Source organism: Mobula hypostoma, chromosome 4, assembly GCF_963921235.1.
Source record: "Mobula hypostoma chromosome 4, sMobHyp1.1, whole genome shotgun sequence".
Classification (NCBI taxonomy): Eukaryota; Metazoa; Chordata; class Chondrichthyes; order Myliobatiformes; family Myliobatidae; genus Mobula; species Mobula hypostoma.
The window spans coordinates 110,736,345-111,024,702 of NC_086100.1; the positions used below are offsets into that span (position 1 = coordinate 110,736,345).

General features: G+C 41.9%; 1 pseudogene; it reads right to left on the minus strand.

The window, feature by feature from the left end:
- Positions 1–6,560: 6,560 nt before the first annotated feature.
- On the minus strand, positions 6,561–199,712 carry LOC134345976 (RNA-binding protein 25-like; annotated as a pseudogene).
- Between the last annotated feature and the right edge of the window lie 88,646 nt (positions 199,713–288,358).

Sequence of the window (288,358 nt, forward strand, 5' to 3'; positions counted from 1 at the left end):
TTCTGTGATAGCATTCTGGAGAAACATTGTATCATTTCTTAATGCATGCATTACTAAATGAAAATAAAAGAGGACTGCATGTCCTCATAATCTAATCTAAAAAAATATGAACTTCAATCAACGTTTCTCAAATATTTGTCTGATGCCCAGGAACCTTGGATTGGCTTTATTTCCTAAACATCCTGATACAGTAAGAAGGCTTGCTTGCCAAGCCATCTGGCCAGCAACTGAAAGTCGATCTTGGCAAGCAATTAAAGTTCCCTGACTTCATCGCATTATCATCCCTGAAGCCTGACGTGGTCGATCTGTCAGAAACCTCAAAGCAGGTGGTCGTGGTAGAACTGACAGTTTCTTGGGAGGACTGGATTGAGGAGATATTTAAATGTAAGAAAGCTGAATACCAGGAGCTGGTAGAGCAGTGCCTGAGACGGGGGTAGAGGGCACGATACGAGCCAACAGAAGTGGGTCATAGAGGTCTTTCTTGCTTCTCACTGTGCACAACCTACTCTCTCCTTGGCATTATGGGGGCTGCAAAGAAAAGAGTCCTCAGGACCGTCACAGAGGTAGCTGAGCGAGCCTCAGGAGGCTATTGATCAAGAGGTGTGACCCATGGACCAGTGCTGCTGGGCTGCAAGCTGGGGCCCGATCAGCCCCATCTGGGTGGCCTGAGTGAGAGTGTGTGATGTTGAAAGATCTGAAACACGTGATGGTCCCAGGTTACATCACTGAAGATGCGTCTCAGTGCATCATAGGATGCACCGGAAGCACGGTATCGCAAGATGTTTTTCGGCCTTTTTCATATGAGCGAGCTCTGAAGTGATGGGAAAAGTAGAGAAAGGTGAAGGAAATAAACCCTTTTTGTTGATTATTATATAATTAATGAAAACATTAAGGATTTTGTTCACACATTTTGATCTCTAAGAAAGTACTTAGCATGATTTTTATACTAGCACCACACATCAAAGTTGCTGGCGAACGCAGCAGGCCAGGCAATATCTATAGGAAGAAGTACAGTCGACGTTTCAGGCCGAGACCCTTCATCAGGACTAACTGAAGGAAGAGCTAGTAAGAGATTTGAAAGTGGGAGGGGGAGGGGGAGATCCAAAATGATAGGAGAAGACAGGAGGGGGAGGGATGGAGCCAAGAGCTGGACAGGTGATTGGCAAAAGGGATATGAGAGGATCATGGGACAGGAGGCCCAGGGAGAAAGAAAAGGGGGAGGGGGGAAAAACCCAGAGGATGGGCAAGGGGTATAGAGAGAGGGACAGACGGAGAAAAAGAATGTGTGTATATAAATAAATAACGGATGGGGTACAAGGGTCCAACATATTATTCTCCATAACTTCCACCACCTCCAATGGGATTCCACCACTAAGCACATCTTTCCCTCCCCCCCGCCACTTTCCGTAGGGATCGCTCCCTACGTGACTCCCTTGTCCATTCCACCCCCCCATCCCTCCCCACCGATCTCCCTCCTGGCACTTATCCTTGTAAGTGGAACAAGTGTTACACATGCCCTTACACTTCCTCCCTTACCACCATTCAGGGCCCCAGACGGTCCTTCCAGGTGAGGCGACACTTCACCTGTGAGTCGGCTGGGGTGATATATTGCGTCCGGTGCTCCCAATGTGGCCTTCTATATATTGGCGAGACCCGAAGCAGACTGGGAGATTGTTTCGCTGAACACCTATGCTCTGTCCGCCAGAGAAAGCAGGATCTCCCAGTGGCCACTCATTTTAATTCCACGTCCCATTCCCATTCTGATATGTCTATCCACAGCCTCCTCTACTGTAAAGATGAAGCCACACTCAGCTTGGAGGAACAACACCTTATATTCCATCTGGGTAGCCTGCAACTTGATGGCATGAACATTGACTTCTCAAACTTCCGCTAATGCCCCACCTCCCCCTCGTACCCCATCCGTTATTTATATACACACATTCTTTTTCTCCCTGGGCCTCCTGTCTCATGATCCTCTCATATCCCTTTTGCCAATCAACTGTCCAGCTCTTGGTTCCATCCCTCCCCCTCCTGTCTTCTCCTATCATTTTGGATCTCCCCCTCCCCCTCCCAGTTTCAAATCTCTTACTAGCTCTTCTTTCAGTTAGTCCTGACGAAGGGTCTCGGCCCGAAACGTCAACTGTACCTCTTCCTATAGATGCTGCCTGGCCTGCTGCGTTCACCAGCAACTTTGATGTGTGTTGCTTGAATTTCCAGCATCTGCAGAATTCCTCGTGTTTACGATTTTTATACTTTAGTGTTTCATGACAAAAATGTTCATTATTTTGTTTGCTTTTAAATATCTTGGGAAATATAAAAACAAGTAATATTCATAGTGAATATTTTGTAGTGTGGTGAGACATTCCTTCACGCAAAAACAAGCAAACAAGAAGGTAAATATTGAGATAGGAATTGGGGTGAAATCACAGGTAATTTACACCTTTATGCAGGCTTGGTGAATTAGTAGGTTGAATTACCAAAACTGCTGTAGGAGTGGTAATATGACTTGTTCTGCCCTGGAAATTACTCAGTGCTTTTAGCACTTAGTGAATGTAAATATTGGCTATGTTAGTTATTTCAACTTCTCTTTCCTTTGTTCTGCACATCTTTAGTTTATTTAAATTTTAGCCTTGCTCTTCTTTAGGGTATTGTATTTACTTCCCTTTTGTTTTTTTTAATTGAACATCCATTTAAAGAATATTTTCATGTGTTTCTTTCACATTTAGAACTTGATGCAGTTTACCTTCACATTTTATTTAAGCTGCAATACCCAATGGTATTAAAATGTGATTTGCATTTGCTGGTGAAATAAATTCCTTATGCTAAATAAAAAGCACATTAATGTGACACCAAATTTTAGTTGGGAGCCTGCCAATTAGCACATTATAACAGCATTATGGAGGCAGCCACTTTTGTATTTTCTTTTAATTTGTATTTGCAGAGAGAAACAGTTTCAACACTTTAAATCAAGTGTGTTGGAACTTTACTTACTCTAAAAGTGTTAGCAGGATGTGTGTGGTATTTAAATTTCAATGTAAATAACGTTATAGTCTTTTTTTTAAACAGAGACACCATTATTAATTGCTATGGCACATTTAGATTATGAAGACACGTGGTACTCTTTTATTGTCATTTAGTAATGCATGCATTAAGAAATGATACATTATTTCCTCCGGTGTGATATCACAAAACACAGGACAGACCAAGACTGAAAAAACTGACAAAACCACATAATTATAACATATAGTTACAAACAGTGCAACAATACCATAACTTGATGAAGAAGTCCATGAGCACAGTAAAATTCAAAGTCACTCAAATGTCCCACATCTCACGCAGACGGGAGAAGGAAGGAAAACGCTCCCTGCCATGCCGACCACAATCCGACTCCGAGTCATCTGAAAACTTAAAGCTCTGATCAGCTGTCCGACACTGACCACTGACTCTGTCCGAACGATTCAACCTCCTTCTCAGTTGCCAAAAGCAGGCAAGGCCGGGGATTTTGAGGCCTACCCTCCGAAAGATTCCCGACCACATAGTAACGACAGCAGTGAACGAGCGTTTCAGAAATTTCTCCAGATGTTCCTCTGTGCTTTCACATCCATTCTCCATCAAATCAGAATTGTCCATGGCCCCTATTTAATAGATACAATATCATTTTTCACTGGGGGGCTGCGCACACTCCCGCCTCATATTTGTTCGAACCATTACGAACGAACGAACGTGATGAACAAACCAATATTAATTAGCAGAAACAAGAGTATAAATATGAAAAGCAGAAACAAAATAAACAAGGAAATGTAAAGAGTTTAAACATTTCATCATGGAGACTTGTTTCCCTAGGTCATTGGGATGAAATACTTTCTATCAGCTGTGAGATTTTAATGTAAAATAAATTTAATAAGTCTTAACCTCACTTTCAGTGAGTTGGTCCTTAACCTTGAATGAGTTGATAACAAATCAGTATATTATTTTTTTCTCTACAATGAATATTTTGGTGATCTCTCACTTGGAAAAAAAACAAACAATTCTCATTAATCCACATGGGATGCTTTGTTGTGATTTAGGTATTCAATCTGTACAGAAATAGTTCTAGTCCTGTTCATAATTAACAAGACCTTGGTAGCCCTGGTAGCCCTGCCCGATGAATGGCTAAATTGACTGCTGGTTGTGAGACCTCTTTAGTTGTGGAAATTACAAATCGGATGGCCACTGACATTGCACAGAAACTCTGTCTGGTGACCTGAGTTCCAGTTGTTTTTGTGGGCAGTTGAGTGGAGGGGGCTGAATAGGAGAGACAAGCCTGGGATCAGAAATGCTGGAGATAGGCAATTTGGACAGCTGAGATGGGAGTGGTGGAGAGTGTGACAAAACGTACCATAAGATTAGATGTTAGCACATTTCCCTTAACTTCTAGGACATGTTGAGAAATCCACTGATGTGGCCAACCAAGAACTTCCACTGTGGATCAGTGCCATGGTTTTCGAGAACCCAGCTTCCATTCGAGTACAGTTAAACTTAAGTCTTGATTTGGTCCACTGAAATTAGCATCAGTTTAAAAAATTTTTGCAGGAGCCTTACACATTGTTGCACTCTGCACAGGAGTAGGGCTGGAGCTCCTGGGCTCGTGGATTCCCAAGACACCACTATCGCATTATAAACCTTAGGCCTCCAGCTGGTTAACTGCTGTTCTATGGCTGGTCATCACATGCTCCTGGCTCACCCCTCCCTTAGAACTTGGCTCCTCACACAGGCCCATGATCTGAATGGCTGGCCATTGGTGTATTATGCACTGGCAAATAATGATAACCTGGTAACTGATATCGATCTGGGTGTGCAATATTTGTCTTGGTGTCAAAAGAAGGATATAGTTGCTTGGAGGTAATGGACAGAAGTCCTCAAGGAGGGAATTTATCCTGTAAAAAGGGATTAGAAAGATTAACCGATGCTCACTTGTTTAGAAAATGAGAGTTTGGCTCATTGAAATATTTCTATTTTGTGATTTTATGAGAGGCTGATTCCTATGGCTGGGAAATATGGAATTAGGTTTAGTCACAGGTTGAGGTGGGCCATTTAAGACTGCAAAATGGAGAAGTGTCTTTACTCAGAGGTATGTAACTGTTTGGAATTCTATATCCCTGTGGGCTGTGTATGCTCACACACTGAATGGATTCAAGGCAGATTGAATCTTTTAGAAATGTGAATATTATGATTATATTGAAAAGTGGTTGAGGTATAGGATCAGCCATGATTCTCTTGGGTAAGGACAGATACATGATCTATTGCTGCTTTTATTTCCTATGGAATCCTTTTTTGTAATCTTCAAGACTATTCAGCCTTTTCTGTTCTTGGGAATAGAGGACTGGCCTGTTTTGTCTCTTCTGATTGTTACCACCAGGGGCTGAAGAAGATGGCGCCAATGAACACCGTGATCAAAAGTGACATCCTTCAGACAGTTCATGAAACAACTTCTTTCAAATATTATTCTGCTACTGTTGCAACCTGTGATTTACTGTACATTTTGATGATGTGGTTTTGGGCTGATTAATCAATCTGGTGCTTTGCTTTCTCTGAGGGAGTTTGGTGAGGTTTTGAGCAGAGTGATCAAGCTTGGAGATGGGGGGTAGGGCCATGATTAATTCCATTTCTTACTGATTAAAGCATTGAAGAACATTGAAATCAACAAGTTTGAGAGCAGAAAGTGAGTGGTTGTTCAACGTCATCTGCCTGCGTTTGACCGGTCTCCCTCTCACTGCTGCTGGAGGAAGATGCTTGCACCTGACTGGTCAGTCAGTCACACTCTCACTCACTCTCTCTCTCTCTCTCTCTCTCTCTCTCTCTCTCCCCACCTCTCTCTCTCTCCATCTCTCTCTCTCCTTCCATCTCTCTCCTTCCATCTCTCTCTTTCTCCATCTCTCTCTCTCTCTCACTCTCTCTCTCTCCACCTCTCTCTCCTTCCTCTCTCTCTTCCCCTCCCTCTCTCCCTCCTCTCTCTCTTCCCCTCCCTCTCTCCTTTCTCTCTCCCTCTCTCCCTCCTCTCTCTCTTCCCCTCCCTCTCTCCCTCCTCTCTCTCTTCCCCTCCCTCTCTCCTTTCTCTCTCCCTCTCCCTCTCTCTCTTCCCCTCCCTCTCTCCCTCCTCTCTCTCTTCCCCTCCCTCTCTCCTTTCTCTCTCTCTCTCTCCCCATCTCTCTCTCTCTCCATCTCTCTCTCCCTCCATCTCTCTCCTTCCATCTCTCTCTCTCTCCATCTCTCTCTCTCTCACTCTCTCTCTCCACCTCTCTCTCCTTCCTCTCTCTCTTCCCCTCCCTCTCTCCCTCCTCTCTCTCTTCCCCTCCCTCTCTCCTTTCTCTCTCCCTCTCTCCCTCCTCTCTCTCTTCCCCTCCCTCTCTCCCTCCTCTCTCTCTTCCCCTCCCTCTCTCCCTCCTCTCTCTCTTCCCCTCCCTCTCTCCCTCCTCTCTCTCTTCCCCTCCCTCTCTCCTTTCTCTCTCCCTCTCCCTCTCTCTCTTCCCCTCCCTCTCTCCCTCCTCTCTCTCTTCCCCTCCCTCTCTCCTTTCTCTCTCTCTCTCTCTCTCTCTCCCCATCTCTCTCTCTCTCTCTCTCCATCTCTCTCTCTCCCTTCATCTCTCTCCTTCCATCTCTCTCTCTCTCTCTCTCTCTCTCTCTCTCTCTCTCTCTCCATATCTCTATCTCACTCGATGGTGCACAATATTGGGTCTTCGGCCAGGTTTAATCGACGTGCTGTGTGGTTGGATTGTACAGTTCATCGTATATGTTTTTCTGGTTACTCCTTTTTAATTGCTATTTTGTGCAGATGTTATTGGAGCAAACTAGCTCTGTGGCCTGCAGTCAGTAAATGATACAGCGCTAAATAGAACTGCACTGAACTGAACATCCTCAGCTGTTACAATGACTCTGTGGTTTTGATGTTCTATATTCTGTGTGTTCCTGACTTGTTTTTTCACTATTTGTGCAATTCGTTCTTTTTTTGCACTTTGGCTGTTTGATGTTTTCTTTGAACGGATTCCATGGTGTTTCTTGGTTTTGTCAATGTCTGTGGGAAGGAGAATCTCAGGGTTGTAAATTACATACAAGCTTTGATAGTAAATGTACTTTGAATTATAATTCCTCAAAGCTGTGATCATCCTTAAAATCCAAAATGTAGCTGTTTTGTTATGTTTTTATACCATTTAATTCCAGTTCCCTGGCTTCCATCACCTCGTTTCACTGCTTGAGTTTGCACGGTTTGATCCGGAAGCCAAATGTTGACATTCTGATTTGGATTTTCTATGACTGTTGTGTAAATATTCAACGTGGGAGATATCCTGTTCAGACAAATAGCTAAGATAGACAATAATGCAAAGATTATTTAGTGATGTGTATATAATTATATATCATTGTGGACATTTATATCGAAACCATAAAGAATTTAGCTTTCTGCTGTATAATAATCTCTGGGTCAAAGGCAGTGATTGATGCATGTGCATAAAGAAACGACATTTCCAATATATTTTCCAGTATCTTTTGTCCTTATCCATAACTAACAACCTAAATTTTAAAATGGATTCACAGGGACTAATAAATAGGTCCAGCAGGTGTTAATCAATAGGATAAATGAACAATCAATGCGAAACTGTCACAAACACTCCAAAGGGCAATCATCTAGGAATGAAACTGATGTAATAACATGCGCGTGACATATCTTTTTCAAATGCTTGGAAAACAGCTCAGCTAGATGACAAGAATTCAGTGCACATATGCAAACATGAAGTTATTGACCACAGAATCCATTATTTTTCTTAAGAGATAATGTTTTGCACTGTCCTGTACCCTAGAGACATATGCCATTATTTCTAGATTTCTCAGAATTATCATGTTATTTGATTTCCATGGTATAATGGTAACTTTTTATGCTTTATTCCTTTTAATTATGGTGTTTCAAAATACAATATGTTTGAGGTTAGTTCATGCAGAAACTATTTTTTTTCATTTTGAACAACCAAATACATTTTTCATAATTGCATAATTCTAATATTATTGACAGTTAAAACATCCATTCAGCAATTGCTTTTTGATAGATTTGACAAGTTAAAAAAAGTGCATATATATTTTATTTACAACATAATTAACTATAGTGTGTGCACATAAATTTTGACAACTCTTAAAATCAAAATTTCGACAGTGCAATAAATGGGATTTTCTGTGTTGTTGACTATGTGTTTGTTGTACAGATGAATTCAGCAATACTAATCAATTGAAATACGATTATTGTAAATTCGGTACTGTCGATTACGAATGACTCATTTGCATGTTGAAACTACATGCTGCGGTACAAACAGATTACCCTGCTTTATAAAAATAGCTTAAAATAAATCTATGAATCAAAGGTTTGGAAGAATGCCCTTTTAAAAATAAGAACTCCAGAAGTATTTTCAGACACACTAAATCTATTTCAACCTAAACAAATAAAACTAGTTAATTGTAAGATAATTTGAACATAATAAATGCAAAGCATTTTGTTACAGATAAGTTGTGTATCTCAGAACACTGATATTTGTGACTCTAATCTCTTATTAGCAGTCATAAATCAGTGTGTTATTGATTTTTTTATAACTAGAACCAGCAAAACAGCATTATAAATTGAACAGCTCTTAAAAGCTCTGTGCACATTATTTGCCACACCCTAGTTTGCAGGACCAAGGATTTGTTTCCTAATTGATTCTGCTGCTATCTATCCCTTTAACACTGTGGCCCACAGCTGCACTTGCAACTTAACAAAAGGATTACTGTTACATTTTATTGTTCTTTTCTTGGGATAATTTATCTTCCTGCCTGGGAGACTGTATTCCTTGATAGAGTATTGGATTGAAAGCGAATGCTTTGTTAATTTTGAAGAGAAGCATTTTGTATAATCGTACTACGCCACAGTAATGGTTGGAAGTGTCACTCATTTAGGACCTGAATACATTACTGGAACACCTAGGATAATGCTTTTGTTGAATTATATCAAATAATTTAAGAAATGTTCTCAAATTTGTTGCAGTCATTTTTAAATCATTTTATTATATGTAGAAAATTCTTTAGCAGCAATGCAGCAGTACACACTTTTAGTAGATGAGATTGTAGAGACAGTGCAGAATAACAACTCATATTTGGTTGAGTTAGCAGAATATGTATATCATAAAATGTAAACTGGGTAATTAATCAATATCTTCTCTATAATAATATTGTTGTGTTAAGTACAAGACATAACTGGAGACTTTATTATCCTTTATTTATTTTCAACAGGTTTTGTAGATATTTCTAATGAATAATAGACCCAATGATAAATCATGTTACTTGAAATGAGATGGAATATTCACAGCATAATTTAGCTGGAAAGTGCTATTTTCCTTATGGTATGAAAAGCAATTATTAGATATTTTAATAACACAATATAAGAACATTTGAACCAGGAACTGAAGCTATGGACACAGAAGTACCGCAGATGCTGGAAATACACACAGAGTAATACACACAGTGGACTGGAGGAGTTCATCAGGTCAAGCAGCATCTATGGATGGGAATAAACTGTCAACGTTTTGGGCTGAGACTGTTCATCAGGACTGGAAAGGAAGGGGGAAGAAATCAGAATGAGAAGGTGGGGGGAGGGGAGGAAGAAGTACAAGGTGGCAGGTGATAGGTGAACCTGGGAGAGGAAAGGGGTTGAAGTAAAGAGCTGGAAGTAGATTGGTGAAAGAGATAAATGGCTGCAGAAGAGGGAATCTAATAGGAGATGATAGAAGACCATAGAAGAAAGGGAAGGGGGATGAGAACCAGAGGGAGGTGATGGTCAGGTAAGAAGAGATGAACAGGGAAACAAGAATGGGGAATGGTGAAGGAGAGAAGGAGTGGCAATTACTGGAAGTTTGAGAAATCGATGTTCATGCCATCAGGTTGGAGGCTACCCAGACAGGATATCAGGTGTTGCTCCTCCAAGCTGAGTGTGGTCTCATTGTGGCCATGGACTGACATATCGGAATGAGAATTGAAATGGGTGCCACTGGGAAATCCCGCTTTTTGTAGCTGACGGAGTGAAGGTGCTTGTATAAGTGCCAGGAAGGAGATCAGTGAGGAGGGGTGAATGGAAAAGAGAGTCGCATAGGGAGTGATAAATGTGGAAAGTGGAAAGTGGGGGGGGGTAGTGAAAGATTTGCTTAATGGTAGGATCCCATTTGAGATGGTGGAAGTTATGGAGCATTGTGTGCTGGATGCGGAGGCTTCTGGGGTGGTAGATGAGGACAAGAGGAACCCTATCCCTGATGAGATGGCAGGAGGATGGGGTGAGGGCAGAAGTGCGTGAAAAGGAAGAGATGCGGGTAAGGCCAGTGTTGATGGTGGAGGAAGGGAAGCCTTTTTCTTTGAAGAAGGAAGACATCTCAGTTGTTCTGGAATGAAAAGCCTCATCCTGAGAGTAGATGGGGCAGAGACAGAGGAATTGAGAGAAGGAACTGAAGGTAATTGTTCCCTTGAACCTACTGCACTTCTCAGTGTGATCATGTCTGCTGCAAATCTGGTATTAACACCACTTTCTCTCACCTTTACTCCTGGTAGTTCGAAGGCTTCTCAATCTCTACACTGAATATCTTTGTTGACCCATCTCTGTGGATGCTGGAATGTTGAAATTTGAAGAACCACAATCATCAATGGATGACTCCTTATTCTACCCTACACTCCACTGGCCACTTGATTTTGTATCATTCTCTTTAAACTCTAAAGAATGTTGTCATGAATATCCAAGGAGACCAGCAGTTTCTGAAATACCCCATCTGGCGCCAACAATCATTCCATGGGTCAAGGTCACTCAGTTCACATTTCTTCCCCATTTTGATATTTGATTTGAACCTCTTGACCATGTTTGCATGCTTTTATGCATTGAGTTGCTGCCCCATAATTGGCTGATTAGATATTTGCATTAACAAGCAGTTGTACCTAATAAAGTGGCTACTGAGTGAATGTCATGTAGTATTAGATACCCCACCAGGAGAAATATTCCTTCAGTCCATCTGCCAGTCCCCCTCAGAATATGATTTGATAGGATCACCCCCTTCCCCCCACCTCCCATTCTTGTGAGAGTAGGGCAGTCTTGCTCGTCCTAATCCTTTGTCCAGGAATCAGTTGTGTTTATTGAAAATGAAAGCTAAGCTATATTTTGTATTTCATATACAGTCTCAGTTTAATGTGTAAAATTTCTGTTCTTTTATACTCTATGCCCGTGCACTGGCTTCCTAATTATCTACAGTACCTGTTTGCTAACTTGGTTTTATTTATGAGGATCCTCAAATTTCTTTGTTCCACATCTTATGTTCACTTGGCTTATTCTTACTTCTTTCCATAGAGAACAATCTTAAAATATACACACAGCTTAGTAACTGCCCCTTCTTTATATCATCAGTATATTTGGCTTCAACCAGTCTCTTCAACCAGGTTATTAAGGTGGATTACAAATAGTGAAATATTTCTGTGCAAAATAAATTTCAGAATACACAAACAATATTAATTCACACTTAAATCATTCCCACTTGAAGAAGGTCAAGAAGCATTTGATGTAACAGATGGCATTCAGTGCTTCACAAAATAATGTTTAAACTTCAGCACTTTTATGTTGGATGACAGAACAATTCTACATTCTTATTTTCAGACTTGTATTTTGGAATTAGACAACTGCAGTCTTCTTAAAAATTACACACATCATCCAGATTGACTATTGAAAATTCACTATAAATCCTACCTTTGACCTGTCATCTACTGCACTAGCAGAATCCTCTTTTAATTAATATTTCTTTCCATCTTAATGCTTAATTTGTCCCTCATTTTGTTTTTTGGTCAACATTTTAAAAATAATTTTGTCTTAATCCTCATTTCTAATTCACAGGAATTCATCCAAGTCGTATTTGGTGTTGTAAATGTTTCTTCATTCATAATATTCCCTGATAAAATTTACTTCTCTTTTACATTACAAGTTCTTAGTGTGATAAAAACATGAGTTAGTAGGCACAGTCATTCAAATATACATGCCTTTAACAAGAAGGTAAGAACCCTGCACATGAAGCAGCTTGAAAAAAGCACTTTTGACTACATAGGCTGCTAACCCTTAAATTCTGAAAGTCTCAACTATCCATGAACATGAATCAGTTATTAAATTCAGCCCCCCTCCGTGTCCATTGCAACTAGACCATCAGTTAGTTCATAGGCTGCATACCTTTTCCATTTCGATGATCTTCCGAATGCTTCCTAAATGTGAGGGTACCTATCTCCACCACCTTAACAGGCGATGCATTTTAGATTGTGTCTGCCTTCTAAGTATTATTCCTCAGGTCCCCTCAAATCTTCTCACTTCTCACCTTCAATCTATTCTGTCACTGAAATAGGCAGAAGTCCCTCAGATTTGTTGCTTGCTGTTCCAATGAAAACAAGGCTAGCCTATTCAGTCTCTCTTTATAACTGAAACATTTCATAGTATCATAAAGAACTACAGCACAAAACAAAGTCTTTTGGGCCATCTAGTCTGTGCCAAACTATTCTGCTTTGTCCCATTTGACCCAACCCCCCCACCCAGACCATAGCCCTCCATTCCCCTTCCATCCATGTATCTATGCAAACTTCTCCTAAATGTTGCAATTGAACCTGCGTCTACCACTCCTGCTGGCAGCTCATTCCACACTCTCACCACCATATGGGTGAAGAATCTCCCCCTCATATTCACCTTATGTATTTCACCTTTCACCCTTAACCAATGATCTCCAGTTGTAGTCTTGCCCAATTTCAGTGGAAAAAAGCCTGCCTGCATTTACCCTATCTATATCCCTCATAATTTTGTATATCTCTATCAAATATTCTTGCATTATCCCATACACCAAGGCTTAAACTCCTAACTTATTCAGCCATTCCTGATAACTCAGATTCTCAAGTCCTGGTAACATCCTACTAAGTTTTTCTTCTGTACTCTTTCAATCTTATTGATATCTTTCCTATAGGTAGGTGACCAGAACTCCAAATTAGTCCTCTCCAATTTCTTATACAATTTCAATATATTATCCCACCTCCCGTATGCAGTACTTTGAAGTTCAATGTGCCAACCACCTTCTTTATGTCACTATCTAGTTTTGATGTCACTTTAAAGTCATTATGGATCTGAATTCCCAGATCCCTCTGCTCTACTATACTCCTCCCTGGTTTGTCCTCCCAAAGTGCAACACCTGACTCTTGACGGCATTAAATTCAATCTCCCATCTTCAGTCTGTTTTTCCATTGGGTCCAGATCCTGCTGCAAGTTTTGATAGCCTTCTTCACTACATCCCCAATCTTGGTATCCAGTTTACCACTTTGTCATCCAGATCACTGATATACTGCCTATGACAAGCGACAATGGACACAGCACCGATCCCTGTGGCACATGCCTCCATTCAGAAAGGCAACCATCTAATACCACTCTCCGGCTTCTCCTGCGTAGTCAATAACAAATCCAATTTCATCCCAGGCCACATCCCAGTGAGCTTGGTCTGCAACCTCTCCAGGGCTATTATTTTCTTCCTTTGCTGTGCTACCAAACAATGAACATGTTCTATCTGAGACCAAACCGTTGTTTTATAAAATTGTACTAAGCCCTCCTTGTTCTTAAACTCTGAGCTCCAGCTACTGAAAGCAAGTATGCCTTCTTTACCATTCTATCTATCACTTCTGCTATCTTTGGGGATCTTTAGATGTGTATACTAGGATCTATTGTTGCTCGGTACTTCCTAGAGTCCTGCCATTTATGGTATATGTCTTACTCTTACTTGACCATCCATAATGCATCATCACACATTTGTCAGGACTGCGTACTCTGTTCGCCTTACCAACTGATCAATATTGTCCTGTTTCTTAGAACTATCTTCCTCGCTATTAATAAATTCCATATTCCATATTATGGAAATTCCAAATTCCATATTATTTGCAAGTTTACCATTCATTAAAAAAAAAGGAACAGCCATGATTGAATGGAAGAGCAGACTTGATGGGTCAGACGTCCTAATTCTGCTCCTATGTCGTATGGTGTACTCCTCTAACATTCACATCCAAATTGGTAATATATGTTACAAACATTATGGGTTCCAATACCAATAGCTGTAGAGGACCACTGCTCACAAGGCTTCTAGTTACAAATGCACCCCTCCACTATCACCATCTGATTTCTATCACCAAGCCAGTTCTGGATGTATTTTATCACCCTGTCTTGTAACTTGTGGGCTTTGACCTCTTTTACCAGTCTCCCACTTAGGACCATACGAAAAGCTTTATCTGGGTCACTGGTGCTGTAAAGTGGTACACTACTAACTGCTACACTAACATGCTGTCCAAGGAAGGGAGGAGAGGAGAGAAAGTCTGGGGCGGGTGGGGATTTGATTATGTTTGTGCTTTACTGGGACAGCAAAGTATAGACAGAGTCCGTAGATGGGAGTCTGGTTTGCGTGATTTGCTGAGCTGTGTCCACAACACTGTGCAGGTTCTTGCAGTCACATACAGAGCAGTTGCCATGCAAAGCCCTTATGCATAGGATGCTTTCTATGGTTATCGATAAAATTAGTTAGGGTCGAAAGGGACAAGCCAATTTTTATTAGCTTCTGAGGAAGTAGAGGAGTTGATGAACGTTCTTGTCTGCGGTGTCCTAGGAACCTGAAGCTCTCAACTTTTGGCCTTAACACCATTGATGTAGACAGGAGCATGTGCACTGCCCTCCCTCCTAACTAGCTCTTTTGTTTTGCTGACATTGAGAGGAGGGTAGTTATTATGACACCATGTTACTAAGCTCTCTATCTCCTTCCTGTGCTCTGACACATTATTATTTGAGATACAACCCACTACAGTGGTATCATCTGCAAAGCTGTAGAATGATTTACAGCACAATCTAGCTATACAGTTGTCTACAGACAGAGAGTAGGGGTCTGAGAACACGTCATTCTGGAGCACCAGTGTTTAAAATAATTGCTTTGGGGATGTTCCTACCCACCCTTACTGATAGTGGTCTGTTGATCAGGGAGTTGAGTGTCCATGCAGGGGAAGATGTTGATTCCAGGGTCAAGATATTGTCGAGTTATTTGGAATTAAATTATTAAAGATGGAGCTATAGTTAATAAACAATAATCTAAAGTAGATATCTTTACTGTCCTGATACTCCAAAGATAAGTGTAGGGCCAAGAAATTGGCATCCACCGTAGACATGTTTCAGAGGTAAGGGAATTGCAATGGATTGCTGTTGTCTGGAAGGCTAGAGTTAATGCGTGCCATGACCAGCTTCTTGAAGCACTTCATGATGGTGAGTCTCAAAGCCACTGGGCAGTAGTTGTTAAACCACATTGTGTTCGCCATAAATATGGATTCATTATCAAGAGATCCTTCTGTTCATTCACAATTAATTGAGTAGGACCCAAGTGAGTAGAGATAATATCTGTGTGTGTGTGTGGGAAATCCCAAAATGACATCAGTTTCTCATGGACAGCAAGTAGATGGAATCATTTCACCACAAAGCTTGCACTTGGGTAACCCACTGATATTGTGACTGGCAGGAACTTGAGATTTGTGGTGGAAATCAGCTGTGGGCTCTTGAAATGATTGTGCAGGAGAGGAAGATGGATATTAATGTGGTTTTGGCAGCCTAAACCGCATGACTATGCCTAACTGATTGCAACAGAATGTTATCTGTCTCACCATTGACACACTTGAGAGGCATGTTAATCAGTAAAGTCTAAGTACAGTATGGTATCTCTGAAGACTCTGTGCAATAGGCTGTTCTTTGCCTTCTCCTCTGTAATCCTTTAGTGGCCATGTATTGGCATAACCTCCCCGTCAGTAAACACTGAGGCACTACTTGTAAGAGTAGCTTAGATGGTAAACACTGGAGGAGAAATAGCATTGGTTGTTAGTTGTTACACACTCGTGGTCCTGTTTCAATTAGCATAATTCCTCTTGGAAATTAGCACTGTGGTAATCTTAATCCAGGTTAAATCACTGTGCTTCATAGTTAGTCTCAGTTTCTATAGTTTGGTATTTCTGTTTTGTCCCTGCTTTCCTAGTTGAGCTTCATCTTCAAAGTGCTTCACCAGGTTAAGCTGACACCCAGTTGTTTCAAAGTTCAAAGTAAATTTATTAACGAAGTACATATATGTCACCATATACAACCCTGAGATTCATTTTCTTGCAGAAAATAAATCCATAATAGAATAATAACCATAATAGGATCAATGAAAGAGCACACCAACAAAAATGTGCAAAATGTACACCAATGTGCAAAAGACAACAAACTGTGCAAATACAAAAAGAAAAAGCTAATAATAAATAAATAAGCAATAAATATCAAGAATGTGAGATGAAAAGTTCCTGAAAATGAGTCCATAGTTTGTGGGAACAACTCAATGATGGAACAATTGAAATTGAGTGAAGTTATCCACTTTGGTTCAAGAGCCTGATGGTTGAAGGGTAATAACTGTTCCTGAACCTAGTGGTGTGAGCCCTGAGGCTCCTGTGCCTTCTTCCTGATGACAGCAGTGAGAGGAGAGCATGTCTTGGGTATTGGGCATCTTGATGATGGATGCTGTTTTCCTGCAACAATGCTTTGGGGAGATGTGCTCAATAATTGAGAGGGCTTTACCCGTGATGGACTAGGCCATATCCATTACTTTTTGTAGGATTGTCCATTTAAGGGTATTACTACACTTTGGCCACAATATTATTTCATACAGTACATACTTTATTTATTCTTGAGTACAGTTGTAACAGTATTTCATTGTATTTTCAAATACAGGTATAGCCTCCAGAAGCTCTTTAGTGACCATGTGCACTGCACTGGGAGATTTGTTGATAACTTGAAAGGTTAAAATTTAGATACAAAGGTGTTATGGGATAATATTCAATTTTACACTAATGTAAAGTGTATCATGAATTAACTGTTGGAATTAGTGGTATAAACAGCAGTTCAGATATTGGCATCACATTAAATTAAGCAGGCACCGGACATAAAATGGAGCTATGGGGCTACAGAATGTTTCACAAAGATTAACCTCTTAAGCTAGATGGATTATAAAGATGAGTATAATAATATTAACAAGCCTCAAATGAGATTATAGACATTTTTCCCTTTTTCACTAGAGTAATAGTTTTATGGAGCAAATGCCACCAGCAGCAGCAATTGTCATGTCAATCAACTTCTTTAAAAACTGGGTAAATTTATGGTGAAGAAAGGAACTAAAAATAAAAAATCAGTAATTCTAGGTATACATTACTGGATATTCTGAACATTAGCATCTCTCATGCCACCTGGTATATGAAAATATCATCTCTGAAATTTGTTCATGATTAAATAACAAAGGCTATATTGTTTGATTAATAATTTGTGGTTAATTCCTGCTTTAACCACTTCAAAGTTCAATTTAACAGCTTTATCTTCTGGGAAGATTTATGCATTTTGAGTGATTAAGGCTCATATATATTTCATTTTATAAAACATGAAGGAAAATTCCTAATGCATTAAAGGTAATTGACTTGTTTGTAGATTGTTTAATATATTTCAGTTCTATGTAGAACAATAATTTTTTTTGTTCTTTGAAGATATAGAGCTGAAAGTGCATCACAAAATAGATCCACCAATAAAAACAAAAACAACTCAAGAGAAGAAAGCTCTAGATGCCAGAAATCTGAAAATTAAAACAAAATTATGGAAAGGGAAGTTCAGACATCATGGAGAGAAATAGAGCTAATAAATCAAGTCACTGACCTTTCATCAGAACTGAATCAAAATTATATATCAAACCTAGTTGAGATTGCAGAGAAGAGTGAATGTGAAAAGAACAGGAAGAATAACTATAATAGGATAATGACTAAGTTGTGGTGCTGGCTGAAAGAGGTTGGTGAAGATAATTAATTGTAGATGATCTGCCTGGAGGAGCTGTAAACAGAAGGAAACATTTCTGGGTGTCTTAGGACTATCAGGAAATAGTCTCCTCTTTTTTTTGTTGAGATTTTTGTTCAGCATGTCACTTTTTCCAGACTTTGACTTCTACCAAATTAATTGAAGTACAGTGCAATATGCAAAACATATCCTCACTAGTTTGTGAAGCTTTTCTTTCATACACTGAGCACCCAGAATATACATGTTTCACTATTTGTGGTCACAGAAATGTTGTAACCTCATAATGCATCAGAAACATGTACCTTGACTAATTCCAGGCTTCTCGTGGCATTTCTCAGTTTGCTGCCTATTGTTGTATTAAGGGACCCATCATATCTGAGGGTCGAAGATTTCATCCACAATATAGCAGCAGGTGTGAGCACTACATTGCCTGTCTCCACAGTGTAGACAGTCATACAGACATCCCTTGAGACCTTCTGCCAGTAGTACCTCATGTTGCCTTGAAGACTTGCCACTGCCTTCTTGAACAAAGATCACCCCTCCTTTGTGCTCGACACCTTCATTCTGCCTGTTGCCCTGTTCTCTCACTCCTCCCCCTGCCCACCTAACCAACCCCATCACTGAGACTTTCATTCATTCAATAAGAACATTTCTGTATTTCTGGAAGGAGGAGGAACGTCGACTCAGACCATGAGAGGCCTGCGTCGGGCATTTTCATGCCTTACAAAGTGCAGATTGAAAGTCTGTGTGGGGCGCCACTCCTCGCACAGGCTAGAGCAATGTGTGATTAAGTGCCTTGCTCAAGGGCACAAACGTGTTGCCACAGCTGAGGGTCCAACTAGCGACCTTGAAATAACTAGACGAATGCCTTAACCACTTGGCCACGTGCCCAACATTTCTGGAAGAGTGGTGCTTAAATTATGGTATATCCTCTGAAAATGTGCATCCCTTTCCAATCCCAGATGGAAGATTGGAAATACTACACTGACGATGAAAGTCAGGTTCCGAGAATGTTACCCAGGGTAACCTAACCATGCTGTGTTGAAGTTCTTGATATTTAATTGGCTTTCATGGGAACTATTAAGGTACCAATGGTGAAGTTTTCTGATGAAAGGTCTCAGCCTGAAACATTGACTGTTTACTTTTTTTCATAGATGCTGCCTGGTCTGATGAGTTTCTCCAGCAATTTTCGTGCATTGCTTTGGATTTCCAGCAAATGCAAATTTCTCCTGTTTGTGAAGGTAACAATGATGACTGTTTTTTTAAGCAAAAAATACAATTCAATATGATAGTTGAGGCACTGGATCAAGCATGCATGGAGAATCATAAGGACAACAACAGGTGTTAGTCTCACAACCAGTGCTATTTAAAGAGATTATTGATACGTAGAGACCAACTGTGGACTGATTTCTGCCGTCCTTTCTGGACTTAAATTTTCTAAAGCCAACAGAGAGTGGTTCACCAGTTACTGAGTCTTGACCTCAATAGGCTTTTGCAATAACAGTTTGTTTCAATGGTGCTGTATTCACAACCTCTCCTGGTGGATTACGAGAATGACTGGAGAACAGAGAAAAAAACTACAGGAATTCTGCAGATGCTGGAAATTCAAGCAACATACATCAAAGTTGCTGGTCCTGACGAAGGGTCTCGGCCTGAAACGTCGACTGCGCCTCTTCCTATAGATGCTGCTTGGCCTGCTGCGTTCACCAGCAACTTTGATGTATGTTGCTTCAGAGAAAAAAACTGTCAGGTGTGAAAGGAGCTGAGGAATTCTCATAGGAAGCCATGCCCATTTGGTGAACAGTTTTCCAAAACGTAACTGAATGATTTTAACTGACATGTGGCTGTTGTGTTTTACTATTTATTGTTATGTTTATTATTTAGTGTTGCATTTGTTATGTTATGATTGATCTGCCCCTGAGAAATGCTGTCTCATTCTGCCCTGCAGAGCTGATGTATGGTTAGAATGACACTAAAGTTTTTTGAATCTTGAATCTTTGAATCAATATGTGGTACATGTGTTTAAAGACGGATGCTTTACTTATGATTTTAATGGTACATACTTTTGGCGTGTCAAGATCCTTAGGGCCAAATCAGATCACCCGAAAAGAATTTGAAAAATTGGTCAAACCCAAGTTTTCCATGTTGGATTGGCTGATGTTATGATCTAGATTAGGGGTTCCCACCCTAGGATCCGTGGACTCCTTGGTTAAAGGCTCATTGGTATAAAAATGGTTGGGAACCCCTGATTCAGAGTTCCTTTGGAATTCAAGAATGAGTCATAAAACTTGTGTTTACAACATTTTATTAGGTGTTCATAACAAAAAAAAACAACAGTAATGAATTTAATCTATTGTAAGGAAGGGAGAGAACAAAGCACAAAGAGCAAAAGTTGTGGTGATCTTATATTAAAAACTAGCTCAGACTAAACAGCTAAGGGACATTCCATTGATATGAAGTACTCTCTGAAGTTGTAAGGTTCAGTACTGTGACACAGCCTACCGAGCAATTTCTTGAAAAATACAGAATCACCTTTACTACAATTACTGAAAATTCACTATTACACAGATGATTATGAAAAAATATGAGCAAACACAGAGAAAGCTGAACTACAAGACAAATAATGATTTTAGACTCTCTTCCAATATCAGCAGCATTGGGATGTTTTACAGTTAGGAAGAAACTTCAAAACTGGAGCTGCACGACTCCAGATGGGACCACACCTACACTGTGAAACTTCAAAACTGGACCTGCATGACTCCAGATGGGACCGCAGCTAGAATTATAATTGCTGTCGCTGTGAAGCTTCAAAACTGGAGCTGCACAATTCCTGATGGGACCACCCCTATAATTATAACTGCAGACACTGCTACACAACAGTAACAGAGAGCTGTAAGCCATTAAAGGTATGTTCTCTTTGTAGCTATGTAGCAGAACATCGGTATCTTTCATGGAAGAGAGAGTAGCTGCAAGAAACAAGTTCTCTGATTTTCACAAAATTTACTAAGTTGTTCATAACATGTCAGGTGGAAGTTCTGCAGACCAGGAAGCCAAGGGATTTGCCAAGACCACCATTAAAGGAGCTTGGTATGATGTGACTTGAGTGGATTCCAGGAAGAAGTATCCCTGCAAATGGGGGAAGAAAATTTAGAAGCACATGTCTGCTGCCACATCAGGATGCTTAATGGCCAGCAAAGAGCTTTAAACCAGGACCTGCCAGACTCCTGATGGGATCACATCAATTGATACAATCCATGGTTTCTCTGCACCTCCCCAGAATTGCAGTGATTTTGGCAAAGCTAAGTATGATGATCATCCATTTCCCCAGAGCCAGCCAATCTAGACTGCACATGTGACTGACCAGGGAGCAGTACTAGGCAGGCCAATCCTTGTTAAAGGTTTCTTGTGTGTCTTCAAGGGCTTTAGTGTTGGTATAAGTATAACAGAAGCAGTGTTATAGCAATCAGAGTGAAGCTTTCCAGGGATACTGTGTTGCAGCACTCAGTCAGCAAGGCTGTCAAGTGGGAAAGGTACTTGGATGTAAAGGTTTGGAGACATATGTAAAAATATATAATGTACTATATGTATTATTTGAGTGATTCTCAACATGCTAGCTCAGTTCACGTGTATCCGCATTTAGAAAGAAGAACATAGAATAATACAGCACAGTACAGGCCCTTTGGCCCACAATGTTGTGCCGACCCTCAAACCCTGCCTCCCATATAACCCCCCACTTTAAATTCCTCCATATACCTGTCTAGTAGTCTCTTAAACTTCACTAGTGTATCTGCCTCCACCACTGACTCAGGCAGTGCATTCCACGCACCAACCACTCTCTGAGTAAAAAACCTTCCTCTAATATCCCCCTTGAACTTCCTACCCCTTACCTTAAAGCCATGTCCTCTTGTATTGAGCAGTGGTGCCCTGGGGAAGAGACACTGGCTATCCACTCTGTCTATTCCTCTTATTATTTTGTACACCTCTATCATGACACTTGTCATCCTCCTTCTCTCCAAAGAGTAAAGCCCTAGCTCCCTTAATCTCTGATCATAATGCATACTCTCTAAACCAGGCAGCATCCTGGTAAATCTCCTCTGTACCCTTTCGAATGCTTCCACATCCTTCCTATAGTGAGGCGACCAGAACTGGACACAGTACTCCAAGTGTGGCCTAACCAGAGTTTTATAGAGCTGCATCATTACATCGCGACTCTTAAACTCTATCCCTCGACTTATGAAAGCTAACACCCCATAAGCTTTCTTAATTACCCTATCCACCTGTGAGGCAACTTTCAGGGATCTGTGGACATGTACCCCAAGATCCCGCTGCTCCTCCACACTACCTAGTATCCTGCCATTTACTTTGTACTCTGCCTTGGAGTTTCTCCTTCTAAAGTGTACCACCTCACACTTCTCCGGGTTGAACTCCATCTGCCACTTCTCAGCCCACTTCTGCATGCTATCAATGTCTCCCTGCAATCTTTGACAATCCCCGACACTATCTACAACACCACCAACCTTTGTGTCATCTGCAAACTTGCCAACCCACCCTTCTACCCCCACATCCAGGTCGTTAATAAAAATAACGAAAAGTAGAGGACCCAGAACAGATCCCTGTGGGACACCACTAGTCACAATCCTCCAATCTGAATGTACTCCCTGCACCACGACCCTCTGCCTTCTGCAGGCAAGCCAATTCTGAATCCATCTGGCCAAACTTCCCTGGACCCCATGCCTTCTGACTTTCTGAATAAGCCTACCATGTGGAACCTTGTCAAATGCCTTACTAAAATCCACATGGATCACATCCACTGCACTACCCTCATCTATATGCCTGGTCACCTCCTCAAAGAACTCTATCAGGCTTGTTAGACACGATCTGCTCTTCACAAAGCCATGCTGACTGTCCCTGATCAGACCATGACTCTCTAAATGCCCAGAGATCCTATCTCTAAGAATCTTTTTCAACAGCTTTCCCACCACAGATGTAAGGCTCACTGGTCTATAATTACCCAGACTATCCCTACTACCTTTTTTGAACAAGGGGACAACATTCGCCTCCCTGCAATCCTCCGGTTCCATTCCCGTAGACAACGAGGACATAAAGATCCTAGCCAGAGGCTCAGCAATCTCTTCCCTCACCTCATGGAGCAGCCTGGGGAATATTCCGTCAGGCCCCGGGGACTTATCCGTCCTAATGTATTTTAACAACTCCGACACCTCCTTTCCCTTAATATCAACATGCTACAGAACATCAACCTCACTCATATTGTCCTCACCATCATCAAGTTCCCTCTCATTGGTGAATACCGAAGAGAAGTATTCATTGAGGACCTCGCTCACTTCCACAGCCTCCAGGCACGCCTTCCCACCTTTATTTCTAATCGGTCACTCCTTCACTCCTGTCATCTTTTTCTCTTCACATAATTGAAGAATGCCTTGGGGTTTTCCTTTACCTTACTCGCCAAGGCCTTCTCATGCCCCCTTCTTGCTCTTATCAGCCCCTTCTTATGCTCCTTTCTTGCTTCCCTGTATTCCTTAATAGACCCATCTGATCCCTGCTTCCTAAACCTCATGTATACTGCCTTCTTCCACCTGGCTAGATTTTCCACCTTACTTGTCACCCATGGTTCCTTCACCCTACCATTCTTTATCTTCCTCACCGGGACAAATTTATCCCTAACATCCTGCAAGAGATCCCTAAACATCGACCACATGTCCATAGTACATTTCCCTGCAAAAACATCATCCCAATTCACACCTGCAAGTTCTAGCCTTATAGCTTCATAATTTGCCCTTCCCCAATGAAAAATTTTCCTGTCCTCTCTGATTCTATCCTTTTCCATGATGATGCTAAAGGCCAGGGAGCAGTGGTCACTGTCCTCCAGATGCTCATCCACTGAGAGATCTGTGACCTGACCCGGTTCATTACCTAGTACTAGATATAGTATGGCATTCTCCTGGTCGGCCTGTCCACATACTGTGACAGGAATCCGTCCCGGACACACTGGTTCCCATCCCCCTTGCAAATTAGTTTAAACCCTCCTGAACCATGCCAGCGAACCTACCTGCAAGGATATTGCTCCCCCTCGAGTTCAGGTGCAACCCATCCAATCTGTACAGGTCCCACCTTCCCCAGAAGAGATCCCAATCATCCAAAAATCCAAAACCCTGCTCCCTGCACCAACTCCTCAGCCACGCATTCAACTGCCATCTCCTCCAATTCTTACCATCACTGTCACGTGGCACTGGCAACAATCCTGAGAACGCCACCCTTGAGGTCCTGTTCTTCAGCCTTCTGCCTAGTTCCTGAAACTCACACTTCAGGACCTCATCCCTCTTCCTGCCTATGTCATTGGTTCCAACATGTATCACGACTTCTGGTTGCTTTCCCTCTCATACCAGGATGTCCTGCACCTGGTCAGAGACATCCCGGACCCTGGCACCTGGGAGGCAACAAACCATGCTGGTGTCCTTCTCACATCCACAAAATCTCCTGTCTGCTCCCCTGACTATAGAGTCTCCAATGACGACAGCTCTCCTCTTCTCCGTCCCACCCTTCTGCACCACAGGGTCAGACTCAGTGCCCTGCCACCATGGCTCACACCTGGTCGCTCGTCCCCGCCAACAGTATCTAGGATGGTAAACTTATTATTCATGGGAATGGCTACAGGGGTGCTCTGCACTACCTGTCTGCTCACCTTCGCATTCCCCCCCTCTGACTGTCACCCAACGACCTGCTTCCGACAGCCTAGGTGTGACTACCTCCCTGTAGCTCTCATCTATGACTGCCTTATTCTCCCTTATGAGTCGAAGGTCATCCAGGTGCTGCTCCAGATTCCTTACATGGTCTTCCAGATCGCCCAGCCGTATGCATTTCTGGCAGATGTGACTCTGCGGGAGAGGGGCGTTCCCCCAAGACTGCCACATCTCACATGAGAGGCACATCACCATCTCAGGAGACATTGTAAAGACTAACTGGGAGCAAGCTCGTCCTCCGCCTCTTTTCGTCGAAGCCTCTCAAGTCAAAGCCTCAAAGCTCCACTCCTTCACTGGCCCACTCACTCACTGGCCGCTTTCCAGTAAACTCAGATCCTCCATTGTTCAGACTTGGTTCATGCTGGGGTGACTGCAGCATTGAAGGAGGAACCGTGATGCCTCACTTAGAAACATTCTTAAAGTCTCAGTTGTTAGGTCAGTGATCTTGAATAAGAAGTTGGCTTCCCTAAGACAATAGGTGATGTTTTCCCCTGAAGGGGTAAAATGTCACTGAATAGATAACATTCTGGCAAGGATTCAAAATGCCTTCTGTAGCAAAATCTCAAGGATCTTATTCTTAATTGGTTTTGCTCTGCCTCTGAGGCACAGAGTTCTGAGGAAAATAGGCTGGTGAGAATACTATATTGTGTTGTTCTAACAATATGGTCTCTCTCTCTCCCCCATCTCCCCCATCCCCCCCTCACCCCCTCTCCCCTCCTCTCCCTCTCCCTTCTCTCTCCCATTCCCACAATCCCCTTTTGATCCCATCCCTCCCCTCTCTATGTCCTATTCCTTCCCTCTCTACCCACATCACTTCCCTCTCTACACCCATCCATCCCCTCTTTACCCCCATCCCTCCCCTCTCTACTCCATCCCTCCCCTCTCTACTCCATCCCTCCCCTCTCTACCCCCTCCCTCCCTCCCTCTACCCCATCCTTCCCTCTCTCTACACCCATCCCTCCCTCTCTCTAGACCCATCCCTCCCCTCTCTAACCCCCTATGTCCCCCTATTCTTCTTCCTCCTTATGTCCCCCTCTTCTTCTTCCCCCTCCCCCCTCATTCTCTGACCCCTTATCTCCCCTTCCTCTCTTTCCCTGTCCCCCTCTTCCCTCTCCCCCTCTTCCCCCACACCCCTCCCTCTAGTACCCCTCTCCCTTGCACTGCTCCCCCTCGCACACCGCGTCTCCCTCTCATCCTCTTCCCTCTGCCACCCTTCTCTCTGCCAGCCTTCCCTCTGTCCCCCTCTTCCCCTCTTCCCTCTGTCCGTCCTTACCCCTGTGCCCCTGTTCCTCTGCCCCCTCTTCCCCCCTCTCGGCCTATGTCTCTGCCCTGCTCTGGTCATGTCTTTCTCTCTTTTCTCTCTGCTCTACTGAATTGTGAACTTTTCAGATCAGCTGGAAATGACTGACTGTGGCGTGTGCTCCGCATCCATCCATATGGCAAATCTGCCAAAAAATAAACCTTGTGCAAGTATTTCAAACATTAATGGGATGTGTGTAATGATCATTTTGAGACCTTTGCAATGTTTCCTGTTAGCATGTTATAAGTGTTAAGTTAGGTCGTTTACAAAAATATTATTTGAGGGAAATAAAGAAAAATTGAAAACCATTTAAATTATTTGATTGATTATGATTGATTTTTATTCTGAGGAGAAAATTTCCTTAGGATATTAAATTAATTCCTACCCTCTTGTTGAATCTGATGTCAGCCTACTGTAAGTTCAAAGTAAATTTTATTATCAAAGTCATCATTTACAACCCTGAAATTCATTTTTCTGTGGGCATAGTCGGCAAATCTATAGAATAATAACTATAACAGGATCAATGAAAGATCAACCAGAGTGCAGAAGACAACAAACTGTGCAAATGCAAATATAAATAAACAGCAATAAATAACGGGAACACCAACTAACAAGGTAAAGAGTCCCTAAAGTGAGATAATTCATTATGGGGCCATCTCAATGAATGAGCAAGTTAGTGTAGTTATCCTCTTTTGTTCAATAGCCTGATGGTTGAGAGGTGGTAACTGTTCTTGAACTTGGTGGTGTGAATCCTGAGGCTCTTGTACCTTCTACCTGATGGCAGCAGTGAGAAAAGAGCATGTGCTGGGTGGTGAGGATCTCTGATGATGGATGCTGCCTTCCTATGACAACATTTCAGGTAGATGTGCTCAATGGCTGGGAGGGCTTGTAGGTTTTTCCTTTCGAAGGCATTGGGGTTTCCTTACCGGGCTGTAATTCAGTCAGCCAGTGCACTCCCCACTACACATCTATAAAAGTTTGTCAAAGATTTGATGTCATGCTGAATCTCCGCAGACTGCTGAGGAAGTAGAGGCACTACCGTGCTTTCTTAGCATTTGCATTTATATACTAGGTCCAGTACAGGTCCTCTGTATAGTAACACCAAGGAATTTAAAGTTGCTAACCCTCTCTACTTCTGATCCTCCAATGAGGACTGGTTCATGAACCTCTGGTTTCCCTCTCCTGATGTCTCATCAGTTCCTTAGTCTTGCTGATATTGAGTAAGTGGTTGTTGTTATTACACCACCTAGCCAAATTTTCAGTCTATCTCCTGTACGCTGATTCATCACCACCTTTGATACGGCCCGCAACAGTTGTGTCATCAGCAAACTTGAATATGGTATTGGAGCTGTGCTTAGCCACACACTCACGGGTGTAAAGTGAGTCGAGCGGAGGGCTCAGCGCATACCACTGTGGTGCACCTGTGCTGATGGAGACCGTGGAAAAGATGTTTTTGTCAATCTGAACTGACTGGGGTTTACAAGTGAGGAAATCCAGAATCCAATTGCACAAAGAGGAATTGAGGTCATGGTCTTGGTTAGTTTTGAGGGGATGATGGTATTAAATGCTGAGCTGTAATGGATAAAGAGCATCCAGATGTGTGCATCTTTGCTGTCCAGATGTTCCAAGCTTTTGTGAAGAGCCAGAGCTGTGGACCTGTTGTCCAGGTGGGCAAATTGGAGCAGCTACATTGCCTGTCAGACAGGAGCTGATATGTTCCATCATCAACCTCTCTAAACACCTCATCATTGTGGATGTAAGTGCTACTGGGCGATGGTCAATGAGGCAGGTCACCTCGCTCTTGGGCACTGGTATAACTGAAGCCTGCCTGAAGCAGTTGGATACCACATACTGTGGATCGAGAGGTTACTGATATCAGTGAACACACCAGCCAGTTGGTCAGCACAGGTCTTTAGTACATGGCCAGGTACCCCGTCTGTTAGGGATGCTCTCCTTGGACTCACCCTCCTGAAGGCAGCCTGCACACCAGCATCAGATACTGAGATCTAAGGATCATCAGGAGATGAGGGGGTTCGCGATGGTTCCTCCATGGTCAAAGTGAACATACCTGAGCTTACTGGGAAGCAAAGCCTTGTTGTTCCCCGTGTTGCTTGATTTCACTTTGTAAGAGATTATAGCATTCAAGCCCTGCCACAGCTGTCTAGTACACCTACACAACACCCTGCGGCAGATTGCTGAAGCAGCTCTTGGAATATGGTGTCGGCCCCTTTCCCTAGCAAAAACCCTCTTGTTATACTGAGCTCACAAATTGCTACTTTAAAAGATACATTATGAAGTTTGTAATGTGAATGCTCTAATCATGTGGACTGATGTTCCAATCAGAACATTTTAGAATTTATGTTTCAGCATTTAGTTACACATCAATAGTGTGGGCCTGCAAGCACCACCTTGTGGGTATCTGTTGGCTGTAATGAACGAACTCCCCGTGAAACACTTCCCTCGATAACAACTACCATTAATTGCAGGCATCATGTTTCAGTTGCTCCCTGGTTGTTAGATGACTAAAGTTAACAAATCTAATACAATAAGCTTTTCTAGTTGCTGTAAATCAAAATTATGCCTTTGAAATTATTACCAGAGGGAACATGTTCTTAAAGAGCAGAATTAGAAAGGATACTCTCTGAACTGTAGCACATTCATTAATATTTTAAAGGTATCAAAAGGATCCATATTTCTCAGTGCAATTAAAACATACAATACTTTTTGTCTTTTCCTCAGTTTGATGATGTTTTGTTCTACCTTTAATATTTAAATGTGCTTTGATTTCTGTATGTTGCTTTTGTTTTGATCACCCATTAATTTTATTGATGCCTGTCAATAGTTCTTTAATATCAGACTTAATACTCTTTCCACTGCTTAGAACTAGCCCAGGGTATCAGTTTTATCTGACACATAGCCAGCATGGCATTCTACTCCCGTGTCATAGTGAGATGGTTAAGGTGCCGAGGAATCAATATTCCCAACATGCCCCACAAGAGTACAGGTTCAATAACCTGAAATAAATAATGCAGTAAGAGTAAGTTTATAGTTTGACCAGAGAGGAACAAATAATTGTACGTTGGTTGTGGTAATGCAGTCAAGCTTCATTAACCTGGCATGCCTAGGCATATGATGCTGCTCAATTAGACTATGGAATGTTATTCCTATTACTATTCCAATTCACTTTACTTCAATGTTATGCAATAGAATGATACCTCATTTATCAGGTAAGTTTAAGGGGAATGCAATAAACAGCTGAGTGTGGAAATCGAACCAAGTGAATTTAAAAGGCAAGTGGGAACTGGAGTCTGGAGAGTGCAAAGGACCACAGGGACTAGGGCTCTGTTGTATGAAAAGGAGGGCAGGGACTTGGGTATTGATATATGAAAGGGAAAGCAGGAACTGGGGCCCTGGTATGTTAAAGGAAGCATGGGAATCAGTATCTGGAGAGCCAGATGCCAAACCATCAGGATTCTGCATAGCTGTATAGTCGATTATTGGGATTATTGGGATTGTGCCTGATTTTAATTCATTTGATGTGCTAATGTTGCAGCTGACTTCAAGGGGTCCTGATTTTACAGTTTATTTCAATCTGTTGCTCTTAGTTCTGTAAGGAATCTTCTGGCTTCCTGGAAAAAAAAATGATGCTAAAGGTACTTTATACCATTTTGCTGTACTTGTTATCAGTCTCTCACTTGTTTTCACTAAAGACTGGGAGAATCTCTGCTGAAAACAAAGGCCAAAATATTAAGCAGATAATAGTCCAATAAGTAGTAATTTTTGTTAAAAGTACTGTACATTAGTGACATAGACTGGCCTCATTCTGATGCTGAATATGTTACTTGGGTGCTTAATGCCTCACAAATAATTTGCTTTTGTGCCTATCTGTTTTGCATTTGGAATCTTTGCTAAGAGTGCAATGTCTAATGAAAAATTGAGTTCTTTTTATCTTCTTTTGTAAATCATTTTACATGTTTTAGATTTTTGAAAATTGAAACAGAAGCTTTATTCAAAGTGATGTATTAAATGGATTCAGTATTTACATCATCAAAACAATTGTTAAATGAACACATTTGATCTAATCCTGTAATTTTCTCAATATTAAATTAATTATTTGGATTTCCAAACTTTGATGACTTACTGTAGGTCAGACGAATGAGATAATCTTGAAGTACACTGGTAACAGGGAAAACCTTGTTATGCACAATGTTACTGACTGATTTATGAACACTGTCATAGATTGTTTTTGTTGCTGCTACTCAGGTCATAGAAGGGAAAAAGAAAATTGAGAAAAGAGTGTGGTCTGCCTCAATGACACTAAAACTGAGATAATCCCTGTGTAAGAAGTAAGTAACTATGGTCTGCCTAATCCAGTCCCAGTGTGAAACTGTTGACATTTGTTCTTTTTTTCATCATTATGTGACTGGGCCTGTTTTGTGCTGGATTAAGCACAAATCTCCAATGCAGCACAGTTGGCATGTTAGTAGTAGTTTAACTTCATTAATAATGGATGAAGAGAATGAAATCTATGAAGTGGAAAAAAATTCTTGAATTTCTGTTAGCTAGTTCTTTGTTATCCAACACGGAACCTTTTAATCCTTCTAGGTAAAATTTTCACAAATATATATATATATATATATAAATTGGGCTGCTTCAAAATAGGGCCAAAAACCTCAAATTAATTTTATTGATTATCGATGCTAGTTATGTGCTGTGAAATAAAAATTGTATTGATTACAAATTCCTGCAATTTTCTTTATCTTACACCGTGTCGGAGCAACCCACTTTAACCAATATAGTTAGAAACACGGGAGTGGAGCTTGATAGGCCCAAAGTTGTGCACCTAGCTGCCTTCCATAACAGCGATCGATTGCAGGTCTCGTCTAATCTTTGGTGAGACCCTTGACTGTGGTCACTTATAAGTACTTTTGTGTTATTCACTCCTGTTTCATTTGTTCTGGCAAAGCAACAGCTGGGAAGACTTTTTTTTCAACAAAGATGAGTGTTGGATAATCCTGAAGGGATGTATGTCCTAATATCTTTTGTAATTATGTCACATTCAGCAATACTGGAATGATTCAAAGTGGAAGGACTAGCTTTGATCTTTTTTTTTAAACCTCTCCCTGAGGACTGATCATCCAAAAGATCTAATATGTATTTCTGTGCTGAGAATTAATGTATATTTCTTTACCATTGTTGGTGTTCTAAAGCATTCTCTAAGGAAGGTTTGAGCTGTAATTTGTTAACTGAAATAGCTTGTGAGAAATGAATTGTAATAACTTGGCATATATAGCAGATGTTTAATTGCTTTTGCTACCAATATCATATCTGTTTATGGTTCTAGTTAGAACAATTGAATTTGAATTACAGTCACCCCTTGTAATTTTATGTGAATTATTATATTTTGGCTGGAAATGGTAGATTCTTATTGTAGGTTATGTTATTTTGGCTTTTCCCAAAGTTGAAGTGTTCTTAGTGGCAATGTAGATGTCAGTTTAATTTCCAGTATACTAACTTCACATGACAGAATGAGATAAATATTTTGACAATGGAGCATTGTTTCTACAAACCCAGATTTTTTCTAAGCAAACACATAAATATTTGGCCTTGGGGATGTTTTGTTGTCCGTAATGAATTCGGATTTAATTCTGACTGTTTTCACAGCTGCTTCCTTATTAAATATAGCACTTGGTACCGTTAGCTCTGCTTTCTCTCGACCCTGCCAGTAGTGTGTGCAGGTCCCCAGGGTACAAGTCAGCACAGATTATGCTGGAGAGGGTAGTGTAACCACATCAGTGGGTGAGTGGAGAAAGGACACTGCTTTGTTCCCTCCCATTTGTTTCAAGGCTAATTCATCTGGTGTGTCAGTTGGTAAATTAGTTAAACAATTTGATGGCTTCCTTTGTAGATACCAGGTTGACGTTTAGCTTCATCACTGGGAATGAATCCTTCTCTCCATTACGCTGCTGGTGTTTAGGGCAGCAATGAAGGTTCTCCATCTCTGGAAGTGCTCAGGGCTTCTTTCACCGTGTCAGTAATTCCCTCTCGGTTTTCACTACTGTCAGTCATGCAAGTTCCAGGTGAAGACTCAGGAATACTGTTGCAATCAGATGTAGAAAGACTCTTCATTGCTGTTTCCAAAACTGTGTTGTTTTACCAGTCAGGGTTGTCAGTCCTGAGCTGAACCCCTGAACCTGGAGGACTGGTGGACTACTCTTAGTCTGGCCTCTACCCTTTGACCTGTTTGGCATGGGTGACCCTACCAAGAGCCAAAGCACAAGGCCCAGACTCCAGCCAACATAACTCTCCAGGTCATTGAGGCACACAAGCCTCCAAACCCAACAACAAGGCTGTGGTCCTCTTGGAGGACTGGGAATAAATATACTCCTAAAAACTTTAGTTCCAGCAATAGTTTTAATAATTATGAATAATATTAAACTTTACTGATGTAAGTAAAAAAAAATCTCCTTCAATAAATAACAGAAAATCAGCAGATGCTGGAAATCCAAGCAACACACACAAAATGTTAGAGGAACGCAGCAGGTCAGGCAGCAGCAATGGAAATTAATAGATAGTTGATGTTTTGGGCCGAGACCCTTCTTCAGGACTGAGAAAGAAGTGGGAAGATGCCGGAATAAAAAGGCGGGAGGGGAAGGAAGCTAGCTGGAAGGCGATAGGTAAAGCCAAGTGGGTGGGAAATGTCAAGGGCTGGAGAGGAAAGAATCTGATAGTAGACAAAAGTTTAGATAGCCCCTTGATATCTTCTCTTTTAGAAAGAAAAGTGTAACAAGTGCTTGCAAGTTAATTAAACTGATAAACTGCTAAAATATTCTTGCTTAGCTGCTAAACTAGATTTAGTTATGCAATAACACATTTTAGCATAGGTGGTGATGATCTTAAAAGGGGATGTGGCAAAAATGTTTTGAAATTGTTAATCTAAAACATACTTAGCAAATAGTGATAATGTGAATTTGTTTTCTGAGTCCATGAGGATTCCTACCACATGGACACTTGCAAAACTTCTGCTAAGTATGTTTATGATAGAAAAGACATCTACACATAAATCATGCATGTGTTCATTTGTTTCTCAGTGCGATGTTTCCAGTTTGTCAGTAACAGAAAAGAAATAGTTTCCCTGGAACTCATTAAGTAGAAACATTAATTCATAAATTATGATTTTGCACCACATTGTACAGGTATAAGGTTTTTCTTATGAATGGTATACAGACTCATTCCTGTCTTGAATTAGCACTATTCCATTACATGTACCCTGTGTTCCTACAAGGCAATATTTTATTGAGCGGCAGCTTTGTAAATCATATTGGTTGGAGAATTGGCTACTATGATAATTGAGAGTATTTGGCATTGCATTTAAGTTGAATTAAGTGTGAAGAGTACTTGCGTAAATCCAATATTTAGAATATTTCCAAAGTTTCACTTCATATGTGCTCCAATGCTAGAGAGGAGTCATAGTTAAGTACTGTTTACGATATATCTGTATTGATTCCTTTATATTCTGTGGATACTTCGAAAGAGAAGATTGCTTGTTGCTGTACGACTTTTCACTTGGTGGTCTGTTTGCAACTATACTTCATTCAACAGGGAATAAAAATATACAAACCATTTGTAGATTGGATTATTTTAATTTAGCATCATGATAGGTGCTTTAGCGTCAGGCTGAAGAGCCTGTCCTCAGCTGTATTGTTCTTTCTTCAACTGGTGTCGATGTTATTTATGAAAAATTGTGTTTGAGCACAATATGAAGACAGATATTTGTACCTATCATGACATTGCAATGTTCCAATTTATAGTATTAAAGTACTTTTGAAGTGCAGAAACTCTTCTTTGAATCATTGCAGTCATTGTGTGCACAGCAAGGCCTAACAAGCAGCATTGACCAGCTAATCAGTAATAGTTTTGTCATATCCATTCTGTTTGTCCTGTGGATCAGTTGACCAAATACAGGGGCAATGCTGGTGTAGGAGATTCAAGCTTTCGCAGTGTTACAAATGTAATCTCATAGAGCAAAAGCAATTTGCTGATCTGCACAGATGAGCTAACAGATTGAACCATCTAGAGCCAAATTGTACACCCAATGAACTTACTGCCTGCACAGGCAGTTTATATTTTCTGCTGGAGACAGTTTCATTTGTAGGACAAATAAAAACTGCATTTCTTACTCTCTAGAGCAACGGTGCCAGGTCATTTATGTTACAAGATTGTTACTGGCAGTGTTTGTACCATTACAGGAAACCCCATGGTGTAAAGGGGGCTTAGGAATAATCTCACCAATGGATTCGGATACTATACACTGTGTCTTTTTTCCCCAAACATTTGACGACTAAGATGCACATTCTGTAGGAATGCCAGTGATTCTTTTGTTGCCTACTATTGCTTGTTCTCTTCTACAACCTAATCATGGCACAGGACCCCACAGTCAATTGCCTCCTGATACAGAAGCTTTTGATATTTTTGTTATGTTTTGATTGTATTTCAGTAAACCTCCTATGCTCAGAAGTTGTATCAGAGGAAATTAAAGCGCTCCTGTTTTTTTTTGGGATGTTAGTACCGCACGGTGTGCATTTTTTTTGGGTGTGCACACACTCTTAAGTGAAATCCTGCCTATCAAAACTTGGACCCACTTCCTAGGATCATCCACCTAACAGCAATACTATTTTATTAATGTTTTTTGTGCATGTAATAAGGTCATCAACATGCATTTTGTTTGTTTAGAGACAGAAATTGTATCATAAGCAGAGATTTATTACCTATTTAATTTGTGCATACTTCAATAAGGACTGCATCAAGCTAAAACCATTGAAAATCCTTAGATTTAAAGGAACTGCTGGAATGACACCTTTGTTTTTAATTAATCAGTTAGTATTTCAGCTAAATTTTAGTTTGCAAATGTGGAATGCATTGCCAGACCAAGTGATGGAGTTGGATATATTTGCAATATTTAGATAGTCACTTAAATAGGCAAGACAATTAAGCTACGGGCATAGAAGGGATGGTGTGTAATGGAGGTAAAACAGATCAGTGTAGATGGATAACAAGTTTGGCATGCAAATGATGGCCAAAGGTCTTATTTCTGTGCTTCATAATTCGGTTTCCTTGAATGGTGGAAGTGGGATTACAGTTCCTGGCTTATTTATTGCCTTTTTATTGGCCTACCAATACTATTGCAGTTGATTGTGGTGTTTAACCCTTTCTGTCTGGTTGCTGTTGGTTGATAGTTAACGTACTGTGCCATTGAAACATTCTTCCTTTGCTCACTTCGTTTGTCTTATTTTCTGCTGTGTTACTTGTTTTTTTTACCGACATGACCTTAGCATGTGTGTTGTGTATTTAATATTTCAGCAGTATTTGAGTAATATTGTAAATATATTGTTTGTTTAAGCATTCTTGTTTGTTTAAATAATTCATTATGGGTTCTATGTAAAAATATGTGAAAAACATATGTCATATGCTGCCACGATATACAGGTGCATCTCACTAAAGTAAAACCAAAGAAAAGACCTGAGCTGACCTGACCATTCTCCTGAGCTTCCATCGTTTTCTTGCAAGTGGCAATGAGGAAGTTTTAAACGAACCTGAAATGACTACCTACCAGTTGAAGCACAGCAAGATGTTTGAGTTTTTAAAAAAAAGCGCAGTGAGAAATGGGCGAGTAAAGAAAAATGTGCAGCATGTGCTTCTTGGTGACTGGGCAGACACTGTTGAGTAAAAAAAAGGCAGAAATTGGACAAATTCACAGGTTCATAAACAGTGAGTATCTGTTGATAATAATCATAAATAAAAAAAGACAGAAGCGTCTGGCTACATCAGAAAGATTAACATGTTTGATTGCACAAGATATGACTGGGTATTGTATGCTGAGCAAATTGAGCAGTATTTTGAAGCAAATGAAATAGCCAATGAGAAGCAAGTGCTAATTTTGCACAGTGCATTGGGTTTAAAGGCATATACTTTGCCTAGAAGTTTAACTTCTCCAACCAAATCAGCCAAATGAATTTTGCTGATATCATGAAAGTAATGATGAGAGGAGAAGATGGCAGTGCAACGCAGCTGGCAGCGGCCACTCCGGTGGTGATGTCTGTTATTTGTCAAGTATGGTGCCATGCAAAATCCTGATTTGTTGGAGATGGACGTGAGAGCACGGAGGAGCATCTGGTGAAACTTCTGAAATGCCTGCTTCACTGCTGCTGCTACTGTGTGGTCCAGAATCTTCAGAGGAGAAGACCCTGAGTACTCGGATTTGCTTGTTGCTCGGCGGCCGGAGTGGGGTCGAAGTGCTCGGCAGAGGATGGTGCTCGGAGGGGCTGGTCGGAGGCTCAAAGTTTTCGGATGGACTCAGAGTCCGCTGTGGTTGGGTGCTTCCAATGTTGCTGCATCGGCAAGTCGGTGGCGCTTGGAGGTTCTGCCGCCTGCATGAGATGATGAGTCTATCGGGACTTTGAGACTTTTTTTTTACCGTGCCCATGGTCTGCTCTTTATCAAATTATAGTATTGCTTTGCACTGTTGTAACTATATGTTATACTTATGTGGTTTTGTCAGTTTTAGTCTTGGTTTGTCCTGTGTTTTCTTGTGATATCATTCTGGAGGAACGTTGTATCATTTTTTAATGCATGCATTAAAAAATGACAATAAACGAGGACTGAGTGTCCTCATAATCTAATCTAATGCAGGGAATATTTAGAACCAAAATAATTGTTGGATGCAGAATGTTTTAGGATTCATAAGTGGGATCAAAAGGAATTTCAGCATATGTGGCTGAATTGAAGAGATTGGCTGAGCATTGTCAGTTCAGTGACGGGTTCAATGATTCACTGAGAGATCATTTAGTTTGTAGAATCTTATGAGAAAACATTCAAAAATGACTCCTAATTGAAGGACAACTTATGATAAAAGAGCAGTTGTAAAGGCTGTATCAATAGAAACAGCAGACAGAGAAGCAATTGAGTTGCAGTCAGGAATGAAAGTGACTGAGAACAAAATGGCAACATCTAAACAGAAACTGGCCTGACTGAAAAAATTGTGTTTCCGTTGTGGCAAGGGCTCACGTACTCCAGACCAATGCAGATTCAAAGGCAAAACTTGCAGTAAATGCAACAAAGTAGCACACATACAAAGAGCATGGTGGGCAGAAAAAGTGGTCTAAATGGAAGAGAAAAAGAGAAAAAGTCAAGTTGCAGTTTCAAAAAGAGCACTAATCTGCATGCTGTTGAAAAATGAGAGAGAGAGAACAATGAGAGAGACACAGGGCTGGGTAGCCTTGAGATTTACAATGTGAAAGCTAACAATAGACAAGCAATATGGCCTACACCAGAACTGAACAACCTTAATTTAAATGGCTTGGCTGTTTCAGTCATTCCACAAAAAAATTTGAATGGCATTTCAAAGACTGAACTGCAACCTGCTAATAGCCAAGAAAGAACTTATACTGGAGAACAGGTAATTCCAGTGGGGGTGACATTCATAACAGTGAAATACAACAATCAAAAAGCCACTTTAGGCTTGTATGTGGAAAAAACAGAGTGCTGGCATTGTGAGGCGTGATTGGCTGAGACAGCTACAACTTGATTGGAGATCCATCCACCATTTGCGTGCCACATCTCCTGCAATAGTCAACCGAACGTGAATTAAGAAAAGTTCTGGACGATGCCAAGGCCACATTCAAGGATTGCACAAGGCTAACATTGTGTTAAATGAAAATGCCCCACCCAAGTTTTGCAAAGCCCATCTTGTTCCTTATTGCATTTGTGGTAAAGTAGCCAGTGAGCTAGATTGCATGAAGGCTGTATTAATTCTTTCCAAAGTTGAGTGGACCTGTTGTGCAATGCCAGTGGTCCCAGTAGCCAACAACAATGGGTTTGTCAGGAGCTATGGTGATTACAGCAACATCATCAACCAGTATTAAAAGTAGATCAATACCCTCTGCTCAGGATTGAGGTTACTTTTGCAAACTTTGCTAGAGAAAAACATATCAGCAAACTGGACTTAGCTGAGGTCTACTTACAGATGGAGATGGAAGAAGATTCCGAAGTGTTTCTCACTATAAACACTCATAAGGGGCTTTATTGCTATAATAGGTTTATTTTTGGAGATTATTTGCAACTGTGCTCTGACAGAAAGCTATGCACCAGGTATTGCAAAGCTGTCCAGGCACTGGGTGTTACCTGGATGACATCATTGTTACCAGTAAGGGTGACAAGGAACATCTCCAAATTCTTAAGACAGTGCTAAAAAGATCAGAAGATTTTGGGCTGCAACAAGTGTGAATGCTTTAAACCAACCATCACCGACTGTGGTCACACCATTGACGCACAAGATTTACACAAGAGTGCTGAGACAATTCAAGCAGTGGTGGAAGCCCCAAGGTCAAAGGACATGTCACAGTTGCAGTTTGTTTTAGGATTTTTCAATTACTCTAACAGGTTCCTGCCAAACCTGGCTACTGTGCTACATCCCTTGAACTTATTACCACAGATCAGGAAGAAATGGCAATGGACAAAGCAGTGTGTGATTGCTTTCCAAAAAGTAAAGGGAATGGTGATGTCTAACACTGTACCACTGTAATTATGAATGATCCACATCATCCAGTGAAGCTTGCCATTTGGGATGCCAACACATCCAGAAGAAAGTATGCACAGCAGTCAGAACCACTTCCTGCAGTCCCAGAGTCAACTCCTATGACCACAATGGAGGAGGTCCCAGAACCTGAGATGGCTTCACAGCCACAAGTCACACCTGCCAAGAAGAGTGTTGTGTCTGTGCACAACTACATATATATTAAAAGCACACATGCGCGCACCCAGGAGATGGCTTTAACTGGTGTATTCACCCTGCAACGAGACAGAGCAATACTCATGCATAGCCAACAGCACACGCGCAGATAACTGATCAATATGTAGTGCTAATGGTGGGTCATTGCTCTGAAAGAAATAGACATACTTTACACTTCCTCCTCCTTTAAATTAATGCAAAATAAAACTATATATGTACAAAACATTCAGTTTCCCTTTCATAACCCCATATTCCAAATAAACATGCTTTCACAATAACAGTCCATAACTAACTTCACAGTTCTAAAGATTCAGTCTATTGGGTGTCACTCTGTTTCTTTCAGGACAACGCCTCTGACCCTGTGGATGGCATCATGTTTGGCAGGTGTCTTGTCAACGACAATGTTCGCTGTTTCCTGTGTCATGTTGCTGTCTGGTGATTGTAATGTGTCCGTCTTGTTGGATACAGTTGACTCAGGTGTGTTCTTCAGTTGAGCATCCAGTATCTGATCCAGATGACACCTCCATGTCTGATCTCCAACATCCACTGTGTTCATCAGCACTCCAGTTCTTGTAGCTGTTCTACTGGATGTCCACTTGCCTTCTTAGTAATCACGCGCTAGGACTTCCTGTCCAATCTCGAAGCTCCTTGCTGAGTCACTTGGCAGCTGGTTGAACTGTTTATTCTGTACTTCCCCCCCCCCCCCCCCCAGAGGTCTGGTTTCAGGAGGTCTATGCGAGGTCTGAGGTTCTTGCTCATGAACAGCATTGCAGGTGTTTGATTCAGTTGTCGCATGGATGGAGTTCCAATACACTGAAAGGAAGTTGTCCACCTTGTGCTGTATAGAAATTTCCTACTTGTCCATCGCTTTAATGGACTTCTTTAAGGTTTGGATAAACATTTCAGCTAACCCATTCATTATTGGATGGAGAGGAGCTGACTTGAAAGGTCTGATACCATTTTTCTTCATTAACAGTTGGAATTCTTCTGACATGTATTGTGGTCCGTTGTCACTCACAATTTGTTCGGGTACCCATTTCTGGTGAAGAGCGGAGACGGTCTTTGCTGATGTAGTTGACTTCATTGGTCTGGCCACTTTATATGAGCATCCACAGCAATCAGAAACATGGAGTGCATGAATGGCCCAGCAAATTCAATATGTTTTCTTTGCCATGGTGATGACAACCACTACCACTGGCATAAACTTTTGTCTGTAGAAGTAGTGGTGAAACTTCTTTAGACCAAGGCCCTCTCGGTCGATGTGTGTGTTGTTGCGTTCTGCGCTTGTCAGTGATCTTGAAGTAAACGCAATCGGACTTTCAGATCCATCTTTCATAGTGTGTGACAAGATGGCTCCAAAGCCACAAGGGGATGCATCGCACACCAGTCTAATAGGCAGGGGAGGGAAGGAGAAGATGGCAGCATGACGCAGCACGCGCGGCCGCTCTGAAATGATATTGTATTTGTTAAGTAGGGGCCGTGCACAATCCTGATTTGATGGAGACAGACGTGAGAAGCACAGAGGACATCTGGAGAAACTTCTGAAATGCCTGCTTCGCTGCCGCTGCTACTGTTCGATCGAGAATCTCTGGAGGGGAAGGCCCCAAATTCTCGGCTTTGCCTATTGCTTGTTGCCAGGGCCGGGGTCGAAGCGCTTGGCAGAGATGGTGCTCGGTGCTCGGTGTCAGAGGGCTGATCGGAGGCTCTAAGTTTTCGGATGGACTCAAGAGTCGGCTGTGGCCAGGTACTTCCAGGGTGCTACATCGGCAAGTTTGCGGCGCTGGAAGCTCATGGCAGGGAGAGTTTCTCCCTTTTACCTTCTGTGTGAAATGATGGGACTTTCGAGAGACTTTGAGACTTTTTTTTACTGTGTCCATGGTCTGTTCTTCATCAAATTACAGTATTGCTTTGCACTGTTATAACTATATGTTATAATTATGTGGTTTTCGTCAGTTTTTTTTTAGTCTTGGTTTGTCTTGTGTTTCTGTGATATCATTCTGGAGGAACATTGTATCATTTCTTAATGCATGCATTACTAAATGACAATAAAAGAGGACTATGTGTCCTCATAATCTAATCTAATCTAATTAACGGTGAGCACTTCATCAGATGTTAGTAGTCTCTTTGTTTCACATCTTTCTGACCCACTTTGTTCCCGTCTGTAACAGTGTGTTCAATGGATGCAGCACTGTAGCAATGTTCGGGAGAAATTGGTGGTAGTAGTTTACAAGGCCCAAGTATGACCTGAGTTGTGACCTGTTTTCTGGTTTGGGTGCCAGTAGCGCTGCTTCAGTCTTCTCTTGTGACTTATGTAAGCCCTGCTTGTCAATGGCATGTCTACAACATGAGATTTCATTCTTGAAACCCTCAGATTTCTCTCTCTTTACACGCAGACCACACTCACTCAGCCTGGTAAGTACTTTACCAAGGTTCTGGAGGTGCTCTTCATCATTCTTGCCAGTCACAATGATTGTGTTCCTGGAATATCTTGGATCACCTGATCCATTGTACTTTGCCAAATTACTGGAGCTGGTGTGACGCCAAAGAGAAGACAATTGTACTGGAACAGTCCCTGGTAAGTGTTGATTGTGAGGAACTTCTTGCTTGACTCCTCAATCTACATTTGCAGATAGTCTTGTGACAAGTCAATCTTTGAAAATCTCTCCCCACCTGCCAAAGATGCAAAAATATCTTCTATTCATGGCAGGGGATACTACACAGTACACAGCACCAGGCTGATGCTCACTTTGAAATCTCCACATATGTGAACGGCTCCGGCCTTCCCTTTCATGATCACCGGGACAACGGGCCTGGGCCAATTGCTTGACTCAGCCTTGGACAGAACTCCAGGCACCTCCAAGCTCTGCAGTTCAGCATCCACTTTAGGATGTAGTGCGTAAGGCACTGGACGTGCTTTATGGAATCTTGGTGTTGCTGTTTCATCCAGTTCAATTCTGGCCTTCATGCCTTTGAGTTTCCCATTACCCTTCTCAAACACCTCCTCATTAGCATTAAGCAGCTGTGCCAGTCTCTGGTTAGTGCTTCCAATTGGGCTGCTGTTGCCTGTTGATGACACATTGAGAGCTTTGATTGAGTGCCAGTCTAGTTGAATTTTCCTCAACCATTCATGTTCGAAAAGTGCTGGCCCTCCACTTTTCAATACATAAAGCTCTACAGTTGTGTTTGGCCTCTATACGTCACACTTACTTCCAGTTTGCCTTTGGGAGACACATTTTTGCCTGAGTAGGTCTTTTGCATCACTGAGGTCTTCTCTAGTGGTATCTTAGAAAACAGTCTGTTGTAGTCAGCCTCTGGAATTATGGACAAAGCTGACCCTGTATCCGCTCTATTTTCAATATTACACCAGACACGTTTATTGTGACCCAGATGATTTTGTGAGCTGCTTCAGTTATGCTACGCAGATCTAGGCATGACAGTTCACCTTTGTCAGAACTATGTTGTCTGATTCTGTTTTATATTTGGTAGCTTTAGGGATTTACTTAATTTTGTGCTTGAGACTTTTTACTCAGTTGTGCCTTTTGTCTGCACATTCTCCTTATGTGACCTTGTCTCTGACACTTCCTGCACACTTTTGCCTTGAACCAACAGTCATTTGCATCATGGGAGGTTTGCCACATCAATAACATTTTTGGGCTTTTACACCATTCAGGGACATTTTGTGCATTTCATAGTCTAAGCTCCTTTTCCGTAGTTTTGCTGCATCCTTTGCTGCAGTCCTAACAATATTGCAATGGTCAATGCCCTTTCTAAGGTTCGGCCTCTTTCTGGCAGTAGCCTCTTTTGAGTGCCTTGACTATGCATGCCACATACGAGCCCGTACCTTAATGCATGAGAAAGTCCATCTCTAAAGTCACAGAAAGTCACAGCACTGGGAAAGTTTACACAGTTCTGCAATGTATTCAGAAATGCTTTCATCTTTTGACTGCTTCCTTTTTAAAAACTTCAGTCACTCAGTTATTGCAGTTGTTTAAGGCTCAAGTGATTTTGTAAAATTGTAACAATTTCATTGAACATCTTGCTGACTTTTCAGAGGTTACTAGACTGTCCTTGCATACATTGAGCTAAGAAGTGGAGGAACTTTCTTTCACTCCTCTGCATTTTTCACGTTACTATATAGTTCCACCTTCTTGATATACGACTCCCAGCCTTCACTAACACAGTCATATTTGTCAACTTGCCTGATTGAAACCATCGCCACGCTATTTTCACTTTAAATTCAGCACGTCTTTCACTGTTACTCATGGGTCTATTGGCTTTCTTATGCTATTTAACCCTTGCTGTTTTGTCCCGAAACTGTCGGTGCAGTTCGTGACATTTTCTGACATTCAGCTTCTTACTTGCTGCCAATTTGTTGTGTCTGTGAACAACTACATATTGATTAAGTAAAAGCATGCATGCAGGAGATAGCTTTAACTTGTGTGTTCACATTGCCATGAAACGGAGCGAAAAATTCGCATGTTTAGACAACATATCAATTTGCATGTGTAGACAACATATCAATGTGTATGTGCAAACAACAGATCAATACACAGTGCTAAAAGGGAGAAGGGGTCATTGCTTTAGAAGAAATAGATTCATACATTACACAGACAACTTGAAGGAAGATGTTATCCCACAATAGTAAGAAATTATTCACAGTGATTAAATCTTTAGGCCCAAATGGGACAATTTAAAATTTACTCTGCTGTGGATGTCTGTTGTATAGTTGTATTACTTTTTACTTTATACTTTATTGTCGCCAAACAGTTGATACTAGAGCGTACAATCATCACAGCGATATTTGATTCTGCTCTTCATGCTCCCTGGAGTACAAGTCGATAGTAAATATTAAAAATTTAAATTATAAATCATAAATAGAAAATAGAAAAGGGAAAGTAAGGTAGTGCAAAAAAACCGAGAGGCAGGTCCGGATGTATGGAGGGTACAGCCCAGATCCGGATCAGGATCCGTTCAGCAGTCTTATCACAGTTGGAAAGAAGCTGTTCCCAAATCTGGCCATATGAGTCTTCAAGCTCCTGAGCCTTCTCCCAGAGGGAAGAGGGATGAAAAGTGTGTTGGCTAGGTGGGTTGTGTCCTTGATTATCCTGACAGCACTGCTGTGACAGCGTGCGGTGTAAAGTAAGTCCAAGGATGGAAGATTGGTTTGTGTGATGTGCTGGGCTGTGTTCACGATCTTCTGCAGCTTCTTCTGGTCTTAGACAGGACAACTTCCATACCAGGTTGTAATGCACCCCAGAAGAATGCTTTCTACGGTGCATCTATAAAAATTAGTGAGGGTTTTAGGGGGCAGGCCAAATTTCCTTAGCTTCCTCAGGACGTAAAGGCACTGGTGGGCCTTCTTGGCAGTGGACTCTGCTTGATTGGACCAAGTCTGGTCATTTGTGATATTGACCCCGAGGAACTTAAAGCTTTTGACCTGTTCCATTTGCGCACTACCGATGTAAATGGGGTCGTGCGGTCCGCTACTCCTTTTGAAGTCAACAGCCAATTCCTGCGTCTTGCTAACATCGAGGGATAGGTTATTGTCTTCGCACCATGCCACCAGGTTCTTAATTTCCTCTCTGTACTCAAAGTCATCATTACCCGAGATACGGCCTACAATTGTGGTGTCATCAGCAAACTTATATATTGAGTTTGATGGAATCTTGGCTACACAATCATGGGTGTACAGTGAGTACAGCAGGGTGCTGAGTACACAGCCTTGTGGGGCACCGGTGCTCAGAGTGGTTGTAGAGGACAGCTTGTCCCCTATTTTTACAGCCTGGGTCCAGTCTGTGAGGAAGTTGAAGATCCAGCTGCAGATCTGAGTGCTAAGGCCCAGGTTCCGGAGCTTAGGAATCAGCTTATTTGGAATAATGGTATTAAGCGCAGAGCTGTAGTCAATGAAAAGGAGACTTACATATGTGTCTTTATTCTCCAGGTGCTCTAAGGAGGAATGTAGGGCCAGAGAGATGGCATCTGCTGTTGACCTGTTGCTCTGGTAGGCGAATTGCAAAGCATTGAGGTTGACCGGTAGGCTGTGGTTGATGTGTGCCATAACCAATCTCTCGAAGCACTTCATAGCAATTGATGTCAGAGCCGCAGGTTGATAGTCATTCAGGCATGCCACCTGGCTCTTCTTCAGCACTGGGATTATCGTAATTATTATAATTATTATATCACATACTTACATATATATATATATAAAAAATGTCCGTGCTAGTTGAGATACATTGTACGGTATATTGAGTTGGAGTTTATAGTTGACCAGGGAAGAGTATTTAGTATTTAATATTTCAGTAGTGTTTGAGTAATACTTTAATTTTCTTGTTTAAATACTTCATTAAGGGTTATATGTAAAAGTACCTAAGTGGCCGACTTCATCATGCTGGATGTTATACATGCCCATCTTGCTAAAATAAAAATGAAACTAAGACTCTCCTGGGCTTCCATTTTTTTCCTGCAATTAGTCATAATGTTTTGGAGTTACAAAGCATAATAATGTGCCTTTTTGCAAAAGTCCAAATCATGTAGAGAGATCTTGGAGATTAATTTCAGCTGTAATTTTCCCACTTGCACATTGTAAATTTGGCAGAAGAGTCATGGAAACTAAAGCAAAATTCTTTTCCAGAACTTGTATGGCTTATTGTTTTAAATGATAGCACACGATTGGAGTGCTCTGCAAGATTTTTTTCTTACATAAAAAAATTGCACACTGCAGATAGATTTGATTTAATCTTGTGGTCTTCATATTAGAAATAAAAATTAAATATCAGACCCATGTTTGGATCAAATTATACTGCAAAGTTAATGGTTAATAGGAAATATTTCCACTGGTTCATAAGCATATATATGGCTCCAAATCATTTTGACCCTGAGAAAAGTGGTTATAAAAAGTAAAAGTAAGCTCTTTTAAAATGTAATTGTGATTTGATTATTAGAGTTGATTATTAACTCTTCAGGAAATACAGGTTACTTACTAAATAATTCCATAATCCAGCTTTCAATTTGGAGCACAGCACACAGGGCAAGAACTGAATGACGATTGCCTCAGCCTTAAGTCCTAGATGTGGTGAAAGGCTGCCTTTCAGACCTTTTGTTGCAATTCAATGAAGAAACGGTGCCTATAAAAAGTATTCACCCACTGGGAAGTTTTCATGTTTTATTGTTTTACAACATCAAATCACAGGGGATTTAATTTTGCTTTTTCGACACTGATCAACAAAAAAGACTCTTTTATGTCAAAGTGAAAACAGATCTCTACAAAGAGATCTAAATTAATTACATATATAAAACATAAAATAAGTGATTGCATAAGTATTCACCCTCTTCAAGTCAGTATTTAGTCATGGAACTTTTGGCAGCAATTACAACCTTGAGTCTGTGTGGATAGGTCTGTATCAGCTTTGCACATCTGGATATTGCAATTTTTCCCAATTCTTTTTGCGAAACTGCTCCAGCTCTGTCAGATTGCATGGAGATCATGAGTGAACAGACCTTTTTAAGTCCAGCCACAAATTCTCAATTGGATTGAGGACTGGACTCTGACTTGGCCACTCCAGGACATTAACTTTGTAGTTTTTAAGCCATTCTTGTATACCTGACTTCTTTTAATATACAGTATTTCTGTTTCTTTTGCACATTTAAAAAATCTATTAAATATACGTATACTGTAATTGATTTACTTATTTATTATTATTATTTTTATTCTTTTTAATTTTTTTTCTTCTATGACAAATGTAGGTCCCCTACAGACAGAAACAGGTGAATTGATTATGGGGAGCAAGGACATGGCAGACCAATTGAATAATTACTTTGGTTCTGTCTTCACTAAGGAGGACATAAATAATCTTCCAGAAATAGTAGGGGACAGAGGGTCCAGTGAGATAGAGGTACTGAGTGAAATACATGTTAGTAGGGAAGTGGTGTTAGGTAAATTGAAGGGATTAAAGGCAGATAAATCCCCATGGCCAGATGGTCTGCATCCCAGAGTGCTTAAGGAAGTAGCCCAAGAAATAGTGGATGCATTAGTGATAATTTTTCAAAACTCCTTAGATTCTGGACTAGTTCCTGAGGATTGGAGGGTGGCTAATGTAACCCCACTTTTTAAAAAAGGAGGGAGAGAGAAACCGGGGAATTATAGACCGGTTAGCCTAACGTCGGTGGTGGGGAAACTGCTGGAGTCAGTTATCAAAGATGTGATAACAGCACATTTGGAAAGCGGTGAAATCATCGGACAAAGTCAGCATGGATTTGTGAAAGGAAAATCATGTCTGACGAATCTCATAGAATTTTTTAAGGATATAACTAGTAGAATGGATAGGGGAGAACCAGTGGATGTGGTGTATTTGGATTTTCAAAAGGCTTTTGACAAGGTCCCACACAGGAGATTAGTGTGCAAACTTAAAGCACACGGTATTGGGGGTAAGGTGTTGATGTGGATAGAAAATTGGTTAGCAGACAGGAAGCAAAGAGTTGGAATAAACGGGACCTTTTCAGAATGGTAGGCAGTGACTAGTGGGGTACCGCAAGGCTCAGTGCTGGGACCCCAGTTGTTTACAATATATATTAATGACTTGGATGAGGGAATTAAATGCAGCATCTCCAAGTTTGCGGATGACACGAAGCTGGGCGGCAGTGTTAGCTGTGAGGAGGATGCTAAGAGGATGTAGGGTGACTTGGATAGGTTGGGTGAGTGGGCAAATTCATGGCAGATGCAATTTAATGTGGATAAATGTGAAGTTATCCACTTTGGTGGCAAAAATAGGAAAACAGATTATTATCTGAATGGTGGCTGATTAGGAAAAGGGGAGGTGCAACGAGACCTGGGGTGTCATTATACACCAGTCATTGAAAGTGGGCATGCAGGTACAGCAGTCGGTGAAAAAGGCGAATGGTATGCTGGCATTTATAGCGAGAGCATTCCAGTACAGGAGCAGGGAGGTACTACTGCAGTTGTACAAGGCCTTAGTGAGACCACACCTGGAGTATTGTGTGAAGTTTTGGTCCCCTAATCTGAGGAAAGACATCCTTGCCATGGAGGGAGTACAAAGAAGGTTCACCAGATTGATTCCTGGGATGGCAGGACTTTCATATGAAGAAAGACTGGATGAACTAGGCTTGTACTCGTTGGAATTTAGAAGATTGAGGGGGGATCTGATTGAAACGTATAAAATCCTAAAGGGATTGGACAGGCTAGATGCAGGAAGATTGTTCCCGATGTTGGGGAAGTCCAGAACGATTAGGAAAAACTTCTTCACACAGAGAGTGGTGAATCTGCGGAATACTCTGCCACAAGAAACAGTTGAGGCCAGTTCATTGGCTATATTTAAGAGGGAGTTAGATATGGCCCTTGTGGCTACGGGGATCGGGGGTATGGAGGGAAGGCTGGTGTAGGGTTCTCAGTTGGATGATCAGCCATGATCATAATAAATGGCGGTGCAGGCTCGAAGGGCCGAATGGCCTACTCCTGCACCTATTTTCTAAGTTTCTATGTTTCTATATTATGTATTACAGTGAACTGCTGCTGCTAAGTTAACAAATTTCACGTCACATGCTGGTGATAATAAACCTGATTCTATTCTGATTCAATAGCCTTGGCTTTATGCTTGGGCTCATTGTCTTGCTGGAAAACAAATCTTCTCCCAAGTTGCAGTTCTCTTGCAGACTGCATCAGGTTTTCCCCCAGGATTTCCCTGTATTTTGCTGCATTCATTTTACCCTCTACCTTCACAAGCCTTCCAGGGCCTGCTGCAGTGAAGCATCCCCAGTGACTTGGAAATTTTTTTTTATCCATCTTCTGACTTGTACTTTTCACTAACCTATTTGCAGAGTTGCTTGGAATATTCTTTTGTCTTTATGGTGTAATTTTTGGCAGGATACTGACTCACCAGCAGTTGGACCTTCCAGATACAGGTGTATTTTTACTACAGTCAATTGAAATACCTTGACTGCACACAGGTCTCCAAAAACAGAACTCAATTTAATTAATTATGTGACATCTAAAACCAATTGGCTGTACCATTGATGATTTGGTGTGTCATATTATATCGGGGGGGGGGGGGTAAATCTTCTGCAATCAATTATTTTGTGTTTTATATTTGTAATTAATTTAGATCACTTTTTAGAGATCTGTTTTCACTTTGACGCAGAAAAGGCTTTTTCTGTTGATCAGTGTAAAAAAAAACAAATTAAATCCATTGTGATTCAATGTTATAAAACAATAAAACATAAAAACTTCCGGGTTGAGGGGGGGTGAATACTTTTTATAGACATTGTACCTGGATGGATTAGATTTAAGTAGCATTAGTTTACATTAGGTCACGTTGATCATAGCTAATTACAATCGAGATTCATTTGTTCAAGCTAAACTCACATCTTAATGGTATCCAGTTAGTTTTCCCACCTCAGCCCATTTGCCGCTGGAATCCTCAATAATGATTGAGTCATTTCTAGAACTGATATTCCAGTACAGTACTGGTTTGCTTTACTTACCAACACCCATCCTCAATATTCTCAAGTTCATTTGATATTCCATTGCCCATGTTCTGGCTTTTGCCAAATTCTGTTTACTCATCCCCATTTGCTAATTGTGCTCTGCTGGTTCCTGATTTCTGAATCTTTATGTTAAAGTCTATGAATATCTGTCAATAGCCATATTTCTGCCCACATTCCATCTCTCTAGTCTCATTGCCTCAGCTGTATCGTCATTCTCAGTTTCTCTAGTTCTATGTCACATGATTCCTTGGTTTCCTCAGCCTTATTATCAACAGCTGAGCCTTCAGCTGTCTCAGTTACAAACCCTAGAATTCCCTAAGTCTATTGAACATCAACTTAACAAGATAAGATGCTACATAACAAGATCAGAGCCCATGGAATTACGGGAAAGTTACATACGTGGATAGAGCGTTGGTTGATTGGCAGGAAACAGACAGTGGGAATAAAAGGATCCTATTCTGGTTGGCTGCCGGTTACCAGTGGTTTTCCACAGGGGTCCGTGTTGGGGCCGCTTCTTTCTACATTGTACATCAACGATTTGGATTATGGAATAGATGACTTTATGGCTAAGTTTGCTGACGATACAAAGATAGGTGGAGGGGCCGGTAGTGCTGAGGAAACAGAGAGTCTGCAGAGAGACTTGGATAGATTGGAAGAATGGGCAAAGAAGTGGCAAATGAAATACAATGTTGGAAAGTGTACGGTTATGCACTTTGGCAGAAGAAATAAACGGGCAGACTATTATTTAAATGGGGAAAGAATTCAAAGTTCTGAGATGCAGCGGGACTTGGGAGTCCTTGTACAGGATACCCTTAAGGTTAACCTCCAGGCTGAGTCAGTGGTGAAGAAGGCAAATGCAATGTTGGCATTCATTTCTAGAGGAATAGAGTATAGGAGCAGGGATGTGATGTTGAGGCTCTATAAGGCGCTGGTGAGACCTCACTTGGAGTACTGTAGGCAGTTTTGGTCTCCTTATTTAAGAAAGGATGTGCTGCCATTGGAGAGGGTACAGAGAAGATTCTCTAGAATGATTCCAGGAATGAGAGGGTTAACATATGAGGAACGTTTGTCCGCTCTTGGACTGTATTCCTTGGAGTTTAGAAGAATGAGGGGAGACCTCATAGAAACATTTCGAATGTTGAAAGGCACGGACAGAGTGGATGTGGCAAAGTTGTTTCCCATGATGGGGGAGTCTAGTACGAGAGGGCATGACTTAAGGATTGAAGGGCGCCCATTCAGAACAGAAATGCGAAGAAATTTTTTTAGCCAGAGGGTGGTGAATCTATGGAATTTGTTGCCACAGGCAGCAGTGGAAGCCAAGTCATTGGGTGTATTTAAGACAGAGATTGATAGGTATCTGAGTAGCCAGGGCATCAAAGGTTATGGTGAGAAGGCGGGGGAGTGGATCTAAATGGGAGAATGGATCAGCTCATGATAAAATGGCAGAGCAGACTCGATGGGCTGAATGGCCGACTTCTGCTCCTTTGTCTTATGGTCTTATATCCCTTATCACTGATGACTAAGCATTGGTCACCAGTCTAAATGTCTCCTTCTGTAGATTGTACCTTTCCTTTAAACATGTACATCTAATTCCTCTGAATGTAGAGGCCTGGAAGGCTTCAGTTTAGAAGGACAATATATGGATTTATTTATAAGGCGGCATTTGAAAGTTCGATGCCACATCATGCTCTTTAATTTAAATCAACTGTTCTTTGTATCTTGTTGCAACAAAATGCAAAAGCTCTTTGATACCTTCTAGTCCTTGTTCAGTGCTACAAATAATTGTTTGTCTATTATTGGTAGAAGTATCAAATATAGTTGGTGGGCATGCCAAAAATAATTATTTTGTTCCAGATATGTTTGGTTGTGCATATATAAACTATGAATAATATGCATTAATTGTGCTGTATAATTGTAGAAAACAATTACAAGGTTTGTCATGACTCTGATGTAAAAGCCTGGAAATATATCTTTTTTTTTTAGCTTGTATCCCAAATAACAGAGCTAAATTGTGTTGTCGCTGATAAAGTACATGCCATAGTAGTGATGTTATTTTATTACCCCAGGTATTAGGAAGAGTTGCAGATTTTCATAAACACCAGAAAGTCTGCTGAAAATCTAATACAACACTCACAGGCTGCTGGAGGAGGGGAGGAGGTCAGCAGGCCAGGCAGCATCTATTGAAATGAACAGACGTCGACGTTTTGGGCTGAGATCCCCCTTGCAGATTTTGCTGCCTTCTACTCCTTGTAGATTCTTCTGGCTGTTATAATAGGAATCTATACTTCAGCGTAACTGTATATGATATGAAATTTCTACTCGGTAACTGTAATATATTCTTCTGTGATGCTTAAGAGGTTAGTTGCTTCGCTTGGTTTATAACTTGGATATTGAATAATGATGCCAGAGGAACATTACAATATTGGATATGGTAGTGTACTTTTAAGACATTTAATATATTAGGGTTAAACTTGCAGCTGAATAATTGATAACCTAGATCCTCATCATCCCTGGGTGATAAGGCTAGGATGTTCCTTTTTGGAGAAAAATACATAATGATTTGTGTTGACAGAATTGTATCCTAATAACAAAGTTAAATTCAGCAGGAATAAAAATGGTAAGTACAAGCATTATCAGTCAACTTTTAAAACTATATATAATAATATGGACTAGTCCACTACTGTCCTTTTTGTTGCAAAATGAAATTGATTTCTGTAATGTCAATATTATCTGTAATTACAAAGGATAAAACCTTAGCTCTGAAGGGCAGTTTCTCCTTTGCAATTAACATGTAAATGGAACTTGCATTAAAATGTGCTTTCTCCCAAGTGGTGCTGTTCCCATTTGAAATTTGTTTCTGTTCTACACATTCTTAATGTTTATCAGCAACATATAAGTGTTCTAATATTATGACCCTTGTGATATCCTGCTTGAGAGCCTGATATCATATTAGAGATTACACAGCACACTTTTTTTTCAAAAAAATTAATAAAAAAGCCTTGACTGTATTTATAGCTAACTGAAAGTTAATTAATTCACAGATATCAGTAACAGATCTGTTTAGAAGATTCTAGGTGTACCATAATCGAACAGCACAGGGTCTTAGACTATAAATTTGAAAAGACATTGTACATGATAATACTTTCATGTATTTTTATGAGAATTTGTATTATGACATACAATTGCAAACAGAATGTGGGAATATTCCTAATGCCCTTGCAGTATAGTTAGACAAAACTAATACATCCCAAAATTAATTTACTTTTTTAGAATATTTGCTTTTTGTTTCAGTGGCTTGAGAAAGAGTCATGCAATTTATGTGGATGTGTTGTTGTCTTGTTCTTGGTCCCTTAGCTTCCGGTAGAGTATAAACCATTGATGACCTCCTGTCTCCATCGTCCAAAGTCAATGGTATGGTTGGAGTTCATTGATGTTTCTGTAATCCACTGTATCCACTGTACAGGGGACAGGGCCATACAGGATCAGCGGAGCCCTGTTGGCCAGCCTTGCCCATTTCCACCTCTCCCAACGGGGACGTAGGGTTGGACTTTGAGAGGTGAAGTATAATCGTGATAGATAGTAATTGATGAGATTTTAAATTGGTTCCTGAAATATGGGAGTCTTGTCAGATACAGTAATTCCTTTGTTTTTTTTTTGCTAGTTACATCTGTGATGAAATTGCCACAACCATTCTGCACCAAGCAGCAAGCTTATTTGAGAAATGATGCAAGGATTGGTTTGCACAAAGTGAGGGAGAACTGACTGTGTTGCAACAATTGTGCTCTGCTCAGCTTTATGAAGCATGCATTCTATCTGGAGATCTGACTCGCTGTCTAGACAGATAGCACACAAGACTGCAGATGCTAGAACCTGGAGCAAAAATAACCAAGCTGCTGGAGGAACTCCTCTGTGAAGATGCTGCTTGGCCTACCGTCTTCCTCTGGCAGTTTCTTTTCAGCACCATTTAACCATCCCTCCCCCACCAAAGAATAATGGAAGTTCCATTGATATGTGCAAGGCATTTTGTGTACTGTCAACATTTGATTGCAATAGCTACATGTCCTCTGTGCATGCTTATGTATGGGAGCTACTGATCTTGTGTGGTGATGTCAACTGTTCTGATAGCACTTGTACTGGCCAAATGATGGCGGTGAATAGCAAGCACGTATGCTGAAGCAAACCTTCATTGGAAAGTTATTGCCTGCTTTGTGATCATTTCAGTGGATCACAAATTTATTCAGGCCAGAAGCAGTAGGTCACTTAGCTGAAAGAAGGTCATAGTTGGGAGCTTAACGTCAAAGGATGTTCTTTGTATTGAAAGGACAGGCAAGAAGGCATAGGTGGCTGCATTGGTAAGAGATGGAATTACATCTTTAGAAAGAGGTAACACAGAGTCAGAGAATATTGAATCTTTGTGGGTGGAGTTAAGAAACTACAAGGGTACAAAAACCATATATGCCTCCAAATAATAGCCAAGATGTGGGATTGAGATTGCAAAGGACGCTGGAAAAGGCATGTAATAAGGGTAATATCACATTTATTTTGGGGGAATTCAACATGCAAGGGGATTGGGAAAATCAGGTTGGTGTCAGATTGCAAGAGAGGGAATTTGTTGAATGCCTATGAGATGGCTTTTTAGAGCAGCTTGTGCTCAAGCCTACTTAGATCGGGTGTTGTGTAATAACCCAGATTTTATTAGTCAGCTAAATGTAAAGGAACCCTTAGGAGGCAATGATCATAATATTATTGAATTTGCACTGCAATTTGAGAGGGAGAAGCATAAGTCATATGTATCAGTATTGTAATAGAGTAAAGGGAATTACAGAGGCATGAGAGAGGAGCTTGCCCAGGTGGATTAGAGGAGGATGCTGATGGGGATGATACCGGAACAGAGGTGGCTGAAGTTTCTGGGAATAGTTTACAAGGCACAGGATAGATATGTCCCACAGAAGAAGTTGTTCTCAAATGGCAGAGCTAAGCAACTGTGTCTGACAAAGGAAGTTAAGGATTTCATAAAAGCCAAGGAAAGGGCATATAAAGTAGCAAAAGTGAGTGGGAAATTGGATGATTGGGAAGCTCTTAAAATCCAACAAAAGGCAACTTATAAAGCTATAAGAGAAATGATGAAATATGAAGTAAAGTTTTTCAGTTATATAAAGAATAACAGGGAGGTGAGAGTGGATATTGGACAACTGGAAAATGATGCTGGTGACAATGGGAGACAAAGAAATGGCACATGAACTTAATGGGTACTTTGGATCAATCTTCACTGTGGAAGATACTAGCTGTATGCCAGAGATCCATGAGTGTCAGGGAGCAGGAGTGAGTGTCATTGCTATTACAAAGGAAAAAGTGCTTGGCAAACTCAAAGGTCTTAAGGTGAGTAAGTCATCTGGACTACATCCCAGAGCTTTAGAGAGGTTGCTGAAGAGATGACAGATGCATTGGTCATGATCTTTCAAGAATCACTTGATTCTGGCATGGTGACGGAGGACTGGAAAATTGCAAATATCACTCCAACCTCTAAGAAGGGAGGAAGACAAAAGTGAAGAAATTATAGGACAGTTAGCCTAACTTCAATGGTTGGGAAAGTTTTCGATTCCATTATTAAGGACGAGGTTTCGGGGTACTTGGAGACTAAGGAAAAACAAGTCAAAGTCAATGTGGCTTTTGTAAAACGAAATCTTGCCTGACAATCTGTTAGATTTCTTCAAGGAAGTAAAAAGCAGGCTAGACAAAGGAGAGGCAGTGGATGTCACTTACTTGGATTTTCAGAAGGTGCCTCACATGAGGCTGCTTAATAAGATAAAATCCTATGGTGTTACAGGGAATATACTGGCATGAATAGAGGAATGGCTGATCGGCAGGAGGTAGTGAGTGGGAATAAAGGGGCATTTTCTGGTTGACTGCCAGTGACTAGTGGTGTTCCTCAGGGGTCAGTATCGGGACCACTACTTTTTACTTTGTATGTCAATGATTTAGATAGTGGAATTGATGGCTTTGTGGCAAACTTTGCAGATGATACGAAGATAGGTGGAGGGGTAGGTAGTGCTGAGGAAGCAATGCGATTGCAGCAGGACTTAGTCAAATTGGAAGAGTAGGCAGATGGAATACAGTGATGGGAAATGTACAATAATGCATTTTGGTAAAAAGAATAATAGTGCAGACTATTATCTAAATGGGGAGAAAATTCAAACATCGGTAGTGCAAAGGGAGTCCTCGTGCAAGACTCCCAGAAGGTTACTTTACAGTTTGAGTCTGTGGTAAAGAAGGCAAATGCAATGTTGGCATTTATTTCAAGGGGAATAGAATATAAAAGCAAGGGATAATGCTGAAGCTTTATAAGACACAAATCAGGCCGCACTTGGAGTATTGTCAACAGTTTTTGGCCCCTTATCCCAGAAAGGATGTATTGTCATTGGAAAGAGTCCAGAGGAGGTTCACAAGAATGATTCTGGAAATGAAGGGTTAACATATGAGGAGTGTCTAGCATTTTTGGGCCTGTACTCCCTGGAATTAAGATGAATGAGGGGAGAATCTCATTGTAACCTACAGAATGTTGAAAGGACTAGATAGGGTGGATGTGGAGAGGATATTCCCTCTGTTGGGGGTATCCATAAGCAGAGGGCACAGCCTCAAAATTGAGAGGTGACCTTTTAGAACAGAACTAAGGAGGAATTGTTTTAGCCAAAGAGTGGTGAATCTGTGGAATGCTGTGCCACAGACTGTGGTGGAGGTCAAGTCCCTGGGTATATTCCAAGCAGAAGTTGATAGATTCCTGGTTGGTCAGAACATCAAGGAAAATGGTGAGAGGGCAAGTGTATGGGGTTGAATGGGATCCAGGATCAGCCATGATGAAATGGCAGAGTGTACTTGATGGGCTGAATGGCTTAGTTCTGTTCCTGTGTCTTATGATCTATGGTCTTAGGTTCAAGGCACTATCTTTTTCTAAGTTCTCTTAAATTATATTTCTTTATGATCATTACCCTTCTGATCCCTAGTCCTCTTGCCAAAGTTCTCAGGCAGCCCTAGTAAGTACTAACAATTATTGGCCCCATCGTTCATAGAATACCCACAAGATTCTCCTATCCATTGCTCCTTTATTTACTTTCTGCACAGTCCCCACCATCCACACTGTCAGGAGATCGCAGAAGAAACGTTATTTTCGGAGTTTAAAAACTTAGGCCTTGTGTATGATTAGATATCAGGCTAGGCAAATCTTGTTGCAAACTTGAGTGGGCCAACATACTGTTTAACTTAGATTTTCAGGTGTGAATCTGTTTCCAGGCCGCAGTCTCGGTAGCTCACTGGAAAAAAAAACAAACTCTCTGTTGAAGTATTGAACCTGATCATTGCCTTTCTGGTGGGAGTTACTGAAGAGCAAACAACAGCAGGGATCATAGCTGATTTTTCTCACTCTTCCAGCCTGTAGCTAATCCAGCAAGAAACTGAAATTGACCTTGGGGCTTGCTTTGATCTTCAGGACTACATTATTTGATGCATTTATCCAGTTAGAATAAGTATTGGGGAAACTTACTTAGGACATTAATAAATTATCACACTCACAGGGATTGGCTAAAATTATATTGCTGCTTCTGAAAGGCATAATTGGCTGATTCATAATGATGTTGTCACTGCTGTCAGCAGGAGATGTAACCAACATTGAGCTGTATATTTGTCACAGCATAGTGAAACCAAACAAAACCAATTTAGAAGCTCTAGTACAGTAACAACAACCACACAGTTGGAATGCAAACACTGATTAAAGGGAATTTTACTCCAGATGGATATTTTCCTCTGGGAAGAGTTAATTGCAGTGTAGAAAACAATTCTGCTTAACATTTATATTAACAAAAATGCATTCACTACTGAAGAATGTTAAATGAATTTATGTTGATGCTTTGCTTCATTTTGCTATAACAGTTCGGAAGAAGCTTTGATCAAATTTCTTGTTATAATTTTATTGAAGTAAGGTGCCAAGGATAGCCTTCAGATGCCATCTGTTGTAAAATGCTGACATTAGCCACTTCATGAAGTATAAAATGACTGCAACCTTTGGAGGACATACAACACGATGACTTAATGAGGATATAGCATTTTCTTGTAACTGTAACATCTCACTTTAATCAAATAAAATCAGCAGTATTGCAAAACTGTAATACAGTACTCCCTTCAGTCTTTTCTAAAATGTTTAACCTTTTCAAGCATGAGCAATTCCAAATGTGTCTTTTCATTCATCAGCTGATGCTAGCAGATGACTGACAGCTAAATCTGTTATAAATTAAGAATGATCAAACGACTCAGATTTGGCAGGCCCCGTTAAGGGGCATTTATTGTCTGCCTTTTTCCCCCTCTCCTCTGCACTAGGTTTGCATTTAATAACGTTGCAGAATGTATTTTATCTACTATTTTTACTAGATATTTTGTTACTTTGAAATGTTTTTACATGCTATGAAAACATTGCGGATGTATGATAGCAACACACTAGGTAAATATTAACTTATAATCAGGCCTGCATCTTTACTAAGAAGATGATGTAATAGGTCATTCCTTAAAAAGAACGTTTTTATATCATTTTCACTTCATAAATACATGAGTTAGAGATGGTGCCACAGATTGCAATAGATACTAACAGATACCAGTTCTGTTAATAGTTGGTGAATATTTAAGAACACAGACATGGAGAATATGCATTGGGGTTAATGGAAATTTCTTGTACTGTCTGCTTTTCATTTCCACTCACCCTGCTACATTTTTTTTTCTTTTTTAAAGGTGTAAATTCTTCGTTGTTGAATATCTGGTTTCCCAAATGTCTGCTAACTTTCTGGTACATTGCTCAAGTGGCCAATCTCCCTGTCTGAGTGATGTTGGCTATTTGACTGTGGAGGCCCTCGTGGTATCAGTTGATCCTTTACTCACCCAACTTTGGAATCCCAGTAGGGGTCACTAGTTAGCAATCAGAAGTAGGAATCATGGGAATTTTCCCTTTCTGAATTTGACATGGGTAGGAACTTAATCTGAGACTTACTGATCTATATGAGTCAATATTGCAATTTGTTCGAAAGAAATTGTTTCAGTTTATTTGTTCATGGAATGTAGGTATTGCTGGGCGGTGCACACCTCTATACTGTCCACCTGAATTGAGAAGCTTGTTTGATCATTCCATGGGATAGAAAAAATAATTTTGCTGTGGGGCTGGGGGATCATACATATGTTCAGAACAACTTATAGCCTTTATTGAAGACCATATGATATAGGAGCAGAATTAGGCCATTTGGCCCATCAAGTCATTTCATCATGGCTGGTCTATTTTCCTTCCAGCCCCAATCTCCTGCCTTCTCTCTGTTTCCCTTCATGCCCTGACTAATCAAGAATCTATCAACTTCTGCCTTAAATATACTTAATGACTTGACCTCCACAGATACCTGTCATAATGAATTCCACAGATTCGCCACTCTCTGGCTAAATAAATTCCCTCTCATATCCATTATAAAAGGACATCCCTCTATTCTAAGGCTGTGCCCTCTTCTCTTAGACTCCCACACTGTAGGAAACATCCTCTCCACATCCACGCTGTCGAGGCCTTTCAACATTCGATGAACCAATGTGTTTTGAACCAATGTGATTTTGAACCAATGTGTTTTTATTGATAATCTGGTAGTTTCATCTTAATTATTTTTGATGCAGATTTTATTCTAGATTTATTTAATTACAAGAATTTAAGTTCCTGTGCTATTTTCTTGTGATGTGAACTTGTGCAGTAGTATAGCACAGAAACAGGTCCTTCATGCTATCACCCTATTTTAACATAATCCCACATTCCCAACAACCCTTTCCAGGCTCTGCTACTTAGTTATACACTAAGGGCAATTTACAGTCACCTACTAATCCGAGCATTTGTGGATATGGGAGGAAATTGGAACAAATGATGGAAATCCGTGCGTTTGCCGGAAAACGTACAAATTCCTCACAGACAGCACCTGAAGCCAGGATTTACATAGTTAGCCTGAACTGTGGGGCAGCAACTTTGTTAGAATCACCAGTCTTCTGCCCACATAGATCCAGGCCATAGTACAGGCCTCCGGATTAAAAACTATGCTTTTTTTGAACTTCTAAATATCTCATTAAGATCAGTGATATTTATCGTCATTTACTAACTCCTAAGGACTCAGTCCTGTCATGTTTTTCTGTACCTTTCCATTAATATTTCCATTATATTCATAATGGAATTTGTCAATGTAACTTCCCTTTCACCTTCTTGCAGGTTTTGCATCTACCAGCTGCTTGGCCTGCACTGCAGAGGAACAGTGCTGTAATCGACACTGCAACCTAGTGTAGGGTTAGGGTCTAAATTGTTATTATTTGTTATTTTTCTTGTAATTTAACTTTATATTTGCTTATATATTTGCATAATCACCTGCATTGTCTAAAAATGTTGACTGGATTTTCAGTAAGTTGTAGTATACAGTACCTGGCTCTGTACTTCTGTGTGGCGAGGCAAAATTCAAATGCCATCTATAAATTTGCTGATGATACAACTGCTGTTGGCAGAATTTCAGATGGTGACAGGAGGGCATACAGGAGCAAGACATATCAGCAAGTTCAAGTCAAGTCAAGTCAAGTCGTTTTTTTTGTTGTCATTTTGACCATAAACTGCTGGTACAGTACACAGTAAAAATGAAACAACGTTCCTCCAGAACCATGGTGCTACATGAAACAACACAAAACTACACTAGACTAAGTGAGACAACACAAGGCTACACTAAACTATGTAAGACAACACAAAAACTACAGACCTACACAGGACTGCATAAAGTGCACGAAACAGTGCAGGGCAGTACAATAAATAATAAACAAGACAATAGGCACGGTAGAGGACAAATTACAATATAATAATAAATGATGTAGATGTCAGTCTAGACTCTGGATATTAAGGAGTCTGATGGCTTGGGGGCAATCAATAAGACCAAAGAACTGATTGTGGCCTTCAGACAGGATAAGGCGAGGGAATATGCTCCAGACTTCATAGAGGGATCAGAAGTGGAATGAGTAAGCAATTTCAAATTTCAGGATGTGAGTATCTCTGAGGATCTATCCTGGGCCGAACGTATCGATGAAGCTACAAAGAAAGCACAACAGTATCTATATTTCATTAGGAGTTTGAGGAAGTTTGGTCTGTCACCAAAGACAGATGTATTATGGAGAGCCTTTTAATTGATGGTCTGGTATGGAACTGGGGGTGGTGGGGCTATTGCACAGGACTGAAATAAGCTATAGAGAATTGTAAAGTTAGTCAGCTCCATCATGGGCACTAGCCTCCATGATATCCAGGACATCTTCAAGGAGTGATGCCTCAAAAAGGTGGCATCCTTCATTAAGGACCCCCATAGTCCAGGTCATGCCTTGTTCTCATTGCTACAATCAGGTAGGAGGTACAGAAGCCTGAAAGCACACACTCAGTGATTCAGGAACAGCTTCTTCTGCTCTGCCATCTGATCTCTGAATGGACATTAAGCCCATGAACACTACCTCACTAATTTTTTTTTCTCACTACTTATTATTATTGTTGTACTGCCACAGTAGAGTTAACAAATTTCATGACATATGCCGATGATATTAAACCTAATTCTGATTCTGTAGTTTCTTAGTAAGCCTGAGATGCCATGATAGTATAAATCAAGACTGTCCTTGTTCTTATCAGTACAAAATTCTCTTGTCTGTCCAGCTTGAACCAGTTTTCAGCATAAAGAGACGCCACAAAGCAGGTGCTTTGGTAGAGTGTGCTAGTTACAGTTAGAGTTGGTTACCTGCTGCTGTGTTACTTGTTCGTAGTGCTTTATTGTTATCTCTTTGTTACGAACATCCAAAAAAATTGGCTTTAACTGCATGATTTATGCCTCATTCTTGGCTTCCAAAGAATCTTCCAAATAATATTATTTCCAGATCCACACCAGGTTTCAGTACTGATAAGAACGGGACAAACTGTAACTGTATTAGATTAGATTAGATTATGAAGACACTCAGTCCTCATTTATTGTAATTTAGAAATGCATGCATTAAAAAATGATACAATGCTCCTCCAGAAAGATATCACAGAAACACAGGACAAACCAAGAATAAAACTGACAAAACCACATAATTATAACATATAGTTACAACAGTGCAAAGCAGTACCATAATTTGATAAAGAGCAGACCATAGGCACGGTAAAAAAAGTCTCAAGTCCCGATAGCCCCATCATCTCACACATACGGTAGAAGGGAGAAACTCTTCATCATGAACTCCAAGCGCTGCAAACTTGCCGATGCATTGGAAGCACCCGACCGCAGCCGACTGTCTGAAAACTTCGAGCCTCCGACACCGAGCACCGAGCACCATCTCTGCTGAGCGCTTCAACCCCGCCCCAGCTGCCGAGCAACAAGCAAAGCCGAGGACTCGGGACGTTCTCCTCCGGAGATTCTGGATCACACAGTAGCTGTGGCAGTGAAGCAGGCATTTCAGAAGTTTCACAGATGTTCCTCCGAGCTCTCATGTCTGTCTCCATCAAATCAGGACTGTGCACGGCACCCTACTTGACAAATAACAGATATCATTCACCAGAGTGGCCGTTGCGCGCTGCGTTGTGCTGCCATCTTCTCCTCCTATTCAGATGGTGATCAAAGGGCATACAGGAGTGAGATATACCAGCTCGTTAAGTGGTGTTGCAGCACAACCTTGCACTCAGTTTCAGCAAGACCAAAGAGTTGATTGTGGATTTCAGGAAGGGTAGGATGAGGGAACAGAAACTAATCCTCATAGAGGGATCAGAAGTGGAGAGAGTGAGCAATTTCAAGTTCGTAGGTGTGAATATCTCTTGAGAACCAAACCTGGATGCAACTTCTTGATACAGCTATAAAGAAGGCAAGGCAGCAGCTACAGTTTATTGGGAGTTTGAGGAGATTTGGTTTCTCTACTAAAACACTCACACTTCTACAAATGTACGATGCATTACCACCTGGTATGGTGGGGAAGCTACTGCACAAGATCGAAGAAGTTGCAGAAACTTGTAAAATTAGTCAGCTCCATCATGGGTACTGCATCTTCGAGGGGCGGTGCCTTAGTCCATCATTAAGGATCCCCAACACCCAGGACTTGGCTTCTTCACACTGTTACTGTCGGTAAGGAGGTAGAGAAGCCTGCAGGCACACACTCGGCAACTCAGGGACAGCTTCTTCCCCTCTGCCATCTGCTTTCTAAATGGGCATTGAACCCATGAACACTACGTCACTACTTTTTTTTACTTTTGTAATTTTTCACTACTTGTTTTCACAACTATTTAATAGACACATATATGCTTACTATGACTCAGTCTTTTTGTCTACATTTATTTATCATGTATTTCATTGTACTGCTACAGTAGAGTTAACAAATTTCACGACATATGCCAGTGATATTAAATCTGATTTTGATTCTGGTCCCTGAAACAAACAATAGAATTTCACCCTGAAACACTTTTCCTTTCCTGCCACAGACCTCTGAACTACACCTGCTGATTGTTCCTTACTCCAGATCCCAACATCTGTAGTATCTCGTGTGTCCATTATATATCCCTGCATTTGTGTCATTCTCCTACCAGCTAATACTTGAATTTTTGACTCTAAGGATCCAAACTAGATGAGGGCTTGAACTTAATTCACTCAGATCAAAATACAAATGGTTCATCAGACTATTGCTTTCCAGGGTCAAGAGCATGTCCAAAGAGGGTAAATTTACTTACTTTGTTTAGTTGGTTCCTATTCACCTGGTCAGTAGAGCAGCGTATGTGAAACGGCTTGCAGAAGTTGGGCAGGGGAGGAGGAGATAGATGGGTGCACCAGTTGCAGCCATTCAGTGTAAAAGAAAACTGATGGCCAAAGTGATTGGAAACCGGAATTTCAAGAGCATCTGAATTTTTTTTTAGCCCAAAGACTTTAAGATTACACCTGCACTTTAGCAGAGGAAAGATGTGTTTCATTTACATCATTAACTCTTACTGCTTGAGGAGGAGAGAGGAGAGTAGCGCGCTGCGCGTGTGCAGCCCTCCCGTGAAAAATGATATTATATCCATTAAATAGGGGCCGTGGACAATTCTGATTTGATGGAGATAGATGTGAAACCACAGAGGAACATCTGGAGAAATTTCTGAAACGCTGGTTCGCTGCTGTCTTTACTGCGCGGTCGGGAATCTTCCAGAGGGAAGGCCTCAAAATCCCCGGCTTTGCCTGCTGTTGGCGACCGAGATTGAGGTTGAATCGTTCAGACAGAGATGGCGCTCAGTACTCGGTGTCGGAGAGCTGAAGTTTTCGGATGACTCAGGTTTGGACTGTGGTTGGGCATGGCAGGGAGAGTTTTTCTTCCTTCTTCCGTCTGCATGAGATGTGGGACATTTGAGCGACTTTGAACTTTTTACTGTGCTGATGGACTTCTTCATCAAGTTATGGTATTGTTGCACTGTTGTAACTATATGTTATAATTATGTTAGTTTTTCAGTCTTGGTCTGTCCTGTGTTTCATGATATCACACTGGAGGAATTATTGTATCATTTCTTAATGCATGCATTACTAAATGACAATAAAAGAGGACTGCGTGTCTTCATAATCTAAAAAAATACATTATTGTGTTGTGGTGAACTGTACCTTTGACTGGCGGGTTGTAATCTGTATATTTAGGGGTCAGCTTTTTTGGATTACATTTTTGGTTTGTTAGTGTTTGGCAAAATATAGCATACCTGATTATTGAAAGAAAATAAGAAATGGCTTAACTTTTTGTCTCTAAAAATGTGCAGCTGAAATGAAATCTGCAATAATAATAAAACTTGCACATTCAAGGTTATATTACTTTATTAAAGTTTACCACCAGTATCGTGTCACCATGTCATGCTACTAACAAGCAAATGGGATTGGTTAAAATGTGCACATTTTGGAAGCACACAGAAATAATTTTTCTATTATTATATATTGCAATATATTGCTGCCACAAAGACGACAGATTGCATGACATATGATGTGATATTAAAACTGATTCTGATTCTGATCTTTAAGAAAAATAGTATTAGTGCAACTTCTACAAGATTGGCATTTATTGCTGGCACTAAGTTTTATAAATGGAAGAAAATCTAATTTTTCCAAAAAGACTTTCTGACTTGCATTTTTATTAGTTAAAACTAACAATAAAAGTACCTAATTATATTTTGTCTGCTACATTTCTTTCACACTTAATCACAGCCAAACATAAGGATGTTTTAAATAATGAAATTTAAGTGGACTGGAAGTATTTATTTATATTTGTCAGATTCTACATTAAAGGAAGCAGGAAGCATTCTGATTGAGTGAACTGGATTGTTTTCTTCAATTAGAAGGAAATGAACTACCAAATTTCTTAAGGCACACTAAGAAGTAACAAAATGTCCAAATTAAAAATAAATGTTCTGCTCATTCCAAATACATTCTTTTAAGCAAAATCCACTTCTGTAAAATAATAATATAAAGAAAAATGAAACATACATGTATTCTAAAATGCATAAAATTTTCCTATAACTATTGGAGAGACAGCTATTTATATATTTTTTTTCTGCAATGTAGCCTTCATCAGTGTTATGCTGCTTAAATTACTGGCACACCCCAATTTGCAGAGACCTGTTTCTGCCTCATTGTGACCTGTTGCAATGTGCTCCTCCTTTGCATTCTGAGACTGTCTGCTCAAGATCTAGTTTGAAGCTGTTTAAAACAAATACTTGCTTTTTATTACTAGCTTTATTGAAAACGTCAGCAAGTGCATTCAAAACTGTCATAAGCTGGGATCTAAGCTTGACCACTTATACATCATTGCTGTAGATCATTCAAAAAGAGGTGGATAGATATTAGATGGTTAAAATGATTGTGGTAGACTATTGACTTATGGACCACAGACTAGAAGAGAAGAATTCTGGAGAAGAGTTTTGTTGAAATTGCCCCTGATTCTGGCTTAAATTTGTGAACCCTTCTTGTTTGTGTGACCAAAGGGCAGAAGAGGAAGAATTCAAAGGAATTGGATTGGGTGAGGTTATGTTCTTGCTGAACATTTCTGGAATGCTACAACTCTGCACAATTCCCCAGCACTTCTGTGCTCTTTTTACTCCAGGTCTAAAGATGCCATCTGAAGGCACTGAACCTCTTGCACTCGTCAACATTCATGCAATCTGCTAAGTTGCTAGAGACTCTCACCAGTAGCCCTGATGCTGCTTTCCAAATGCCAATCACAATGATTCCAGTTTCTTTTCTGTACCCATCAATACTGAAAGGTCTGTTCGTAGTCAAATATTGTCCATATCCTCTAACTTCAATTGCTGTTTAATGCATCAGGAGAGGGTTCACTTAGATATATTCCTCGTGGAGCTACATGCGTTATACACAGTTTGAAGAATGTTGGGAAGAGCCGGTGCTGATCAGTTAGAGATACATGGACATACAAATATGCCACGTGTGCACATGCTCATGCACGGTAAGATTTTCTCTAAATTTCCAGCAGTGGGTATATAAAAAAAAATTAATCATATGATGCTGAATTTTTTTCAATCAAATAGCAGTTAGCTGTTAGACTCAGAGAAATAGCAGTACAATTTCTTAAGAATTTTAATTTTTGTAGAGCAGTTTTTGCAATGAATATTGTGAAAAAATTAGCTTTTGTGTGAAGAGAGAATTAATTTACTGCAGCCACAAATTATTATATATATTCAAGATCATAATGATATTAAGGCTTTCTTAGAGACCCACATGCAGAGAAGGTTAATTGAAATTTGCTATGATCTGTGGTTTAGTATTACTATCATTCACAGGCAAAATTCCAAAATTTCTGTTAGGTTGGGGTCAAACGGGGTTTCTCAATTACAACTGTTCTCCTTATTGTCCTGAGATTAACATGGTAAAACTGTTACTTTACATTATTTGTGAATGTGATGATTGCACTGAGGGCATACAATGGTGAAATTATGATATTCTTCTTAGGCAGTTTCTTGGGATCAAGAAAGGCTTGCTTTTGTTCTTGATTCTTTAGGTTCAGGGTTGGCTGATGAGGACTGAATGGGAACTGCTGACTTTCTCACAGACGAGGCAGGAGGTGGGTGTAGATAGGTGCGGTGATATACTTCTGCTGTTTCTGCAGGGCTTTTGTATGCTCCTGATGTTTGAGCTGAAGGTTCAACACTAAAGTGAACATCCCTTCTCAATTCTGAACTGTTGTGCATCAGCATCCTAGGAATCAACGAAGATGTTACCTTTCCTCAAAGTAGGATTAGGATTAGGACTTGATGGCAGATTTAAGACTGCGCCAACTAGCTGTCACTTTGAGCTCATCTGCAGAAACAGCTTAAATCCCTCTTTTCAATGTCTCTTTTTTTTTCTTCTTTTCAAGGTGGTTGGGGTTCTGTCAAGGTCCTGATCTGTGAGTGGCACTGAAACTGCGTTTTTTTAAACAGCAGATGTGTTCCCATTTTTGCAGCTCACCGGCCGACTGTTTTCCAATATTCTCCAGGCGCGGCCCTGTGGACGAACAATACGAGGCCGATATTGCTGACTGAGGCGTCGTGGGAGGTGGAACATCAGGATTTCGCTTCGGCGTATGTATGGATGGAGGTCCCTATAATCAAATGGTCGCACTCTCTCTCTCAATGGTGGGGAGAGTTTGCTACCGATTCTCGAGTCGGAGAATCGGAATACAAAGTAAAGTGGCAGTATTGTAACAATGACTGTCAGTCTCCCTTTTTGCTGTGAAAAGAGCTGATATCCTTTTGTCCCTTGTTAGTGAGAGAGAGAGCAAGCCTGTGGCTGTCAAACTGTCAGGTAAGTATTAGTTTTTGTTGACTGCAGATTATGGTCTCTCTTTGGGGGTTTTGTTGTTTCTTGGTGGGTGGTGGGCACTGAAGTTTTTTGCTGAAATGGACAGAGGGAGGGGTAGGTTGATGCTTGCTGTTGCATGAAGGAAGGGGAGTGGGAGACTTTGGACTTCTAATGTTCTTCTGTCATTCATCCTTTTGGGGTTCTTCTGTTTTTCATGGCTGTCTGCGAAGACATATATTTGAGAGAGAGGGAGAAAAGAAAAAAAAGAATGAGAATATTTCAGCTAAATGACCTTAATTAGAACTGGAAGAGTGAGAAAACAAGAGTGTTTCCAGTTGCAGAGAAGAAGGGTGGATGAAATAATGGGAATATCTATGACAGGGTGAAGATTTAGATTGTTCAGATAACATTGCTTTAGTACCAAAGGGTTCCCTTTGTTCTTCTCCCTCTGCTCTGTTTTTAAGCAGTAGTAACGCCAGTCTGAATTACTTTCTAAGTGCTGAATTGAATTGGCGTGTATCCATCTCCTGTTGATAGTTTCGTTCTATGTCTTAGTGCTCACTCTGAGGAAAGGTCTTTGATCTGAAACATTAATGTTTTTTTTTCCACAGATGCTGCCTGAGATACTGAGCTTCCTGTGTAGTCCTGGAATCTTTTCATCTCTTGAATGATAGGATACAGCACAGCGGAATTAAATTCATACCTTAGATTATATTACAATTGCACAAGAAACAATGGAAACTGCAAACAGTTGTTAAAATTATCTCAAGGAAAAAGGGGCATAAACTCCAATTTAGAAGAAACAGATGAGCAAACAGCTGAGACAACAGGGCAGTTAATACAAGTATCAGGCTGTCTAGGAAGACTGTGGAAGTGGATGAGTTTTGGTCAGTCAAAAGGGAATCTGGATCAATCGAAAATTGAGAAGTATTTTAATAGTTAAGTGGTGATATGGATTCAATCAGTTTGCTTCAGTAATTTCCCAGACATGAGTCAGTTGGTCAAAGTCTTGATTCAGAAAAAAATATTGATTCAAATCCCATTTCAGATAACTGCTTGCAAATCCAACGACGTTCCAGTGCAATGTAAAGGAGCACTGCACAACAAAGGCATTGTAGATAATGTTCTTCCATTATTCAAGCAGGGATTTGGGGATAATCCCTGTATCTCCAGTTAGTGATGGGGAATTGCTGGAGAGGGTCTCTTAAGATAGGGTTTTGGAAAACCTTGGCCTAATTAGGGACCATCAGCATGGCTTTGTGCGGGGCAAATCATGTCTTACCAACTTGATTGAGATTTTTTGAGGAGATGATGAAGGTGATTGATGATGGTAGAGCTGTGGATGCTGTCTGTATGGATTCTAGTAAGGCTTTTAACAAATTTCCTCATGGGAGGCTCATCCAGAGCTGAAGATGAATGGAATCCATGGTGAATTGGCTGATTCGATTCAAAATTGGCTTGACCATAGAAGACAGAGGGTAGTGATTGATGGGAGTTATTCTGGCTGGAAATCTGTGAGTATTGGTGTTCCACATGGATCTGTACAGAGACCGCTGCTGTTTGTGATATATAACCTGGATAAAAGAATAATTTTTTTTTACTTATTTAGAGATAACGCACGGTAATAGTGCTTGAAACTAAACAGTAGGGTGGTGAGTACAATAGTTTGGAAAAATGAAGATAAAGTAAAAAGGGAAGGGAATGTAGGAGGGGTGACAAGAGTTTCCAAAACAAAGAAAAAGACAAAGGTTAGAAAGGGATAAGAATTTAACTTCCAGTAACATGGAGGCAGAATTGAAAAGAATGATGAATAGAGGATTGAAGGTGTTATATTTGAATTCATTGAGTATGCAGACCAAGGTAGATGACCTTCTGGACAGTTAGAAATTAGGAGGCATGACTTTATGGGCATCTCTGAGTTGTGGCTGAAAGAAGATCACAGTTAAGAGCTGAACATCCAAGGATGCGATTCTGTCTTAAGAACAGTCAGGGGGACAGTAGGAGCTGGGTCCCTCTGTTGGCTAAATATGAAATCAAATCCTTATAGAAAGAATGGACGTGAGTTCTGAAGATGTAGAATCTTTTGCAGTAGCATTAAGAAACTGCAAGGGTAAGGAAACCTGTGTTGGCGCGTGGCCAAGTGGTTACGGCGTCAGTCTAGTGATCTGAAGGTCACTGATTTGAGCCTCAGCTGAGGTAGTGTGTGTCCTTGAGCAAGGCACTTAACCACACATTGCTCTGCGATGACACCGGTGCCAAGCTGTATTGGCCCTAGTGCCCTTCCCCTGGACAACATCGGTGGCATGGAGGGGGGAGACATGCAGCATGGGCAACTGCCAGTCTTCCATACAACCTTGCCCAGGCCTGTGCCCTGGAAACCTCCCAATGTGCAAATCCATGGTCTCACGAGACTAACAGATGCCTATTAAGGAAACCCTTCTGGGAGTTTTATACTGGCATCCAAGCAGTAGCCAGATGTGAGGTACAACGAGAGATAAAAAAGGCATGTAAAAAGGGCAATTAGGTTGGTGCTTGATCCTGGGAGAAGGAGTTTGTAGAATTTTCACAAGGTGGCTTTTTTTAAGAACAACTTGAGGTTGAACCCATGAGGAAAGGACAATTCTGGATTGGGTGTGGCATAATGAACCAGATTTGATGAGGGAGCTTAAGGTAAAGAAACCCTTAGGAGACAGTGATCATAATATGATGGAAATCACCCTTCAGTTTGAGGGGGAGAAGCTGAAATCAGATGCGTCAGTATTACAGTGGATTAAAGGGAATTACAGAGACATGAGAAAGGAGCTGGCCAAAGTTGATTAGAAGGCAATACCAGCAGGGATGACGGCAGAAAACCAATGGTTGAAGTTTATGGGAGCAATCTGGAAGGCTCACGATAGATTCATCCCAAAGAAGAAGTATTCTAAAGTGAGGATGAGGCAACTGAAGCTGACAAGGAAAGTCAAAGACAGCGTAAAAGCAAAAGCAAACTTTTGAAAACCAACAAAAGGCAATTAAAAAAGCAATAAGGAAAGAAATGATGACATATGGAGGTAAGATAATAATATAAAAGAGGATATCAGAAGTGTTTTCAGATATATTAAAAGTAAAAGAGAGGTGAGTGTGGATACAGACCACTGGACAATGGTGCTGGAGAGGTAGTAATGGCAGATGAACTCAGTAAGTATTTTACATTAGTCTTCAGCTGTATGCCAAGAATTAGAAAGTTTCAAGGGGCAGAGTAAGTGTAGTTATTATTACTATGTTTGGGAAGCTGAAAGGTCTTGATAGATAAGTCACCTGGACCAGATGGACTACACCTAAAGGTTCTGAACTTGTTGGATAAGGTGATTGTGGAGGATTTAGTAGTAATCTTTTAAGAAACACTACTAAGAAAGATTTCAGTGATTGGGAAGATGTTGGAGTCCATTATTAAGGATGAAATTTCAGTGTACATAGAGGCACATGATAAATAGGCCAATGTCAGCAAGGTTTCCTTAAGGGGAAATCTTGCCTGACAAATCTGTTAGAGTTCTTTGAGGAAATAACAGGCAGGATAGACAAAGGAGAGTTTGTGGATATTGTTTACTTGGATTTTCAGAAGGCCTTTAACAAAGTGCTGCATATGAGGCTGCTAAACAAGAGCCAATGGTATTGCAGAAAATATACTAGCATGGATAAAAGATTGGCTGGCTGGCAGGAAGCAAATAATGGGAAAAAGGGAGCCTTTTCTGGCTGATTGCTGGTGACTAGTGGTGTTCCACAGGGGTTGTGTTGGAACAGCTTCTTTTCATGTTATATGTCAATAATCTAGATGATAGAATTGATGGCTTTGTGACCAAGTTTGTGGACAATACAAAGGTAGATGGAGGAACAAGTGGTGTTGAGGAATACAGTGTAAGGAAGTGTATGGTCATGCACTTTAGTAGAAGGAATAAAGGCATAGAATATTTTCTAAATGAGCAAATTCACAAATTAGAGGTGCAAAGAGACATGGGAATCCTTGTGAAGGGTCTCCTAAGGGTTAACTTGCAGGCTGAGTCAGTAGTATGGAAGGTAAATGTAATGTTAACATTCATTTGAAGAGGACTAGAATACAAAGGTGCTGGAAAGTTTGTGAACCCTGTAGAATGTTCTCTATTTCAGCATAAGTATGACCTAAAATGGGATCCGATCTTCATTTAAGTCCCAAAATTAGATAAAGAGAACCCAATTAAATAAATAACACAAAAACATTATACTTGCTCATTTATTTATTGAGAAAAGATACAATATTACATGTATTTGTTGGAAAAAGTATGTGAACTTTTGCTTTCTGTAACTCATGTGACCCCCTTATACAGCAATAACTTCAACTAAATGTTTCCAGTAACTGTTGATCAGTCCTGCACATCGGCTTGGAGGAATTTTAAGCCATTCCTCCTTACAAAATTGCTTCAACTCTGGGATGTTGGCTGGTTTCCTTGCATGAACTGCTTGCCTTCCACAACATCTCTATAGGATTAAGGTCAGGACTTTGACTCAGCCATTCCAAAACACAATTTTAAAAAAACACTCTGTTGATTTACTTTTGTTTTTCAGATTATTGTCTTTTTGTATTATCCAACTTTTATTCAGCTTCAGGTGACGGACTGCTACCCTGACATTCTCTTGTAAAATATCTCTATACAATTTTGAATTCATTGTTTCCTCAACAATTGCAAGTTGTCCAGTCCCCGAGGAGCAAAGGTGCCCCAAACTATGATGCTCCTTCCAACACCATGCTTCACGGTTGGGTTGAGGTTTTGGTGTTGGTGTGCAGTACCCCCTTTCCTCCAAACATAACAATGTGCATTTCTGCCAAAAAGTTCAACTTTTGTCTCATCCGACCACAGAACATTGTCCCAGAAGCATTGTAGAACATCCAGGTGGTCTTTTGCAAACTTGAAACATGCAGCAATGTTGGTTTTTTGGAGAGCAGTGGTTTCCTCCGTGGTGTATTTCCATGAACACCATTCTTGTTCAGTATTTATCATATAGTGGAGACATGAACAGAGACTTTAGCAAGTTCTAGAGATTTCTGCAGGTCTTTTTTGCTGTTACTCTTGGGTTATTTTTCACCTCTTTCAACATTGCATGTTATGCTCTTGGTATGATCTTTGCAGGATGCCCACTCCTACCACTCCTAGGGACCGTAACAACACTACTGAGTTTCCTCCATTTGGAGACAATTTCTCTTACTGTGGATGGATGAACACTCAGGTCTTTAGAATTTATTTTGTAGCCTTTTCCAGCTTCATTTGTCTCATGATTCTTCCTTTAAGGTCCTCTGAGAGTTGTTGTGATTGAGGCACGGTGCACAGAAGCAGATCTTTCTTGAGAAGAGCAGGCTTCATCAATAACCTGACTTTGTGTGTCTTTTTTATAGTGCAGGGCACCTCTACAACCCTCACCTCAAATCTCATCTCATCTCATTGATTAGAACACCTGACTCCAAATAGTTTTTGTGGAAGGCATTACCCCAGAGGTTCACATACTTTTTCTCCAGCAAATATATGTAATATTGCATCAATTTTCTCAATTTAAAAATGAGCAAGTATAATGTGTTTGTGTTATTTATTTAATTGGGTTCTCTTTATCTGGTTTTAGGACATATGTGAAGATCTGATCACATTTTAAGTCATATTTATGCAGAAATAGAAAAAATTCTACAGGGTTCACAAACTTTCTAACACCACTGTGTTATTACAAGGATGTAATGCTGAGGCTTTATAAGGCATTCGTTAGACTGCATTGGAATCTAGTTTTGGGTGCCTTATCAAAGAAAGTATGTGTTGGAGAGGGTCCAGAGGATGTATATGAGAATTATCTCAGGAATGAAAGGGTTAATCTATAAAATTTGATTACTACCTCTTGGCCTGTGCTCACTGGAGCTTAGAAGAATGAGGGGGCATCTCATTGAAACCTATCAAATATTGAAAGACCTGTATAGAGTGGACATGGAGACGGTCTTTCCTTTAGTGGGGGAGTCTTGGACCAGAGGACACAGGCTCGGAATACAAGGAAATCCCTTTGGAACAGAGCTGAGGAGGTGAATCTGTGGAAATCATTACCACAGATAACTTCAGAGGCCAAACCATTGGGGTATATTTAAAGCAGAGGTTGATAAAGGTTTGTGATTAGTAAGAGTGTCAAAGGTTATGGGGGAATGCAGGAGGATGGGGTTGAGGAGATAATAAACCATCCGTTATAGACGGTGGAGTAGACTTGATGGGCAGAATGGTCAAATTCTGTTCCTATGGCTAATGCTGTTATGGTATCAAGCCCAATGAACCTATGCTGTCCAATTACACCCACGTGGCCCAATTAACCTACTAACCTGTAAGTCTTTGGAATGTGGGAGGAAACAAGAGCACCCGGAGAAAATCCACACAGTCACAGGGAGAACGTACAAAGTATTTGCAAACTCCTTATATACTTCATATGTGGTAGGTTAGTCAGTTTGCAGACAATACAGAGTTTGGTGGTGTTGTGGAGAGCATTAAAGACTGTGTGGATACAACAGGATATAGATCATTTGCGGATATAGCCAGAGAAATGGCAGATAGTTTAACCTAGGTAAATATGAGGTGTTGCTCTTTGGGAGATCAAATGTAGACCAAGTACACTTTGAATGCCATGGCCCATAACAGCGTTGATGTGCAGAGGGATTTTGGGGTACAAGTCAATAGTTCCCTGATTACACCAGTTGGTAGGTTGGTAAAGAAGGCATATAGTGTGCCTGCTTTCATTAGCTGAGGAATGAACTAATCCTCCAGCATAGTCATAGTCATAGTCATAGTCATAGTCATACTTTATTGATCCCGGGGGAAATTGGTTTTCATTACAGTTGCACCATAAATAATAAATAGTAATAGAAATAGTAATAATAATATTACTATTAGTAAATAGTAAATAGTAATAGTCATGGGAATAATAAATAGTAATAGAATAGTAACAGAAATGTAAATTATGCCAGTAAATTATGAAATAAGTCCAGGACCAGCCCATCGGCTCAGGGTGTCTGACCCTCCAAGGGAGGAGTTGTAAAGTTTGATGGCCACAGGCAGGAATGCCTTCCTATGACGCTCAGTGCTGCATCTCGGTGGAATGAGTCTCTGACTGAATGTACTCCTGTGCCTACCCAGTACATTATGTAGTGGATGGGAGACATTGTCCAAGATGGCATGCAACTTGGACAGCATCCTGTTTTCAAACACCACTGTCAGAGAGTCCAGTTCCATCCCCACAACATCACTGGCCTTACGAATGAGTTTGTTGATTCTGTTGGTGTCTGCTACCCTCAGCCTGCTGCCCCAGCACACAACAGCAAACATGATAGCACTGGCCATCACAGACTCGTAGAACATCCTCAGCATCGTCTGGCAGATGTTAAAGGACCTCAGTCTCCTCAGGAAATAGAGATGGCTCTGACCCTTCTTGTAGACAGCCTCAGTGTTCTTAGACCAGTCCAGTCTATTGTCAATTCGTATCCCCAGGTATTTGTAATCCTCCATCATGTCCACACTGACCCCCTGGATGGAAACAGGGGTCACCGGTACCTTAGCTCTCCTCAGGTCTACCACCAGCTCCTTAGTCTTTTTCACATTAAGCTGCAGATAATTCTGCTCACACCATGTGACAAAGTTTCCTACCATAGCCCTGTACTCAACCTCATCACCCTTGCTGATGCATCCAACTATGGCAGAGTCATCCGAAAACTTCTGAAGATGACAAGACTCTGTGCAGTAGTTGAAGTCCGAGGTGTAAATGGTGAAGAGAAAGGGAGACAAGACAGTCCTCTGTGGAGCCCCAGTGCTGCTGATCACTCTGTCGGACACACAGTGTTGCAAGCACACATACTGTGGTCTGCCAGTCAGGTAATCAAGAATCCATGATATCAGGGAAGCATCCAGCTGCATCGCTGTCAGCTTCTTCCCCAGCAGAGCAGGGCAGATGGTGTTGAACGCACTGGAGAAGTCAAAAACCATGACCCTCACAGTGCTCGCTGGCTTGTCCAGGTGGGCATAGACACGGTTCAGCAGGTAGACGATGGCATCCTCAACTCCTAGTCGGGGCTGGTAGGCGAACTGGAGGGGATCTAAGTGTGGCCTGACCATAGGCCGAAGCAGCTCCAGAACAAGTCTCTCCAGGGTCTTCATGATGTGGGAGGTCAATGCCACCGGTCTGTAGTCATTGAGGCCGCTGGGGCACGGCGTCTTCGGCACAGGAAGGAGGCAGGACGTCTTCCACAGTACAGGAACCCTCCAGAGCCTCAGGCTCAGGTTGAATACATGGCGAAGTACTCCACATAGCTGAGGGGCACAGGCTTTGAGCACCCTGGTACTGACACCATCCGGTCCTGCAGCCTTGCTTGGGTTGAGACGTTTCAGCTGTCTTCTCACCTGTTCAGCCATGAAGCCCACCGTGGTGGTTTCGTGTCGGGGAGGGGTATAGTCATGAGAGCAGGGTGGGGGACTGTGAGGAGGGGTAGGAGGGGAGAGTGGAATATGTGTTGGTTGGAGGTCAAAAACAGATGGCTCATGTGGGGGATGGGCAGGGGTCACAATGTCAAATCTGCTAAAGAACAGGTTAAGTTCGTTGGCCCTGTCCACATTGCCTTCAGCTCCTCTGTTGCTAGTTTGCCGAAACCCAGTGATGGTCCTTATCCCCCTCCAGACCTCTCTCATGTTGTTCTGCTGGAGTTTCCACTCAGGCTTCCTCCTGTACTTGTCTTTAGCCTCCCTGATCCTGGCTTTCAGATCTCTCTGTATTGCCCTCAGCTCCTCCCTATTTCCATCTCTAAATGCCCTCTTTTTAATGTTCAGGATGTCCTTAATGTCCTTTGTCACCCATGGCTTGTTATTTGAATAACAAAGGACAGTTCTTGTCGGAATATTGCAGTCCACACAGAAGTTGATGTAATCAGTGATGCACTCTGTGAGCCCATCAATATCCTCTCCATGTGACTCACAGAGTGCCTGCCAGTCTGTCACCTCAAAACAACCCCAGAGCGCCTCATAAGCCTCCTCCGACCATTTCCTCACTGTCCTCGAGGTTGCAGGTTTACTCTTCACCAGGGGCACGTAGCAGGGTTTTAGATGCACCAGGTTGTGATCTGACCTTCCCAGTGGGGGGAGGGGAGAGGAGCTGTATACATCCTTAACGTTAGCGTACATCAAATCCAGAGTCCTCTCCCCCCTGGTTGTACAGCTCACATACTGCGTGAAGTTGGGCAGTGTTCTAGCCATGGCAACATGGTTGAAGTCACCCGAGATGTTAATGAGGGCACTCGGGTGCTGGGTTTGTAATCTGGCTATGACGGTGTAAATGACGTTTCACGCCGACGTCGGGTTGGCAGAGGGAGGGATGTACACAACAACCACAATTGCATGCGAGATTTCCCTTGGCAAATAATATGGCCGGAGTCCAACAGCAAAAAGTTCAGTATCCAGGCTATAGACACATTCCTTGATCGTAATATGCCCAGGATTGCACCATCTGTTATTTACCAGAACCGCAAGCCCCCCTCCTTTACGCTTACCGCTGTCAGTGCAATTCCGGTCAGCTCGAACGGTCTGGAAGCCCTCTATGGAGACACTTTGATCGGGTATGTCCTCGTGCAGCCACGTCTCAGTGAAGCACATGACACTGCTCTCCCGAAATGTTCTCTGACTCCTGACAAGCGCAGTCAGTTCGTCCATTTTATTCCCCAGCGATCTCACATTTCCCATGATGAGAGAGGGGAGACACGGCTTATAACTTCTTTTTTCCATAAGCCTCCGTTGTCTCGACCCAGTCCTCTTCCCTCGCCTTTTTGATCCCCCTCTGCATCCTCTGTATGTTTTCCTCCAGATTTCAGCCGGGATGTCCGCTGCTCTGTTTGCTAAACCAGCAGGCATGGGCATGAGCGCAATCAATTGGTCCCTTGAATACACAATGCGGCCATCCTGCTGCCACGCTAACGAGACGTGTCCGAATGTAACTAATTCCAGCGCTAAAAAAACAAATAAAACTCTTTCCACCAGCATGTTAGAAAGGTTGCAGCTTCAATGTGTTACAGTGAGAAAAAAAAATTAGTATGTGAAGCTGCGTGGAGCAATACACACTAAATGCTGGAGGAACTCAGCAGTTCTTCAGCCTCTATCTAGGAAAACACACCAAATATTGGAAGAACTCAGTAGGTCAGGCAGCATCTATGGAAATGAATATTCAGTCAATGTTTCAGGCTGAGACTTATCTTCAGGCCTGGAAAAGATGAGGGAAGATGCCAGAATAAAAAGGTGGGGGGAACAGGAAGGAGAACAAGATAGAAGGTAATAGGTGAAGCCAGGTTGGTGGGAAACATAAAGGGCTGGAGAAGAAGGAATCTGATGGGAGAGGAGAGTGGACCATGGGAGAAAGGGAAGAAGGGAACACGAGGAGGAGGTGTTAGACAGGTGAAGTGAAAAAGTAAGAGGCCAGAGTGGGGAATACAGGAAGAGGGAAGGGTGAGAAAAATTACTGGAAGAAAAAATCGATGTTGATGGCATCAGGTTGGAGGCTAGCTAGACAAAATATGAGGCGTTGCTCCTCTACGTTAAGAGTGACCTCATTGTGGTAAAAGAGGAGGCCATGGACCAACATGTCGGAACAGGAATGGAGATAGAAATTAAAATGGTTGGTCACTGGGAAATTCCACTTTTGGTGGATGGAGTGGAGGTACGCAACAAAGCGTTTCCCCCAATTTACATGGGGTCTTACCAATGTACAGGTCACATCAGGAGCCATGGATACAATAGACAACCTCAACATATTTGGGGGTGAAGTTTTGCCTCACCTGGAAGGACTTGTTTGAGGCCCTGAATGGTGGTAAGGGAGGAGGTAAATGGGCAGGTGTAGCTTTCTGTCGCTTTCAGGGAGATGTGCTAGGAGCAAGATTGATGGGGAGGAACGAATGGACAAAGGTATCATGGAGGAGGTGATCCATATGGAAAGTGGAGAGTGGTGCGATGAGGGGGGGGTAAAGTAGAGATGTCCTCGGTGGTAGTATCCCAATGGAGATAGTGGAAGTTGCAGAGAATTATGTGTTGAATGTGGAGGCTGTGCTTTCTTCATAATTGCGCTTATATGCTAGACCCAGGACTAATCCTCTGAAGTGATAACACTGAGGAATTTAAAGTTGCTGACCCTCTCCACCTCTGGCCCCTTAACGAGGACTAGCTCATGGACTTCATGTTTCCTCCTCCTGAAGTCAAAACTCAGCTCCTTGGTTTCACTGACACGGAGTGAGAGGTTGTTGTTGTGGCACCCCTCAGCCAGGTTTTCAATCTCCCTCCTACATGCTGATTCGGCACCACCTTTGGTGTCATCAGCAAACTTAAATATGGCATTGGAGCTGTGCTTAGCCAGACAGTCATAGGTGTAAAATGAGGGGGCTAAGCACATAGCCTTGTGGTGTACCTGTGCTGATGGAGATAGTGGACGAGATGTTGTTACCAATCCCAATTGACTGGTGTCTGCAAGTGAGGAAATCAAGGATCCAGTTGCTCAAGGAGTGATTGATACCAAGGTCTTGAAGTTGCATAAGAAAATAAAATGATGGTCTTGAAATTCAGCTACAGATTGGCAAGTACGATATTGTGGCCATCTCTGAAACTTGGCTAAAGGATGGCTGCCATTGGGAGCTGAATATCCAAGGATATATAGTATATCAGAAAAATAGGATAGTAGGTAGAGGGGGTGGTGTGGCCCCGTGTATAAGAAATATTAAATCATTAGAAAGGGATGACATAGGATCGGAAGGTGTAGAGTCTCTATGGGTTGAGATAAGAAATGGCAAGGGTAATCGGACCCTAATGGCAGTTGTATACAGGCCTCCAAACAGCAGCCGGGATGTGGATTACAAAATACAGCAGGAGATAGAAGAGGCGTGTCAAAAGGGAAATGTCATAATAATCATTGGGGATTTTAACATGAAAGTGGATTGGGAAAACCAGGCCAGTACTGGACTTCAAGAGAGAGAATTTGTAGAATGTCTAAGGAATGGCTTTTTAGAACAGCTTGTTGTTGAGCCCACTAGGGGATTGGCTGTGCTGGATTGGGTGTTGTGCAATGATACGGAGGTGATAAGAGAGGTTAAGGTTAAGGAACCCTTAGAGAACAGTGATCACAATATGATTGAGTTCACTTTGAAATTTGAGAAGGAGAAACTAAATTCCAATGTGTCAGTATTTCAATGGAATAAAGGAAATTACAATGGCATGACAGGAGAACTGGCCAAGGTTGATTGGAAAGGGACACTAGCAGGAAGGACAGCAGAGCAGCAATGGCTGAAGTTTCTGTGAAAAATGAGGGAAGTGCAAGACAGATATATTCAAAATAGGAAGAAATTTTTGAATGGAAGAAGGACACTGCCATGGCTGACAAGTGAAGTCAGAGCCAATGTAAAAGCAAAAGAGAGGGCATACAAGGAAGCCAAAGCTAGTGGGAAGATAGAGGATTGGGAAGCTTTTAAACACTTTCAGAAGGAAACTAAGGAGCTCATTAGAAAGGAAAAGATAAATTATGAAAGGAAGCTGGTGACTAATATCAAAGAAGATACTAAAAGCTTTTTTAAAGTATATAAAGGGTAAAAGAGAGTTGAGGGTAGATTTAGGACCAATAGAAAATTATGCTGGAAATATTGTAATGAGAGATGCAGAGATGACAGAGGAACTGAATATGTATTTTGCATCAGTCTTCACAGTGGAAGACATCTACAGTAAATCAGACATTCAGGAGTCAGGGAAGTGAAGTACATGCAGTGAAAATTACGACTGAGAAGGTGCTCAGGAAGCTTAATGGTCTGAAGGTGGATTAATCTCCTGGATCTGATGGAATACACCCTTGGGTTCTGAAGGAAGTAGCTGGAGAGATTGCAGAGGCATTAACAATGATCTTTCAAGAATCAATAGATTCTGGCATTTTATCGATGAATGGAAAATTGCAAATGTTCGCTATTTAAGAGGGTGGGAGGCAGCAGATAGGAAAGTATAGACCTGTTAGCCTGACATCAGTGGTTGGGAAGTTCTTGGAATCGATTGTTAGGGAAGAGATTACAGAGTACCTGGAAGCACATGACAAGATAGGCCAAAACCAGCATGGTTTCCTGAAAGGAAAATCCTGCCTCACTAACCTACTGCAATTTTTTTGAGGAAATTACAAGCAGGGTAGATAAAGGAGATGCAGTAGATGTGGTGTACTTGGATTTTCAGAAGGCCTTTGACAAGGTGCTGCACATAAGGCTGCCTAGCAAGATAAGAGCCCATGGTATTACGGGGGAGTTACTAGCATTGGTGAAACATTGACTGACCGGCAGAAAACTGAGAGTGGGAATAAAGGGATCCTGTTCTGGCTGGCTGCTGGTTACTAGTGGAGTTCCATGGGTCGGTGTTGGGACCACTGCTTTTTACGATGTATGTCAGTGATTTGGACTATGGGATTAATGGATTTGTGGCTAAATTTGCCAATGATACGAAGATAGGTAGAGGAGCGGGCAGTGTTGAGGAAACAGACTGTGGAGAGACTTAGATAGTTTGGGGCAGTGGGCAAAGAAGTGGAAAATGAAGTACAGTGTTGGAAAGTGTATGGTCATGCAGTTTGGTGGAAAAACTAAATGGGCAGACTATTATTTAGATGGGGAGAGAATTCAAAATGCAGAGATGCAAAGGGACTTGGGAGCCCTTGTGCAAGATACCCTGAAGGTTAACCTCCAGGTTGAGTCAGTGGTGAAGAACGCGAATGCAATGTTGACACTAATTACTAGAGGTACAGAATATAAGGGCAAGGATGTGATGTTGAAGCTCTATAAGGCACTCGTGAGACCACACCTGGAGAATTGTGTGCAGTTTTGGGCTCCTTATTTTAGAAGGGAAATGCTGACATTGGAGAGGGTTCAGAGAAAATTCATGAGAATGATTCCAGGAATGAAAGGGTTACTGAATGAGGAACATCTGGCAGCTCTTGGGCTGTATTCCCTGGAGTTCAGAGGAACGAGGGGAGATCTCATTGAAACATTCCGAATGTTAAATGGCCTGAACAGATTAGATATGGCAACACACATCAAAGTTGCTGGTGAACGCAGCAGGCCAGGCAGCATCTCTAGGAAGTGGTACAGTCGACATTTCAGGCAGAGACCCTTCGTCCTGACGAAGGGTCTCGGCCTGAAACGTCGACTGTACCTCTTCCTAGAGATGCTGCCTGGCCTGTTGCGTTCACCAGCAACTTTGATGTGTGTTGCTTGAATTTCCAGCATCTGCAGAATTCCTGTTGTTTAGATATGGCAAAGTTATTTCCCATGGTAGGGGAGTCCAGGACAAGAGCGCATAACTTCAGGATTGAAGGATGTCTATTTAGAACACAGATGCAGAGAAATTACTTTAGTCAGAGTGTGGTAAATCTGTGGAATTTGTTGCCACGAGCAGCGATGGAGGCCAAGTCATTGGGTGTATTTAAAGCAGAGATAGATAGGTTCTTGATTAGCCAGGGCATCAAAGGGAATGGGAGAAGTCAGGGGAGTGGGGATGACTGGAAGAATCAGATCAACCCATGATTGAATGGCAGAGCAGACTCGATGGGCCAAATGGCCTACTTCTGTTTCTATACCGTATGGTCTTATTGATTAGTTTTGAGGGGAAGATGGTATTGAATGCTGAGCTGTAGTCGATAAAGAGCACCCTGACGTATGGATTTTTGCTGTCCAGATATTCCAGATTGAGCCAATTAAATGGCATCTGCTGTTGGTTTTAAGCCAGTAGGTATATTGGATTTGATCCAAGTCGCTTGTCAGGCAGGAATTGCTATGTTGCATCACCTACCTCTCAAAGCGGTTCATCACAGTGTATGTAAGTTCTACTGGACGATAGTCATTTGAGGCAGGTTACCTTGTTCTTCTTGGTGTGGCGCGTGGCCAAGTGGTTAGGGCATTGGGCTCAAGATCTGAAGGTCGTGGGTTTGAGTCTCGGCCAAGGCAGCGTGTTGTGTCTTTGAGCAAGGCACTTAACCACACACTGCTCCAGTCCACCCAGCTGAAAATGGGTACCGGCAAATGCTGGGAGTTAATCTCATGATAGACTGGTGTCCTACCCCGGGGGCGGGTAGTCTCGTACTCTCAGTCACTTCATGCCACAGAAACCGGCATAAGCACTGGCCTGATGGGCCACAAGGTTAGCTTTAAAAACCTTGTTCTTCTTAGACACTGGTATAACTGAAGCTTGCTCCAAACAGGTGGGTACCTCAGACTGCCAAAGCAAGAGGTTAAAGACCTTAGAGGTGAATGCTCCAGCCAGATGGTCAGTTCAGTCTTTAAACCTCAGCTGGGCACCCCATCTAGTCTGGGTGCTTTCCATGTGTTCACCTTCATGAAAGATACATTCACGTTGACCTCAGAGACTGAAGTATCAGGATCATTGGGTGCTGTGGAAGTTCGTGAAGGTTCCTCCATGTTTTATGGTCAAAGCAAGCATATAAGCATTGAGCTCATCTGGGAGCAAAGCCTTGTTAACTTCTATGTCACTTGATTTCAGTTTGTAAGAGGAGATAGCATTCAACTCCTACCATAGCTGTCGAGCATCCTTCATTGATTCAAGTTTAGTGTCAAATTGCCACTTTGCCCATGAGATGGTTTTCCGGAGAGCATACGTGGACCTCTTGTAACTTTCTTGGTCACCAGACTTGAATGCCTCTGATCTGGCCCTCAGCAGATAGTGGATCTCATGGTTCACGTAGGTTTTCTGTTTGGGGAAGACTCTGAATGATATTTCTGGGGACATACTTGTCTACAACCATTTTTATAAAGTCTGCCACAATCGTAGTTTATTCATTCAGATCTACAGATGAGTCCTTGAACACAGCCCAGTCTACTGATTTGGAGCAATCCCATAGCTGCTCTTCTAGCTCTTGTGACCACCTCTTTGTTGTCCTAATCCCTGGAGCCTTGCTCCTTAGTTTCTGCTTGTAAGCAGGTAGGTGAAGAACAGCCAAGTGATCAGATTTCTCAAAGTACGGTCTGGGCATGGAATGTTAGATATTCCTTATCTTAGCATAACAGAGGTCTAGGTGCTGCTACAGATTATATGCTGAGGGTTATTGGGCAGGGGTTTCTTCATACAAGTCTGATTGAGATCTCTGAGTATGATATGAAATGCGTTGCTGTGAACTGTTTCTCGTTAGGTGATGTCATCATGCAGTATCTCAAACACTTCATTATAGTCGGTTGTTAATATATAAACTGCGGCCAGGATCATGGAGGAGAACTCTCGTGGTAAATTTGATCATCAGCATTTGATCATTCGCTGTTCAAAGTCGGGGGAATTTGAGTAGGACAAAACGTCCACATTGGACCGTCACAGAGAGTTGTTCATGAACACTACATTCCATCTTTTGTCTTTTCCCAATCAGCAGTTCAGCAACACACATCAAAGTTGCTGGTGAACGCAGCAGGCCAGGCAGCATCTTTAGGAAGAGGTGCAGTCGACGTTTCAGGCCGAGACCCTTCGTCAGGACTAACTGAAGGAAGAGTGAGTAAGGGATTTGAAAGTTGGAGGGGGAGGGGGAGATGCAAAATGATAGGAGAAGACAGGAGGGGGAGGGATGGAGCCAAGAGCTGGACAGGTGATAGGCAAAAGGGATACGAGAGGATCATGGGACAGGAGGTCCGGGAAGAAAGACAAGTGGGGGGGACCCAGAGGATGGGCAAGGGGTATATTCAGAGGGACAGAGGGAGAAAAAGGAGAGTGAGAGAAAGAATGTGTGTATAAAAATAAGTAACAGATGGGGTATGAGGGGGAGGTGGGGCATTAGCGGAAGTTAGAGAAGTCGATATTCATGCCATCAGGTTGGAGGCTACCCAGATGGAATACAAGGTGTTGTTCCTCCAACCTGAGTGTGGCTTTATCTTTACAGTAGAGGAGGCCGTGGATAGACATGTCAGAATGGGAAGGACTAAATGGTGGTAAGGGAGGAAGTGTAAGGGCAGGTGTAGCGGAACAAGTGCTACACATGCCCCTACACTTCCTCCCTTACCACCATTCAGGGCCCCAAACAGTCCTTCCAGGTGAGGCAACACTTCACCTGTGAGTCAGCTGGGGTGATATACTGCGTCTGGTGCTCCCGATGTGGCCTTTTATATATTGGCGAGACCCGACGCAGACTGGGAGACCGCTTTGCTGAACATCTACGCTCTGTCCGCCAGAGAAAGCAGGATCTCCCAGTGGCCACACATTTTAATTCCACAGCCCATTCCCATTCTGACATGTCTATCCATGGCCTCCTCTACTGTAAAGATGAAGCCACACTCAGGTTGGAGGAACAACACCTTATATTCCGTCTGGGTAGCCTCCAACCTGATGGCATGAACATCGACTTCTCTAACTTCCGCTAATGCCCCACCTCCCCCTCGTACCCCATCTGTTACTTATTTTTATACACACATTCTTTCTCTTACTCTCCTTTTTCTCTCTCTGTCCCTCTGAATATACCCCTTGCCCATCCTCTGGGTCCCCCCCCTCCACTTGTCTTTCTTCCCGGACCTCCTGTCCCATGATCCTCTCGTATCACTTTTGCCTATCACCTGTCCAGCTCTTGGCTCCATCCCTCCCCCTCCTGTCTTCTCCTATCATTTTGGATCTTCCCCTCCCCCTCCAACTTTCAAATCCCTTACTCACTCTTCCTTCAGTTAGTCCTGACAAAGGGTCCTGGCCTGAAACGTCGACTGCACCTCTTCCTAGAGATGCTGCCTGGCCTGCTGCGTTCACCAGCAACTTTTATGTGTGTTGCTTGAATTTCCAGCATCTGTAGAATTCCTGTTGTCAGCAGTTCTGAAGCAGGTTGGGTCTGTTATCAAGAAAGAAGCAGAGAGCTTTGAGGCCTTTGGCGGGGGATGGAAGTGTACAGGATCTAGATGTCAACGGTTAAAATAAGGTGGTCAGGTCTGGGGCCCTGAAAGTTGTTGAACTGGTGAAGAGCATGTTAACAGGTATAGCAAATAGGACACACACATGGGTGGGAAGGAACTAAAAGCAGATGAACAAAAATGGGGCTGAGATACAAGGACATGAGTTTAGTAGGGCAGGATCAGGTGGAAACAATGAGCCCACTGGGATGGGTAGGTTTGTGGATCTTGGATAGGACGTTGAAGCAGGCAGTGCAGGGTTGGGGAACAGTGAAGCTGGAGGCTGTAGTAGGGAGACCTCCAGAGGTGATGAAGTCAGTCGTGGTGTGGGACACAAAGGTCTGATACTTCACCGTGGGGCTCTGGTTCAGGGGTAAGTAAGAGGAAGTGTCCGAGATATACTGTCTGGCTTCAGCATGGTAGAGTCAGACTACCAGACTAGAACAGCACTGCCCTTCTCTGTGGGTTTCATAGTGACGTTGGGATTAGTGCAAAGAGAATAGAAGGCAGTGCCTTCAGAGGGCTCAGTTTGGATTAGGTGAGGGGAATGGTGAAGCTGAAATGGTTGATGTCCTTTCAACAATTAGAGATGATATGATGTATTCTCTTCTGATAAGTCACTACAGACTGTGGAGAGAAACAGGTATACTATACTGACAGTGCTGCAAGTGCAAGTAAATACAAATTTGGGATTAAATGGGTCTGTACTTAACTGAAACAAATATCCATCTGAAATATAGTTGTTGAAATTGCGGATATCAATATAACATTACTTAGAACCTTGAAAAAGGAGGAAGCTGATTAAACAGTTGCAGAATTACAGACAGCAATTGGCATGCTTTCAAAGGACATTTTAAGTAGTCTGGAAATAAATAAGGGAACAAATATAGTCACAAATAAACCAAAGTATAATTATAATGAATAAATGCAAATAAATTTAAAAGAGAAAAAAAATCAGTACATTTAAGAGGGCAATATGCCAGCAGTGTTGTAGAGAATCAGATCTCTGGCAGGAATGACTGTCCTTTTTTGACTTAATCTATGAACAGAATAGACCCTTGCCCATTTGTGCCTCCCCACTAAACTCCCTCCCACCACTCATCCCCACAACTGGCCAAAGTGCAGCGCCTGCCCATTCACATTCCCTCCCCCCCCCCCACCCACTTCCATTCTCCCATTCAGTTCATCCAGGTGAGGCAATACTTCACCTGTGAATCTGCTGGGGTCACCTATTTTGTCTGGTGCTCCTCATGATGCGGTCTCCTCTACATTGGTGAAATCTGTCGTAAATTGAGGGACCGCTTCATCGAGCATCAAAGCGGAACTTGCCAGTAGCTAAACATTTTAATTCTGATACATAAACACAAGAAATTATACAGATGCTGGAAAACCTGAGCAACACACACAAAATGCTGGAGGAACTCAGCAGGTCAGGCAACATCTATGGAAATGGTCAAACAATCGATGCTTTAGGCTGAGACCCTTCTTCAGAAAGGAAAGGGGAAGACACCAGAATAAAAGTGTGAGGGGAGAGGAAGGAGGGCAAGCTAGGAGGTGATAGGTGAGTCCAGGTGGGTGGGAAATATAATGGGCTGGAGAAGAAGGCTTCTGATAGGAGAGGAGAGTGGGCCATAGGGGAGAGGGGCAGCAAGTGATAGGCAGGTGAGAAGAGATAAGAGGCCAAAGTGGGGAATAGAAAAAGAGAGGAGAGGGAGGTAATTGTTTTAATGGAAGGAGAAATTTATATTCATGCCATCCTATTAGATGGAATATAAGATGTTTCTCCTTCACCCTGGGGGTGGCCTCATCCATGGACTGACATGTCAGAATGGGAATTGGAATTAAAATGTTTGGCCACTGGGAAGTCCTGCTTTAGGCAGATGGAGTGGAGGACTCCAATGAAGTAGTCTTCCAATTTGTGACGACTTCACCAGTGTTGAGGCGAACCTCAGCAGATTCACAGGTTCAGGAATGTTTGGGACTCTGAATTGAAGTGAGGGAGGAGGTGAATGTGCAGGTGTAGCATTTAGGCTGCTTGTTGGGTTAAGTGTCAGGAGGGATCAATGCTCGCAGAAAGCAGAGAGTGGGGGGAGGTGGTACATAAAGATATGTTTAGTGTTAGAATCCCATTGAAGATGGCAGAAGTTGCAGAAGATGATGTAGTGGTGCAGAGGCTCACAGAATGATAGATGAGGACAAGAGGAACTCTATCACTTTTAAGGCTGCGGGAAGATGAAGTGAGCGTGAATGTCTGGGAAATGGAGGAGATGTGGGTGAGGGCAGCATCAATGGTGGAGGAAGGGAAACTCCGCTCTGTGAAGAAGAAGGGCCTCTCTGATATCCTGGAAAGGAAAGCCTCATCCTGGGAACAGATGCGGTGGAGACAAAGGAACTGAGAAAAGGGAATAGCATTTTTACAGCAGACAGAATGGGAAGCGGTATTGTCAAGATTATCGTGAGAATCAGTAAGTTTATAAAAGATACCGATCGACAGTTTATCTCCAGAGATGGAGACCGAGAGATCTAGACAGGGGAGGGAGGTGCCACAAATTGACCAAATGAATTTCAGGACAGGGTGAAGTTGGAGACAAAGTTGATTAAATTGATGAGCTCAGCATGGGTGTATGATGCAACATCAATGCAGTCATCAACGTAGCAGAGGAAGAGTTGGGGAGTATTACTGGGCAAGGCTTGGAACAGGGACTTTTCTATGCAGCCAGTGAAAAAGCAGGCTTAGCTTAGTGCTCTTGTGAGTGTCCATGGCTACCCCTCAAATCTGAAGAAAGTGGGAGGAGACAAAGGAGATATTGTTGAGGGTGAGACCACTTCTGCCAGAAGGAGGGGGGTGGTGGTGGATGGGAACTGGTTGGGTCTTTTATTGAGAAAGAAGTGGAGAGCTTTGGGTCCTTCTTGATAGGGGATAGAAGTGTATAGGGACTGGACTTCCCCCTCTCCTTTCCAGTCCTGAAGAATGGTCTTGGCTCAAAATGTCGACTCTTTGTTCATTTCCATGGATGCTGCCTGACCTGCTGAGTTCCGCCAGCATTTTGTGTGTGTTACTACATACCCTCTTAAGATTTCCCTCTCCCAAATTATTTTTGCAACTCCCAATCTATTGTTCAGTTCGAGGTAATTCTGTGTAGCTTTCAAGATCTAGTTAGTTCAAAATTAACATAGCAGGGAAGGATCTTTTGACAAGTCCTTAGATTATATAACTTTGACTTTATCCTGTAATTCTTTCTTTGTTCTCTCCATACTCCTTTGAATGGTCACACACCCCTTCAATTCTTTGCACTTAAAAATTTGCTTCGCTTGGAGATTAGTTTCCTTATCAGGCTATGATGCAACCAGTTAGGTATTCTCCATTGGGCATCTATAGAAGATTGTTAAAGAGTTTGGTGATACGCCGAATCTATGTAAACTTCTAAGAAAATTGAGATACTGTTGTGCCTTCCACATGATGGCCCTTACAAGCTGGTCCCAGGATAGTTCCTCTGATATATTAACGCAAAGGAATTTAAATCAACTGATCCTCTCCACCTCTGATCCCCTGACGAAACATTGACCTCCAGCTTCTTCCTCCTGTAGTCAATAATCATCTCTTTGGTTTGCTAACACTGAGGGGCTGTTGTTGTGGCATCGCTCAACCAGGTATTCAATACCCCTTCTATATGCTGATTTGACACCACCTTTGATTTGGCCAACAACAATGGTATCATCAGCAAACAAATACACCATTGGAGCTGTATGTACTCAGCCATACAACCATAGGTATAAAATGAGTAAAGCAGTGTGCTAAGAACACAGCCTTGTGGTATGCCTGTGCTGATGGTGATTGTGGAAGAGATGTTGTTGCTAATCTGCAACATTTGGGGTTTGTCAGTGAGGAAATCAAGAATCCAATTGGACAGGGAAGTATTGTGACACAAGTCTTGGAAATAAGTGATGAGTTTTGAGGGAATAATAGTGTTGAATGCTGAGCTGTAGTGAATGAAGAGCATTCTGATGTATGAATGTATCTTCAAGTGGATGGGTTACAGCAGTAGAAGCCCATGAATGTAGACAGATGCACCAAAAATGTTCAGCAACACAGGCCAACGTTTGGAGAAATTGGGGAAGATAGGGAAGCAACACACATAAAAGTTGCTGGTGAACGCAGCAGGCCAGGCAGCATCTCTAGGAAGAGGTACAGTCGAAGTTCCGGGTCGAGACCCTTCGTCAGGATTGGTAGTTGGGAAAATCCGGTTGCTGAGTAATGCAAAGCAATCTGTTAAAGTATTACAATTCAGAAGAAGGTTTGATTTTCAGTTGTTCAAAACCAGAAGAAAAATCTAAGGAATTGTATTTCTAATAAATGAAGTTAACAAATGATTTTTTAGTTAGTTTAGCAAAGCATATCAAAATAAAACATTAGCATAGCCATCAACAAACCTATGTATCTAAGCAAAGTGCTCTGTTTAAACGAAAACCCTTGAAAGTTATTGCACAGGAAATTTACAGTAAACGTATTTTAAGAGAAGCTGTAAACATGCAACCAGTTTTATTATGGGTAAGAAGTCAAGCTTAAAAGTGAATCTGATATAGGTAATTATTAATTTATGTTATGTTTTAAAATGAGAGTTAGACATATCTTTTTACATAGAGGATGGCTTCTAAAAACTTACTTCAGTGGAATACCTAGATCTGCAGGAAAATTGTCAAGATCTGCGCAACTCTTTAGAATGCAAATTCACTTCCATGTCAAAAGTTCTGGAAACACCAGTTTCTGTCTTTCAAGGAAAGGAGCTCCTTTTTTGAAGGAGTATAAAAAGACTCATTATAGATGAGACTCATTATACATTTGATTTCATAAACTCCAGAAACACAGAGAATGTATCTGAAGGCTGAAGTTTATCTCAATGTTCAGAATCAAAATGAGATGTTAATCTGAGAATTGTTTATGTTAGCCAAAAATAAGGAACTTGTATGTGTGGTTTAATGTATGCCAAAAAAGAACAGGGGCCACAGATGTAGGTAAATTGGGTTTTAAAAGAAACCAGTTAAGATCCTTGTATCTTCTTCAGATCTCTGAGGAAAGTAACTAAATTAATGTGCAAGAACAATCCAATGGGTACAAAATGTTAGGAATCCTCAGCAAGTTACATTGCAACTGAACAAAGTTGATGGTTTTTCAGATTTCCAGTGTCTGTAATGCTTTGATTTTTAATCCACGAATGCTCCATTTTGGTTTCAGAAGGCAGTCAGTAAATTTGTCTATGTGAGAGTTATAAAAGTGGAAAGTTTCAAAACTGAGATTGCTACATTTTTATGAGGGTATTAAAGGATATAAATCCCAGGTGGGTAAATGGAATAGAAAGACAGTTCAGCTGTGATCTAATTGAATGGTGAAACAGACACAAGAGCCTGAATGTCCTTTCTCCTGTCATTCTTCTGAACGTGATTAAGAGCTACAGGGAGCACAAATGTTTGAGTAGTGAAGAACCTGAATCACTGACAGCATCTGTCAAACAAGCAGAAGTGTGGCATCTACAAAACTTTGTCATTAGGTGGGAAATCAAGAGGTAGGCCGAGCTGATGGAGTTTCAGTCGAGTTTTGAAGCAGAGTACCAACGGCTCTTGCAGAAATTGAACCTATCTGAAATTTTCCCTATCTAGCATAATGCCCCTTTAACTTAAGCCTTCAATTTCTTGTATGGCTGATGAAACATACTTGTAATTGAGAAATGTCAGCCAGGAAATTAGATTCTATGTAGGAAGTTTCCCAAACTGAGAGCCTGCTTGAAATTGAGAAGCAATTACCCAGGAGCTGGAGAACGCCCAAGTCGAGCATTGCCTTTGGTGGTCCTTGTTTGTAATCATGAGGTAGAAAAGCTTCTTTACTGCATGTGCCATTGACAATTACTGTATGTAATTGAATTTAGACATAAAGTTTCATGCTTGTGGTGCACAGATTTCAGAGAGAAAGTAATTATATTACCTGTAACTGGAGATTCAGAATCATGCCTTCCTTCATTCCATATGTAATAAAAACTGAGGTAGGTATTGTCTATGTCCCTCATACAAGTAATGCTCACGTATTAATTCCTTATTAATTGGAGTTTGTTGCCAGGTTAATTTTCCTTTATTTATCATCTCCACAAGAAATAAACATTCTTTCACCTCATCCTTTTCATACATGTCCCGTGTATTTTAAAATTATATTTTATAAATAAATGTACCTCTGGTCTTCATGAAATTTGGTTACCAAAATGGAATAATGTTTCTAATATAATGTTATAATATATAATGGACCAGATTCACAGGAACATCAGATGAAAGCCATAAAGCTCTGTGTTTTGTGAAGACTGATTAAACTAACACATGTGGAAAACTGACATACTGTTCCTCTTGGTCAAAAGATTAAATTGTAATTCTGTATACATTTTAATCATTTCAGTATGTCCTTTGCTTTAAGATTTTGATTACCATAACTTAAATACGTTTATTTTCAGAGCTTTGACTTACAAGATTTCTGTAACTATAATTCAACAAAACATAATCTTCTAAAGCAACCACAGAAATGGGTGAGTTCTAAATTAAACTGAAGAAACTGAAATCGATCTGAATGCAACAGATTAATAGGAGTTTTTGCCACTGAGTTTGTTTTGGAAGTTCAATGGTATTCTCGCCCACTTACTAGGATGGAGGTTTGAAGTGCATGAATTTACAGAAATATTCATTTCTATTAAAATACGCACAATTAAATGCATATTGTGAAAAAATTGGTAATGCTACCTTCTAATACAATTTTGGTAGCAAAACAGTGCCTCAGATTTTCTTCTGTAATGGTAATTTTGCAATAATTGTGATGGTACAAGCATTTGTGTATCACTCTCATAGATAAAGCAGCAAGTCACTCTCACACAGATTCAATGTGTACAAGTTGTGCTTCTTCCTCCAAAAGTTCAGCATGAGAAACATTGAGTCCACATATGATCTTGTCATTTTTGAACCTTCGCCTTCTTGCCTGTTCACCCAGATTGTACTGCTGATTTTATGGAGGAGTGGAATAAGAGGACGACATTAATTATAGTGGCTTTCATTCTGGGGAGAACAGGCTTAAATTCATAATTTGGACAAGGACTGAACATTTTCAATACCTTATTGGGATAAGGTGGGAGAATGGATACAGAATTGAAAGTGTAAGTGTATGAAAGGCATACATCTGGAAATTCAGGTGGACAATGAAATTCATTTCCATTATGAGATTGAAAACTGACATTTCCTTGAATGAACTAGAATAATGACATGATTTCCATGTCAAGAGCATGCATGATGATGATATTCACCATGCAAACTGACCACATTGACCCAGGACTATTTGTCATTGGTCAGGCTTTAGCCATGCAGTTTTGGACTAGGAACCCTGCCAAGTAAGATGATTACTTCTTTAATCCTTAGACATTGATGGCATCCTATCCCCATTTTGGCTTTTCTGTTGGTGTCCTTATGAAATGAAATGTAAAACTTGAGCACCTTATTTTCTGACTTGGCTTAATGTTGCCTTTAAGATTCAGTAATGAATTCCACATTTTCGGATAATCAGTTTCGTATCTTAATATTTCCCACATTCAGTTTTTTCCCCTCCCCGTTTCTGGTGCTTCGGATTTCATTCAATTTCTCTTCCGGCCTACTTTTACCACTCTCATATGGGTGGTGGTAACGCCACTTATGTTATTCAGTCTTTCCTCGTTTACAGAGAACTTTTTTCCTTTCACCCACCAGTTATTCCTTCCCTTCTGGCAGCCGCCAAGTCTTCCCTGCAATTTAAAACTTATTTCATTTCTGACTTTCTACACTTCTGATTAAAGGTGAGCAATCTGAAACTTAACACTGCTCTTCTCCATAGATGCAATCTGACTTGTTTTCCTTTCAGATTCCCAGCATCTACTGTATTTTGCTTCTTGAAGAATAATGACATCTTACTGACTTGTGTGCATGGATCTTTAAAGAAAGAACAGGGTTAGGAAAATGATTAAAATAGCATAGGTGATTATTGGATTAATAAGCAGAGCAGGGTGGTTATGTGAAACTGCTAACAATTGCAATTATGAGGACACACTAGAAATTTCAAACGATTACAGAAGGGGTTTAAGAAAATAGCCCCAGAGATTGGGTCTTGAATTCAATACAAACTGGGGAAAGTGAGATTTGATGGCAGGATAACTAGGGTGGCTGATATACATCTCCAGTGACCTGATTCAATATTTATCTCCAGTGCTGTGTACATGAAGTTTGTATGTCCTTCCTGTGACTGCACGGGTTTCCTGGGTACTTTGTTTTCCTCCTACATCCTAAAGATTGTAGGCTAATTGTTCACTTTGACTTAATTAATATCAAAGTTGAGTTTATTGTCATATGCATATATAAGAGCATACACAGGTAATTATAAACTTACGTTACATCACCATCACAGGCACAAATGACCATAAGACTCTGAAGCAGAATTAGGCTATTCAACCCATTGAGTCTGCTCTGCTATTTCTTCTTGGCTGATCCATTTCCCCTCTCAACCCCAATCTCCTGCTCTTTCCCCATAATGTTTCATGCCCTGACTAATCAAGAACTTATTAACCTCCGCCTTATATACACCCAATGAATTGGCCTCCACAGCTACCCGTAGCAATGAAATCCACAGATCCACCACCCTCAGGCAAACAAATTCCCTCTCATCTCTGTTCTAAGTGGTCATCCCTCTATTCTGAGGCTGTGCCCTCTGGTCCTAGACTTCCCCGCTATAGGAAACATCCTTTCCACATCCATTCTATCTAGGTCTTTCAACATTCGATGGATATCAATGAGATCCTCCCTCATTCTTCTAAATTCCAGTGAGTACAGGCCCAGAGCCATCAAATTCTCCTCATACAATAACCCTTTCATTCCTGGAATCATTCTTGTTAACCTCCTCTGGACCCTCTCCAATGTCAGTACATCTTTTCTCAGATAAGGGGCCTGAAGCTACTCAGAATGCTTTATGTGCAGTTTGTCCAACGCCTTATAAGACCTCAGCATTATATTCTTGTTCTTATACTCTAGTCCTCTTGAAATGAATGTTAACATTGCATTTGCTTTCCTCACCACCATCTCAACCTCCAAATTAACCTTTAGGGAATCTTACATGAGGACTCACAAGTACCTTTGCACCTCGATCTTCGAATTTTCTGACCATTTAGGAGACAGTCTACACTTCTATTCCTTCTACCAAGTGTATGACTGTTTGCTACCTGACACTGTTTCGCTGACACTTTCCATGCCAGTGAGGGTCGGAATAGGATGAATTGGCAGGTGAATGAATGGCTGAGGAATTGGTACGGGGGAAGGGGTTCAGATTTATAGATCATTCGAATCTCTTCTGGGGAAGGTACGAACTGTTCAAAAGGGAAGGGCTACACCTGAACCTGAGGGGGGGTCCAATATACTTGCGGGCAGTTTGGTTCGAGTTGTTTGGGAGGGTTTAAACTAATTCGGCAAAGCGATGGGAACTGGAGTGATAGTGCTGAAGATGAGGTAGCTGGTTTACAAACAGAAGTAACGTGTAGTGAGGAGAGGCTGTTGATAGGGCAAAACTGCAGCCAACAAGATGAGTTGCAACATATAAGGCAGACAAAATCGACAAGGGTGAATACAGAGCTGGAGATGTTATATTTGAATGTGTGCAATATATGGAATAAGGTAGATGAACTTGCGGTGTAGTTGCCGATTGGCATGTATGATGATATAGCCAATATTTTTTGCTCTGTTATATGCCCTCTTTTTAGCTTTTATGTTGTCTTTGACTTTCCTTGTCAATCACGATTGCTTCATTCCTCCCTTTGCAATACTCGTTCTTCTTTGGGATGTAGCTATCGTGCACCTTCTGAATTGCTGTCAGAAACTCTAGCCATTGCTGCTATGCAGTTATCCCTGCTAATATTCTTTGGCCAGCTCCTCCCTCATGCCTGTATAATTCCCTTTACTCCAAAGTACTGATACATCTGACTTTAGCCTCTCTATCTCAAACTGCAGAATACATTGTATCATTATGATCATTGTCTCCTTAGGATGTTTCTTTACTTCAAGCTCCCTAATCAAATCTAATTTATTACTCGATACCCAATTCAGAATATTCCTTCTTCAAGTAGACACAACCGCAAGCTGCTCTAAAAAGCCATCCTGTCAGCATTCTATAAATTCTGTCTCTTGGGATCCAGCACCAACCTCATTTTTCCCATTTACCTACATATTGAAATCCCCCACTACTATTGTAACATTGCCCTTTTGACATGCCTTTTCTATTTGCCATTACAATTTGTACCCCACATCCTGGCTAATGTTCAGAGGCCTGTATAAAATTCCCACCAGGGTCTTTCTACCCTTGCACTCTCTTAACTCTACCCACAAGGATTCTACATCTTCCAATCCTATGTCACCTTTTCCTAAGTACTTGATTTCATTTTTTACCAATCGAGCCATGTCACTCAACTATATAGCTGCCTGTCCTTTTGATACAATATGTATCCTTGGATGTTAAGCTGCCAACTATAATCTTCTTTCCGCCACGACTCAGTGATGCCTACGACGTCATACCTGCCAATCTCTAACTGCACTACTGGATCATCTACCTTATTCTATATACTGCGTGTATATAACACCTTCAGTCCTCCGTTCATCACCCTTTTTGATATTGTCCCCATGTTACAATGCAACTCATCCCACTGACTGCGATTTTGCCCTGTCATCCGCCTGTCCTTCCTGACTGTCTCACTACACACTGCACCTGCTTGTAGACTAACTGCCCCATCCTCAACTGTATACCTCAGTTTCGCATCCCCCTGCCAAACTAGTTACACAGCTCTCACAAACGTGCCCGCTAGGATATTGGTCCCTCTCTAGTTCATGTGTAACCCGTCCTTTTTGTACAGATCATACCTTCTACAGAAGAGATCCGAATGATCCAGAAATCTGAGCCACTGCCCCCTGCATAAATTCCTCAGCATGCATTCATCTGCCAAATCATCGTATTCTTACCCTCACTACTGCATGGCCCAGATGGCAAACCTAAGATTACTACTTTGGAAGTCCAGCTTTTCAGCTGAAAGCCCAAAAACATTACTTTTTAAATCGCTGACTACATAGCATCATATGAAGCTTTATAGGTTCATTTTATTGTCAAAGTATGCATGTACCACAACTCTGATAATTGTCTTCTCCAGATAGCCATGAAATACAGAACAATGGGAATAATTGAAAGAGGAGACATCAAAACCCTCCCCCTGCATGAAGCATAAAAAGAAACAAAAATTATAAACCCCAGCGCCCTCCCTGCAAAAAAAACTAACAGATTGCCCACACAAAAAAATTGCATCTGGAACATCAAACCCCAACCCCTCCCTCACACAAAACCTAACAGATCACTGTCACAAAAAATGACAGCTAGAATATTAAGCTCTAAATCCCCAAGCTCCTCCCTCACACAAAAGTTAACAGATTGCCCACCTGGGAAATAGTTGCAAAGGAAAAACACAATATTTAAACATAAATTACCTGCAGATTATAATTTATTTTCAAAAATATCCACCTAATGCAAAGTAGTCATAGTGTTGCCAAGCTACAGTGATTAGGGTTTTGCTGAATGGTTCAAAAGCCAAATGGATGAAAGGATGTAGCTGTTCTTGAACCTGGTGCTGTGGGACCTCAGGCTGTTCTATCTCCTGCCTGACAGTGGCTGTATAAAGATGGCATGACCTGGTTGATGGGACCTCTGATGATAGATGGTGCCTTCTTGAGGCAGTGCCTCCTGTAGGTACTACCAAAGGTGTAACACACATAAAAGTTGCTGGTGAATGCAGCAGGCCAGGCAGCAACTCTAGGAAGAGGTGCAGTCGATGTTTCAGGCCGAGACCCTTCGTCAGGACTAACTGAAGGAAGAGTGAGTAAGGGATTTGAAAGTTGGAGGGGGAGGGGGAGATCCAAAATGATAGGAGAAGACAGGAGGGGGAGGGATGGAGCCAAGAGCTGGACAGGTGATTGGCAAAAGGGGATACGAGAGGCTCATGGGACAGGAGGTCTGGGAAGAAAGACAAGGGGGGGGGAACCCAGAGGATGGGCAAGGGGTATATTCAGAGGGACAGAGGGAGGGAAAGGAGAGTGAGAGAAAGAATGTGTGTATAAAAATAAGTAACAGTTGGGGTACAAGGGGGAGGTGGGGCATTAGTGGAAGTTAGAGAAGTTGATGTTCATGCCATCAGGTTGGAGGCTATCCAGACGGAATGTAAGGTGTTGTTCCTCCAACTTGAGTGTGGCTTCATCTTTACAGTAGAGGAGGCCATGGATAGACATGTCAGAATGGGAATGGGATGTGGAATTAAAATGTGTGGCCACTGGGAGATCCTGCTTTCTCTGGCGGACAGAGCGTAGGTGTTCAGCAAAGAGGTCTCCCAGTCTGCGTCGGGTCTCGCCAATATATAAAAGGCCACATCGGGAGCACCGGACGCAGTATATCACCCCAGCCGACTCACAGCTGAAGTGTTGCCTCACCTGGAAGGACTGTTTGGAGCCCTGAATGGTGGTAAGGGAGGAAGTGTAAGGGCATGTGTAGCATTTGTTCCACTTACACGGATAAGTGCCAGGAGGGAGATCAGTGGAGAGGGAAAGGAAGGACGAATGGACAAGGGAGTCGCGTAGGGAGCGATCCCTGCAGAATGCAGGGGGGGGGGAGGGAAAGATGAGCTTAGTGGTGGGATCCCGTTGGAGGTGGCGGAAGTTACGGAGAATAATATGTTGGACCCGGAGGCTGTATCCCATTCCCTCCTGTCTTCTCCTATCATTTTGGATCTCCCCCTCCCCCTCCAACTTTCAAATCCCTTACTCACTCTTCCTTCAGTTAGTCCTGACGAAGGGTCTCGGCCTGAAACGTCGATGGCACCTCTCCCTAGAGATACTGCCTGGCCTGCTGCGTTCACCAGCAACTTTTATGTGTGTTGCTTGAATTTCCAGCATCTGCAGAATTCCTGTTGTTTACTACCAAAGGTGTGGAGGGATACACCCGGACGTAATGTGCAGAGTCTACTATTCTCTGCAATTTTTCCCATGTGTCTTAAAGTTCTAGATTTTCCGTCCCAGTCCACTTTGCTCATGGCCTACTTAGCTATGGAGACACCTAGACAGGAATGCAGAGTAAGTATTTGAGTACGTTTGTTGCACCATTTTATTGTGAACAATGCCATGGTGTTCGTACATTACAGAACTTGGCAACAATGATCCCTTGCAAAGATCATTGCATGTTAATGGTTTCATGTGGCAACAAATTTCTTGCCAGGATGTCACATACATTCACCCTCAATATGCTTGGGTGACTAAGGATCCAAAAAATGCTGTGGACATCTTCATGGGTTAAGAGCAGGAAAAAACTCAGTAATCCTATTTTATTGATATCAATGAAAGGATTAGGCCCTTAAGAAAAAATCAAATAACTGAATTTGCTTGTCCTAAGGCAGATTAATAACTGGGTAAAAGTATGATTTCAGGATTGACATAAGTATATGTGGGCCATAACGTAATGAAACACTAACTGCCTCCAAGTTACCCCACGTGTAATATCTACTGGATAATTTAGAAAGTCACATTGTTCTATTTTGTGCTTTGCCCATTAATCATTTGAGACAACAGATGTTAAGAGATTGTGAAATGCTGGTGCATAGGGGAATTTACTGCGGGGGTAGGGAAGGTGACATTTATAAAATGGCATAAAAGGATATCTTTGAAATATGCCACATCAAAACAATAAAATGAATCTATAAATTTTCACCCAAATAAGCATTGATTTCTTTTCTTGAGTGTGCGTCTTACAACATAAATAATTCCATAGCAGAACAACTTAAAGCCAACTGTTGCCCATGTGGATATGTGATCTTAATACTGCAAGGAGGTATAATAAATAGAAAACTGTATCAACATCTTTTCAATAGGCTCCAACTACAGTCAGAAGTTGGACATATACAAAATTTGCAAGTATAGAATCTAGAGGGTTTTTATCGTTACAAATATAAGAAATGTTATGTCATCCATAGAGAGTTATTAAATTAAAATGTTCATTCCATAAACTAAGATCATGTGATGCTTTGGTGTAAAACAAATCTAATACATAATCTTATCAATATCTTTAGAGGAAAAGTAAACACTGGATGTCCCTTTTATTTCTGGATGGCAATAACTTGTTGACAAATGATAGAAATAGTGTTAAAAATAATTTTTAAACCTTTTGACCTGTGAGGTTTAAAAGAATTAAGCACAATTCTTGGTTTTAAGCCCCATGGTGACAAGGAAGATGTTAGTTTGCCAGTGAGATTGATTGGCAGTAGTGTTTGGAGTTCAGCTGCTAATGCTAACGGCCCTCTACAGATTTACGGTGAGTAAATATAGAAGACTATTTGTCACCCAGATTGATGGATTATTCATAAATGAGATAGTGCAATTCAGGTTCTGAATTGGAGGAGCAAAAGAATACAATGCTGCTCGGCTTGGAAGCAAACAGGTAGCATTCATAAGCAAATTACTAGAAACAACGCTGAACATTGTGAGGGTGACTTTAAAATTCATGCATGCCTCATTTTTATTCTGCTGAAATAAATTCATTGATCCTTTAATAAATATATGTAAAAGTGGATTTCTATTTATTTATTTATGTATTTTATTGAAATACAGTGCAGAATAGGCCCTTCCGGCTCTTTAAGAAACACCGCCCAGCAATCCCCTCATTTAATCCTATCCTAATCACAGGAAAAGTTACAAAGACCAGTTAACCGATTAACCTACCAACCAGTATGTCGTTGGACTGTGGGAGGAATCTGGAGCACCCTAAGGAAACCCATGTAGTCATGGGGAGAATGTACATACACCTTACAGGCTACGCTGGAATTGAACCCAGGTCACCCGGACTGTAAAGCGTTGTGCTAACCTACTACGCAAGCAGAATAAATGTACATCTGGAAGAGTTTCAGCAAGCCATACGTTTTGCATGTTACTACTCCTCTATTTATCCATTCTCCGTCATAAATGGAATTTTCAACTTGTTGAGTTTAAATCTTAATATGAGGTATTAATAGTTTTCTTAACCAGATGCAGATTCTTGGAATGTAATGTTGGATTAAATAGTATGTGAAGCTCTCTACAGGAAGGAAATAATGTTTCTTCTTTTTATGCCTTTTGTTTTTGCAATTGTAGATCAGAGATTTATTAAGTTCTGCAAAATCCAGAAGTTTTATATGTAATTGTTAACTCACTAAGTCTAGAAGTTTTATATATAGGTATTTATTTATCATGAGCATGGCCCTGAAATTCTGATTCTCACTTCTACTATGCCCTTGGAACAGATGAAAAAAGACTTTATGATGCTTTCAGGTAGTGGTATCGATCCATTATGTTAAAGTAAGGAGCCGACAGAGCTTCATAGTGTCGGTGTGAGTCTGAGATATCAAGTAAGTCGGCAGTAGGTAGTCCAAGCCGATTGAACAAAATGTTGGAGAGTTAGGGGAATACAAATATAAAATTCCTTGCTGCTAATACCATCAGCCTTCTGCAGATTTATGAGGAATAAATATAGAAGACTATTTGTCACCCAGGTTCATAACCATTCATTACTGCGATTGTGTAGTTCACATTCTGAGTTGAACATAAGAAATAGTACAGTGCAGTTGAGCTTGAAAGTAAACAGGCATCACTCCTGATCTAAGAAGTCTCCAGAACCAGTGAGTACTTGGGCTGAAGAAGCTGTTCAAATGCTGTATGGCTCAGGGATTCTGCATCTCGATAATTCTTTAAAGGGGTAATGAAAGTAGATGATCTGGCTGACGATGTGATGAGATACACAAGAAAAGGAACAAGCTTTTTGGGGTTGAGGCAAATATTTTCCAAGAACATGATGGTTTTATGTATTAGGTGACTATGCTCTGGGTGACATTTCCTTGTCTATACCCAAATTCCCACAAGGTCCTGTTTACCTATTACCTGAGTTCACTTTACAACATTGTTCCCTCATACATATGTTGTAAGGTTTTTAACTTTTGGGTCAACTCCATCCATAGTTCCATAACTTCCAATCTCTGTAACTTCTTCCCGACCTACAACCTTTTAAAGAACACTATGCTAGTTCAAATTGGTCTCAAATTGTCCATCCTCACCTCTTAAGAATAACCACTGAAGGCTGTGCTTTCAGCTATCTTGGCCCCAGCCTGCTCCATTGGGAACCAACAAAGAAAGTCAATGTGTTGAAATGGATACTATTCTTGATGAATTTTTTGAAACCATCCTCTTAAAGGGGTGTATAACCTCAGTAAAAGAGGAAGTATTACAGGATGTGATGTCTATGACAATGGTTAAAGATGAATGGACAAAGACATGAATGAAATATATGCCACATTGTTAAATTAAAGTGCAGGGGCCTTGACCACAGTTTTTCAGTCTAGCTTTAGGACTGGTTCCAGAAAGATTAGAAGATGCTAACATTGTTTGAAAAGGAAGCAAGAATGAACCAAGTATTTACAGGCTGGTTGGTTTACCCTTGGGTGGACAATTTATTGAAATGCATTCAAAGGGAGTGTATAAGCCATTGAAAGGGCCCATACATTAATCAATGTTAATTAAGATTGGGTTGTAAAGGGAAGGTTACGTCTGATAGATTTGATTGGATCTTGTCCGGGTAGTAAGGAGGGTCAATAAGGGCAGTGCTTTTGATGTAGTCTGTATGGATTTTAGCAAGGCTTTTGATGATGTCTTATGTGACAAGGTGGGTATTTTTTCTTTAGAGGCTGACTGAAGTTTTTTTTATTTGCACAGCAGAGGAAGAGCCATTCAGCCCTTCAGGCTTTTACTAGAAATTCTCTCCTTCAGTAAGTCAGCATTGCTTCAGACTTCTTGAATGAGTCAGTATAAATGTTCATTGTTTTAATGACCGTCTCCAAAGATCTAAATCTAATTATTTTTATGTGATGGATTTGAGTGCAAAATCTAAGAAACAGCTTCAACCCTTTCTTCTCTGTCGATAATTTGTTTTATTCGCGAAACGTCCCATCCAGATGTTTCTTTTTTGAGCCGCTGAAACTGATATTACAAGGTTTTGCAAAGAATGTTCAGACATTGCAACTACTCGAGTTCTCTCCCCAGTGTCACGCATTTCAGCAGTAAGGTGATTCCCTCACTCTCAGGGTGATGGCAAAGGTTTGCCTTGCATGTTTTATTTTAAACTTAGATGAAAAGATTAAAGAGGTTGAACGATTGCCCAATTTTATAGTAGATGTTGAAAGTAAATTCTTCAAGTTCTGTCAATCGTGGAAATCCACATTGTAATATCATCATGTAGTTCAAAGGAAATGTGAAGCACATGCAGAGTACTGTCCCAAAGGTACCATGGTGACAGTACACCTATTAATATTTACTTGCTGTACTGTCCCCATCAACAAGACTGCTTGCATTACAAGGCAGTCTTCCTAAACAAAATCAGCTTAACTTCTCTGCTATCTAATTTCTCTTCTCTCTTTTTCAGTTGCGATGAAGGGTCTCAGATTTGAAACATGAATTTTTCCAGTTCCATATATGCTGCCTAACTTAATGTTTATTTTACAGTATTTTAAGTCTTCAGGAAAGCTTTGGATTTTTCATCTGTTTGCAAGTGGTTAGGTTAGGGATTGTGATTCAAAGTACATTTATTATCAAAGTATGTATGTATATTTTATACAGCTTTGAGATCTGTCTCCTTACAGGCAGCCATGAAGCAAACAACCCCAACTGCTCCCCATTATAAACAAACGAAGAACGTCAAACATGCACTGTGCAGTGAAAGTAAACAAAACAGATCGTGTAAACAATAAGGCAAGCAAACAGCATTCAGAACTGAAGTTCACAACACCAGGCATCACTGCAGCCAACCCAGAAGGCCACAGAAGCCGACTCAGAAGGCCTCAGTCCAGCACACAAACTCCACGGAGCAGCGAGCCGAATTGCCCATCTCTTGCCTCTAACCCCTGCACCCCAACAATTTCAATCTGGCCCATATTATTCCATATTAAAATCTCTCCTATCACCATACTGTATTATTGAGGCAGCTCTCTGCCATCTGATAGTGTCATAGAATACTGCAGTACACGAAAAGGCCCTTCAGGCCATCAATCTGCACCCACACCATACCCTTTCCAACCATGCACCTATCCAAATTTCTATTAAATGCCAAATAGAACCCACATCCTCCACTTCTGCTGGTAGCATGTTTCACACTCTCACCACCCTCTAAGTGAAGAGGTTCTCTTTCATGTTCCCCTTAAACATTTCATCGTTCACCCTTAACCATGACCTTTATTTCTAATCTCACCCAGCCTCAGTGAAAAAAGTCTGCTTGTATTGAACCTATCTAGATCCCTTATAATGTTGTATAACTCTATCAAATCTCCCCTCGTTCTCCTACATTCTAGGGAATAATGTTTTGACCTATTCAACCTTTCCCTATAACTCAGGTCCTCAAGTCCTTGCAAAATCCTTGTAAATTTTCATTGCATTCTTCTTTCAATTTTATTGTCATCTTTCCTGTAGGTAGGTGATGAAAACTGCATACAACACTCCAGATTATATCTCATAATCATCTTATGCAACTTCAATATAGCATCCCATCTCCTGTACTCAATATTATGATTTATGAAAGCCAATGTACCAAAAGCTTTCGTTACAATCCTGTCTATCTGTGACACCTCTTTCAGGGAATTATGAATCTTTATTCCCAGATTCCTCTGTTTTACCACACTCCTCAGGTTCCTATCGCTCACCGTATAAGTCCTACCTCGGTTTGTTTTCCCAAAGTGCAACATCTCAGACTTGTCTGCATTAAATTCCATCTGCCATCGTTCAGCTCATTTTCTGGCTGGCCCAGATCCCACTAAAAGCTTTAATAGACTTCCTCACTGTCCACTGCATCCCCATTCTAGTTTACCACATCATCACCTAGATCATTGATATGTATGACAAACAACAACAGAACCAGCTCCGATTCCTGTAACACACCACTAGTCACAGACCTCCAGTCAGAGATGTAACCCTCTACTACCACTCGCTGGCTTCTCCTGTGAAGCTAATGTCTAATCCAATTTACTACCTCATCCTGAATGCCAAACAATTGAACCTTTTTGACCAACTTCCCACACGGGACCTTGTCAAAGGTTTTGCTAAAGTCCATGAGAACATAATCCACTGCCTTGCCTTCATCAACTTTCTTGGTGAGTTGCTTGAAAATCTCTATAAGAATGGTTGGACATGATCTACCATGCACAAAGCATTGTTGACTATCCCTAATCAGTTCCTATCTATCCAACTGCTAATATATTCGGTCTCTTAGAATACCTTCCAATAAGTTACCCACTACCGATGTCAGGCTCACCAGCCTATAATTTCCTTCCTTAAACAATGGAAAAAACATTAGTCATCCCCCAATCCTCCGGCACCTCACCTGTGGCTAAGTATGCTTTATATATCTCTGCTAGGATCCCTGCAAACTCTGCACTAGCCTCCACAAGACCCAAGGGAACACCTTGTCAGTCCCCATGGATTTCTCCTCCCTAATTTGCCTCAAGACAGCAATCACCTTCTCCTCTGTAATCTGTGTGCAGTCCACGACATCACTTCTGCTTTGCCTAACTACTATAGACTCTTAAGTCCATGTCCTGAGTAAATAGAAATCCATTTAAGATCTCCTTCATCATTTTAGCTCCATGCATAGTTTACCACTCTGATTCTCTAGAGGACCAATTTGTTATCGTTTTGCTCTTAATATATCTGTAGAGACACTTGGGATTCTCCTTCACCTTGTCTGCTAGAACAACCTCATGCCTTCTTTTAGCCCTCTTGATTTCCTTCTTAAGTGTCCTCTTGCATTTCCTATACTCCTCAGGTACCTCATTTGTTCCTATTTGCCTGAACCTACTAAGAACCTGCTTGTTTTTCTTAACCAGGGCCTCAATATCGCTCAAATTCAAGGTTCCCTAAACCTGTTATCCCTTGTCTTTTCTTCCAGGAAAATACGAACTTTGTACTCCCAAAATGTCACTTTGGTGGGCTGTTTTTTCTCGATGTGAAAGATCCCAGGGAAATATTTTGAAGTAAGGCACGGTATTTATTCCAACTTCTGCCCAAAATTAATCTCAAAAATAAAATCATGTTCTTATGACCTTATTGTTTTGCATATGACTGCAGCCTCTCTGAAAAAGTGATTGAAAACAGTGTTGCTGTACATTTAAAGCTTTTTTTAAAAGGGACAACATGCAAATATCTATGGAAAGACAGAAAAAAGGAGTGGAGGTTGTCCATTCAGCCTTTTGAGCAAGCTCCACCATTCATTACAGTCCTACCATATTGTCTCTCCCAAAACCAAATTAGTTGACTGAATGGAATTTGGTTCTTCCAAGGTAGGGGAGACCGAATCTTTGTCATCGAATGCAGTGTACCAAACTGAAAAATAATTGAAGCGAATCACTGCTTGACTTGAAGAACTCTGTGGGTCCCTCAGTGGTGGAAAGGGAAAAGATGAAAAAGGAGATTTTAAATTTTGTGCAGCTGCTTGGGCAGACTGTAGGTGAGAAGAGGAGTGATCTGACAGGTGAAAAGGCATCTTTGCAGGGAGAACAGCCCTTGCAGAATGGTGAACGAGGAGGTGTGGTAGTGGAATCATGCTAAAGGTGATGGAGATTACTGAGAACTCTGCATTGAATGTAATGGGTGGTGTAATGGACCACAGAGGCTGAGGATGTGATAACCCAAATTACTTTGCTTTCAGGCTGAGAGGAGAGAGTGAAAGCAGAGATATGAGAAATTAATCGAAGTAAGATAAAGCAAAAATGCTTGCGTGCTTTTTTTAGTTCCTCTAAGTTATTTATTGAGATACAGTGGGAAGAGGCTCTTCCAGCTCCCCAATATAATCCTGGCGTAATCACGGGACAATTTACAATGACCGGTACGCCTTTGGACTGTGGGAGGAAACCGGAGCACACGGAGGAAACTCACATGGCCACGGGGAGAACATTCAAACTACCTACAGGCAGCGGCAGGAATTGAACCTGGGTTGTCTGGACTTGTAAAGTGCTGTGCCAACCACTAATCTACTGTGCTGCCCTCGTAAACACAAAATACTCTGCAGATGCTGGGGTCAAAGCAACACACACAACACGCTGGAGGAACTCGGCAGCATCCGTGGAAATGATCAGTCAACATTTTGGGCCGGAACCCTTCATCAGGACTGAAGAGGGAAGGGGCAGAGGCCCTATAAAGAAGGTGGGGGGAGGGTGGGAAGGAGAAGGCTGGTAGGTTCCGGGTGAAAAACCAGTAAGGGGAAAGATAAAGGGGTGGGGGAGGGGAAGCAGGGAGGTGATAGGCAGGAAAGGTGAAGAAGGAATAGAGGAAAACACAATGGGTAGTAGAAGGAGGCGGAACCATGAGGGAGGTGATGGGCAGCTGGGGGGAGGGGGCAGAGTCAAATAGGGATGGGGAAAGGGAGGGGGAGGGAATTACCTGAAGTTGGAGAATTCTATGTTCATACCAAGGGGCTGGAGACTACCTAGATGGTATATGAGGTGTTGCTCCTCCAACCTGAGTTTAGCCTCATCATGGCAGTAGAGGAGGCCATGTTATGGACATATCCGAATGGGAATGTGAAGCAGAGTTGAAGTGGGTGGCAACCGGGAGATCCTGTCTGTTGTGGTGGATGGAGCGGAGGTGCTCGACGAAGCTGTCCCCCAGTCTGCGTCGGGTTTCACTGATGTAGAGGAGGCCGCACCAGGAGCACCGGATGCAATAGATGACCCCAACAGACTCACAAGTAAAGTGTTGTCTCACCTGGAAGGACTGTTTGGGGCCCTGAATGGTGGCAAGAGAGGAGGTGTAGGGACAGGTGTAGCACTTGCGCTTACAGGGATAAGTGCCAGGTGGGAGATCTTGGGGGAGGGATGTGTGGACCAGGGAGTCGTGGAGGGCCGATCCCTCTGGAAAGCAGAGAGGGGTGGAGAGGGAAAGATGTGCTTAGTGGTGGGGTCCTGTTGAAGGTGGCAGAAGTTGTGGAGGATAAATGTGCTGGATCCAGAGGCTGGTGGGGTGGTAGGTGAGGACAAGGGGAACTCTGTCCCTGTTGTGGTGGCGGGGGGATGGGGTGAGGGCCGAAGTGCAGGAAATGGAAGAGATGAGGGTGAGGGCATCATTGATGACGGCAGAAGGGAAACCATGATCCTTAAAGAAAGAAGACTTTTGAGATGTCCTGGAACCCTTGTAGTAGTGATCCCCTCCGGCCATTTGAAAGCCTGTTTCTGAAAGAGTAGACTACAGAGTGGACATGCCACTCATGAATAACTGAAGATACCTAATGAGGTAGCTGGACATGTGTTGTGCATTGTTAGATACTGCTCATGTCAGGGATCTTCACATTGACACAGGGAAATGGAATGAAAGTTATAGATTTCTAGCTGAAACCCCTTGATTTTTATTCATATTTTTCAAAAAATTTTGTTAGTATAACCCAAAAATATGGCTGTCTGCTTGTCTAGGCACACTGTAATTGAAAATTTTAAAATTTCTTCCATGGCCTTTTATCCTCTCTTATCAGATCTCCCTTCTCCAGCCCTGTATCTCTTTCACCAATCGATTTCCCAGCTCTTTACTTCATTCCGCCCGCCCCCTGGTTTCACCTATCACCTTGTGTTTCTCTCTCTCCTCCCCCACCTTTTAAATATATTCCTCATCTTTCTTTTCTCCAGTCCTGCTGAAGGGTCTCGGTCTAAAACATCGACTGTACTTATTTCCATAGATGCTGCCTGGCCTGCTGAGTTCCTCCAGCATTTTGTGCAGGATCTTACCATGCTCTTTTCATCGGCTTTTATGCTATGTGGTAAAGGAGGCGCAAATTGTAAACAGAAAAACCGAAAGTAATCTGACTCGTGTATAAACCAGGAGACACATTCTCCCAGAAACGTATAATAAACCACAGTTAACGCTGAATAATGCATTAGCAGCAATTTCTATGCTAATGCTTTTTACCCCAATCTAAAAGAGCACAATTTATTACATTTGTGACATTTTCTATTTCACACATTAACTAATGTTAAGGTTTTTGAGCAAGTGATAATTTTCTGCTGTTGATTCATACCCACTAAGAACTGGGGTGAAACTACCCAAATTCATTTTGCAGAAAGCCTTAACAGGTTACTGAAAGTCACCTTTCCTTTCTCAGGATAATTCAAACGAAAATGAAGGAAAATATGATAATTTATCATAATGCCATGTTCACTTTGGTCTTGCGTATACTGACTTATTCTAAGCAAAACATGGGATTATTATTCAGTTAGAGCTTTCACAACAGCACAGTGGGGATGTGTGTAGTGTTTAGGCGTAGGGGCAGGGAATGGGAATGGAGGTGACAAAGTGTTCTTGGAGGTTAGATAAAAACAGAGCCCAGAGAGGAATGTCCTTTGTGCGGGAGAACCACTCTAAAACCGTAGGGTTACAGCCAGGCATCTCCAGCATGAGGTTACCAGGGAGACCTCTGTAAGGAGGTAACATGACCAGAGCAGTTTATCAATGCCCATATTTTGGCCGTCAGTGGACTGAAGGAAAAGTGGATGAAATCTTCTCTTGAATAAGAAATTTAGATACATTTGAATGCTTACTTGGGACCCTGGCTCGTAAGTGGAGCATAGGCCATTGGTAACTTCCCGTCCCCATTGTCCTCTGAAACTGATGGTATGGTTAAAGTTCATCAGCACTTCTGCAATCCATCGCATCCACTGCATAGGGCTTCTCCAGAGCCCTGTTGGCCAGCCTTGGGGGCCGATGGGAACGTAGGGTTGGACTTTGAGAGGCAGATGTATTTCAGTAATAAATACATTTGATGCTGCTTCTCACATGCTCTGCCCATAGATTGCACTGAACCAATTTTGGCTCCTAGCATGGTAAACGGTTATTAAATTATAAAATGTTAAATAAAAGTCAGTATTGGCAGACAGTTTTGCTCTTGGTGAGCTGGAAGTGCATCGCGGATGCCAACCTTTGATCTGTCCTGGATCTACTTTATTCAGCAAGTTGATAGTGGCACACAACATGATGGATGGCGTGAGGACTCGATTTTATTTCTACAAGGGCTGCATGCTGGATACTGTCATGAACAAATATATCTGCAACAGACACATTGTGAAAATGAGGTGAAGTTGTTTTACTTCTCACCAAATGTCACAGATTCATCATTTAGCTATGCCAGTGGTGATAAGAACAAGCCACTCTTGTCGATGGCCTTTGAAATTCCCAGCTCAGCATAAGGTTTGTGACCGTGCTCTGTTACTGTGTTCTCCCAAGTGTTTGATCTGCATGGATGAGCTAGGCTGGGCATAATTCATGGGCTGGATGACATTAGGAGCTGGTTATTGGAAGGTGTGCTTTGCCTGTTTTCGATTTGGTGCCATGAGACCATATAGTCAGTGTTGAATGCTCCCAATACTAATCCTTCCTAACTGTAAGTTACCCCCCCCCCCACCAGCTGGTGAGGCAAGATGAATAGGCAGGAATCGTGATGGAGAAATCTCTGCAAGGTGTGATTCTGGGAGGATGAGCATTTCTGCTGCTTCAGTGGTACCTGGGACTGCTTTCCCAGTTTGATTACCAGTTCATGATGCAGTCAAGGAATACTTTTCAGTAACTTTTCTCGAATTGCTGGATTGCAGACTAAGCCTCTTAAGAAATCCTGTTTAAGCATTTTACTGTGCTTTTTCCTCAGTGTAGCTGGAGACCAGATTGCAATTGTTGAGGGAGGTTGGAATGCTATTCTTCTGATGTTTAAATACCTCCAATCTGGCCCTCTTGTTGATTTTGTAGTTTGTAAACTTTAAAGAATGAAAAAGTTGTTTTTTTCCCAATAATTGGCAAAGAGATCTGAGATATCGGCAGTGTTAATTGTGTTTTATCTTGATGGGCACTTGGACAGAGGCTTAACCTGGGTTCTGATTTTTTGGTCAGTTTTCAGAGCCTGGGAAACACTATTGCACAAATTAAATTTGAAGCCAACTTTAAAATATATTTAGGGATTTCTCCCAAGTATGCTCATTTTGACAGTGTCTACCTGCCTGGATCCAATCTTCAAATCCACTACTTGGATTTCAAAAAGGCAGAATTTCAACCCATCTCCACATCTCCTCTATTCCCACTTCTAATTCATTTTTCCTTTGAGGTGATATTTCCACTTTGGATTATTAGTCTGTAAGAGAACCCAGTTTCCACCAAGGATCTTGACTCATTGACACCTTTTAATATAGTTGTTGTGCCTTTATTCTATTGAAGGATTTAAGTTTGAATACAATTGGCAATTAAAAATTAAATCCATTTTCCATGTCTTTGATGTTGCCTGAGAATGTGATTACATGGCCGTTAGTGGTTCTGTAAGTAAGTATCTAGAGGCTCATACCATTGATCTAGTAGCACAAGAATGAATATCATCACAAAATTACCAGATTGTTGCAAAAGCCTGCCCAACGTCTGGAGAAGGGACGAGCTGTCTTTTCCATTTATAGAGTAAGCATAGACCCTCCAATGTGGTATACTTTCCATTTAAAGCTGGGTTTCCTCAACTTTTTTATGCCATGGACTATTAAGTGGGGGTGGCGGGGGGGAGAGGTGTCTTTCGACCCCAGGATGGGAACCTCTGATTTAAAGCAATTAGACATAAAACACAAGGATATAGAGAGAAAAATATAAAAACCTGGGTAATTCTTTATATTGAGAGGTTTGGAGATGAGCAGCAAGAATACTATTCCAAGGCACCCACCAGTTTGGGAGATGCTACTTAAATGACAGATGATAGATATTTTGGCATATGAATGAAATTGCAATCGAGTGTAGCGGATTCTCTGGAGTTTTCCCAAAATCCTTCATGTTTACATTTAGGAATGAGGAGAGCATTCCATCTCTTTCCTGAGTTGCATCTTGTTGAATTAAGATCAGAGAATTTACCAGAGAATCCTCATTTCTATGATCTGCTTCAGCTCAGTATTCTGATTGGCATAAATGCCATGGATATTAGTAGAGTCCTGGTAATAGAAATATCAAAGAGAAGCTGTTTAACTTCTCCCTGAACAGCTGTACTTCAGTCTTCACAATGGAGAGGAGATGGTGATGAAATGGCTTAGCCCAAGACTGGGCTGATGTCTTGCTCAGTTGATGACCAAATGCAGAGCAGACCTTGTAGCTATTTTCCAGAACATATTTTATCTGGGTACTGTGACGACATAAACAGAACAAGTAGGAGCAGGAGTAAACCATTCGGCCTTTTCTGTCTCCTCCACCAGTCAGTAAGACCCTCCTTGGTACTTTGCTGCAATAACCCCATATCATTAGATTCTCTTAAAACCCATAAATCTATCAATCTCTTCTTAAATACGTTCAACAAATGAGTATTTACAGCCCTCACAGTTAGAGAATCCAAAAATTTATTACCCACTGAGTGAGAAATTTCTTTCCATCTGAATTTTTTGACATTGTGATGTTTGGATTTAGGAAAGTAATTTCTTCTGATTTTCAAAATATCCCTGTACGCTTCAGCATTCATCCAGATATAAAACAGAATGAATTTTTCTTAAAGCAAAGTTTATTTGGATATTTTTGTTGACAATCTCATGGAAGGGGGTGCTAGGTCATATTTAGGGATACAGTACTATATTTATCGAAACTAAATGATTATTTTTGATGGTCTGGCTTGTCCATTTTATAACTAGTCTGAATGTTGACAAGGTTTTTCCACTTAACTAGACTTCAAAGTGAAAGTGTGACTTATTACTGATGAAACATAAGTTCCATTTGTTTAACAACACATCAGGGAATCATGAGATAGATTTTCAATAATTATTTTGCTGTTGAAATTAGCAACAGGTGTTGTGTAATATAAGCCTGAAATGCTTACATTTTTCAACCTAGTAATCTGTAATCCCACTGACATCACAAAGTATATAACAGTACAGCTTCTTTGTTCAGCCAGACTGTGGCACAATAATTAAGTCACAAAGAAAAGTTGTGGCTTTTTGCAGCCCCATTGGGTTCTCTGGAGTAAAAGCTGGACATGTAGCAATTTTGTAAATATTGGGGGATTGGCATCTTGCTATTACAAATTGAAGTTTTCCTCAAACATTTCCCTCATTTTGTTTAAATTGTAAGGAATTTGTGTTTGAAACTCAAAACTTTAAATCTTTGGTTTGCTTTTCTACTTCTCTTTTTCCTCAACTACCCACCACAATTCTGAACCCCAGCAACTGTTTCTCTCTAGAGGGCTACACGTGCCTCTTACACTGAGGTATATCTAAAAGACGTTACCATTTTTCACTGGCCGATTTGGATACTCAGGAGTTTCTGTGCGAAGTTTGTATGTATTTATTTAGTTATTGAGATACAGCATGGACTAAGCTCTTTGTGTCACATCACCCATCAACCCCCCACTTTAATTTGAGGCTAATCACAGGACACGTTACAATGACTAATTAACTGTCTTTGGACTGCGGTAGGAAACCCACGCGGTCACGGGGAGAACTTACAAACTCCTTGCAGGCAGCAGCAGGAATTGAACCCTGGTTGCCTGTACTGTAAAGTGTTCTGCTAGCCACTGCACTACTGTGCTACCATATCATAAGGAAGTAAGATTGATATATTACGCTCGTGCATGACTTGTAATGCTTACAGGTGTAACATAGAAACATAGAAAACCTACAGCACAATACAGGCCCTTCGGCTCACAAAGTTGTGCCGAACATTTCCCTACCTTAGAAATTACTAGGCTTACCTATAGCCCTCTATTTTTCTATGCTCCATGTACCTATCTGCTGTGTACATAAATCTATTGATGCTTCTGGACACACCTTCAGTATGTTCCTGGAATCATCGGGTGTTTCGGGTCTTTCAACATCATACAACCTCCTCCAGGTGACCCAGCCGGGGCTGATCAGACCCCAGCTTGTGTCCAGATGACTAGCTACTTATGACTCCATGGCTCCCCTCTTTTGAGCCACTAAAAGTCTCTTAAAAGACCCTATCATATCTGCCTCCACCACCGTTGTTGGCAGCCCAGTCCACGCACTCACCACTCTCTGAGTGAAAAACTTACCCCTGACATCTCCTCTGTACCTACTCCCCAGCACCTTAAACCTGTGTCCTCTTGTGGCAGCCATTTCATCCCTGGGAAAAAGCCTCTGACTATCCACACGATAGTAACGATCATAGGTACTATCCTCCATGACTTGTCTTTTTATCACTGCTCAGTAGGACTATACCTGATATCCTCTCCATGGCTGTCAAATTGAAAAAAAAGCACCTGTTTGTGGAAAATTATCATTTGTGTATACCATTTGCTATCTACTGTGAGAATAACTGATCTTCAATCATAGACCTTACTTTTTCTGCACAAATAAAATAATGCATTGTTCTGAGCTACGACGGAAGCCCTATAAACAAGAGAAAATCTGTAGATGCTGGAAGTCCGAGCAACATACACAAAATGTTGGAGGAACTTAGCAGGCCAGGCAGCATCTATGAAAAAGAGTCAAGTCGATGTTTTGAGCTGAGAGCCTTTGGCAGAGAAAGTCTATACATAGCATTGATTTAGCTGTGGAGTAAATCGTTTCAGGTAAATGGTGAAGGTGCTTTAAATGCTTTGACAAGATTCTCGAAATGTTAATGTTCATTAGCTCAATTTTGGTGATGAAATCAAACCAGGAAAGGGCAGGAAGATGTACAGTATGCCATTGAGATGTTTTCTGGGCAGTAGGTCTCTGCTTATAGAAAGATGGTGGCTGATATTTTCAGCTACCCTGCTGATTCAGGCACAACTTTGATGGATTTTCCTACATTGCATTGGTCATTGTAGTTGGATGATCTCCCAGCAAGTTTCTCAGTGTCAGGATGGAAATCCGAACGCAGGGAGAAGTAATCTGACCATGCTGCAAGTGGATCACCACCACGGCACCCAAAGAGGTCACAAAGAGCCAGAAGATAAATAGGCTACAGCTGGCTTGTACTCTAGCCAAGATCAATCTCTGCAAAGGTAAACTTAGTCTCTTCAGTCTATAAATGACTAACAGTTTACTTAGGCCACAACATCTGCCATTTCACTTAAAAGTGGGCCTGTGATCCAGTCGGGGGAGGGGATGGGGGCAGTCAGCAAGTACTAAAATATGCACAGGGGTAACTGAATATTGACACTTACATGTGCTGGATAGACGGTGGGTCGTAAACAGCTGTCTCAACTCTGATGGAAAGAGGGAAGTAGGTAAAGAGGCAGCATTAGGACTGTAATTCTATTACTGTCCCAAAGAATTAGGAATGGGGTATTGAAGTGAATGCCTGTTTAGATTGCAGAATGGTAGGTGCAGAAGGAGTTATTCTGTTTAAATATTGAGTTGAATTTTACGTAATGTGGTATCACGGTTTAAGTGGATGTGAATAAACATAACTAACAAAACATATTAATTATCCAGAATTGATGCAGTTAAGCATGAGTGCCAAGCAAAGCAGAAACATAATGTTATAATGAAGCAGGTTAAGACATTGGTGAGGCCCAATTTGGAGTATTGTGAACAAGAGAAAAATATGCAGGCGCTGGAAATCCAAGCGACACAGACAAAATGCTGGTGGAACTCAGCAGGCCAGACAGTGTCAATGGAAAAGAGTAAACAGTTGACGCTTCAGGCCGAGACCCGTCAGCAGGAGTATTGTGTACAGTTTTGGTCACCTATCTGCAGGAAAGATGTAAATAAGATTGAAAGAGTATAGAAAAAATTTACAAGGATGTTGCCAGGATGGAGGACCTGAGTTATAAAGAAAGATTGAATAGATTAGGACTTTATTTCTTGGAACGTAGAAGAATGAGAGAAGATTTGATAGAGGTATGCAAAATTATGAGAAGTATAGATAGGGTAAATACAAGCAGGCATCTTCTGCTGAGGTTATGTGGGACTGCCACTAGAGATCATGGGATATGGGTGAAAGATGAAAAGTTTAAGGGGAACGTGAGGGGAAACTTCTTGAGTCAGAGCGCCATAAGAGCGTAGAACGGGCTACCAGCGCAAGTAGTACATGTGAGCTCAATTTCAACATTTGGGGAAGTTTGGATTGGTACATGGATGGTAGGCTTATGGAGCAGGTCACTAGGAATAGGCAGTTTAAATGGTTCAGCATGGAATAGATGGGCTGAAGAGCCTGCTTCCATGGTGCACTTTCTATGACTCTATTCTTTTGCCTCCTCTGCTCTGATCAAGGGTCTTTGATCTGAAATGTTACCTCCTTTTCTCCCCACAGATTCAGCCAAACCTGTTGAGTATTTTCAGCATGTCCAGGTTTCACTTTAGAATTCTGCAGAAATCCGGCACCTCAATGACCAGTGGACAATTATAAAAGGTAAAAAGAATATGTAAAGGATGTAAAGAAGGGCTACTTTTGCCAGATAATTTCAACAGTGCTAAAACTTAATAGCGAAAAGGCGACAAGTATTTATTTAAAATCCTGCTTAATTTTTTAAAGTAGATGTTCAACACTCCTGTCCAAAGGAAATAGCCTTAATAAAATAATTAGACTGGGAACCACACCAGTTATAAGCCCCTAGCCTATGGGTTTGGTTTGGAAGTTGAAGCTTGAAACTGTTGTGAAAAAATGGCATGCTGTTGAATTCATAGAAAAGCCATCATTTATCATATTATACTTGCAGATAATGCATTAGTTGAATCTATTTGTGTTCCCTGTTGATGCACGAATACGTGTAAGTTGGGTATATATTCACCCAGGGCTGCTCTTTTAAAATAGAGCCTTAACAGATAGGAACATGGGTCAGTAATACTGCCAGAACACCACAACCTGGACTACTTAATACTTGATATCATCTGATGAAACTCTCAGGATTTTCACTCTGCTATGTAAAGACAATGTGGTGCTCATGAGAATGAGGATACTAAGATGATCTTTGTACCATTTTTTTTGCTTAACAGATCAACAAGAGTCAAGGGGACCATGAGTCACAGAGTTTGCTGCTTTATGTTGGGGGAGCAACATCGGTGCTGGTGATGTAAAAAGACTAAATAAACTCATCAAAAAGGCTGGATCTGTCCCTGGCTGCAACCTGGACTCTTGTGAGTTAGTGGTGGAGAGGAGGTCACTAAACTGTTATCCATTATGGACAATCTGGCACATCCTCCCCATGACCTACTGACTAAGCAGTGGAGCACCCTTTCGAATAGATTCATTCAGCTCCGCTGTCACAAGGATTGTTACAGAAAATCTTTCCTACCAAATGCAAAAAGCATATACAACAGTTCATCTCTGTGTGACAGAAGAACACACATCATAGTACAATAGTCTCTGTTTTATTATTTCATAAATTATTATTGCACATTGGTAAATTATTATTCTGTACTTTATTATTAGTTAAATCAGCACACTGCTGTCTGTTTTTAAATGTTGCTGCTGTGACGAAAGAATGTCCCTCTCAGGATCAATAAAGTACTAATTATTATTATTTATTATTAAACTCAACACAGCATTCACTGACATTATCAACACAGCAATATTAACCTGGGACAACTGGTTACTTTCTCCTTTGGTTAGCATAGCAAATAGAGAACCAGAGTAGTGGTGGAGGTTGAGGGGTGGAAGCAGCTGAAGGTAACATTTTGTCTTTCGTGCTGACATATAAGAGCATGTTATATATTTATGAAGGTCATTAAATATACTAGTGCACTAGTTGCAGGCAGTAGTTACAGTACTTGAGGGAATTGAAACAGTGTGGCCTTGTCAGAGTTATTGTAGTTTGTATAAGTGCTAGAGAGGCCAGATCAAAGAGCAAGTGATGCAATATTTTCAGGTTGTTCTTCTGTCTTCGTTGTGTTCTCACTAAGCACCTCATTTTCATGAGACTAACCCCTTTCTCGTAGAAATGAAGAGCTACAGTGAATGAGGGCAGAATGAAAGGTCTTCATCTTTTAAACTACACAGGTGCTCTATATCTGTCCATTGCTCTGCGTTTTCATCCAATTCTACTAATTTCTGCACTTCTCAATTTCTGATCCCTTGAACCACTTCAACTTCAGTTATTGATACCATTGGTGGTTGTACCTTTGATTTAGGGTATGTAGATTTTGAAAACTTCCTCTAAAACCATCCCTGTTCCTATTTTTCCCATCTCGGAGCTTTTTATCTGCGCCTTCAAGTTAACTTCTGATCATTTGGTCCAATATCTCACAATATGATTTTGTGTGATTACCTTTCTGTGAATAGATCAAAGTGTCATGGTCCGGATCGGGGTACCTTTAAATTTACCTTGTTTATGTTACGATCCGGACAGTTGATTCCTTGTTTTCCCGTGTCCCTCGGCTTTGGTGATTAAAGGCAATTAACACTCGGCTGAACCGGTAGTTTATAGTCTCCGGCTTTCAGCCGTTTGGCGCGGGAGCGTCTGCAAAGTCATCAAAGGTACGGTGTGCCGATGTCATCTGGCCGGAGCAAGCCTAGTCTCTGCCGAAGCGAGTGCCGGTAATTCGCCCTTCCTCACCAGAGCAACCCTGTCCAGTTACCTCGCCAAAGCGAGCCTGCAAAGTTTCCTCATCACGGTGGGTCCGTCAGTTAACCTGCCAAAGAGAATCAGGTGCCACTGTCTACTGTTCCTCGGCCGAGTCTAGAGCTCGCCACTACCCGGAGGTTCCAAGTACCACGTCCTGGCTCTGGCGGCATCCAAGTACCATGTCCAAGTCCTGGCTCCAGCGGCATCCAAGTACCACGTCCAAGTCCTGGCCCTAGCAGCATCCGGGTACCAAGTCAAGTCCTAGCTCTAGCGGCATCCGAGTACCAAGCCAAGTCCTGGCCCTGCTGGCATCCAGGTACCAAGTCGAGTCCTGGCTCTTTTGGCATCCGAGTACCAAGTCAAGGCCTGGCCCTGGTGGCATCTGAGTACCAAGTCAAGTCCTGGCCCTGGCGGCATCCGAGTACCAAATCAAGTCCTGGTCCTGGCGGCATCCGAGTACCTAGTCAAGTCCTGGCCCTGGTGGTCTGTGATTCCTGTCCTACCCCCCTGTCTGAATCCTTTCTCTGCCCCTCTCGCCTCTAGCCCTCGCCTGCACCTCGGTCTAGTTCTATCGCTGAAACTAGATAGGAACTGTGTTGTTCTTTGGTGTTTGTCTTGTCTTGTCCTCGCCTCCGTGGGGTAAGTCAGGCCGTTTTGCCGTTGCCCCGCCGAGGGTCATGAGTCCCGGCCCTATGTCCTGTACCTAAGGCGGGGTCCCATCTCTCTGTTCTGTGTGTGAGTCCCGGCCCTATGTCCTGTACCCAAGGAGGGGTCCCGGCTCTCTGTTCTGTGTGTGAGTCCCGGCCCTATGTCCTGTACCCAAGGAGGGGTCCCGACTCTGTGTTCTGTGTATGTGTCCATGGTTCCATGTATCTGCTCTCCCGAGACCGAGGCTCTGTTTTCCATGTTCCTCCTCTCCCTAGCCCATGTCATGTCCATGCCTGGTTCTGGGGTCCGAGCCCGGGGCAAGACCCAGGTACTGGGTCCCTGCCTAGTCTCTGGCTCGGAGTCCATACTCGGAGTCTTCATGTCTCCTCTAGTTCCGGGAGCCGATTCCGAGTCCCAGCCCAGACTCCTAGTCCCAGCCTAGTCGTAGTCCTGAGTCCTCGTCCAGTTCGCTATTCCTGCTCCTGCTTTGCTCTCCTGGTATCAAACAATAAACTAAATCTAATTAACCTCACAAGATGTGTCTTGCATCTGGGTCCACTCTTGCTCCCAATGCCCCCCCAGTGTGACACAAAGTGCAAAGTAAATGTTATTATCAAGGTATATATATGTCACCATGTATATCCAGCCCTGAGATTTATTTTCTTGTGGGCATACTCAGCAAACCTGTAGAATAGTAACTATAACAGGGTCAACAAAAGATCAACCAGGGTGCAGAAGACAACAAACTGTGTAAATACAAATATAAACAAGTAGCAATAAATAACAGGGACATGAGATAAAGAGTCCTTAAAGGTCCTTGGTTGTGGGAACATCGCAGTGCTGGGACAAGTGTGTGTAGTTACCCACTTTTATTCAAGAGCCTGATGGTTGAGGGGTAGTAGCTGTTCCTGAATCTGCTGATGCAGGTCCTGAGGCTATTGTACCTTTTACCTGATAGTAGCAGCAAAAAGAGAACACGACCTGGGCATTATCAAGCACTATTAAGTTGAAGGTTCTCTAAAAATGGATAATGTAGATTTGGGAATGGTTGATGTTGTGAACAATGTCCATCTGCAGCCAAAAGTAGATCAAGACATTAATAGTTAGTCAGGAGAGATTTCCGCTGGAGCAAAGTTATTGTTATTAGGAGTTAGAATTGAGGAAACTATGTTCACCAAAGATCATGTGCCCATTGCTTAACTATCCAGCATGTCATTAGCAAATACGGACCATGATGTTGAGAAACTGATTAATTGTGTTTATATGTACTTAGAGCAGTGTAAATTGTATTAAGGGTTTCTGTATTGAAGACTCACTTTCCCAGTAGTACTGTGACAAGAAGAAAAGGCTGATGCTGCTGCAACTTTGGGAACTGTTTTAAAGTTACAGACGCTACTTAACATAGGGATAGTCTACACACTTATGTTGACCAAATGTCCATAAGTCATTGGATCAGAATTGGGCAATTTGGCCCATCGGGTCTGCTCCGCCATTTGATCATGGCTGATCCATTTCCCTCGCAACCCCATTTTCAACCTTCCAAACCCGAACATCAAGAATCTATCAACCTTCACTTTAAATACATCCAATGTCCTGGCTTCCACAACCTGATGTGGCAACAACTTCCACAGATTCACCATCCTCTGGCTCAAAAAATTCCTCCTCATCTCCATTCTAAATGGACATCCCTCTATTCTGAGGTTGTGCCCTCTGATCCTAGACTCCCCTAGTACAGGAAACATCCTGTCCACATCCACTCTATCTAGGCCTTTCAACATTTGATAAGTTGAACAATAAATCTATTAAATTATATAGACAACAACGCACCGATAATGTTTCCTCACATGGTGACAAAACATTTGCTAGTAAATTGCCAAGAACAGAGAACAACTCAGCCTAACTATACTAATAATATTTTTGTTCAATAGAATAATAAATCTATGCTTGCCCTATAGTAACTGCCAGCTATTACTAATTTTTACTATTTGAAGTGGACAAGCTGATTAAATTGTCGTTTAGTTTGCTTTCTATCTCTTATCAGTGCCCCTTAGAGACCTCTCTGATGCAGCAGCAGAAACTGAAGGTGCTCTGTAGTGTTGACTGCTTTGTAGTCAAAAAACAACAAAGCATTTTGAATTATTGCTGTACACTGTGCCCTTTATCCTCCCCCTTTGTCAGCAAGACAAGCAAGCCAGTGGTGAGATTTTCCCATTTGCCACATCAGGACAAGAAAAGTTTCCCTTTGATTATCACTCAGCTTTCTGTAAATGGATGGGAGACAGAAGGAAATTAACAATATTATTCTATGAAGATATGAAGGTGGCTCCGAGGCAAAAGATCCTGTATTTCTCTCTCACATACAATTATTGCTGATTTTCTTTTTAACATCTTTTCAAATATGATTTTATTCATCCAAATAATACTGGAGGAAAGTGAGAAAGAGTGAAATGCCTAAAAATTAAGATACCAGAAATGAGCAGTTTCATAAAAACTATTGGCCTGAATAAAGTACCAACTCATTTGATCCGTACACAGTCAAGTCCGTGGCTGTAAGAGTCCTAAAGCCAGAAATAAAAGCCTTTAAATTCATAAAACAGGCGCTGAATTTTCTTACATTCCTTTTAAAGTCAACAGCAAACTATATAAGAATTGGAGGTTTTTAAGGGAAAATCATTACCTTTCTCAGATTGCTTAAGTGCATCATCCTTTTAAAGCTTTGTCTGTTTATTGCCCACTGACTAACAGAAAAGGTTGGAGTCTGATGGGGTGCTATAATCAAGATAATTCAGACCATGAATCAAGCCTCTCGCTTTAGGGTCTCTAGGTCAGCTACCTATTGACCACAAGCCTTTTCACTGCAAATCTTTCTTCCGAAATTAGGGCTTGATCTTCTCTTGACAGACTACAAGTTCAGTTAGTGCATCCCTTTGATCTGTTTCTTTACTCATAGTCACACCCCCTTGCTAAACAGCTTTTGGGGGGAGAACTTACTCACCTTTCTTCCTTATATTTATATAAAAATCATTTATTATGACCGCACAGCAAGCAGGACTGGAGGAATGGGATGGGGGAAGGGTTTACCATTTGTTACCTTTTTGTTGGTGAATATAGGTTCGAGGTTGGAGAACATCTGTTACAGTGAAGAAAGGAACCTGTAAAATCTTAAGGTTTTTTCTCCATCAGAAGGTCAATTAAGCCATCCGAGAAAAGTAATCATTTGTCCTTAAAAATGAAAATAAATGTAGTGCTGTCATTTAAATAAAGAATAATGTTTTCTATTTCAGATAGGAATTTGTCAGTTGGATCATTTCTAGGACACCTGAAGACTGAGTGACTGACAGTGTTGTATTGTTTAAATCTTACTCTATTGCAGCACAGACAACTTAAAGGGGGAAAACTTAAAATAATAATTGCTGAGCAGGACCTGGTGATTAAAACACATGAATTTGCAGTGACTGCTTTTCTTTAATTGCATATTTTGCTGCATAAACAGGAATGGTGATGATTTGTTTTTTACAGGGTCACAGTACAGAATGTTTGACATGAGGCCTGAAGCTGCCTGTGTTTATTTTTTTACATCACCTCTGTGACGTATCCACAGTCCAGGCCTGCCTCCTGGCAAGGGCCTATACTCAGAGCAAGCAAAGCAAGTTAACTGTTGTAACCCAGGAAGACTAGAAACAAAGATGTTCATTTGTAGGCCTGTAGGAACCATGTATTTATTTTCTGTCTTTTTGGTATTTTGTGACGTGCTTAGCTGTCATGTGGGTTGGGGTGTGGTAGAAGCAAACGAGTATTGTTACATATTCACACTTTGTCTTAGTTAGTTTATTTAGTTAGGAGAAGGATATATTTTTGTTGACTGCTAACTAGATCGCTAATGGAAGCCACTTATTATGCTAATAATTATGCTAACTTCAATTAGATACGCTAATTGGAATGCTATTAGACTGCTAACTATACCATTATATCACTAATATTGCTATTAGACTGCAAGTTAGACCACATGGAAGTTTGGCTGATCGCCAAGCTTGGCAAAGTGTTTGCAGACATTTCGGCTCCAATCGAGAAGACATCATTAGTGTACAGTTGAGAGTGTTGTCTCCTCAGAATGCTGGCTTATGTACTCCTCCGGGGTCTGAATGGATATTGATTAGACGTTGTGATCAGGTTCACTGGTTCAAAACACTGAACAGTTTAGCAGTAGAAGATTCTGATCGGCCTGCTTCGAGGGAGGTCCATTTGCAGTGCTCGCTTCGCCCTCCAGATCCCGAGATTACTGGTGATTCATTGATTGTTGGCGTCGTTGTTTCTCTTTTTTTCCATAAGGTTTCATGTACCAGATCTATGTTGATGTGTTTGTTGATGGATCCTTCTGTAGAGAATCACGCTTCGAGAAATTCTTGTTCTTTTCTTGTTCTTGCTTGAGTCAAGACTGTTTTCCAGTTGAAACAGTGTCCTTCTTTGTCTTCATGAGCTGACACTAGTGAGAGTGGGTCGTACCTTCTGCTCACTAGCTGATGCTCATGTAGCCTGGTCGATAGTTTTCTTCCTGTTTGACCAACGTTGTACTTGTCACAGTCACTAAACTGGATTTTGTAGATAACATTTGTTCTAACAGTCACGTTTTGTTGTCCTTTGAGTTTTGATAGGCTTCTCCTCAAAGTTGCAGCCGGTTTGTGAGCAACTGTGATGTTGTTTTGCTGAAACAGTCTTGCTGTCATTTCCAAGATGTTCTTTATGTACAGAAATACAATTTGTTTATTTGTCATTTGTGTAGTTTGTACATTTAGGTTTCTGACCTTGTGGCATCTTTGGATGAAGTTTCCTGAACATCCGTTCTGTTGAAAGGTCTTGAAGAGGCGATTTTCTTCTTCCAGTTGTGTATCTGTGGTGTTGCAATGGGACTCAGTCCTCTGGAATAAGGTCTTCATGCAGCCTTCTTTGTGACACTTTGGGTGATTGCTATTGAAGTTCAGAATTAGATCGGTGTGTGTTACTTTACTGTAGACTTATGTCTGTAATTGACCTACTGTAGTTCTCTTGATTAGAACATCCAAGAACGTGTGCTGGCTTTCCTTTTCAATTTCCATTGTGAAATTGATGTCATTAAAGATGTTATTTAGCAATTGATGTGTTCTTTGTTCATTGTTTTCCTTGATAATCACAACACCATAAACAGCGCATTGATGATGACTTCTCAATTGGAACTGAAATGTCTGCAACATTTTGCCAAGTTTGGTGATCAGCCAAACTTCCAAATAGCCAACCTGAGCTACCAATCTTCTGCAATATTTCAGTTAGACTATTATATTGCTTATTTACTTTTGTTAGTTTTTTACCACTACAAGATGGTTTGCCTTTGGTTTCATAATAAAAGATCGAACATACCTTTTTCATTATTTGAAAGTGCGTCATAGATTGTTGAATACCCTGGCTTACTCTCTCAGTGGCTTTGGCTTGTTTTCAAGTAATCCCTACAAGGTCATCACACACAAAATACTGGAGGAACTCAGTAGGCCAGCCAGCATCTATGGAAAAGAGTAAACAGTCGAAGTTTCCAGCCAAAGCCCTTCTTCAGTAATAGAAAAAAAAAGATGAGAAGTCAGAGCAAGAAGTTGGGGGGAGGGAGGGGAGGGGAGGAATATGCACAAGGTGGTAGATGATAGGTGAAATCTGGAGAGGGTGAGTGGTGAAGTAAAGAACTGTGAAGTGGTCTGGTGAGAGAGATAAAGGGAATCTGATAGGAGAGGCTAGAAGACCAAGGAAAGGGGGATGAGCACGAGAAAGGCAGGTAGGGAGATAAGGTAGGAGAGGGAAACAGGAATGTTGAAACGAGATGTTCATGCCATCAGGTTGGAGGCTACTTAAATGAAATATAAGGTGTTGCTCCTCCAACCCGATTGAAGCAGTGGAGGAGGCCAGGTACAGGTTTCCCCTGCCATCCGAAGGTAGAGCGTTCCTATGATATGGTTCGTAAGCCGGAATGTCGTAAAGCGAAGAAGCAATTACCATTTATTTATACGGGAAAATTTTGTGAGCGTTCGCAGACCCAAAAATAACCTACCAAACCACGCCAAATAACACATAAAACCTAAAATAACAGTAACATATAGTAAAAGCAGGAATGATATGATAAATACACAGCTTATATAAAAAAGAAATACTTTTCCACAATCATTGTCTGAACTGTTCTCCGTAGCGAAAATCTCACGCAAGCACCGTCGGCAAAAACACACGCAAGTGCTGTTGGCAGAAACACTCTCTCCAGTGACCTTTAAGCTTTGAAGCTGCCAAATCATACCAAATAACATGTAAAAATACACGGCCAATATAAAGTAGAGATAATGTATGTACAATGTAGTATCACTTACCGGAATTGGGACAACGCAGAGCTCACTAATGGTGGTGTGTTAGGCTGAGTCGGAGGTTGGAGTGGTGCAGTGGTCCCCACTCTCCGGGCAGCGAACCGATACCGATCCACGAAGCATGCAGGGGTCCGGCGGTAGCCGGGACGCACTCAGCACATCTTTAAGAAAAAAGCCGAATTAAACAAGCTAATTAATTAGGTGCCGCCTGGCATGTAATTGTCGGCCCAGATCAGAGGCGATTGCAGATTGCATCGCCTCTGATCTGGGCTGACAATTACGTGCCAGGTGGTACCTAATTAATTAGCATGTTTATTTCGGCTTTTTTCTTAAAGATGTACTGTGTCTCTCCCGGCTACCGCTGCATTCTCTGCGAATCGGTATCTGTCCGTGGCCTGGGTGTTGGGGTGGTGGGACACTGGGGTGTCAGCTCATTGTTGTCTGTTTCCATTAAAGCAGGCAGCTCATCTTCTCCTATGACTGCCCGCCTCGATGTCGAAGGTTGAGGTTCGTCGTCTGCTGTGGTTGATGTGGAAGGCTTGCTTGACTGCTGAATCTTGCGCATTTTTCTATCATACAGTTCTTTGCAAGCCCTCAAACCATCCTGCATATGCCCTAAACCTACGTACCCTTTCAAAATTAAAGTCGTACTTTATCATTACTCATTCGGTTTCGATTGTTATCCTTTCCTCTTCCAATTGCATCAGCTCTTCATCTGTCAGTTCTTGGTCATGAGATGCCAAAACCTCTTCAACATCACCTTCGTCAGCTTCCACAAGCCAAACTCACTTAGTCCTTACTTCGTTCACCACAATCAAAACGCTTAATTATGTCTAGTTTTACACTAAGTGTTACACCCTTATGAGCTCTTTCAGGCTTTTCTGATACCTTAGAACTCATCTTGCAAACAACTGCTCACAGGCACGTGTTTAAGCAATGCTGGCGAGAATGCTGTTCCAAATCCAGGGAATCAGCGCGCTGATTTTTTTTTTGCGCTGCTTTTTTCAGAACAGTGAAAACACCTTCTGTTAGCGAAAACAGGGTACTAATGTAGGTCTTTCATAACAGCGAGGTTTCGTGAAGCGAACGTTCGAAAAACAGGGGACACCTGTTCTGACATAAGACCATAAAACCATAAGACACAGGAGCAGAATTAGGTCACTCAGTCCATTGAGTCTGCTCTGCCATTACACCATGGCTGATCCCGGATTCCACTCTACCCCATGCACCTGCCGTCTCACCATATCTTTTGATGGCCTGATCGATCAGGAAAAGATCAACTTCTGCCTTAAACATACACGTGGACTTGGCCTCTACCGCAGTCTGGGTCAGAGCATTCCAGAGATTCACTACTCTCTGGCTAAAAAAATTCTTCCTTACCTGTTGTAAAGGGTCACCCCTCAATTCTGAGGCTGTGCCCTCTAGTTCTGGATACCCCCACCATAGGAAAGATCCTCTTCACATCCATCCTATCTAGTCCTTGCAACATTGGGTAGGTTTCATTGAGATTCCCCTGCATTCTTCTAAACTCCAGTCAGTACAGTCCCAAACCTGCTAAATGCTCCTCATAAGTTAACCTCTTCATTCCCAGAATCATCCTCGTGAACCTCCTCTACACTCTCTGCAATGACAACACATCTTTTCTGAGATATGGTGCCCAAAACTGTTGACAATACTCCAAGAGCAGCCTGACTAGTGTCTTATAAAGGCTCAGCATTATTTCCTTGCCTTTATATTCTATTCCCATTGAAATAAATGCGAAATCGCATTTGCCTTCTTTACCACAAACTCCGCCTGTAAATTAACCTTCTGGAGTTTTGCATGAGGACTCCTAAGTCTCTCTGCGTCTCTGATGCTTGAACCTTCTTCCTATTTAAATAATAGTCTACACTATAGTTCCTTTTACCAAAATACATTATCATATATTTCCCAACACTGTATTCCATCTGCCACTATTTTGCCCATTCTTCCAATTTGTCTAAGTCCTGCTGCAGTCGCATTGCTTCCTCAGCACTACCTACCACCCCCCGCCCCCATCCCCGCACCTCTCTTTGTATCATCCACAAACCTGCCACAATGCCATCAATTTGTTGAAATGGGGATGGGAAGTAGAACTGAAATGGGTGACCACTGGGAGATCTCACTTTTTCTGGGAGACAGAGCATGGGTGCTTTGCACAGCAGTCCTTCAATCTATGTCAGGTCTTATCGATATACAGGAGGCCATATCAGGTGCATCGGATTCTGTAGATGTCTCCAGTAGACTCTCAGGTGAAGTGCCATCTCACCTGGAAGGATTGTTTGGGTCCCTGAATGGTAGTTAACTACAAGGGCATATTGGCTTTTGACGAAAAGCAGCAATCTCTGGTGCCCAACCCTCTAGTGCATTTAATTAATGTGACACTTTTTAGTTGTTAACATGTTGATCAAACTCATCTTGAGGAAATAACTGCTCTTAATCATAAAATCACATGGAGTCAGCAAGATATTTTGAGATTGGTCATTCTCAATTTGGCTGTTTGCTCCAACAGTAAATTTCATTTTGCAAAGTAATGCAAAGTGATCATTGTGTCATTTTGATACTAAATTATGAATTTAAATTAGCTCATTATTGTCACACGTATTAAGATACATGAAATACTTGTCTTGCATTCTGTTTATATAGATCAAAACATTACCCAGTGCATTGAGGTAGAAAAAGTTAAAACAATAGCAGAATGCAAAATAAACGGAGAAAGAGCAGAGCAGGTAAACAATACTATTACAGGTAATGAGTCCATCTTATTGTATTAGAGAACCATTCAGTAGTCTTATAAGCGTGGTGTACAGATTGTCCTTGAGCCCAGTGATATGTGCTTTCAGACTTTTGCATCTTCTGTCGGTTGGGAGAGATGAGAAGAGAAAATGTCTGAGATAGGTGGGCCTTTGATTATACTGGCTGATATACTGAACCAGCATGAAGTATATAGGAGAGGCTAGTTCCTGTGATGCGCTGATCTGTGTCTGCAACTCTCTGCAATTTCTTACGATAATGTGCAGAGCAGTTGCCATACTAAGGCGTTATGTATCCAGTCTGAATGTTTTCTGTGGTACATTGATAAAAGTTGATAAAGGTTGCTTGCCTTGCTCTCTCTAATCTGCGCAGGTGCACAGCCATGTAGTAACTGAAATGCTTCCATGCACATAGCCTTTGTTGCCGTGCAGCTGGAATTTTCTTTTATATAATGTTAATATAATTTTGAATTCTATGTTAATATAATTCTGAAATACCTTGTAATTAATTGTGTTAATAAATATAATCCATACTTTTAACATACCATAAATTTCACTTTGAAATATTTTAGAGCTTCAATGTTTTTACAATGTAGTTAAATTGTAACAATAAACACAGAATGGAAGTTGGTAGTTCATTGTTAATAAACCACCAGCCCACTAAACATAACGCCATCTAGTCAAAACAGTTCTACTTTTGCTATTGTGCCTGTCAGTTGTTCTGACTGCCTGACTTCGTTTACTTGTGTTGTGAGCTGTGGCTCGTGTTGTTTGATGCGCATATCACAAAAAAAAGGAGCCGCACAGTTTTCAGGCTGTGTAAAAATTTCTTCCTCAGAGCAATGGTTGGACTGTGCAGCTATAAAAAAAACAATCGAGTTGATGCAACATGCCAAATTTCTTTAGTCTCCTGAGAATTTGTGAGCTTTCTTGATCGTGACATCAACTTGGTTAGACCTGGACAGGCTTTTGGTGATGATCACACCTAGGAACTTGAAGCTCTCAATCTTATCACTATTGAAATGGGCAGGAATATGTGCAACATTCCTCCCCTTTTCTGAAGTCAATGACCAACAATTTTATTCCATCTCCCATGTTTTCATCTTTCATTTTGCTTTTCCATGTCTCCTTAAACTACCTTTATACTACCCTTCCTACTCAAAAACTCACCTAGTTTAGTACCATTGGAAAATATGTAATTATAACATTTCTTCCAAGCTTTCCCTGGTAATGCTCCTCATCTCTTTCTGTGCTACATTGACAACTGCATTAATGCTGCTTCATGCATCCACACTGAGCTCACCAATTTCATCAGCTTTGCTTCCAATTTCCATCTTGTCCATTTATGTCATCTCTCTTCCCTTTCTCAATCTCTCCATCACTGGAGACAATCTGTCTACAGTTATCTTTTATAAACCCACTGACTCCCATGGCTATCTTGATTATACTTCTCCTATAAAATGCCATTTCCTTTTCTCAATTCTTCCATCTCCACCACATCTGTTCTCAGGATGACACTTTCCTTTCCAGGGTATCAGAGATGTCCACCTTCTTCAAAGAATGGGGTTTCCCTTCCTCCACCATTGATGCTGCTTTTGCCTGCTTCTCCTCCATTTCCCGTTCATCTGTACACCTCCTCTTCCTGCTGCCTTAACAGTGATAGGGTTCCTCCTGTCCCTACCTACCACCCAATGAGCCTCCACACCTCTGCAATTTCTGTCACTTTCAACAGAACCCTACCTCCAAATACACCTTTACCCCCTCCCCTGCCCAATCTCTGCCCTCTGTAGGGATCATTCCCTTCATGGTTCACTTGCCCAATCATCTCTCCCCACTAATTTATCCCTGTAAACGGCAAAAGTGCTACACCTGCCCACTCACCTCCTCCGTCACCTCCATTCAGGGCCTCAAACTGTCCTTGCAAGTGAGGCAACGCTTCACATATGAATCTGCTGGGGCGATCTACTATATCCAGAGCTCACAGTACTGCTTCCTCTACTTTAGTGAGACTTGATGTAGATTGGGAGACTACTTGACAAGCACTTCAGCTCCATCCACAAAAAGCTGAATTTCTCAGTGGCCAACTATTTCAGTTCCTCACCCCAGTCCCATTCTGATATGTCGGTCGATGGCCTCTTCCGCTACGATGAGGCTACCCTCAGCTTGAAGGAGTGACATCTCATATTCTGTTTTAGTTAGCCTTCAACCTGATGGCATGAACATTGAGTTCTTCAACTTCCAATCATTTTTTTCCTCTTTCCCTTCCCCTCTTCTTCATTTCACCACTCTGGCCTCTTACCTTTTCTCCTCAGCTGCCTATCACCTCCCCTCTGGTGCCTCTCCTCCTTCCCATAAGACCAGGAGACCATAAGATACAGGAGCAGAAGTAGGCCATTCGGCCCATTGAGTCTGCTCCGCCATTCAATCATGGCTGATCCACTTCATCCAGTCATCCCCACTCCCCTGCTTTCACCCCATACCCTTTCGTGCCCTGGCTAATCAAGAACCTATCTATCTCTGCCATGATACTCTCTCCTCTGCTATCAGCTTCCTTCACCAACTCTTTACCTTCTCCATTTATCACCTCCCAGCATCTTACTTCATCACCCTCCCCGACTCATCTACTTCACCTATCATCTTTCTAGCTTGTCTTCCCCCTTTCCCTCTCCCCACGTTCTTATTCAGGCTTCTTCCCTCTTCCTTTTCAGTCCTTATGAAGGGTTTCAGCCTGAAATGTTGACTGCTTATTCATTTCCATAGATGGTGCCTGACCTGCTGGGTTACTCTAGCATTTCGTGTGTGCTGATCTGGTCTTCTCAGCTAAATTGTTAACAGGCCTTGTGTAAAGATGACACTTGAGTATCATTTGCCACAATACCTCGATAGATACAGCTTACCAACGTAGAAGTGATCGGTTTATTCCCACAATTTGCTTTCAATCCAATAAGCATTTCCCAATCCACATCAATACATTATCCTTACTTCAATATGCTTCAATCTTACTGGTCAAACTCCTGTGCAGTACTCCACTGACTACTTCGGAAATTCAAGTACACCACCTGTTCCCTCTGTATCTTTTCTCCTCAGAGACCTCCAGCAGATTGGTCAAATGTGGCTTTCTTTTCACAGGTTAATGTTGGTTCTACTCAATCGTATCATCCTTTTCAAGGGTTCTATTACATTCTTTAGAGATTCCAGGAGTTTTCCCTTCACTGACATTATAAAGACGAGTAGTTGCCCATACTCCTTCTGCCCCGCATTTAAAATAGTGGGATCATATTTGTTACCTCTCAATCCACAGAAAGAATTGCATAATCAATAAAATTTTGACTGGCATCTAATTGTGAATGATCTACAATTTCCTCAGTCAACTTCAGAATTCCAAACCATCATATCTTCTAGTATTGTCACAAACTGAATCAAACTTAATATTGGCATCTTTACTGACCCCAGTTTGAATTTCCATCTGTCTTGTTCATAATAATGGCATTCTGCAAAATTACAAATATCCACTCAATCTTAGACCATTCGATGAAACATTTATATATGACTTACTGGCTTTTTGTTTTGTAACCCACTCTCTCCTTTGAACCCAAGAAATCTGCATTTTCTCTTCACCTTCCACGCATTCCATGCAGGTGGCATCCATTATTAAGGACCTCCAGCCCCAGGACATGCCCTTTTCTCACTGTTATCATCAGGTAGGAGGTACAGCAGCCTGAAGGCACACACTCAGCGATTCAGGAACAGCTTCTTCACCTCTGACATCCGATTCCTAAATGGACATTGAACCAGTGAACACTACCTCACTTTTTTCCATTATTCCTGTTTTGGCACTACTTTTAACAACTATTTATTATACATATATATTTACTGTAATTCATTTATTTTTACTTATATTTATCATATATTGTATTGAACTGCTGCCGCTAAGTTAACATATATCATGACATATGCCTTTGATATTAAACCTGATTCTGATTCTGATTCCTAATTCACTTATTCCATGCTTGGTCATTGTGCCATCAGTGATATAGAAAATATTACCCTTGTGAAATCCCCTCTGACTCATAACCTTCTGCTAGCATCCAGCTTTGTGAATGGGCTGCTGGTGGCCTCTCCCTAAAATCCCTTCTTTGCTATAGGCAGCTGTGGAGGCCAAGTCTTTATGTATACTTAAGGCAGAGGGATTCTTGATTAGTCAGGGCATGAAGGGATATGGGGAGAAGGCAGGAGATTAGGGCTGAGAGGAAAATTGGATCAGCCTTGTTGAAATGGCAGACCAGACTCAATGGGCCAAATGGCCTAATTATGGTCTTATGGCATAAATGATTTCATGTACGTTCTATTTCTGCAACACCAAAAGTGTGAAAAAAATTAGACTTGTAGAATGAAATTTCCAGGAGATTATATTTTATTTAGCAACACAATGCTAAAACTTGAATGTACAGGCCCTAACATTTTATAGCGCGTTTAGTAGGTCAGATTTGTGCCTCACATTGACTTCAGTTACAAGGCTTTCAGCAATTTAATTTTCATAGACTGTTTTGGAGTTAGAAGGCTGGGAACTGCTGCTATGCAACAGTAGCTCGTTGTATTCCCACATGAATAACAGGTTAAAATGCCTTACAGGAAGTAGTTACAGATAAATGGAATGTTGGAGAGGGCACAGGGTATGGAGATCGGAACGTCTTAGTTCATTTACTTATTTAGTGATACAGCATGAAGTGGGCACTCTGTACTGCCCTAGCAACCCCTGGCAAACCTAATTAGCCCCAACCTAATCACAGGACCAATTAACCTACATCATTGGACTGTGAGAGAAAAGCGGAGCATTTGGAGAAAAGAGGGGCGTCCAGTGGGGGGGAGGGGGATGTACAGAGACCCGTGGCAGAGCGGCGCTGGAATTGAACTCCAAAACACCCTGACGTGTAATAGCGTGGTGCCAACTGCTATGCTACAGTGGAACCGAATGATTGAGGATATATTTCTAGATCGGGATGATGTACAACGTAGAAGGGCTCCAGCAGATTGTGGGGCTGCAGTGATTATATATGTTGTTTGTGAGACCACATAAGACCATAAGACATAGGAGAACACGAGGCCATTTGGCCCATCGAGTCTGCTTGTCATTCAGTCATGGCTGATTTATTATCCCTCTCAACACCATTCTCCAGCTGTCTTCTCATTAGCATTGATATCTCTACTGATCAAGAAACTATCAGCCTCCACCTTAAATATACACAATGACTCGGCCCCCATAGCTGCCTGTGGCAATGAATTCCACAGATTCACCACCCTCTGGTGAAAGAATAGCTTAGCTCTGTTATCTTTATCTCTGTTCTAAAGCAATGTCCTTGTACTCTGAGGCTGTGCCCTCTGGTTCTTGAGTCCCCCCACTATGGGAAACATCCCCTCCACATCTACTCTATCTAGGCCTTTCAATATTTAGTAGGTTTTAATGAGATCATTTTTCTAAATTCCAGTGAGTACAGGGCCAGAGCCATCAAGTGTTCCTCACAAATGAACACTTTCATTCCCAAGAAAATTCTTGAGAACCTCCTCTGGACCCTCTCCAATGCCAGCAGAACTTTTCTTAGATAAAGGGTTCAAAACTGCTTACAATACTCCAAGTGTGGTCTGGTCAATATCTTATATATTCTAGTCCTCCCCAAACAAATGCTAATATTAAATTTGCTTTCCTTAGTACCAACTCAACCTGCAAATTAACCTTTTAGGATTCCTGCACTAATATTCCCAAGTCCCTTTGCGTCTCCGATTTCCCAATTTGCTCCCCTACTTTATAACATTTTATAGACTATTTTCATAAAATAGTCTACAGCTTTATCCCTTCTACTAAAGTACATAACCATACGCTTCCCTATACTGTATTCCATCTGTAATTTCTTTGCCAATTCTCCTAATCTGTCTAAGTCCTTTTGTGGACTCCCTGCTTCCTGAACCCTATCTGCCCCTCCACCCAATATCTTTGTATTGACAACAAACTTGGCTGAAAGCTATCAATTCCATTATCCAAATCTTTAACATGTAATGTGAGAGGAAACCAACCCCTGAGGAGCACCAATAGTCACTGGCAGCCCACTTTCTTCCTCCTCTATGTCTTCTGCCAGTCAGTCAATCTTCTGTGCTTAGTAGTATCTTTGCTGTAACACCTGGGGCTGTTCGCAGCCTCATGTGATGCACCTTGTCAAACGGCTTCTGAAAATCCAGGTAAAAAACATCCACTCACCCTCCTTTGTCTATCCTGCCTGCTATTTCCTCAAAGAATTCCAACAGATTTGTCAGGCAAGATTTCCACTTAAGAGGAAACCATGCTGATTTAGGCGTATTTTATCATATGCCTTCAAGTCCCCTGAAACCTGAAAGTCAGACTAACTGGCCTATTATTTCCTGTCTTTTGTCCCCCATTTCTTAAAGAGTGAAGTGATATTTACAATCCTTCAGTCCTTGAACAACTCCAGAATCTGATGATTAATGTAAGAGCACTGCTTATGCCTCCACAATCTCTTTAGCTCTCTTTCGGACCTCTGGGTGGGTGTAGTCTATCTGGTCCAGGTGACTTACCTACATTCGGTCGGACCTCTCACTTTCCCAAGCACCTTCTCCTTAAGAATAGCGTCTACACCACTGTTCCTTCTAAGCTGCATGTGTGCGTGGCCTCAGAGTAACCGAAATGCTCCCGCACACATGAACTTCGTTGCGGTGCAGCTATTCATTCTAAGTATTCATTGTATGCATATTATAAAAAAAATTCAAAGTACCACACAGTTTTCAGGCCATGTAAAAAAAAATCCTGTTTTGGGCAATGTTTGTTCTGCGCAGCTGTAAAAAAAAAGGTCAGAGAGAAGGTTGGTCTATACTTACTTCTATCCCATGACGTCCTTGAATTTTGAACAGACTGCTGATATCTTCCACAGTGAAGATTGACACAAAATACTTAATGTCTCCCTTTCCACCTTCGTTTTCCAGCAGTCCAATATCCACTCTTGCCCTTCTTTTCCACTTTGTATATCTGAAAAAAAATTGGTATACTCTGTTATGTTATTGGTTAAATTTCTGTCGTATTTAATTTTTCTCTCTCCTTATTGCTTTCCTTCTGTTGGTTTTTGAAAGCTTCCCAATCATTTAGCTACCAACTATAATACTGATACATCTGATTTTAGCTTCTCCCTTCCCGTATATCTGGAGTGCTGTGTACAGTTTTAGTTTCCATGTTTAATTAAGGATATTCCTGCAACAGAAGCATTTCAGAATTGTTTTGCTAGCTTCATTCTTGATATGAAGGGAATAGATTCTGAACATGGATGAGTAGGTGGAGACTACATTTCATAGGAGCTTAGAAAAATGAGAAGTAATCTTTTCTGAAACAGAAGACTTGTATGAAAATAGATGCTGGAATGATTCAAGATTCAAGATTGTTTAATGTAATTTCCTGTGCATAAGTGTAAAGGCAAACAAAATTATTGTTATCCTGGATAGCACAAAAACACAGAAATAACAGAATAATAATAAAAAACACAATAATAATAGAGATTCAAGATAGCTTATATACATAGATTGATTGTACAATCTAAAGTGTACAGTCTAAAGTGACTCGAGGCTGTATATAAGGTAATTGACAGGAAATAATAAAGTAGTGAAGTATATCTGCTTTCCTGCTGAAGGGTTTCGGCCCGAAATGTCAGCTGTACTTTTTTCCCCATAGATGCTGCCTGGCCTGCTGAGTTCCTTCAGCACTTTATGTCTGTTGCAGTAATAAAGTAGTCATGCAGTTAGGGAGTGGAGATATTGATCAGCCTTACTGTTTGGGAAACTAACTGGTTGTCCAAGTGTGGATGCTACCTAGCCTCCTCCCTGATGGGAGTGGGACAAACAATTTATGACCAGGGTATCCTCATGGGGTAATGTAGAACTAGAGGACATAGTTTTAAAACAAGGGTCGAGTTGAGCAGTCCTTTCTTCTCCCAGCAGTCACCGAACTTCAGAATCCTCTGTCTCAGTGAACTAATTGGGCTGAATTACTGAATATATTTAAAGCTAAAAGAGAAATATTTTTGGTCTACAGGGAAGTCAATAGTTATGGGAAACAAGCAATCAAGTGGGGTTGAGGCCAAAGATCAGACCAACCATGACTTTATTAAAAGGTAGAGCAGACCCGAGGGACCATATGATATTCCTCATTTTGCTTTGTATAAACCATGGATTTCTGTATTTAATCCGGTAATTTGCAGTCTAATGTATTGGACACTAATGATATGCTGATGAGTTCTCAATGCAAAGTCTGGGCTCTACCTTATTTTATCCCTTTCTTTTCCAATATTCTCTTCTTGCTGGATTACAACACATCTCTTACAGCGTTTTGTGTAAGCTACGCCTTCCTCCAGTCTATGCTCTTATCAGATCTGTGATGAACTAACTGAAACTTGTGAGTCATGCCATTTTTCTCTATTCTGAATGATTCCTCCTCTCAGTGCTAACTTAGTCTACCTTGAACTGACCTCTGGACATTGAAAATAAAGTAAGATTGGACAGTACAGAACAAGTGAGGGTCAGCTCAATCCTGCTCATTGCATGCTTTTTCTCTTATGGAAGTAAGACTGGAACTGCTGGCACTATCTGAATGACGACTTTAATTTGCTAAGCTATTCTGACAATGGGCTATGAAAAGCCTGGCTGATTATCACACACTCTCCTCACATTCAAAAGACAGATGCCACTAACAAGTCAGAATCAGAATCGGGTTTCTTACCACCAGCATGTGACGTGAAATTTGGTAACCTAGCAGCAGCAGTTCAATGCAATACATAATACAGAAGAAAAAATAGGTAAATCAATTACAGTATACATATATTGAATAGATTAAAAATTGTGCAAAAACAAAAATAATATATATTAAAAAGTGAGGTAGTGATCACAGGTTCAATGTCCATTTAGGAATCGTATGACAGAGGGGAAGAAGCTGTTCCTGAATCGCTGAGCGTGTGCCTTCAGGCTTCTGTACCTCCTACCCGATGGTAACAGTGCGAAAAGGGCATGCCCTGGGTGCTGGACGTCCTTAATAGTGGATGCTGCCTTTCTGTGACACACTCTCCTTGAAGATGTCCTGGGTACTTTGTAGGCTTGTACTAAGATGGGGCCAACTAAATTTACAACCCTCTGAAGCTTCTTTTGGTCCTGTGCAATAGCAGCCCCCCCCCCCCCACCTATACTAGACAGTGATACAGCCTGTCAGAATATTCTCCATGGTATATCTATAAAAGTTTTTGAGTGTTTTTGTTGACATACCAAATCTCTTCAAACTCCTAATGAATGAAGTATAGTCGCTATCTTGCCTTCTTTATAGCTGCATCAATATGTTGGGACAAGGTTAGATCCTCAGATATCTTGACACCTAGGAACTTGAAGCTGCTCACTCTCTCCACTTCTGATCCCTCTATGAGGATTGATATGTGTTTCTTCATCTTATCCTTCCTGAAGTTCCCCAAGTTCTTGTCTATCCTACAATAGCTAACTCAGCACACTGGATCAAGCTGCCTGTTTGAGTTGTGTGTTTTGCTAACATACACATAGCATATTTATTGATAGAGCCAATTAAATGTTTTAAACATTTTACATGAAAAAACTTCCTGTGAATGTCATATTTATTTTCTGTAATACTTTGTCATACTTTGATAGCAGCTCCAGCATCATTAAAAAAAGCACTGACTACTCACCATGGACAATTTTACATTAGGTCCATAAGCACAGGAAAGGCATTCCAAATTTGATTATTGTAGAGCAACACACACAACATGCTGGAGGAACTCAGCAGGTCAAGCAGCATCTATGGAAATGAATAAACAGTTGATGTTCTGGGCTGAGACCCTTCTTCAGGACTGAAAAAGAAGGGGGAAGATGCCAGAATAAAAAGGTGGGGGGAGGGGAAGGAGAATAGCATTTTATAGATGTCTGCCTTTTAGAACAAAGCAGTTCCAAAATGTAATTGTTTCATTAAATGTTTTTAGTGAAATAGAAGACTATATAAACATCTTTAATGTTCAGTTGTGCTAATGATGTAGAGATATGTTTGTACCATTATACCTTTTTGGAATGTGCTTGGTTACAGTGTTGGATGTCAATAGTAAGTTGTTAAAATCTAGTTTGAGATAAGAGTGTCAAATTGACATTTACAACTATTTGCTTTAACATGTTGCGTTATTTATTGTCTTAAATGAAATAGTATTCTGAGAATTGATTCTAATGGCTTTGCTAAACTGAAGTTTGCAAATTGCAATGTCTTCTTTTCTGTTTGCCCCGTTTATTGGTGTCAGCAGAATCCCTCTACAATATGTGTGCTCTTCATCTATCTCCATTGAAGCTTTGTGTCTGCAAATCAATGTGCCATAATAAAAAAAATCTTGGTAATTTATTGTCAACATAATCATAGTATTTAGCTTGGCCTTTGACTGCCAATAGTTTGTCAAATCAGTGAGCCATTGAAATTGCTGATCTTTAAAATAAGGCACAGTGCCAGTGGTACTGCTTCTTCTGTATCTAAAGGTAGTTTTCCAGAGTTTAATCCTGGGGCATATGGTAAGCAGATATGATCTGCAGAGGCATTCAGATCGGGCTTTAATGATAATACTATTAAATATCATTTGTGTCTCCAACAGTTATTTTCTCAAATCAAATACTTTGTAAATTCATTGTCAGTAGTTCCTTGCCAAAGTACATTTCATGAGGCAGTTATGTTTAATTAATATTTTCTGTATTAGCTACATATATCTTCTGGTCACCTTACTTCACAGCACAGGGGATATTTAATTAATTAATTGAAAATTACATCTTTTTTTCAAGCTGATCCAAGTAAACTAAACTGTGGAGTAGGCCCTTCCAGCCTTTGAGCCATGCTGCAAAACAACCCACTGATTTAACCCCAGCCTAATCACAGGACAATTTACAATGATCAGTTAACCTACCACCCAGTATGTCTTTGGACTGTGGGAGGAAACCGGAGCACCCGGAGGAAACCCATGCATTCACAAGGAGAAGGTACAAACTCCTTATGGGACGATATCACCGCCCATTAGCTTTACTGTTGAGACTGCCAGATTTAGTTTGACCCTTGCAGATCCAATTCCACCACCAATGCTGTGTAACAAATCACTAATATCACTTATCTGGCTGTGGGGTCCAGAAGCTAATGCCACAGTACCAGGGCACCCAGAGGAAACCCTGCAGTCACAGGGGGAATGTACAAACTCCTTAAAGGCAGCGTCAGTAATTGAACCTGGGTTGCCTGTACTGTAAAGTGTTGTGGTATACTACTGTGCACCTATCATTCAATCAATTTGTAAACTATTACCTTATCGTCACTGTATAAAATATGTAATGGAAATGATTAACACAAATGATGGCTGTGCTCACATGCTTATCCTTCATTTGTTTTCTTCATGACAACAAGTTAATTTTCAGTGTTGTAACTTTGAAAGTAATTTTAAAATCATATTGTGCTCTTGAAATTTTAGCGGCTCAAACCTACAGTCTTGCAAATCAAGGGAACCCAATTTTTAGGCTACAGATGCAAGAGTAAAACGGAATGTGAAGTGCATATAAAGCTATGAAAATCTGTGGAATTCTCTGCCCAATGAAGCAGCGGAGGCTACCTCAGTAAATATGTTTCAGACAAGGTTGGATAGATTTTTGCATAGTAGGGGAATTAAGGGTTCTGGGGAAAAGGCAGGTCGGTGGAGATGATCAGCCATGATCTTATTGAAGGGCAGAGCAGGCTCGACGGGTCAGATGGCCGAATCCTGCTCCCATTTCTTATGTTCTTATGTATGCACACAACTAACTTCCACCAGCAAACATATGCCCCAATTTCTTGGGAAGTAGGGGTGGGGGAGAGGGAATTTGTGGTAGATCCATACATAATTGACTGTATTTACATATGTAGAAGGTAGAAAGTGGGAACGAAATACATGACTGCACAAATGCTCACGTACAATCATGACTTGATCCAGAAAGTCTTTTTTTCCATTGGGATTAAGCTAAATTGAAGTAATTTTAGAATGTTCTTGGTTGCTTGAGTTTCTGTAAATGCTTTTATGTGCTTTGATTATATATTTTTTGAGTTAATACATTTTAAAAAAATGTTCTGTTTATAAAGTTCTGACTGAGAAATACCTGAAGACTTCGACTGCTGGCAAAGCCAAGGAGATGTGTTTTGCTGGCTATCGACGTTTTAAATTGCTCGACAGATTGGGCTTGTTTTGGTCACCATATGAAGTTTTTTATATTTTGGAAGATGCTTTACTGCATGGATCTTTCCCGCTAAATATTGGGCCATCTTACTACTTGCCCTAGCAGTTTTCAATCCACCCAAACCCACAGTCAATGTTGCCGATGTCAGGTCAGTCTTCTGGAGAGGCAACCCATGGAAAGCATAAACGGAAAAATTCCACTGATGCTGGCAGTCCAGAGTAACACACAAAATACTGGAGGAACTCAGCAAGTCAGTCCGCATCTATGGAGAGGAATAAAGAGTTGATGTCTCGGGCTGAGGCCCTTCATTGTTCCTGACGAAGGGTCTCTGACTGAAACATTGACTCTTTATTCTTCTCCATAAGTTCTGCCTGCCCTGCTGTACATTCCTCCAGCATTTAGTGTATGTTACCCTTGGAAAGCATCTGCCCCAGATGATATTTCTGCACATATTAGCTGGGAGGGAGGGCGGTGTGGCACTTGCAGACATTTTCAATCTCTTTCTATTTAAATCAGAGATTCCCACATGTTTTAAGAAGCCCATTATCATCTCAGTATCTAAGAAAAACAATGTAATTTGCCTTAACTACTGCCTGCTGGCTCTGGCATCTACCTGTGATGAAATTCTTCTAAAGGCATGTCATGGCGGGTCATGGTTTATTGACTGCAGCTCGACCTTCAATACTATAATTCCAAGCAAACTCATTACCACGTTCCTAGACCTGCAACTTCACACTTCCCTTTGCAATACGATCCTTGACTTCTTGGCAAGAAGGCTGTAATTGACAGTGTAAAGGATGCCAAGGTAGCGTAGTGGTTAGCACAAAGCTTTACAGCGTAGGTGACCCGGGTTCAATTCCCGCTGCTGCCTATAAAGAGTTTGTATGTTCTTCCCGTGACTGTGTGTGTCTCCTCTGGGTGCTCTGGTTTCCTCCCACTGTCAAAGATGTATCGGATGGTCATTACAAGTTGTCCTGTGATTAGGCTAGAATTGAATTGGGTGATTGCTGGACAACACGGCTCAAAGGGCAAGAAGGGCCTACTCCATGCTGTGTGTCATTAAGTAAGATTGGTAAGGATAGGCAGGAACACCTCTACCGTGATTATCCTCAACATAGGTGCCCCACAGGGCTGTGTCCTCAGTCCCCTGCTCTATTCACTATATACTCAGGACCTCATGACCAAAATCTGCCCTAGCTCCATCTACAAGTTTGTAGATAACACCACCATAGTAGGTCAGTAATGAGTTGGAGAATATGAAAGAGATGGAGAACCGAGTGACCTTGTGTTGCGATGACAAGCTTTCCTTCAATGTGAGCAAAACAAAAGAGCTGATCATGACTCCAGAAAGGAAGGTGTCACATACACTTCTGTTTACATCAACAGTGCTGAGGTTAACAGGATTGAGAGCTTCAAGATCCTAAGAGTGAACACCAGTGATAATCTGTCCTAGTCCAACTATGTAGATGCCATAGAGAAGAAAGTGCACCAGTGCCTCTACTTCCTCAGTATGCTCAAGTAATTGGACACATCCCATTTGACCATCACAAATTTTTATTGACATATCTAAGAGAACTTTCTATCTGGAAGAATCATGCTTGGTATGCTAACTACTGCGCCTGTGACTGCCGAGAGTTGTGGACACCTCTACACGTTGCGGACACTAACCTTGGCTCCATGATCTCTGTTTGCACATTTTGCTGCTTCAGTAAAGCAGCCAACATAGTGAAAGACCTGGCCCACCTGGACATTTTCTCTTCTCCCTCCATCCCATCGGGAAGAAGACACAAAGTCTGAAAACACATACCACCAGGATCAAGGAGAGCTTTTATCACACTTCTGTAAGCCTATTGAAGATGGACTCTTGATCTACCTCGTTGTGTCCTTGCACCTTATTGTCTGCTGGTACTGTACTTCCTCTGTAATCAGAGCTCTTTATTTTCCATTCCGTTACTGTTTCCTACTATCTCAATGCACAACATCAATTTATTTTTGTAATGAAATGATCTGCATGGCATGCAAATCAATGTTTTCCACTGCACCTTGGTACATGTACCAAAAATAAAGGAATTCCAATTCCACTTCCTGCCTTGAAACTATGCAAGATAATCAGAGGCATTAGATTAGTGATTAGTAGTTAACCAGCACCAAAACAGGCTCTTGGCCCAACGGGTCCATGCCAACCAAAATTCCCATCCAAGCTGGATGCACTTGCCTCACTTGGCCCATATTCCTCTGATTCTTTCCCATCCACGTGCCTGTCCAAGTACCCTTTAAATGTTGATAATGTATCTGCTTCAACCTCTTCCATTTCATGTACAGACCAGCCTGTGTGCAGAAGTTGTCCCCTGTTTCTGTTAGATCTCTCCCCTCTCACATTAAACCTATGGCCTTTAGTTCTTGATTCCTCAACCCTGGGATAGAGACTATGCCCCTCATTATTTTATACACTTCTGTAAAACCACCCATCATTCGCCTATGCTTCAACGAACACAGTCCCAATCTGCTCAACCTCTCTCATAACTTGTACTGCCCTCGCGACATAACATCCCAACTTTAATACTCAATGCCTGGATTGCTGCCAAACTATAAATTCTAAGCCATTAATGTAATTTAATATGCAAAACCATAGCTGCAAACTTAATACAATGTGCTCCACTCAATACCTTGCCTACCTGAACAAAATGTTAAAAGTAAGGGAGGGTACTAACGAACACTATTTGAAAGATTTGAGAACATCTTGCAGGTCTGTTGCATGATTATTTCTTTTATTCCATTAATGCTGGAATAGCTTATAATGCAGACTGGCTGTTCTTGAAGCAGATTTTTGACCATTTAAATCTTGCCCTCAAACCAGTTTCTCATAAGCTTTCCTTTGGGTGATTAAATATGACTGGAAGATCGTCGATGCAGAACAGCATGATATATTAGGAAGGGGGGAAAGGGTTAATTTTTTTTATTGTCACTAATTATTGATATGTGATACTTTCTCACTTGGCAGTAAGGTCATTAGTGACTTCTGAAGCCTCAAAACAGCGTATGAACAAATAGTCTGTGACCCCCAAGCTGACAGTGACTTAGTTTTCTAACCAAAGTTGTTCATTCCCTATGTACCTTCTCTTAAGCATGCATAAAATGGGCACAGTAAGATATTAGGGTCACAATAGAGTGTAACTGAAGAGACTCTGAATGGCCTTGGGAGATCACCCCCGGGACTAACAATTCTGAGATGGGCAGCAGTAGTCTGGACTGGCTGACAAAGGGCATTGGCTATGTGATTGCAGGACTGCAGTTAACCTGAGAGAGGAGAGAAGGACCATGGTCAAAGGAGCCATGTCACTTCAGTAGGCTGGTGCTTTGAGAGAGCTGACTTTGGAAGGCAGATTACAGTGCTCTTGAACAGCAGCACCCTTGTATTCAGAGATATAGCTGAAAGTAGTTGCTGACCTACTCAGACCATTGATGGAAGCCGTGACATTATCCATCAAGACTTGGGATTAAGTGAGCTGATGGAGTTGGCTATTTTGCAAGTAAAGGGCTCCACATTGTTGTTGGATTCTACCTTGCTCCAGACCAGTTGGTATGGGATTTGTGAAGCAGTTCATGTTTGGTTGTATATACCCATCAGGTTTCTTATGGAATCACTGAGTCCCTTCCTTTGAAACCCACCTCCAAATAGCTGGCATTGCAATATGTATTTACTACTTTTCTGGTTATGATGTACTTTTTTCCTAGTACCCTATCACTAGGTAGATCCCATTGGCTTGCTCGACTAGTATAAAATGGTGCTCCTTCACTATCTTCTTCTTCATCTTCCTCATGGGAAGGTACACATTTTTGGGTAACTGAATGGAAAAACACACTGATTGGACTGTTATGAAAGAAGAGGAGACCATAAGAGACATTCCCTTATATCTTTGTCAGTTTTTGAGGCAGGAGAGCTTACAAGATAAAGGGCAGTCAGAGTGTGGATTTGGCATACAGATTTCTTAGCAACTATCTCCTGACATTCCTTGGCCTCAGCGAAATCACTCAATTTGAAGTCCAGTACTGCCTTCTTTGAGGTTGTCAAGACATCGAAGGGCCTGGTTCCGTGGTGCAGAGCTAATGACATTCTAGATCACTGGTTTTCCTCAAGTTTCTAAGAAAGACTGCACTGGTATTCATTTTTTCCTTTTTACATTTTGAGCACCTATTGTTTAGTTTGGTAATTCTGTATTTTGTAAAAATATCAGCTTGTAAACATGCTATGGCATACCTGAATAAATTTTAGTTTTCTGGCAAGACCACAGGAAACAAGAATATCAGAGCAGGAGTTGGGTGTCAGGCACTCAAGGTGCTCTGCCATTCAGTAAGGGTTGGCATCTGCCACAATAATCCTCAATACTGGTGACCCACAAGGCTACGTCCTCAGCCCCCTGCTTTACTCCCCTTATACTTGTGACTGTACGGCTAGACGCTTCTCTAACTCCAGTTACAATTTTGCAGGTGTTACCACTGCAATGGGCCATATCACAAATAATGATGAGTCAGAGCACATGAAGACAATGGAGAGCCTAGTGGAATGGTGACATGACAAGAACCTTTCTCTCTATGTCAGCAAACCACCAGAGCTGTTGAATTCTGGAAGGGATTGATGCACAAGCTCCTGATGTCAGCAGTGCTGAATGTGAGGAGATAGAGAGCTTCAAATTCCCAGGAGCAGACATAACCAATAGTCTGTCCAGTCCAACCACGTGACACCGTAGCCAAGAAAGCTCAGCTTTGCTTTCTCAGGAGGCAAAGAATTTTAGCATGTCACCTTTGATCTCATTAACTTGCATCTTTGCCCCATAAAAAGCATCCTATCTAGATGTATCACAGGTTGGTGTGGCAACTGTTCTGCCTTGACTGCAAGAAACTGCAGATTTGTGGACGCTGCTCAGCACACATGGAAGCCAGCCAACACCCCCCCCCCCCCACACACACACACACACACACACACACACACACACCAACCAGCCCAATATCTTCTTGCAGCCTTGGTAAAGTAGCCAACATAATGAAACATCCCACCCATCCTGGGCATTCTCTCTTCTCCCTTCTCCCGTTGGACAGAAGATACAAACCACGTGGTTCATGGACAGCTTTTATCATGCTATTATATGACTGCTGAATGGTTCCTAGTATGATATGATGGACTTTTTGACCTCACATTCTACCTGTTTATGATCTTGCCTATCTGCACTGCAACTGTAACACTTTAAACACTAACACCCTGAAATTGTTTTATCCTGTACTACCTCAGCGCACTGTTGTAATGAATTAATCTGTAAGAGCAGATTGCAAGGCAAGTTTTCACTGAGCTGTAGAACACGTGACAATAATAATCCCATTTACTATTTGGTATACCTAATCTATATGTCCTCAAATTCTTTTCTGTGCCAACTCCTCATAATCTTCATTTCCTCAGTACTTCAGATATATATCTAAAAGCATATTTATTGATCGATTCTCCACTACCCTTGCTGGCAGAACATTCTGAAGATTCACTGCTATCTGAGAGAAGAAATTTCCCAACAACTCAATTTTAAATGACCAACGCTTCCATAGCTATGTCTCCTTATTCATATTTCTCCCACTAGTAACATTCACCATGCCAAACCTTGAAGGGTTTTATATGTTTGAATATAGTCATCCCTCATTCTAAATTACAGGGAATACTGACCCATGCAATCTAACCACTTGTGATGTGACAACCCTCTCATAAATTCTCCTTGGACTGCCAACAGTACTACGATATATTCATTTTAAATACGGAGAGAAAACTGTACAGTGTTCCTGTGTGTCCTCTGCAATGTCTTGTACACCTTAAATCTCCCTGTTCTGAAAAGCCAACCACTTTGCCATAAAGGCTAACAGCACTTGCCATATTAACTGCTTATTTGACCCACTTGAAAACTTACGGTTCATGCACTAGAACACCTAGACTCCTCTGACCTTCTTATTCATTTATGGTCTCCACAATTTAGATAAAAAATAAACATTCATTTAATTCATCTTACTAAAGTGCATGACCTTTAACTTCCCTGCAATTGTAGATTTTTCCAAATAAAATGGCAGAAGTGTTTGAAGTTTAAACAAAATTATAACAAACTCCTTTATTGAACATAAAGCAAGGTAAAAAACTTAACGTAGTTATGTCAACATGTCAGACCAGCCTCTTAAAGTGATCTCCAACTTAATGTCAGAGTTTGTGAATTAAGCATGTGTCCACCCATTACATTGTCCTACATATTAAACTGCATTTGCCACATTTTTGCCCAATTAATCAATCTACCCATATCCTGTTTTACAATCAATGTCCCATCATAATATGCCTTTCCACCTATTTTTGTATCATTGGCAAATTTGGACACCTGACATTTTACATTTATATCCTATATTTTACTGTTTAACTTCATGATCTCCAGATCATGAAGGTAAATAGTTAACAACTGAGGGCCAAGAACTGATCTTTGGAGTGCTCCAATAGCTACATCCCCTCACTACCCCCAGCCCAAAAGGGATTTATTTATTCCAATTCTTGGATTTCTATATGACATTCAGTTTTTAATCCATGCTAACACATCTCCTCTAGTACTTTGGGTTCTTAACTTATGCAGCAAACCCTTTTGTGGCAGCATGTCAAATACTTCCCGAAAGTAAATATGTTACGTTTACAGTTCCCACTCCATTGACTCTCCTTTTCACATCTTCAAAGAATTTATACAAATTTGTCAACAACTATTAACCTTGCATGAAGCCAAGGTTTGATTATATTTTGCTTCTCTGAATGATTATCTATTTACTTTTTTATTATTAACTCTAGTATCTTACCAACAGCAGATGTTCAATTAATGAGCCTGTCTTCTTTCTTGTAGGAGCCATGTGTCTGTTCTCTATCTGCATTGCTTTGTTTTCATTCTGGGTTGATTTTGCTGCTACGAGCTTTTTAAGTAAGGGAGTGACACTGGCTGCTTTCCAATTCCCTGGATTCTGACTGGAATTTAGTAAGTTTTGGAAAAAAAAAACCAATACGTCCATTATCTCTGCAGCCAGTTTTCATAAAACCCCTGCGTACAGGCCATTGGTCTGGTAATTTAAGCACTTTTACTTCTATGAGTTTCTTCTATATTTTATCGCTCGTGGTTGGGATTTTCACAATTTCATCCATGTTAGTTGAAAGTAGCCCACCTGTTATCTTAGAGATACTTACAGTGTCTGTGGTGAAAACTGATGCAAAAACTGATATGATGTATTTGCTATCTCAGTAATTTCAGGTTACTTCAACTGCCTTCTTCCTACTAAAATATACATAGAAACTCCTAATGTTTTGACTCGGTATTATACAAATGGTTTCTCTCAAAATCAACTTTCTTCCTCATGAGTTTTTTAGTTTTTCACTGCTGGATGCTTAAAAACTTCTCAGTTCTCTAGCCTAACAGCAGCATTTGCCATTTTGTAAGCCCCACTTTTCGATTCAACATTATTATTGACCTCCTTTGTTAAGCACCGATTTTGACTCGTGCTTGTGGAATCCATCTTTCTAATTGGGATAAATTCATGCTGGGCATTATGGGCCATCTATTCAAAAATCTGCTACTGAACTGTCTCTTGACATTTTTTTCTGTCCACCTTAGGCAACTCTACCTTCGTACTATCATAATTGCCTTCAGGAGACATTGGAAGACAGTGGTTTTGGTCCTGTGGTGTTCAAACCATGTCTGGGATCCTATATACTGTTGGTACCACCTCCTAGAGCACCTCGAACCACAAGATCTCTTATTAATCTTTTCTCATTACTCATGACCAAATCCAAATAGCCTAGCAATGGGTAGTTTCCAAAACAGACTGCTCTAAGAAGCAATCCTTGATGCACTCCACAAATTCTTCTTCCTTGAAACCTTGGACCGATTTATTTGACCACTCAGAATATGCAATAAAGTATTCCATAATGTTTGCACATTTGAACATGCCATTGATATTTTCCCATTCATACACTGCTCCAATTAGAGATCATATGTTGGAGACCCATGTCCTTAAATGGGGAAAGAATTCAAAGTTCTGAGATGCAATGGGACTTGGGAGTCCTCGTACAGGATACCCTTAAGGTTAACCTCCAGGTTGAGTCAGTGGTGAAGAAGGCGAATGCAATGTTGGCATTCATTTCTAGAGGAATAGAGTATAGCAGCAGGGATGTGATGTTGAGGCTCTATAAGGCGCTGGTGAGACCTCACTTGGAGTACTGTGGGCAGTTTTGGTCTCCTTATTTAAGAAAGGATGTGTTGACGTTGGAGAGGGTACAGAGAAGATTCACTAGAATGATTCCGGGAATGACAGGGTTAACATATGAGGAACGTTTGTCCACTCTTGGACTGTATTCTTTGGAGTTTAGAAGAATGAGGGGAGACCTCATAGAAACATTTCAAATGTTGAAAGGCATGGACAGAGTGGATGTGGCAAAGTTGTTTCCCATGATGGGGGAGTCTAGTACGAGAGAGCATGACTTAAGGATTGAAGGGTGCCCATTCAGAACAGAAATATGAAGAAATTTTTTTAGTCAGAGTGTGGTGAATCTATCGAATTTGTTGCCATGGGCAGCAGTGGAGGCCAAGTCATTGGGTGTATTTAAGGGAGAGATTGATAGGTATCTGAGTAGCCAGGGCATCAAAGGTTATGGTGAGAAGGCGGGGGAGTGGGACTAAATAGGAGAATGGATCAGCTCATGATAAAATGGCAGAGCAAACTCAATGGGCCGAATGGATGACTTCTGCTCCTTTGTCTTATGGTCTTCTTTCCCCTGCTATTCAACCCAACTACCCACTGACCCTATATCATCATTTAACATCACTTTGATGTATTCCTTGAGTAACAGTACTCCTCTTCCTTCTTTTCACTTGCTCTTTTGGAACATTGTAGAACCTGGAATATTGAGTTCCCAGTCCTGGCCACCCTGCACCCCCATGTCTGCAAAAGTTATTTGATCCTACTCATATTGTTGCTGTCAACTCTTATTACGAATGTTACATGCATTTAAATGCAGACTGTTTAAGTTTAATTTTTAAATAGTTTTTACTAACTCTGGATTTGCATTGTGCTGCATAGTTCATATTTTTTTGCCCTAGCCTGTCACACTTTGCTTGTAAATTTCTCCCTCACTCTCTTGTGCCACTGGGTAGTTTCCATAACATGCTGCTCTAAAAAGTAATCCCCGATGTACTCCACAAATTCTTCTTCCTTGAAACCCTGGACAGATTTATTTGTCCACTTAGAGACACAAATTTGTCCATTTGTCTCCCTGTTTATGTGTTTCACTGGGACAAGACACTGGTTCCAGCATTATTCTGGTAAAGCCATTCCCAACAGGTCAGCACTCTCCTTCCCCACTACTGATGCTATTGTCTCAAAAATCAGAACCTAGTTCTACCACTCCACACTTTGAGCCACACATTTACCTCTCTCATCCTATTTACCCATTGGCAATTTGTACTTGATTTGGATAATACTCCAGAGATTATCACCCTTGTAGTGCTGAGCTGCAATGTCCATTCATGTCCTGGCTCATACTTAGCTGTTGTTTTTAGGTTCATAGGTACGGCTTTGAGGACAATGCAGGGAGTTAAATTAGGGTAGGGTTAGGTTAGGTTAGGTGAAGGTTTAGGGACAGGGGTGAGAGGGACTTAGAGATCAGGGCTAGTACTGTAAATGAAGAGTCTTGGCTGGAGCTTAAGTCCAGATCAAAGGACTCTGTGGTTAAACGTCAGAGATCCCTGGTTGGAGATTAGCCCCAGGTTGGAGGTTCATACAAATGGCGAGTCCTGGCTTTGGGCAAGACTCCCCACACTTACACAGCTAAATGAGATCTTAGTTAGACTCCACTTGGAGTACTGTGTTCAGTTCTGGTCACCTCGCGACAGGAAGGATGTGGATGCTATAGAGAGAGTACGGAAGAGATTTACAAGGATGTTGCCTGGATTAAAGAGCATGCCTTATGAGAGTAAGTTGAATGAACTTGGCCATTTCTCCTAGAAGTGACAGAGAATGAGTAACGACCTGATAGAGGTGTATAAGATGATGAGAAGCATTGATGGTGTGGATAGCCAGAGGCTTTTTCCCAGGGCTGAAATGGCAAACATGAGGGGGCATAGTTTCAAGGTGCTTGGAAGTAGGTCCAAGGAGGATATCAGAGGTAAGTTTTTCACACAGAGAGCGGTGGGTGCGTGGAATGTACTGCCAGTGATGGTGGTAGAGGTGAATACAATAGGGTTTTTTTTTTAAAGAGACTCTTAGATAGGTACATGGAGCTTAGAAGTATAGAAGGCTATGTGGTAGGGAAATTCTAGGCAGTGTCTTGAGTAGGTTATAACATCGTGGGCCAAAGGGCCTGTAATGCGCTGTGTTCTATGTTCCCCAGGTTATTGGATTCCAGAAGTCAAGGCCTGAAGATTTAAGGTGCTTGGAAGTAGGTACAGAGGGGATGTCAGGGGTAAGTTTGTTTTTTTTAAAAAAACGCAGAGAGTGGTGAGTGTGTGGAATGGGCTGCCAGTGGCTGTGATGGAGGCAGATACAATAGGGTCTTTTTTTAAATTTTATTTTTATTGAAGGAATGACACAATACGGAATATATAATGAATTACATTTTCCTCCATTTTGCTTTAGTATCGTACCCCCAAAACAAGGGTCTTCTAAGAGGCTCCCGGACAGGTACATGGAGCTTAGAAAAATAGAGGGCTATGGGTAACCCCAGGTAATTTCTAAAGTAAGAACATGTTCGGTACAGTATTGTGGGTCAAAGGGCCTGTATTGAGCTGCAGGTTTTCTATGTTTCTAAGTTCCTAAGTTCAAACCCGGCGAAGTCCGGCAGGCAAAGCCCTAGGTTGAAGTTCAGAGCAGGATGACAGGAGTAGAAGCCTGAAGATTGAAGACCGAAGGTAGGGGCTAAAAATAGTGATGAGGGCCCAGGTGATCAGTGTCAGAGTTTTGAGTGAGTCTGGAATTTGGGGCTAGAAAGTTATCCCCATGATTGGCAAAGCTCTGGGGCGATGTCTAAAGTTGGAGGCTGATGTACGCGAGTGTGAGAGTCAAGGGACTAAGACTGGAGACCCAGTGGTGGTCTGTACTGAGTTGGCGGGTGGGAGGAATATTTTGCTGTTGTCATCTCGTTTTGTTTTGATGTTTTTGTCGCTGCTGCCTGTGTTCTGTTGAACATAATGGGCAGTTATGTTTGTGCTGGAATGTCTGGCAACATTTGTGGGTTGCCAACGCACATTCTTGGGTGTGTTAACACAAACAACATGTTTCACTGTATCCTCCAATGCAAGTACGACAAATGAATCTGAAACTGAATCTGCTTTTCAATTTTGCCTCCAGCTCTTCATTATCCCTCAGCATTATCCTTCCTAGTCCTACCTTTGTCATCAGTACATACAGGGACCATGACAAATCTACCCTTCCACTCAGGCTCTTCCTGTGCCCAATGGAGATGTCCTGAATCTAGCATTAGCCAGGTAACACAGCCTTCAGGACGATCTTTGCTACAGAGGATAGTGTCTATTCCCCTAACTATGGTTATCCTTAAGATTGCTCTGTGCTATATTACGCCATGATTTTCTATAACAGATCAAAATGGATGAGGGTGAAGTCAGGTGAAGGTATTGAAGAATTGGACACTTTGACTAATTGCTGGTAGTTGGTTGAAGGGGGTAAGTGAACAATATGAAACATCCAGTTGGTAGGATCTACTGTGCAAAGATTCACTGATTTTCTGGATAGTCGAACTTCATTCCATGCTGATTCAAAGTTCTTGGAGCAAATTCCTGTCACTGAACTGCTTCACAACTCATTCACACTGATTCCTGATTGGTTGTTATGTGGAATTAGTGATCTGCTGTTACACATCTTCCTTTGCACTGAGTGTTCTGTGCTGTGTGATACTTAAAGGGCAATATGGCATTTGAGCCTTGATCCTGTGACTTTGGCTGACAGGTATAGGTCTGATTCTGGCTGAGGGATGGTCATTGGAAGATCATGGAATCAGATCATAGATGAGTGGATGTAAGGCTGTCCATTAAGGTAGTGGGGCTGGTTGATAATTGGTGAGTTCAGCTTTTTTGGGATTGCCAACTCCTTTGGTGAAATGGGGGTCATATGTGCCAGTATTTGATCGCTGGCACCTCTTTGACTTGTGTCTTTCAAAATGCAGCTCCAAAACCTGCAGTACCATTCCAAAGCGTGTATAACCCAGTCCGTTACTTCAATAGATTTTTGTATGGGATGAGCTCGGTAAACATGAGGCAGTATAGAACCCATCATCACTGGTGGTCGAAATACTTATACAATATATATTTAGAACAGGAAAGCATTCCTTGTTATCCATCAGCCAGTGTTAAATCCACAATTTGAATTTACTGTTTAAGGGAATGATTTTCCAGCAAACAAAATGGAATTGTTACCTTTTTTATTACTCATGTGCCAGTAAAAGACAACAACCCACAGGTGTCTGATTTACATTTACATCTGAGTAACAGGCTCCCCCTCCCACCAGTTCCCTTTTATTTAAAACGGTTGCAGTCTGTGAAAATGAGGTCAGATAGAACTTGGCCTTGTCTCCTTTCATAATGAAAAATTTATGTTGCCAGGCTAAGAAAACCATAATCAAGTTGCAGAACCCTGTCCTCAGCATGCAAGAAATATTGCTATGCATATTGTATGAAGCTGGAAAAAAGTAGCTGTCTGTTCCACAGACCAGAATTAACATTTCTGGTTTGAAAGCTGATTCCTAAATCATTGGCCAAAATAAACAACTGCTCACAAGACCTTATAAATTATACCAACAAAAAATTGTGGAAAATCCCTTGGAAACATTAACACACTTTTAGAGGTTTCTTTGCCCCTCCAGGACATTCTTCCATAACCTGAGAGTGTTAAATCATTCCGGTGCATATTTCAGGCCCTCTATATCCAAATGGCTGGCCAGCACTCAGACTTCAAATGCAAGGGGTTGTGACTCTTTATTAGGCTCCTTGACCAGCATGTCTAATCATTACTCTGAACTGATTCTGAGACCTACAGACTCACTTTCAAAGACTCTTTACAACTCATGCCCTTAGTATTTTCTATTTGCAATTTATCTTTTGATTATTGGTAGTTTGTCAGTCTATATTAACGTAGAGTTTTTTCTAAATTCTATTGTATTTCATTTTTTTACCTGTAGAAATGAACCTCACTGTAGCATATGGTAACACATACATACTGAACTTTAGTAATAAATCTATTTTGAAAATTTGTAAGCAGACGCAGGAATATGGCATTTAACTTTTCATACCTGCTCTGGCATTCAGTAAGATGATAGCTGATTTTTTTTCTTAACCTCAGCTCCACTTTCCCACATCAACCCTATATCTCTCGATTTGCTTATTTTCTAAAAGTCTATCAGTCTTTACCGCAAGCACACTCTGGGAGGCTGAACTTCCACAGCCCTCTAGGGGTAGAAAATTCCAAAGATTCACTAGCCTCCAGGGGAACATATTTCATTTGCCTTCCATGTTGATTTTAATTTCCTTCCATGTTGAATTACTGATCTCTTGTTTTGAGACTGTGACCCTCGATTTTAATCAGCCCATCTAGAGGAGTCATCATGCTTGCAATTTCCCTCTAAAGCCCCTTTAGAATTTTCTAACATCCATTCTTTCAAACTCAAGGGGCTATACTTGCCTACTTACTGCCCATTACCCTGCTGCTGTTTAGGGCAATTAAGTTCCTCTATCTTTGTCTATCCCTGGCTATGTCCTTCCTTGTGCTCCAAGCATGGCTCAGCTCCTGAGTTGAATACAAATAAGAAGGGTTCTTCATTGCTGTTTCCATAACAATTTTTTTTGACTAGCCAGGGTTGTTAGCCCTGAGCTGAACCCCCAAACCTGGAGGACTAGTAGACCATTCTTAGTCTCGCCTCTACCATTTGACTGGTTTGGCATGGGTGACCCTACCAAGAGCCAAAGCACGAGGCCCTGACTCCACTCAACATAGATCTGCAGGTCACTGAGGCATGCAAGCTTCCAAACCCTATGACAAGGTTAATTATTTGATGAACCTGCATGCTGATCTTCATGTACAAGGGATATAAAGATCTCACTAAACACCAAGCTCTTAATTTCTCACCATTACAAATGTATTCTGCTTTCTTATTTCCTCCCAAAGTGCATGGCTTCAGAATTTCCACATTATATCCCATAGGCCACGTTCTCACCTATTCACTACCTGTCTATACTTTCTTGAAGCCTCTCTGGCTCCTCCCCATGCCCCAAGCAGCCACTTAGTTGTTTATCAGAAGTAAGCTTGGCTAAACTAAATTTGATCACCTGATTCAAACCACTGGTATGAATTGTGAACCAGTCATTACAGCACCCTGCTAACACTGGTCAACAAAGATATTGCTTCCTGAATACTTTTGGGTGCATCTTATGGAATTTGGGCTGCTGATCATGAAAACCACCATGAAATTTTCCTATCATGCTCCATTTTTTTTTGAAGTCGCCTATATTTGTTATTTCAATTCATAACTCCAGTCAGATTAACTGATTGCAAGATTAAGGAAGGCAGTTTTGTTGGTCTTCAAATCAAACAGGTCATCAATGACAGAAAATTTGAAGAACTTCTAGTGGGACTGGGGAAAATCACATAGAAGGCATTCAACTACAGAGCATTATGTGCAGCTGGTTGACAATGCGCTACAAACTCACAAAACCATGAAGTGCAAAATGTCACTGAAGATTCATTTTCTGCATTCCTATTTAGTCTTCTTCCCTGCAAATCTTGATGCTGTCAGTGATGAGCACAGTCACAAACACGAGGAAATCTGCAGATGCTGGCAGCAACTTTTATGAGCACAGTGAAAGGTTTCACTAGGATATTGCAGTCATGGAGAAACTGTATCAGGGCAACTGGAATCCATCAATGCTGGCTGATCGTTGTTGGACACTTAAGCAAAAAGCCTCAGACACTGAATATAAATAAAAGTCATCAACAAAACATTTTTAGCTTAGTTGAACTATTGCAAAGTGCCAGCACTGTTATGCAATTAAATGCATTATAGTCAATAAGAATTAATTTCTTGTTTCTCCAAATTCCTACGTGATACAAGTAGTCTGAAAATATATCTGTGTTCAGCTTCAAGTGGTCTATCATAAACAAAACAAATTATGAGAAAACAACACTTTAGAAAAAATTAGTTTGTTCAGTGTTATCACAATTTCTTAACCTGGAGTTCTGTGGCAATGTTGCATGGTTTCAAAGATGCTTTGAAAGCATCCTTGAATCTTTTTCTCTGAGTATCTATTCTTCTATTCTCGTCACAGAGCTCTGAATGGAGTTTCTGTTTCAGGTGCCTGGAGATGGAAATGTGTAAGATGTGGCACGTACAATGAAGGCATCAAAGTGTAAAGCTTTGGTGCTGGGGATGACGGCCGGGGTGGGGGGGGGGTGTCAGACATTGATTTGATATCTTCTCAGGGGACTTGGGGAAGTTTGTAAATTTTGGCAGTGAACTTCTGTGTATGTATTTGCAGCTTCACATGAAGGATATAAAGTATGCATGGAAGCCATCAATTTACTTGTAATTACTGATTAATAACACCCCAGCAAAACTGATTCGCAGTTTGAAACTTTAACTACAGGCAAGCTGATCAAAGCAGCAGGGTCAAGCATTTGCTCTTATGCTATTTAATGTGGTTTGACAGGGAATGACATTGACAAGAGCTCTTTGGGCTGAATAGCACTGAAAATCTTGGCACTGGTTTGGGTGAGTATGGAGGTCACAGTTGACTCTTGGTGTAATTATAGGAACTTTAGATGCAGATCTGCTGTATCTCCAACATAACCAGGAGCCAAAGTCAAGATCTGCCTCACTGCAAAGGAAGAGGGAGGGAAGATTCCTGGAAAGAACATCTTTAAACTCTGAGTCTTTCAGAAACCACACATGCCTCTAGCTGCCTGAGAACCAATGCATATAGAGAATGGCTTTCTAGGACAGTAAAGATTTCTTTGCCTACAGGGATGAAAGTCACTGTGAAGATCTCCAGACCATTCCAGACAATCAGCTGTCACTTTCTCCAGCTTGTAGCTTGTTGCATTCAGGATGCGAAGGATAAATTTCCATGCCCCTTGACAGAGGGTACTACAGCTTCGCAAATTTTCAGGGACTGATGGTTTACATCAAAAGGGCACTGTGGACTCTGCATGCAAGTCAGCAGCACCTCATGAAGGCCCTGACCAAACAGATTGTACACGGCCATCAGAGAAAAGGCCCCTCAGAAGAAATATCAAATATCAGAGAAAATTATATAACATGGTCATCCTAAAGCTGTACTCACTGTAGTCCAGCTAACACTCTCAAAGTCTGTACCCCCAACCTACTACCCCATTTCTTAGTTCTAATCCGGGATCTTGGTTGTGCTCGAGAGTGCATTTATAACAGGAACCACTCTACCAGAGCACACTTGAAACTACCACTTGGATCCTTGCAAGTTTCTGTTGCCCAAATCATTAGGCAGAGATACTGTATATGTTCCACATTTAGGTACACAGGGTTTTCTCTAATCAAACACGTAATCAATATGAATAAAATATGGTAATTGACACTAAAATTCACATCCTTGCAAAGCCTGTATGCTGGACAATCACACTGTAACTGAATGGGTTCTGACATGTGACTGCCCAATTTCATGTCACTGCAGGCTTTCATGCTGAAGTTAACCTTTGGATCTTTTCCCTTTTCTCTTGCATTTTATTGGTATGTGAAGGATAATTTGGTAGAACTTGTTCAAATCTTGAAATTCCACCATATTTAACCATAAGCAATTTTAGATTTGCTATGTTAATTGGAATGTTGTATTACAATTGATACATTGATGATTTAATGCAGTATCCTTCATACTGTTATTTTAAGAATAGAACATATTTTGATAAGCATAGGACCTCACCAACCTGATTGTTGAGTGCTAGTTGTGTAGAGATTTGCAGGATAAAATAAGATGCAGTTTTGCCAGAAGCAAAGAATTGGTGTTCCTCAGTGTGCAGAGTTCTTCATATGATGGATGGGCATGTCATAAGCCTGGATGCAGAGGAAAATGCATCACATTTGTGCGTTGTAAAGGTATTCCATAATCATCTTTCAAGGGAGTGAATTGAACAGGTTGATTCTGGTGTGCAAGATATGCCTCCTGTTTGAAACTGTAGGCAGGGTAAATCTAAAATTCAGCATGCATTAACCCTAGCCATTCGTTTCTTGCTTGATGCCAGAGAACTGGGTTTGATAGACAAATTGCATCATGAACCTTGGTGTCCTGTCAGTATGCATGCTTTTATGAACAGTTTCAAAGGAGAATAAAACCATACCTGTGTGAATCCTTGCAAAATCTGATCTTCTGATCTTTGTCTTAGAGGCCGACATCAGAATATCTTTCAAGAGCATGAACCTTGAAAGGTATCAGGCCCTGATGGCAATGAAAACCTGAACAGCAAACTGGCTGGTGTATTCGAGGACATCTTCAATCTCTCACTACTGCATTTGGAGGTTCCCACTGCTTTAAAAGGGCATCAATCATACCAGTGCTCAGGAAGAGCAGTGTAAGCTGCCTCAACGACTATCACATAGAAGTACTCATATCTACTGTGATTAAGCCATTTGAGAGATTGGTCATGGCTCAAATTAACTCCTGCCTAAATAAGAATGTGGACCACAACAGGTCTACAGCAGATGCGCTCTCCTTGGCTCTCCACTGGCCTTGTACCACCTGGGCAACAGCAATACCCATGTCAGGCTGCTGTTTATTTATTATGGTTTAGTGCTCAACACTATCATCCCCTCAGTGCTAATCTACAAGCTTCAAAACCTGGGTCTTTGTACCTCCCCTGCAACCTGACCCTTGATTTCCTCATTGGGAGACCACAGTAAGTGTGATCAGAAATTGAATATATTTTATACTTTATTGTCACCAAACAATTGATACTAGAGCGTACAATCATCACAGCGATATTTGATTCTGCTCTTCGTGCTCCCTGGAGTACAAATCGATAGTAAATATTAAGAATTTAAGTTATAAACCATAAATAGAAAATAGAAAAGGGAAAGTAAGGTATTGCAAAAAAAAACTGAGAGGCAGGTCTGGATATTTGGAGGATATGGCCCAGATCCAGGTCAGGATCCGTTCAGTAGTCTTATCACAGTTGGAAAGAAGCTGTTCCCAAATCTGGCCGTATGAGTTTTCAAGCTCCTGAGCCTTCTCCCAGAGGGAAAAGTGTCTGGGTGGGTCGTGTCCTTGATTATCCTGGCAGAATAATCTTCACCTTACTGAAAATCAACATAGACACACCTCAAGGATGCATGCTTAGGCCACTGCTCTGAACTCCCTACACCCATGGCTGTGTGGAGAAGCACAGCTCAAATGCCATCCATAAATATGTCAGTGATAATAAAAGTGAAATATAATGAAATATCATCTATAAAATTGCAATTCTTGTTCACAGAATGTGTTATAGTGACAAGGAAGTGTACATGAGTGAGATAGATTGGCTGGTTCTGTGGTGTTGCAACAACCTTGCACTCAATGTAAGTAGGACCAAGGAATTATTGGTGGACTTCAGGAAGGAGAAGTCAATGGAACACACACCAGTCCTCATCGAAGAGTCAGCAATGGAAAGGGTGAGCAGCTTCAAGTTCCTGGGTATCAACACCTCTGAAGATCTATTAGAAACCCCCTGATCCCTTTAGCCACAAGGGCCATATCTAACTCCCTCTTAAATATGGCCAATGAACTGGCCTCAACTGTTTCCTGTGGCAGAGAATTCCACAAATTCACCATTCTCTGTGGTGAACCCAACCTATTGATGCAATTATGAAGAAGGCACATCAGTGGCTACATTTCATTAGGAGGTTGAGAAAATTGGGACTATCAAACTTCTACAGTTGTACCATAGAAACATAGAAAACCTACAGCACAATATAGGCCCTTCGGCCCACAATGCTGTGCCAAACATTTACTTCCTTAAGAAATTACCTAGGGTTACCCATAGTCCTCTATTTTTCTAAGCTCCATGTACCCATTCAGGAGTCTCCTAAAGGACCCTATCATATCCATCTCCACTACCGTCGCCAGCAGCCTATTCTATGCACTCACCACGCTCTATGCAAAAACCTTACCCCTGACATCTCCTCTGTACCTACTTCCAAGCACCTTAAAACTGTGCCCTCTCGTGCTAGCTACTTCAGCCCTGGGAAAAAGCTTCTGACTATCAACGCCTCTCATCATCTTATACACTTCTATCAGGTCACCTCTCATCTTCCGCCACTCCAAGGAGAAAAGGCCAAGTTCACTCAACCTATTCTCATAAGGCATGCTCCCCAATCCAGGCAACATCCTTGTATTTCTCCTCTGCACCCTTTCTATGGTTTCCACGTCCTTCCTGTAGTGAGGTGATCAGAACTGTGCACAGTACTCCATGTGGGGTCTGATCAAGGTCCTATATCGCTGTAATATTACCTCTCACCTCTTAAACTCAATCCCACAGTTGATGAAAGCCAATGCACTATATGCCTTCTTAACCATGCAGTCAACCTGCACAGTAGCTTTGAGTGTCCTATGGACTCTGACCCCAAGATTCCTCTGATCCTCCACACTGCCAAGAGTCTTACCATTAATACCATATTCTGCCATCATATTTGACCTACCGAAATGAACCACCTCACACTTATCTGGGTCAAACTTCATCTGCCACTTCTCAGCCCAGTTTTACATCCTATTGATGTCCCGCAGTAACCTCTGACAGCCCTCCACACTATCCACAACACCTCCAACCTTTGTGTCATCAGCAGACTTACTAACCCATCCCTCCACTTTCTCATTCAGGTCATTTATATTAAAAAAAAATCACAAAGAGAAGGGGTCCCAGAACAGGTCCCTGAGGCACACCATTGGTCACTGACCTCCATGCAGAATATAACCCTCTACAACCACTCTTTGCCTTCTGTGGGCAAGCCAATTCTGGATCCACAAAGCAATGTCCCCTAGGATCCCATGCCTCCTTACTTTCTCAATAAGCCTTGCATGGGGTACCTCATCAAACGCCTTGCTGAAATTCATATACACTGCATCTACTGCTCTACCTTCATCAATGTGTTTAGTCACATCCTCAAAAAATTCAATGAGGCTCATAAGGCATGACCTGCCTTTGACAAAACCATGCTGATTATTCCTAATCATATTATGCCTCTCGAAATATTCATAAATTCTGCTTCTCAGGATCTTTTCCATCAACTTACCAACCACTGAAGTAAGACTGGTCCATAATTTCCTGGGCTATTTCTACACCCTTTCTTGAATAAGGGAACAAGATCCACAACCCTCTAATCCTCCAGAACCTCTCCAGTCCCCATTGATGATGCAAAGATCATCACCAAAGGCTCAGCAATTGTCTCCCTCGCCTCCCTCAGTAGCCTGGGGTATATCTTATCCGGTCCTGGTGACTTATCCACTTTGATGCTTTCCAAAAGCTCCAACGCATCCTCTTTCTTAATATCTACATGCTCAAGCTTTTCAGTCTGCTGTAAGTCATCTCTACAATTGCCAAGGTCCTTCTCCGTAGTGAATATTGAAGCAAAGTATTCATTAAGTATCTTTGCAATCTCCTCCGGTTTCATACACACTTTTCCACTATCACACTTGTTTGGTCCTATTCTCTCACGTGTTATCTTCTTACTCTTCACATACTTGCAGAATGTCTTGGGGTTTTCCTTAATCCTGCTCGCCAAGGCCTTCTCATGGCCCTTTCTGGCTCTCCGAATTTCATTCTTAAGCTCTCTCCTGCTAGCCTTATAATCTTCTATCTATTTACCTAGTTTTCTTGAACCTTTTGTACACTTTTCACTTCTTGAAGAGATTTTCAATAGCCTTTGTACACCACGGTTCCGGTATCCTACCATCCTTTCCCCGTCTCATTGGAAGGTACCTATGCAAATTTCCACGCAAATATCCCCTGAACATATGCCACATTTCTGCTGTTCATTTCCCTGAGAACATCTGTTCCTAATTTATGCTTCCAAGTTCATGCCCAGAGCTTCATATTTCCCCTTGCTCTAATTAAACGTTGCCCTAACTTGTCTGTTCCTATCCCTCTCCAATGCTATGGTAAAGGAGATAGTGATCACAATTCTATCTCCAAAACGCTCTCCCACAGAGAGACGTGACACCTGATCAGGTTCATTTCCCAATACCAGATCAAGCACAGCCTCTCCTCTTGTAGGCTTATCTATATATTGTGTCAGGAAACCTTCCTGAACACACCTAACAAACTCCACCCCATCTAAACCCCTTGCTCTCAGGAGAAGCCAATCAGTATTTGGGAAATTAAAATCTCCCACCACGACAACCCTGTTATTATTACACCTTTGCAGAATCTGTCTCCCTATCTGCTCCTCGATGTCCCTGTTACTATTGGGTGGTTTATAAAAACACCCAATAAAGTTATTGACCCTTTCTTGTTTCTAACATCCACCCACAGAGACTCAGTAGACAATCCTTCCATGTCTTCCTCCTTACCATGGAGAGCATTCTGACTGGTGCTGATAAAAGATGCAGAGGGTTTAAACACAGCCAGATCCATCGTGGGCACAAAGCTTACCACAATCGAGGACATCTTCAAAAGGCAATGCCTTCATCATGAAAAAGTCTTACCGTCCAGGATATGTCCTCTTCTGATACTACCACCAATGAGATGGTACAGGAGCCTGAAGATGTTTTTGAAGCCTTTTAGGAACAGGAGCTTCCCCTCCACTATTAGATTTCTGAACTGTCCATGAACACAACCTCACTATTTTTACAGCCATTCCCAGCATTGTTTGGGGTGGAGGACTGACGGTAGTGAACTGGGTGCCAGTCACATACCCTGGCTGATTCTCTTCCATTCAACTATTAGAGTTCACACGAGGAAATCTGCAGATGCTGGAAATTCAAGCAACACACATACAAGTTGCTGGTGAACGCTACAGGCCAGGCAGCATCTCCAGGAAGAGGTACAGTCGACATTTTGGGCCGATACCCTTCGTCAGGATTAACTGAAAGAAGAGCTAGTGAGAGATTAGAAAGTGGGAGGGGGAGGGGGAGATCCAAAATGATCGGAGAAGACAGGAGGAGGGGGGATGGAGCCAAGAGCTGGACAGGTGATTGGCAAAGGGGATACGAGAGGATCATGGGACAGGAGGACGAGAGAAAAAGAAAAAGGGGGAAGGGGGAAAACCCAGAGGATGTACAAGGGGTAAAGTGAGAGGGACAGGGGGAGAAAAAGGAGAGAGAGAAAAAGAATGTGTGTATATAAATAAATAAATAAATAATAGATGGGGTACATGGGGGAAGTGGGGCATTAGCAGAAGTTTGAGAAGTCAATGTTCCTGCCATCAGGTTGGAGGCTACCCAGACGGAATATAAGGTGTTGTTCCTCCAACCTGAGTGTGGCTTCATCTTTACAGTAGAGGAGGCCGTGGATAGACATGTCAGAATGGGAATGGGACGTAGAATTAAAATGTGTGGCCACAGGGAGATCCTGCTTTCTCTGGTGGACAGAGTGTAGGTGTTCAGCGAAATGATTTCCCAGTCTGAGTCGGGTCTCGCCAATATAGAGAAGGCCACATCGGGAGCACCGGACACAGTATATCAGGGGTCCCCAACTTTTTTTGCACTGCGGACTGGTTTAATATTGACAATAGTATTGCAGACCGGCTGACCTGGGGGGGGGGGGGGTGGAGGATTGCCAACAGACAAGAGTAGCAGTCAAATACGTTGTGTTTACCCCGGGAAAGACTACAATGACCATGAAGCCTTGCGCGGGCACCAGTGCGCATGTGTGCGCCTGCTGATCCCCCCCCCCCCCGCAAATCGTTTTTGGCGATTCTGTTCCCCCGGGGGGGGGGGGGTGTTAATCGCAACCGGAATATCGGTGATAAATGGCTAATACATTCAGTTTCGTTTCTAAAAGGGTTTATCTAACAAATTTAATATGAAACACACAGCACATATTTTCCTCGCATGAATACAGTGATAAGTCAATTTTCAGATTTTCAGGGAAGGACAGGGGAGCTTGAAGGAAGTGTTGAACGAACTTCCAGTAAAAGTGGCAGAAACAGGTTCGATATTATCATTTAAAGAAAAATTGGATAGGTATATGGACAGGAAAGGAATGGAGGGTTGTGGGCTGAGTGCAAGTCGGTGGCATTAGGTGAGAGAAGCGTTCGGCACGGACTAGAAGGGCAGATATGGTCTGTTTCCGTGCTGTAATTGTTATATGGTTATATAAGTCAATAGCATCATAACATTTTAAGTTTGGTTATTAAACACACAGCGCATATTTTCCCTGTATGAACATATAAAATCATTGCAACACACCAATATTGCTGAATCAGTGGGAGCCCTGGGCTTGTTTCCCTGCAACAAGACGGTCCCATTGAGGGGTGATGGGAGACAGTGATACTCGAAGGGGGTTCCTTATGATCAGTCTATTCCGCAATTTAGTTTTCATTGCATTCATTGCAGAAAACTCCGCTTCGCAGAAATATGTTGGAAGCAATATTTTCAGTGCTTTCGTGGGTATCTCAGGATACTTAGCCTTGACTCTGATCTGGAATGCCGGCAGAGATGTTATGTCAAACATACTTTTCAGCCCGCCGTCATTTGTAAGCTCGAGGAGTTGATCTCCTTCCCGTGCTGACATGGATGACGTGCGGATAATAACCTCGCATGCGTAATGGCTCAACGGTGGGCATGACAGGGAATGAGGAAAGGTGCAGCTGACTCATATCGCCAAATCATATCGTTTCCTCATGGCCTGGTAGCGCATGCTTTGTGGCCCGGTACCGGTCCGCAGCCCGGTGGTTGGGGACCGCTGCAGTACATCACCCCAGCTGACTCACAGGTGAAGTGTTACCTCACCTGGAGGGACTGTCTGGGGCCCTGAACGGTGGTAAGGGAGGAAGTGTAAGGGCATGTGTAGCACTTGTTCCGCTTACAAGGATAAGTGCCAGGGGGGAGATCGGTGGGGAGGGCTGGGGGGGGGGGAACGAATGGACAAGGGAGTCGCATAGGGAGTGATCCCTGCTGAAAGCGGGGCGGGGTGGGGTGGAAGGAAATATGTGCTGAGTGGTGGGATCCCGTTGGAGGTGCCGGAAGTTACGGAGAATAATATGTTGGACCCGGAGGCTGGTGGAGTGGTAGATGAGAACAAGGGAAACCCTATTCCTAGTGGGGTAGTGGGAGGATGGAGTGATAGTAGATGTGTGTGAACTGGGGGAGATAGGTTTGAGAGCAGAGTTGATGGTGGAGGAAGGGAAGCTCCTTTCTTTAAAAAAAAAGAGGACATCTCCCTCATCCTGGAATGAAAAGCCTCACCCTGAGAGATGTGGTGGAGACGGAGGAATTGCGAGAAGGGGATGGCATTCTTTTTCTCTCTCTCCTTTTCCTCCCTCTGTCCCTCTCACTATACTCCTTGCCCATCCTCTGGGTTTTTTCCCCCCTCCCCCTTTTCTTTCTCCCTAGGCCTCCTTTCCCATGATCCTTTCATATCCCTTCTGCCAATCACCTGTCCAGCTCTTGGCTCCATCCCTCCCCCTCCTGTCTTCTCCTATCATTTTGGATCTCCCCCTCCCACTTTCAAATCTCTTACTAGCTCTTTTTTCAGTCAGTCCTGACGAAGGGTATCAGCCCGAAACGTTGACTGTACCTCTTCCTAGAGATGGTGCCTGGCCTGCTGTGTTCACCAGCAACTGTTAGAGTAGTTTGGTTCAAGAGCAAAATTGAAAGCTCGATCTGCTTAGGCTTATAACATGTTCACTCATCACACACAGCTTTTAGCACATTCAGAAACATTGATATATTTGATATATTTTCACAAACAATCACTGCCTTATTTCAGCATGGTCATTAGTTTTGTAATAAAAACAAAAAGCAGTAGTTGGATTTGAACTGGGTCAATTGTTTATTCATGAAATAATCTGTTTGAAATGAACCAAACCCCAAATGTACAAACAATATTATGGCCTTTTTCCTTGACCAATTATTAATGGTGTGAAAAGTTTTAAAACAGTATTTTGGTACAGTTAGAATTTACTGTTAGTCTAATCTCATATTTGAGAAAGCTGATAAGAGGGAAGTTATAAAAGTGGTGAAAGATTGAAAACAGACTGGGCACCATTTTCAACAATACACATGGACAAAAGAGTCTTGTGGCAACATTTTTAAGAATGAACAGTACTGCAGGATGAATGCTGAACTATAAGAATAATAAAAAGGAAGGGAAATGCTCCAAGTTTGGGTAAGCAGAACTTTCAGTTTGCCTATTAACCAACCTGCTCTAGGAGTGCAATGGAAAAAAAATCAGTAAGGGTATATAACAGTCAGCCAATCCATCATTATCCACCTGAACTAATCTCTTCCACATGATGCAAAATCTTCCACTCGAACCAATACTGAAAATTGGCAGAGTAAGATAAATCCTACATTTACCTGATTTAAAAGTCTCCATTTGAAATGTTAAGACTATCTGGGGTGGAAATCAAGGTGGAGACAAAAGGCACTTCAGCAAAAATCACAGTATACTGTGACATATTCAAATATGGAATCATAAAGCTGTGATGGAGCAGGGAAATGAAAGGTGTTTTTTAAAAAATCATAAACCTAGCTGTAATTGAAGAGGTAGTCATCAGCACAAATGGAGATCATTGGTGTATTTCTAAAGAATCAAATATGATTACAGAAGACATTAACGACTGAAGTTAGTATGTTAATTTCCTCTTTCTTTTACAATTTCAACCATTATTTTAGCCATCATGACCTTTTGGAGAATGGGAGTGAGATTGGGTAGCCATGATCAGCTATGAGTGATAGGAACAAGAGGCAGGAACAGCAGCAATGTGGATATGTATCAGTTTGTGTCTCTGCTCAGAGTCCAGTGGAGACAGTTAGTATACCTTAATCTGAACCTTGTGGGCATGCATGTAGATTGAACCATGTTTTTGTAAGCAGAGAGAAGTGGAAAAGGAGACTCTGGCTTGCAAATTGTTAATTGTCAACATTGCAGGAAATGGCTAGGTGGTACAATAGGAATGCAGATCACTATCACAGCTGGCATTGCAGAAAACACTGCAGTCAGGCAGCATCTGGAGAGAGAAGAAGTAAACTACTCTTTCAGTCACAGTCTCTTCATCAGAATTGGGAAGGAGAAAAATAAAGTAACATTAAGTTGAAGAGTTGGCAAGGAAGGGATGAATAGAACAAGGAGAATATTTCCAATAGGATGAGGTCAGGATAATCCTATGGATAATCTGTAAACAAGGTTATCAAGGAAATGGATTTACTCTGGCAGTTAGACAGAGAAAATATGGTCCTTCTTAAAGCAACCAGAGTCTCATAGAAATTTCAGGCAGTAGCTGGAGAAATGGAACATCAACAAAGTAGCAAGACCTTGCTATTTAGAGTAGGTTATCAGATGTAGGTGTAAGTGTAAGGGTCAGGGTCAGGGTCACCCAAGACATAGCACAAAATGGATGTGGGATTTTCAGCCCCCCTGCAGAATATCGACAATTTCGAGAACTGGAAGCCATTTGGAGAATTATGAATCTCAGGGGAATGAGCTAATTCTTTCTTGAACCACAAGGAGTTTCAGTCCCTGGTGTTATGGCATAGACTGGCAATTCCTCCAGCAAGTATGTTCTTATTTACCAGGCAGCAGTCACAATGGTTATATCCGGTCATTATTGTGGTACTTGCTGTTCCGTTTGAAATTGTGAAATGTATCTCAAGCTGAGTACCATGTGTTGAGGGTTGAACTAGCTCTGACATTTGGGACTCTGGCTCTGTGGAGATCAGATAAAACAGTAGGTACGGTTAGTTTGGGCCAAAATCTGAGTAATCTGTGGGAGTAGATCTTTGTGAAGCTGCTCCCATATTCCACCACATCGTCAAATTACGATATGCCCTCTATAACAAGTGAAAACAGACGAAGGGTCACTGTTCAGTAGTCAGCGAGCACCAACTTAAGGTAATTGTGGAAAATATGAAGGGCACATGAGAAGTAATGATACATGTAGTGTTGCATTAAGTGTCAAACTTACCTGCCCACTGAAATCCACTCCCATGTGGGGGAGTGTTTAAGGAGCATTACAGCCCTTCCACTCGCTATTGATGATGTCACGATGCTGGCAAGGGATAAAACTAGCGTGTTCCCTGAGTCACCACAGGCTGGGGGTTGTGATCAATGCTGTGGAAACTGTAAGCAGTGGAGGTGTGCTGCAGCAAAGAGGGCCTGCGCACACATTTTAGATGAGTATTTGCCACTGTGGATAACTTGAATAGGTTAATGAATGTTTGGTGCCTGTCTCGTCCTGCCACTTTGAGCGCTTAATTTAGGTACAACGTTTGTATGTATTGTAACTGAGTACAACTTGAAGGGTTTACTGAATGCTTAGTGTCTGTCTTGTCCTGTAAATAAATAGTTACGTTACTTACTGGTAGTGAGTATCCTCTGTCCCCACTCACCGAACTTGTGAACCTGAGTTCCCACAATTGGTGCTGCGAGCAGGGTTCGGTGACTGAACAGAAGATGACTTTCTCTAAAAGGCAAAGTAAGAGAGATAAACCCCATACGAGGAGTGCTGACTCCCTGGGTGGAATGACAAAGGTGTGGGATTTGAGAGTCTTGCCAACTTTCTGGTGGGCCACAGAATGCCAGTAGACGGATCAGACAAGTTGGAGTCCTGTGGGATGAAAAAGGGATGCCACATCATGTCTGTACTTAACGAAATAGGGTTTCCTAAAAGGGAGGGGAGCCAGAAGGTTGCTTTCTTGGTGCTGGCAGACACAGTAAAAAGCAGCTTTATGAGACAATCTCACAGGAGCAGGAAGAGATGAGAAATGAAACAAAAGGGCTACACCAATGATGTGTTACTGGCTGGTTAGCCCAGCCAACACAGACTCCGGCTGGCGGATAAAAGAACAGAGATGGCCTGTCGGCTGGTCCAGGTGCAGCAGTCAGAGGTTGCCCACAGAGCTAACTGGTGATCGGCCCCCATTAAGGTCTGAGCCCTGATGTTGTGGGGAAGGTGACCTTGACATGTAGGTGGGAGATGGGGACATTTTGTTAGATGGCAAAGGATGGGGGAAAGAGGCTAGAAGGGACCCCCGTGGTTCCACTTTAAGTGAGCACCCTGCACCCTATGCGGCCGCACTGGTACAGGCCAGACTGATGGTTATGCAGACCCAGACCCCTAAGGTGGCCTCCAACCTCCATGGAAAAGGGTGAGGGAGAGCAACAGGCTGAGCTGGAGGATAGCATGAGGGGAGGTATTAAAGCATTGGGTCTCAGTGAGATGACTACCATCAGAAAGTTCTGTGCTAAGGAACTGGCGGAGTTGGGCAGCTGCTGGAGAACCTCCGCCCATGTGTTTGCTGAGGATCTGGCATGCGGTGATTGCTGGAGTGAGTTTATCCAACAGCCCCCTTGGGAGGGCTATCATCCCACCACCTGATGAATAATGCCTTAAAAATGCCACCTGCTTCACGTGACCCATGGTTGAAGTCACGCTTCGAATGGGGTTTGAAGCCCCAGGCTCTGGGGGTGTGCTGACTCTAGGCCAGTGCCCCTGCCTGAAGCGTCACGGGAGGACGCAGAACAACAGGAGCAGAGGGTTAGCTGCCGGGGTTGTGGGCCCGGTGAGCTGTGCCTTTCTGCTCACCCAGGAGAGTCGGGGTGCAGAGCTTGGAAAAAGAAATGCAACAGACTTTTAACATCGCAAGTCAGCAAGTTGTTTTGTTATGTCTCCCTTCTAGCTGTGAAATGTGGACAGAGGGGGAGGGCCCATGGTATGTCGAATTATTGGGTGAATATGTAGTTTTTGAGGTACTGCAAGTCTGTGTCTTTATTGATGCTTTGCTGCACACTCGAGTGCTCGGTGGGGGGGGCACCAATGCTTTTTTGCTTGTGGGGGGGAGGGGGGTGTTACTTTGCTGCTGCTTGTACATGGGAGGGGGGAGCTGGAGGGGGCTTTGGGGTTCTAACATTTCAACTGTCATTCATCCTTTGGGGCACTCCTCTGTTTTCTAGGATGTTCGCAAAGGAAAAGAATTCCAGGATATCTGTTGTATACATTTCTCTGACATTAAATGTACCTATTGAGTGGAACACAATGAAGGAATGGACCAGTGAGCTCTGATCATAGGGGCCTATCACCACAGAGATGACCCACTGGAGGGTCATTGATTAGCCTTCACCATGATAGGATACTTATTTAAAGCAGCAGCTCCTCATTTAAAGGAAGAGGTGCTGCCCTTATTGGCATCAATGTTAGGGAGTACAGTTGACATCGCCACAGGTTATTGGAGGGATTAGAGTACATGGGGCGCACAAGTTAGACAGGACAGCCGGTGGGGTCCCAGGAAGATCACTGAGGGGTTAGGGGGCTCACTTCTACCCATCCGGGACAGTGACCATCTGACCAGGGCAGCCTGGACCCATGACTGTCCTAGTGTTGGTAGATATCCTAACAAACAAGCTTGGGTTGTTTTACCTTTGGGGTGGCATGAGGGAAAGAGCTGGTGGGATTTGGCCAAGTGGGAGCCTTGGTGATGCTGCCCCCACCTTCCCCCAAGGTAGTTAACACAAAGGAATACAGGATCCTGGGAAACACCAAGGAGATCGGAGAAACTTTGGAGGCCCTGTTGCAGGAGACAGTCATCCCCCCTGCAATCTCCCCCTACCTGGGGAGGTGGTGCAGAAGTGGGATAGCACATAGACAATCAACTATACTGAATAAGTACACACCTCCTCTCACAGTGGCTGTCCCGTACGTAGTAATCCCAGTTGAGGATATTGGGAGTAGAGAGAGGAAGCATTGGCATGTGGTAGCTGATGGAGGACGTACTTCTTCTGCATCTTCCTCAGTCTGGAGTGTCAGGACCAGTTTACTTTTACATGGAAGGGAAGACAGTACACTTCTTACCACCTCCCACGAGAATATGTCCACTGACCCACCTTGTGCCTCAGCATGATTTCCTGAGATTTGCAGGGAACACTGTTGGACCCAAACGTCTCTATCACTCTACATTGATGATGTGCTGCTACAGGGACCTTCTCAGGCCATGGATAAGGTGCTCACCTCCCTGCAGGAACATAGTTGGTCCATACACCCTGACAAGGAACAGGGACCCAGCCAGAATATCATATTCCTGGGCAGCAGGAGATACCTGACAAGGCCAAGTGCAAAACTTCGGGTGCTGAAGTCCCAGCCTCCAAACAATGGAAGCAGAGCTTTGTGGGGCTCCTGTGGTATTTGTTTCAGCCTATCCGCCACCTGATGATGATACTACACCTCCTGTAAAGGGTCTCCCACCTTCCTGTTGGGTCCCAAGCAACAGGTGGCCTTTGAAACTGGCAAGCAGGTGGTAGATCAGGCTCTCCCCTTGGCCCCCTGGACAGAGTTGGGTGCTGTCTGAACTGCCAGTTCCATCTACCTCCAGGCTAGTCCACTACTGGGCTGTCTTAGTCACAGAATATCTCTCCACCTCTGAGTCAGTCGTGCTGCAACCACACCTTCCTATCGTTCAGTTGGTAAAGTCTGACCATATGACCAACAGAGAGAGTCGTGGCCAGCCGTGTTCCATAGTCAAGTGGAGGTGGCACCTTTCAGACCAAGCAGAGAAGAGTCCCGTTGGGGTGAGCTGCCTCCACGAGCAGGTCATAGCTCTCCATGATAATCACCACTACACCCGTGAAGAAGTTCCCACCATCAACCCCTCACCCATACCGTGGGGTAAACCCTACAGCGATCCAACAGCTAAATAGAAGCAGCAAGCCAGGTTTACCGATGGCTCAAATCGTTGGCAGATTGGTAAACAGTGGCAGAAGGGTGCTGCTCTCTACCTTGCATAAGGGAGGATCATTAACCAGGAGGGCAAGGTGGTGGGGGGTGGGGGAACCTAGCGAATTCCTGAGCTATTGGCTGCAACCCTGCCCCTCCAGGAAGTAGTAGGACCTGTGAGGATCTGCACTGACTCCTGAGCAGTGGCTAAGGTCATCACAGTTTGTTGCCTCATTAGCATGGGCAGAACTGGGAGGTGCACGGGTGACCCCTATGGAGGGCATCTGAAGTAGGCATACGGGGAGGGGGAGAGAAAGGAACAAGGAAGTGGGCAGAAGCCCCAGAGGTGTCATTGACATTTGTTGAGGCCAGGGCGGTGGCTGAGAGCTGCCCTACCTGCCAGAAGGTTAAATCCAGGGGGTGAACAGCAGGTCCCTCAGGAAGCATCTACAGGGACACGGAGGCAAGAAGATTATGTGGGGCCTTTGTCCCAAGAAATGATAAGTGCTCACAATGGTCCTGGTGGCATGCCGTGTGGCCATGTTGACCAGGAAAACAGGATGTTCCACATTCCCAAATACCCACAGTCAGCAGGGCTGAACAACAGTATGAATGGGTTGTTGAGACAGCAAATTAAGTTATTGACCCCCACCTTTCTGAGGTGGCTGACTGTACTGCAGCAGTCGGTGGACAACTTGAATTCCAGGGCAACCCAGGAAGGTCCCCCATGTCCCGGCATTTGGTAGTGATGGATACCAGCTCCATAGCATCTACACCCCAGGGAGAAGTTGGTGGTTTTTAGGGACAATGGGCTACTGTAGGACACTGGATGGTAACTGGTCAGTTGATAATTCTAGGTATTATAGTATTATGTTTTGTTTGTAGTCTGTGTGTGTTATACTATCCTGTGGGCCAAGTGTCAGGATGTTGTGTCTTTCAAGGGGTGGTATATTGCAGTAAGTGTCAAACCTACCCACTCATTGAAAGCTGCTTCCCCCGAGGATCAGCCCAGTTAAGGAGCACTACAGACCTTCCACTCACTACTGTTTAGCTGATGACATCACAGTGCCCATAGGATATAAATTTAGCATGCTGAGAACACGCACCCTTTGCTAATTGGGTTACCACGGGCTGGGAGTCATAACCAGTGCAATAGAAACAGTGGAAGAACAATGCAGTAAAAAGGGCCCAGATCCACACTTTATATACAGTGTCTATAAAAAGTATTCACCCCCACTGGAAGTTTTCATGTTTTATTATCTTACGATGGATTTAATTTGGGTTTTTGACACCGATCAACAGAAAAAAACTCTTTCATGAGAAAGCAAAAACAAATTTCTACCTATTGGTCTAAATTTATCACAATTATTAAACATAAAATAATTGATTGCATAATTACTCACCCTCTTCAGTTAGTATTTAGTAGAAGCACCTTTGGCATCAATTACAGCCTTGAGTCTGTGTCTAGGTGTCTATCAGCTTTGCACATCTGGACACTACAGTTTTCCCCCCTATTCTTCTTTACAAAATTGCTCAAGCTCAGTCAAACTACATGGGATCACTTTTCAAGCCCTGCCACAAATTCTCTATTTGATTGAGGTCTGGACTCTGACTTGGTCACTCAGGACATTAACTTTGTTGTTTTTAAGCCATTCTTGTGCACAATAGCTTTGGCTTTATGCTTGGGGGTCATTGTCTTGCTGGAAAACAAATCTTCTCCCTAGTCAGAGTTCTCTTGCAGATAGCATCAAGTTTCCCCCCAGGATTTCCCTGTATTTTGCTGCATTCATTTTACCCTCTACTTTCACAAGCCTTCCAGGGCCTGCTGCAGTGAAGCATCCCCACAGCATGATGCAGACACTACCATGCTTCACAGTAGGGCTGATGTATTTTTGATGATGTGTGGTGTTGGGGTTGGGCCAAATATAGCATTTAGTCTGATGATCAAAAAGCTCAGTTTTGGTTTCATCAGACCATAGAACCTAATTCCAGCTGATTTCAGAATCTCCCACATACCTTCTGGCATACTCAAGCCAAGATTTCATTTGAGTTTTTTTTCCAAGCAGTGGCTTTCTCTTTGCCACTCTCCTATAAAGCTATTATCAGTGAAGCACCCAGGCAACAGTTGTTGTATGTGCAGTCTGTCCCATCTCAGCAAATGAAGCTTGTAACTCCTCCGGGGTTGTCATCGGCCTCTGGTGGCCTCCCTCAGTAGACCCTTTCTTGCACAGTCACTCAGATTTAGAGGATGGCCTACTCCAGGCAGATTACAGCCATGCTATTTTCTTTCCAAGGGCTATTCAGTCTTGGAAATTTTCTTGTATCCATCTCCTGACTTGTGCTTTTCAATAACCTTTTCACAGAGTTGCTAGGAGTGTTCTTTTGTCTTCATGGTATAGTTTTTGCCAGGATACTGACTCACCAGCAGTTGAACCTTTCAGCCACAGGGGTGGTTTTACTACAATCATTGAAACACCTTGACTGCACACAGGTGATCTCCATTTAATTAATTATCTGACTTCTAAAACTAATTGGCTGCACCAATGATGATTTGGTGTGTTATATTCAAGGGGGTGAAGACTAATGCAATCAATTATTTTGTAGTTTATATTTGTAATTAAATTAGACCACTTTGTAGAAATCTGTTTTCACTTTGACACAAAAGAGTCTTTTTTCATTGATCCGTGTTAAAAAAAGCCAAATTAAATCCATTGCGATTCAATGTTACGAAACAATAAAACATGAACACTTCTGGGGGGGGGGCGCGCGGTGAATACTTTTTATAGGCTCTAGTGTTTCCCACTGTGTGTAATCTGAAGGGGTTGCTGAATGTTTAATATCTATAGTGTCCTGTTCTTTATTTGCTTACTGGTAGTGATTGTCTTCTGTCCTCTCTCACTGAACTCACAAACCTGATTTCACACAACATGTAACAAGTTGACAAGTCTGGATTGAAATAAATGTATGACTTTTGAAAGATGTTTAAGAAGGCAATTGAATATGTATTTGAAAAGGAGGAATTTGGAGTGGACGGTCCATCTACTGTAATTGAATTGCGGGTTCAAAAATCTGGCACACCAGGTGGCTTTCTGCTGTGCTGTGTAATTCAAAGAATCAGACATTCTGGTGGAAGCAAGTCCCAGAATTACACAGGCTAAGCATAGGTCTGCGATTTACTAAGTGGCAGTTACCTCCACCACCCTGAGATGGAAGCTCCACATCCTTGTCTTAAATGAGAAATCTGTTTTTTTGCCTCCTACGGAGTTGCAAGTTGGAGCTCAGTCCTGGTGGGATTCTCCAGGACGAAGTTGGGAATCCCTGATTCTACACAAGGATGAACTGTGTAGGAATGTGGATCCCTTTTGTTTCAAAGGGAATTCTTACCTGAATTGGTGTATTTTTAATCATTAATTTATCTTCATGTTTTTGCTGTTTTAATGAGATTTTTTAAAATTCTGTAGTATTGTTCCAATTTTTAATATTGTAACAGGTAGTGTATTGAATGGACCCAGGAAAACTTGGCCCGCGACTTTAAGCTGGGGAGGTTTACAGAGTTCAGAGTGTGTAACAACAGTTTGCCACACAGTCTGCAAGTATCTATGATGTAGAAAGATGGGTCGGAAAATAAGGTGTAAAGTGGTTAAAAAAGAAACGCAATTGGTTGTAAAGTGAGCAAAAATCTGGTAAATAGAATATAATGTGTGAAAAGAAAAATTAAAGAAGGAAGCGTACTATCAAAGTGGATAATAAGGGATTGCAGATCTCTGAGCTGTAGCGGTATCAGAGTGTCTGACTACCAAAAGGCTAGCTTGCACGCACAGCAGCTAATTAGGAAAACTAACAGATTGTTGCCATTTATTGCCAAGGCCCTGAATATAAGGGTTGGCCGTATGCTTCACTTATGTAGGGAAAACTAAATCTGGAGCACTGGGCCCTTTATTTGTCTCATTTTTAACAAAGTATGTGAATGCAAAAGAGGCAATTCAGAGAAGGCTTACTGAAATGTATTGATTGTCTATGAGAAAGGTTTGGACAGTGTAAGGTTTTATCCACTGGAGCTTATAAGTGTGAGAAGAAAGTTGTTTGAGAAAAGTTTCTGAGAGGGTTTGGATGTAGAGAAGACAGGTAGATTGGTACAGTAATTGGATTTATTATTGTCACACGCACCAAGGTGCAGTGAAGAACTTGTCTAGCATACTGTACTTGCAGATAAATTCATTACAACAGTGTATTGAGGTAGTACAAGGTAAAACAGTAAGAGATTGCAGAATCATGTGTTACAGTGCAGAAAAAGTGCAATGCAGGTGGATAGAAGGTGCAAGGTTACAAACAGGTAGATTGCGAGGTCAAGAGTCCATCTCGTCTTACTAGGAAGACCTTCAATAGTCTTAGTTCAGCAGAAGCTGTCGTTAAGCCTGGTGGTACTTACATTCAGGCTTTTGTATCTTCTGCCCGATGGGAGGTGGGAGACTAGAGAATGTCAGGGATAAGTGAGATCTTTGATCAAATGTAACACATATAAAATGCTGGAGGAACTAAGCAGGTTAGGACAGCATCTTTGGAAAGGAATAAAGAGTTGGCATTTCTGGCTGAGACCCTTCGTCAGGTCTGGAAGGTAAGGGATAAAAAGCTAGAATAAGATGATGGGTGGGGGGGGTAAGAATACCACCAAACACATCTTTACCTCTCCCCCCATTCACCACTTTCCTCAAGGATTGCTTCCTCAATGATTCCCTTGTACATTCATCCCTTCCCACTGATAAGCCTCCAGGTAGTTATCCTTGCAAGCAGAGCACGTGCTACACCTGCCCATTCACCTCCTCCCTCAGCTCCATTCAGGGCCCCAAACAGTCCTTCTATGAGAGGCATCACTTCACCTGTGAGTCATCTACTGCATCTGGTGCTCCTGATGCAGTATCCTCTGCATCGGTGAGACCCAATGTAGATTGGGGGACTGCTTTGTCCCCATCAGAATCAGAATTTTTAGATTACTTATATAATTAATTACATATTAAATTACTAAATAATTAAATTAAATAAATAGTATAAAAAGAGAACACTCCCCCCCGCCCCCAAAATGACTGAGGTCATGTACATGGGTTCATTATCCATTCAGAAATCTGATGGCAGAAGAGAAGAAGCTGTGCATAAAATGTTGAGTGTGTGTCTGCAATCTCCTTTTCCTCCTCTTTGATGGTGACAATGAAAAGAGGTCATGCCCTGGGTGATGGGTCCTTAATGATGGCTGCCACCCTTTTGAGGAAGTGACTTTTAAAGCTGTCCTCAATGTTGGTGAGGTTAATGGCCGTGATGGAGCTGGCTCAGCTTGCAGACTTTCTAGCAACACACATCAAAGTTGCTGGTGAACGCAGCAGGCCAAGCAGCATCTGTAGGAAGAGGTGCAGTTGACGTTTCAGGCCGAGACCCTTCGTCTGGTCCAGCTCTTGGCTCTATCCCTCCCCCTCCTGTCTTCTCCTATCATTTTGGATCTCCCCCTCCCCCTCTAACTTTCAAATCCCTTACTCACTCTTCCTTCAGTTAGTCCTGACGAAGGGTCTCGGCCTGAAACGTCGACTGCACCTCTTCCTACAGATGCTGCTTGGCCTGCTGCGTTCACCAGCAACTTTGATGTGTGTTGCTTGAATTTCCAGCATCTGCATAATTCCTGTTGTTTGCTTGCAGACTTTCTGTAGTTTCATTCTGCATGATCCTATGCAGTGGCCCCTCCATATCAGACCATTTAGACTGCTCTCCACAGTACATCTGTAGAAATTTGCTAGAATCTTTGGTAACATACTAAATCTGCTAAAACTCCTCATGAAATATAGCTGCTGTCATTCCTTAGAAACATAGAAACATAGAAAATAAGTGCAGGAGTGGGTCATTTGGCCCTTCGAGCCTGCACTGCCATTCAGTACGATCATGGCTGATCATTCAACTCAGAACCCTGCACTTGCCTTCTCTCCATACCCCCTGATCCCTTTAGCCACAAGGGCCATATCTAACTCCCTCTTAAATATAGCCAATGAACTGGCCTCAACTGTTTCTTGTGGCAGAGAATTACACAGATTCACCACTCTCTGTGTGAAGAAGTTTTTCCTCATTTCGGTTCTAAAAGGCTTCCCCTTTATCCTCATTCTGGACTTCCCCAACATCAGGAACAATCTTCCTGCATCTAGACTGTCCAATCCTTTTAGAATTTTATACGTTTCAGTAAGATCCCCCCTCAATCTTCTAAATTCCAGAGAGTATAAGCCTAGCCGATCCAGTCTTTCATCATATGCAAGTCCCACCATCCCAGGAATCAATCTGGTGAACCTTCTTTGTACTCCCTCTATGCCTTCTTTGTAATTGCATCAATATTTTGGGTCACTACATCTGCATCAACCAGGTTCTCCCTGTAGCCAACCACTTTAATTTCATTCCCCATTCCCATTCTGATATGTCAGTCCATGACCTTTTCTGCTGCCAGAATGAGGACACTCTTAAGTTAGCGGAGCAATACCTCATATTCTGTCTGGGTAGCATCCAACCTGTTGACATGAGCATTCATTTCGCTAACTTCCAGTAATTTCTCCCCACTCCCCATTCTCTCTTCTTCCATTCCCCATTTTGGCTCTCCTCTTCCCTCATCTTACCTGCCTATCACCACCCTCTGGACACTCTCCTCTTTCCCTTTCTTCCGTGGTCCACTCTCCTCTCCTATCAGATTCCTCTTTCTTCAGCCCTTTACCTTTTCCACCTATCACATCCCAGCTATTCACTTCATCCCCCATTCCCCACCCAGGTACCTTCCCCCCTCATCTGGCTTCACCTATCACCTTCTAGCTTGTACTTCTTCCCCTCCCGCACCTTTTTATTCTGGGTTCTTCCCTCTTTCTTCCAGTCCTGATGAAGGGTCTTAGACCGAAACATCAGACCTTTCCTTAGATGCTGCCTGACCTACTGAGTTCCTCCATCATTTGGTGTGTGGTATTCTGGATTTCCAGCAACTACAGAATGCCTTGTGTTCTTTGATTACTCTACTGAGGTAGCAGGAAGAGTAGACAGAGTCCATTGACGAGAGGCTGGTTCCAGTGACGTGCTGTACTGAATCCAGTTTGTGGCAGCTATGGGTAGAGCAGTTGCCATACTAAGCCATGATAGGACACTTCTTATGATGCATCAGTAAAAATTTGGTGAAAATCCAAAGGGTCATGCTAAATTTTTTAGCTTCCCGTGGAAGTAGAGGCATAGGTGAGCTCTCTTTGCTATGGCATCAATATGATTAGACCAGAACAGGCTCCTAGGAACTTGCATGCATACTACCCACCATTCCTGAAGTCAATGACCAACTCTTTCATTTTGCTGACATTGAGGGAAAGTTTGTTGTCATGACAGCGTGTTACTAGGCTCTGTTTCTCCTTCCTGTACTCTGAATCATAATTCATTGACATTCAGTCCACTATGGCAAAATTGAGGATGAAATTGGAATAGAATCTAGCATCACAGTTATGAGTACAGAGGGAGTAGAGTTTCCTCTCTTGTGAGATCATTTAAAATTGGTGGTTACTGTTAGAAACAAGAAGATACTTGTTAAGACAAGGATAAGCAACTTCTGTCACAGGGTGGTGAAAACAGAATCTTCAAATATTTTTAAGGTTGAGGCAGAAGGATTCTTGATAAGTAAGATAATGAAGGGTTACCATGGTTATGTAAGAATGTGAAGTTGAGAGTACAATCAGATCAGCTATAATCTTATTAAACGACAAATGTATTGGCAGGTTAAATATCCAAATCCTGTTGCTAACACTTATGTTCAGGTGTAAGTAGCTATTCACTCTGATGTAGTCCACTACGTGAGGCAATGATACTTGACACGTATAAAGGTTTTTGAAGGTGTAATTAGTCGGATAAACAAATGGGAATCTCTTGATGTAATATATCGGGATATTTAAAAGCACTTGTCAAAGAACCACACAAAATAGGGGGTTTATGTTTTAAAGTAAAATGTTAGCATGACAGATGATTTGTTGAAGAACTGAAACCATGGCTAAGGACTGAAGCTAGTTATCAGCTTTGCAGGCTGTGATTAGTGGGATGTCACCTTGTTCCTCACTAAAACCTCAAGTACAACACCCATTATTAATTTATTAAAGTGATCAAGTTTAATATATTCAGGCTTAGTTGACAACACATAGCTTTCTGAGGAAAACGATCCAAGAATTTTGTAAAGGAAGTCTAGATGTGCAGGAAAGGAGGTAGATGAAATATAATATGAAAAATGTGAGGTTTTTGATTGGAATGGGAAAAACAGAAAATCACATTTTTAAATGATTCAACTTTATTCTTTTTGTGAATTGTTTTGTCCTGCTGGAAAAGAAGTTAATGAACGATTGTGTGGTTCTTTTTATGTTGATGTGTGTAGTATTATCATACACATGAATTCAGAGAGACACCATAAATTGTTAGCAAAATTAAAAGGATATTGTCTGGAAGAAAGCAGCTTCATGTTGCAATAGGAAAGTATTTCAGTAAAACAGAACGTGAATTGCTTTGTGTGGACAGACAACTGATCTTGGGATCTTGGAATCTTCCCCCTTCCTTCTCAGTTCTGAAGAAGGGTCTCGGCCTGAAATGTCAATTCTTTATTCCTTTCCATAGAGGCTGCCTGACCTGCTGAGTTCCTCCAGCATTTTGTATGTGTGTTGATTTTGGAAAATTGTTAGGTTAGGTTATTGGACTCTGCATTTTGGAGAAAATTAATCTGCCACCTCATTGCAGCCCATCTGTCCAGTGATTGTCAGGCCCTTAGCTGCAGAACTACAACTTTCACCATTGCATTTCTGAACCACAGACAAAATCTTTTTCACTTTACGAAGCGCAAAGGCAATAACTAAGCATTGGGTTCAGTGAAAATCATATCCATTAAGGCATTAAGACTTGTACAGCATTGACAGTTTAATTGCCTTGGTTGAGAAAAAAAATGAGATGTGATCATCAAAATGTTACGGGCCCCTTCAGGCTTACATCCATAGCAAATGACCCCCTTCTCTCTGGTATTGCATCAGTCCTAAAAATCAGTCCCATTAAACCCAGGGCTGAAGGAGCGTCATGCTTCTGCATGTCAGTTGCAAAAACATTGGAGAGCTTATGCATTCCTTTCTATATTTAAGTTACAAAATGTTCGGCTGTGCAGGGTGGCCAGTATTATTGGTGTGTTTCCTTCACTTTTTATAGTCTTTACATTTGTTACTCGACTGGTATGGGTTTGACATTTTGTACATGAAACTGTCTGTATTGTACTAATAGTTTTTAACATTATAGAATCAGAAATAAAAAGAAAGACAAATATTATCTTTCCACTTTCTTCATCTTTTCTGACTACTGCAGTTAGGTGGCATAAGATATAATAGTTTCAATCTCAAGATAAGTAACCCATTTTTCTCACCATTATTAAAACATCATGACGTTGTTTCCATCATTATTAAACCCAGGTATCAAACATTGCATATGCAGTTAATCAGCTATATTACTCGTGGTGTTAAACAAATACTGCTTTGAAGTTTGATATGTGCCACAATTAAAAAACTGATCCTGTTAATGCTGACAAGGAGGGAATGATCAGAATGTTTTTTTTATACTGAATTTAGTAGATCAGACTGATTATTAAAAGCAATATTCATATGGAATGCTTCAGAAATATGATGATTGTGAATAGATTTTTGAGAGCAACTTTAAAACTAGCTCCATACAGATTTTAGATTTCATGCTACATATTTTGATAAATTTACAAGTATTTAACTATTTAAGAATTGATGGTAATCACTGACTGATATTGTTCTATTTTGTATCAAATTAAACCTCTGATAATAAAAGAAATATAGTGATATGAATTTTAATAACATTGAGTAAAGTGCTGTCATTTAATTCATGTACTTCACTGTTTTGGATAGCCTTTTATTACTAATTTTGTTTTATTCTTATGTATTTTCAATCAGATTAGCAATCTCCATGAATGATATAGAAGTATTAATTTTGCTATAACACTATAGTCAATTTTTGCAAACATTTATGTGAAGTTCTGATGTACAGTACGGGCCATATTTTGAAGCATGCTGTTGTATCTCACTGACTTCAAAGCCACTTTGCCGTGAAGTATCAGTTTCCACGTTTTGATGCAAGGTTCAAGAATGACTGAATGTTGCAGTAAACTATCACTGATTATAAAGGGAAGAAAATAATACTCAAGAATATTACTTACAATGAATATACTGAACTAACACTGGGAAATGTTTAGAACCTTTTATTGTCAGTAATGGTGACTACTAGTTAATATAATAAAAAAAGTGGGTAGACACCAAAGAATTTAAAAAGAATTCAAACCTATTAAGAAGGATGCGGATTAAAATCTGATGTTACAGAAGTTTAAACATTTTCTTTGCAGAAACGCAAAGGTCAATTTAAATATGCCTGGCATAAGTTTGAGGCAAAATATTGTTTGATGAAAATATAACACAGCTGTTTACTCTGTATAGCATTTATACATTACTGACGAGCAACCTATTTGGTAAGTCCCTTTTGGGTGTTTTTAATCAAGCACCACCTAGTCTACTGTTTATGGAATTATTTGGCTGTCTTTAATCTTGTTGTCTGACTAACAGCTAACCAGTTTGTAAATTTCTGGGCTTTAGTGAGCTGATATGAACTATTTACAAGTTGCAAAAATTGCACCTAATGTAGTGATGAATCAAGAGAGATCATTTGAACTGGTCACTTTTAAAACAATTTTGAAAGAATATTACTGATATACAGTATGATATCTAATATAAGCAAGAAATATATAAACTAACCAACTTACAAAAATAACTATTGGAGCTTTAATTATTCATACCAGTTTAAAGAGCACAATCAAAAATATCTGATACAATGCTCCAAGTTTTGTTTTAAAAATCTGATTATCTCCTTGTGTTGTAGACTGAGAAAAAAATAGCTCATTTAAAAGGATTTGTTCAGCTCTGAATATAGGAGCTTTATCTTTTGCTATTTAAAGAAATATTTTACTTACCAAATAATATAACTCCCTGAAAAGACAGCATTATATAGTATTTTGATTGTTGGCTTTTGATGCCAGTTTTGAAGAGATTTGCTTTGGGGAAATCAGACAGCTGGGAGAGTTCAGGGTTTGAAGGTTATAATCACAGCAGTTTCATAAGTGCTTTATTTCAGTTCTTTTCTGGCTGCACTGGGGACAGGTGCGGTCTGGTTCTGATTTCAATGGTCTTAATTTCTTATCTGACCTGGTAGTCAATCAAGGGCATGAGAGAATGTAATGCTAAGCATCTGACTTTTCTCATCTAGGAAAAGGCAGATCTGTCTGTCAGTCAAACCACTCCTGTACCAACCTCGCGCTGTGCAAAATGGATTTCTCTGTGTTAACCATCTTGTCCTTCCTTTCCAAGAAGTCTTCTGTTGGATTTCATTTGCAGAGCACAGAGGGCAATATATAGGGTAATTCCAGGGGCTTAGCGGTGGTGATCTTTTGTCAACTCTACTTGTGAATGAAATTAAACTTGGTATGAGTGGCCTCACTCCGGGCTCCTGCTACAGTGATCCTGGTGCACAGAATAGAGAATCACAAGCCTTACAAGCGTTTGTGAATGTTATTGAAAAGTGGGGGAAAATAAAAAATAGCCCCTCCTTTTCCTTGCATTAGAATTGCAAAACAATGCCTGTGGACCGGTTTCAAATTTTGGTAGTTTATTTGTATAAAATAAGAAGAGTGGATATTGTAGTTCAAGTTTTTAAACTTAAAATAATTTGTGGTTATTCTCTTCTTGCTTTCATTTCCTCAGACTTGTCTTTTTATAAGGAAGCAATGAACACTACATACACGGAATAAATTTCAAGTTGAGATTTTGTCAAACCTTTTTATTAATTAATCCATTAGGAGTGTTCTTGCTATGAAATAACATGAATTTTCCTGAAGTGAAACCCCTTCCTTGAAATGTTGTTATCCAGTTAATATTCTGCTGCTTCTACAGATAGTGTTTGAACTTTCAGCTTGAACTGTAATGGTTGATGCAGCCTAAGCCCTGATCTCCCTTTCACTCCCTAAAATGACAACCAGATAATTGCATAGAAATGTTAGATATTTACTTTTGATTTTATTTTTGCTTATGAACACACTGGTTTAAATTGAATGTTTTTAAGTTATCTAGTTTTACGTGGCGGTAAATACCTATGGATTTCAAGTGATGTTTTTTTAAGTGTGACACTGTAATCAGTGAATCACTTGAAATCTTTTTCTCTCTCATCTCTCTCTCTCTCTCTCTCTCCCTGTAATCGGTGAAACACTTGAAATTGCTGATTCAAATTGATATGAGCATTATCCTCCAAAATGGTTAAACAATTTTACATTTATAAATCAGTCTTCTGTCTTTAATTCAATTTATGCTGTTTAATTCTACCATTCTACCTTTAAAATTTGAAAGTTACTGCCTATGTTATTCTAGATCCAATTGTGTAAAATGTTCATACACGATTGAGCATATTTGTCAATGTTTTCATTGTCTAAATTTCATCTATTTCCATTATGTTAATCAATGATAAAGATAAATACTTAGTGTAACAAACTGGCCTCATTATTATTATTAAGCAAGTATATTTCAGCTCTAAAATAAAGATAATTATTTTTAATAAAACATATGGACAATCATTCAATTAAAATGTAATTGATCTGAAGTATTTCTGCAAGCTTTAAGTATTCTATACATTGTATAGAATAACTCTATTTGCTGTTTATATTTTAATCTGCTACTGAAATTGGCCTCAGCACAGGTATTTACTATATTAAATACTGCACTGATGCATACATATGTTGATGAACTCATACAGTGACCTCAGAGATAACATTAATCCCTCCATTGCTAATATACTAGAAGAAAAGATCAAATATCTGCAAGTACAATGCATTAGAAAATTGGAAATAAGAATGAATGATTTTATGACAGGACTAAACTATTTATAACTTCTCTGAGCAATTACAGTCACTCAAACAATACAGAAGATACTGTTATTTTTTAAAGAATTTGATTTTAATTGGAAGTTCTGTTTATTCTCTGTGAACAGGAAAGGGCAGTGAGATTTTCTGCCAGTACTTAGGACTGAGAAGTCGAGAAGACAGTTAACATTAATATGTTTTCTCCTTCCCCCCACACCCTGCTGCATCCCCTCCCACCTCCTTTTTCTCTTTCTTGTTCTCTCTCTCTCTCTCTCTCTCTTCCTGCAACAAGATAAAATGCTTTGTTCTTACAGGACAATTTATCTATTATCCAGACAGAGAGCATACAAAACATATTCAATTTCAGGGTTATTTAAATGACTGATAACCTTGGAATTTCAGTGTCAGACAGTCCTGGAACTTTGCCTTGTGGTCTTCTGATTTGGTTGGCAAGCATCTGTCACCTGGGCTACCGGGGATAATATATGTATTTAATTGTATCTGAAAACGAAAAGGAAGCATAAAAACAGATGCTTTGAGGCCCTTGATATCATATTGCTCCAGAAAGCCACAAATCATGTACTGCTGATGGAATGATAGAAAATAAGCTGGCAATGTTTTTTTTTATATTTATCACAACGTGACATCACTAATAAAGTAAAAGATGCATTATAAGGTAGAAACAATTCATTGTCCTTTTAAAGTCATAAAGTGTGACTAAGTTGAAGCGTGCTATGAAGGAGGATATTGCTCATGTTAGAAGTGAGTTTTGCATATTATGTACAAGAATTTAACTTCAACAATGGTGAAATCCAATATAAAATATGGAATCTATTTGCAGAACATTAGCAGTTTGAACTTAGATTTTTTATTTTTAGAAAACATTTGAATATTGCATGCAATTTACGTAACTTTGTTGTAGTTCACTAAGCTGGACTGAAATTAGTAACCAAGCATGGTGTTACTCTATTACAGGTAATCTGCTAATTTAAACTTTTTATTGTTTGAGTCTTTCTTTGCCCTATCACTGTCATTTTTCAGTCAAGAAATAACCCTTGCCAGTTGTCACCACCTGGGTATGGGGTTGTACGTTTGTTCAGGGTTGAGTTATGTTTAAATGTTGTGTCTCAAAGCCCTGTATACTCCTGCAGGTTTTTTTTTACCAAGAGTCTCCAGGTGCAGCCTTTGAAGTATTTAATCTAAAAGAACCTATTTGCTGGTCAACTCAACACAGGGACCTTAAAACTGACATGAAGGGAACAAAATGATTGTTGCATGTGAAGGAACATATGCCATCCAGAACACTACGGGCAATGGAGAACGTACATCAAAGGCTAAGTAGGTACTGGGTATTGTGTAGAGTTTCTGGTAGCTGCAAGGGAGTTGTTTCTCACCCTGTCATCAGCACCCTTGCACCCCACTGCAATAATCATATAAAAGAAGAATAACATTGTGGAGAGATGCACACGTGCATTTGCCAGGTAAAACTTTATACCTGCACTTGTCTCTCTAAATTAGATTTCAAAGTCAAAATCAAAATAAATATTTTTATCAAAGCATGTATATTTCACCATTTACTACCCCAAAATTCATTTTCTTGCAGGCATTTACAGGGAAATAAAGAAATGTAATAGAATTTATGAAAAACTACATAAACAAAGACCGACAAACAATGAATGTGAAAAAGAAGGGAAATTGCACAAACAAATAAGTGTAAAAATAAATAATACTAAGAAGGTGAGATGCACACTGTGTATTCCCCAGACGTCCCCAGTTAATCGGAGGTGTTTAGCGCTGGTGGCTAGCCAGACTCAGCACCTCATTAAGTTGAGGATAATGGCACCTGTTTGTGGAGTTAATGGTTGGGTCCTGGATTGGAGGGGTTCTCCAGAGAGATAATTGAGACATGGGGTAAACGTTGCGTTTCAGCTAGTGGGTGAAGGAATGGAAATTGTGGTAGGACTTCATTGAGCAGAGCCAGAGCTTCGAGTGCCACTTAAACCTAGTCATTCTGGGAGTGAACAATGACACATACTGCTTAGAGCAAAGCACACTAACTGCACTGTGCACTGCTTTTCAAATAATGACAGTTGCGTAAGAGTGTTCTTGATTTAAATGCCCAATTAAATTTCTTTGGCATTGTTATTTACCCTGAAATTGATTGCTTTTGCATTCCATGCTAGAAAAAAAGACTTCTTAATGCATAAAACTGATAGAAATAGTGATTCATATCTGTATTTCTAGGCTACAGTGTACTTCAGACAGATACAGCAAAGACTTAGAGATTAATTTCCATTTCTGGAGTCTCACATGGAAGCCTTGTGCCATGTCATTGGCAGACCCTCTTGATTCCCTCGGTCATGATGCATTGTTCTTCCTTCACCGCTCCCTTGGCTCTGGAATTCTGCTGCCAAGTTCCAGCTCCTCTCCAGCCTGTTACTCAGTTTGTCTGGATGCATGTCAGGCATTTCTCTGAAGTTATTTATTTCACTTGCTACCAGACATGAATATATTATTTCTACCTTAGAGTAAAACTAGAGGCCCTAATGTCTCATAAGAGCCCTACATACCAAGGAGATCTGGAATATAGTGTGGGGGGGGGGGTGTCTTCAACAATCCATCATAGTCATTCCCTTAATATTAATAGTAAATTAACAGTAACTCCAAAATTTACCTCTGCAAAATCCTTCTAATCCATTCACAGGATAGGTACACCAGCATTAGGCTGACTTTACAGGCCATCTCCAGAAACAGTAAGGCTCTGATATGCTCAATTACCTCTGGTAAGTGAGCCACATCTTCCACGTGTCTGATACAAGTCTACTGAAGCGAGTGCTCTGCTCTGTGCTTTGGCATAATAAAACATCTCCAGAAGAATGGATCCTGGCAACATCCCTGAAAAATCTAGCTTCCTCACCAGTTCATGAAAATCCATGGCTCTTATTTTTAAAAGTGGCAGAGAAACATCTGATTCGGCAAAACGCACTTCACACCTCTCCACTGAGAGCTCGCGTAGGCTAAGGTTGAACAGTGGGAAAAGTGCAATCATTCGGCAACACCAGCTCTTGTACCTCTTCCTTTCTCACCAGCCAGCCACACAAACATTCCTTCCTAGTGAAGCAGAAGTCCATTCATTTCTTCCAACTGGACCACTGCACTCAGTGCTCAATATGTATCCTCCTTCTCATTGGAGAACCCAAGTGCAGATTCAGTGATTACATTCAGAACACATTCATTCCATTCACAAAGGTGACTCCCAGCTTCCAGTCACCTACTATTTCCAAACTGATGTCCTATTAGTTGATTGAAAAGTATATAAAGGACACACCACAATGAACAGTGCACTGATGTCTCCTCGCATGGTGACAATACGTTTGCCAGTACATTGCCAAGATCAGAGACCAACTCCACCCAACCATCAACCACCCGAGCTACGCATCTTCAGAATTATTTCCAACCTATCATTTTAATTCTCTATTCTATCCCCTCCAAAATTGGCCACTGACCTTACTCTGATGCAGCTCAGCATAAACTGATGAACACAAAACCTCATCTCCCATCCAGACATGTTATCGGAAGGGGTGGGGGGTAGTTCCTTTGCAGACCTCTCTCCCAAAACGGGAAAGCTCGGGTAGGCTGCCACAAAGACCAGGTTCCTTGGTCCATTCTGGCCTGTGTGGAGTCTGCACGTTCACCATATGGATTTCTGCTGGGTGATCTTGGTTTTCTCCAACACCGCAAAGATATGCTCATAGTTTAAGGGGCTACTGTTAATGAAATTTTCAAAGAATCAGAAAGGAATTAAAGTACACGTGAGAGGTAGGTCTGGATGAAAGTAAAAGGATGATGTTGGATCAGAGAGTATAATTGTTATTTTCCTTGTAGTTTAAATTTCTTACGCTTGTTTGTATTTTTATATCCTTACCTATGTATATGTAACCTCTTAGTTGCAGTTGTGAGTATAACATTACTTGAATAGGGGCTATCTGATTAGTTAACTGACATCTATGGAAATTCAATGGATAGCAAACTGGTATAAAAGGAGCCACCTTGGTTAGTTCCCTCACCCCCCTCCCCCTCTTCCCCTCTCTCCCTCTTTCCCCTCCCTCTCCCTTCCCTCCATGCTTCATCTTTTTTGTTCTCATTTTGTTCTTGTAATGCTTAATAAATGATCATAAGCAACACGTTTTATGTCTCATTCTTGACGTCTGAAGAACCTCAGATCAAAAACATCAGTATCCACCCTGATTTCTCTGCTGGGAAATGGCATGGATGCAATGTTCAAATGGCCTCCGGTGTTATAACATGGAGATTGTGGCAGTCAGAACATTATTTAACAATTTCCAAACATTCAGTTTGTGCTACAACTGGTCAATTTTGATGTAATGTCATTCAGTTGTGACATTAACTTAGTTTTTCTCCCCTCAGAATTGCTCCTTAATCTGATGAGTGTCTCCATCATTCAGTTTTTTCTACATTTCCAGCAATGATTGTATTCTGGATCTCATGCTCCCCACATGTTGTTGTGTTTTTCTCTCTCTTGCTGTCCTTATTTCTGTTTTTCTATTTGCACTTATTGAAAAATATCAACCATGATATAATCTGCATTAATATCCCTCTCTGCCAAGGCACCTAACGCAACCGTGTCACCTGGACAACCAATACACTATCACAGATGCTTCCTTTGTTCTCCTCAGTCCTCCCCTTCCCTGTAACTTAACGCTCACTTCTTTTTCACTTTTCCAGTTCTGATGCAAAGACCTTGACCAGAAATGTACGTATGTATCTGTTTCTCTCTTCATTTACATGCTGTCTGATTTACTGAGTATCCCCAATAGTTTCTGCTTTTATTTGTAATAATGCAGTCAATCTACACACCCCAAGGGGAAGGCAATTGATCATACTTTCAGTTCCTCATAATGGAATAAAGCATCTTCATTATCAGTATCTTGCCTTGTAATTTTCAGTGTGACTCGGAGAAAAGCTGGAGCTGTATCCATGAGGTCTGATTTAAGAGGAACATACCTCTCAACCCTTTTTGAGCCAATTTGTAAATAAATGCTGTGAAATCCCAAAGAAATTTGGCTATGACTGGAAAAGCAAAAATTAAATGTCATAAATCAGGGTTTCAACAATGAAAGAAAATCACACAGAACTTTGATCAGTTTACAATATAAAATCTTCAAAATATTGTAGCGATGTGCTACACACAGCGCTAGAATAACCACACGGAGTCGGTGAGTTAGAGTTGCGATGAAAGAGATTTATTCAAACTTCGCGGCCTGCTTTAAAGCCTTCCCGATCCCGCCCTCCCTGGGCGGGACTGCTGTGAGGAATGCATACTCCCAGACCCTTTCTGCGCGCGGGATTTTCCCCCTGCTGGTGAAGATGGCCTGGCACCCTTTTTGGGGCCGGCCCTCTGCCTGCGCGCGCTGTTGTGAGCCGGTTCGTGTGTGCCAGAAAGTGGGTCGCCACATAACACCCCCGCCCCCCCAGAACCGGCGATACCTCCCCCAATGTCCACAGTCTGGATCGGCCTCTGTTTGGGAGGTCTGCCCCTGCGCCGCGGTGCCTGAGCCTGGACCGGTTGCGCCAAGTCCACATGGGCTGGTTTGAGTTGGTCCACCGTGAATACCTCCTCTCTCCCCCCAATGTCCAGCACGAACGTGGACCCGTTGTTCCTGATCACCTTAAACGGTCCCTCGTAGGGCTGCTGTAGCGGTGCCCGGTGTCCGCCCCGTCGTACAAAAAGAAACTTACAGTTCTGCAGGTCTTTGGGTACGCAGGTCGGGTTCTGTCCGTGCTGTGAAATGGGTATGGGGGCCAGGTTACCGAGCCTCTCTCATAGTCTGTCCAGGACTGCTGTGGGTTCTTCCTCTTTCCCCCTTGGGGCTGGTATGAACTCTCCTGGGATGACCAGGGGCGCGCCGTACACCAACTCGGCCGACGAGGTGTGTAGATCCTCCTTGGGCGCCGTGCGGATTCCGAGCAGGACCCAGGGAAGTTCGTCCACCCAGTTAGGCCCCTCCAGGTGGGCCATGAGAGCCGATTTCAGGTGACAGTGGAAACGCTCCACTAGTCCGTTCGACTGTGGGTGGTAGGCAGTTGTGTGGTGTAGCTGTGTTCCTAAAAGGCTGGCCATAGCCGACCACAGGCTGGAGGTGAACTGGGCGCCCCTGTCGGAGGTAATGTGGGCCGGTACCCCAAAGCGTGCTACCCAGGTTGCGATCAGTGCTCGGGCGCAGGATTCGGAGGTGGTGTCGCTGAGCGGGACTGCCTCTGGCCATCTGGTGAACCGGTCTATCATAGTTAGGAGGTACCGCGCTCCTCGTGACACTGGCAGGGGCCCCACGATATCCACATGGATGTGGTCGAACCTCCGGCGGGTGGGTTCGAACTGCTGCGGTGGAGCCTTGGTGTGCCGCTGCACCTTGGCCGTTTGGCACTGCATGCACGTTTTGGCCCATTCACTGACCTGCTTACGAAGTCCATGCCACACGAACCTGTTGGAGACCAGCCGGACGGTTGTCCTGATGGAGGGGTGCGCTAAGTTGTGAATGGACTCGAAAACCCGCCGGCGCCAGGCTGCTGGGACGACGGGGCGGGGTTGGCCGGTAGCTACGTCACATAGTAGGGTCCTCTCACCTGGGCCTACGGGGAGGTCTTGAAGCTGTAAACCGGAGACTGCAGTCCTGTAACTGGGGATCTCAGCGTCTGCCTGCTGTGCCTCTGCCAGCGCTGCATAGTCCACCCCCTGGGACAGGGCCGGTATGGTAGGTCTGGAAAGTGCGTCCGCCACGACGTTGTTCTTTCCAGAGACATGCCGGATGTCCGTCGTGTACTCGGAGACGTAGGACAGATGTCGCTGCTGGCGGGACGACCAGGGGTCGGACACCTTAGTGAACGCAAAGGTAAGCAGTTTGTGGTCTGTGAATGCGGTGAAGGGCCTACCTTCTAAGAAGTACCTGAAATGCCGGATTGCCAGGTATAGTGCCAATAGCTCCCGGTCGAAGGCATTGTATTTGAGTTCGGGTGGTCGTAGGTGTTTGCTGAAGAACGCCAGGGGTTGCCAGCGACCCTCGATGAGTTGTTCCAGCACTCCACCGACTGCTGTGTTGGATGCGTCCACCGTGAGGGCAGTAGGAACGTCCTTTCTGGGGTGCACTAGCATCACGGCGTTTGCCAAGGCTTCTTTGGTTTTAACAAAAGCGGTTGCGGCCTCTTCGTCCCAGGTAATGTCCTTGCCCTTACCCGACATTAGAGTGAACAAGGGGCGCATGGTTCGGGCTGCTGAGGGGAGGAAACGGTGGTAAAAATTCACCATACCCATGAATTCCTGCAAGCCTTTGAATGTGTTGGGTCGGGGGAAGTTGCGGACCGCGTCTACCTTGGCGGGCAGCGGGGTTGCCCCGTCTTTAGTAATCCTGTGGCCCAGGAAGTCGATGGTGTCGAGTCCGAACTGGCATTTGGCTGGATTGATTGTAAGGCCGAATTCGCTCAGGCGGGAGTAGAGCTGGCAGAGGTGGGACAGATGCTCCTGCCGACTACTGCTGGCTATGAGGATGTCGTCCAAATAGATGAATGCAAAGTCCAGGTCGCGACCCACTGCGTCCATTAGCCGCTGGAAAGTCTGTGCGGCATTCTTTAGACCAAACGGCATTCGGAGGAATTCGAAAAATCCGAACGGGGTGATAAGTGTTGTTTTGGGGATGTCGTCAAGATGTACAGGGATTTGATGGTATCCCCGGACGAGGTCTACCTTGGAAAAGATCCTTGCGCTGTGTAGGTTTGCTGCGAAGTCTTGAATGTGCGGCACAGGGTAGCGGTCTGGCGTTGTAGCCTCGTTCAGTCTGCGGTTGTCACCGCATGGTCTCCAGCCCCCCATTGCCTTGGGCACCATGTGAAGGGGGGAGGCCCATGGGCTGTCGGACCGTCGTATGATCCCTAATTCTTCCATCTTCTTGAACTCCTCCTTCGCCAGTCGGAGCTTGTCCAGGGGAAGCCTTCGAGCACGGGTGTGAAGGGGTGGTCCCTGGGTCGGGATGTGGTGCTGTACTCCGTGTCTGGGCATGGCTGCTGTGAACTGCGGTGTCAGTACTGATGGGAAATCCGCCAGGACCCTGGTGAATTCGTCGTCGGACAGCGTGATGGAGTCCAGGTGTGGGGCTGGCAACTGTGCTTCACCCAGGGAGAACGTTTGAAAAGTCTTGGCGTGGACTAATTGCTTCCCTTGCAGGTCGACCAGCAGGCTGTGGGCTCGTAGAAAATCTGCCCCCAGCAGCGGTTGGGCCATGGCGGCCAGTGTGAAGTCCCACGTGAACCGGCTGGAGCTGAACTGTAGCCGCACCGTGCGGGGGCCGTAGGTTCGTATTGTGCTGCCATTAGCGGCCCTCAGGGTGGGTCCCGGTTCTCTGTTGCGGGTGTCGTAACTCGTTGGAGGTAAGACGCTTATCTCCGCTCCGGTGTCGACCAAAAAGCGGCGTCCTGACTGCTTGTCCCAGACGTACAGGAGGCTGTCCTGATGGCCAGCCGCCGTAGCCATCAGCGGCGGCTGGCCCTGGCGTTTCCCGGGAATTTGCAGGGCGGTCTGCAGTGGTGGGCCTCTGTGCCCCACCGCTGGTGGTAGAAACACTATTGTTTGTAGGGCTCGCGGCTTGGTGATCTGTGCGACGGATGCCCATCTCTCTTTCCTGGCATTCCACAGCACATCTGCTCGGGCCGCCACCTCCCGGGGGTTGCTGAAATCTGCGTCGGACAGCAGCAGGCATATGTCCTCGGGCAGTTGCTCTAGGAACGCCTGCTCAAACATGAGGCAGGGTTTGTGCCCTTCAGCAAGGGCCAGCATCTCGTTCATTAATGCTGACGGCGGCCTGTCTCCCAAACCATCCAGGTGCATTAAGCGGTGTGCTCGTTCGCGCCGTGAGAGTCCGAAAGTCCTTATGAGCAGGGTTTTGAATGCTGTGTATTTACCGTCCTCCGGGGGCGACTGTATAAACTCCTCAACTTGTGCAGCTGTCTCCTGGTCGAGTGAGCTCAGCAGGTAGTAGTAGCGAGTGGACTCCGAGGTTATCTGCCGAATGTGGAATTGTGCTTCTGCTTGTTCGAACCATAATTGGGGTAGCAGCATCCAGAAGCTTGGCAGTTTTAACGAAACTGCATGAACAGATGCAGCGTCGGTCATCTCTGGTCCAAATATCGTTTGGGCCGTCGGGGTCACCAATTGTAGCGATGTGCTACACACAGCGCTAGAATAACCACACGGAGTCGGTGAGTTAGAGTTGCGATGAAAGAGATTTATTCAAACTTCGCGGCCCGCTTTAAAGCCTTCACGTTCCCGCCCTCTCTGGGCGGGAATACTGTGGGGAATGTATATTCCCAGACCCTTTCCACGCGGGATTTTCCCCCTGCTGGTGAAGATGGCCTGGCGCCCTTTTTGCTGCCGGCCCTCTGCCTGTGCGCGCTGTTGTGAGCCGGTTCGTGTGTGCCAGAAAGTGGGTCGCCACAGTATCATTATTTGTGTTTATTAGTAATGTTAAAATATTACTACAAAATTCCTTATAACCATGGTATTAGGATTTTGAACACGATGACATAATTTGGTGAGTAAAATATAATTGCTATCTATTGTGTAATTAAAAAAAAAAATCTCTGAGTGTGTCTAATTAAAAGAAAGACACAGGACCAGGAATGTGGGTCTAACTTTGTGTTTACTTTAAGCAAGGCATCCATGTATCACATGGTAGTATGATGATGTATGCAATTAATGTACTTTTATATATAACCCGTAATGAACAAGAACGCTTAATCAATCAATATATTTACAATAGTACAGAAATATTAAGTACACAACACTCCTCCCTGCCTTGCTAAAAACTCCAACTCAATAGAGAATGCATCTCAACTAGATATGCAGTGTACTATATATTACAGTTACTATACAGACATTCATTGCATAATCAATTTTTAAATTTTCCCATTCAGGTCTAAAGCCGCAGCTGGATCTTCAACTTCCTCACAGACTGGACCCAGGCTGTAAAAATAGGGGACAAGCTCTCCTCTACAATCACTCTGAGCACCGGTGCCCCACAAGGCTGTGTACTCAGCCCCCGGCTGTACTCACTGTACACCCATGATTGTGTAGCCAAGATTCCATCAAACTCAATATATACGTTTGCTGATGACACAACAATTGTAGGCCATATCTCGGGTAATGATGAGTTTGAGTACAGAGAGGAAATTAAGAACCTGGTGGCATGGTGCGAAGACAATAACCTATCCCTCAACATCAGCAAGACGAAGGAATTGGTTGTTGACTTCAGAAGGAGTAGTGGATCTCACGATCCAATTTACATCAGTGGTGCACAAGTGGAACAGGTCAAAAGCTTTAAGTTCCTCTGGGTCAATATCGCAAATAACCTGACTTGGTCCAACCAAGCAGATTTCACTGCCAAGAAGGCCCACCAGTGCCTTTACTTCCTGAGAAAGCTAAGGAAATTTGGCCTGTCCCCTAAAACCCTCACTAATTTTTATAGATGCACCGTAGAAAGCATTCCTCTAGGGTGCATCACAACCTGATATGGAAGGTGTCCTGTTCATGACCGGAAGAAGCTGCAGAAGATTGTGAACACAGCCCAGCACATCACACAAACCAATCTTCCGTCCTTACACTTCCTCCCTTACCACCATTCAGGGCCCCAAACAGTCCTTCCAGGTGAGGCATCACTTCACCTGTGAGTCGACTGGGGTGATATACTGCGTCCGGTGCTCCCGATGTGGCCTTTTATATATTGGTGAGACCCGACGCAGACTGGGAGACCGCTTTGCTGAACATCTACGCTCTGTCCGCCAGAGAAAGCAGGATCTCCCAGTGGCCACACATTTTAATTCCACATCCCATTCCCATTCTGACATGTCTATCCACGGCCTCCTCTACTGTAAAGATGAAGCCACACTCAGGTTGGAGGAACAACACCTTATATTCCGTCTGGGTAGCCTCCAACCTGATGGCATGAACATTGACTTCTCTAACTTCCGCTAGGCCCCACCTCCCCCTCGTACCCCATCTGTTACTCTTTTTAATGCACACATTCTTTCTCTCACTCTCCTTTTTCTCCCTCTGTCCCTCTGAATATACCTCTTGCCCATCCTCTGGGTCAACCCCCCCCCCCGTCTTTCTTCCCGGACCTCCTGTCCCATGATCCTCTCGTATCCCCTTCTGCCTATCACCTGTCCAGCTCTCGGCTCCATCCCTCCCCCTCCTGTCTTCTCCTATCATTTTGCATCTCCCCCTCCCCCTCCAGCTTTCAAATCCCTTACTCACTCTTCCTTCAGTTAGTCCTGACGAAGGGTCTCGGCCTGAAACGTCGACTGCGCCTCTTCCTATAGATGCTGCCTGGCCTGCTGCGTTCACCAGCAACTTTGATGTATGTTGCTTGAATTTCCAGCATCTGCAGAATTCCTGTTGCTTCCGTCCTTGGACTCACTTTACACCGCACGCTGTTGGAGCAGTGCTGCCAGGATAATCAAGGACACGACCCACCCAGCCAACACACTTTTCGTCCCTCTTCCCTCCGGGAGAAGGCTCAGGAGCTTTGAGACTCGTATGGCCAGATTTGGGAACAGCTTCTTTCCAACTGTGATAAGACTGCTGAACGGATCCTGATCTGGATCTGGGCTGTACCCTCCAAATATCCGGACCTGCCTCTTTTTTTTTTGCACTACCTTACTTTCACTTTTCTATTTTCTATTTATGATTTATAATTTAAGTTTTTAATATTTACTATTGATTTGTACTCCAGGGAGGGCGAAGCACAGAATCAAATATCGCTGTGATGGTTGTACGCTCTAGAATCAATTGTTTAGCGACAATAAAGTAAAGACTTAATCGCTGTGGAGGATTTCTTACTCTTGTGGGATAACATCTTTCCTGACGAGGGGGATCACTCTGTTTGGTTGGTGAGACTTGTGGCTGTGAAACAATCTCAGGTTCTGGAGTGTCTTCCATGGTGGTTGTAGGAGTTGACTATGAGATTTCAGGAAGTGGTTCTGACGGCTCTGGAAACCTTCTCTTGGCTTTTCTCTCTGATCTCTTTGTGCCTTGCTTCTTTTTGTCTTCTTGTCTTTCCCCTTCTTATCTTCCTTTTTCTTCTAGTTTCTTGTATGTCTGAATTTGATAATTTCTTGAGAAATTAAGTCTCGTTTATCCTCCTCCATTTTCATCACACTTACGTCATCCTCCTCTTTTGTTTCCTTCTTCTTTCTAGTTTGTGCACCTTGATCTTGCGAAGCTGCTTTTAGTTCATTATAGTATTCTCTCAAGACCATAAGAAACAATCCATCCTGACACATTTCAAATCATAGTTCAGTGCTTTAACCAAGTGTGTTTGAAGAAAACCCTGCTCAAATACCCTGTCTCAGCAGAGGTCCCAACACACTAAACCACTGTTATACTACGATAAAGAATGCCCACTGTTCCATGCCCAGACCGCATTTCAGTAAATCAGATCACTTGGCTGTCCTTCTCCTACCTGCATACAGGCAGAAGCTAAAGAGCAAAGCTCTGGAGAGTAGGACACCAAAGAGATAGTTGTGGAAGGCAGGGGAGTGGCTATGGAATTTCTTCGAGTCAGTGGACTGGGCCAGGTTCAAGGGCTCATCTGTGAATCTGAATGAATACACCATGTTTGTCACAGACTTTATTGAATCAATTATAAATGAGTGTGTCCCCACAAAATCATTCAGAGTCCTCTCCAACCAGAATCCCTGGAAGAACCCTGAGATCCACAATCTGCTGAGGCCAGATCAGAGGCAATTAAGTCTGGTGACCAAGAAAATTAGGAGGGTTCCAGGTATGATCCCTGGAAAGCCATCCCATGGGTGAAGTGGCAACTCCAGACAAAATTTGAATCAATGAAGGGTGCTCAACAGATGTGACATGACTTGAATACCATCACCTCTTATAAAGTTAAATCAAGTAACATAGGCAAACACCAGGGTTTCACTTCCAGATGAGTTAAATGCCTTCTATGCTTGCTTTGACTAAAAAACATAGAAAAACCATCAAGAAGTTCAACAGCCCCGATGATCCTCAGGAGGATTTCAGGAAAAGAAAACCATAGGTCCATGATCCAGTCATCAGAGGATCAGAGGTGGAACTGTGTGCAGTTTTTAATTCCTCAGTGTTATTATTTCGGAGAAACCTGCCCTGAGCCCAACAAGTAAGTGCAATTATGAAGAAAGCAAGGCAGCACCTCTACTTCCTTAGAAGTTTGTGAAGATTCTGTATGACATCTAAAACTTTGACTAACATCTATAGGTATACAGTGGATGGTGTATTGACTGGCTGCATCACAGCTTGGTATGGAAACACCAATGCTCTTGAATGGAAAATCCTACAAAAAATTGTGGATACGGGCCAATTCATCACTGGTAATGCCGTCTCCATTATTGAGCAGATCTACAAGAAGCACTATCTCAGGAAAGCAGCACCCAACATCAGGGACCCCTACCACCCAGGACATGCTCATCTTGCTGCTTTTATCAGGAAGAAGGTACAGAAGCCTCAGGAGCCATATCACCAAGTTCAGGAACAGTTATTACCCATCAACCATCAGGCTCTTAAACCAAAGGGAATAACCTCACCTCAACTTCACTCACCCCATCATTGAAATGTTCGTACAACATATGGACGCATTTTCATGGGCTCATCATCTCATGCTTTTGATATTTATTGTTTGTTTATTTATTTATTTGTTTGTTTGTTTGTATCTGCACAGTTTGTTGTCTTTTGCACACTGGTTAAGCACATATGCTGGTGAACTATTTCATTGATTCTATTATGGTTGTTATTTTATCATGGATTTACTGAGTATGCCCACAAGAAAATGAATTTCAGGGTTGTATATGGTGACATATGTGTACTTTGTCAATAAATTTACTTTGAACTTTGGGACCATGAGACATAAGAGCAGAGTTAGGCTGTGCAGCCCACCAAGCCTGCTCTGCCATTTCATCATGGCTGTTACATTTTCCTTTCAGCTCCTTTCTCCTGCCTTCTGCCTGTAACCTTTCATGCTCTGACTAGTCAAGGATCTAGCAACCTCTGCCTTAAATACACCCAATGACTTGGCTTCCTCTGCCATCTGTGGCAACGAGGTCCACAGATACACCAACCTCTGACTAAAGAATTCCCTCCTCATCTCCATTCTAAATGGACATCCCTGTATTCTGAGTCTGTGTTCTCTAACTCTAGATTTTCTCACCTTAGGAAACATCTTCTCCACATCCACTCTATCCAGTCCTTTCCATAAGTTTAACGAGATCCCCCCAATTCTTCTAAATTCCAGTGAGTATAGGCCCAGAGCCATCAATCGTTCTTTTAATTCCTGGAATCATTCTTGAGAACCTCCTCTGAAACCCCTCTAATGTCAGCACATCCTTTCTTAAATAAAGGGCCCAAAACTGCTCACAATCCTCGAAGTGAGCCCTCACCAGTGCTTTATAAAGCAATCAGCCTTACATCTTTGCTTTAATAATCTAGTCCTCTTAAAATGAATGCTAATATTGCACTTGCCTTCCTCACCGCTGACTCAACGTGCAAATTAACCTTTAGGGAATCTTGCACAAGGACTCCCAAGACACTTTGCACCTCAGATTTTTTGAATTTTCTCCCCGTTTAGAAAACAGTCTATTCTACCAAACTACATGACCATACACTTCCTGACACTGTATTCCATTTGCCACTTCTTTGCCCATTCTCCTATTCTGTCCAACTCTAGTGTTAGCAATCATATCAAGAGGACTAGAATATAAAAGGAAGGATTAGTGTCGAGGCTTTAAAAGGCACAATAGCCTCCCTGCTTCCTCAACACTAGATTTCCCTCCACCTATCTTTGTGTTGTACCTGCAAACTTGGCAACAAAGCCATCAATTCCGTCATCCAATTATTTGACATATTATTCCTTCCATTGCTCCTTTTATGATCTAATCTCCCCTCTTAGCTTCCTCATCCACAACATCATCTGATGAATCCTCTGTTTTTGTATCTCCATTAACTCCTTTCTTTTTGGCCTTCCATTCCTCCAACTAGGATATGGTCTTTGCATCTACTTTTACAAGCAGCTTTTTGTCTCCCACTTGAAGTTCATGCAATATCCTTAATGTACGTAGAGTAGGTTCTGCTTCTTTATACTCACGACAGCCAATTGCTGGTAACTTTCCTGCAGCTCCTTGAATTCTCTTCCAGCTTAAAATCAACCCATATTTCAAAATTAACTGCCCGATTAACATATCAGAAGTTTTCTTGGTTGCCTGCAAAAACTGTTGTATTTCATGCTTCCTCTGAAAAGCATGGTCCTTCCTTGGTTCAATATCTTTTCCAACCAGGTGTATAGGGATGGAAACAAAACCTGTATGCCCTCTGTTGCACTGCAGTTCATAGTGTAGAGTATGGAGACAGTTCTGGATTCATCTAGTACCTTACTTAATTTGCTTTCTGTTGGCTCTGTTGTAGGGGTATGTGTAAATGGTGGATGGATCTCCAATCAAGGTGTATTGTCTCAGCCTATCCTGCTTCCACAATGCTGGTCTTCTTGTTTTTACCACGTACAAGCCCAATGTGGTTTGTTGGTTGTTGTATTTCACTGTTACAAATGTCATTCCCACAGATGTCATCTTTTCTCCAGTATAAGTTCTTAGTTGGATATCTGCAGGCTTCCATTTAATATCTTTGAAATGCTGTTCAAACTCATTTTGCGGAATGACTGAAACAGCCGTGTCCATGTCTAATTCCATTCTAATTAATTTGCTGTTCACTTCTGGTGTAAGTCATGTTGCTCATCTCTGGTTAGTTTTCACATTGTAGATCTCAAGGCTACTCAACTCTGTGTCACTCTCATCATTATCAGACATTTCATCACCAGTGTGCAGATTAGTGCTCTATTTGGAACTGCAACTTGACTCTTTATGCTTTTCTTGACACTGTGCAGTCTATTTGTTTTTATCTGCTCAACTTAGTCTTTGTATGCTTCCTACTTTGTTGCATTTTCTGCAGGTTTGACCTTTAATTCTTTATTGATCTGGTGTATGTGAGCCCCAGCCACAACAATTACATACTCGATTGCATCTCTGTCTGTGGTTTCCATTGATACATCTATTTCAACTGCTCTTCTAAATGTAAGCTGTGCTTCATTTAGGAGCCATTTTTGAATGCTTTCTTGTAAAATTCTACAAACTAAACAATCTCTCAGTGCATCATTAAGCCCATTATTGAACTGACAATGCTCAGGTAAGCTGAAATGGACTCCACTTCCTATTCAGCCACATAAGCTGACATGGACTCCCCTTCCTTTGGAACTTGCTGATGAAACCTAAAGCATTCTGCAATCAACAATGGGATTTTGTTTTAAATATTCCTGCATTACTTCCACGACCTCAGCAAAGCACATTTTGGCTGGTTTGGTTGGAGCAGTTTAACTTTGAAGCAAACTGTATGCCTTTAAATCTAATGCACTCAGCAAAATTGGCACTTGCTTCTCATTGGCTATTCCATTTGCTTTAAAATCACTGCTCAATCCATGCAGTATACAACATTCAGTTATCTATTGTGTAATGGAATGCATATATTCTTCTGGTGCAGTGAGCCATTCCTGATATTTTTTAATGATTAATATCACCCGGTACTCATTGTTTATGAACCCATGAATTCTTTCATTTTCTGCCTCTTTTTAAACTTGATCAAGTCTTCCCTTCCAGAGAACACATGCTGTGCTGCTTTTTTAAAACTCAAATGTCTCGCTGCACTCCAACAGGTAGGTAGTCGATTCGGATTCATTTGAAAACTCCCTCATTGCCACTGTTATGTTTTGTAACTCCAAAACATTAAACTAATTAAAAGAAAGTCACGGGATGAGGAATGAGGGTCGAACTTCGTGTTTTCTTTAAGCGAGGTGTGCATATCACATGTCAGTGTCATGACATACGCAACCCACTTATTTGTTACACATAACCTGAAATGATATATTTAAGCACATAAAGAATGCTTAATCAAACAATATATTTAGAACATTACTCAACTAACACTGAAATATTAAATACACAGTAGGAAGAAGAGAGAGAGAGTTGGTGTGATAATGTTCACAATCAAAATTTGGAAAGTATAGTGAATCAAGGCAAGGGCTAGTCTTTAATTCAAGAAACCAAAACTAAATCCCAAACCTCAAAGAGGGCAGGTCACTTGTTCCCCTTTTGTGCATCTTTTGTGGTGCTCTCCCACACCCTTACCACAGAAAGATAGGCAGACGCATCCACAGGCTCTCTCTCTCTCTCTCTCTCTTTCACACTCTCTCTCTCTCTCTCTCTCTCTCTCTCTCTCACTCTCTCTCCATCTCTATCTCTGTCTCTATCTCCTGCACCCCTTTCTTCCATCCCCACTCTGAGATGTGAGCTATGTACTGCATCATTTCCTGTAACATTTTTACCTTATGGTCATAAGTCTAGGAAGTTTTAAAAAAACCCTGCCACAATCATGTTCAACCCTTAAGATGGGAAACAATGGAGTGAATCTCCAGTATTTCTCCTTGAGCCCTGCCTGCCATTCTATGGAAATTATAGAAACTGGTGGTACATTTGCTGGATGATTTTCTCACCCAGTTCATGTCGAAGGAGTGACATGAACTCTTTATTACACTCTGGGTTAAATCTGAGGCATTGAGATGTTTGCTTGCTGAAATGGCAAACCCCCTCCCCACATGCACAAAATAAAACAAATTGCATAAACAGCACCAACAAAATGAGCGAAAAACACCGAATATAAAACATGAAATCAAAAGTCCGGGCATATTCAATTCATCTCAGTGTTTGTTATCTCCAGGCTCCCCCAATTCCAAATCACCTGAAATAGCAAGAAAGAAAGAGTGGCCAGGAACCAGAAACACGTCATAACATGAACTACAGAGTCTAAGCCACAAACTGCATTGATTAAACCTTGCCCAAAATCCGAACTCCAGCACTATCCTCCGACAGCATCAAGGGAGAGAGACCATTTGAATGAAGGGGCAGTCCTTTGGGAGCAGTGAGCAAGAGGGAGAGAGAGACCGTCACACACACACTGTGCTGCTCATCGCACAAGGCCTTAACTCTGCTTTTCTTCCCGCATATGCTGCCTAACCTGCAGAGTTTTCTAATTTTATTTCAGATTTCCAGCATCTGCATTTCTTTTGTTGAGCTTTGTTTTCCTGGCTGGGCTTGATTTGCCATCCTATAGTTTTGAAAGGATGGCATTAGGCTTCTAAGCCTTTAGGTACAAATAGACCCATTATAGAATCTGTCAAAACTAACGAAGTAGTAAAAGGAAACCTTTGATGACAATTTTAAGGTGAATACCTATGGCTTTAATGATCCCTGTTCTGCCACCCAGGGTTGGATCACGTGAAGCCCGTAAATCACATCAATACCCTGCCCTTGCACTGTTTTGATTTTAAGACTAAGTGGTTCCTGTACAGATAATGGCAACAGAAAAATGACAGCAATGGTAGGCTGAGCAAGAAGAAAAATGTAACTTCTATTGGCTTAGTTCGGCCGATCGATGAAATGACTTAAGTATCCCACAAATATTCAGAATGCTAAAGCACAAATCACCTTCTTGTTAATTGGATGGATTTTCTATTTCAATGGTGGTGACTGCATCATTTTCCTGCAGATACAAGAATAACATAAAAAATGTACAATCAGAAAGTGATCTGAATTATTTAATTCATTGGACAGGGAATCCAGACCATGTTATAGGTACCGCAGTCTTTTATTTCTGTGGCATAGTTTATCCTTGAACCTCTTCATATGTTTAAAGTCATCACATGGATAATATTATTCATTTACATCCCATTTATATGTGCAGCAGCTGATACACTTTTCTCCCTTTTACCTTAGGCATCTGAGCCTCACGCTCTAAAAGCCAATGGCTTTTCAAGCCTCATAAATGCTTCCTTCATCTTAAGCATTTCTCTAATGAATATATAAAGCTCATACTCCCTTAAAAATAGCTTATCCCTTGGAAGCATTCGGTAAGCTATTATACTTAAGTTGTGACCTCCTCAAATTAAATCGGTTGTTAACAGAGGTTAAGTGCCTCATTTCCTGATGTTATTAAACTGTTCAGTTTGCATAATTCTATCTGACATTCAAATGAATGGTTTAATGTCCTATCAGTGACAAAATTGCATTAGTAAATGTAATTGATTATAAATTATTGTTTGAATGCCAAGCATGCAAAATTATCCACTTTTCCTAATTAACTTAAATGAAAAATGCCTGAATGAAATGAAATGAAGCTAAAATGGCTGTGTTAAGAGTGCAGGCCTTATATATATATACTATATGTATAAGACTATTGACACAAGTAAAATTCCAATCAAATTTTCTTAAACTGCTGCCTTATCTTCAACTTGCTATTTCATCTTAATATCATGCTTCATATTTTATTTGTAAGTCAACTAAGTTCTTACCTCTTGCATCATTACACAGCTTGCTTTCTAACAGATATTTAGCAAGTGCCTCATGGTTAAGAGGATTGGTAATGATTTAAGCCTTAGGTCTGTGAATCTACATTGGTGCCACTGAGTTTAAAGTTGTAGCTATTCCACTTTTTTCTAATGGTTCTACAATTTTCATCTTCTGTTAGAACTCTACAGAATCAGAATCAGGTTTAATCTCTCTGGTATGTCATAAAATTTGCTGTTATGTTGCAGTAGTACATTGCATACATAGTAATAAAAAGCATAAATTACAGTAAGAAGTATATATATTTTAAAATGTTAAATTCATTAAGTAATGCACTAAGAGAATAAAAAAAGTAGTGATTTGTGTTCATGGGTTCAATATCCATTCACAAATCTGTTGGCAGAGGGGAAGAAGGCTGTTCCTGAAATGTTGAGTTTGTGCCTCAGGCTTCTTTATTGTAGCAATGAGAAGAGGGTTCTTTGGTGATGGGGGTCCTTAATGATGGATGCTGTCTTTTCAAGGCACATTTCCTTGAAGATGTTCTGGATACTCTTGAGGCTAGTGCCCATGAGTTCTTTGGTGTTCTAATGCCACTCATTTCCACTTGGCTGCTAGTTTCCCTGCCTTTACCTCCTAGATCTTTTCCTTTCTGGTTTCATTGTTGGCTCCCTTGCTGCAAGTCCACATATCTTCCTACAATATTTTAACATGATTCATTTCCACTCCTTTTAGCACCTTCAGCTCCTAGGCGATTTGAATATCTGTCCAAATACCGTAGCACAAATTAACATTCCTTTCAATTCTTGCCAGTACCGCTAACCTGCGCATCCTCTTTTAGTCCATCACCTTCATGCTCTGTCTCAGCAGAAAGGAATTTAACTCTTCAGAGCAACTCAAAAACTATTGCTTTTATGCTAGTTATCAATGGAGACTGCTTTTACAGCCTTGGTGCAATATTGTTTAACCATTTCCCAAACCTACCATTCTCCCAAACAAGTCTTTTGTTGCTGTAGTGACATAGTTCACATAGTTCAGGCATTAATTCTGGATGCCAGTTGGTAATCCAAAGCACTACTAACCAATGTTGCCATGCCAAAGACCTTAGATGTACAGTAGACTGGTAGTTAAAGAACTTCTGCTTAACAAAGAATTCAAAGTAAGCTTACTATCAAAGTACATGTATAGTACGTTGGAGATTCATTTTCACGCAGAATTCACAGGGAAACAAAGAAGTACAACAGAATCGATGAGGAACTACACACAAGGACTGACAAACAATCAAAGTGCAAAAGAAGACAAACTGCAAAATAAATAAGTACATAAATAAGTAATACTAAGAACATGAGTTGTAATAGTCATTGAAAGTGAGTCTATAGATTGTAAAATCAGTTCAGAATTGAGGTGAGTGAAGCTATCCACAGTGGTCCAGGAGCCTGATGGTTGTCGGTAATAACTGGACCTGAATCTGGTGGTGTGGGATCTCAGCCTCCTTCCCAATGAGAGTTAGTGTAAAGAGAGCAAGGCCCAGATCGAGAGGGTCCTTGATGATGAATGCTGCTTTATTGTGGCAGTGCTCCCTGTAGATGTGCTCAATGATGTGAGGGCTTTTCCTGTGAGGGACTGGGCTGCATCCACCACTTATTGTAGACTTTTCCATTCTTGGGCATTGGTGTTTCTATACCAGACCATGAAGCAACCAATCAAGATGCTCTTTACTGTGTATCTCTAGAAGTTTGTCAAAGTTCTATGTGATATGCCAAGTCTATGCAAACATCTAAGAAAATATAGGTGCTGTGTACCTTCTTTGTGATGGCAATTGACTGCTCGTCCCAGGCGGGAGGAGAAGATGGCGGCACGATGCAGCGTGCAGCTCTCCGGTGAAATGATATCATATTTGTAAGTAGGATGCCGTGCACAATTCTGATTTGATGGAGACGGACGTGAGAAGCAGAGGAACATCTGGAGAAATTTCTGAAATGCCCGGTTCACTGCCACTGCTACTGTGCAATCAAGAATCTCCAGAGGGAAGGCCCCAAAATCCCTGGCTTTGCCTGCTGTTGGCAACCGAGGCTGGGGTCAAAGTGTTCAGCGGAGATGGTGCTCGGTACTCGGTGTCAGAGGGCTGATCGGAGCTCGAAGTTTTCGGACGACTCAGAGTCAGACTGTGGTCGGGCATGGCAGGGAGAGTTTTCTTCCTTCTCTCGTCTGCATGAGATGTGGGACTTTCGAGAGACTTTGAACTTTTTTACTGTGCCTATGGCCTGTTCTTCATCAAGTTATGGTATCGTTGCACTGTTGTAACTATGTTATAATTATTTCGTTTTTGTTAGTTTTTCAGTCTTGTGTTTCTGTGATAACACACCAGAGGAATATTGTATCATTTCTTAATGCATGCATTACTAAATGACAATAAAAGAGGACTGCAAGTCCTCATAATCTAAAAAAAGATCCTCTGATATGATAATGCAAGGAAATTTAAATTTACTGATCCTCTCCATCTCTGATTCCTTAATGTGGACTGGCTTAAGGACCTCTAGCTTCTTCCTCCTGTAGTCAATAGCCAGCTCTTTGGTTTTGCTGAAATGTGAGATGTTGCTGTGGCACCACCCAACCAGGTTTTCAATCTCCCTCTGATATGCTGATTCATCACCATTTTGACTTGGCCAATAAAGTGGTGTCTTCAGCAAAATAAAATATGGCATTGGAGCTGTACGTCACCACACAGTCATTTGGGTATAAAGTGAGTAGACCAGGGCATGCTCTTGGATAGGATGGAAGGCTTGAACAGGAACTATGGTAGGAGAAGTAGTTTAGGGTTAAAAAAAGCTGTGGGGAATCTTCTGAGGTTGGGAGTCAGGGCTCATGAAGGATTGAAAAGTGGTGAAAAGAGATGGATGGGAAATGGAGATTAAGATGGTTTGTACAAAATGTATGTTTATTATTGTATTCCTGTCTAATTATATGAAAGGTCAGATTTAGGTTACTGAGGGCAAAAATGAGCTAAAATTGAGATCAGAGGTAGAAAAGGTGACAATGAAGGAATTTAGAGTTCGGGACTGAAAGACAGTGGTTATAAAAATCCACATATAAGCAAATAACAATATTCTCCAAATGGTTGTCGGTTGCTGAATAGTTTATAAATTGACTGAAGGAGACTGTAGTAAGATTAATATAAATAAAATAATCCACATAAAAGTAAAGAAGGAGAGATCCAATGATCATGTCCAAATAAACTTGAATTCAGAATAATTCTGGCGATACCCTTAAAATTAAAGCAACATCAGCTTTGCATTTTTCAAAGCATTTCATTTTGAATTTGATATAATTGCCACCTTTGATCTGTTCAAAAGGACTGGTTTGACTTAGAATATTAAATTCAAGTCCAGTAACTTCTGTTTAGTTTTTGATTAAGTTTCAATAATGAAGGAGCAGGCACAAGTTAAAGTAGTCACCATTGAATTCACTCCTTTCAGGCACTTCAGAGATGCAAGAATGTATATACCTGATTGAGGCAGGAGTAACTTTCAGAGATGCTGTAATAAAGGAAGATTTACACTTATTTAGTGTTTTTCATTCTTTCAAGTCAACTTAAAGAGTATCGAGCTATATCAATAACTCATAATTGAAATAACTTAGGAAACAGTAATTTAGACAGTTGCAGTCGTGCCGAATGGACAGAGTTTACTGACTCTGAGTGAGGGGTAAACATGAACCAGGAAACCAGGCATAACTTGCCTGTTTTTCTTCAATTTGGTATCATGGGATCTGTTACTCCCATGTCGAGGCCAGCCAGAGGGTAAACTTGGTGCCTCCTCTGAGAGGAGATGCTTTCACTAGTGCAACATTGAAGTGTCAGCTTGGATTTCTGTGCTGAGGTCCCCGGGGTGGGAATTGAATCCATAACCTTCGGAGTCAGAAGTAAAAGTGCTAGCCACTGAGCTGCAGCTGGTAGGGTATAAAACACCAGCTGAATTTGTTAATATTTAAAGCAGTGTAAGTGCATAATAAATATCCCCCAACCTGGAACAAGCCTGATAAATCATAAATGTTTTATAAGTAACTGCCTTTATCATATCGCTTTGTTGCTGCAGCTTAATCCATTTATTATAGGTGAAACCTCTTTTTACCGGGCGTTTCCAGAAACACGGCTTGTTAGCCCCTCACTGACAGCCACTACACTCAGCGGTGAGTAAACCACCTTTACTAAACTCTGTATGTCTAGGGTCAGTATGACTTGGGTCCCACCAAAACTGGGAAATTGGGATGTCTTGCCCACCCAAACACCGATCTAGGTGAATACTGTGTAAATACTACCCCCCATGCATTTGGCCATCAGCAAGAAATAACAGATCGAACACTGCATACAATTATAAAGAAAGTATATTTACAAATGTCAGCTTCATCGAACAGCTAGTAGGAAAAAAAAATTAAAAAGACCCATTACAGATAACCCAGTCCAAATGTGCACATGCTGTAAGTTGGAGCTCATCTTGAAGCTGTCTTTAACTCATGTGCTGGACACTCGGTCTGCATGAAAGCCCATACCATCTTCCAAATGTTGCTCGAAATCCAATGCAAACAAGCAGGCTCCCCCAGGGGAGCATTAGTCCTTTCTCCTTGAAGTCGTTCATTTGCGCAATGCACCTTGTACAAGAGGGACAGCATCCTCAGCCATCTTCCCTCCTGTTATCCCCCAAAATGACCTGGACCCACACTAGTGTCCATCACAAAAACCTCTCTGCCCAGCATTCTCTAGAACCTTCTCTCAATTCCACCATCCTGACTGGCTGAAGTTGAGCAACAAAGCCCTATTCTTTAGCTCAAACCCAAGCAGACTGAAAGCAGAACAGACTGCTCCTACAGAACTGCTAAAATGAAATACCTACAGCATAGTAGTGAAAATCTCAACCAGGGCATTACATAGGGCAGAAAGTTTAACCTAAAATACTTACATGTAATTATATGATGAGAAGAAATTACTGTAAAGAGCAGTAAACAGTAAAAAAAACTAAATCAAATCAATATTTAGTGTGATGATCTTTTGCCTTTAAAACTGCATCAATTCTCTTAGGTACACTGTTGTGAAGTCTTACAAGAAAATTGACTAATAGGTTGTTCCAAGCATTTTGGAGAATTTATCATAGTTCTTCTGCAGAATTTGGTTGTCTTGCTTGCTTCTGTCTCTCCAGGTAATCCCAGACAGCCTTGATGTTGTTGAGATCAGGGCTCTGTGGAGGACATATCATCTGTTGCAGAACTCCTTGTTCTTCTTTTCGCTGAAGATAGTTCTTTATGACCTTGTCCGTGTGTTTGGGGTCATCGTCCTGCTGCAGAATGAAGTTGGGACCAATCATATGCAGCATCTCCAAGTTTGCGGATGACATGAAGCTGGGCGGCAGTGTTAGCAGTGAGGAGGATGCTAAGAGGATGCAGGGTGACTTGGATAGGTTGGGTGAGTGGGCAAACTCATGGCAGATGCAATTTAATGTGGATAAATGTGAAGTTATCCACTTTGGTGGCAAAAATAGGAAAACAGATTATTATCTGAATGGTGGCCGATTAGGAAAAGGGGAGGTGCAACGAGACCTGGGTGTCATTATACACCAGTCATTGAAAGTGGGCATGCAGGTACAGCAGGCAGTGAAAAAGGCGAATGGTATGCTGGCATTTATAGCGAGAGGATTCGAGTACAGGAGCAGGGAGGTACTACTGCAGTTGTACAAGGCCTTGGTGAGACCACACCTGGAGTATTGTGTGCAGTTTTGGTCCCCTAATCTGAGGAAAGACATCTTTGCCATAGAGGGAGTACAAAGAAGGTTCACCAGATTGATTCCTGGGATGGCAGGACTTTCATATGAAGAAAGACTGGATGAACTGGGCTTGTACTGGTTGGAATTTAGAAGATTGAGGGGGGATCTGATTGAAACGTATAAGATCCTAAAGGGATTGGACAGGCTAGATGCAGGAAGATTGTTCCCGATGTTGGGGAAGTCCAGAACGAGGGGTCACAGTCTGAGGATAGAGGGGAAGCCTTTTAGGACCGAGATTAGGAAAAACTTCTTCACACAGAGAGTGGTGAATCTGTGGAATTCTCTGCCACAGGAAACTGTTGAGGCCAGTTCATTGGCTATATTTAAGAGGGAGTTAGATATGGCCCTTGTGGCTACAGGGGTCAGGGGGTATGGAGGGAAGGCTGGGGCGGGGTTCTGAGTTGGATGATCAGCCATGATCATAATAAATGGCGGTGCAGGCTCGAAGGGCCGAATGGCCTACTCCTGCACCTATTTTCTATGTTTCTATGTTTCTATCATATGCCTCCCTGGTGGTATTGAGTGATGGATGAGAACCTGCTTGTACTTCCAGCATTGGGATTTCATTAATTCTGACCAATTCACCAAATTCATTTGCAGAAATTCAGCCCCAAACCTGAGGGGAACCTCCGGCATGCTTCGCCTTTGACTGCAGACACTCAACCATGCAGCACTCACAACACGCTGGAGGAACTCAGCAGGTCGGGCAGCATCTGTGGAAATGATCAGTCCACGTTTCAGGCCAGAACCCTTCCTCAAGACTGAAGAGAGAAGGGGCAGGAGCCCTATAAAGAAGGTGGGGGGAGGGTGGGAAGGAGAAGGCTGGTAGGTTCCAGGTGAAAAACCAGTAAGGGGAAAGATAAAGGGGTGGGAGAAGGGAGGCAGGGAGGTGATAGGCAGGAAAGGTGAAGAAGGAATAGGGGAAAACACAATGCGTAGTAGAAGGAGGCGGAACCATGAGGGAGGTGATAGGCAGCTGTGGGAGGGGGCAGAGTGAAATTGGGATAGGGGAAGGAAGGGGGAGGGAATTACCGGAAATTGGAGATTTCTATGTTCATACCAAGGGGCTGGAGACTACCTAGATGGTATATGAGGTGTTGCTCTGCCAACCTGAGTTTAGCCTCATCATGGCAGTAGAGGAGGCCATGTATGGACATATCTGAATGGGAATGGACGCTCATCATGTAGTGCTCTCTAGCTCTTCTACAGACATGGCTTTTTGGCAGCAACTCTTCAATGCAGACCATTTCTGACCTGGTAATTCTTGGCTCAAACAGGAGTAAGTTTGTCGTTAGAAGAGCTGGACAGTGTTACATAGATGAGTGCCTGCAACCAACGGTGAAGCACGGTGAAAGTTCCCTGCAGGTTTGGGATTACATTTCTGCAAATGGGTCCTACAGTGCAACACAAGCCCTTCGGCCCACAATGCTGTGCTATACCTGCTTCCAAGCACCTTAAATCTATGCTCTCTTATGCTAGCCAATTCAGCCCTGGGAAAAAAGCCTCTGACTATCCACATGATCAATGCCTCTCATCATCTTATACACCTCTATCAGGTCACCTCTCATCCTCCGTCATTCCAAGGAGGAAAAGGAATTGGTCAGAATGAATGGAATGCCCAATGCTGGAAGTACAAGCAGGTTCTCATCCATCACTCAGTACCACCAGGGAGGCGTCGGATTGGTCCCAACTGCATTCTGCAGCAGGACGATGACCCTAAACACATGGACAAGTACATAAAGAACTATCTTCAGCGAAGAGAAGAACAAGGAGTTCTGCAGCAGATGGTATGGCCTCCACAGGGCCTTGATCTCAACATCATCAAGGCTGTCTGGGATTACCTGAAGAGGCGAAACAAGTGAGACAGACAAAGTTTGCTGAAGAACTGTGGCAAGTTCTCCGAGATGCTTGGAACAGCCTACCAGCTGATTTTGTTATAACACTGCACAACAGTATACCTATACCAAAGAGAACTGAGACACTTTGAAGGGCAAAGGGTGGTCACACCAGATATTGATTTGATTTAGCTTTTTACTGATTACTGCTCTTCATAGTCATTTTTTTGATACTTAGGAACTTTTCATTTCATTATTTTTGAAAGCATCTTCACTCGACAGAATTTTTTTACATGTGCCTAAGACATTTCTGCCCAAGAAAATTAGTAGAAACTGGCTTGCCAGGTCATTTTGCTAATTCCCCACAGAGACATTAATCTCACAGAAGTAAGATTTTCACTGTTGTTTCCCCAAAATGATTTGATAAATATAGCATTCGTTTCTTTTTGATTACTGCTACTGTCATCTTACTTGACTGGCTTAAAGAATTACATTAAGTTTAAGGACAACACTGTGATAAATAACAGACTACACTGACTTAAAACAAACAGCCTATTCTTAGTCTAACAAAGAGAATACTATTTCTTTACAGGGACAAAGCACCTCTTTTGTCAGCAGCATTTAGGCTATATTTCAAAACCTTCAAAAGTTTACACAACAGTACCTTTTAACATATGCCAGCCAGAATACAAGTTCCATCTGGTTTCCTTGAAGAATTTAGTTTACATCGTGCAATGTAATTTTTTAACAGCAGTATAAAGATAATGTCATCCTGTAGTCAGTTTTATGGTATGTAATAATACTAAGCTTTCCTCTTGTAGGTCGGATGATTTTAATTCTTTCTGAAGTGGACAACAATTGCTACTAATACTTTAAATATTATGCAATGATTTGTGTTTTCAATCCAGTTCATATTTGAGGAGTTAACTCTTCTACAATTAAGCATTGGATAGTTGAAAGAGAGAACTACACCATCGCAGCGGGGCAGTGGCTTGAGTCTGTGACAGGTCATGAACTGTCATCTGAAGGAACATTAATGCTATAAATAATTGCTTCATAGAATTAAACTACAGAAGAGAAAATTCATAACTCTGGCCAACGGATACATTTAATTATTTTGTCCATTAGGTCAAGTGACCAGACACCAAAATGTTTAATTAAGATAAACAAGGATTCTGTGGGCTTCTCCTGATTTTCTGGTAGCCACAAGCTGTTGCATTGTATCTTTTGGGTCTTTCTGGACTGCTATCAAATTTACAGTAATTTAAGTCTAATATTGCTTATTCATCATTTTACAGTCCTTGATCTTATTTTTTTATCCTTAATCCAACATTAATATTGAAATTTACAAACAATGTTTAGATTAGCATGGAGTGAGAAGACAGAGTGCTTCCAGGTACACATATCATATCATCTAATAATAAAAAAATCAAGAATGTGCTCAAAACTTCTATAAAAATGCAGTATCACTACTATTTCCTGGGAATCCTTAGACCATGACCAGTCCAAATGGAGAGGGAGGTTCTGGAAAGACACTGAGACCATGACCCCAACTATCAGGAGCATACAGTAATGCAGGATAACCAGTGGAAAGAATGCATCTCCTCATAACCTACCCCTCTATCCTCTATCCGATCTGTGAATGAGTCTATGGCTCCCACATTATTGTCATTACTCTCCCCAGTATCCATAGGTACAGAGCAGAAACAAAATATCTTTGATCCTAAAGGACTGCCTCAAAAGAGTAAGAAAGCCAGCCACGAAAAGGAAAGGTTAGGAATTATATTAAGGAATAATTTTATGGTAGCATATGAGGGGTTGTACTGTATCTCATGTAGTGTCTAAACTCAGTGGCCACTTTATTAGTTACCTCCTGTACCTAATAAAGTGGTGACTGAGTGTACCTTTGTGGTCTTCTGCTGTTGTAGTCCATCCACTTCAAGGTTCAACATGTTGTGCCTTCAGAGATGGTCTTCTGCACACCACTGTGGTAAAACACGATTACCTGAGTTACTGTCTCCTTTATGTCACCTTGAACCAGTCTGGCCATTCTTCTCTGATCTCACTCATTAACAAGGCATTTTTGCCCACAAAACTGCTATTCACTGGATTTCTCTGTTTTTGTTTTTTTTTTGCATCATTCTCTATAAATTCTAGAGATTGATAAGTGTAAAAATCCCAGGAAATCAGCAATTTCAAAGATACTCACACTACCCTGTCTGGCACCAACAGGACCAATGATGCATCAAGAAGGCAGCGTCCACCACTAAGGACCCTCAGCATCTGGGACATGCCCTCTTGTCATTTCTCCAATCAGGGAGGAGGTACAGGAGCCTGAACACCCACACCTCCCCTCCACAATTAGATTTCTGGATGATTCCTAAAAATCTGACCTATCATTCCTTCTTTTTGCACTCTTTTTTTCACAAATTTATAGTAATTTTATGTCTTTACCTTGTACTCTCACCACAAAACAACAAATGTTATATCACTTCAGTCAGTGATATTCTGATTCTGGATCTAAGATGTCAGATCATGGTTGAAAAAAATCAATTGATTACGGTCTGCAGAGTCTTGGACGTATGTGACTCGTGTAGCACAGTGGTAACAAAAATCTACATGGAAATACATGAGATGTCTGCCATCTTGGACTGTAATGGTTCAAGAGGGATCCATATTGTCACCTTCTAGTCACAATTCCTAAAACCCAGTGATCATATTAATCAAGCAACACACATGAAAATTGCTGGTGAACACAGCAGGCCAGGCAGCATCTCTAGGAAGAAGTACAGTCCACGTTTTGGGCCGAGACCCTTCGTCAGGACTAACTGAAACAAGAACTAGTAAGAGATTTGAAAGTGGGAGGGGGAGGGGGAGATCCAAAATGATAGGAGAAGACAGGAGGGGGAGGGATGCAGCCAAGAGCTGGATAGTTGATTGGCAAAAGGGATAGGAGAGGATCATGGGACAGGAGGCCCAGGGAGAAAGAAAAGGGGGAGGGGGGGAAAAACCCCAGAGCATGGGCAAGGGGTATAGAGAGAGGGACAGAGGGAGAAAAAGGAGAGAGAAGAAAAGAATGTGTGTACATAAATAAATAATGGATGGCATATGAGGGGGAGGTGGGGCAGTAGCAGAAGTTTGAGAAGTCAATGTTCATGCCATCAGGTTGGAGGCTACCCAGACAGAATATAAGGTGTTGTTCCTCCAACCTGAGTGTGGCTTCATCTTTACAGTAGAGGAGGCCATGGATAGACATATCAGAATGGGAATGGGACATGGAATTTAAATGTGTGGCCACTGGGAGATCCTGCTTTCTCTGGCGGACAGAGCATAGGTGTTCAGCGAAACGGTCTCCCAGTCTGCGTTGGGTCTCGCCAATGTATAGAAGGCCACATCGGGAGCACTGAACGCAAATATATCACCCCAGCTGACTCACAGGTGAAGTGTTGCCTCACCTGGAAGGACTGTCTGGGGCCCTGAATGGTGGTAAGGGAGGAAGTATAAGGGCATGTGTAGCACTTGTTCTGCTTACAAGGATAAGTGCCAGGAAGGAGATCGGTGGGGAGGGATGGGGGTGAACGAATGGGCAAGGGAGTCACGTAGGGAGCAATTCCTGCGGAAAGCAGTGGGGGGAGGGAAAGATGTGCTTGGTGGTGGGATCCCGTTGGAGATGGCGGAAGTTACAGAGAATTATATGTTGGACCTGAAGGCTGGTGGGGTGGTAGGTGAGGACCAGGGGAACCCTAATCCTAGTGGGGTGGCGGGAGGATGGAGTGACAGCAGATGTACGTGAAATGGGAGAGATGCGTTTGAGAGCAGAATTGATGGTGGAGGAAGGGAAGCCCCTTTCCTTGTTTCACTTGTCCTTGTGAGTGGAACAAGTGCTACACATGCCCTTACACTTCCTCCCTCACCACCATTCAGGGCCCCAGACAGTCCTTCCAGGTGAGGCGACACTTCACCTGTGAGTTGGCTGGGGTGATATACGGCGTCCGGTGCTCCCGATGTGGCCTTCTATATATTGGTGAGACCCGATGCAGACTGGGAGATTGTTTCGCTGAACACCTACGCTCTGTCCGCCAGAGAAAGCAGGATCTCCCAGTGGCCACACATTTTAATTCCATGTCCCATTCCCATTATGATACGTCTATCCACGGCCTCCTCTACTGTAAAGGTGAAGCCAAACTCAGGTTGGAGGAACCACACCTTCTATTCCGTCTTGGTAGCCTCCAACCTGATGGCATGAACATTGACTTTTCGAACTTCTGCTAATGCCCCACCTCCCCCTTGTACCCTATCCGTTATTTATTTATGTACACACATTCTTTTACTCTCTGTCCTTTTTCTCCCTCTGTCCCTCTCTCTATACCCCTTGCCCGTCTTCTGGGCTTTTCCCCCCTCCCCCTTATCTTTCTCCCTGGGCCTCCTGTCCCATGCTGCTCTCATATCCCTTTTGCCAATCACCTGTCCAGCTCTTGGCTCCATCATTCCCCCTCCTGTCTTCTCCTATCATTTCAGATCTCCCCCTCCCCTTCCCACTTTCAAATCTCTTACTAGCTCTTATTTTGTTTAGTCCTGACGAAGGTTCTCAGCCCAAAATGTTGACTGTCCCTCTTCCTAGAGATGCTGCCTGGCCTACTGCGTTCACCAGCAACTTTTATGAGTGTTGCTTGAAATTCCAGCATCTGCAGATTTCCTCGTGTTTGCGATCATATTAATCAAGATGCTTTCAGAATAGAGCCAGCTGTTCAGTACTCAGCATCTATGTGGTGCAGTGGACCATAAGGATTGTTTTCCAACACAGTGTATGACTTCGTGGTCTATCAACCTCTCACTCTACAATATTTGAGATCCAAGTGGCCAGTTCTTGGTTCAATGAGTATAGAAAAACAGAACAGCACCCAATGTACCTAAAATGTACTCCAACCTGGTGGAGTTGCAATGCAGAATAAATAGCATGCTACAGATAGGATCGAGTAATCTTACAAGTCATTAATTGAAGCTCTACAGCTTATAGCATCTAGTTGAGAACAATGGTGGATGACTAACTCAGCAATTGAGAAGGAAGATCCAGAACCAATGGCAATATTTTGCATTCCACTTCTGAAGTTCAATTTCTTTCATATGTGTGATGCAAGTGTTATGTTTTGTAACTCTAAAACATTAAACTGATTGAAAGGAAATCAAGGCAGATAAGAGATAACTTGTGTATGTTAAGTCTTGCTTTAAAAGAGGAATGTGCGTATCACTTGTCGTGATGTCTGCAATTCATGTGTTTTCACATTTAACCCATAATGATTTTGCCGGCTGGTGGCGTAGTGGCATCAGCACCAGACTTCGGAGTGAAGGCTCCCGAGTTCGAACCCAGCTGGCTCCCCAGGCACACTTTCCATCCGTGCTGGGTTGAGCGTTGAGCTGGCAACTCGACCTCGTAAAAAAGAAATTGCCTGCTACAAAAACATCAACAGCAAAAAAGTTGATGGCCTATGCTCTCTCGTGAGTTTACAAGGCAATTTCCTTTTTCTTTTTCATAATGAACTAGAAGAGAAGATGGTGCTGGTGAACCACGATGAGATTCTGTGGGCTACATACAACACTTCTAAATATACTTTTTTAAAATATTACTCCAATGGCAATCCACAGCATGTAATTTCCCTCTAAGCAATGCACTTTTAAATCAACTTAATTAACTACAAATTTCAGATCTTCTTATGACTTGGTGGACTTAACTCTCAAACAAGCAGGTACGACATCTTTAAGTGGATGAAGGTTCAATGCCATGGCCATAAGTGAGGCAGGAGGGGCAGAGTCCAAGCCAGGCTGAAAGCAGAGGGGTGAGGCCCCCACTACCCAGCACCTTGTTAGCAAATGTGCAGTCACTGGAGAATAAAATTGAGGCCCTGAGGGCAAGATTGCTGTATCGGAGGGAAATGAGAGATTGTTGTGTTCGATGTGTAATCGAGCCATGGCTTACTCCCAGCTTGCCAGAAACTACAATCATACCCAAAGGCATCTTGATTCACAGGATGGAGCAAACCCTCCCCAATTACCAACAGCATATAACCTGTAGCATTGAAGGTCACTAGACCACTGTTATACTAAGAGAAGGAATGCCTGCCATTCCATGCCCAGACTGCATTTTGTTAAGTCTAATCACTTGACTGTCCTTCTCCTACCTGTATACAGGCAGAGGCTAAAGAGCAAAGCTCCAGAGATTAGCACAACAGAGAGATAGTCACAGGAGGCAAAGGTTTGGCTGTGGGATTGCTTTGAGACAGTGGTTCTATGGTTGTGATAACAGCACATTTGGAAAGCGGTGAAATGATCGGACAAAGTCAGCATGGATTTGTGAAAGGAAAATCATGTCTGACGAATCTCATAGAATTTTTTGAGGATGTAACTAGTAGAGTGGATAGGGGAGAACCAGTGGATGTGGTATATTTGGATTTTCAAAAGGCTTTTGACAAGGTCCCACACAGGAGATTAGTGTGCAAACTTAAAGCACACGGTATTGGGGGTAAGGTATTGGTGTGGGTGGAGAATTGGTTAGCAGACAGGAAGCAAAGAGTGGGAATAAACGGGACCTTTTCAGGATGGCAGGCGGTGACTAGTGGGGTACCGCAAGGCTCAGTGCTGGGACCCCAGTTGTTTACAATATATATTAATGACTTGGATGAGGGAATTAAATGCAGCATCTCCAAGTTTGCGGATGACACGAAGCTGGGTGGCAGTGTTAGCAGTGAGGAGGATGCTAAGAGGATGCAGGGTGACTTGGATAGGTTGGGTGAGTGGGCAAACTCATGGCAGATGCAATTTAATGTGGATAAATGTGAAGTTATCCACTTTGGTGGCAAAAATAGGAAAGCAGATTATTATCTGAATGGTGGCCGATTAGGAGAAGGGGAGGTGCAACGAGACCTGGGTGTCATTATACACCAGTCATTGAAAGTGGGCATGCAGGTACAGCAGGCGGTGAAAAAGGCGAACGGTATGCTGGCATTTATAGCGAGAGGATTCGAGTACAGGAGCAGGGAGGTACTACTGCAGTTGTACAAGGCCTTGGTGAGACCACACCTGGAGTATTGTGTGCAGTTTTGGTCCCCTAATCTGAGGAAAGATATCTTTGCCATAGAGGGAGTACAAAGAAGGTTCACCAGATTGATTCCTGGGATGGCAGGTCTTTCATATGAAGAAAGACTGGATGAACTGGGCTTGTACTCGTTGGAATTTAGAAGATTGAGGGGGGATCTGATTGAAACGTATAAGATCCTAAAGGGATTGGACAGGCTAGATGCGGGAAGATTGTTCCCGATGTTGGGGAGGTCTAGAACGAGGGGTCACAGTTTGAGGATAGAGGGGAAGCCTTTTAGGACCGAGGTTAGGAAAAACTTCTTCACACAGAGAGTGGTGAATCTGTGGAATTCTCTGCCACAGCAAACTGTTGAGGCCAGTTCATTAGCTATGTTTAAAAGGAAGTTAGATATGGCCCTTGTGGCTACAGGGGTCAGGGGGTATGGAGGGAAGGCTGGGTTCTGAGTTGGATGATCAGCCATGATCATAATAAATGGCGGTGCAGGCTCGAAGGGCCGAATGGCCTACTCCTGCACCTATTTTCTATGTTTCTATGTTTCTATCTGTGGATCTGAATGAATACACCATGGTAGTCATAGACGTTATTAAAACAGTTGTAGACAAGTGTGTCCTCACAAAATCATTCGGCGTCTTCCTCAACCAGAAGCCCTGGATAAGCCATAAGATCCAGACTGCTGAGGGCCAAAGAAGAGGCATTCATATCCGATAACCAAGAAAATTACAAAGGATCTAGGTATGACCTCCAGAAAGTCATCTCACGAGCAAAGTGGCAATCCTGGACTAAAACCAAATCAACGAAGGATGTTTGATAGTTGTGGCAGGGCTTGAATAATATCATCTCCTAGAAAGTAAAATGAAGTGACACAAGTTACAATAGGACTTCGCTTCCAGATGAGCTCAATGCCCTGTATGCTCGCTTTGACTATCAGAACATGAAGGAACCATCACGAACTCCCACAGCCGCTGATGATCCTGTGATTTCAGTCTCTGAGGCCAACATGTGAGCAGCCTTCAGGAGGGTGAACCCACGAAAAGCATCCTGCCCAGATGGGGCACCTAGCCAAGGACTAAAGATCTGAGCTGATCAACGTGCTGGAATGTCCACACTCGCTTAGTTGGTCTGAGGTACCCACCTGCTTCAAGCAGATTTCATTTATACTGATGCCTAAGAAGGGTGCAGGAACCTGCCTGAAGGACTAGTGTGCTACAGGGTTAACATCGACAGTGATGAAGCGATCTGAGAAGTTGCTGATGAAACATATCAAGCCCTAACTGAAAAGCAACTTAGATTCTGTGCAATTTGCAACAGGTCCACAGTAGATGCCATCTCAATGGGTCTTCACTCAACCCCCGAAACATCTGAACTGCAAAGATACATACATCAGGATGCAAACAACAGGAATTTTGCAGATGCTGGAAATTCAAGCAACACACATCAAAGTTGCTGGTGAAACCAGCGGGCCAGGCAGCATCTCTAGGAAGTGGTACAGTCGACATTTCGGGCCGAGATTCTTCGTCAGGACTAACTGAAGGAAGAGTGAGTAAGAGATTTAAAAGTGGGAGGGGGAGGGGGGATCCAAAATGATAGGAGAAGACAGGAGGGGGAGGGATGGAGCCAAGAGCTGGACAGGGAATTGGCAAAGGGGATATGAGAGGATCATGGGACAGGAGGTCTGGGAAGAAAGACAAAGGGGGGGAACCCAGAGGATGGGCAAGGGGTATAGTCAGTGGGACAGAGGGAGAAAAAGGAGAGTGAGAGAAAGAATGTGTGTATAAAAGTAAATAACGGATGGGGTACGAGGGGGAGGTGGGGCATTAGCGGAAGTTAGAGAAGTCGATGTTCATGCCATCAGGTTGGAGGCTACCCAGACGGAATATAAGGTGTTGTTCCTCCAACCTGAGTGTGGCTTCATCTTTACAGTAGAGGAGGCCGTGGATAGACATGTCAGAATGGGAATGGGATGTGGAATTAAAATGTGTGGCCACTGGGAGATCCTGCTTTCTCTGGCGGACAGAGCGTAGGTGTTCAGCAAAGCGGTCTCCCAGTCTGCGTCGGGTCTCGCCAATATATAGGAGGCCACATCGGGAGCACCGGACACAGTATATCACCCCAGCCAACTCACAGGTGAAGTGTTGCCTCACCTGGAAGGACTGTCTGGGGCCCTGGATGGTGGTAAGGGAGGAAGTGTAAGGGCATGTGTAGCACTTGTTCCGCTTACACGGATAAGTGCCAGGAGGGAAATCAGTGGAGAGGGATGGGGGGGACGAATGGACAAGGGAGTCGCGTAGGGAGTGATCCCTGCGGAAAGCAGAGAGAGTGGGGGAGGGAAAGATTTGCTTAGTGGTGGGATCCCGTTGGAGGTGGCAGAAGTTACGGAGAATAATATGTTGGACCCGGAGGCTGGTGGAATGGTAGGTGAGGACCAGGGGAACCCTATTCCTAGTGGGGTGGTGGGAGGATTCTCCTATCATTTTGGATCTCCCCCTCTCCTTCCCACTTTCAAAACGCTTACCAACTCTTCCTTCAGTTAGTCCTGACGAAGGGTCTCGGCCTGAAACGTCGACTGTACCTCTTCCTAGAGATGCTGCCTGGCCTGCTGCGTTCACCAGCAACTTTGATGTGTGTTGCATACATCAGGATGCTCTTTAGCAACCACAACTGAGCATTGAATACCATTGTCCCCTCAAAACTAATCAATAAGCTTCAAGATCTCAGCCTCAATGTATCACTGTGCAATTGGACTTTGATTTCCTCATTGCAAACCCCCATCAGTTCGGATTGGCAACAAGATCTCCTCTGCAATCTCTATCAGCACAGGTGTGCCACAGGGCTGTGTGCTTAGCCCCCTGCTCTACTCGCTTTACACTTATGACCATGTGGCTAAGCACAGCTTCATTGCCATATTGAAGTTTGCTGATGACACCACTGTCACATGCTGAATTCAAGTTGGGAATGAAGTAGCATATAGGAAGGAGGTTAAAAATCTGTCTACATGGTGCCACAGCAACAATCTCTTACTCAATGTCAGCAAGATCAAGGAGCTGATTATTGATCTTAAGAGGAGGAAACCAGTGGTCCATCAATCAGTCCTCATCAGAGGTGGAGAGAGTCAGCAACTTTAAATTTCTCGGTGGTGTCATTTTGGAGGACCTCTCATGGGCCCAGCACATAAATACAATCATGAAGGAAGCACAGCAGTATCTTTACATCCTTAGGAGTTTGCGGAGATTTGGCATGGCAGTCAAAACTTTGACAAACCTCTATAGATGTGTGGTGGTGAGTACATTGACCGGCTGCATCACAGTATGGAATGGAAACACCAATATCCTTGAACGGAAAGCCCTACAGAAAGTTGTGCATACGGCTTAGTTCATCATGGGTAAAGGCCTCCCCACCATTGAGCAAATCTACATGAAGCATTGTAGAAGGAAAGCAGTAACTATTGTCAGGGACCCCACATCCCAGGTCATGCTCTCTTAGACCGTAAGACAGAAGAGCAGAATTAGGCCATTTGACACATCGAGTCTGCTCCACCATTCAATCATGGCTGATCTTTCTTTCCTCTCCTCAGCAGCACTCCCTGGCTTTCTCCCCAAAACCTTAGACGTCATGTGTAATCAAGAAACTATTGAGCTCTGATTTAAATACACTCAATGACCTGACCTCCACAGCTGCCTGTAGGAATAAATTCCACCAATTCACCACTCTCTGGTGAAAGTAATTTCTCTGCATCTGTGTTTTAAATGGACCCCTCTCTATCCCAAGGCTGTGCCCTCCTGTCCTAGACTCGCTACCATGGGAGACATCCTTTCCATATCTACTCTGTCTATGCCTTTCAACATTGGAAAGGCTTTTCAATGAGATCCACCGCCCGCCAGCATCCTTCTAAATTCCAGCAAGTATAGACCCAGAGCTATCAAATGTTCTTCGTATGATAATCCTTTAATTCCCGGGATCATCCTTGTGAACCTCCTCAGGAATCCTCTCCAATGCCAGCACATCTTTTCTGAGATGAGGAGTCCGAAATTGTTCACAATACTCAAAGCGAGACCTTACCCGTGCCTTATAAAGCTTCAGCATCACATTTTTGCTCTTGTATTCTAGACCTCCTGAAATGAATACTAACATTGCATTTGCCTTCCTCACCACCAACTCTACCTGCAAGTTAACCTTTAGGGTGTTCTGCACAAGGACTCCCAAGTCCCTTTGAATCTTAGATTTTTGTATTTTCTCCTCATTTAGAAAATAGTCTGCACATTTATTTCTTCTACCAAAGTGTATGACCATGCATTTTCCAACGTTGTATTTCATTTGCCACTCTCTTACTCATTCTCCTAATCTGTCTAAGTCCTTCTGCAGCCTTCCTGTTTCCTCAATACTACCTGCTCCTCCACCAATCTTTCTATCAACTGAAAACATGGCAACAAAATTATCTATTCCATCATCTAAACCATTGATATACAACATAAAAAGCAAGGGTCCTGACACTGATTCTTGTGGAATACCCACTAGTCATAAGACTTAGGAGCAAAATTAGGCCATTTGACCAATGGCAACCAACAAGAAAAGGATCCTTTAATTCTCACACACCAATCACCGATGCTCTAACTATGCCAGAAACTTTCCTGTAATAGTATGGGCTCTTAACTTTTTAAGCAGCCTCATGTGTGGCACCTTGTCAAAGGCTTTCTGAAAGTCCAAATATACAATATCCACTGCATCGGAGGAGAAGATGGCGGCGCGACGCAGCTCGCAGCAGCCACCCCGGTGGCGATGTCTGATATTTTCAAGTAGGGTGCCATGCACAATCCTGATTTGATGGAGACAGACGTGAGAGCAAGGAGGAACATTGGGAGAAACTTCTGGAATGCCTGCTTCGCTGCTGCTACCACTGTGTGGTCTGGAATCACCGGAGGAGAAGGCCCCGAGTCCTTGACTTTGCTTGTTGCTCGGCAACCGGGGTGGGGTCGAAGCGCTCGGCAGAGGATGACGCTCGGGAGGCTGTATCGGAGGGGTTGGTCGGAGGCTCAAAGTTTTCAGACTGACTCAGAGTCGGCTGCAGTTGGGTGCTTCCAATGCATCGGCAAGTTGTCGGCGCTTGGAGGTTCATGGCAGGGAGAGTTCCTCCCTTCTGCTGCCTGCTATCGGGATTATCGGGAGTCGATCGGGACTTCGAGACTATTTTTTACCATGCCCATGGTCTGTTCTTTATCAAATTATGGTATTGCTTTGCACTGTTGTAACTATATGTTATAATTATGTGATTTTGTCAGTTTTAGTTTGGTTTGTCCTGTTTATTTTGTGATAGCACTCTGGAGGTGTCACAATGAGCATTGGGAGCATTGGGAGCAAGGGTGGACCCAAATGCAAGACACATCTTGTGAGGTTAATAAATTGAGTTTATTGTTTGATACCAGGAGAGCAAGGCAGGAGCAGGAATAGCGAACTGGACAAGGACTCAGGACTACGACTAGGCTGGGACAAGGGGTCTGGGCTGGGACTCGGAATCTGCTCCCAGAACTAGAGGCGACATGAAGACTCCGAATATGGACTCCGAGCCAGAGACTGGGCAAGGACCCAGTACCTGGGTCTTGCCTCGGGCTCGGACCCCAGAGCCAGGCATGGACATGACATGGGCTAGGGAGAGGAGGAACATGGAAAAACAGAGCCTCGGTCTCAGGACAGCAGGTACATGGAACCATGGACACATACACCGAACACAGAGTTGGGACCCCTCCTTGGGTACAGGACATAGGGCTGGGACTCATGACCCCCCGTGGGGCAATGGCAAGACGGCCTGACTTACCCCATGGAGGCGAAGACAGGACAAGACAAGACATAACCCCCCACGGGGCAACGGCAAGACGGCCAGACTTACCCCACGGAGGCGAGGACAAGACAAGACCAACACGAAAGAACACCAGACAGTACCTCTCTAGGTCCGGTGGTAGAACTAGACCGAGGTGCAGACAGGGGCTGCAGATGAGGTCTAGAGGTGAGAGGGGCAGAGAAGGGATTCAGACAGGGGCGATAGGACAGGAATCACAGACTGCCAGGGACAGGACTTGACTCGGAACGTGGATGCCGCCAGGGCCAGGACTCGATTTGGAACGTGGATGCCGCCAGGGACAGGACTTGACTTGGTACTTGAATGCCCCCGGAGCCAGGACTTGACTTGGAGCCTCCGGGTAGTGGCGAGCTCACGACTCGGCCCGGGAACAGTAGACAGCGGTTCTTGATTCCCTTCGGCGGGTTAACTGACGGACCCACCTCGGTGAGGAAACTTTGCAGGCTCGCTTTGGCGAGGTATCTTGACAGGAGTGCTCCAGTGAGGAAAGGCGAATTACCGGCACTCGCTTCGGGCGGAGACTAGGCTTGCTCCGGCCAGAGGACATTGGCACGCTGTTCCTTCAGTGACTTTGCAGACGCTCTCGCGCCGAACAGCTGAAAGCCGGAGACTATAAACTACTGGTTCAGCCGAGAGTAAATTGCCTCTAATCACCAAGGCTGAGGGACATGGGAAAACAGGGAACCAAAGGGAAACAGGAAGTCACCGGTCCAGATCGTAACATAAACAAAGTAAATTTAAAGAGACCCCGATCCAGACCATGACAGGAGGAACATTGTGTCACTTCTTAATGCATGCATTTCTAAATGACAATAAACAAGGACTGCATGTCCTCATAATCTAATCTAATCACCTTTATCTATCCTACTTGTAATCTCCTCAAAGAATTCCAACAGTTTTATAAGGCAAAATTTTCCCTTAAGGAAACCATGCTGACTTTATCCTATTTTGTCCTGTATCACCAAGCACTCCATAACCTCTTCTTAACAATTGACTCCAACATCTTCCCAACCACTGAGGTCAGGCTAACTGGTCTATAATTTCCTTTCTGCTGCCTTCCTCCTTTCTTAAAGAGTAGAGTGACATTTTCAATTTTCCAGTCCTTTGCTACCATGCCAGAGTCTAATGATTTTTATAGATAATAGGTGCAGGAGTAGGCCATTCGGCCATTCACTGTGATCATGGCTGATCATCCACAATCAGTATCCAGTTCCTGCCTTATCCCCATAACCTTTGATTCCGCTATCTTTAAGAGCTCTATCCATCTCTTTCTTGAAAGCATCCAGAGACTTGGCCTCCACAGCCTTCTGGGGCAGAGCATTCCATATATCCACTACTCTCTGGGTGAAAAAGTTTTTCCTCAACTCCATTCTAAATGGCCTTTCCCTTATTCTTAAACTGTGGCCTCTGGTTCTGGACTCACCCATCAGTGGGAACATGCTTCCTGCCTCCAGCGTGTCCAATCTGTTAATAATCTTATATGTTTCAATTAGATCCCCTCTCAGCCTTCTAAATTCCAGAGTATACAAGCCCAGTCGCTCCAATCTTTCAACATATGACAGTCCCGCCATCCCGGGAGTTAACCTTGTGAACCTATGCTGCACTCCCTCAATAGCAAGAATGTCCTTCCTCAAATTCGGAGACCAAAACTGCACACAGTACTCCAGGTGTGGTCTCACCAGGGCCCTGTACAGCTGCAGAAGGACCTCTTTGCTCTTATACTCAATTCTCCTTGTTATGAAGGCTAGCATGCCATTAGCTTTCTTCACTGCCTGTTGTACTTACATGCTTGCTTTCAGTGACTGATGTACAAGAACACCTAGATCTCGTTGTGCTTCCCCTTTTCCTAACTTGACTCCATTTAGATAATAATCTGCCTTCCCGTTCTTACCACCAAAGTGGATAACCTCACATTTATCGACATTAAACTGCATCTGCCTTGCATCTGCCCACTCACCCAGCCTGTCCAAGTCACCCTGCATTCTCATAACATGCTCCTCACATTTCACACTGCCACCCAGCTTTGTGTCATTGGCAAATTTGTTAATGTTACTTTTAATTCCCTCATCGAAATCATTAATATATATCGTAAGATTTTGAAAGATTATTACTAATGCCTCCACAATCTCCACTGCTACCTCTTTCAGAACCCTACAGTGCAGTTCATCTGGTCCTGGTGACTTGTGTACCCTTGGGTCTTTCAGCTTTTTGACACCTTCTCAAGGTTACTAATAGTAACTGCACTCACTTCTCTTCCCTCACACCCTGCAACATCTGGCACTCCGCTTATGTCTTTCAAAGTGAAGACTGATGCAAAATACTCAGTTAGTTCATCTGCCATCTCCTTGTCTCCTGTTATTATTTCTCTGGCTCATTGTCTAGTGGTCCTATATCCACTCTTATCCCTTTTTTACTTTTACGTACTTGAAGAAGCTTTTACTATCCACTTTGATATTGGTTGTTAGCTTGCTTTCATATTTCATCTTTTCCCTCCTAATAATTCTTTTAGTTGCTCTCTGTAGGGTATTAAAGCTTCCCAATCCTCTGCCTTCCCACTAATTTTTGCTTTGTTGTATGCCCTCTCTTTTGCTTTTACATTAGCTTTGACTTCCCTTGTCAGCCACAGTTGTACTATATTGCCATAGAGTATTTCTTCATTTTTGGAATACATTTATCCTGCACCTTCCTCATTTGTCTCAGAAACAGATGCCATTGCTGCCTTGCTGTCAACCCTTGCAACTTACTTTGGCCAACTCCTTTCTCACGCCACTGTAATTTCCTTCACTCCACTGAAATACTGCCATATCAGACTTTCCTTTCTCCCTATCAAATTTCAAGTTGAACTCAATCATATGCCTCCTAAGGTCTCTTTTACCTTAAGCTCCATAATCATCTCTGGTTTATTACATAACTCCTGATCCAGTATAAATGTTCCTCATGTAGGCTCAACAACAAACTGCTCTAGAAAGCCATCTCATAGGCATTCAACAAAGTCACTCCCTTGAGATCCGTTCCTAACCTAATTTTCCCAATCGACCTGCATGTTGAAATCTTCCATGACTATTACAACATTGCCCTTTTGACACGCCTTTTCTATTTCCTAATCTGTGGTCCACATCCCAGCTACTGTTGGGAGGCCTGTGTATAACTGTCATCAGGGTCCTTCTATCCTTGCAGTTTCTTAATTCAACTCACAAGGATTCAACATCTTCCGATCCCATGTCACACCTTTCTACTGATCTAATGCCATTCTTTACCTGCAGATCCATGCCATCCACTCTACCTACCTTCCTATCCCTCCGATACAACATGTAACTTTGAACATTTAGCTCCCAACTACAACCATCCTTCAGCCGCCATTCAGTGATGCTGATTCTTCTCACTGCTGCCTTCAAGAAGACGGTACTGGAGCCTCAGGAATCACCCCACCAGGTTCAGGAATGGGTATTATCCCTCAACCGTCAGGCTTTTGAACCGAAGGGGATAACTTCACTCAACTTCACTTGCCTCATCACTGAGATGTTCCCACAACCTGAGGACTCACTTTCAAGGACTCTTCATCTCATGTTCTCAATATTTATTGCTTATTTATTCATTATTATTACTCCTTTCTTTTTGTATTTTCTCAGTTTTGTTTGCACACTTGTTGCAGTCTTCTGTTGATTCTATTAGGGTTATTATTCTATCCTGGATTTACTGAGTATGCCCACAAGAAAATGTATCTCAGGGTTGTATATGATGACATACATGTACTGTGATAATAAATTTACTTTGAATTTTGAACTTTAATAAATTCTTTAAACAAACTAGAATGCTTAATCAAACAATATCTTTACAATATTACTCAACTACAACTCACTTATAGACAACAAAATATCTTTGCTGTATATTGTGTTTGCTCACTGGACAGGAATTTGGAAGTACTTGTTCTTTTATTATCATGGGGTAAAAATTCTGAAGTTCATGGCCAAGCAGTAATGTGTGAGTACCCTCGTGTCACAGACGGCCATGGTTGTAGTGGTCAGCTCGCTACTGTTCCCTCCCTGGCAGCTAGGAGAAGATCGCAAATTGGCCAGTTGTGCTCAACTGGCTGCCAACATCCTATCAGTGAATAAAAAAACAGGTACTGAAACCCCAACTAGATTACCATTAATCATTTCTCTGTTAATTCATTCCTTGCCACTAAATTGTACTGGGTAATTCTGCGTTAGCTTTCATAGTAAAAGTGATCCTGCTACTGAAGTTTTTGTCTTTCTTTTTGGGAAAATAGGAGTTGCTTATCAAAGCGACTTTGACCGGATCTTTCAAATTCACAAGCTTCATGAGCCCACGCAGATGCAATCACCTGCAGGTTCCTTTCCCTGTCACTCGCCAACCTGACTTGGTACTAGAGTGCACTCCTTCAGTGGTACGAGATCTAATCTCTGCAGCTCATTCCCAGCTACACCATAACAGCTCAAGAAGTTGGCACAGCCCACCACCTCCAGGGCAATTAGGGATGGGCAATAAATTATGAGTTTGCCAGTGATTCCCACATCCTGCAATTGTGAGTAAGAAGACTCAGGTCAGAAGAGGAAATCCAGCTAAAGCTTGTGAACATATTTAATCATGCCTCATAACGGTGAAGAACATGTTTAGGAATTTACCATTCTCAATCATTTTCAATTCTTTTTTGTTCATAGCACCATATTCTGTAAGCTTTACTGAACTATGGTTTTTTGATGCTTGAAAAAAACGTAAGTGCTTATTTCTTTCTAATTGCTGGATATATATCACATTTGGTTTGGTTGTAATCAAATTAAACACAGCAGGAGCTCGCAGTGTGCATTGTTCTCAAGTGTAAAAGTGTTATGGTGATGACAGTTCATACTGTTTCGATTACTGCTGAAAGCAGGGACTTTACTTTGCTTTTGACCCTTGCTCTTCACTGTCAAGGTAATTTTATTTTTACAAATTTTTCCTCCTTTGGCCTCATCAGCAGTTTACCATAAAGGCACCAGTGGACAAATTCTCATCATCTGCAGATGATTATGGTAGGCTTTTATGGCTGCTTATGCTCGAACAATGTGATGAGGTAAACTTTTAAATGAAAGACGTCTATTGTTCATGTTTATAAAGTGCTATTATTGTTCTGTCAGGAAAATAGAAGTGCTTTTTTAAGGAGGGCCTATTGGGATTGCTTCTAAATGCCCTGTTCAAGCAACTTGTGCTTACGATATAGAAGATGTCACATACTAAATTGGTCCTTTGGTTTAGTGAAACAACTATTGAATTATTAGATAGACTCTAGGGTTTGGTCTCAGGAATGAGATGAAGTTGAGGCAATATATAATCATGAGATGTTAGAATGTTATAATCATTTCAATATTCTGATCATGAATGGATGTTATGCACTTGAAGGACTCGAATGTCCTTGAAACTTCTTCTTCCCATCAGGAAACCCTTTATTCCCTTTTCTGACTGGTATGTAAATACCTATAAGTTCTTATTAATAGTGATTATCTCATATCAGACAAACTGACAATGAACTGAGGCCACAAGCAGGCCCACCTGGGGGGAGAGGAAATGTGCAAGTCAAAGAAATGGTCTCATCCTTTAAAGTAGGTATGAGGCAACAGCTCCTTTACCACACCTTGTGCAGATTAGGAATCTTCTTTCTGGGTATACAAGCACCACCAAGATCAGTGAAGGGAGGAATAGTTATGATGTGACCACAGGGCTTGTGGCTCAAGAACAATTGAGCTCAACTTTAAGTCATGCAGAAACCTACAGACATTATCCCACAAATGAACTGTAATGAAGCATTCTGTTTCACCCAGGTATATAATTTGAAACAATATCTACTGAATTAGTGCACTGTAAATTTACCATTTCCCAGCTGGTTTATGTTCAGATAAACCCATTCAAACCACTATCTTTCCATCAATAACAGGCAAAGGTCAAATGACAAATAGATCACAGCATAAAGTAGTGAATACTGCAGAGGAACATAACTGTGAATTTGGACAAGAATGCAAAGAGGTGAAGAAACGTCATGATGCCTGAGCTTTACAGGAAATCAGAAATTGAAGGACAAATGAAGCTTAAGGTAAATACTGGAATTCTGAACAATTTATACGTCAGTTTGGAAGATTTGAAATTGCTGACTAGAAATAATGTTAACCTTACCAACCTGATGGGAAACTTGCAAGATTGGATCAGACTTCCATCTCACAAAGAAAAATTATAAAATATTATAAAATTACGGGGCATAGATGAGGTGAACGTTCAAAGTCAGCGCATAATGTTGCAGTTATATAAAGCGTTGCTGAGGCCACACTTGGAGTATTGTGTAGAGTTTTGGTCACCCTAATTTAGGAAAGACATTGTCCGTCCAGAGACGGTGGAGAAGAGATTTGTGAGGACAGGGTCTAGGTTATAGAGAGGGATTGGCCACACTGGATCTTTACTCTCTGGAGTGTAGGGAAATGAGGGATGACCTCACAGAAGTTTATGAAATCATGAGTGGAACAGTTAAGGTGGATGGCTGTGCTCTTTTCCACAGGGCTGGGGAATCAAAAACGAGAGGGCACAGACACACAAGATGGGGGGTGGGGGAAGAGAACTGAAAGACACCTGAGAAGTAACTTCTACACAAGCAGTAGTGATGACTTGAAGTGAGCTGCCAGAGAAAGTGGTCGAGGTAAGTTCAGTTGCAATATTTAAGAGGAATTTTGATGGATACCTGGAGGGGAAAGGCTTGGAGGGTTATGGGCTGAACAGGGGCAAATTGGAAGAACAGAGAGGATGGTGTTGTCTGCATGGACCTGTTGTCTGAATGGCCTGTTTCTGTGCTATATTTCTCTATTTCTCAATGACTATATTCCAGGGTTGGGGAATCAAGAGGTAGGGGGACATTTTTTAAGGTGAGAGGAGAGAGATTTAATAGGTACCTGAGCCACATTTTCCTCCCTGAAAGCAGTCAATACGTGGAACGAGATTGCAGAGGAAGTGGTTGAAGCAGGTGCATTAAAAACTATTAAAAGGCACCTGAATAGTTACTTGGATAGAAAACTTTAAAGGGATAAGGGCTTTATGCAGGCTGATGAGACTAGCTCAGATGGGAATCATGGAGCAGATGGGCCGAATGTCTTGTATCATAAGACACAATGAAATGTAACACTGACCATACGGCACATTGTGGGAAGGGGTTTGGAGTTGTAGGGAGGGTTGTGGTGCAGGCAGTGGTGAATGTAATCTCACTAAGTTGTGCAAATAAAATTTCCCCAACAGTTTTGAAACAGTGACAAGTGGAAGAAGTACAATAGCTGATACTAGGCTCGAACATTTCTAGAAATGAACCAGCACCACAAGATGCTAATATAATGGAGGTCAAGAGCATGTGAAGCCAAGACTGGAAGATCTCAGTCTGTATTCCTATAGATCCTGACGTATTCTCTCTGCAGGTCTTGCTATCTACTGAGAATGCCAGATGGTAAAAACATTTCCTTGCAGACTTGGACTCCAGGTGTGGTGTGATATAGACTTGGTAAGATGAAACTAAACATTTTATGGGAATAAAAACAATAGAAATTGGCAAAAATGCACTTTTCAGCAGAATGGAATCCAGAATTACTGAAGTTCAATGTTGAAATTTGATGATCGTATTAGTTGACTGAAGTGGGGGTGACTTGTATATTGGCTAAATTTTGACATTAATACAATTGTATGTTACAAACAAAATAAATTAACACTTGGAGAACTGCAAGTACTTAAAATCTGAAAATACAAATTTTCTAAAGATATCATTACAATTCTAATTTTGCAGTTTACTGTTCTGTACAAGCAATGGACAGAAAAATCTCACATTATTGCCATTTGCACCATTAGCAGATGCTTCCAGATATATATGAACTAAAGATAGTTATACACTTAAATCATTCAAATTATCAAATTACAACTGGAATTCATGAAAATGGAGTTTGCAGGAACAGGCAGGTGAAGCTGCTTTTCAGCTTTGTGGTAGCCCAAGCAAATTTCCTCGGTCTGGACGCCATATTATGTTGTAGTTCTTCTTGTTTCCTGATGTTTTTTGACGTCCTTTAGTGAGTCCATGGTAACAACATGATATCTATCTTGACCATGCAGAAAAAAGACTGAAGCAGCCTTCTAGGTTACAGACACAACCAGGTGCTATTATTCACTGATAAGCAGATCAGAGGTCGGTATTGCAAATGGCATTAGTGTTGCCTAATATTATTGTAAATGTAGACATTTCTGTGCAAGTTGTAAAATAGAACCCAAAACTGTGTCCACCCAGCCCTTCATTCCATTTCTAAACCCTGGTGGTAGCACAGGTGCAGTAACAAGGAAGATCTAATGAAGGCCACTAACACATTGCACCAGACAGCATTCTTTCTTTCTCTGAGAATAAAGCAGATGTAACCAGTCTCGAAGGAAGTAATTCCTTATATTAACGGCAGCTGGCTCTACTAGACTCCAAACATTCCACACAGAGATGGAAAACATTTTTTTAAAGATCTATTTTACAAGTTTATTCATTAGATTAGATTATGAGAACATAATCCTCTTTTATTGTCATTTAGAAATGCATACATGCATTAAGGAATGATACCATGTTTCTCCGGAGTGATATCACAGAAAACAGGACAAACCAAAGACTAACACTGACAGAACCACATAATTATAACATATAGTTACAGCAGTGCAAAGCAGTACCATGATTTGATGAAGAACAGACCATGGGCACGGTAAAAAAATTCTCAAAGTCCCCGAGTCAACCGACTCCCGAGTCCCCGATAGCAGGCGGCAAAAGGGAGAATCTCCCTGCCATAAACCTCCAGGCACCGTGAACTTGCCGATGCCTTGGAAGCAACTGACCACAGCCGACACTGAGTACGTCCGTCCGTCCGAAAACTTTGAGCTTCTGACCAGCCCCTCCGATACAGCCTCCTGAGTGCCATCCTCTGCCAAGTGCCTTCGACCTTGCCCTGGCGGCTGAAACAAGCAAAGCCAAGGATTCGGGGCCTTCTGTTCTGGAGATTCCGGTTACCACACAGTAGCAGCGGCAGCGAAGTGGGCATTTCAGAAGTTTCCCCAGATGTTCCTCCGTACGCTCACGTCCGTCTCCATCAAATCAGAATTGTGCACGGTCCCCTACTTGACAGATTACAGATATCATTCACCGGAGAGGCCGCGCGCACTGCCGTGACGCCGCCATCTTCTCCTCCTCCTAATAAATATTTATTACAAACACTATATTTACAGCTAAATGTAAAATATGTTCACAACTTTGTTTATAGAAATTATCAGTTCTTAAAATGTTAATGCCTGCAGTTCAAGTGGCCGTGAAAATGCCTCTGCCACTTTCAAACTGCTTTGAATGGCAATGCAAGAGATTGGCGATACTGGGATCTGAAACAAAAATCATGCTGTTCAAGGAACTCAGCAGGTCTGGCAGTAACTTTGAAGGCCACAAGGAAAATCAACATTTCAGTCAGGATGCAGGTCCTCACCCAAAACGTTGACGATCATTCAGCCTCTACAGATGCTGCTTGACCCACAGCTGACAGGGCTTCCTACAATTACCCGCAATAGTCCTTGTGGACAACTTATCCCTCAAGTTGACACTAATCATCCCATAATGCCATTTCAAAGAAGAACAGGGGAGTTTTTGCCAGCATTCTAGCCAATATCTATCCCTCAATTAACATCTAAAAATAAAATAGATTATCACACGATTAGCACATTGGTGTTTGTGGGGCTTTGTTGTGTGCAAATCGCCTGCTGCGTTTCCTGCATTATAGCACTGACTATACATCAAATGTACTTAGTTTGTTATTAAGTAATTTGGGACATCCCAAGGCCATAAAATCCTAACAAGACCATCTGTCAGCAGCCAGTTGGCTTGAGTGTTGATTTATCTTAGGGGTTGGAGGAAGCCCTGCCAAAGACTTCCCGTACTGGTTGCACAGTGTTTGACTAAATGCTAAATGGGCAATTGAACAAGCAGCTTTGTGATCCAAACATCGTGCTTTATGGAAAGCTACAATTGTTTACAGAAGTGAGAAAGAAAGAAATAGTTGAGCAGATCTAGCATTTGCATTACAACACGCACACAAAATGCTGGAGGAACTCAGCAGGCCAGGCAGCATCTATGGAAATGAATAAACAGTCAACGTTTCAGGCCGAGACCATTCTTCAGGACTGAGAAGGAGGGGGGAAGATGCCAGAATAAAAAGGTGGGGTGAGGGGAAGGAGGCTAGCTGGTGATAGGTGAAGAAGGTAGGTAGAAAATGTAAAGAGCTGGACAGAAAGAAATCTGGTAAGAGAAGAGAGTGGACCGTGGGTGAAAAGGAAGGAGGAGGGGACCCAGGGGGAAGTAATAGGTAGGTAAGAAGAGATTAAAGCTCTGAGTGGGGAATACAGGAAGGGGGATGAGATATTTCTTCACCAGAAGGAGAAATCGATATTCATGCTACCAGGTTGGAGGCCAACCAGACAGAACATAAAATGTTGCTCCTCCACCTTGAGGGTGGCCTCATCTTGGCACAAGAGGAGGCCATCGACTGACACGTCGGAATGGGAATGGGAATCGGAATGAACAAAGCTGCTTCTTCAATGCCTTACTCACTCTTCCTTCAGTTAGTCCTGACGAAGGGTCTCGGCCTGAAACGTCGACTGCACCTCTTCCTATAGATGCTGCCTGGCCTGCTGCGTTCACCAGCAACTTTGATGTATGTTGCTTGAATTTCCAGCATCTGCAGAATTCCTGTTGTTTGCTTCTTCAATGGCCCGTTTAGCATCTACCAGAAAATTCTTTCTTTCCTGTTTCTGCAAATAATGGTGGTTGACCAGAAAGGAACAGTTGTGGCAGTTCATTCTGAGATTTGTTTATTTATAAACAGAATCTTCAAATAAACTCTGCCATCATTGATTGGTTGCGTGATCAGGAATTTGATGTCAAGGGAATCATTTCAACATAAGGTCGGACCCAAAGTGGAACTTCTAGATTTTCTGTCCTCGCCATCTTTGGAGCTTTGACAAGTGAGCCGGAGAGAGGAGAGGCCCCATGGAGAACTGGGAGTGCAATATGGATAAAGAGAGAGGGAAGGACAGATAAGAATGTGGGACGGTGCAGAAAATAGTTGGAGGAGAGATGATAATGTAATGACAAGGTGTAAACATGACATTTCTTAAAAACACATTTAATGATGAAGTAAACAAACTGGATGATAACAAAAGCAACCAGATTGAATAACACTAGAAATATTAAACATGCTGAATCTGTTTGTACAGAAGTGACCTTTAGGGTTGCATTGTTTGGTGGTGAGAGTTTGACATTCATCGTATAAGCAGAGCCATGTTATTGAGGGAGGTGGCATGTCAGTGAATTTTAGGGTCCTTTCGCAGTGAACTAGTGAATATCACAATCTCTTCACAGCAGCCAAAATAGTTTACCGTGCAAACTTTTTACCAGAATTCCTTAACACGTTGTTGTCAAAGGATAAAAAGGGACCTGACATGGGGAACTGATGTCAGATTCCTGCTCCTGACCCTGTGGGCTCAAACTTCTGGTGGCCTGCTTAGCAGAAGAGAGAGGGATCAAAAATTGCTTCTGACAGTTGTCAAGCTGATATCTTGCAGCATCTGTAGGAGCAAACAGATATGATACAGCCAACCGCTTGGCACTTCAATTGAACATGAATGTTGTGATGCATAAGACCATAAGACCAAAAGATATGGGAGCAGAAGTAGGCCATTCGGTCTATTGAGTCTGCCCCGCCATTCAGTCATGAGCTGATCCACTTCAAGGAAGATGTCCCATTTTCCACTGAAAGCTGAGGTGGCTTTCAGTGATCAAAATTCTATCTCTTTTACAACAGCATTGGAGAAAGGTAGGAACAGACAAGTTAGAAAAGCGTTTTATTGGAGTAAGGGGAATTATGAGGCCATCAGGCAGGAACTTGGAAGCTTAAATTGGGAACAGATGTTCTCGGGGAAAGGTACGGAAGAAATGTGGCAAACATTCAGGGGATATTTATGTGGAGTTCTACATTGGTACGTTCCAATGAGACAGGGAAGTTATGGTAGGGTACAGGAACAGTGGTGTACAAAGTCTGTAGTAAATCTAGTCAAGAAGAAAAGAAAAGCCTATACCTTATGAAAATAGGTTGAGTGAACTCGGCCTTTTCTCCTTGGAGCGACGGAGGATGAGAGGTGACCTGATAGAGGTGTATAAGATGATGAGAGGCATTGACCATGTGGATAGTCAAGGGCTTTTTTCCCAGGGCTGAAATGGCTGCCACAAGAGGGCACAGGTTTAAGGTGCCGGGGAGTAGGTACAGAGGAGATGTCAGGGGTAGGTTTTTTACACAGAGAGCGGTGAGTGCGTGGAATGGGCTGCCGGCAATGGTGGTGGAGACAGATACGATAGGGTCTTTTAAGAGACTTTTGGATAGGTACAAAAACTCATCCTGAAATGGGAATGTAGCCTTCTGGAATCAGATGTGACTGCCACAAACATAGTACCGCCAGTGCATTTTTAACCACAGCACAGGAGAGTGGAAAGTTGATAATATGCATTTAGGTACAACCAGCGACTGATCAGGATGCTGAACCTATTATTATACCAATGAATTCACCATTGAATGCATGTATTGTGTTGAAGGTTGCATTGTTTTGTAGCGGGAGGTGGATGCTCAAAGAATGGCAGTGCATTGTGAATATTAAGTGCAGTGTCATGACGTCTGAATTGATTTTTTTAATGCTTTACTTTATAAAGGAGCAGAATTAGGCCATTTGACCCATCAAGTCTGCTGGAACCATTTTCCCTCTCAGCCCCAATCTCCCACCTTCTCCCTGTATCCCTTCATTCCTTGATTAATTAAAAAAATGATCAAACTCTGCCTTAAATATAGTCAATGACTTGGCCTCCACAGCTGTCTGTGGCAACAAATTCCACAGATTCACCACTTTCTGTGTAAAGAAATTCTGCCTCATCTCCATTCTAAAATGATGCCCCTCTATTTTGAGGCTGTGTTCCCTGGTTTTAGACTCTCCTACCATAGCAAACATCTTCTCCACATCCACTCTGTTGAGGCCAGCCATCATAGATAGGTTTCAATGAGGACACCACTCATTCTTCTGAATTCCAGTGAATACAAGCCCAGAGCCATCAAACGCTTCTCATATGACAAGCCTTTCAATCCTGGAATCATTTTCGTGAACCTTCTTTGAACCCTCTCCAATGTTTGCACATCCCTTCTTTGATAAGGGGCCCAGAACTGCTCATAATACTCCAAGTGAAGTATTAGTGAAAATATTCAAAGATAGAGATGGAATTCAGTTCTTTATTTGAAAAAAACATTGCACCTTTTGTTAAATTTTCTCTTCCTAAGACATCACAGAAGAGGTCAGATAAAAAAGAGTTTTCAGAACATTTTTGCAGCATTTTTATGAATAACAAGCAATAGCATGGAATAAATATTCAATATTTTAAAAAATATAGGCCCTAGAAATCCATCGTAAGGAACAACAGAGTAGATACCTGAAAGGAACCTTTGCTGCTGACCCTGATGGTCATGGAGAGTGTTGTGTGTTCAATATTTAAATTTCAATAACATTTGAAATAATCTTGTATATATATTGTTTGATTAAGCATTCTTGTTTGTTTAAATCATTATTTATGTGTTATGTAAAATTAACTGCATACGTCAGCATGGTACCACGTGATACGGGGGCCTTGCTTAAAGCAAAGACGAAATTACACCCGTATTTTGGACTCCTGTGTCTTCCTTTGAATCAATTCGATGTTTTGAAGTTACAAAACATTACCGAGGGAGTCCCACATTAACCAACTAAAGGTCACAGAGTCCTAGAGAATCATGGAGAATCATAAAAACAACTTTTGCCCAATGTCTCCTTGTCGCCATCAGACAACCATCTGTGTTAAGCTCAATTTTATTCTCTCTGCATCTTGGATCTTATAAAACAATACAATTCTGCCAGAAGGGCCACACGTTTTCAAGGCTTCTTCTTCCAGTGTACTCAGCTCAAGGCTCTGGCGAACTTCTGATGGAAGTATTAATGTTGAAAGATCTTGCGATTGGTCCAAAAAGCTAAGAATGATTTAGTCACGATATCGATGTACAGGTCGACCTTCTCTAATCCAGAACCATTGGGACCTGAGGAGTGCCGGATTAGTGAAAATGCCGAACTACAGAAGGATCACATTAAGCAGTAGCTAACTGCCTCATCATACCCTTAAAATATCATGTAAATCAGTACAAGTTAGATACTAATGAAACAGAAATATTAAATGAGTAGCAAGTGAAATTTTAATAAAGTAATATACTGTACAGGCACAGATAAAATAAAGGGTACAGGTAAATGTACAGGAATTAACTTATACAGAACAGTTGAGCACTTCCGCTTTTAAAGTGAGACGTTTAACATACCTTCAGGCAAAGTTACATGTCTGCAAGTGTGGGGTTGTCAGGACCATCAATATCTTCATCTTGAAAAATGAGTGAGACATCAGGAACTGGTGCTGAAACTGGCACAACAGCTTCTTCAGAAACTGTTGATGTTGGTGGCAGCACATCTGGGTGAGCAGAAGCAGAAGTCGAAGAAAGGAGGTCTTCTATATGCCACATTTCACACCACTGCCAGGCGGCCTGGGATTTGGCGCTGGGCACTTCCCTCTTCACTCGCAGTTACTGAGGGAATCCTTGTTAGTTTCTTTTCCTCTGCTTAGTAATATGCTTAAATTCAGCGGGTTCAGAAGGCAGACCGACCCAGCGCGCGCCAGCTCTGCCGCCGCTGGCGGGTGCTGGGCAGCTGCGCCTCACGCAAATCATATTAATAAATGCAGGAAAGCAAGCAGGAATCGCCTGTCTGTGCTTACAAGAGTGTGTAAACACATGAACAGATCTAGTGCAACCAAAACAATGTGCAGCAGATTGGTACGGTGGCCCGGGAAATTGGAAATTACAGTTGCGCGGAAAATTTTAAGTCAGTGCCGGATTATCAAAGGAATCGGATTACAGATTAGTGAAGGTCGACTGTACTTGATAAACTTCCCAAAAAATAAACATCAATGTAGAAGATAAGTGCGGGCCCAATGCCGTTTTTAAGTTTGCTGATGACACCACTGTGGTAGGCGGAATCAACACTGAAAACCTGGCTGAGCAGTGCCACAACAACAACCTCTGACTCAATGACAGCAAGACCAAGGAATTCATCATTGACTTCAGGAGGGAGAAAACAGAGACCCATGAGCCTGTCCTCATCACGGGGTCAAAGATGGAAGAGTCAGTAACTTTAAACTCTTCAGTGTTATCACTTCCGAGGATCTGTCCTGGGTCCACGTAAATGCCATTACGAAGAAAGCATGGCAAAGGCTGCCTCCTTAGAAGTTTGCAAATATTTGGCATGACATCTAAAACTTTAACAAACTTGCAGACATGCGTGGTGAAGAGTATATTGACTAGTTGCATCATGCCCAGGTATGGAAACGCCTATGTCCTTGAACAAAAGATCTTACAAAATGTAATGGACACAACCCAGCCCATTTCGAGTAAAACTCTCCCCACCATTGAGCGTGGAGCGTTGTCACAGGTAAATAACGTCCATCAAGTACCCCCACCGTCCAGGTCATGCTCACTTCCTGCTGCTGCCATCAGGAAGAAGGTACAAGAACCTTAGGACTCACATTAACAGGTTCAGGAACAGTTATTATCCCTCAACTATCAGGCTCTTGAACCAGTGGAGATAACTTCACTCAGTTTCTCTCGCCTCATCACTGAACTGTTCCCCCTAACCTATGGAATCACTTTCAAGGACTCTGCATCTCACTTATTGCTTACTTACTGTATCTATTATTATTTGTTATCTTCACTATTTATACAATATGTTGTCTTTTGCACTTTGGTTGATTGTCTATATAAAAAGATGTGCTCTTTTATTGATTGTATTGTTTTTCTTGGATTTACTGGGTATGCCCACAAGAAAATGAAGCTCAGAGTTGTATATGGTGACATTTGGTAACAAGTTTCCTTTGAACTTTGAAGATAAGCAAATTAATCCTTAGTTTCCAACCTGGAGTCTTTGAAGTATGTCAATATACCAACAGGAAGCATATCTATGCTCATTTGCGATGAAAATAAGGGAGAAGGAGGTACATAAAAAAAGGTCACATGATAATTTAATGCTCTGTAAAACTCTGGATACTTTTAATGTCAGAAAGAAAAACTCAATGATACCATTGTTTTTCACTATTTAAACTTCTATTCTGAAAGCAAGTTCTGAGACAGGATATGTTAGTGCTCTACTACAATGATTATGTTGGAAATAAAACAGAAACCACTTAAAAAAGAGTGCAAGAAAAAGGCAGGAAATGCCATACAATTTTTAATTTGCCTTATCTTCAAGTCAGAGGATAATAAAAGACCAAGCTTCATAACGTCTGGTAAAGGCATTTAATTAGCATGTTTGTTAAAGCAATTCACATCAGATTTGAAATTTTGTAAGTTATTTATATGTACTTTTGTTTTTAAAAGTGAAATCTTATTTTAAATATATAATCCATGGTAGATAGTGTAGGAAGGATGCAACCTGCTTTAAAATAATGTTGAGGGACGGTGTAGTACTGTGGCTAAAGCACAGTCCTTTCATTTCTGAGTTTTTTACTCCAGGATGCTGGAATGAAACTCTGCCCATTTGTTTTCCTGGGTGGGAGGATGCAATGAATAATGGATCAAAGTCCCAGTGCCTAGAAAATGCAGTAAGATGGTGGCTTTGTATTTTTAGTGTTAAATTGCAACATGGATCAACCTTTTTTTTAGCTCCCTTTCTATTACGGCAGAGGTTCCCAACCCATTTTATGTCACAGATTAATATAATTATGCAAAGGGTCCGTGGACCCCAGATTGGGAACCCCTGTGTTAGAGAATGGAACATTTTAATTAGCTGCATATTGCATTGTGAACTTAGAAACATAGAAAACCTACAACACAGTTCAGGTCCTTTGGCCCACAAAGCTATGCCGAACATGTCCTTACCTTGGAAGTTATCTAGAGTTACCCATAGCCCTCTATCTTTTTAAGCTCCATGTACCTATCCAGGAGTCTCTTAAAAGACCCTATTTGTGTCCCCCTCCACCACCATCACCTGCAGCCCATTCCACACACTCACCACTCTGCGTAAAAAATTTATCTCTGACATCTCCTCTGTACATAACTTATTGGAACTTATTGGAAGTTTAGCATTTCAATTTTTTTTTAATTGTAGACCTGTAAGGAAGGGATTTCTAATCTAACAAGCAGACAACCGAAGAAGTGAGAAGGTAACCTAGTTAACTGCCCGGTGGAAGTTGGCGGAAAGTGTACTGGTTTGCTGGTAAACTGGAAAACAGAAAGGTAACTGAAGAGTTAATTTGGTAGTTTGATTATGTTGATTGATCATGTGAAGTGTATAGACCTCAATTCTTCCTTCTCATAAATCCTGTTCATTTTCAGAATTGTTGTGAAGCATGTCACCAAGCTCAGCATTTTCGACGGGAAAATCAAGTACAGAATATTTGTTCTAGTTTCCCCCTCAATCCCTGTAGTAATGCAAGGGATTGAAAGTGATTTTGAGACCTTAGCAGTTACAGTAGGTGCAAAATTTATCAACACAGCCACATGTGAAATATTAACCCTTAAATTACCAAGCCCCGTTCAATATCTATATATTAGGTGTGCTACAAACATGCACCTTATCCTATAATTTTCAATAATACAGATTTTACAAAATGGAGTCTGGAAGCCTACATGCAGTAATTTTTAAGCATTCCTATCCTTGGTATGTTAGTTGCATATTATAAATTGATAGCGATTTTGTACATTTGTAGTTGTCATAACTTTTTTTGCAATTTCAGAGTTAATCAGAAGTGGGATCAGAAGTGGAGAGAGTGAGTAGTTTTAAGTTCCTGGTGTCAAGATATCTGAGGACATAACCTGGTCCCAACATATTGATGTAGTTATAAGCAAGGCAAGACAGCAGCTACACTTTATTAGGAGTTTGAAGAGATTTAGTATGTCAACAAATACACTCAAAAACGTCTATCAATGTACTGTGGAAAGCATTCTGACAGGCTGCATCACTGTCTGGTACGGGGCACTACTGCAAAGGTCCGAAAGAAGCTGCAGAGGGTTGTAAATTTAGTTGGCTCCATCTTGGGTACTAGCCTACAAAGTACCCAGGACATCTTCAAGGAGCGGTGTCTCAGAAAGGCAGCGTCCATTATTAAAGACCTCCAGCACCCAGGGCATGCCCTTTTCTCACTGTTACCATCAGGTAGGAGATACAGAAGCCTGAAGGCACACACTCAGTGATTCAGGAACAACTTCTTCCCTTCTGCTATCCGATTCCTAAATGGACATTGAACCCTTGGACATTACCTCACTTTTTTAATGCATATTATTTCTGTTTATTGCATGATTTGTAATCTATTCAATATATGTATATTGTAATTAATTTACATTTAATTATTATTATTTTTCTTCTTCTTCTATATTATGTCTTGCATTGTACTGCTGCTGCTAAATTAACAAATTTCATGGCACATGTCAGTGACAATAAACCTGATTCTGATTCTGAATTGAGGTAAAGTTTATTTAACAACTCATCTTTCTTACTTGCACACCTGAAGCACCACATTTTACAGAATGTGACATTTTTGTTATGTTTAGTCTCCACCATATGACACGAATTCATCAGAGATGCAGTTTCTGGCTTTCTGTACCATGAAAGATACCTGTCAGCCCTCATATAAATACAAGAATTGCAAAATGTTCCAGTACATTAAGATTTCAGTGCAGGATCTGAACTATACCGTGCTCTTGCTAAATGAAAATACTGAGAAGATGGTCATAATTTCCACTCAGGCAATGTTTTTGACTAACTCCAGTTGATCTGGGGTGTTTAGCACTTAGGGAATATAATCAAGACTTAACCTAAACCAGGCCAGAAAATTAACTTGGCATCCAAGAGAATGTTAACATAAAGTCAATATCATAGAATCTGTTATCAAGTTAAATTTTGCACCATTAGCAATTGATCAATGGAGAATAGCAGTTTGTCTGCATCCCTCATCTGTCCGGAGGGCATTTTCTTCAATTCCTGCCTGGATAAGAGTGGTATTGCTTTAAGTTGCTGGTGCCAAGCAAATGTACTGGCCTTGTTACACTTGATAATTCAAGGATTATTACTTGGGAAAGGCAAGCAAAATTGCAAACTCAATGCATCGTATATCCTAATGATTTTCATCCCCGATGTGCTAATCTCATGCATGTAAAAGAATAGTTTGTGCTGAGGTGATTCTAGGGCCAATGCAGCAGTTTCATAGAGTTTAGGAAAGTTTCTAGAGAAGAGAATTAATTTCAGTTTTTCCTTGTTGCTTTTCCTGTAGTAAATGGAGGCTTGCAAGGTGACAGTAGCTGTATCTATGCAATGCGTTCCCCCATTTCATGGCAATCATTCTGAAAATGCTTCGGTTTAGTAAGGAGGCACTTCCAGGTTCCTTCCCTGTGCATTTGCTTTTTTTGCCACACAGCCGGTGTATACAGAGCAGGTGAGATCATCAGTGATGTGAATACCGAAGAACTAGAAACTACTCACTCTCTAAATTGCAGTACCATTGATGTTGATTGGGGTGAGCCTGACTCTGTTCCTCCTGTAATCCACAATCAGCTCTTTGGTTCTTGGGCATTGAGGGAGAGGTTGTTATCTTGGCACCACTGTGTCAGGGTGTCAACCTTTCCTCTGTAGTCTGTCTCGTCACCGCTAGAAATAAGGCTCTTCAATGTCATGTCATCTGCGAATTTGATCAGCAGATTGGAGCTGTGTGTGGCAGCACAGTCATGTGCGTAAAGGGAGTAGAGGAGGGGACCAGGACACAACCCTGGGCGGCACCTGTGCTGAGGGTCAGAGGGACAGAGGTGAGGGAACCCATCCTTTCCACCTGTTGGCGATCCGATAGAAAGTCTAGGATCCAGCTGCACAAGGCGGGGCGGTGAGTGCAACAGGACGCCAATCATACAGGCATTCTACCTTAGATTTCTTAGGTACAGGGACAATGATAGATAGCTTGAAACAAGAGGGCACTGCACACTGGGAGAGGGAGAGTTTAAAAATGTCCGTAAACACACCAGCCAGATATTCTGCACACACATGGAGGACGCGTTACCTTGCGACTGTTGACATGTTGGGTTATGCCACGTATGCAGGAAATACTCTGTTTCCCCAGTAATAAGAATGATTTTTTTTCATCTCAAATTTATTTTCTGTGCCAGGATGGGTGTTCAGAAACTGAGGCAATGTGTATCCCTGATTAATCCCATCCATGTGGTACTCTGACCATATTTCTAACCAACTTGTTCTTTATTAATACACCACAGGCATCATGAAAGGGAGATTTATAACTGAACAAATCACAGTTTTATCACCTGTGAATGCATGAAGGGAGTTTAGGGACCTTTCCATGGTTCTTTCGTTGTTATCTAATGACCTACATACAGATGTAAATGATCCTTGTAGATGATATAGTTCCAGGTCAGTCGCATTCTGTGCTACTTCTTTGAGAGTCAGAGTTAGAAATCAAAATAAAATCTTAGTAATACTTTTTTCTCCTTGTTCTGTTACCTCTATTTATTTATTGACATACAGCGTGGAATAGGCCCTTCCGTCCCTTCAAGCCGGGTCGCCCAGTGACCCCCTGAGTTAACCCCCTAGCCTAATCATGGGGCAATTTACAATGAGCAATTAACCTGCCAATCAGTATGTCATTGGACTGTGGGAGGAAACTGGATCACCCGGAGGAAACTCAGACAGTCACAAACTCCTTACAGGCAGTGGTGGGGGTTGAATCTGGGTCATTGGTACTGTAAAGCATTGTGCTACCAGGCCATCCCATCATATCTGATTATCCTGGAGCTGCTACCATGCTCACTGATTTTGACGAGCTTGTTTTCAATCTCATATAGAAGAACCTTTTCCATATTCAGTAGAGGAGCAGCATCAAGACCTGGTCACTAAACGTAGTGACTCTTACATAGTTCACTCGCACTTCAAATGGGACTAACAAAGTTAATATTAAATGTTTCTTTTCAAGTCCTTATTACTTGTTGATACCATGTAAATACTGCTCAACAATTGAAACCCAAGCTTTATGGGCCAGATCTCCATGTGAATTTTCCAGTTTTGCACATCCAGCTGTAAACAGGAATCCTGAGAGTATAAAGCTGAGAAAAATTCTTGCAAAGTATTTTTATAACCTATAGTTAGCCCCTAAAACATGTAGTACAACAATTTTCAGGTTTTTAACTGGAAAGTATGTAAATGGAAAAACATTAAGAAGTGTAAAATAGAAATTTTTCAGAAGCAAAAATTTAGTAAATAGCAGGTTTACAAAAGTAGTCTTGCCTGTAACCTAAAATTGAAAAGATTGCATTGATATCCAAATCAGGAAGGCAACCGTTAATTGTAACTTGCATGTGTTTATCATAGTAATGTGCTGTTATTTTCTTAGAATAATTGTTATACTGAATAACATGCAAGTTTTTATCTGCACTTTTATTTTGGTGTGTTTCATGTTCAATTCTCAGAAGATGAGACAGAAGATCTATTGAACAGGATTAGAACAATAATTACAATATACTGTTTATTTTGTATTCTGAGTACAGAATTATTTTGTGGAACACAAATTCAATAGCAGGAAATCAACTCAGTGATGGGTAGCAAAATAAACACTCTGTAAGAAAGAGCTAAGCTGGGTTCACTGTGCAAGCAAAATTCATTCATGCCTAGAGTAACACACATTAAAAGCTGGAAAAACTCAGCCATTCACTCAGCATCTATGGAGTGGAATAAAGAATCAACATTTTGAGCCGAGATCCATCAACAGGATTCTATTAGTTATTGTTCATGTTACTCTGGATTTCCAGCATCTACACAATCTTTTGTGTTTATTCATGCCTTTTTTTTAAAGTAAACAGCAGATAAAATGACAATAAACTAATAGGAAAGCTTGGTAAACATATGATTGTTGTGCTAAAAATCAGATTAAACATCTGCTGTACCTCTGGAGTGACAGAAGGAAGTTTTCCAGAACAGCTGCGCTAGAAACAATAATGACGTAGTTCAGATTTTTGCAAGGTTCAGATCATATGTTTGAAGGAATGTTGTACCTTGAGAAAATGCAGCAAAGTAAATTCAATAGAGGTAAAGCCTCGAAGGTTTGTTTAATCAAATCTACATGCACTCTTTTGGCTGTGAAATTTGGTGTCTCACATGCAAGTTTTCATATTTCAGTTCAATGGACTGTCTTAAAATTCAGAATTATGGAATAGCAGCAGCACTTTACAAACAAACATGTATGGATTCTACCAACTGCAAGCAAAAGCAAAATTCACTGAGCATGAGATCTTAAAGACTGCCTAACAAGAAATAAATAAGGTAACAGCTATATAAAGGAGTGGTCCAATTGAATAAATGGACCAACAAGAGTTTTAGGTTCTTGAGGCACTGAGATCTGTTCAAGAGAATGTGACACCCTTAAAATCAATACAATCAGAATTCCTGTTGTTTACAATCAGAGATTTGGTGGGTTTGCATATGGTATCGGAGACAAGTCATACTAACCTGACAGGAAGGAGGGATGCTGAACTTGGACTGAGAGAGGAGAAAAGAGCTGGCATGGGAAGGTGGAGCAATTAGTAAGGGATGGTAATGTAGTGGTTAGCACAATGCATTACTGAAACAGCGATCTGGATTCAACTTCCATCGATGCCTGTAAGGAGCTTGTACTTTCTCCCCGTGACCACGCGGGTTTCCCCCAGGTACTCCAGTTTCCTCCCACAGTCCAAAGACCTACAGGTTGGTAGGTTAATTGGTGATTGTAAATTGTCCTGTGATTAGGCTAGGGTGCAATTGAGGAATTGCTGGACAGCACGTTCGAAGGCTGGTAGGGCCCAGTCCATGCTGTATGTCAGCAAATAAACAATTAGCTATCGGAAGACAAAATAAACAATGACAGTAACATAGACAGGATAAAAAAACTGAGGTATGTTTAATGGAATATACCTAAAGACAAGAGGTATGGTGAAAGAGGAAATTGGACTGAAGATACAGACTTAGTGATAAATGAATTCAAGGTAAATATGCTCACATATATAAAAGCAGTCAAAGGCCAAACACAGAGCTTCCCAAATGAGAAGGGCATAGAGGATTGGATAAGTACATGTCACACAATGAAGGCATATTATGTCTGAAAGCTGTGAAGAGTTTAGGAAGTGTGAATTAAAATTACATGGGAAATTATGAAAAGAAAGCATCATGAAAAACTAGTGCAGAAACACGCTCTTTGGCCCATCTGGTCCTCCATGCCCAACTATTAATCTGCCTACTATCATCCATTGTAGCCCTCCATATCCCTCCCATCCATGTACCTATCCAGGATTCTCCTAAATGGTGAAATTGAACCTGCATCCACCAGTTCTGCTGGCAGCTCTTTCCACAGCCTCATCGCCCACTGAGTGAAGAAGCTCCCCCTCATGTTCCCCTTAAATATTTTACCCTTCACCCTTAACCCATGACTGCTAGTTTTCGTCTCACCCAACCTCAGTGGAAAAAGCCTGCTTGCATTTACCCTATCTATAGCCCTCATAATTTTGTATACTCCTATCAAAACTCCCCTCAATTTTCTACATTCTATGAATAAAGTCCTAACCCATTTAACTTTTCCCTATAACTCAGGTCCTCAAGTCCTAGCAATATCCTTGTAATTTTTCTCTGCATTCTTTCAATCTTATTTACGTCTTTCCTGTAGGTAGGTGACTAAAACTGTCATGGTCCTGTCCGTGATGTCCGCATTCCTGTTCACGGCCCAGTCTGGCTGTCCCTTGTTTGAGTTAATCATAGGCACCTGATTCGCATCTTTGGGTTTGCAATATAAGTAGCCTTGGGATTGAGTGTGGGCTGTTGGTTTGTCTCGTCAGTCCCCCTTGGAGCAACCTGCTGATGGAAGGCTAGTGAAACCATTTGTGATCTCTAGGTCTGGTTGGAGGACCACTGCTTCATGGAGCCTTGTTGCCACTTGTTGGAGTGGTCTTTGCGGTATGGATTCGGCTGTTTCCCGGGCCAGCTGAGTGGCTGCCTGCCACTCTGAGCTAGGTAGGGATCTCGCTGTTTCTGTAGCCAGCTGAGGTTGCTGGCCGAACTGAGACTTGGAGCTACCCCGGAGCAGAGATGGAACTGTCTGTTGTTCTTTGGTGTTTGTCTCTTCTTGTCCTCGCCTTTGTGGGGTAAGTCAGGCTGTTTTGCCGTTGCCCTATGGGGGGGGGGTCCTGTCTTGTCTTGTCCTTGCCTCTGTGGGGTAAGCCAGGCCGTTTTGCCGTTGCCCTGCGGGGGAACCTGTCTTGTCTTGTCCTTGCCTCTGTTGGGTAAGTCCGGCCGTTCTGCCGTTACCTGACGGAGAGACCTTTCCCACCTTGGTGTGGAGATGAAGTTGGGTCCTGGCTTGTCTTAGGATAAGTCCTAGATCTATGTTTATGTTCTGTCCTGTCTCATGTTAGTGTCATGTTAAAGATGAGTCCCAGCTTGTCGAAAGATGAGTCCTGGCTCTATGTTGATGTTTGGTTCCCAGTCTGTCTCTGAGCTCCAAGAACCCCAGCCTCGAAGGTCCCGCAGCCAAGCTCAAGACTCAAGAACCCAAGCCTCAGGGATCCCAAGCCAAGCTCAAGACCCATGACCCCAGCCGGTCTCCAAGCTCAGGCCTCTAGACCCCAGCCACGTCCTGTCCTGAAGCCACATCATGTCCTTGCCTGGTTCTGGGGTCCGAGCCCGAGGCAAGACCCAGGTTCTGGGTCCTTATCCAGTCTCGGGCTCGGAGTCCAAGCCTTGTCTCCTAGTGCATGGTTCCTAGTCCTGGTTCCGCTTTTCCTAGCCCAAGTCTGCTTTCTTGTCCCTGCTCCTTGCCTGAATCCTGTCACATCCCTACTCTAGTCAAGTCCTGTTCCTTGTACTTCAGTGTCTGTGTCTTGCATTTGGGTCTGTTCCCAGCACCCCATGTGACAAAAACTGCACATAATACTCCAAATTAGGTCTCACCAATCTCTTATACAATCGAACATAAAAGCCCAACTCCTGAACTCAATTCTTTGATTTATGAAAGCCAATGTGACAAAAGCTTTCTTTTCAATTCTATCTACCTGTGACGGAACTTTTAAGGAATTATCTGTCTGTGTTCCAGATCCCTCTGTTCTACCAAACTCATCAGCACCCTATCACTCACCTTGACTTGTTCTCCAAAAAGCATTTCTGCATTCAAATCCATCTGCCATTTTTTCAGCCCATTTTTCCTGCAGGTCCGGATTCCGCTATAAGTTTTGTTTTCCTCACTTTCCACTACATCCCTAATCTTGGTGCCATCCACAAATTTGCTGATCTAGTTTGTCATATTATCATCTAAGTCATTGATACAGATGAGAAGCCACAATGGACCCAGCATTGATCCCTGCGGCACACCACTAGTCACAGGCCTCCCATCAGACGGGCAGCTACCTACCACCATTCTCTGTCTAATACAATTTACTGCCTCATCTTGAATGCCAAGTGACTGAACTTTTTTGACCACCTTCCCTGCAGGACCTGGTAAACAGCCTTGCTAAAGCGCATGTATTCAACATTCACAGCTTCGCCTTCATCAACTTTCCTGACAGCTTCCTCAAAAACTCTATAAGATTGGTCAGACATGACCTACCATGCACAAATCCATGTTGACTATCCCTAACCAGTGCATGTTTATCCAAGTACTTACGTATTCAGTCCCTTAGAATACCTTCCAATAACTTACCCACTATTGATATCAGGCTCACCAGCCTATTATTTCCTGGCTTATTTTTAGAGCCTTTCTTAAACAAAAGAACAATATTATCTATCCTCCAATTTTCTAGCACCTCGACCGTGACTAAGGATATTATGCTAGGGCCCCTGCAATTTCTGCACTGGCCTCCCACAGGGTCTGAGGAAACATTTTGTTAGGCCCTGGAGATATATCCACCCAAATTGGCCTCAAGATAGCAAACACCTCCTCCTCTGTAATTTGTATAGGGTCCATGCCTTAACTGCTCCTCCACCTCACTTATATGGACTCTGTGTCCATCTCCTGAATTAATACAGTCACAAAAAATCCATTTAAATTATCCGCTGTCTTATCTGGTTCCATGCATAGATGACCACCCTGATCTTCGAGAAGACCAGTTTTGTTCTTTGCTATCCCTTTATTCTTGATATAACTGTAGAAGCCCTTGGGATTCTCCTTCATCTTCTCTGCCAGAGCAACCTTATCCCCTTAGCCCCCTTGATTTCCTTCTTAAATGTTCTCTAGCATTTCTTGTGCTCCTCAAGTACTGTACCTCAGTTCCTCTTTCTTTTTCTTAACCTGGGCCTCAAAAACCAAGGTTCCCTGAACCTGTTATCCTTGCCTTTTATTCTGAGAGGAACATACAAACTCTGCATTCTCAAAATTTCACTTTTGAAGGCCACCCACTTACCAAGTACACCTTTTTAGAAAACAGCCTATCCCAATGCACACTTGCCAGTTCCTTTCTGATACCATCAACATTTAGAATCTCAACCTATGAATTTGACAATACTGGTGTTGTGACCACTAGATGTCAAGTGTTCCACTACTTTTGCCACCTTCCCTGTTGTGTTCCCTAGTAGGATATATTATATTGCACTCTCTCTGGTTAGGACCACTATGTACTGATTAAGGAACTTTCTTGAACATATTTGATAAAATCTATCCCCTTCAGCCCTTTTACCATATGGGAGTCTCAGTGAATATGTGCAAAGTTAAAATCACCTACTATCACAACCTTATGTTTCTTACAACAGTCTGTGATCTTTCTACAAATTTGTTCCTCTAAATCCCACGGACTGTTGAGTAGTCTATAAAATTATCCCATTAACGTGGTCCTTCCTTTATTACTCCTTACTTCCATATAGCCTCAGTAAATGAGCTCTCCTGTCTGAGCATTATCGTGACATTTTTTCTGGTTAGTAATGGCAATCCTCCTCCTTTCATCCCTCCCCCTCTATCACGGAACACTGGAACATGGAGCTGCCAGCCCTGCCCCTCCTGCAACCAAGTCTCATTAATAGCTACAACGTGCTGATCCATTTGCTAAGCTCATTTGCCTTTCCTACAATACTTCTTGCATTGAAACATACACAGCTCTGAACATTAGTCCCATCGTGCTCAGCCTTTCAATTCCTGACTTTGTACGTAAGCTAAACGGCTTCTTTCTCCATAACCTCTCCACAATTTTCTCTGGTGCTCTCATTCCCATCCCCCTGTAACTCTAGTTTAACCCCTCACCACAGCCCTCTGTGCAACACTCACAAACCTTCCAGCAGGGATATTAACCCCACTCCAGTTCAGGTGCAATCTGTCCTTTCCGTACAGGTCCCACCTTCCTGGGAAAATTCTGAAGCGCTCCCTCTTGCACCATCTCCTTAGTGGTGTCTTAGAATGTATGATCTTCCTACTTCTGGCTTTACAAGCATGTGGTATGAGTAGCAGTTCTGAGATCCCAACCCTGGAGGTCCTGTCCTTTAACAAAGCACCTAAGTCCCTGAATTCACTTTGCAGGAACCTCATCACCCTTCCTACCCATTAGAACCAACATGGCTGTTCACCCTCACACTTAAGAATGCTGTGGACTTGATCTGGGATGTCCATAACCATGGCACCTCAGAGGAAGCATACCATCTGGGAAACTCATTCCTGTCCACAGAACCTCCTGTCTGTTCCTCTAACCAATGAATCCCCTATCAGCACAGCCTACCTCTTGTCCTCCCTTCCCTTCTGAGCCACAGAGCCATACTCAGTGTGAGAGACCTGACCACTGTGGTTTTCCTCTGCTGGGCCATCCCACCCAACAGTATCCAAAGTGATCTACCTGTTGTTGAGTGAATGGCTGCAGGGGTATTCTGCACTGCCTGCCTATCCCGTTTCCCCTCCTGACAGTCACCCACTTACCTAAGTCATGCACCTTGGCTGTGACTACCGCCTTGTATGTCCTGTTGATCAACCCCTTAGGCTCCCGGATGGTCCGGAGTTCGTCCATTTCCAGATCCAGCTCCTTAGTGTGGCTTGTTAGAAGCTGCACTTCTTGCAGGTGTAGTTGTCAGTGACACTGGAGGTCTCCCTGCCTTCTCACATCCTGCACGAGGAGCAATCCACTATCCTGCCCGACATCCCCACTGCTGTAACTGTGCAATAAGAAAGAAAGAAAAATTAAACGAAAAAAATCTACCTGCAGTCTTCATCTCTCCTTGCCTAGGCCTCTATGAGCCATACCCTGAACTCCTCACTCACTGGCCCACTTACACAATGGCCTCTCCGCTTAAACCTAACTCCTTTTTATTGACCACTGCAAAGTGCCTAATTACGCACAATGCACTTGGGAACTGTGTAACGCAAAATGTCCCGACTGCCTTGCTTGCTCCTTTGGAACTCTCTCTCCCATTATGCAATCCAACGTCTGCTTGGGAACCTGGCAAATAAATCAAACAAAGAATAATGATGCTTTATAAATACAAAGTGAAAGAGGAAACCTAAGGAAAGAGTGGGGTTAATTAAAGCTCAGAAGATAATCTACGTGTGGAAGCAAAGTATGGAGCTTGGTAAAGTTATTAATGAATAGTCTGAGGTGTTTTTATAAAATAGGGAGAACATATCAATGCTGACATTAAGGTGGAATGTTGTGAAACATTGAACAGGATGAATAAAGTAGATGAAAATGTATTTGAAATGTAGTATCTTTAAAAACAGCCACATGATTGGGGCCAGTTGAAATATATTCCAAGGTGGTAAAGAAAACAAGGGATGAAATTGCAAAGGTTCCAACTATAATTTTTATAGTCTGTCTGGCAACAAGATGATATCAGGGATGCTAACACTTGCCATTGTTTAAATAATACAGAAAGGGATGAAGTAATTGATTACAAGCTGGTTACTGGGTACTGAGAAAACTCTTAGAATTAGAACATAGAGAACAAAGAGAACCTACAGCACAATATAGGCCTGTCGGCCCACAAAGCTCTGCCGAGCATGTATTTACTTTGGAAATTACCAAGGGTTACTCATAACCCTTTATTTTCCTAAGCTTCATGTATCTGTCCAGGAGTCTCTTAAAAGACACTATAATATCCACCTCCACCACCATCGCTGGCAGTCCATTCCACGCACTCACCACTCTCTGCGTAAAAAAACTTACCCCTGACATCTCCTCTGTACCTACTTCCAAGCACCTTAAACCTGTGCCCTCTCGTGCTAGCCACCTCAGCTCTGGGAAAAAGCCTCTGACTATCCACACAATCAATGCCTCTCATTATCTTATACACCTCTCTCAGGTTACCTCTTGTCCTACATTGCTCCAAGAAGAAAAGGCCAAGTTCACTCAACCTATTCTCATAAGGCATGCTCCCCAATCCAGGCAAAATCCTTGTATATCTCCTCTGTACTCTTTCGATAGTTTCCACATCCTTCCTGTAGTGAGGTGACCAGAACTGAGGACAGTACTCCAAATGGGGTCTGACTAGAGTCCTATACAGCTGCAACATTACCTCTCGGCTCCTAAACTCAATCCCACGATTGATGAAGGCCAATGCACTGTATGCTTTCTTAACCACAAAGTCAACCTGTGCAGCAGCTTTGAGTGTCGATGGACTTGGACCCCAAGATCTCTCTGATCCTCCACACTGCAAAGTGGCTTACCATTAATAATATATTCTGTCATCATATTTGACCTACCAAAATGAACCACCTCACACTTATCTGGGTTGAACTCCATCTATCACTTCTTAACCCAGTTTTGCATCCTATCACTGTCCCGCTGTAACCTCTGACAGCCCTCCACACTATCCACAAAACCTCCAACCTTTGTGTGATCAACAAATTTACTAATCCATCCCTCCACTTCTTCATCCAGGTCATTATAAAAATCACGAAGAGTAGTGGTCCCAGAACAGATCCATGAGGCACACCACTGTTCACCGACCTCCATGCAGAATATCACCAGTCTACAATCACACTTGGCCTTCTGTGGGCAAGCCAGTTCTGGATCCACAAAGCAATTTCCCCTTGGATCCCATGCCTCCTTACTTTCTCAATAAGCCTTACATGGGGTACCTTATCAAATGCCTTGCTGAAATGCATATTCGCTAGATCTACTGCTCTACCTTCTTCAATGTGTTTAGTCACATCCTCAAAAAATTCAATCAGGCTCGTAAGGCATGACCTGCCTTTGACAATGCCATGCTGACTATTCTTAATTATATTATGCCTCTCCAGATGTTCATAAATCCTGCCTCTCAGGATCTTCTCCATCAATTTACCGACCACTGAAATAAGACTCTCTGGTCTATAATTTCCTGGGCTATCGCTACTCCCTTTCTTGAATAATGGAACAGCATCTTGCAACCCTCCAATCCTCCGGAACCTTTCCCGTCCCCATTGGTGATGCAAAGATCATTGCTAGAGGCTCAGCAATCTCCTCCCTCACCTCCCACAGTAGCTTGGGGTAAACCTCGTCTGGTCCCGGTGACTTATCCAACTTGATGCTTTCCAAAAGCTCCTGTATGTCCTCTTTCTTAATATCTACATGCTCAAGCTTTTCAGTTCATTGTAGTCATCCCTACCACCAACAGGATCCTTTTCTGTAGTGAATACCGAAGCAAGGTACTCTTTAAGTAACTCTGCTATCTCCTCCAGTTGCATACACACTTTCCCACTGTCACACTTGATGGTCCTATTCTCTCACATCTTATCCTCTTGCTCTTAAAATTCTTGTAGAATGCTTTGGGGTTTTCCTTAATCCTGTCCGCCAAGGCCTTCTCATGGCCCCTTCTGGCTCTCCTAATTTCTTTCTTGAGCTCCTTCCTGCTGGCCTTATAATCTTCTAGCTCTCTGTCATTACCTAGCTTTTTGAACATTTCATAGGCTCTTCTTTTCTTCTCGACTAGATTTACAACAGCCTTTGTACACCATGGTTCCTGTACCCTACCGTCCTTTCCCTGTCTCATTGGAATGTACCTATGCAGAACTCCACGCAAATATCCCCGAACATTTGTCACATTTCTTCTGTACATTTCCCTGAGAACATCTGTTTTATGCTTCCAAGTGCCTGCCTGATAGTCTCATATTTCCCCTTACTCCAATTAAACGCTTTCCTAACTTCTCTGTTCCTATCCCTCTCCAATTCTATGGTAAAGGAGATAGAATTGTGATCACCATCTCCAAAATGCTCTCCCACTGATAGATCTGACACCTGACCAGGTTCATTTCCCAATACCAGATCAAGCACAGCCTCTCCTTTTGTAGGCTTATCTACATATTGTGTCAAGAAGCCTTCTTTAACACATCTAACAAACTCCACCCCATCTAAACCCCTCGCTCTAGGGACATGTCAATCGATATTTGGAAAATTATATCTCCACCCACGACAACCCTGTTATTATTACACCTTTCCAGAATCTGTCTCCCTATCTGCTCCTCGATATATAAAAAGCACCCAGTAGAGTTATTGACCCCTTCCTGTTCCTAACCTCCACCCACAGAGACCCCGTAGCCAATCCATCCATGTCTTCTTCCTTTTCTACAGCCGTGACTATATCTCTGTCCCCCCCACCCCCCCCGTCCTTTCTGAAACATCTAAAGCCTGGCTCTCAAAGTAACCAATCCTGCCCCTGAGCCATCCAAGTCTCTGTAATGGCCACAACATCATAGCTCCAAGTACTGATCCACGCTCTGAGCTCATCCGCTTTGTTCATGATACTCCTCGTATTAAAATAGACACACCTCAAACCATCAGTCTGAGCATGTCCCTTCTCTACCACCTGCCTATCCTCCAAGCTTTCTCTATTTATGAGCCAAAAGCCTCTTCCTCCATCTCTTCAGTTTGGTTCTCACCCTCCAGCAATTCTAGTTTAAGCTCTCCCCAATAGCCTTAGCAAACCTCCCCGCCAGGTTATTGGTCCCCCTGGGATTCAAGTGCAACCCGTCCTTTTTGTACAGGTCACACCTGTCCCAAAAGAGGTCCCAATGATTCTGAAATCTGAATCCCTGACCACTGCTCTAATCCCTCAGCCATGTATTTATCCTCCACCTCACTCTCTTACTCTGCTCACTGTCGCGTGAGTATAGATCAATATAGATAAATTAGATCAATATAATTTTCATTCAGAAAAGCATTGATTAATCAAAGACATTCAGCATGGATTTGTGAAGCGAACTGTCTGATTATTTTGAAGGAGGTAAATGACATTGTTTTGCATCCTATGGATTCAAGCAAAACTTTAGTTGTGTCATGTGGAAGGCCAGACAAAACATAAGGTTTCTTAGGATCCAAAGGAGAGTGGCAATTGGATCCAAAGCTTGTTTAGTGACTGGAAGCAAAGTGGTTAATAGGTGTTTTTGTTCTTTAACAGGCTGTTATCATTGGAATTCCATATGGCTTGTACTTTTTGTAATGATTATGACTCAGATGTGAAGGAGAAGATTATAAAGTCTGTGTATAATACAATGTTGTATCTGCATTTTCCTGCAGCAAGCAGGAAAGCTTTTTTTTTGCAGCAGGATTTTGATGCATTAGTAGGTTGGATAGACTAATGGCAATTGGAGAACTGTAACATTTGGCAAGGCAGAACAAGGCAAAAGCATACACAGTGAAAGGGAGCATCCCATGAGGTGTAGAGATATGGAAGCACCCTGGAGTGTTTGTCCATGGATCCATAAATGTTGGTCCATAAATTGGTTAAAACGATATGCAGAATGATATCCTTCCTTTTCTGAAGGTTAGAATATAAAAATAGCGAAGTCATACAAGAACTGAATTCAACACTGGTTAAACTACTGTGTGAGTACAGAGTAGAACTCAAGTTACAGATTACAGAGGGATCCTATTGCACTGGAGTGGGTGCAGAGCAGAGTGATGAAGATGATGCCATGACAGAAAACTTGCAGTGTGAAGAAATTAAAACTGCAGGCGCTGGAAATATCAATAAAAACAGAAAATACTGCAAATACATAAAAGATTAGGCCGCTTCAGTGAGAAGACAAAACAGTTAATATTTTAGGTTAAAGACCCTTCATCAGATCTGTTTTCCATTTCTTTCCTAATGCCTTCAGTCAGATGATTGTGCCTATGTAAGAATTCTAGGCAAATATAGATAATATTAGAAACCACTAACTTTTAAGATATTTACAACTTGCGATGAGAACAATGGAAAATATTGATAACTAAACACAAGCGTTTCGACACACAAATATGCTTTGGGGCAATACTGCAATTCATGCCTGCTGAAATAATCCTTATTCAGAGGCAGTCTACTTTTTGGAGACAGAAGAGCTGAGTCAGGAATATGAATCAGGGCTTTGAGCCCACTGAGTCATTCATTCCAACCATCACTGATACACTGTCTCAGTACTATATTCCAAATACTTTCCCATATTCCCTGCTGTCCTTTGTGTCTGGAAATCCTTCCATCTCCTTCTTAAGTAAACTGATGGTTTCCCTCCATGTCCTTCTGTGGCAGACAGTTCCACAAGGTTGCCACCTCATCTCAGCTTTACCATGTGTCGTGGATGGAGACATCAGCTTCTGGAGTCCACGGCCAGGTAGTAATATCAATGATTTGTTACACAGCACTAGTGGTGGGTTTCAGTCAGCAAGTGTCAAATTAGATCCTGGCAGTTGAGTCTCAGCAGGAAAGTTGACAGCTGTGATATTGTCCATAAGGAGTTTGTTATGCAAATTGCCTGTAAAGAGTTTGTACGTTCTCCCCATGAACGCATGTGTTTCCTCCGGGTGCACCGGTTTCCTCCCACATTCCAAAGACATACTGGTTGGTAAATTAATTAGTCATTGTAACTTGTCCTGTGATTAGACTAGGATTAAGTTGGGGGATTGTTGGGTAGCGGGGCTTGAAGGGTTGGAAGGGCTTATTCCACACTGCATCTCCATAAAAACAAAAACTTAAATATGTTTTCCATATCTTCATTAGTATTTTCATAAAATAATTAAAGTTCCATTGGCACAGTTAAATTGAAATAGTAAGGGGAGTTTTTTGTGTGCTTCAAACATGCAAATGGCCTAAATCATCCTTGTCAAAGTCTTCAGATAATTCAAAGTTCGAAGTTCACAGTACATGTATGTTACCATATACTACCCTGAGATTCAATTTTTGCAGGCATTTGCAGTAGAACATTGATATACAATAAAATCAATGAAAGGCTGCACACAAGCTAAGACTGACAAACAATGTGCAAAAGGAGGCAAACTGTGCAAATACCAAGGAAAACAAATACAGTAATAATAAAAAACATTAAGTAAATAATACTGAGAACACAAGCTGTAGAGTCCTTGAAACTGAGTCTATAGGTTCTGCTCAGTGATCAGTTCAATGTTGAGGGAAGTAAAGATATTCACGCTGCTTCAAGATAGTCGAAGTGTACTACTTGTTCCTGAACCTGCTGATTTGGGACCTTCATATCCCGTACCTCCTTCCCAATAGCTGAAGTAATAAGAGAGCATGCCCTGAATGGTGGTGGTCCTTGATGATGACTGCTAGTTTCTCGTGGTAGCACTCAATGACGGGGAGACCAGGTAAAACTACACTTCTGACAAGGTGAAAGTACTTTTTTGCACCTTTTTAATGGAAAGTAGTTAATAGTCCACAAGACGACATTGCAGGGTAAATTTCAAGGATCCCACCAGAAAAGGTCTTTTTGTGTTTTTGTTCCTGATACTTGTCTAGAGCAAGGTTTATTGGTGAGAATCAAACCCTTGGCAAATATTTCACATAGTCTGAGCCTTACCTTGCTGTTTTAATTGTATTTCAGTCAAAACTAGTGCAATGAATAGCACTACAGCAAGTCTTCTGGTCCATTTACCAGTGTGCATGGCTTTCCTCAGCAATCCGGTCTCTCTTTTTTGTCTTTCTCAAATTCATTCCTTAAGATAGTTAAAGAAAGGGATGGAATGATGTTGATATTTTCTGTTAGGCTTCCTCAGTTTTTTTAATTGGCAAGTGATTTTTCTTTGTTAAACAGTGAATAGGAAAGATAGTCAGCTGGGAGAGAATGCTTTTTCATTTCAGGGCTGCAGGAGAGCATTAAGTGTTTCCATTTCCTATTTTATCTGGATTCTTTCTAAGGCAGACTTGTGTATAAATATTTTATTTCACTCATTTTCCAGTGAGAGTAAGTTGCAAAAGTCGAACGCAACCTAGCAAAAGATTAAATTAAACCGACTGCCAGGTTACAGAAAGATCATGACTGCGTACATAAAATAGATTTCATTGCATCCACAGAAAGATTTCAAGGCAGACTCTGGACTGGGAAGATACTACCATCTTATCTTGATAATAAAGATTAAAAGAGGAATCTGCACAGAAGAAAGTTCAGTGTTAGCCAAGGAAAATTAGGTGACCTAGTCTGTTTGAGTCCTGCACTTCAAGATAACTGATACAGTCATTAAAAACAAAGCAAACGAAGACTGCCATATAAAAAAAAATCAAGGGAGTGTACTGAAAGTTCACATTTATCAGACAGCAGGGCAGGTCCCACCACTTTAGAGCCTAATCATTTTATTCCTATTTGACATGCATTAACTTGGATGTTTCCCATAAACGGCAAAGAATGTTGTATATTTTAGGAATCCTTCAGCATATAAAGTGCTCAGTTTCTTAAATCAGTGCTTATTTTATTACCTGCTTCAGTAGTAGGCAAAGTGACTTGACCTCTTTTTTTAATGGCAGTAACACAGAGAGAAGCAGGCAGACATAGTACAGACTCTTTAAATAAATATAGTAGCAAAGTGAAATATTCAGGGGGATGGGGTGGGGGATGGCTTGAAACACCAACAGTTTGAATGAGAGTACTGCGACCTTGTATGCAGCGTGTCCCACTGTGTTTTGATTACAGGACTAAACCAATGTAGCATGCCAGAACAGTTGCTGCTGATCTTTTATACTAATTTTGGATTAATTGTGAGCTGTTCCACTGCGTAAACATTCTAACCTAGTATGCCGGCAACAGATCAGCTAAACATTAATCCTTCTTAATGCTCTAAGTCAACTTTTAGTCCTTAGCAGAATTTACCTTAATCTCTGGCAAGCAAAACAGCTGATTTACAAAACATAGCTCAGTTACTGCAAATTCCTGGATTACATTCAAGAAAAAAATGAAATAAAATAAAACTGACTTTTTAGCCAAACACCCCTGTTTGTCTGCAGGTCAGCTATTTCCAATAGGTAAAAGAGCTGAAGATCTGCAGTGGCTGGATGTTTTGGGTTTTAAGTTTTTTTAAAGCATATTATTGATAGCTTGCAGCAAGATCTTAACCTTAGCCTGTTTCTTTCTGTGCCATGTAGCTTCATTACTTATCCTGGTCAATCCACTCTCCTTTGTATATTTGCCGCAAATCAGCAAACTTATTATACCATAAGACGTAGGAGCAGAATTAGGCTATTGGCCTATCGAGTCTGCTTCATCATTCCATCATGTCTGATCTATTATCCCTCTCAACCCCATTCTCCTGCTTTCTCCCCTTAACCTTTGACGCCCTGATTAATCAAGAACCTATCAACCTCCACCTTAAAAATACCCGATGACATGGTCTTCACATCTATCCGTGGCAATGAATTCAACAGATTCATCATCCTCTGGTTAAAGACTTTTCATCGTTTCTGTTCTAAATGGGCAACCCTCGATTCTGAGGCTGTGCCCTCTGGTCCTAGACTCCCACACTATAGGAATCATCCTCTCCACTCTATCTAGACTTTTCAATATTCACTAGGTTTCAATGAGAACCCCCTCATTCTTTTCAATTCCAGCGAAATATAGGCCCACAGCCATTAAACACTCCTCATATGTTAACTCTCTTATTCCTGGGATCATGCCTGTGAACCTCCTCTGGACCCTCTCCAATGCCAGCACATCTTTTCTTAGATAAGGGGACCAAAACTGCTCACAATATTCTAAATGCAATCAGACCAATGCCTTATAAAGCCTCAGCATCACATCCATCCTTTTGCACTCTTGTCCCCTCGAAAAGAATGCTAACATTGCATTTGCCTTCCTTATCACTGACTCAGCCTGCGAGTTAACCTTTAGATAATCCTGCATAAAGACTCCCAAGTCCCTTTGCACCTCTCGTTTTAGAATTTTCTTTCCATTTAGAAAATAATCCATGCCTTTATTCCTTCTGTCAAACTGCATGACCATGCCCTTCTCTACACTACTTTCTATCTGCCACTTCTTTGCCCAGTTCTAAGTCCTTCTGCAGATACTCTGCTTCCTCGACACTACATGGCCCTCTACTTGTCTTCGTATCACCTGCAAACTTGGCCACAAAGCCACCAAGTCCTTCATGTAAATCATTGACATATAACTTGAAAAATAGTAGTTCCAACACAGACCTCTACAGAACATCACTAGACACTGGTAACCAATCAAAAAATACCCACTATATTCCCAGTCTTTGCCTCCTGCCAGTCAGCCAATCTTAGTGTCTTTCCTATAGCAGCATGGGCTTTCATCTTGCTAAGTAGCTTCATGTGTGGTACATCGTCCAGTGCTTTCTGAAAATCCAAGTATGCAACATCCACTGGTTCTCCTTTGTTCATCCCGTCTGTTATTTCTTCGAAGTATTTCAATAGATATGTCATGAAGAAACCGTGCTGACGTTGGCCTACTTTATCATGTGCCTCCAGGTAGCCTGAAACCTCATCTTTAATAATAGACTCCAACATCATTCTAAGCACTGAAGTCAGTCTAACTGGCCTATAATTTCCTTTTTTCTGCCTCCCCATTTTTAATGAGTCAAGGGACATTTGCAATTTTCCAGTCCTCCGTAACCATTCCAAAATCTAATGGCTCTTGAAAGATCATTATTAATGCCTCCACAATCTCTTTAGTCACCTCTTTTAGAACAGTGGATGTAGTCAATCTGGTCCAGATGAGTTATCTACCTTAAGACCTTTCACCTTCCCAAGCAGGTGTTCCTGGGTAATAACAATGGCATTCACTCTGCCCCCTGACACGTTGGCATTTCTGGCAATCTGCTAGTGTCTTCTATGGTGAAGGCCACCACAAAATACTTATTCAATCTGTCCACCATTTCTTTGTCCCGCACGAACACCTCTCCTATGTCATTTTTCAGCGGTCCGATATCCACTCTCATCTCTCTTTTACTCTTTATATATCTGAAAAAACGTTTTACATCTTCTTTTATGTTATTGGCTAGCTTACCTTCATATGTCATCTTTTCTCTCTTTATGGCTTTTTTTAGTTGCTTCCAGCTTCCCACCAATTTTTGCTGTATTATATGCCCTCACTTTAGCTTTTTTGCTGCCCTTGACTTCTTTGTCAGCCATGGTTGCCTAACTTCTTCTCCCCCCCTTTAGAATACTTCTTCATATTTGGGATGTATCTTTTCTGCACCTTCCAAATTTCTGAAACATCAGCCATTGCTGTTCCGCCTTCGTCCCTGCTAGTGTCTTTTCCAAACAACTTTGGCCAGCCCCTTTCTCATGTCTCTGCAATTCCTTTCACTCCACTGTAATACTGATACATCCAAATTTATCTTCACCTTCTCAAACTGTAGGGTGAATTCTATCATATCATGATCACTTTTTCCTAAGGGTTCATTTACCTTAAGCTCCCTCATCAAATCTGGGTCATTTCATAACGTCCAATCCAGAATTGCCTTTCTCTAGTGGGCTCAACCACAAGATGCTCAAAAATGGCATCTCTTAGGCATTATACAAATTCCCTCTCTTGTGATCCATCACCTACCTGATTTTCCCAAGCTACCTGCACATTGAAATCCCCCATGACTTTCATAACATTGCCCTTTTTACATGCCTCTTCTATCTCCCTTTGTAATTTGTAGCCCACATCCTGGATACTGTTCGGAAGCTTGTATATAACTCCCATCAGGTTTCTTAACTCTACCCACAAGGATACTACATCTTCTGATCTGACGTGATCTCTTTCTAAGAACTTGTTTTCATTTTTCACCAACAGAGCCAAACCACTCCCTTTATCTACCTGCCTGTCTTTTTGATACAACGTGTATCTTTAAGCTCCCAGCTATGAACTTCTTTCAGCCACGACTCAATTATGCCCAGAACATCATACCTGCCAAACTCTAACTGTGTTACAAGTTATCTACCTTATTCCATATACTTTGTGCATTCAAGTATAACACCTTGAGTCCTGTATTCATCACCCTTTTTGATTTTGTACCCCTGTAACACTTCAGGTTATCCCACTGACTGCAATTTTGCCCCATCATCTGATTGTCCTTCTTCACAGTCTCACTACACACTGCATCTAGATGCATACCAACTGCCCCCTCCTCAGCCCTATCACTATAGCCCCCCACCCCCCTGCCAAATTACTTTAACGCCCCCCCCAAAAAAAAGAGCTCTAGCAAATCTGCCCACTGAATATTGATCTTCCTAGGGTTCAGGTGTAACCCATCCTTTTTGTACATGTCATACCTGTTGTGTATTTAATATTTCAGTAGTATTTGAGCAATATTGTAAATACATTGTTTTAGTAAGCATAGAAACATAAAAAACCTACAGCACAATACAGGCCCTTTGGCCCACAAAGCTGTGCCGAACATGTCCTTACCTTAGAAATTACCTAGAGTTACCCATAGCCCTCTATTTTTCTGAGCTCCATGTACCTGTCCAGGAGTTTCTTAAAAGACCCTACCGTATCCTCCTCCACCACCATTGTCGGCAGCCCATTCCACGCACTCACTGCTCTCTGTCTAAAAAAACTTACTCCTGACATCTCCTCTGTACCTACTTCCAAGCACTTTAAAGCTGTGCCCTCTCGTGCTAGCCATTTCAGCCCTGGGAAAAAGCCTCTGACTATCCACACGATCAAAGCCTCTCATCATCTTGAACACCTTGTTTTTAAGCATTCTTGTTTTTTCAGTAATTCATTATGTGTTATATGTATAAATATGTGAATTGAATACATCATCTCACTACCATGTGATATGTGTGTGTCTCGCTTAAAGTAAACACGAAGTTAGACCTGCATTTCGGACTGGCGTGTCTTCCTTTGAATTAGTTTAATGTTTAGAAGTTGCAAAACATAGCAATATCTTCCCCAGAAGAGATCCCAATGATCCAGAAATCTGAAACCCTGCTGCCTGCACTAATTCTTCAGCCACACACTCATCTATCATATCATCCTCACTGGCAAGTGGCACAGGCAATAGTCCAGAGATTTCTGCCCCGGAGGCCCTGCTTTTCAATTTTCTACCTAACTCGCTGTATTCTGTCTTCAGAACCTCCTCCCTTTTCCTACCTATGCCATCGGTTCTAATATTTACAGTACCATAACTTTCGGTTGTCCACCCAGCCCCTTCAGAATGCTGTGGACCTGATCTGGGACACCTCTGACCCAGAACATACCATCTGACTATCTCTTTCACGCCCACAGAATCTGCTTTCTGCTCCTCTAATTATGGAATCCCCAATCACTACTAAATTCCTCTACCCCTCCCCACTTCCTTTCTGTGCCACAGCGCCAGACTCAGTGCCAGAGATCCGGACACTGTGGCTTTGCCCTGGTGGGTTGTACCCTCCCAACAGTATCCAAACAGCAACAGGGGTACTCTGCACTAGCTGTCTTTTCCCTTTCCCTCTCCTGACAGTCACCCAGGTACCTGTCTCCTGCAACTTATGGGTAGCTACCTCCTTGTTGCTCCTGTCTATCACCTCCTCATTTTCCTGTATGAGCTGAAGATCATTGCAGTGTGGTTCCAGTTCCTTTACATGGTCTCAAAGGAGCTGCAACTTGATGCACTCCACACAGATGTAGTTATCAGGAAGACTGGAGGTCTCCCAGAGTTCCCACATCTCACACAAAGAACGTACTACTACCTCTGGAGCCATTCTCAGTGCACTAACTATGTACTAACAGAAAAGAAAACATATTAGAAACTTACTTAAAACCTCTGCCTGTGCTTGTCCAAGGCTGTTCTCACCTTAGTTTGTTGAACCAAAGCCAGGCCACTCTAACACTGTCCACTCACACATTGACCACTCTGCTTACTTTATTTTATTGGTCTTGCATTGATTGCAGCCCAACAAAAATAGCCAAGAGCACCTGAGCTCTTTTTAAACTTTGTGCTGCATCACCAACAAATCACCTCTTGTGTTGATCGCAGCCTGCCAAAATAAAAATTATCAGCATTCACATATTGGAGGGGAGGAGAAGATGTCGGCACAATGCAGCGCGCGCGGCCGCTCCAAAATGATGTCAGTATTTGTTAAGTAGGTACCGTGCACAATCCTGATTTGATGGAGATGGAAGCAACAGGAAAAAATCAACCGTCTCGATTTCACCGCACCTTGTCCCCATTCCAACTTCACTCCTTCGGAACGCTCTGCTCTCCACTCCCTTCGCACTAATCCTAACCTTATTATTAAACCCGCCGACAAGGGGGTTGCTGTTGTAGTCTGGCGTACTGACCTCTACCTTGCCGATGCACAGCGACAACTCGCGGATACCTCCTCTTATTTACCCCTCGATCATGACCCCACTAAGGAGCACCAGGCCATTGTCTCCCACACCATCACCGACTTTATCTGCTCAGGGGATCTCCCATTCACTGCTACCAAACTTATAGTTCCCACACCTCGCACTTCCCGTTTCTACCTCCTACCCAAGATCCACAAACCTACCTGTCCTGGACGACCTATTGTCTCAGCTTGCTCCTGCCCCACCGAACTCATTTCTGCATACTTTGACACGGTTTTATCCCCCCTTGTTCAATCCCTTCCTACCCATGTTCGTGACACTTCTCATGCTCTTAAACTTTTCGATGATTTTAAGTTCCCTGGCCCCCACCGCTTTATTTTCACCATGGATGTCCAGTCCCTATATACTTCCATCCCCCATCAGGAAGGTCTCAAAGCTCTACGCTTCTTTTTGGATTCCAGACCTAATCAGTTCCCCTCTACCACCACTGTGCTCCGTCTAGCGGAATTAGTCCTTACTCTTAATAATTTCTCCTTTGGCTCCTCGCACTTCCTCCAAACTAAAGGTGTAGCTATGGGCACTCGTATGGGTCCCAGCTATGCCTGCCTTTTTGTTGGCTTTGTGAAGCAATCTATGTTCCGTGCCTATTCTGGTATCTGTCCCCCACTTTTCCTTCGCTACATCGACAACTGCATTGGCGCTGCTTCCTGCACGCATGCAGAGCTCGTTGACTTTATTAACTTTGCCTCCAACTTTCACCCTGCCCTCAAGTTTACCAAGTCCATTTCCGACACCTCCCTCCCCTTTCTAGATCTTTCTGTCTCTATCTCTGGAGACAGCTTATTCACTGATGTCTACTATAAGCCTACTGACTCTCACAGCTATCTGGACTATTCCTCTTCTCACCCTGTCTCTTGCAAAAACGCCATCCCCTTCTCGCAATTCCTCCGTCTCCGCCGCATCTGCACTCAGGATGAGGCTTTTCATTCTAGGACGAGGGAGATGTCTTCCTTTTTTCAAGAAAGGGGCTTCCCTTCCTCCACTATCACCTCTGCTCTTAAACGCATCTCCCCCATTTCACGTACATCTGCTCTCACTTCATCCTCCCGCCACCCCACTAGGAATAGGGTTCCCCTGGTCCTCACCTACCACCCCACCAGCCTCCGGGTCCAACATATTATTCTCCGTAACTTCCGCCACCTCCAACGGGATCCCACCACTAAGCATATCTTTCCCTCCCCCCCCCTGCATTCCGCAGGGATCGCTCCCTACGCGACTCCCTTGTCCATTCGTCCCCCCCATCCTTCCCCACTGATCTCCCTCCTGGCACTTATCCATGTAAGCGGAACAAGTGCTACACATGCCCTTACACTTCCTCCCTTACCACCATTCAGGGCCCCAAACAGTCCTTCCAGGTGAGGCAACACTTCACCTGTGAGTCAGCTGGGGTGATATACTGTGTCCGGTGCTCCCGATGTGGCCTTTTATATATTGGCGAGACCCGACGCAGACTGGGAGACCACTTTGCTGAACACCTACGCTCTGTCCGCCAGAGAAAGCAGGATCTCCCAGTGGCCACACATTTTAATTCCACATCCCGTTCCCATTCTGACATGTCTATCCACGGCCTCCTCTACTGTAAAGATGAAGCCACACTCAGGTTGGAGGAACAACACCTTATATTCCGTCTGGGTAGCCTCCAACCTGATGGCATGAACATCGACTTCTCTAACTTCCACTAATGCCCCACCTCCCCCTCGTACCCTATCTGTTACTTATTTTTATACACACATTCTTTCTCTCACTCTCCTTTTTCTCCCTCTGTCCCTCTGAATATACCCCTTGCCCATCCTCTGGGTCCCCCCCCCCTTGTCTTTCTTCCCGGACCTCCTGTCCCATGATCCTCTCGTATCCCCTTTTGCCTATCACCTGTCCAGCTCTCGGCTCTATCCCTCCCCCTCCTGTCTTCTCCTATCATTTTGGATCTCCCCCTCCCCCTCCAGCTTTCAAATCCCTTACTCACTCTTCCTTCAGTTAGTCCTGACGAAGGGTCTCGGCCTGAAACGTCGACTGCACCTCTTCCTATAGATGCTGCTTGGCCTGCTGCGTTCACCAGCAACTTTTATGTGTGTTGCTTGATGGAGACAGACGTGAGAAGCACGGAGGAATATCTGGAGGAACTTCTGAAATTCCTGCTTCGCTGCCACTGCTACTATGCGATCGAGAATCTCTGGAGGGGAAGGCCCCAGATCGCCGGCTTTGCCTATTGCCTGTTGCCGGGGCCAGGGTCAAAGCGCTCGGCAGAGATGGTGCTTGGTGCTCGGTGTCGGAGGCTCGAAGTTTTCGGACGGACTCAAGAGTTGGCTGTGCTCGGGTGCTTCCAGGGTGCTGCATCGGCAAGTTTGCGGCGCTGGAGGTTCATGGCAGGGAGAGTTTTCTTCCTTCTACGGTCTGCGTGAGATGATGGGACTTTCGGGAGACTTTGAGACTTTTTTTTACCGTGCCCATGGTCTGTTCTTTATGAAATTATGGTATTGCTTTGCACTGTTGTAACTATATGTTATAATTATGTGGTCTTTGTCAGTTTTTTTAGTCTTGGTTTGTCTTGTGTTTCTCTGATATCATACTGGAGGAACATTGTATCATTTCTTAATGCATGCATTACTAAATGACAATAAAAGAGGACTGCATGTCCTCATTATCTAATCTAATCTAAAAAAATGATTTGGTGAAATACACAATGTCACTGATAGCAGCCAACCATGTTACTCTGTTGGAGTTTTGTAGTGTGCATATTCAAAAGCTTTGATCTGAAAGGGTGTGCTTGACTAATTGCCTTTCTATGAAGGGCCTCCAGACTTTTTATTACATTTAAGAGGATGAATAAATGCCAATTATTGTTGGAGTGCACCAAGTGTACAAAAAAGCAAACATGTTTATGTTTTATGTAAATACATATTTTATTTTGTGACCTGTTGCCATAGTCATTACTGCCCCAGCATTTATAGTGTGGTCTTACCTTGAGTTTCCATTTTACAAGATTGCTGTGTGTCTCTGTTTAAATAGCCTGCAGCAGCCATACCTTTCAGCACGGAAATATCACGGTATGTGGGTTAACTTCTTCCAGTGTCAGCTGGAGGAATCAGCGGATGAACAGCTGTCTTAGAATGAGTGATACCTGAGAAGCAAATTGTTAAAAAAAATAGAAGTGGTCTGGTTCTGATGTAGGCAGAGGAGAGACCTTAAGCAGTTGTTACTACACTGGGGACTCAGAATAAACACTTCAAGATGGGAAACTGGGAGCTCCAAAGACTGCTCAATATAAATAACATTATCATTGCTACTTGATGGTAAGTCAGGCAAAGTGCAACTGAGCTTAACACCAGAAAAAATAAGTCAGGAAGTATAGAATGCTCCACACTCCCTGTGGCAATATAAAGAATTTGTTTCCCTCATTGTTCATGAATTAGCACCAAAAGTTTTTACCACATTTATGCCCGTGCTGCTGGGTGGGCTGCCTCCGTGCAGTGAAAGGCCGGTCTCTCTGATATCTATGTACATAATATGCAGGCTCTCCTTCTCCAGTTACTTGAAGTCTGTGCCTGTACGAACCAAGACTTGTATAGTATCCAGGCTTGGGCTGTTAGGTGGCAAGTACCTTTCCTACCCTATAAAGACAGTCTATGATCTCTTTGTGTAGGAGGAAGGTCACCCACATTTCTGTTCCAGGACATAGCTGACGTATCCAGAAGTCGAGCTAGGAACAGGATTAAGCCCGGACATTCTGCCTGAAAATTTCTAACATTTTGCCCATTAATTTAAGTGGATAAATATTTTTGTTAACACAACATGTAGATAAATTTCATCTATATTCATTAAAAACATATGTTTCTCCTTTCAGTTCATTTAAGTGATAAGGACCTTCTTTGCTAGCCAGCCCTGAACTATCTTTGAGGAAGTAGCAGGACGCCATGTTCCCAAATCCCAACGTTCTTTTATATTTTGTTATTTTATTTGTTTATTGCAATACAAATCGACCCATGCCACCCAGCAATACCTAAATTAACCCTAATCATGGGACAAACTACAATGTCTGACTGAACTGCCGACCGATACATCTTTGGAATGTGTGAGGGAATTGGAGCTGGAGCAACTGGAAGAAAATCACACGGTCACCGGGAGAACGTACAGACTCCTTACAGGCAGTGGCGAGAATTGAACCCACGTCACTGGTGTCGTAAAGCGTCGTGCTAACCACTATGCTACCGTGCTGCCCCGCAGAGCAATCAGGCAGAGAATCTTACAATCTTGCATCAACACATAGGAAGGATTGATGATATTCAGCATTTCTAACACTGTTTTTGTGCCTTGAAAGAAAGCCTGATGGAGGTGGCTGTCCCAAAAACCCAGTACCCTTCTTCACTAAATCTACCCAGCAGCAGGGATCACCGAGCTGGGGTGTGCTGTCAAAGCCTGGGTGAGATGTTGTGTTGCTTGACGTGGATGGTAACCACCATATCCATTGCATGTCTGTGGTGGAGGGAGAGGGTGTTTATAGTGTTGAACGGAGTGCCAATCAAGTAGATCTCTTTATCATGAATAGTGTTGTTCATGATGGATTATGTTAATCGGGGATTCAGCAAGCCGATCATTCATTGTAAGAAACTACAGTACTTAGGTTACTGATCCAGTTGACTTTCAGATTAATAGTGACCCTGAACATGCTGATGATGGTTATTTTAAGATGATAATCTCACTTAATTTCAAAGTAAGGGGGCTATGCTTCCTATTGTTGGATTTGGTCTTGGTTTGGCATTTATGATGAGTGAACGTTATTTTCCACCTACAATAATCCAACTCAGCTGAGTCAGCACAGACCAGAGCTTAAATCTGAGCTGTGCATGTCTGTGGGGCTCAAGGGTACCATGTTCCTATCAGTCAACTTACAAATGAAGCTGAGTTTAGTTACCATTATTCTGTTGTTGTATTTTTACCTGTTACTTATTTAACAAATTATTTTCTTCTGAATACTGTGAAGGAAGTACCTAAATGATATCCACTTCCAAAAATAGGTTAACTGTTTCAGATTAAAAATATGCCATTGATTCCTTTTATTGATATTTACTGCACCAAATAAATATGAATTACTGTGCATTGATGGTGATGTGACTTTGATGTTATAATTTACATTTCTCAGAAATTTGAGATTCATGCTTGCTATAAAGTTGTTAAATTTTTTTATTTTTATGAGATTTATTCTTTTAGTTCTTCAAATGTGTGTGGGAGTATTTACTTATAATTATTCTCTTTTATTTATTCATTTGTTTATTTATTTATTTATTTAGTTAGTTGATTAGTTAGTTAATGATAGAACATGATTCGGCCTTTCTGGCACATTGAGCCTCGCTGCCCAGGAATCCCCGATTTAATGCTCACCTAATCACCAGACAATTTACAATGACCAGTTAACCTTCTAAATGGAATGCCTTTGGACTGTGAGAGGAAACTGGAACACCCAGAGAAAACCCTTGCATTCCACAGGGAGGACGTACAACCTCCTCACAGAGGAACTCCAAACTCTGATGCCCCAAAATATAAGGGGGTTGCGTTAACCACTACACTCCCATGGCACCTCAACTTCACTTCTTCTGGAGCAGCCTTTCATTTATTTGGACTAACTCATGCTGCAGTACATCCCTCAAATAGTTCATAAGCAAACACTACTATACCTCTGATATTGTCTGTTCCTTATTGTTGTATATGAAGTTAAATTTTAGAATATTTTAGCCAGAATTTAGCAATAGAGTTTGATGGTCAGCATAGACTTTGATGGGCTGAAGGGCTGTTTCCTTTCTGTTATGTCTGTATAACTCTAAGAGATTTTATAAGAGTATTTTTCCAATATTGCTGGCAAACTCAGGAGAGGGAAACCAGGGGCCTTTGTGCCAGTCCTCATTGGAGGATAAGAAGTAGAGAAGGTTAACAACTTTAAATTCCTCGGTGTTACTATTTCAGAGGACCTGTTCCTGGCCCAGCACGTAAGTGCAATTGCAAAGACAGCACAGCAGCTCCTCTACTTGTTTAGGAGCCTGTGGAGATTCAGCATGACATCTGAAACTTTGACGAACTTCTATAGTTGTGTAGTGGAGAGTGTATTGACTGGCTGCATCACAGCCTGGTATGGAGGCACCTTTGCCTTTGAATAGAAAATCCAACAAAAAGTAATGTATTCGGCCCAGTACATTGCGGGTGAAGCCCTCCCAACTGTTGAGCACATCTAAGTGAAACGTTGTCATAGGAAAGCAGCGTCCATCATCAGAGATCCCCACCACCCAGACCATGCTCTCTTCACGTTGCTGCCAACAAATGAAAGGAACAAGAGCCTCTAACTCAAACCATCAGATTCAAGAACAGTTTCTACCTCTCAACCATCAGGCTCTTGAACAAAAGGGGACTACTGCACTCACTTGCCCCATCTTTGAAGTGTTCCTACAACTCATTTCTAAGGTCTCTTTATCTCATTATCTCATGTTCTTGTTATTTATTGCTACTTATTTAGAAGCAATTGCTTTGTTGTCTTCTGCACTCTGGGGCTGATCTTTCACTGATCCTGTTATAGAAACTATTCTATAAATTTATTGAGTATATCCACAAGAAAATGAATCTCAGGGTTGTATATGGTGATGTTTATACGTTTGTATATTTTGATAATAAAATTTACTTTGAAATTTGAATTTTAACAACCAACATTTAGGAAAGTGCAGGGTAAATTTCTACCTTGAGCCCTGTACCTTGCTTGGTCAATGTGTTTCTACAGTGAGGATACTTACGGAATTTTGAAACAGCTTGTCCTTGTCAGAATGGTGAGTCCTGAGCTACAGTCAATTGAAGTCAGTTCTGGAGAGTGTAAGGGACTGGAAACGGCAATGAGAGCTTTGGGTGTCGAAAGGGACTGTTTCCGTTAGCTGTGATTTATTCAGTAAGCAACTTGTTTTCTATCTCTTGCTTTGTTGGAAGCTTATACACTAAAAATTTGGGTAAGAAAAACTACAGTTTTCAGCTTTGATCTATGCAGAGAAACTGATTCTAGAAGGTTTTCAATTCTTACATATGGTCCCAGCACTTCTTGGCTAAGATAAGGACGTATATCAGCCACTCTGTAACCCTTCTTGAACAATGAAAACTTTATTTATTTATTGAGAGACAGCTTGGAATAGGTCCTTTCAGCCATTTGAGCTACGCCACCTAACAATCCCCCAATTGAATCCTAGCCTAATCATGGGACAACTTATAATGACCAATTAACCTCTAACTGATATATTTTTGGACAGTGGGAGGAAACCAGAGCACCCGGAGGAAATCCACGCGGTAGCAGGGAGAACATACAAACTCCTTACGGGCAATGGTGAGAACTGAACCTGGATTGCCTGTATTGTGAAGTGTTGTGCTAGCCACCATGCTACTCTTCTGCTGGAAACTTTATAGACATACAGTAAGAACAAGAACATTTTTGAATCCAGTTTCAATTGGGCCAGTTGGATTGAACAGTGATGGTTTGGTATATCAATATTCAGACAGAGAGAAAAGCCATCTAGGACATACGGCTGAGATTCACCAATGTCACAAAACCATGCCCCACTCTTGTTCAGCATTTCCCAAAAACACTGAAGGACAAATCCAAAAAAAAAATTAAGCTTTTACTTCTGTAAAAAGCATAGTTAATTCACAGGATGGGGGCCAAAACAGCTGCTTGTAATTTCTGTTGAAAATAGTGTCACTGCATGTGACTAGATGGAATTTGTTATGGTGTAGGTACAGTACATCTAAAGTTTAAAATGCTTCATTTATTTTCAAAAGCAGCCCAGAATTTCAGTGCACTTCTCATGTCTGTTAGAGACATGAAATACTAGCACAAAGGGTTTGATAAAATATTTAAAAGAAGAATGTGTTCATATGCCACCAAAGAGTAGATCCATCTGAAAAGAATCCCATTCTCCTTGGTTAACTAGTAATCCATTGCTAAATTAGATAGGCTTAAACTGGTGGATTGGTTTCTTTCTGTTATAAGCTCAGAACTTATGAAATAATCATCAGAAAATAAAATACTTTTTAATTACACAATGCCAAGTATTAATAACTATTTAGGGGAAATGCACAAAACGATTCAGGAACAACTTCTTCCCCTCTGCCATCTGATTTCTGAATGGGCATTGAACCCGTGAGCACTACCTCACTACTTTTTACTTTTATTTTTGCACTACTTATTTAATTTAACTATGTAATAAATAAATGTACTTACTGTAATTCACATTTCCCTATTATATATTGATTTGCATTGCTGCCACAAAGACAACAAATTTCATGACATGTGCTGGTGACATTAAAGACTTTAAAACTGATTCTGATTCTGACTAGAATTATTCTGATATAATTTGTCATTTCCATCCCTGATCCTCTGCTCTGTCCGCTGCTTCTCTCTGTCACACACTGTTATCTGACTGGGTTGTAAGGGACCGCACTTGGAAGCCACTGTAAATGATGTTACTCTTGGCTCAGTTGGGGAACCTTGCGTTTCTGAGTCAGTTTTCCAGAGCTCATTCCAGAGATTTGAGGATGGAATTTATGTTTTACCAATCTGTAGTGGCTGTTACATGTTTTAACTCTTATTCAATGCCTGGATCTGTACATGTTGTAGTTACGATATCAGTGTTATCTTTTTACATTTCGAAGTGTGAATAAATTGTGAAGATGGGCTGGAGAACTCATTGATCTTTGACTGTTGTTCCCAAGCATTGTAACAGCATTGTTCACTCAAGTGAGCCTTGGAAGATTATTTTCACACTGTTCGCTCAGGAGTAGCCTTTATTTCATGTCAGCAGTATCAGTCCATAGATCTAAAAGCATCTGTTTCAAATCCTTGCTTCTTTCTCACCAAACAAGCATCTCAGTGCCTGTGTTAGGGTCTATATGTATCACTGGATCCTCTCAATCCCCTTGCAATGAAAACAGGAGAGGGCTGGTTTCATCTTAATCTTTAGGAACAGATGTAAGACTAATCTTAAATATGAATAGTTTTAGCCATAGCTGTGCATAAAACATGTTATATTTTCAGTTTACCAAATAGCACAGCTGAAGTGAAAGTACATATTAGATTGCTAATTCTTAAATCTCATAGGTACAGAGATGCATTTTATACCAAATCAAAGATAGAGCAAGGTTTGAACTTTCCAATATATTCAGAAAAATGTAGTAATTCTAAGTAATAAAAAATTATCCCTTTCATTAGTCAGCAGAGTCTCTATTTAATGAGTACAAAATCAAATCTATATATGATCATGGTTCAAATTATGCTATCAATCTGAAAAGTTCAATTTAAAAATTTTAATATAAATGTAATAAAAGCAGATCAGGGCAATTTTAATGAAAACTATTCTGATTATTTGTCACTTTTATAAAAGTTCTGTTAGAAGTTGTGAAGATACATGCACATGACTAAGTGTTTGGGAAGAAAGGGGTAAGCTTTATTTTACTATATTTTCACGGTTTTCAATTGTGTATTAGTATCTTAATAATCATTTTCTTAATTGTTTATGGAATTGGTCCAGGAACTATCTGGGGATAGAGGGACTTATTCCATGAGTTCATTTTTGACAACAAGGATGGACGTTCTCAGGGAGCACACCCACTGAAGCTTGGAAGGTTTCCATCACATGATCTAGTTCAGGTCTGAAGAAAAGCATGATGGGTATCTCAATGACAGTTGATAATATTGATCCTTCCCTTCCTACAAGGCACTGGTGTGAAAGGGGGCAGGCGTCTTGGGTGAACATTGTTCACTATCCTCTTCCAGGATGGAACATTTCAGCACTACACCACTTGATAATTCTGTGCCAGTCTTTGAGTCTGGTAAGAGAGTTTAAGTTATGTTGATCACACAAATGTCTTTTATTGATAAAATGATTTAAAAGAAAACACATTTTAAAATACAATTTCATAATTTTAACATATTAAAATACAGGCAGTTCCTGGGTTACATAGGGGTTCCTGAGAACTGTCTATACATCAATTCTCCATCAAGCAGAACCATCTATTTTCTGTAGTACCCAATATTGAATTGTTCTACATAAACTTACTCTAATTCTTTTATTTCACTGAATAATCACCCAAATACTACTTATAACAAGGCCTTCATAACAAGGGGAATAGAGTATAAGGGCAAAGAGGTCCTTCTGCAGCTGTACAGGGCCCTGGTGAGACCACACCTGGAGGACTGTGTGCAATTTTGGTCTCCAAATTTGAGGAAGGACATTCTTGCCAGTGAGGGAGTGCAGCATAGGTTCACAAGGTTAATTCCCGGAATGGCGGGACTATCATATGTCGAAAGATTGGAGCTACTGGGCTTGTATACTCTGGAATTTAGAAGGCTGAGAGGGGATCTTATTGAAACATATAAGATTATTAAGGGATTGGACACGCTGCAGGCAGGAAGCATGTTCCCACTGATGGGTGAGTCCAGAACCAGAGGCCACAGTTTAAGAATTAGGGGTAGTCCATCTAGAATGGAGTTGTTGAAAAACTTTTTCACCCAGAGAGTGGTGGATATATGGAATGCTCTGCCCCAGAAGGCTGTGGAGGCCAAGTTTCTGGATGCTTTCAAAAAAGAGATGGATAGAGCTCTTAAAGATAGCAGAATCAAAGGTTATGGTGATAGGGCAGGAATTGGATACTGATAGTGGATGATCAGCCATGATCACAGTGAATGGCGGTGCTGGCTCGAAGGGCCGAATGGCCTACTCCTGCACCTATTGTCTATTGTCTATTATCTATAATTAAACTAATGGAATATATAATGTATCCAGTCATCAATGGACACAAAAGAACATTATTATTATTTTTTTGAGTTTAAAAAATACTTTTACGATGTATGGGAGAACTTACATGACACTGGATTCCTGTAAGTCAGAGAATAGCATGGTATACTTTTGTATAGTAAAATAAATTAAAAATAAAATAACCTAGTTTATCTTTCTTCTTTCATATCCCCAGTCAAAAGTCTCTTTACAAGCGGTTTGAGAATTTGCTCAGAGTATTTCTGGTAATACTGGCAAACACTGGGGAAGCCCTGCAATATCTGGTTCAATGGCCTTCTGGAATCTAATGGTAGACCACTGTGTGGTGGCTTATCCTGGACAACAACCCGTCCTGGATTTAAGGCAGACCACTGATTTCTGAGACATCCTGAGCTGTAAGTGGCTGAACGCCAATGGTTCCCCTCACAACTGAAAGTGCAACAGATGCCACTTTAGTCAAGGGTTTGAGCTCCAAATACCTAATGACCAGTAGGGTATGTTGCAAAGGGGGATCATGACATTAAATATCTAAAATGCTTCAGGGTATTATTGCATTCTTGGTCTCAAGGTGGATCAGTTTGAATTTTGAAGCAGTTACTGAAGTTGCAAGGTCTGGGTTTGATCTAGACCTTGGGTTTGCACTTTTTCGCTGTGACTATATTGGTGTCCTCTCATTGCTCTGGTTTCCTCCAGAACAAAAATGTTCTAGTAGAATATATGGCCACTATGGAGTACACAAAGGCAAAAATAATCAAAGGTGAATTGATAAACCTGTGTGAAAGAGAAAATATTGCAGGGGATAGAGAAATACGGAAAGAGGGCATAGACTCGATAGGCTGAATAATCTCTTTCAGTGTGTTACAACTAAATAATACAATTCATCAAACAATTTAACAAATAGGTCAGAAATTTTGGCTAAGACGTTCTCAGGAACTATTGCTGTTTAACTCCCTTTTTCCTTCAGTCAGTTCATGGTGTAGCCTTCATGAGATGATTGGGGAGACCATGAGCAGTGCCAAATCTCACCAAAAAGCAAACTTACTGAAATACTTTGATAGCTGGTTAAGCCACATCCACAGTGTGACACCAACTTTGAAATCCCATAAGAAGCTAGAAGACATACAAAAACAGTTGATAACTATTAAAAATGAAATATTATTAAATTTTAAATTAGAGGGCACTTGATGATACTTGACCATATCTAAAAATAACTAAGTACTCAAGTCAACTAACTAGAAACAAAAATTGTAAATTATCCTTAAGTTTTCTACCTTGTTCTTCATTGAGAAGAATTAAGTCACTGAATCTGTGACAGGTGTAACTGGGCATGGATTTAAACTGCAAGAGTTACTGCTCAATTGTTGGACCTGTTGTTGGAGGACAATTGTTAATTTAAAATAGTCATTAGCTCCTTTATAAGCTAATGCCTCAAAGTTTATGAAGATGCTCTAATAAATTACAAAGATGTCCTGCACACTTTTTTTTTCATTTTGGCTTGAATATACTTCAATGACTGGAGCAGTCACAGGGAAAAAAACAGGCACCTGCTCCTTAAAAGAAATATTCAATTTTGCATTCACTAAAATTTACTTTGACCTTTGAACTTTGAAGTAGACTCAATAATTCAATTGCTCAGTGTATGTTTCCAAATACAGTCCAAACTTATAAATATTTATATTAAAATGAAACAGAGGAAAATCTGTTGTTGATTTGTGGCATATTCCTGTGACTTTCTGGATTATTTGCAATACCTGAAATGCAGGAAATCACAAAAATAATGGCCACCAAGGTGATCAAATAAATCTTTTCTATGAGGGGACCAAATTTACTTTATCGAAAGTACAATGAAGAAGGGTCTCGGAGCAAAAAGTTCAACTGTTTGCTCATTTCTATAGATGCTGTCTGACCTGGGTTCGTCATATGAGGGATGAGAGAGGACCCGAACTGTAAGCTCTGTGGTCAAAAGGGGACATCGGCTCATATACTGTCCGGGTGTAAAACAGCTCCAACTCAAGGACGGTATAGGTGGCGCCATGATAAGGTGCTTCTGGCCCTTGCTGACACACTAGAGCGGGAGAGATGCAAGAAGAGGACGGCTGGCACAGATTTGAGGAAGGCCATCACCTTCATCAAAGAGGGAGCTAGGCCTTTCGTAACCAAACAACCAAAGCCCAATCTGCTGCTAACGGCCAGGTCCTGGGAGATGAGGGTCGGTGTGGGAAGGAGGTTGCAGTTCCCGGATGTGGTGCACACAACCTTATGCCCAGACATTGTACTGTGGTCAATGGAAGACAAGAAAATAATTCTGGTTGAGTTGACTGTGCCATGGGAGGAGGGATGGGAAGAGACCCACGAGAGAAAGACCTTGAAGTACCAGCCCTTAGTGCAGGAGTGTAAAGACAAAGGATGGCAGGCATGGTTGTTCCCTATGGAGATCGGCTGCAGAGGTTTCCCAGACAAATCAGTACGGCGACTGTTGTCAGACCTGGGCCTGGATGAAAGGAGCGAAAAACAAGCAGCTCATAGGATGGAGAAAGAGGCAGAATGAGCCTCTTGTTGGATTTGGAGTAGGCGAGAGGAGGGAAGCTGGAAGCCAGGAGCAGATGGGCAGTAATTTGGCCACCACTGCTGGCCCACCGACTGGAGAGTGTCGTGGTTAAGGGTCGAAACACTCGGTGAAGGTTGGGAACCACCTGATGACATCTGCTCATGGCTGAAGGCTACGGTTACCCTATAAGGTAACTGGAGAATGCACCCTAACAGGTGTATGTAACAAGTAACAAGTATGTGTTGTTTTGGATTTCCAGCATTTGCAGAATTTCTTGTGTTTATAATTAAATATATAATGGATTTAATTTTCGTATAATTAAGTGGAAATACTTGTCTCAATCTGTTCTTCAAAGCCAGTTCTAATACAGGCCAGTTAATTGGGGCCTATAGCATTAACTCACAAGGAATATTTTAAAAATCAAGGTTTGTAATTTCTGAAATATTCTAAAATAAGAGGTTGCTCATTTACAACTGAGTTAAAGCAATTTTGTTTTCTTTTAGTCTGTGAGTCTCTGAGACTCTTCTCTGAAAGGGCGGTGAATGACCATGAATATAGCTAACAGAAAGGACGTAGATAGATTCTTGATAAGAAAGGAGGTGGAAGATTTCTGTGTATCAATAACAACATGAAAGTGAGTTTAAGATTTGCCAAGATCTTATAAAATGTGTGAAGAGACTAGAGGAGCTAAGTGGTCAAATTTGTCTCCATTTCGAATGTTTGTCTGACCACCTGTGGGCGGTGGTCCTCACTCCAGCGACTTGATGGGGAGATTCTGGCAATTGATGTTGATTTTTACTCTGCAGATTCTTAGTATTTTATATCAGGTGAAAATTTTCACTGAATGGTTAAATTTCAGCAGCTCATTTTTCTTTAATCATATGCAAAAAACTCTTACATATTAAGAATAAATGCATATCTTGCTGTTATGGTACCATGAATGGCAACTTGTACCAATGAATAATAATTATTCAGTATTAGTAATGACAGTTTATGCCACTTTTTCTTTCTACTTGCTAATGTTTTTCTCTCCCGTGGTGAAATAATTGGTTGCTTCTTCATATTGGAAGTTTCAATCACGAATGCCCTTTGGCTCCTTTGATCTCATAATTCATGAACATCAACTGTTACCGTGTTAAACTCCATTTGAAGACATCTGGATCGTGATTTTGTGCCCCTTTCAAAAGATCACATGATTGCACAGTAAGAGTTCAATTAACTAGCCCTAACATTTTGTCAGGGTTGCTGCTTCCAACTGCTATTTTGTAATTGTCTCCCACTGATCCTCTAATTGCAGTCTGAACTTGAATCTGAAGGAGCAGGAGCACACAAAATCCCACTCCAAGACCTGCCATCAAGCTGAGGAATCTCAACTTGCCAGCAGTTTATGAGACGCAACACTGTACATTCACGTAAAGTGTTTGCTAAATTTATTTATGACCGAGTTTAATACTTTAAACAACTTCTGGTCGTGTCAGGGAGATGACTTTCACTAGAGCAGAAAGGCATGATCAAAGAAAAAGTGATAGTATAAAACCTGTCAGCAGCTGAAAACTAATATTTTTAGAGCAGTTTGCAGTTGATCCCACTAGGGAATAGGGAATTCCAGATTGATTGTTATGTAATGAACCAGATTTAATTAGGAAGCTTAAGGTAATGGAATCCTTAGAAGGCAGTGATCATAATCATGCCTGGAATGAAGAACATGCCTCATGAGAATAGGTTGAGTGAACTTCACCTTTTCTCCTTGGACCGACAGAGGATGAGAGGTGATCTGACAGAGGTGTATAAGATGATCAGAGGCATTGATCATGTGGATAGCCAGAGACTTTTTCCCGGGGCTGAAATGGCTAGCACAAGAGAGCACAGTTTTAAGGTGCTTGGAAGTAGGTACAAGGGGGATGTCAGAGGTAAGTTTTCCACACAGAGAGTGATGGGTGTGTGGAATGCACTGCCAGCGAAGGTGGTAGAGGTAGATACAATAGAATCTTTTAAGAGCCTTTTAGATAGGTACATGGAGCTTAGAAAAATAGTGGGCTATGTGGTAGGGTAATTCTAGTCAATGTCTAGAGTAGGTTATATAGTTGGCACAATGTTGTGCCGAAGGGCCTGTAATGTGCAGTAGATTACTATGTTCTATGTTCTAATACGAGAGGAGAAGCATAAGTCTGATGTATCAGTATTACTGTTGAGTAAAAATAGCTAAAGAGCCATGAGAGACGAGTTGGCCAAAGTTGTTTGGAAGGGGGCACTAGCAGGGATGATGGTAGAGCAGCAATGGGTGGAGTTTCTTGGAGTAAATCAGAAGATGCTGGATCAGTTCCTTCCAAAGAAGAGGCATTCTAAAGGGAGGATGAGGTAATCGTGGCTGACATGGGAAGTCAAACACCGCATAAATGCAAAAGAAAGGCCATACAACATATAAAAAAATTACTGGGAGGCTAGAGGATTGGAAGCTTTTAAAAGCCAACTGAAAGTAACTAAAAAAAACAATAATTAAAGTAAGCTAGCCAATAATATAAAAGGGGATACAAAAAGATTTTTCAAAAATATAAAACATAACAGGGAGACAAGAATGGACATTTCACTGCTGGAAAATGACACCAGAAGGGTATTTAGGAGGGAACAAAGAAATTAGCAGAAGAATTGAGTGAGTATCTTGTGTAAATCTTCACTATGGAAGGCTTCAACAGTACGCCAGAAATTTGAATGCATCAGGGGACAGGAGTGAGTATAGTCACTATTACTAAGGAGAAGATGCTTGGGAAGCTGAGAGGTCTAAAGGTAGATAAGTCACCTGGACAAAATGGACCACACCTCAGGATTCTGAAAGAGGTAGCTGAAGAGATTGTGAAGGCATTGGTAAAGATCTTTTCAGAATCACTAGATTCTGGAATGATTCCAGGACTGGAAACTCACAAATGTCACTCCACTTGTTAAGAAGGGTCAGAGGCAAAATACAGAACATTATTGGCCAGCTAGCTTGACTTCAGTGGTTAGCAAGATGTTGGAGTCCATTATTAAGAATGATGTTTTGGGTTACTTGGAGGCACGTGATAAAGTAGGCCGAAGTCAGTATGGTTTCCTTGAGGAAAAATCTTGTCTGACAAACATTTTGGAACTCTTTGAGGAAATAACTGGTAGGATAGACAAAGGAGAGTCATAGATGTTATTTATTTGGAGTTTCAGAAGGCCTTTGACAAGGTGCTGCACATGATGCTGCTTAGCAAGATAAGAACCCATGATACTACGGGAAAGATACCACCATGGATCGAAGATTGGCTGACTGGAAGGGGGGAAAAGAATCAGAATAAAAGGACCTTTTCTGGTTGTCTGCCATTGACCAGTGGTGTTCTGCAGGGTTGGAGTTGGGTCTGCTAATTTTTACATTGCATGTTAATAATGATGTGGATGACATAAATGATGACGTTGTGGCCAAGTTTGTGGATGATACAAAGGTAGGTGAAGGGGCAGGTAGTGTTGAGGAAACATGGAGTCTACAGAAGGACTCGTATAAATTAGGAGAATAGGCAAAGAAGTGGCAGTCGGAATAAAGTATAGGGAAGTGTATGGTCATATTCTTTGGTAGAAAGACTAAGGGCATAGTCTATTTTCTAAATGGAAGCAAATTCAAAGCTGGCAAGTGCTATGGAAGTTCTAGAGCAGGATTCCCTGAAGTTTAACTTGCTACTTGAGTCCGTAGTAAGGAAGGCAAATGAAATGCTAGCTTTCATTTCCATAGGGCTAGAATATAAAAGCAAGGATGTAATATGGCGGTTTTATAAGGTGTTTGTCAGGCTACATGTAAAGCATTGTGAGCAGATTTGGGCCCCCACATCTGAAAAAAAGATATGCTGGCATTGGAGACGGTCCAGAGGAGGTTTCTGAGAATGATTCAGGGAATGAAAATGTTAATGCGTAAGGAGTGTTTGATGGTTCTAAGCAGGTCCTCACTGGAGTTCAGAAGAATGAGAGCTGATATCATCGAAAGCTACCAAATTCTGAAAGGCCTACACAGAGTGTTGTGGATGTTTCCGGTAGTAGGAGAGTCTAGACCAGATGGCACAGCCTCAAAATAGAAGGACATCCCTTTAGAACAGAAGTGGGGAGGAGTTTCTTTAGCCAAAAAGTAGTAAATCTGTGGAATTCATTGCCACAAACAGCTGTGGAATCCAAGTCGCTGGATATATTTAACACGGAGGTTAATAGGTTCTTTATTAGTCAGTGCATCAAAGGTTAAGGGAAAGAGGCAGGAGAATGGGTTGAAAGGGAAAATAAATCAGCTGTGATGAAATGGCAGAGCAGACTCAATGGGCCAAATAGCCTAATTCAGTTCCCAAGTCTTCTGGTCTTCTGGTCTTATTTTGAGACCATGCTGCAAAATAAAAGATTTTTAACAAGTTCTCTAAATTTACATGACTACAATTTCCTTAGGTGGACAATTTTATATCAACCCATTTAATGAAAAAAATAGCATTTCATATATAAGGATTGAATGAAAATCATGCAAGAATATAAAGGACAAAAACAGGGATTTCATTCATGTTTTGCTTTTGTTTGAATTGAGTACAATAATGTGTGCAGCTTAGGATAAATGGTCTAAAGCTTTTTTGCTCATTTTGAATAACAGGACAAGTGGGGGGATCAAAAATTGGGATGAGGGCATCAGGGAACTCTCACATGGCTTCTGATTTTTCAATCATTAGAAATGATTAAGGAAGTGTACACCTGGAACGCTTTCACTTGCAGTATTGCGCACCAAAGCTATTGCCATGATGCAAACACGGAGGTCTGCAGATGCCGGAAATCCACAGAAACACACACAAAATGCTGGAGAAACTCAGCAGCAGGCAGCATCTATGAAATGAATAAACAATGGACGTTTTGGGCCGAGACCCTTTTTCAGGCCATGATACAATATAATTTCCAGGCAAATGAAAAATATCTGATCAATATTAAAGTGAAGGCAGTATTGCGAAGAATTATGTATCATATATTGATTGCCCCGTCGTATTGACTTAGCACACAAGTTCTGTCAGTTACTCATTCTGCACGGCTGTGATGTACTAGAAGCCAATTCCTGAGGTTTGTCATGTCAGTGGTTTGTGAACATTTACCCATCATGGACCCGATTTCTTTTTACTATTTTTACTGCATTTTGCAATCATGTTCCATTTTCCTTTCTTTAGCAGCTAGTCTAATCCTTGATGCCCTGTGCACCAGTAATGCAGTTGCTTATATCCTGATGCAACAAGCTTTGGTTCAAGTGCGGAGCTTGACAACAGCACGAGTATATTGATAAAGCAATATAGTGTGATATTTATGTATTGAAATTAATATTATAAGGAAGCTAATTTGCCTGTTGATTCTTCCATGTCATTACAAATTCAACTAGTACTCAAATACCTGTGGCAAGAGCTTTGCATGTATGTATAAAAATGCATGTGTATGGCTTCATTTACCATAGTAGAGGGGTAATAGAGAATGCCATAGTAAGCATTATTGCATTGTGGTAGAGTTGTACTCAAACTGGTCTCAAACTAATAACTGTGATATCACAGAGCCACAACATCATAAAATGCCAGCTTGAAATACTGTCCCACTTAAAAACACATGCTAAAATTCTGTTGCATGGAGAGCTTGTGGGAACTTGTAATTTTTCTATTGCAGAAAGACTTTTATGTTCATGTCATTCAAGTTGAATGGTGCGATATAAAATCTTTTGAGGTATTTTGCACATTAACTGCATATAATTTTGAGAGTCATGGGCAAGTCTCAGACTAATCTACATTATGTCCCATTGCAGCTGGAGCTCTTAAAATCACAGACCTAACCAGAGCAGCTGCTTGGATGGCTTGAGGTGAGTGGCTATGAACAGCGCTAGGGTGGAAATGGAGATGTAAGTCTGTCTTCTCTAAAGTGGAGGTTGATATCCAGAGAGATGATTGCATCAATTAGCATCACCTCTTGATAACAGGTAGATGGGCCCACCCAACAAAGATCAGGACTCCCACCCATCAGTGTAGCAGTGTAATCTGAACCACTTGATATTTTCTATAACACATTCAGCTAAGATGCAAGTAAGGTGTGTCACTTCAGGGACACAATAAATGGCCTGCTTCCTTTTGCTAGAGCCCCCCGTTTACTGTTTGTGACTTTTCCTGTTTCTTTTCACATCCAATGTCAACCAAAGCAGCAATAATTTTAAAGCTGTGTTGCACAAAACTTGATGCCATTCGCATATTGTCAGTGTTTTCAAAATATAAGTGGGTCACTTGCATGGGAAACTGCAGCTGAAACCTTCAGTAGGTCCAATGCATGCTATAAAATACTTCACATTCAGTGAATTATTTTACCCTACAATACAATTGTGGACTCAGTGGCCACTTCAGTAGATATATCTGAACTCCTGTTCAATAATGCAAATATCTAATCAGCCAATCAAATATCATCCAGTGAGTGGCAGTTCTGTGGGCTAAAGCAGCTTTTTAATGAGAGAGGTCAGAGGAGAACAGCTAGACTGTTCAAGTTGATAGGTTTGCGACAGTAACTCAAATAACTACATGTTACAAGAATGTTGTCCAGAAGAGCATCTCTGGATGTGCAAACATGCCGATCCTTGAACTGGATGGGCTACGGCTGAAGAAGACCAAGAACGTATACTCAGAGGCCATTTTATTAGGTGCAGGAGGTACCCATTACCCCCTGTAGGGCGGCACGGTAGCATAGTGATCAGCACAATGCTTTACAGTACCAGCGACACAGGTTCAATTCCCATTTTACTCTGGTTTCATTTTGTAAAAGCCTGATATTTAGCTACTGGAAGGAGTCTTTGCAGATGGTCTTGTCTATAGGAGTGGTGTTTTAAATAAAAACTTTAAAATTTGTGCTCATATTATGAACAAAAAGAGCTTTAATAATGATTTATTTGTTTAAATCTTTCTTCATTTAAGAAGTTTACATTTGTAAGTTTAATTCAAGGGTAACCAAAATCTATATAAATTCTATTGGGTAACTTCATTTGTCCCACATTCCTAATTTAGACTCTACAATAAGAAATTGTAGAAATAATATTCTTGTTTCACTTCATTCAAGGATAAATGATTATGAAAGAATAAATTAAATCACTTTTTTTGTGCAGAAGTGCCAGATTTTGCTTTATTAATTAAATTTAAAAATGTAAGTAATGTACCTGCATTTTAGAAAAAAATGCATTTAGTTCATTTGCTTAGATCACATTTTTAGTATGCCATCTAGATTTCTTACCTTCTATAACACTCAAGTTCTCCTCCCCATGAGACTGAGGTGCCAAAAAGAAACAGAATGCCATGATTGCAGAAGAGATTGTCTTTTTGACTTGAAACATGATGTGCAAAGAAGCAAAGCAACCGACAAAATGCACTTTCATTCTTTACTTTTAGTGTCCCGACATTAGGCTGACTTTAATAGCCTGGGATGATTTCAGCTTATAAATCTTCAAATGGGAGGATAAAGTTCAAGTAGATAAAATCAAACAGATGTTTGTGGGAGGATTTCTTTGTGACCCATAAAACTGCTATCATCAAAGGGAGGAATCATTTGTTTTGAATTATTACAATGTTATCAAAAGGACTGTAGCAGCCTGTTTGTTAAGAAATTGGATCTGTTTATCTAAAAACAGAACAAACGTACCACACTAAAAGCTCTCTGGGAAAGTGTAGTGAGATTGACAGGTGGCCCAGCAGGGTAAGTTTTTGGTTGAGTGATTGACAGCTGTCCACTAAGATTCTCCCCCCCGCCGCCCCCCGCCACTGCAGCTAGACAGTAGATTTAGAACCAGGGAGGAAAGGGTGCCGGAAGCTTTCATTCTTTAAAAACTTGGAAAAGTTGTGTTTGGTTTGTATTTACATTGGAAAGCTATGTTCACATGAAAGCACGCGTCTGTATGCACATATAAAACCTATAGAAATTAGAATGTGTGCAATGCAGCAACCGAGATTGTTCTGAAATTGGAATCTGGAATATAATAGTAAGACAGCAGGTGTTATGGTTGGGGTAGTGTTTCTCTGAATAGACACAAGATTAGGTATTTACAAATCTTGTTTTACTAAAGGAAAGAACACGAATAATTTAAGTATTTTCTTGGAAAGCTGCAATACATTTAACGAGACTATACAAACATGAAGCAACAGTACTGATTTTACCAGTTTCACATATCAATTAAAAATGCACATTTCTTCCCCTTCAGTATACACCAGCATTATTCAGTAAATCCCTTGCCAATCAGCACAATATCTATTGATTTGTTGAGGTACAGCGTGGAATAGGCCCTTCCGGCCTTTCGAGCTGCGGCACCCAGCAATCCCTTAAATTAATCCTAGCCAAATCACGGGACAATTTACAATGATCAAATAACCTACCATCCAACATGTCTTTGGAATATGGGAGGAAACTGGAGAACCAGGAGGAAACCCACATGGTCACGGGGAGAACTTACAAATTCCTTACAGGCAGCAGTGGGAATTGAACCCAGGTCGCTGGTACTGTTGTGCTAACCACTACGCTACCATGGCACCTCACGTTACCTTAATGTTGGAACTGTTTCAGGAAGACAACTCCATAACCAGATTGATACTTGTTAGGAAATTATCATACAGGTTACTTCTTGTCTCCTGCCATTCTTAATGATAAGCAAAGGCTGTATAGGAATGAACTTCATTGAATTATTCTTGACTTTCAATTTTGTTTTGAAGATTTTATCCAAGCATACATCTACCTTTTGAAATCTCATGGTGTTTAGATAGTTGTTTTCTTCAGTGGAAGTTTATTTTCTAAATAAAGATGAAAAAGCTTCATGAAGGCAATTTGTTGAAGTCCATCTTATAAAATTTTGAGGATGCAGCAAGTGGAAAGTGGAAAGTAATTGAAGAGAAATGATAAAGCAGAGATTAAGCAAAACTACACAACTGAAAGCTTATAAAGAAAACAAAAACTGTTCTTAATGCTGAACTGTCAGTAAAATACTGTCAGTGAACTGTCAGTAAAATACTTATATCTGTTTTTCAGTCTTCCATTCAGTGTGCTGAAAAGTAACAGCCTCTCTGGGAATTCCATTGTTTGCTCTTGAACAAACGTGAGGAAAGCCATTTCAAGATTCTCTATTTCTAAGGATGCAGGTGAATGAAATAAGGAAGTCATTTGTAATAATAGAACCATTTGATTTGAAAACTACAGTCAAAGTTAGTCAGTGGATTAAGGGATATTCTTTCATATCAAAAGCATTGTAACAATTGAAATTTATGTGAAAGGAAAAAAATATTAAAATATTAATGGCATGCCTCCTAGCTTGGTTAATTTGCCTAAAGTTTGCCTAGAGTTCTGTGCAACACTATTGTCTAACAGTGTCACTCTTTTAAACTTGTTTTTGAATATGAAAGCTGGTGGACCATAATTATCTCTTGTATTGCTTACATAAAAATATGTTGATGCTGCTTCAAGAAAATACTTAAGTTTTATTTATAAAATGGGTTATTGTGAACTGGTCATCACAAACAATAACAGAACCAAAACAAATTACAGATTTCATCAAAGATACAGAAGAGCTTTTGACTTCTCAAAATGGGATATTTAAGATAATGAGGTTGTGTGAATATGAGCAGAAGAAATACATGCATTTATCAATATCTTTAAAATCAAATGAGACCCCTG